Below are 231,606 nucleotides of genomic sequence, written 5' to 3' on the forward strand. Positions count from 1 at the left end.
TGTACTGTAAGGGTTAGAACACTCAAAAGCCCGCCTGAGTTCTAGGGGAGACGAAATAGACTCCACCTCTTGCTGGAAGAAGACGTGGAAGTGGAAATACTGCTGTGGCCATTTTTGGAAGACACAGTCTGCCCCCTCGTCTCTCCAGAACCCTCCATGGCTCTAAGCTTCTCCAATCGCCAGCCCTCCCTTCCATGCTCCATCTCCACTGCCTCTCTGGAACTACCCCCATCTTCAAATCTCCTTTCTGAGGTCTCCCTCCACCTCCTGGGTAAATGAAAGCTTCCTCTCCCCCAAGGACACTCCTTCCTCTGTTCCTCCTGGTGAAAGCTGTCCATTCTCCTGCAGGGGTTCCCCGCCCAGGTTCCCAATACGACCTCCTGGCTGCCCAGCCCCATACTCAGTCCCAAGAGGTGTGGGGCTGGAGAGGGAGAAAGGAGATCTGAGGGACCTCGGGATCCAGAGGATCCAGAGGGAGACTGGGGCAGATACACCTGACAAAGATATTTTTAAATTTGCAGCTTCCAACAAAACTGCCGGGGCAGCCTCAGGAGCAGAAGTCTGCGATCAGAGAGGTTATGAACTCGTGTCCTTGGACTTCAAATTGCAGGAGAGGGGAGCGCTGGGGGATGCTGACCCCTCCAAACCATTACTCCTCCACCCTCCTGGGGAAAAGCCTTCTCTGAGGGCTGGGTAGACCATCCTGAACCCTTTCTCATCACTGTCATCTCCCGAACTCCTTCCTGGCCACTCCTTCACATTCGTCAGAGACTTCACCTCTGGCTCAAAGCCCTCCTCTGTGCCCCAAGTCCTGCCACCATCAAAGTGAGCCACATCAACATCCACGGGGCCAACCACTCTGACTCCCTGGCCTCACAGTTCTCCTGCCTTCTCACCTCCCGTGGCCATCTGAACTTCTCACCTCCCCTGGCCATCTGAACTTCTCACCTCCCCTGGCCATCTGAACTTCTCACCTGCATTGACCTTCATCTCCAGCTTGGCGTTTGTCATCACCCCTGACTGTTCCCCACTGTAATCTTCAGGGCCATCTTCCTCCTCTCTGACCACAGCTTCCAATGCTCCCAATTACTTCACCCCTTTAGCATCCCTACACCTGTTCTCCAACCTCGCCATCCCTTCAGGGCCTTGGCCTCTCCATTTTCTCCCAATTGATCAACCTGCCTGGTTGCAGGGTCACCCTAACCAGCGCAGACATGGCAAGTATCACTTAACCCGTCCTGATGCCCTCAGTTCCTTGGGCCCCTTTTCCTTCTAGCTTTTCCCTCCCAGAAAAGCCCCAATCCTCCTTCAATCTCACCTTCCATCTTCCCCACCCCTGCACCTGAGCTGCAAGGTGATGCCAGAGAAAATCAAGTGAATTGTAAATCGGTTCCTGTAGTGGGCAGAATAACGGCCCCCAAAGATGTCCAAGTCCTGATCCCTGGAACCTGTGACTGTGTCACCTTACATGGCAAAAGGGACTTTGTGGATGTGATTAAATTAAGGGTCTTGAGGTGGGGAGATTTTCCTGGATCATCTGGGTGGACCCAATGTAATCTTTCACATAAAGGAAAGGGGGAGGGGGGAGAGCCAGAGAAGGAGATGTGATGACGGAAGCAGAGGTCAGAGTGACGCCATCACTGGTTTTGAAGATGGAAGAGTTCTGGGTGCCCTGGGCAGAGGCAGAGGCCCATCTTTGGCTCGCAGAATGGAATTGGGGGCAGCCAGGCTGAAGCAACAGAGGGTCCAGGTTGAATGGCAGCGCAGGGAGGGAGATGAAGTGGCGTAAAGACGTTGGGACCAATTGAGTGGCACCTTCCTTTTCATAGTATCTTTAGATCAAACACCCAGGGCCGCTTCTCAGCCTAATTAAGCCTGCGCTCAAAATTAGACCAGCACATTGCCAAAGAGGATTTATTTGGCCCCTACCCAGGTGTGCGCTGGCCCCAGCTCTGAATGAGGCCCGCCTCCAGGAGGTGTTTTCCTCTCTCTAGTTAGGTTCTGATCCTTCTTGGGAGAAGAGCAGTCATTTGGGACAAGTGAAAACTGATCCGTCTAGACGGGTAAAATACAAACAACTCTCGATTAGCTGAGTGCGGCATATCTACTTTGAAGGGTGTCCACAGAAAATGTCAGATCTCAGGAGCCTGCTTCCTTTTGAACTTGATTGCAGGGACAACAAAGGTGCCCTCCTAGGGTGTCCTCAGCACCTCCAGGCAAAGTGGCCATTGGTCCCAGCTGTCCTGATCTGCCCCAGCTGCCGTTTCTTATGTTTCTGTGGCCTTAAACCACATAGAAATGTCCTTTGGATCATCTGGCGGAGTAAGTTATTTGAGCTTCTGTCTCCTTGTTCTTTCAGTCCATCTGTCTGTCCATCCATCCATCCATCCATCCAATAGTCATTTGACAAACATTTATGAAGATCCCACGCTGGGCTCAGATACAGGGGGCTCTCTGAGGACACTCAGAAGGAGTACATAACACACTCTCACCATCCCTAGCCCCCAGAAGCTTATAGCCCATCAGAGAAGGCTGATCCATCTGTAATCATTAATAATAATAATGGTAATAATAACAAGAAATGCCATCCTGGATCAATTGCCTACTGTCTTAGTCACCTCGGGCTGCCACAGCAAAAGGCCATAGACTGGGGGGCTTAAACAACAGACGTTTATTTCTCATGGTTCTGGAGTCTGGAGGTCCAAGATCAGCGTGCCAGCATGGGCAGGTTCCGGTGAGAGCCCGCTTCCTGTCTTCCTGCCTTGTTGCTGTGTCCTCAGATGGCAGAGAAAAAGAGAGAGCAAGCTCTCTGGTGTTTCATCGTATAGGGGCACTAATCACATCCTGGAGTCCCACGCTCAAGACCTTGTCTAAACCTAATCACCTCCCAAAGGCGCCGCCTCCATATGCCATCACTCTGGGGTTTAGGCTTCAACATGTGAACTTGTGGGAGGACCCTACTGAGTCCACAGCACCTCCCACAGCCTAAGCTGGTAAAGTGTGTTATCTCGAATCCTTACACCAGCTCCCCAGCCAGGCTCCACTGCTCTCAGTTTATGGATGAGGAAAGGGCAGCCTAGAGAGGTAACGACTTGCGGGAAGCCACACAGCTGGGGACGGGCAGAGCAAGGGTCTGGTCCTGAGGCTGGCCGGATCCATCACCGCAAGCTGCTCCCCACTCTCTCACGTTGCCCTCACTCTTCCTGGTGCCCTGGAAAAGGTAGGACCTGTACAGAGCATGCTGGGGTCCCCCAGCCCCAGCTCCCAGCAAATGCCAGCGTCCACCAAGCCCTCTTCCTGGCCCAGCAAGGTCCTAGGAACCGAGCAGGCAGCCTGGAGCTGGCCTCTGTGAGCAGAAAAGATCTGGTTGAAGGAGCTTTTAGTAAACGGAGAGAGAAAGTAGACTTGCCTGCAACACCTAGAGCTGCCAGCCTCACGTAGATTTGCACAAAGACTACTTCAAAAGGAAGAGACCACCAATCTTTAATGCCTTTGCTGGCTGGGCAGGAGGACTCGGGACCCCTCATGTGGCACAAACCTGCCCCCCACTGAGGGAGGGCGCAGCCTGGCCTCTGATGGGCCTGCAGTGTTGTTCCGGCTGATGCGGAGCATGTCCCGTGTGCCAGGCCCCGCTAGGGCGCTTCCCACGACCTTCAGAGGCTCCCGGGACTGGAGAGCCTAGGACGTCCTCCCCCACCACAGCAGGAAACTCAAAATACATTTGTATTTCTTCAAATGACACCATATCTGCTTGTTGTGCTAAAATTAAAATAGCTTCTTTCTAGATATTCTGTCTTAAAAAACTTTCTTCTTGCTCTCCAACTGCTGTTCTGCTGGTGTGCCTGGCACACAGTGGGTCTGCCTCAGGCTCCCCAGTGTCCCCTGAGAAGCTCAGCTGCCTGGCTCCTGAGGATGGGCCCACAGGGCGGTGTGTGCCGTGTCTCAGCCTCCAACAGTTCTCCCTAGAGAGGGCCCACCTGCCTGGAAACAGACAGCCACTCTCTGAGCTGAAGCAGGGCAGTGACGGGCATCAATAAGTCAGTCGGTTATGATGGGTTAGCCGGCACTGGGAACACGGAGTAAGGGACAGGGACAGAAGGGGAGTGGAGATGAGGAAGGTTGAGAGAGAAGCTCTCGAGAGATTCCCACCTGCATGGGGATGCTGGTTTGTAACCTGAAGGTTCTGCTGTCACTGCCTCAGATGTAACTGCCCTCACGCCAGCCTGCGGCTGGAAACGCCAGGTCTCAGCTCAGCGCTGGTGCTTGTTCACAGGGTGGCCTGGCTTGTCAGGTCCTCTCTCTAGGCTGCGGCTTCCTTTTATCAGTCATGACGGGGTTGAGGACGTGCTACCGCCAATCATGGCACCTTGGCATATTGAATATTTTCAGCTGAAGGAATCTGAGACCTGAAGCGGGTCATAAAACCCCCATGGGCAAGGGGCTCGCTATGCACCGAGGACTGGAGCATCTGGATCCCCAGACGCTGAGGGGAGTCTGAACCAACAGACCCGCTGGCTCTCCCAGCGGGCTACACTGAGTGGATGCTTCTTCTAGTCCCATCATATTTTTCCACAACTTTCCGCTTCATCACACCTGGCATAAAAACGCTCAGATTTAACCATTTCTTTGGGTCTTCATTTCCTGTGTCAAGGCTCCCATGTCGTGTATAACTTATATGAAATAAATTTGTATGCTTTTCTCTTGTTAATCTATCTTTCGGTACAGGGGCCTGAGCTGAGAGCTTAGAAGGGTAAAAGAAAACTATATTTCCCCTCTTCTGGAGTCACAAGAGATCTTGAACTTTCCTCCCAGCTCCAACCATCGGTTAAGAGTTTGGGTTCCAGGTTCTGAAACCTGGCTTCACCATTTACCTGCTATGTGACCTTGGACAAGTTGCTTTGTGTCTCTGAGCCTCCATGTCCTCATCTGTAAAATGGGAATAATAGTCGTTCCCCCCTCATGGATTGGTGTGAAGATTGACTGTAATGACATGGAAAGGCTTGGCAGAGCGCCTGGTATATAGTAAGCACTCACTGACGATGAGCTGCCATTACAATTATCATTATTATTAACAGTCTGTGACTCCAAATCTGGACCCCTGAGTGTTACCCACACGCAGGCAGTCTTTCTGTAAATTGTGTCAACCTGAGCCAGGATTTTGAAGCTCAAAGCCCTGCCCAGCTCAGGGATCTACTCCTGGCCACACATCAGCCTCTTGGATCCACCCAAAAAGAGGCACCTGGTGAACTGCGAAGAGATGCAGAACCCAGGCTGTAGGGGCTAGAGCCTGGAGTACCGGCCCAGGGGCGTGTGGGCAGGTGACTCTCAGAGGGTGGTCCCAAACTCTCGTATTGCCTCTGCTATATCCACACACCCGTTAACCTCTTGATAGTCACCCATAAATCGACCTACTTCTGTTCTTTTTTTACTTAAACATATTTATTTCGTAAATAGAAACATAAGTGGGAAATCTTTATTACCTGCCATTAATAGAGGTCAAACTAGAACAGTAAAATGGAAACAGAACTACAGTCAGGTCCACCTGGATTCTCTGTCTTCTCCAGGCTGTTCTTTGATTTACAAGCATCAGGAAGGTGTTAAAGACTTACTCCACATGGAGCTTTTCTTCTGGACCCAGTTGGAGGGATGGGAGGAGAATTCAAAAGGAAACAACGTTCTCACACTGGACACAGCGTTAGGTAATGCCAGGCCCAGGAACCACCTGCACTCTTCCTGTGGCTTGGGGATACGGTGGGCTTGGGGCTGAAGCACGTGCCTGGGAGGGGGGCTTCAGAGGCCTTGGGCAGGGGGCGCCCAAGATGTCCTGAGGCAGGATCCTGGGTCCCCCAGACTCCCGGGACAGGGACCCACTCACCCTGCCCTAGTGACCGGCCTGCCCCGTGGGAGAACAGAAGGCTGTGCGCCTGTGTCCTCCAGGGTCCCCTTTCTCCTGCAGCCCAGAGCAAGCAGATCCCCACGCCCATAGTGTCCCTGTTGCCCATCCCTCGTCCCCTCCCTACTCAGGCATTCTGAGCTGTCGCTCCGTAGAGGTCTCAAGTCACCATCTAAAGCCTTCTCTCCTCACCCCTCCCTGGGGTATTTCTGGCTCCAAGAGGGGAAGAAAGCCCTGAAACCTGAGGAGACGCGGTCGTCGGTGACACGCCTGGAGATGTGCATTAATAGAAGCCTCCCTCAGGCCCCTGACACGTCTGGGCAGCTGCTCAGCCCCATCCAGCGTCCCTCCGCCCCAAGGCCAGCCCGCTCTGGCTCGGCCGGGCACACTAAACTTAGCTTCCACCCCAGCTCCACAACCGCCACCACCACCCCAGCCCAGCTCCACCTGCCTGGGGAGACGCTGCCACCAGGCCTGCCCAGAGCACCCACTCCTCCGCCACCACCATGTCCCAGACCAAAGCGCTGAAGGTCCGCCTGACCCTATTCTGCATCCTGGTGGGCATCGTGCTGGCCATGGTGGCCGTGGTGACCGACTACTGGGCCGTGCTGAGCCCCCACATGGAGCACCATAATGCCACCTGCGACGCGGCCCACTTCGGCCTCTGGCGGATTTGCACCAAGCGTATTGTCATGAGTGACAACAAGGACAAGAGCTGCGGACCCATCACCCTGCCTGGGGGTAATGTACCCACTCTCTGTGCCCTGTCCTTGCCTCCTGCCCTTCCCCGTCCCCCTGGAAAAGTCGCCCGTGGGAAAGAGGGCAGGTCTCCCAGCCTCGGAACAGGCCCACTGCCCAGCCCTCTGGGCCGGGGAAGAGGATCGGAATTGCATGTGGTTGCAACTGCAAAGGAGGGCATTTGTCTTTGGCTATTTCTCTCTTGCTGAGGCCTGGCGCTTTTCACTCAGAGCAGAGGGCTGGAGTGGTGGGGCAAGAGGCTCAAGAAAGAAACCATGGATCTACCATACTAGGGGCGTCTGACCCCAGCCGCAGTCACTCTTCTGGGTGTGCCCAGCTCCACTCTCTCCCTTCACACACAGGCTGGGTGGCCTTATGTGCTCAGCTGGCATGTCCATTCCCCAGTCTCAAGACTGGGGTGTAGACAGGATGGGCTAGAGAATTTACAAGGCCTGGTGCAAAAGGAAAATACAATTAAATGAAATTGTAATTATTTTTAAGAATTTCAAGATGGTGACAGCAAAGCATGAAACCACACAGGGGTCCCTTCTGGGTGCAGGGCCTTGAACGTCTGCACAGGTCACACGTTTGTGAAGCAGGACCTGGCTAGAGATGAGCCACCTGCCTTTTTGTCAGAACTGTCAGTCCTCTGTACATGCTCTCTTAGCTCAGGCGCCTGCAGAGTTGGAAAGCACTTCCTTCTGCTGTAATTTAAGTGCATTCCTCGATTTCCTGCCAGGTGACTGAATCACACACTGAAGGTGGTGAGCTCCTTGTCGAGAATATCTGATATTGGGGTGAGCAGTCTATTCTGCAGCCGTGGAGCCCCCTACATTCATAGCAAATAGCACATGTGCGAGAAAAGGGCCCTGTGTGGAGGATCGGAGGGCTGGGCGCTGGTCACGCACTGCCACAACCCCCCAGTGACTATGGGGACTGACAAAGCCCATCGCAGCCTCTGCTTCCACCTGTAAAAAACGGTGCTTGGGCTCAGCAACATAAAGTCCCTTCCAGTGTTTACAAATGTCCCTCTGAGGAGGCAGTGGACAAAGGCGAGCGCAGGATCCCACCAGTTTTCGGAATTACTCCCTCTGTTGTCAGCGTGGGTGTTCCTTGCACTCTACCCTTCAAGGAAGCCAGGGTTGAGTCCCCAGAGATCTTGCAGCCTGTGTGTGGGATAAAGGGGCCTAACCCTCATTCCTCCCACTTCTCTCCTTCCTCGTCCTCCCCCTCTTGCTGGCTCCAGGAAACCCCTGCCTTGCTCGTTCCCACTGGATACCCGGAAGACTCGTAAATACCCAGCTGTCTTGGAAACACCAAGTCCCGGGGCTGAAGGCTTTAATAGGCAAGGTCATGTGCTTGAAGAACATCACATAGCCCAGAGGCCCAGGCCCCTCAGCCGCTGCTGAGCATGCCCGTAAACACATGCCTCATCCAGCCAACTCCCCTGGGCAGGGCAGGGCAGGGCGGGCAGGGCAGACTCTCCAGGGACCACGCAGGGGAACGCACTGTTACAGGCCTGCCCACCTGTCCTTGGAGGCACCTGCCTTTTAAAGTCTGGTGAGTTTACAGAGCCCATGAGCAGGGAGGTGAGCCGAGTCTATACAAGGAAAAGACAGAGCGGTGGGAGGTGACTGGATCAGCCGCCCAGCAGGCATGGCTTGGCCTTGAGCCTGCGTGAGCCTAGACTGTGCCTTCTTGCCCTGGCCCAGAGTGAATCACACTCCCATACTTGTGAGCCCTGCCTCGCCCCCAACAAGCTTCCGAAGTGTGTTCCTGCCTTCTCCCCTCCCCTTTCTCTGAGAGTGGACATCTCTGTCCTTCCCTACCCGCTCTTCCTGTGCTCTCTGGGATCACTCTTTTCTGGAGGGAAGAATAGAGTTCAAACATGTTCTCTCATTTATTACTAACAATAACAATAATGATAATAACTGCAAACACAAATACAGCACTATCTGCCAAACACTGTTTTAAGTGCTTTACGCATATTAACTTTGGATGACACCAGAAGAAATGACAGAATAAGAACCTCCAAAAATCCTCTTCTCCATAAAAACAAGGAGAACATTGGCAAAATGGTCGGAATAACCTTTTTCGGTACTCTGGAAATTAACCAGTCCTCCGGCAATCCAGCAAGTGCTTATTTAAGAAAAAGACGGGTGAATCTCGGTAAGAACAGTGAGCTTTGTGGTGTTTTAACTTGCTCTGTTCCTGTTCCTCCCTCCCCAACTGTGCCATAGCCTTGCAGACCAACAGTCTGAATCATAGTGAAAACCAGCAGCCTGGTAGCCACCAGAGAGGACAGAACAGGCCTGGATCTCTTTCAAAGCCTCATTTCCAGAGAATTGTCATTATTTGATCTGCCTGGTGGTTCCCTCGAAGTTCTCGCTTGCAAGGCTGTCTTTATTTGACCTGACTCTGAGCTCATGCTGTGGAACAGTCTTTTTCCCAGGGGGCATTTGTCAAAAACAATTAGAAACAATTGTTTAATATCATGACTGCCTGAGGCGGTAGATAACAGTTAGGGCAAAAAATAGGCTAACTGAAAAACTAGAGCATGAGATGTCCGAGGTGGCTTGGAAAAGCTCCAACATATTCCTGAGACTTTAGAAGGCCATGTGCATGCACAGTGCTATATGCATGCACAGGAAAGACCTGAGAAGGTCCTGGGCTCTTACCTCTGACCTATCTTGAAGCTGTGTGCAAGCAGAAGTGAAGGCTGAGGCAGAAATGTAAACTGCTGAGCTGCATGCTTACCTCTCTGCTTAGCACAGAGCCCCTCAGTAAAGACTGGGAGATACATTGGTTCCAAGCACTTTAGGAAATCTCTGTGAGCTGACCACCAAACTAACTGAGGAGAGATTTCAGTGGCCACACATGACAAGGAATGCAGACTTTACAAAATTAATCCAGAAAAGTCACTAACCAAACAAGAGTAAATGGCAACAGGAAAAAACCCTGGGAAAGGGTGGGAATCTGATTTCAGAATTGATACGTTACATTGTTTAAACTGTCCAGTTTTAAACTTAAATTTTAAATTTTAAAAAATTTCAAGACAAGCAAAGAACTAAAAATGGCCCATATGTAAGGGGAAAAAAAGCAGTCAATAGAGGAAGCCCACATATTGGACTTACCAGACGGAGACTTTAAGTCAGCTATTTTGGGTATATTCAAAGAACTAAAAGAAACAATGTCTATAGAATAAAGTAAAGATGAGAATGATGTCCCATGAAATAGAGAATATCAAGGAGAGATAGACATTATTTTAAAAGGACCTAATAGAATTTCTGCAGTTGAGAATTACAATAATTGCAAGAAAAAATTCACTAGAATGGTTCAGTAGCAGATCTGAGTAAGTGGAAGAAAGAATCAATGAACTTGAAGATGGGTCAACTGAGATTAGCTAGTCTGAGGAACAGATAGAAAAAGAGAATGAAGAAAAAGGAACAGAGCCTCAGATACTGTGAGACAGTATCAAATGTACCAACATATGCATAGTAGTAGTCCCAGGAGGAGAAGAGAGAGAGGCAAAGGAACAAGAAGCATGTGTAAAAAAGGAATGACCGGGGCCAGCCTGGTGGCACAGCGATTAAGTTCACATATTCCGCTTTGGCAGCCTGGGGTTCGCCGGTTCAGATCCTGGGTGTGGACCTACACACTGCCTGTCAAGCCGTGCTGTGGTAGGCATCCCACATATAAAGTAGAGGAAGATGGGCACAGATGTTAGCTCAGGGCCAGTCTTCCTCAGCAAAAAGAGGAGAATTGGTGGCAGATGTTAGCTCAGGGCTAATCTTCCTAAAAAAAATAAAGAAATGACCAAAAATTTCCCAAATTTGATGAAAAACATTAATCTACAGATCTATGAAGATTAATTAACTCTAAGTAGGATAAATCCACACCTAGATATATCACAATCAAACTGTTGAAAGATAAAGACAGAGAATCTTGTAAGCAGTGAGAAGCGACTCATCACACACAAAGAAGTCTTAATAAGACGAACAGCTGATTTTTCCCAGAAACCGTGGAGGCCGGAAGGCAGTGGGATGACATAAATATATATATATATATATATATATATATATATATATATATATATATATATATATAAACTCATCTAATCCTCACAAAATTCTCCATGAGGTCCATACTATTATCATCATCCCATCTTGCAGATAAAGAAAATGAGGCACAGAGAAACTGAGTAATTTGACCAAGGTCACACAGTTACCAGGGCAGAGCAGCTAGGATCCACACCCCTAAAATTCACCTTCTTAGTCACTGCTTTGTACTACTTTACAAAAGTCCAGTGACGAGGCTCTCATTCTACAGGTGGTTCTCATTCTACATGCAGGAAAACTGAGGCTCAGAGTGGCCTTCGTAAGGCTAACCGTCTGACAAGCAGAAGTTCAACATCCAAGTCTCACATCCAGAGCCTCTTTGCTCTCCAGTCCCCTCCCACACCTGCCATAGTATTTACAAACACCACTCATACAAGCTGCAGACCCAAGCAAACACATCAGAGGCCAGCTTTTTTTTTTATTTTATTTTTATTTTTTATTGAGTTATTGATAGGTTACAATCTTGTGAAATTTCAATTGTACATTAATGTTTGTCAGTCATGTTGCAGGTGCACCACTTCACCCTTTGTGCCCACCCCCCACCCCACCTTTCCCCTGGTATCCACTAAACTGTTCTTGGTCCATAGTTTTAAATTCCTCATATGAGTGGAGTTATACACAGATTATCTTTCTCTTGCTGGCTTACTTCACTTAACATAATTCTCTCAAGGTCCATCCATGTTATTGCAAATGGAATGATTTTGTTCTGTTTTGCAGCTGAGTAGTATTCCATTGTATATATGTACCACATCTTCTTTATCCATTCGTCTGTTGATGGGCACTTAGGTTGCTTCCACGTCTTGGCTATTGTAAACAGTGCTGCAATAAACATTGGGGTGCACAGGACTTTTGGGATTGCTGACTTCAGGCTCTTTGGATAAATACCCAGTAGTGGGATGGCTGGATCGTATGGTAGTTCTATTTTTAGTTTTTTGAGGAATCTCCATACTGTTTTCCATAGTGGCTGCACCAGTTGGCATTCTCACCAGCAGTGTATGAGGGTTCCTTTTTCTCCGCAACCTCTCCAACATTTGTTGCTATTAGTTTTAGATATTTTTGTCATTCTAACAGGTGTAAGGTGATATCTTAGTGTAGTTTTGATTTGCATTTCCCTGATGATCAGCGATGATGAGCATCTTTTCATGTGCCTATTGGCCATCAGTATATCTTCTTTGGAGAAATGTCTGTTCATGTCTCCAGCCCATTTTTTGATTGGGTTGTTTGATGTTTTGTGGTTGAGTTGCGAGAGTTCTTTATATATTAAGGATATTAAGCCTTTGTCAGATATATGACTTGCAAATATTTTTTCCCAGTTAGTGGGTTGTTTTTTTGTTTCAATCCTGTTTTCATTTGCCTTGAAGAAGCTCTTTAATCTGATGAGGTCCCATTTGTTTATTCTTTCTATTGTTTCCCTTCTCTGAGAAGGCATGGTGTCCGAAAAGATCCTTTTAATGCTGATGTCAAAGAGTGTACTGCCTACGTTTTCTTCCAGAAGCCTTGTGGTTTCAGGTCTCACCTTTAGGTCTTTGATCCATTTTGAGTTTATTTTGGTGAATGGTGAAAAAGAATGGTCAATTTTCATTCTTTTACATGTGGCTTTCCAGTTTTCCCAGCACCATTTGTTGAAAAGATTCTTTTCTCCATTGTATGCCCTCAGCTCCTTTGTCAAAGATAAGCTGTCCATAGATGTGTGGTTTTATTTCTGGGCTTTCAATTCTGTTCCATTGATCTGTGCACCTGTTTTTGTACCAGTACCATGCTGTTTTGATTACTGTAGCTTTGTAGTATGTTTTGAAATCAGGGATTGTGATGCCTCCCGTTTTGTTCTTTTTTTCTCAGGATTGCTTTAGAAATTCGGGGTCTTTTATTGCCCCATATGAATTTTAGGATTCTTTGTTCTAATTCTGTAAAGAATGTCATTGGGATTCTGATTGGGATGGCGTTGAATCTGTAGATTGCTTTAGGTAGAATGGACATTTTAACTATGTTTATTCTTCCAATCCATGTACATGGAATGTCTTTCCATCTCCTTATGTCGTCATCCAATTCTCTCAGAAAGGCCTTGTAATTTTCATTATATAGGTCCTTCACTTCCTTAGTTAAATTTACCCCAAGGTATTTTATTCTTTTTGTTGCGATTGTGAATGGTATTGTATTCTTGAGTTCTTTTTCTGTTGGTTCATTACTGGAGTATAGAAATGCTACTGATTTATGCAAATTGATTTTATACCCTGCAACTTTGCTGTAGTTGTTGATTACTTCTAACAGTTTTCCAATGGATTCTTTGGGGTTTTCTATATATAAGATCATGTCGTCTGCAAACAGCGAGAGTTTCACTTCTTCCCTCCCTATTTGGATTCCTTTTATTCCTTTTTCTTGCCTGATTGCTCTGGCCAGGACCTCCAGTACTATGTTAAATAAGAGTGGTGATAGAGGGCATCCTTGTCTCGTTTCTGTTTTCAGAGGGATGGGGTTCAGTTTTTGCCCATTGAGTATGATGTTGGCTATGGGTTTGTCGTATATGGCCTTTATTATGTTGAGGTAGTTTCCTTCTATGCCCATTTTGTTCAGAGTTTTTATCATAAATGGCTGTTGGATCTTGTCAAATGCAGAGGCCAGCTTTTGACATGACTTGGTGTAGAGGAAGCTGGACCAGGAGCTGGTGCAATAGAGGAGACTTTTCAAGGTCCCATTCAGCCATAGAGAGTTGGAAGCTCTGAGAACACAAACTGTCTGATTTGTTTTTTCCACTGACTCTTAGAAGGACTGTCATGCACAAGGTCAACATCTGAGGCCAATTCCAATGCCTCTGGAATGAGAGTAGGGGCTTCCCCAGTTGTCAGGAGAGGCTGTCTGTCTGAAAGCCCAAGTGAATCCACAGAGGGGTCATCCCCTGCCCTTGGGCTGGGCGGGATGTTGCTTCTTTCCAGCTCTTCCTCTTCAGGGCAAGGCAGCAGCCTGCCCCAGCGCCCCATTTCCCTAGCCTCCCATCCTCTCCTCCAGTACTTGATGCAGGAACTGGGGCCGTATGAAAGAACACGATCCTACTGATCCCAAGATTTTCAGGGGCCCCCTTTCCCATCCACACGAGCCCATGCAGGAGACCTAAGCCATTACTAGACTCCTCCCCCACAGGACAGCAATGCTCTGAAGCTCTAGGGTCGGGTCCTGGGGATTTCTCCAACCCATTTTATGAAAGTCTTCAATCAGAGGGGTGGGGGAGACAGAGCACAAAGAAACCATTGTTGGAAGCATCAAGAACTTCTTCTACAAAAAGGGCAAAGGCACCCCTGGCATTGATGCAGGTAACAAGTGCCTGAAACATTTCTTCTGACCCCTAAAACACTAGTTCCCTTGGTTTTGTGCAAATCAACAAGGATTTTTTAATATATCAAAGTCTGCAGCCACCAGCACTGGGCACACTGATATATCCTCAGTGATAACCCAGGGGCAGCCCCTAATCGTGCAAGCTGTTCCAGCTGTCAGACAAAGAGCTGTATTAAATCCACCTTGGAGTTAAATTAGCCTTCTGTTCCAGTTGTTTGAAACTGGCACAGTTAGCTGTAGTCCTGCATAGATCATCACTCCTTTAACCAGAATTTTTGGTTAGCCAGAATACTTCCACCCCTCTCAAGCCTAATAGCTGAGTTCACCATATTTTTTAAGTAATAACCCACTTAAAGTTTTTAGACCACTAAGTCTTACGATTGTTCATAGTAGGCATTTCTTTTTTCTTTCTTACTTTTTTTTTTTTTGCAGAGGAAGATTTGCCCTGAGCTAACAGCTGTTAACAATCTTCCCTCTGTTTTTCCTCCCCAAAGCCCCAGTACATTGTTCTATCTTCTAGTTGTCGGTCCTTCCAGTTCTTGTATGTGAGCCACCACCACAGCAAGACTACTGACAGTTGAGTGGGGTGGTTCTGCTCCCAGGAACTGAACCTGGGCCACTGAAGCAGAGCATGCTGAACTTTAACCACTAGGCCATCAGGGCTGGCTCCATGGTAGGCGTTTCTGAAATACAAATATTAAAGTCACATGAGCCACTCACAGAGACAGAGAAGGCTGGAGGAGCCTCAGAGCTCCTGATTATGGTCACAGGTCATCACCCTGGCATTGGTTTCTCCACCAACTTGGTCCAAAGCACTTACTTCTTCTGCCCAGGAAAGGGGCTGGAGCCCATTGAGGCAAAGCTGCAAGCCCTGAGCTTCGTGCAAGTGTGATAGAGGCCAGGAGAGGGCATGGAGGGTCATCAGAGAGGCAGAGGCAAGGAGGCTGAGAATCTGCACCCAGGCTGCACAGAACTGCCACCGCCCCCTGCTCTGCCCTTAATGCTCTTACCCAGACACCGCCAGACAAAGCGGCAGGGGTGGGGTCTGCCCCTCTCAGACCCATCAGACCCGGGGCAATTCTTGAGTGATGCTGACAGATGCCTGGCCTGACTTCTCCTAAATGAGCATCTTGTTGGTCCTGGACTTGTCCAGGCTGAGGCCTGGGTGTGACATGCCCCCACCACTGCCAGGGCCATCAGGGACCACAAAGGAGCTTGTGGTCTCCAAGGGGCAGCCATGGGGCCCTGGAGTGGATGATTCTCCAGGGCTCAGGGCAGAAGACATTGGTCTTCCTCATGTGCTAGTCCAAGAGAGGCGACGGGGTTGGCCCATCCATCCTCAAGTCGTAAGTTCCACCACGTCAGAGAGAAGCTGAGACCTCCAGATGCTCTGAGTGGGAACTCTACCCACTGGGTGCCCCCATCCCCCGTGTGGGAGATCACTCTATAGGGGAGCAGAGGGAGGGGAACATTGTACCTGGGTCACTGAGGGGAAGCACCCACCCCAGAATCTTCGGGCTGGCTTCCCCAGACACGCAGGCACCCGGGAGCAGCAGCTGCTTGTCCAGAATGGAGCCTGGTGTTTACCTGGGGGAGCTGACAACCCAAACACCACCTGTGCGGGAGTAACCTCAGCAACCTGGAACCACCAGACAGCCGTGCCACCCCGAGGCTCTCCGTGGGCCTTCAGCTCGAGCCTCTGCAACAGAGGCTTTCAGCTCACAGATTGCAAGCAGTCAGGCAGGCAGCTGACCGTGAAATACACTTGATTCAGTCAACTCTTTTCAGAGGGTTTTCAATGACAACTGAAATTGGCCCTTAAAGGATGAAACAGAAATTTTCCTTCGTCCAGAAGAAAACACGTGGAGACTTATGACATAGCACAAACCACATGGAAGCAGTGATTCAAGAGAATTCATAGCTAATAATCTAACAAACGTAAGAGTGTTGCATTTTGCTTTAAAACAGCACTAGAAACTGTGAGAGACGGGAAAGAGCAGCATTAATTTTGACATCATCACTGGCAGCTAGACACCCCAGGTGACTCAGTTCAAAAGGAAAGTGATTTAAATACAGAAGCTCAAAGAGATGGCTGTTTACCTGATGGAGCATTTACTGCTGCTAAACCAGGCCCATCTCCAGGGGTCATTACCTTCCTCAACCACGGCTGTGCCAGTGATCCTGTCATTGGAGGAGGGGGAAAGAGTGGGACACCACAGGCATCAGTGGCAATAAGATGATTTAGGCCGGACAGAAGGAAGCCTACACCCCAGTGAAAGCTATGACTCTGGCAGCACCTCAGGCGCGTTTCCAAAAGAAACTAGGCATCACTTGCCTGATAATTTAAAGGTAGCCTGGAGGTGAAGAAACGAATGTACAAACTAGACACCCTCTAAGCTAGGAGCAGAGATGTCTTCTATTGAGGGTCACGGATCCACAGGAAAACGAAATCAATGAAGGGCCTCACACAAATAAAAAGCAACTTAATTTGTTCTTTTTTTTTAAAGATTTTATTTTTTTCCTTTTTCTCCCCAAAGCCCCCCAGTACATAGTTGTATATTCTTCGTTGTGGGTCCTTCTAGTTGTGGCATGTGGGATGCTGCCTCAGCGTGGTTTGATGAGCAGTGCCATGTCCGCGCCCAGGATTTGAACCAACGAAACACTGGGCCGCCTGCAGCGGAGCACGCGAACTTAACCACTCTGCCACGGGGCCAGCCCCTTAATTTGTTTTTTTAAGAAATATAAAATAACCCATTCATCTGCTTCCTAGATCAGGAGTGAAGTATATTAAACTGTATCCAATAAGCAATACGACAATCCTTTGATTTTATGGTATTGTCTAGTTATAAAAGAGATTAAAGGAGACAAATGGGAGAGCAATTATGCCTGAAATTACATTTAAAGTCACCATGGATTTCTTTGTTCTAAGCTCTTCCTCTGCACTCCCATCAAATCCAGATCTTTGATCCTTCTGTCCACAGACCTTCTTTGGCTTTTCTGACTCTTATCAAGTGGGCCAAGCAGCTCACCAGGGGAGGTCTTGTCCGGGCTGCCTCTACGGCCACAGGTGTCGAGGGTCTGATGAAATGAGGTGACGGTCACATTTGGCCCTTGATTGGACGTTCTCTACCCTTCACTGAAGTCCATCCAGTTGGCCCGCTCAGAAAAGCCCTTCGTGGCACATTTTAAGGGGCCTAGAGCAGGACTTTCCAATCTGACTGAGTATCAGAATCTCCTAGAAAGCTTTTGAAAAACACTGCTTGCTTCCCAGATCACAATCAGCGGATCCGGGTGGGCCTGGATGCTGATAAGAAACACAGCCCTAGATTTTGGTGTGATAGTGGGTTTCTGAACCTCAGCACGGCTGACATTTGGGGGCCGGATAATTCTGTTTTAGGGGGCTGTCCTGTGCATTGTAGGATGGTTAGCATCATCCTTGGCCTCTACTCACTAGATGCCAGTAGTAGCTCTGCTCAGTTGTGACACCAAAAATGTCTCCAGACATTGCCCAGTGTCCTTTGGGGGGCAGAATCAGCCCTGCCTGGGAACCACTGTTTGGCCCTTTCTTGGCCATATATCCTGCACCCCCTGACAAATGACTTGAGCCTGGGCCTCAGTCACTCCATCTGCCTAATGGGCTCAGTAAGCACAGCGCTGTCTGCCCCCTTGACTCAGGCAGCCTTAGCTCCCTGAAGAGCTCCCAGCCTCTTGTGCAGCCCCTTATCCTACTGAAATTTTGGTCTAAGGGTCAGAGAAAGATGTTTGTTTCAGCCCAGAGTCAGGGTTTGGGGAGAAGAGGGCCCCCTCACGCCCACCCCTGCAGTGGCACCTGCCCTCTCCGGGCCAAGCTGCTGTCCCGGGTGCAGGCCCGCTCTCTCCGCTCACAGGCTGTCTCCCTCCTTTGCAGAGAAAAACTGTTCCTACTTCAGACATTTTAACCCAGGTGAGAGCTCGGAGATCTTCGAAGTCACCACTCAGAAAGGTGAGCCCGTGGTGGGAAGGGGGAGGGCGAGAAGTGACTTCCGGCACACACTGCTGAGCCAGAAAATCACTTGGCACAAAAACCCCTCTGTGTTCCTGCAGCAACAGCGCTCCCTCACCAGGCGTCCTGGACTTCCACTCTGGGGCTTGGGAGAGTTTGCAAAAGAGATGGCCCCTGGTTTGCAGGCTCCCAAATTGCAGAAAGAATGCATTCTTCCCCAGAGCGCAAGGCAAACTGCTGGGGCAGGAGCCGCGAAAATGGAACAGGAGCTCGAAATCCCCATGATGGTTCCCAGGGCTGGTGGTCAGAGTCTGGGGGGAACTGTCTGATTCCCCCCCTCGCCCGCAAATCACTCCCCGAGAATCAGGAGAACAGGGACGTGGGGGTACGCGGGAGCGGCCCGGAGCACACACAAGGGCCCTGGGGCCTTTTGGGAACCAAGGAGCTCAATACATGCCCAGCGTTGTGAGTCCACGCCCGAATCTGCCTGTGCACAGACACACATACACACACACACTCTGATGGATCCTTACACGCCTGTGCACACACTAACACACACTGAGGCATCTTTACACCTATGCTGCACGTGCGGGTGCACACACACACACACACACACACAGACCCTCACACACATCTTGCTCTGTAACAAGCCACGCTCTGTCCTCCTTCCGGAGGCTGCCTGCCAGTCCCAGGACAGACCATCCCCAGGCCGAGTGCAGCCTTCCACCCTGTCACTCAAGCGAAGGTTTCTGCCCCAGAAAGGTCGCCAGCCACAGGCCTCCTGCCTCCTTCCGAGGCCCTGCCCCTGGGGGAAGAAGTTCAGTTGGTGCCCCAGAAGCCCTGCGAGTTGGAATTGGATCATGTTACCATCCTGGCCCTGCCCGGGTACCCACTGTAGGACTTTGAGTGAGAGATTCAATCTCTGGGGCCCTCTGTTTTCTCATATGTGAAGTGGGAATAATAGTATGTGGCAGTGTCACTCGCCTGGTTGGAGGCACAACCAGCGGTGACCAAAGGTCCAGGGGACGAGGCCATTCTGAGGCGCCGGGGTGCCACCTGCGCCCCTTTGCGTGTCGTAGAGTACAGCATCTCGGCGGCTGCCATCGCCATCTTCAGCCTCGGCTTCGTCATCATGGGGAGCGTCTGCGCGCTCCTGTCCTTCAGGAAGAAGCGAGATTACCTGCTGAGGCCGGCGTCCATGTTCTACGCCTTTGCAGGTAGGATGGGGGCCCCTGCCCAGGCAGCGGGGCGCGGCCGCCCCCTTCTCCGCCTTCCCGGGGTCTGGGCTACGGGGAAATTCCTGGGCTCCCCCCGGGGGGCAAACCTGGACAAGGCCGCAGCACCTCCAGGGGTGGAGGGGCGCGAGATCTTGGCAATTTGTCCATTTTTCACAAAGGCTTAATCCCCAAGCCACTAAGAGCAATACTAACTACTAACAAAAATGTAAATTAATTTAAAAAATTAATTAAATTAATTAAATTAATTTAAAAAAAAAAAGGAAAGAACCACGGGTAACCTTCTGGGGATGCGCGCATTGTGCCGTGGCAGGCAGAGGGCTCGCTTTTGCAGGTTCCCAGTTGGAACCTCAGCCTCGGGGCAGTTTGGCCAGGTCCCCCGCCCCACCCCGTCCCCCTCCCTCCGTGCAGCAGGACCCCCGGCCCTGAGAGTCCCCTCTGCCCTCAGGGCTCTGCATCTTCGTCTCGGTGGAGGTCATGCGCCAGTCGGTGAAGCGCATGATCGACAGCGAGGACACCGTCTGGATCGAGTACTATTACTCCTGGTCCTTCGCCTGCGCCTGCGCCGCCTTTGTCCTCCTCTTCCTCGGCGGCCTGGCCCTGCTGCTCTTCTCCCTGCCGCGAATGCCCCAGCACCCCTGGGAGTCCTGCATGGACGCCGAGCCGGAGCACTAGCCCTCCTGCTGCCCCAGCGACTCTGGGGGTTTTACCCTCAGGAAGCCGAGCCCAGCTCAGAACATTCTAGAAAGGAGGTGGGAGCTTTACCTCCCCCCTGTTCCCACGACCCCACGACAGCCACAGCTGCTTTCCCCTTTCTGAGCTCCTCTCTGAGCTGCGACGGGCTCCTCCAGAATCCAGCAAGTGGACAAGACCCAGACCTGCCCCCGATGGGAGGGAGGCAGGGCCAGCAGGTGCGCAGGTGTGTGCAGAGGCCTGACCTGCCACTGGAGCCCCATGTTGTCCTCACTGTGCCGGTTTTATTTGGTAAGCTGGCTCCTCTTGTCCTCTTTTAGCCTCACAGGGACTCCTTACAAGGACACCCTGTGCTCATTCACCAGTTCTGGGTGTGCCCCTCTCTCCTCCTTGGTGACACGGTACACCCTTTCTGGTGACCTGAACATCCCCTCCTTGGCTTCCAGGAGGCCAGAGAAGCATTTTTAACTGAGTAGAATCTGACTGTGGTTTGAAATAAAAGTTCTTTGAAAACTTGCTTTTTCCTTGCACTGTGCATAGAAGTTGCTTGCATTCCTGACCACAGCTCTGGGGCCCCATGACCCCAAAGGAGAAAAGAAAGCTTGTCCCCTGGGTATGTCTAGGACTTTTGTGGGGGTGATGGGGAACGGGTCCCTTTCACCAACAAGCCTTAGAGGTTCTGAATTCCAACTTGTACCTCTGGGCCTGGATTTTCTTTGGGAGAAACCAGAGACCGTCTGACTAGGCTAGGGTGTTAAAAATAAGGAGGGCTTCTCTCCAGCGCGCCAGCATGCCCGGCATCCAAGTGCTAACACAGCACTAACGTGGCACAGGCATGGTGTCCAGTTTCCGATGCCGGATTTCTGTTGCAAAGAACATTAGGAAGCAGGGCTTAGCGGTCAGACACTTGCAGCCACAGGGAGCACCGTAATTTACACTCTCCTACCTTCCAAACCCACCGCACTCAGCCCTGGGGCAGGCAGTCAGACACAGTGGGCAGAGAGGATCACGTGCCCCCTGCCTTGAGTGTGACCACAAGTCCCGTGTGGAGCTCGGTCTTCTGGAGCAGGGCTCAACAAACTATGACCCTGGAGCCAAACCTGGCTGCCACCTGTTGTGTGGCCCGCAAGCGAAGGTGGTTTTTACAGTTTTAAATGGTTAAAAAAAAAAAAAAAAAAAAGAATAATATTTCATGATGTGAAAATTTTATGAAATTCAAGTTTCAGTGTCCGTAAGTGAAGTTTTTTTGGAACTGTCAAAGATAAAGCCACTTGTTGAAGTGGTGAGGACAGAATTGAATCAGTAACATTCTATTGCAATCGGGAAGAGCCCATGATGAACTGAACTTGCCTGTGATGTGGACAGAGGTGATCAGGCATTTTAAAGGGAGACTGAGGCAGTAGGGAGGGGAGTGAGCGAGCCTCTGTGGAGTCAGAGAAGTGAAAGACAAGAAAGAGCAGAAAGGGAGGGGTTGGTCCAGGTGAAACCCATCTGGGTTTGTAACTTATCACAGTTAGGCTCCTGAACTCTCACAGAGGCTGGGGGACGGCACCCCATCTCCAGATGTTGCCTGGAACAATAGTAAATCCTTTTGGCAGCCTTGAGTTTTCCCAGGCAGGCAATTTAAAGGGAGCTGGGGTCATCCTAGGGATGAGCTCTTAGAACCTGTGTTGATTCAAATCTTTATAGGGCAAGGTCTTGTCCAGAAGAGAGCTCCAAGGAGCCTGGCTAGAGTCTGGTCAAGGAGAGAGTCCGTCAGAGCACAGCCACATCCGTGCTGGGGCTAATTTCGTGCTACAACAGCGGAGTTAAGTAAGTGCGACAGAGACCTCTGGCCTGCAAAGTCGGCAGTATTTGCTCTCCGGCCCTTCGTGGAAAGGATTTGCTGCCCCCCATTCTGGAATAACTGTAGACTCATCAGCCAGCTTGTAACCCCCCTGCTGTTCCCATCTGTGAAGGGACGGGGAAAGAGACTTCTTCATTCTGCTTAGAACAATTTAAAAGAAAGAGCATGAGTCTGGGGCATCTGGAGAGTGATCATGGGGGCTTGTAAAGATTCTTCAGTGTCTCAGGGATCCAGCCTGGGTTTGGAGGGGCAGCTGAGGAGCCTGGGGGACAGACAGACAGCACAGCACAGCCTGCCTTTGAGTCAGGGACAGAGCAAATGTCTGGCCCTTGGTTGTGATACCAAAAAGGTCACAGAGAGCAGGGTGACATAAAATGTGATGAAGTCACAGCGTGGGTGACACTGAGAAGGGCGATGGCAGGTGAGGCTCGGAGGAGGCTGCCCAGCTCAACGTGGTCCCACAGCCAACGACAGGACACTGTCCCAAAGCTCAGCACTCAGCTGGGGGGTTGGAGCCACGGTTTATGGGTAAGAAGGAAGACAAATGACCTCGCCCCCAAACTCCATTTTGAAGGTCAGCATTACTGTTTTATTGTTGGCCCTTTTAACAGAATTAGACTGGTGTGCATTTGGTATTTCTACATGGATGCCTGTGTTTTCAGTACCAGAAAAACACTTCTGAATGGAATATCCATTTTTTAATTTTATCCTGAACATCCACAAATCCATGTGGCTTCCCAGAGTTTTAGCTCTTTGGAGAGAGACGTAAGGTGGAGCAGGATCCACCATGCAGACAAAGGGTTGGAGGGTGGCTGCCGGACGGCCACGGAGCATCAAGTCTGCTCCAGCTTCTGCTGTGAAGAAAAAGGCGACGCAACAAAGCAAAATAGAGGCTGATGCTGAAAAACAAATAAATCAACCAGACTAATGAGAGAAAACGCCTTTTTCTCCCTGGTCCATGGACTGATGCTTGCCAGGAAGGATGTCCAGAGTGGGCGGTTGGTCACTCTTGCTCAGGTTGGGTCTGGCTCAGGATTCAAGGCCTCCACTGGACCACATTGCAGAGTTCAGCCAGGCCATGCTCTGCGGGCCCAACAGCAAAACAACAGCGCAATCTGCTCTAAAGCGTGTAGCTAGCATCAGAAACCCTTGGCTTCTTATTCCTTGCTTGGCCACGTGTGAATTTAACGATCGTCAAATCCCTGAGGTTCCATAAGACTTTCACCTTCTCAGCCTCTCTTTGGCTAACACATAGGGCCTGCCCAAGGGGGTTGGTTCTTACTAACCCCTCTTTGAGACTGAAAATTTCGAGGGTCTCTGTTTACCTCTGTTCCTGGCTGCCCCAAGAAAGGGGGCTTTGAATCACATCCTCTGCAGTATTTCCCCTGCCAGTGACGTGTCCCATTTTGATCAAATATTTTATTTACAAATTCATTTTGAATTTATAGCCAGTACCCTTTCAGAAAAGATCTGAGGTGGAGACAAGGTATGAATAAAGCCGTGATGTGGAACAGGTCTGTTAAAGCGATGGCTGGGGTTCAGGCTGGGATGCAGCTGCCCAGGGTTTGTCAGTCCCTCATTTCACGGTGTCACCCCGTTGCAGCCACCAAGGCCAAAAATTAATCCCCACACAGGGCATTGATCCTGCAGCGGGAAGAAAGTTCGTGAAGGTGATTACAAGGAGTGACACTCTCTTTTTTGACTTTGCTCCTGACAAGCAGTTTGGGCCTGAATGTGAAAGGCCTGACCTCCTGGAAATTGTTGTTGATTTGGGCTTGGATTTGCCTCTCTCCTCGCCCGCAAAGTGGTCCTGCTAACCCCACGGAGAAATGGAGTGTGAGGGACTTGTCTGCAACCACAACCTGCGTGTAAGGCCTGGGCTCTGAGCTCGAGAAGCACCAAAAAAAGTTCCAAGTCACTGATTTAAATCACTGACACCCTCCCCACCCCCACCAGGCTGATGGATTGGAGGCAAATTTATGCTGCGTTTAAGGAGAGTCTAGAGCAACCAAGCATGTGTTTCAAAGGCCTAATGAGGTTAATAAAAACAGGGATAGAGTTTACCTGGAAACGTCCAGGAGGCAGGGAGGTGACAGTGTATAATCTCCTCCGTCTGATGGGGAGCAAAATGAGAAAAAGGAAACATAGCAGCCCAGGCCGGCCCAGCTTCAGCGAGGGGCAACCAGCGAGCCCACGACAAATGAGAGAGCAGACAAGGTGAGAGGGCTGCCAGTAGTTATTAAGAAGACATGATGGGTGTGACTGAAGCTGAGAGGCTCACATGCCAGCTCCCAAATTCTAGGTATCGACCTTTTAGTGGAGGCATTCCGGGAATGCCAAAGAACCATGGTTGTGTAGGTTTCACAGAAGTGAAAGTTACCCCTGAAGGAAGATGTGTGAAATCTGGTGGAAAAAAGTTTCCCCTCCTCCTAGGCTTCTTCAAATAGTGAGAGGATGTCTCAGGACTGGAAATGGCAACCCAGGAAGTGTGTTAGGACCTGGCTCCGTCCCTTAGCCGGAGGGGTCCCCTCTGGCCTTGGAATAGCAAAGGCTCTGCTGACACCACTCCATCATCTCCTCCTCCATCATCTCCCTGTTCAGGGTCGGTTCCAACTCAGGCCTGCGATCCAGGAGAGCAGAGGCTGGCAGCTTATCTACTGCCGCACTGGAGGCCTGGCGCACAGTAGGCACCTTAAAGAAGGTAGAAAGGAGGGCAGATGGAAGGGAGAAAAAATTGCTTTGAGAAAGTGATGTCGGTTTGTGAGTGGGGTAAAGAATGAATGGGGTTGCCAATCAACAGGGAATTCCATTTGAATTGCTGAGGATACTGACCAAAGAATTTCTTATGCTAAGGTATACCCTTCAATTACCCTCATCTCTGAGGCCCCACTATGTGCCAGGCCTGGTGGTATAGCAGACAGAGTTCTAGACTAGGACAGCTGTGAATCTTCTCTGGGTCCCAGTGTCCTCAGCTGTGGATGTCAGACCAGCTCCTGTTAGACTAACTCGTCGTTACGGTCCCTCCAGTTCTCCTGTTCTCTGGGTCTATTAATACCAGGAGATCGCGATATGGTCCCACACCTCGGGAAACATGACTTACACATATTTAAAGTCACCATAAAATATACTGGAAATAGTAATAACAATGGCATTTAACCTGGGCTGAGCACTTGACGTATGTTAAGCCTCACAACACTCCTGCATGTTAACTATTATCATCCCATTTAACAGATGAAGAAACTGAGACTCAGCAAGGTGAGTACCTAAGCTGGGTCACCCCGCTAGTAAGTGGCAGAGCAAAGAAGCAGAATCGTGCTCTTTTCTGCTTCCCAAAGCTGAGCTGTGAGCCATCTCGCTGTGTAATGTGAGTTCAGTTTTGCTGGGTCCCAGTTTCTGGAGAGACTAGGGGTTCCCAAAGGTCCCTCGTGAGCTGTGCAGATACTGGACCCCAATTTATTCCAACTGGAACAAAAACCAACATGGACTTACGTATATTATGTGCAACATTTGGGTATATTGAAGACCACAGAAGCTTTAATTTGTGCTGTAACTTTCTTCTAAAAAGACCTTAAAACCAAGTTTCTCCAGCCACTTCTCTGCATGCATTTCACTTTCTGTCTGTGTTCCAAGGATGAGGATTTTCGTTCTGCATTGGTCTTAATAAAATTCAGGCCTGTGCCTGTCTGCTCACATAAAACAGGACAAGCAAATATACTCCTGTTTATCTTTAGGAATCACAGTGTTTGCTCATATTGTCTAGTGAAAACAAAATAAAGAAAATAAATTCCTAATGGATTTAGATATCAGACTGTATCTGTCTGTCATAAATTCCAATTTCAAATGTTGTCTTCTTCAGAATATTCTAATTGTTCTGGCAAAGTGATTTTACAAGAAGCTGTATCTACTCAATAAATTTATAAAAGTAAAATATATATTTTATATATTATATATTTAGGTCTAAATATTTAGGTTCTAACATGAGACTTTGTTAGAAAAAAGGGATTCTGTGGCTTAAAGTTTTTGGAAACCACTGGCAATTATCTGATCATTGCGGGACCTGTAAGATTCCTTCTAGTCACGTTCACTGGAGCAAATCATGCAATCAAAACTTGTAAAAGTCCAAGAAAGAGCGACCTGGTTAAAATAAATTTACATTCCTTATCTGACAGATGGCCAGGGAAGATTTTTGAGGAAGGAAGTGGATGATAAAGATAAACAAATAGAGATGCAGGTGAGAGATGTCCGGAGGGGCAGAGGTGACAGGTGGAGAGGGCAGCTAGAAGCATTAGGGCAGTAAGTGTCCCCTCTTCTAGATCCACCACCTTCCCTTTCATCTCCATCAACTGAAATAATTCTCCACACCTGGTCGCCACTGGTTTACTTCACGTTCGCTTCTCAAGCCACGCGGTCTGTCTCCCAACCCACCCGCACCCCTGAAACGTCTCTCCTGAAGGTCACCGTGACATTTCAATGGCCAGCGACACCCTACTAGACCTTTCTGTAGCATTTTGTACTTTTGACCTTTGCTTCCTTCTTAAAATTCTCCAGATTTTCCCTTTGCTCTTTTCCTTTTTCCAATGTGCATATTTCTACCACTTGCCCCTTAAACTTTGGTTTTCCAAGGTTTCTGTCTTCGGCCTTCTCATCTCAAGTCACAATTTCTAAGAAATTTCGCTCCTTTCCAATGCATCAGCTCGCTGTGACTATGATCCCGCCTCCGCCTCCAGCCCATCTCTCTTTGCAGGTGTCAGTTCTGGGGCATTGCATTGCTTTCCACAGGGACCAGCTCCCCAGATGTTCCAGATGCGTAAGTCCAAACCCAACCTCTGCCTTTTCTAACCCAAACCTACTCCTCCTTTTTTGTCCCCTCATTTTGATGGCGCCATATCTACCCATTCCCGCAAGCCACAAGTCGCCGCAGTTTCTCTGACTGACTCCCAGCTCGCTCACCGAGCCAGCTCACAGATTCTACCTCTGAGATGACCAGCAAATCCATACCCTCATCTTGTTCCCCTTGCCATCACCTGAGGCCAGGCTCTCTTACCTTCTGTTTGCCACTTGTACCCTGAGCACTGGCCACCCTAGAGAAGGCTGTTTTCCAAACATGCTAAGCCCATTCGTGTTTCTCACACTAAGGACGCCCTTCACTTAAGCAACTCAGTGCTTATTGAGTATATTTGGTTCCTCTTGATGCTGGAACAAGTCACAGAAACTTAGTGGCTAAAAATAACACAAATTTATTCTTCAACAGTTTTGGCGATCAGAAGTCTGAAATGAGTCTTATGAGGCTAAAATCAAGGTGTCAGGAGGGACGGTTCCCTCTGGAGTCTTCAAGGGAGAATCCATGTCCTTGCTTTTCCAGCTTCTCGAGACTGCCCACTTCCCTCGGTGTGTGGATGCACCACTCCCATCTCTGCTGCTATCAGCACATCTCCTACTTCTCTGACTGCGGTCCCCCTGCCTCACTCTCATAAGGACCTGTGTGATCATACTGGGCCTATCCAAATGATGCACGATGATCTCGCATCTCAGCATCCTTAACTCCACCACATCGGCAAAGCCCTTTCTACTCTATAAAAACAGGTCCCGGGGTTAGAACATGGACAAGCGTTCACAGGTTCTGAGGAGCCGGAGGTGGACGTCTTTGGGGGACTGTTACTCTATCTACCCTACTGAGTATCAACATCGTGTGCCAGGCCCTGTGCTAAACTAGGACGGAACGAGGAGTAAATTATGATGTTGGCCTTCAGGAACTTAGAGTTCAGTGGCAGATGATTTTAAAATAAAGTATAAAAGTGCTATGAGATTTGGACGAGTTCCTTGGCAGCACAGAGGGGCATGTGGCCTGCCTCTCCTACTTATTCCACAGGGCTCAGCTCAGACATCACGAAGTGACGTGTTCTCCAGCCTCTCGGTGCAAAAGTCCTGTTTCTCTCCATCTTGTCCCCTTGATGCTGTGTTCATACTCCCAGCACTTACCCCATTACGTACAGCTCCTTGCGCCTGCACACCTTGCTGGATTATAGACTCTTCAAAGGGAAGGGCTGTGTTTTCTTCAGAATTTTCCTAGCAGCTAGAACCTTGCCCACCCCAGTCATTTTTCCAGACCCTCCACACAGTGTATAGTATGCAGCGCCCTCAGGACATGCCGGTACATTGAACAAGTGCACGAACTAGAATGCTGTCCGGGAAGGAAACGGGCAGAAAGGAGTGCATGCAAAGATGCTTCAAGGAAGAATCGGGAAGCGTGGTAAGAAGGCCTCTAGGTGCCAGAGAGGAGCTCAAAAGAGCTTATTCGCGGTCTGGTTCCCTGGCCTCAGGTGTCTGCAGGCAGAATGGCTTGTCCCCATGCTTGGCCTGAGTCAGAGAAATGAGACCGAGCCAGCTGTCTTCGCTACAGCAGGGCATACGCTACTGCATCTCTCTCGGATGAGGTGATTTTCCGAACTGGAGCACATCAGCTGACAGCGTTTAAGAACAGACATTTCCAGAAGTGCTTTGCCAGAAGGCTCAAAACCACCTTTAATTACACTAGATCACAAATTGTTTTCAAAACAGTTTATCTTCCACCCTGTTAGTGGAACCAGCCCAGGAGGAATTATTTGGGCTCTAGAAGGCCTATGGGGTCACCCTGAGGAGGAGATTTGATTCCTCACATAGAGCCCATTTGCTTAATCACCTTCCAGTAATTTCCTGGTACTGTTGTCCCAGGTTATGCAACTTGCTGTGAGCCTGGTCACAAAGCTGAGAGGACCGAATCCTCAAAACCTTCCCTTAGAAGAACCTCAGCCTGGAGCGCCCACTTCTGCTTAGCTTCGTAAACACACGTACACGTCCGGATTCCCAGCCGGCAGGTGGGTTTGCAGAGCAGGCACAAAGATAAGCCGCCCGCTCTTGTAACTTCAGGCCCTTCCCTTTCAGCTCCCTCGTATCTTTTGTACCTAAAGGACACAAAACCTTAAAGACTAATTAGAACATTTCCGAGTTTCCTCTGCAAGGCTCCGACACTTCAGGCGCTACGCTCACATCAAGGGTGCCTGTCGTCAGATGCCTCAGATTACAGTTTCATTCAATTAGTGAGCAAACAGCATTAAACCACATTCTCCTCTGGTTTCCTTTGCCGGGGAGCCCAGAGCGTGAGCCAAGTGGCCAGCCAGCCATGCTCCCTTCCTGAGTCCTTTGCTGGCTCATCCGATCTTCCAACCAGTGCCACTTTCTTCTCAGGGATTAGCAGCTCAGCTTCCCAAAACAATGGTTCAAATCAATTTGCAGAACATCAGTTTTAATGAGCTAAGAGTGGGATAATACCATAGATTTTGCAAGCTGCAGCTCCTATTCAATTTAATTACCTCCCTCTGTGGATTTAAAATCAACCAGAGCTTCAGACAAAGGGGGATTTCATCACTTCCCAGAAATCTTCATGGCAGGATATGCCTACAGAGCAGGATATGCTAAAGTAGGCTGCACCCATCAAAACTGACGTAACCATGGAGAAGCTGTCAAACGAAGGGTTCTAACAATGAGACCTGGTAAGACGCAAAATACCCCTGAATGCTGATGCTTTGTCACTGCTCGGAGAGTAGGCGGGAACAGCACTGCACAGGACAGCTCGCTCCTCCGTCACCCCAGGCCATCACTCCTGCCAAGTGTCTTCTGGCCACACTGCATTGGCAAAGGACGTCAGTGGAGAGGGGAGAGTGTCTTTAAGTTCCTCTCGCAATCAAACCCCGTGAGCCAGTTCAGCAGGCGTTCGAGGGCCCGCTCTGGAGAAGGCACAGGGCTGGTGCTATACCTTTAGAGCTCTGAGGACACGGTCTCTGCCCCCGCGAAGCTCACAGACTGCTAACTCTAATACAAAAACTGTGGGAACAGGAGAAGCCTTCATTGCAGGCGCAGAGAAAAAGGGAGCGAATTCTAACTGGGGAGGATGGGAGGTGGAATTTACCTAGAGTCTGGAATATTAAGTAGACTTCCCCAAAGCACACCTGGGGGTTGGGGTATGAGTGCTGAAGGGCAAGCTCCAAATGAAGTAGAGAGGGAAGAAAGTCAAGGGCTGTCCGGGGAAAGAATGGCGAGGGCTCTGATTGTCTGCTGCGTGCAGTGCTCGGGAACAAGACTTGGAGGGTGACTCCGAAGTCCAGCCAAGAAATTTAGGATGCGATGGGAAACCACTGAGGGCTTCTCAGAGAAAGAGTGGTACGATCAGATCCGTTTCAGAAAAGTAACCGGCTGCAGTTGGTAGGATGGACTGGCACTGAGGCAGTGCAATCAAGATGGGGTTCTTCAAATCTTGAGAAAAGGATCCCCATCCATTAGGGAAGTGGTTCGTTAGGACAATACTATGTAAGTCAAGCAGCAGTATCCGTTTCAGACCAAGGGCTCTTTGGCTGCTTAAAACCAACCACCGGGGCTTTTGGATGTTCCAGTTTAACCAAGTTAGGAGCAAACAGTTCTCCATTCTAGCACTCCCTACACTAAGCCAACTTTCCATTTTCATGCTTGACCTGCACTCTGTAATGTTCCCACCTTGGAGTTTTGATGAAATTACATTTTCCCACTTTTTTTTTTTGAGGAAGATTAGCCCTGAGCTAACATCTGCTGCCAATCCTCCTCTTTTTGCTGAGAAGACTGGCCCTGAGCTAACATCCATGCCCATCTTCCTCTACTTTATAGGTGGGACGCCTGCCACAGCATGGCTTGTCAAGCAGTGCCATGTCCTTACCCGGGATCCAATCCGGCAACCCCCGGGCCGCTGAAGCGGAATGTGCAAACTTATCTGTTGTGCCACCGGGCTGGCCCCCCAACTAATTTTCACACTGGTGTCATTCTGAGGAAAATGCTTCAGAGGGCACCACTATGGCATAGGAATTAACACCTAAGAGTCTTATTCGCATTTTCCTTCTGACAGCGGGGCCTTGGGTTACTTCATCTAGAGGCAGATAACAGCTCAAGGCGTCCTCCAAATCCATATGATTTATATGTAGTGTTTTTCTTTCTAAAATCCAAAGATGATTTATGTTGTATCATATCAATTCAGTTCAAAGAAAGCAAGATACCTAGCTTAAAAATTGATTGACTGCAACAAGAATTAGAAATTGTCCTTATGAAAAGCTGCCTGTACTACTTTGTTTTTTTTTAAATATTGGCACCTGAGCTGACAACTGTTGCCAATTTTTTTTCTGCTTTTTCTCTCTAAATCCCCCCAGTACATAGTTGTATATTTTAGTTGTAGGTCCTTCCAGTTGTGGCATGTGGGACGCCGCCTCAGCATGGCCTGATGAGCAGTGCCATGTCTGCACCAAGGATCTGAACCAGTGAAGCCGTGGGCCGCCCCAGCGGAGCACGCAAACTCAACCACTTGGCCACAGGGCCGGCCCCCATATCTGCTTCTATTTACAAACCGTAAGTACAGTATATTCAATTAGATTTATGTGCTACATTAATAGGATGTTGAAAACAAAAAAGCCAGAGCACACAGGGCATCCTGTGACCTGCTAATGCTTCTCAAACTCGCACCACGGCAGCTGCACTTTCCCCATCAGACACAAGACCCTGACCAAGGGCAGTTCTGCACACAGCCAGCGTTTGCGGGGGAGGGGTGCTGAATGAATGCTTGTCCCACCTCATTGTGAAGGGGATTACTGTACCCTTATAACATATTGATATAAACTAGGTTTATGAGTTCTGAAATAAATTCTGGGTGGCACAAGTTACTTATTAAGAGCAACTGAGGATAATTTTCTTAAATCCCTAAGATCCATGTTAAATGGCAATGTGAAAAGCGCTGATTCTCTCACTGGCCATGGATGATCTTTAAACCTTTAAGTAACACTTTAAGCCTTTAGGGCTTCACTACTGCTGAAGTTCAGAAATTTAACTGAAGTTGCAAATTTCTGGAAACCAGAGTTACGATTTTACAAATTAACACCGAGTTCTGTTACTCCAGCTACTTTCACCAGTTAACATTATGAATAAGATCAAAGTGCTGTGCTTAACTTCTGTCAGACCTTTGATCTTAAAAGTAAAAGGAAGCAGAGAATTGTGGTTCACACATAATAAACAAATCTCCAAATTATTAAAAAGGCATTTTATTATAAATACATTTTAGTTGTAGCAGTAAAATACATTTTGTGTTACCATGAATCTTTTAAAACAAAAGAACTTCACTGAGACAATGATCACAATGTAGGAACTGTAGACCCCAAAATTGAAAACTTGTTCTAAAGAACCAAAGTGGCTAAAGTAATTCCAAAACTAAGTTAAAAAATAAAAGAAATTGACAAAAAAGCTAGAAAACAAAACCCTAGAGAGTGGCTTTGGGGTTATTTTATGGTAGGAAGTCATTTTTACTTTATGGATAAACTCTTCAGGTATCAGAACCTCTGAGGTGAGGTACCATTAACTGCAAAGAAAAAATAATTTTGTTATTTTTTTGCCATAAATTATGATTATGAGATGGCTGCACCACTGGTACTTTTAGGAGATGGAAAGTAGCCACCTCGGTTTGGATACAGCCTCCCTTGGGAAGGCTTGCCAAAATAAGACCCAGTAGGAATTTGCTAAGTAATTGATGATATGAAGTTAGCTGAACAAGTTTAGGTAAGTATTTTTGAAGCATTCAAAAAAACCTGTGTCACTAATAACAGGACCCTTTAATAAAATGCAAAACCCATTACCTTTATAATTTAGAGGAGAGGTATTTTAATCACAATATTTACCTAGAATACAACTACTACATATAACCAGTACCTTCGTGGGTTTCAAAGAATCAGGTCAGATGACTGGCACAGAAAGCGGATACAGTACAATGTCACATACGTGGATTCATAGGAAGCAGGCATGGTCTGGATATATGAAAATCCAAGACCCTTCCTCTGTATGGGAGGGGGGCTGAGAAACATTCTCAGGTGTAACTGACGCGTTGGGACTTCAACCTGGACAGAAGAGCCCGCTGACCGACCGAAAGATAGAACGAGGTCTTCACGTACAAGGCATCGTGCAAGGCAAAACGCACATGAAGCGAAGCCTCCTATGAGCGGGAAGTGGATACAGTAACCCGTGCTGAACAAATGGACAATCCCCACCAAGGTTATCAAGCTTTCAAGGAGGAAGTGCTGTTTGAAGAATTCCAGAGCTGTGCATTCTAGGATGCTTCTCATGTACTTCTACATCTAAGTCGTCCTATAATCTATTACCTTAAAAATATTTTTTCTCTTTCTAGTAGCTCAGTAAATTCAAAGCCAAACTAAAAACCAGAGGCAGAGCGCGGTCCCCCTCGAGCAGCAGTCCAGGGGGAATATGACGATGACGACAAGAACACACGTTTTAAAATATCCAAAGACCTGTCAGGTTTATTATATTATAGGCAGTCTCTCTCTTAAAAATAACTTGCTCATACATGTGCACCTATGGTTTATGAATAACTCATGCTGTGTAGGTGGCAGATTCCCCTAGACTGTTTTGCAAACACATATAGATTTTTTTTAAAGGTAGCAAAGTAATCAGAGACAATTATCAATTTTCTGCCATATACAACTCTTCAGGCTCCCCTAACACCTGCTGGCAAGGCAGAGAATCCAAAATAACTTGCTTAACCTGAGAAACACATAATTTGAAAACCAAATCCTTTGCCCTCACCGCCCCGCCCCCCATCACCCCCCAAAACATAAAACCTATGAACGTCATCTTTGGGGATTATCTATTGTTTTCGATGCTCCACATCACTGCCCTCTTAGGACAGGGCCTCCTGTACTAGCGCCACGATAAATGCAAGGTGCATTCTCGTGACATTCTGATGGCTTCCTTCCACAATTCTCGTCTCCGTGGGTACAGATCATCAAGATCGACTCTGAGCACACCAAACAAACACACAGCTCACAGACCACAGCCTAGGCTGCAGTGTACACAGAACCAAACTCACCCTAGAAATGAAAGAGCTCTTGCGCCCTGGTGTGGAAAAGCAGCACAAACTTAGAGGGGTGGGCAATGGGAGGGGGCGGCAGCCACCCAAAGGGCTTGTCACTCCAGAGAGATCTTTGCCCATGAATGTCCCACTCATGGCAACAGAATTGTAAGAATGTTTCAAGAGATCAGTTTTTTACACTAAGTAAATATATGCCTAGTTGAAAAGACAGTCAGACTTTCTCTTGACCAGTGGCTCTCAAGTGGTTCCCAGCATTGGCATCGCCTGGGAACTTGTTGGAAAAATGCAAATGATCAGGCTCCAGCCTGGAATCAGAACCTCTGGGGGTGGAGATAATTCTGGTGCTGACTAAAGTCTGAGAACCACTGTCCCATTCTGCTCAAAATTCAGAGATCTTAAAAGAGGACAGATTTGTAAACAGATACTATTGTGTGACTTCTACTCTGTGTTGAAACCTATGTAATTTGCCACCCTTTCCCCTTTACTGCGCAAACATCAAAAAAAGAATGAAAACTTTTATTTAAAAAAAATCAAATATTTTTTAAAAAGTACTATCAGTTTCCCCTCCTATACATAGTTCTAAGGCAGGCAGTCACATGCTAGTATGCAAAATAAAATACAGAAGAGACCTCATATATGAGGTGCAGAAATAGCTAAAAAGACTCCCCAAGAACATAATGAAAATTCCATAATATTGTTTAATGAACTCATAGAATTATATAAAACCTACTATGCTTTATGCTTAATATTTGTATCAAAATAAAATCTCTCTGTTGAACAAATTGCAAATAAAGTCTGGTCTAATACTCTGATTACTGAAACTATAGGTATATGAATGTCTCTGGGTTTTCTTAACACTCCAGTTTTAGAAGCTTAGACCACTACTGTACAACTGGGTTCAGGATTTAACCACAGTTCACGTTACAAAGTCTAGATTCTTCTATTAGGTACCTCCCTTCAAAAAAATTTAGCAACTCCTGTGACTGTTTCCTTAAAGTTTATTCCAAAGTAGATATTTTCAATCATTTCAAAAATTTTAAATGTTACATTAAAAAGTTTTAATTTTTAATCTGTTTAATCTGACATTCTAGTTTAAAGTAATAACCATGCCATTTTCTGAATGTGTTTTGTAAGAATGTTAAATGTTAGTGAGACTCACTCCTTGTAACAATGGTCTTGAAATTGCTAATTAAACAGGTGTGAGAGCACTAAGTGTGAATTCAGCAGCTTTACAGTAAAATCTCAGCAAACAAACATCCAACCCCAAGTAGATGGAAAATGCGGGAAGCCTAAGATAATGAGCACTTTGAAGACTAACGTGCCACTCACTCTTTCATGATACCTTTATAATATAATTTGATGGACATCACTAAGTGATATTTGGAACAAGAAATCATAGTTAGAACATTCTCTATTATTTCTAATTGCCAAGTAGTTTGTGGATCAGATGGCAAAGAGGGGAGAAAAATCAGATGCATCAAAACATTTACTTCAAGATTTAGGAAGACACAGGGTGGTGGTAGAAACTGAGGGTTTCCATATACCAAGGAGATGGTTAGCAAGAAACAATGTCCGGTAAGTCATAAAAGACAAATTACTACCTTTGTGGAGCCAGAAGAAAAAAATGGATGGTAGCCTAAATAACATTTTAAGGCAGCATTTTGTATCTTTCAATATATTTAAAGTTTAAATCTTGTATTTTTATAGATTGTTTTTTCTGGTATTCCCTTTTAAAAAACAACTCCAATATGAAACAAAGCTATCTAAGTTTAACAGGTGTCTCTTTTAAAACGACTATTTCAGTAAATCTAATTTTCTTAACAACAGTTGAAAAGTAAAATTTATCTTGAAATTTTTTCACACCCTGGCTCTTAGGCAAGGTGGCTCTCTCTAGCCAAGGCAGCTAGAGATACATTCTTCTATGTTTACAGCATTGCTCTTGAGATGAATCTACACGGAAAATATTAAACAGGTGAAATCAACTACACCAGAGCAAGATAATACTATATATTAATTATCTCAAAGTTAAGAGATTCAGTTAGCTTTCTCAGCAATTTCAATACCTCCATAAGCAAGGAGACTATGGGTCTTGGAGATTGCTATGTTTTATTAGGTAAAGCTTATTCAGTGGGAATTCTCCTTATTTTACTTATTCTGCGAGTCTCTGAACTGAGAAGACCAATTGGTGTTTACATCGAACTTGAACTTATTCTAGAATTTCTGATGAAAAAAACCACACAAAGCAGTTTGTTATTTCATATATACAAAATGACTTGGCTAGAAGCATACCTGTCTGAGGAAAGGAAAATTAAGGTCATGTTAGTTTAAATGGTCAATAATTAACTACTGATTAATCAAAAACAAAGCTCTGCTGTAACGATTTGGCAAAGCAGATGCCCAAATGGCAACCAAAACCTCTTTTACAAACGCACTAGAAAATATCCATGTTACACTGACTGAGGCTCTTCAAATCTTAACAAAAATTCATTTTTAGATCAGGAAAAAAAATTTAGCATGACTACAAATTCTATCACCCAAAAGAATTTCTTTAAGGTAAAAAAAGAAAATCTCAATAGCACTGAAATTAAAAAGTGAAATGAATAAAAAATAGTTCTGGCAAGAAGAAGGAAACTTCAGAGTGATATACAGAACAAAGAAGTAGAAAGACATCATGAGTACAATTAACCTCACTAAGAAGAAATCTGTTCTGGAAGAAAAGTAAGTTGGTAATACTTGGTATTATCCAAGAGCTAACATCAAGTTTTCTTAAAAAAAAAAAAAAAAAAAAGAGTTCCATCTGAATTCTAAGGTTGAACTTAGTATACAAAATAAGTTATCAGTCTGATATGTGGGTACTTACTAATACTACCCAAGTAATATCCAAACAGCATGAAAGGTACTCAGAAGCCACGCCTCATTTCAACAGAAACTTGTAATAATTCCTGCAGTAAGACTTGCTCAACACCATTACGAGACATTACGCATAAATAACAGATTTAAAGCCCGGTTGGAAAGATGGCATTAAGCAATGCTGAGAAAGAATAAGCTTGTTAGAATTTGAAATATGCATTCAAAGCAGAATCTAAGAGTATCAGACGGAAACAACATTCAAAGCCTTGTCTGGCTGTAGAAACAATGAGGAAACGAACACTCAGAAGCTTATAGCAGAGCAGTGGACTTAAGTCGCCGTTATTTTTAGTTTTTTAAAAATAACTGCTTAGAACAGGGATGCCTCATCAACTTAACAGCTTCTTTATCCAAAGCTTCCATCATCAATATTTATATAAGGTGGTGGGGGTGTGTACATGACCTCTTTAAATATAAATATAAATAATTTAAAAACTGATATATTTTAAAGGTTCAAGTATGGAAAATAGAAAACTAGGCAATTACTTCACGACAAGGGTTAACTGCAAGCCCTGGCGTGACAGCTCTGTCTTCATATTATCAGCATGCTTTTGAGCATGCACCTGGCTCGTGTTCTAGTCCTGTCTATTTTGGGGGAGGAGACTCATCAGTGATGAGAAAATTATTTTTCATAGACATCCTCACATCGGGGAGATCTAATTTTCATTTGGGCTATGTCTTGAGTTTTGTCACAGAGTTGGAAATACATAGCTATACGGCAAAAATTTTTCTTATAACTAAAGTATGTTGAGTAAAACTGGGCATAGCTAAATGCAGTGATCTGACATCACACAGAGAAAACGTGGTGCTGTAACTTGCTGGCTCCGTTTTCCAGCTGTGACTTATGCTAACCGTTAACATGTCTGCAGTCTAAGGGCGACATGTGCCACCTCACCCGGAGACCTGCAGCCTGGAACATGAAGCCACATACAAATGAACCGCCCTCTGCGCGGGGAGACAGAACTGAGCCAGAGGCACCCTTCATTCGTCCTGCGGCTTGATAACCTTTACCTAAAGGCACTCTGCTCCTACACTGTCCGAGGATGAGAGGGGGCTGCAGCTGGCCAACACCAACTAACTCCAGTCATATAAGAGATGTACGTAGTTTTTTTTACACTTGCCACTTTTCAACCCCGTTTTAAAAATGTACTGTGAATACAGGAGGGCCTCTTCAAAAGGAGGCCTCCACAAAACTATTGTTAAATGGACCATGAGGATCCACTGGTTCATCTGCAATGTTTCCCAACCTCATCTTATTAAAAGAAAAAGGTTATATTGTCGTTTCAAGAGAGCTCTGAAGTATAAAAGTAGTACTACTAGGCCAGGAAAACAGTAAGGACATGCATCGCTTCCAAAGCGTTACGAGACCACAAGTTTTAACAGGGTAAATGTTTTCCTTTGGATTGTACCAAAGTTCATTCAAAACAAGTTTTAGACCGTAGAATATAAGAGAGCTACTTAAATTTTATATTTTTGTACAAGTTCAGTGGGGTTATTTTAGAAGAATCGAAAGACATGAAAAACAAGGGTAGTTTTTTGCCCCAGATTTTGATGAATTTTGATACATCTTTGACAAACATTCGATTGCTTCTTTAATGATGTTCCTCAAACCAAACAGTTAGCAAAATATTTGAATTGTCATGTGTAATGTCACATTTTTATGGAAACATCAAATAAGGTACCAAAATCTTTACTGGAGGGAAAAAAAACCTTAAAGCGGCACAATTCTTTATACCACTGGAGAGGGAGGGAAAGCCAGATTACAAACATTTACACATGCATAGTGAGAAAAAAAGGATTTTACCAAATTCACGCATTTTTAAAATAGTTATCAAGTCTACTAAGCACCAACAATCCTAAAAATTTTTCAGCTTCATGATTTGTTTAAAAAAAAAAACACACTATCAAATTAACATTAAAAACAAGCTTGAAGTATAGCTTGTCCAAAAAATAACTAAGTATGCCAATGTTTTTTCATGTTACAAAAAACAGTGGCATACGAAATACACCTGCAAAGAATGCCTTTAACTCTATCCTACAGTGGATGGAGATTACAACAGCACATCATACATAGTCTAAAACTATAAAAGTTTTAGAATGCAGCATCTTGTCACAAAAAAAAGCTGATAAAACTTAAAGTATTTAGAAGATGCTGCCCCTTTATTTTAAAAAATTTTAAAGGAATTTAAGCAAAAATAACATACATTTGTACATCAACTGGCCATTTCTGGTACAGAAACCCAGCATATGGTAATATTATTGAATAAATGTAAATGCTACTTACAATTTTTTTTCTTTTTAAATACATTTTTAGACAAACTTTTTTTTCTCTTTTTTTATAGTTGCACAATTAACCTCTTAGCTGCTAGCTTGATGCAAACATATGTAACAATACACAAATTTAAAAATAGTTTTTATTCTACATAAAAGCTGTCAAAATTCTGACTCACATCAAAAATGCAAAATAATGGAATATACTTTTAAAAAATTAGTTGCAAGTCTAGCAGCAAAGCAATTAAGTGAGAACATATGTAATATTAAAACAAAGGGAACTGTGCATCTATAGATGAAGTCCAACTATCTTAATTCTATTGATACAAACAGAAATTAAAACATTCTCCCTTGAGGGGAAAAAAGTGATTATTTAAAATAGGAGTAAAAGCCATTGCTGCCCGATGAGCTCCCCAGGCTGAGTTCCTGGAACAGAGACAGAGGGTCGCTACTCTTCTTGGCCTGCTCAGGCGGGGGCCTGGGCTTGGGAGGGGCCCGCAGAGCGCTGGCATAGGACATGGCGGGCTTGCTGCCCCCAGAGCTCTGCTGGCTGCTGCTGTGGGCCGACTCCGCGATCTGCTTGTTGGGCATGAGGGGGGGAAACTGGCCAAGATGCTGCAGCACGCTGTAGTTGAAGGAACTGGACACCTCGAGGTTTTCGGACTTCAGCTCATCCTCAGGAGGTCTGACAGTCTTCGGCGGAGCTAAAAGCAGAGAAGAGTAACGCTGATTTAAGAGCAAGCCCGTGACACTCATGCATCTCATTAACTCAGCGTGTCACAACTGCTCTCATCTCCAGGAACTCAGTGACAGTACAGCCACGAGGACAGACAGCTTCCGCCACAGAACGCTGAAATCACAACACAACTAAGCAATCTTCTCTATCTTAGAAACACTCCAAAAAGAATTAAATATGTGAACTGGAATAGGTAACATATAAAAACTAAAGGTCAGGTCTGAAGGTTTGCTTCAAAATACTAATTTGTACAATTGTACACTTTGATATTTATTGTATTAACTGCTCATAGTTTGAAAATGGGAACAAAGAGGTTCTTTCTTAAATAAAAATGAGCTGCATATACATACTTCTGGTCAAAAAGCTTTTACTAATTGACCTAAGTAACAGTGGCATTGGATTCTATCTTAAAAATGCTACCTTTCCTTGTAATACATATTCTAAGTAAACATGGAATAATGTGGGGGCAAAACAGCTATAAAATTTACTTCACATTTCCTATAATCTGCCTGAATTTCCAGGTCCTTTAAAATTTGACTCTATTCTTCCTAATTTTATTGCCCAATAAACCAGAACTTATTTTCAAACATTGCTTTTGTTTTCAATCTTTTAAAAATTTAACTAACATTATATTAGATCATAGTCATAATACATATTCATTGAGGATAACTTGGAAATTACACAGAAGGCCAAAGAAGAAAATAACTCATTCTATTCTCAAATACCAGAGATAAGCCTTAACCTGTTGGTGTATTTCTTCCTAAGGACATCATATAATGTGATATTTCATAACTTCTGTAAGTTATTATTTCTCATTTTTAGAAATTTGGATTATAGCCAATTTTCCACTTTTATACACTATGGTGCTATTTGAGATACGTGTTTCTAAATGTTCATGACTATTGCCTCAGGATGAATGCCTAGAAGTAAAACGGCTGGGTCATATGGTACGCACACAGTGAATGCTTTTGATAACTACAGCCAAACTTCCCTGCGGGAAGATCCTGCCCATTTATACTCAACCAACAAGGTTTACCCATCTCCGTACTTGATCACAATACTGGTATTATTGCTCTTTTTAACCTCAGCCTATTTTATAAATGAACAGTTATCTTATAGTTCTGATTTGCATGTTTTTAATTGCTGTTGTTTATGGACATTTTTTCCTATGTTTATTACCTATTTGTAGATTGGGAGGTTAAGGTGAAAATATTTCACTTTTTAGACTTAGTGTTTCATTGACCCAATATACTAAATTCATAGTACTATTTTAAAACTTTAAAAATTCACAAAATTGCTCAAAATTACTTTAAAACAATATCTTTTTAGAATATTTATCACTTTTCTGTCTAAATGTCATCATTTTGTGAATGAAACAATTGCTTTTCAGAGCATTAGTTTAACAACCATTTCAATATAAAAGTGGCCTATACTGCCTGATATAATTCACAAAATAAACATTTTACTGGCTCTTTAAGAACTTACTATCTTTATTTACTTTACTAAGATTTATTATTTAATCATGTTCTCATTTTCATGGCAACATAATTAGAGTTTAAATGTTTTCAATTAAATAATACTTATAAAATAATATTTTAGAGGCAGTTTAACCTAATGTCTATACTCTTATCTAACCATGAATGTAAGATCTCTATTAATTTGATTGACCAGATACATTCCAGGTAAGACAAACTCTTCTTTAAAACTATGAATTTTACTAACCTGACAATGAATGATTTTTTCCAAAATACATATCTCTATCTAATCTTCAATTTTCATCCATGCATTGAAAGAAAATGCCTGATAAAGTCTGTCTTGTCACTAAGATAAGTGAAAAGAATCCAAACCCATCCATGTTGGAGAGGTGAGCCCACCCGCACCATGGACACCAATGCACGTAAGGCCCAGCAGTGCAGCTGGGTCGCCCCTCAGTCACGCAGGACCCATTTTCATTCTCTCCTTACTCAGCAGCATTTACCAAGAGCTGGAGTGTGATCAGTGCCCAGGGACGGGAAACCCAGAGTTCAGAAAGGTCAAACACAGGGTCTCTGCTCTCAAGCTTACAACCGTGGAAAAAACATGGCCATACCAGACACAATGACCTCCTTTAAATTCCAAACCAATGCACTATAAACAGTTTTCTTCAACTCAAAAAGTAACTCAAACTCTGGAAAGAAGTTTCCCATGTGGTGATTATGTTCCTTCTGACTCACCACTGACAACTCCTATCTTCCTCTAAAAAGAAACAAACACATAAACACTGATAGACAATAAGTTGTCCTTCAGGATATCAGTTTGAATTTACTTAACTAAGTTTTCCTTTCAACTAAAGAATACTACAATTTGTCTCCTAGCAATGAAGAAATAATTTTATATTTGTGGAAAAGATACCATAAATGATATGCACTTTGGGCATTTGTTCAGGAACTTTCTCCCTTATCAGCTCAGGTCAGATTTTTATTGATTTTGACCAAAAGCTATCCTAAAATTTAGGTGGAAAAAAGGAGAAATGATGTTGTCTTTAAAATAAATTATAATAAGCAAAACAACTAAAAAGTAACAAATTTTGGTCACTGATTTGTAATTTAGATGTTTCTCAGGAAATTCAAGTATGATAATATGTCTATTTATGTCAGCCCTTTAAAATTAAAAAGCAACCCCAGGCAGCTTATATATAATACAACAGCTTATACATAATAGGAACAAATGAATGTTTAAAGATTAAAATGGCAAAGTTTCTTGCCAGGAAACAAAACCAAAATCTTATTAATGTTTTTTTCCCTACCATGTCCATTGTTCTAAAAATATGATTTGTATGGCACATACTCAAAAATGGATCAGTTACAGAAACAATGGATTCACATTCTAAAGATGAACAAAATTAATTTCAAGTACAAAGGTTGATGCTACCAGGGCAGAAATTCACCAAACATCACAGACTTATTCACAAACATCAACATCTACAGCCTACAAAGGGAAGGCTATAGATTAGAGAACTCAAATAGCATCATTCTTTACATGTAACATTTCTTTATGTTCAACATAAAAAAGGGAAAAAGGGAAAGAGAAAAGCGCATTCCGGTTCAAGGCTAAAGAGGAAGACTCTGGACTTCACCATACAAGTTTAGAGCTCTGTCCAGTCCAATGTCTTTCTATGCCTTTTTTTTCTCTTTAGCTTAGGATTTCTCAGTTCATTAGAATACAAGGAATAAACACAGGATTTCTAAATCTCAAAATGTTAGACTTTACTGATTTCTCTCATGACCAAACTATTGTATAGCAAACTGTAAACAACTTTATTGACAATAATCCTTGACAATTGATATTGACTAACCAACACCCACCCCCAATCCTGGAAAACAAACAAACAAACAAAAAATCAGAAAACAAATATTTCCCAAGCAAAGCTGATTCTATTTAGAAATACGTTTTAAGTTCCATTACTTGTCTCACTCATTCACAGGTCAAAATGATCAAAATTATTAGTTCCTAAATATGGATAGATCTACTTACCCTCCAGACAATAAATATGGAATCAATATAGTCCTAAATTAATATGTATGCCCGAGGCACACCTGTGACCTATGAGCATTAAATATTTTTCAAAGATAATAATGCAAATGGAGGACACAGGAGAAGAAAAATTCCATAAATATCCAGGAGCTGAGTAGTTACAATTGCAGTTTTAGCAGCCCACCAACTCCGTCTTACCTATCAACTCTCTGGGCTGAGCTGTCCTGCTGGATCCATTGCACGGAATGTTCTGATAGGGGGCAGATGAGGTGGTGTTGACCCAGGACTCCGGGGATGAAAAGTTGAAAGAAGATTGGTTATTATGGTCCTGAAGCTCTTTACACTGAGCAAGACTGTCTTGAGGAGTGCTTACTTCTTCAGAACAAGGCTGGACTGAGCTAGATGAGATTCTTCTTTGGTACAAGGGCCGACCAGGTCCTCTGGGTTCATACTACACAAAGAAAAACAACAGCTCATAAATCAGTGAAACTTACACCCGCCGCCCTTACGTACACAGCAATCTCACTGTGCTAAGTAGAAATTCTCAAAATTCTCCTCCGTGACTATGAAAACCCCCCAAAAAGCAGCCTGAGCTCTGGACATGGTGTCAGGAGAACTGGGTTCAACACTCAGTTCTGGCCACTGGTAGGTAGTCCTATGACAACACACATATAATTTCTGATTCTGTTTTCTTGTCTGTAAAATACGGAGCTGAACTACCTGTCTTCTGTTCTAAAATTTTATTGACATTTTAGGTAACATGAGACTAAGGATGAAGAAGTATATCTGAGCAAAATTAAAGGGGAAAATTATAGTCATGATCAATTGAATCACAGCCATCGTGACAGAGTCATCCATTGTAGACTTATCTCTTGGGTCTGATCCTTCACAACCTCCCGATTTCTTAGACTGGATAGCAAAAAATGAATCCTCTTGCCCAACATAAGTACTCCTGATTGGACTCACTACACGTCTTTTAGACAGTCTTCAATTGACAGAACATTCACTACTTTCTTCAAAAAATCCTTTTTATGTTTGAAACCCAATTAACTTATTCCTTATATGTTCTCCTCCCTAAATGGCACACCCTGAATTCCTTTAACCCTGCCGACAAGATCTATTTGCCAGCCATTTCAAGATTTTTTCTTGTTCCCTAAGTTCTCTTCAGTTTTCCCTGCCTGACTGCTGTGACCACTATCTGGCCTCAGTTCTAGTGGCATGGCAGTATGGAGTAGTAACAGTTAGGTGTGCAGCCTCGGTCTTCAGCCAGACTGTCTGGGTTAGACTTCAGGCTGCTTTTTACCAACAGCGTCACCCTGAGCCATTGACTTAACCTCTTGGGAACTTCGTCTGTAGATGAGGCTTCATTATCCATAGTACCCACCTCTTAGGATTGCTGTGAGAATTAAAAGAGTTCAGCACATATGGCATTTAGAACTGTTCCTGGCACATAGGAAGGGTTTGTTGTTATATAATTGTTTTAATGTAACATATAAAGATTCCATGTTAGATCTTAAATGACAGAATGGGATTTCTTTTTATTGCCCTCTTCCCCTCCAATAATAGCAGGTTCGCTATTCATATTCAGTTTGCGGTTATTACGATTTTGAGGAATCTTTCTTTTACCACTGTTGCTAGCAACAGTTGAAATCAGGAACTGGAGGTTAGACTAGAAAGAGAGAAAGATGAATTGGCACAGTAACAGCAGGATTTTTTTGGAATATAAGCACAAGCAGATACTATCAGGTCAAGTAAATGGGGGAAATTGTGGGTCTAAGCACCGTGAGGGTAAAGCACTGCGAGTATCACAAATGGAACCACTGGGACATAAACCAGAGAAGGGAATGGGTCTAGACAGGCTGCCCTTGTGCAGAAAGGAAAAAAGGGTGGGAGGGGAGCAATTCTCTCACTACTAACCGATGAGTGTCCAAGTCGTTTCTGCATTTCCAAAGTTTTAGCTGCTGGATGAGGAGGGTAAGAGATCATACTTCCATCTAGTTAATTCCTTTTCTCATACTTTTATTATTCTGTCTCTTAGTATCTAAATTCATTTTTAATTTTACTCTGCTTTAAAGGCAATTTTTTCCACTGCTCAAGATCATTCTGAATTTGATTCTGGTTTTCTAGAATATTAACCTTCCTAACTAATTTAGTGTCAACTGTGAATTTAATCAGCGCATTTGAAATTTCTTTGTCTAAGGTCATCAAATTACCATATTGAGTAGAATCAACCTTTCTAAACGGCTTTATGTTCTCCATGGCTAGGCAATCCCTGAAGGATTGACCACAACAGCTGGGGCAGTGTGTCTTTTTTTTATCAAGGTTTGTTAGGAAGACGATTAGCTCTTACAAGCAAAATGAAGTGGATCTTTTTATTGCCGTCCCGAGTGTTTAGCCCAGTCACAATCTGTAGGGGATTACCTTCTAAAGTCTTTATGTATGAACACTAAAGTACAAAACTAATGTCTGCTATGGCCTCAGAAAGAACAGCTTATAATAAGCAAATCCCTTGGTGATACAGAACACTACATATACTCATGAATTTCAGGCACTAACTTTATAAGCCGTTTTTCATTAAATACTGAACATACATACACCGGCAGTATAAACAAACACCTTTTCGCAATGAACAGATACATGAACCACAAAGCTTAAGTGAGGAAAACTAAAAATCAGAAAGCAATAGAAGACTGATATAAAAGGAGACAATATTCAATTAAACTTTTTAGAAAATGTTTATCATTTGTATCTTCTAAACTGAAATTCAAAAAAAAAAAAAAAAAAACCAACCCCAGAGTTACATGCATAGCAGGACTTGTGGAAGTACTCTGTAACTTATTTCTAACAGCTGCAAGCAGCTACTGAGAAGATGCATGTGTGATAAAATATGAAATGCAATTTCAAATCACATTATGAATATGATCGATCCTTTACGTTAGAAAAAGAATCAAAACCTGAAATTGTCTTAATGTTCTTAAAATTAGATAAATATGTTGAAGATTTGAAATATGTTGAATATATATAAAAAGATTATATATATAAGTACATCTATTTCATGATGAAGGTAAATGCATGAAAATATGATTTCCCATTTTGGAATCTGTCCTCAAAGGTAATTTGAGTATAGGCAGAGAAATCTTGATGACAACTAAATAAAATGGTTTATATATCAAATAAATTACATTTTAGCAGTTCTGTGGTTTTCAGCATACAGATTCTGTACAGGTTTTGCTAGATTTACACCTAAGTATTTCATTTCTCTTTGAGCTATTCTACTGGTATTAGCTTTTACATTTTGGTTTCCAATTCTACATTGCTAATAGAAGTGAGATTGATTTGTATGTGTTGAGCTTCTATCATAAAACCTTGCTAAATTCACATTAGCCATAGGATTTTTGTTGGTTTGTTTCCTGGGTAGATTCTTGGGGTTTTTCTACATTGGCAATCATGTCATCTGTGACTAGAGACAGTTTTGTTTCTTCCTTTCCAATCTCTATGTCTTTTCTTTCTTTTTCTCCCTAATCTGCACTGGCTAAGACTTCCAGAACAATGTTGAATACGAGTGCTGAGAGTGGACATCTTACCTTGTCCCTAATCCTGGAGAGAAGGCATTCAGTCTCCACCAGTATGATGGTAGCTATAGGAATTTTATAGGTGCCCTTTAACAGGTTGAAGAATTTCCCTTCTAGTTTGCCAAGAGTTTTTATGAGTGGATATTGTGTTTTGCCAAACGTGTGTGAGTTTTTGTTATCTATTGATACAATTACGTGACTTTTCTCTTTAGACTGTCAGTATGGTGGATTACACTGATTTATTTCAAATACTGAACCAGCTTTGCATTCTGGGAACAAGCCCCAACATGGTCATAGCATATTCTTTTTTATATATTGCTGAATTCAATTTGCTAATGTTTTGTTGAGGATATTTGCATTGATGTTCACAGACACCGGTCTGTAGTTTTTTCTTTTTACACTGTCTTTGTCTCGTTTTGGTTATCAGAGTAATGCTGGCTATATACAATAAGTTGAGAAGTGTTCCCTTCTCTTCCATTCTCTGGAAGAGATTGTGTAAATTGGTGGTATTTCTTTTACATGTTTGGAGGAATTCAGTAGTGAGTCATCTGGGTCTGAAGATTTCTTCTTTGAAAGGTTTTTAACTAGAAATTCAACCTAACAGTTATTAAGACTATTCACCTGCCATCTATTTCATCTTCAGTGAGTTTTTGTAGTTTGTGGTGTTCAAAGAAGTGGTCCATTTTATCTAAGCTGCTGAATTTATGTGCACAGAGTTGTTCACAGTATTCTCTTATTACTATCCTTTTAATGTCTACTGGGTCTGTAGTGATATCTCTTCTTTTGATCCTGACGCTGGCAGTTGTGTCTTCTGTCCTTTTCTTTGTCAATCTTGCTAAAGGTTTATCAATTTTATTGATCTTTCCAAAGAATGGGCATTGGGTTTCATTTTTCTTATTTTTCTGTTTTCATTTTTATTGAATTCTGCTCTCATCTTTATTATTTCTTTCCTTCTGCTTGATTTTAATTTATTTTGTTCTTCCTTTTCTAAGTTCTTAGGATAGAAGCTTAGAAGAAAGAAGACCTTTCTTCTTTTCTAAAATAAGCATTTAATGCTATAAAATTCCCTCTGGCATTGCTTTAGCTGCATCACACAAATTTGGGCATATTATATTCTCGTTCAGTTCAAAATATTTTCTAATTTCCCTGAGACTTCCTCTTTAATCTATGAACTATTTAGATATGTGCTCTTTAATTTCCAAGTTTTGGAGATTTTCTTGTTATCCTTCAGTTATGCATTTCTTATTCCATTATGGCCAGATAACATTGTTTTGTTGGTGAATGTTACATGTGCCCTTGGAAAGACTGTGTATTCTGCTGTTATTGGATGGAGTGTTCTATAAAGGTCAACTAAATTCAGTTGGTTAATGATGTTGTTCAATTTTTTCTATATCCTGGCTGATTTTCTGTCTACCAGATCTATGAAACACTGAGGAGGAGTGTTGAAGTCTTAAACTAGAATTGTGCATTTGTCTATTACCCCTTTTAGTTTCTGCTTCATGTATTTTGAAGCTCTGTTGTTAGATGTATGCACATTTAGAATGGTTATGTCCTTATAATGAATCAACCCTTTTATCAATATCTAATGTCCCTCTTTGTCCCTGGTAATTTTCTTTGCTCTGAAGTCTACTTTGTCTGATACTAACACAGCCACTCTGGCTTTCTCTTGATTAGTCTTTGCATGGTATATCTTTCTCCATCCTTTTGCTTTTAACTACCTATATCATTATATTCAAAATGTTTCTTGTGGGTAGCACATAGTTAGGACTATTTTTAAAACCCATTATGACATTCTGACAATCTCTGACTTTTAATTGGTATGTTTAGATCAGGTATATAATGTATCCTGATACGTCTGGATTTAAGTCAACTTTCCTATGATTTGTTTTCTGTTCATTTCCTCTATTTTATGTTCTTTTGAGTTACTTGAACATGTTTTAGCATCATTTTAATAGAATTCCATTTTAATTTTTCTACTGTGATTCTGACTGTATCTTTTTGTATAATTCTTTTAGTAGTTGTTCTAGAGATAATGGAAGACATACTTAACTTCCCACAGTCTACTTAGAATCTACATTTTACCACTTCAGTTGGGATGCAGGAACCTGACCACCATCTTGGGTCCTTCACCTTTCCTGCTTTACGCTATAGCTGTTTTATATAGTACATCTATATACATTGAAAAACAATCGGACGTTATTTATGTATTTTGCTTTCACTGTCCATTTTTATGGAATCCAAGGAGATTAGTTTACTATATTTATCCAGATATTTACTGAATTTGTTGTTCAACCTTCATTGCTGACAGGTCAAGTTTCCTTCTGGTATCACTTCCCCTCTGTCTGAAGAACTGCCTTTAACAATTCTTTCAGAAGAGGTCTGCTGGCTACAAATTCTCTTAGTTTTCCTTCATCAGAGAATGTCTTTATTTTACCCTCACTCCTGAACAATGGTCTTATGGCATATATATTTCTGGGTTAACTTCTTTTCTTTCAGCACTTTAAAAATATTTTTGTCATTTCCTTCTGGTCTCCATGGTTTCTGAGGAGAAATCTTCATTTGCATCATTGTTCTCTAATGAGATGTGTTGTTTTTCTCTGGCTGCTTTCAAGATTATTTTCTTTGTTTTTAGTTTTCAGCCATTTGATTATATGTCTAGGTGTAGATTTCTCTGGGTTTATTCTGCTTGGGGATTCATTCTGCTCTTTAAATCTGTAGGCTTAATGTCTTTCACCAAATTTGGGAAGTTTTCATCTGTTAGTTTGTCAAAGTTTCTTTTCAGCATCACATCTTTTCTCTTCTTCTCCTTGAACTCTGAGGAAATGAATACTCAGTGTTTTGTTTTTGTCCCACAGGTCTCTGAGGCTCTGCTCTTTTTTTCTTTCCCCTTCAAACTTTGTTCTCATTATTGTCCATACTGGATAAGTTTTATTGATCTTCAAGTTCACTGATTCTTTCCTCTGTTATCTCCATCCTGTTATTGAGTCCACTGAGTGAGCTTTAATTTTTGGTTGTTGCATTTTTCAGTTTTAAAATGTTCACTTGGTTCTTTTTTTATACCTTTTCTTTCTTTGTTAAGACTTTTTATTTTAACGTTTGCTTCAAGAACATTTGTGATTGTTCTTTGGAGCATTTTAATAATAAGCTGCTTTGAAGTGTTTTAAATCTGTGTCGTCTCATCATTGGCATCTTTTGATTGTCTTTTCCTGCATGAGTTGAGATTTCCATAATTTCTTATATGCTGAGTAATTTTGGACTGTATCTTGGACATTTTAAATATTAAGTTATGAGACTCTGGGTTTAAATCCTACAGAGAATGTTGATATTTGTTTTAGCAGGCAACTGATCTGGTAAGGTTTAAGCCAGAAGTTCTAACCTGCCTTCTGTAGGCTATGGTTCCAAAGTCTTTTCAATTTTCAAAGCCTCTGTGGTGCTGTGTGGATCTGTATTGAGTGTGTGCCACACTGGATTCAGTTTGTGACCTGGGCAGAGGTCTACCCATTAGCTCAGTTCTCAATGACTTTGATATGCTAATTAGGATCTGATCCACACATGCATAAGTCAGAGTTGAGCCCATGAATTTATAAACAATTCTATAGGGTCACCTTCTTAAGCTCTTCCTCTCTGTGATCTTCCTGGTAATTTCTAGTTCCTTGGGACTCTCCTTTAGAGTCCTCTGACATGAAACTACCCACTCTACAAGTGTGCAGTGTGCAGGGCCAAGGGGCAGAAGGACAGAGAGAATAAAAGGCAACGAGGTTTGGCACCACCCTCCTGGCACCACAGCTCCACCAAACAGAGATGGTTCCTGTCCCTCAGGGTTTTGGCTCCTGCAGGTTTTTGTTGTGACCAACCCCACTGCAGTGGAATTTTCCATTCCATATTGCAATTAATCTTTAAGAAACTACCAATCACTGAGTTGGATGTAGTATCAGAGGAAAATATCTAAAATTATCTGAAAAAAGCTATTAAAATTCCCTTTTTCAAGTACATATCTATGTGACAGAATTTTCTTCATATACTTCAACCAAAATGACATATTGCAATAGATTTGCAACACTGTGAAAAAATGGTACTCTCTTTGCTAAATATTTTTGTTTGGGAAAATATAGTTATTTTCATAAAAAATGTTATTTATGTTAATAAGCAATGGAGTTATTACTATAATTTCTAAATGAAATAATAATTATTTTAAAATTCTCAGTTTTAAACATTGATAGCTTGTATAGAAAACTACTGATAGATTTTTGAATACTGCATACACGAAAGTTCTTTGAGAGCCTCTTGACATATGCATAAAGCTACTCACTGAATAGCCTTTTGTAATAGCAAAAGACTGGAATCAATCCATGTGTCCACGAGCTAAATAAACTATGGTACAGCTGTATAATGAAAGTCCTATGGAGCTGTAAAAGGAATGAGGAAGATTTCTACATACTGCTATGGATGAGCTCCAGTCTTTCAAGGTACACAACAATATGTGTAATAGCTACCTTTTATCTAAGAAGGGGAGGAATATGTACATATATATAAGTATTTGCTTATATTTTCAAAAAGAAATAATGGAAATACAAACTATAAATTAATAATAATGGTTATCTATAGGGGGAAGGGATAAGCTAGGGGTAGAGAACAGAAATGGAAATTTAACCTTTGTGAATATTGCTTGTTGTATAATTTGGACTTTGGGACCATGTACTAATAAATTTCTTAAAATCAAAATTAGATGTCAACAAAGCAATCCTTAAAAATTAAAAACAAATAGAAATCAACTCAAATGTTTATCAAATGGGTACTATAATCACACATATAAGAGTTATTTCAAATGCCTTTAAAATCCATTATTTTAACTAAATATATCTATGGGATATAGCCTTAGGGCTAAATGAACAACAAAGATAGTTTCAACTGCTTTTAAAGCTAACTTTAGTATTGTTATTATAAAACTATTATATATACATATATACACATATACACATATACAACTATCTATCTGTGTGTATGTATACACATATAGATAAAACAAATAATTAGTTCTGTTAGTCATTCATTAAGAACCATAATTTTTAGTGTAAAAGAAAATATGCAAATATTAAAAACCCTATAACCCTTCATTTGACTTGGAAATAACAGTATGAACTCATGATTTCTTTTTCTTTTTCAAGGAACAAAGTATTTCCCAGCTCTGCCCAGTGAAAAGGCAGAGACAACCAGAGGAAGTGAGCATCTTCAGCGCTGGCCTGTACTCTCCCAGCAGAGCTTTCTGAGAAATAACTGATTCCTGGTCAGGTGGAGAAAGTGTACAAGATGAGTCAGAGACACCTTGTCATGTCTGAAAGCAAGGAAGCTACCGAAGATTACTGTCAATACGTCAAAAGAACACAGACACCAACATGAAGGGGCTCCCACTGGCCAAAGACAGAACAATGTGTCAAAAAGTAGAATGACTACAATGAATTGGAAACTCAAATATATAATGATACCTAATTCATGATGATATTCAAAAAGAAAAAAAGGGAGAGGGAGCCTCAGTGGTCATCTTTTGGGCCCGCTAAGGCACCAATTCCTTACTTTAAAAATTGACTAATAAAGGGCAATAATTAATCATTTATCCTGCCTTTTCTATGTGGACTATATTTTAGGTAATCAAACATTCAATGAGAAAAAGTTCTCTTTTACAGAAGAAAAGTAAATAAAGAAGAAATTGAAAAAATTTTAAAATTGTCGTTTTGCCATCTCTAGCGAAACAATGGATCTAAGCTACAATCATCAATAACTGCTAAAATATGAAAAGTTGTTGGGAACTTTTAAAATTGATGAATCAGATGATATCATCTGATTACTGATATAAAGGGATCAAATTAACATCACTCGAAGTAGGAAAATCAGATATTATGTGCATCTTTCCCTATATGCATATAAACATACACATTTACTTAAAATGAGATAATATATACAGCTTGGTAATTTCTCACTAAAATACCACAGATACCTTTCTACGTCATGAAAGCTCTTATGACATCATATTTAATAGCTGCATTTTATTATTTCTTCACTTATTTAAACTTGGAGTAGCAAATTATAACACCTACAGGGCCAGGTCTATAACCTAAATGTGTAAATCAGACCAGGAGTTAGACAATGTGGAGTTATGCTGTGATAAACTAGAGAATACATGCCTGGCACTCAAACCAGTCACATTTAATTCTCTAAAAACCACTGAACAAGCAAACAAAACAAGTCTGAACCATCAGTCTGTACTTTCTTCAATTAAACCATATCTCATTTCGGGGGCATTTAGGTTTTTATAATTTTTCCCATTTATACAAGTTTAGTGGTCTAAACATCACTAAATTCCATAGCTTTACATCTTGTTCAACTATGAATTCTTATACAATATAAAAGTTAAATATAAAGGTTATTGGCTCATTAACAATATTGATTTTTTGGAGATGCTTGTCTTTCTCAATCTAAAAATATCTATTTTAGGCCTGAATTTGTTTAGGCCTGGATTTGTGTGATCCAAGGAAAGGCAATATAACCTTGACCTAAATTAAAATGTCAAGGATATGCAAAGATTCTGGAGTAGAAACTAGATCTTACTCACTTGTGTATTCCTAGCACCTAATACAATACAGTTCCTAGGACATAAAAGTCTTCAATAAATATTTGACAAAAGAATTAAAATGTTGAATGCTGAATATAAATGCCAAATTTTCTACTCAATTTTCCCAAGATTTGAAAAAGAAATTCTTAAATCGTGGGCTCTACTAACTTACTTCAATTTAGCTCCCCACATATCATGTTATGTTTAAAGCTATGTGCGATACGTAGTTTTGTAGAGAAGTACAGTTACCTAGAAAGAAAGAAATTAGAAAGGAGGGAGGCGAGAAGTATCACTGTAAGATTAAAAACAATCAGTATGAGCAAGCCAAGCAATGTGTGATGGAGAAACTAGTTTGTAACAGTAATGTCTATGGGTTCATGTGATGTAAGTTATTCAAAACTACATTATAAATTATAAAACAATATTTTTTAAAAAGGTATGATTCCCAGTTAATGGTGGAGATTGGCTCAAGACTCCTCTAAAATAACAACAAAGGAATATAAAAGATCTACAACAATCAAGACCGGATGACTGGCCATCAATAAAAGGCACATTTCTGGAATGTATGAAGACTCGATGGATGAATGGTGTCTGTGGAAGAAGGATGGAGATATAGCTCCCAACCAAGAAAGAAATCAATTTGCCCCACAGAATTCCAGAGGCTCAGGACTCAGAAACACCAGCTACAATGCAAAGTGAAAGGAAGATGAAGGGATAAAATTGGGGGGATTAACTGAAAGTCTGTACAGGGAAGAGCTGGTCGCACTCTGCACTCCTCCCCAACAACCAGAAAGATTCAAAGCAGTAAAAAGTCCCCAGGGAAGGGCCCGCCAGGCAGTAAGTCCTGAGACATACAGAAAACTCTCAAGTTGCTTTTGAATGACACAGATAATCAAGAGTTACCAGACATTTAAGGGGAGTCTCCAGCATCAAAGATGGTCACAGGTAAAGAGACAGGAAAAAAGGGAGGCCCAGGGAAAAAAAGTAACAATGATGTTTTAAAAATATTTTAAAATACTGTTTTAGTTCTTACTAAAAATCTGAAACAAAACAATAAACCCTCAACTGGTTTTGTCAGAAGAAGGAATGCATTTATAAAAACAAAAGGATGTTATGAAAAAGGAAAAAGCTGAGAATAAAGAACTCTTGGAAATTAAACAATTGAGGGCTCAAATATAAAATATAGATAAAATCAAGGAAGGCTACCAGAAAGTAGGAAAAACTACAAATATATCAAAATATGAGAGGGAGAAAGATTAGGAGAATCCAGGAAGTCTAACATCTTATTAACAGAAACTTCAGAAAGTGAGAAACAGAGGAAAGAGCTGGGAGGAGATTACCGAAGAAATCATCTAAGGCAGTTCAAAGAGCTGAAGGGCAGGAGTCTGTCTCTCGAGCAACGCTGTCCCAAAGACCTTCCTGCGATGATGGAGACGTTTGCTATCTGCCCCCAGCCACACGCGGCTGTTGAGGAATCAAAATGGGGCTAGTGGGAATAAGGACAGATTATTTTATTTTATTTCATTTACTTTCAAATCACATCTAATCCACCAGGAATACCTGTAGGTTTTGAATTTATTTACTTGTTGCCATTTCCACTGCTACATCACAGTCCAAGCCACCATCAGCTCTTGCCTGGACAATTATAACACTCTCCACTATTTGTTTTATACTATTTTAAAGTAACTATTTTAAAAATAAAGTGCATTATCTTAACAGAATTTTTTAAACAACTGTAATGTCACATTAGGTTCATAAGATTCAATCATAATAATAGAGGCAAAAATTTATCTTTATTTCCAAAACTAGAGCACATTTATTTCTGGGTTTTACTATTGCTTTTCTTTAAAGAAAGGTATACTGAAATGAATGTGATTTGTAGCAAAGTGGATTAAAATCAATTTAGGTCTAAATAAAGAAAAATACCATTTGAAGCATCTCAGAGGCAAAGGCACTTACAATTTGTAAATAATTTCCCACTAAGCAACATTAATTTCCTAGATCCAAACAAATGGTGATAGTGGAGACACTGGAAGGAATGCCATATTACATCTCAGAGAGAAATGTCCCAGAGTCACTGCTGTGACATCCTGAGCTACCTCAAATCTATCTGGCTCTTATTTAATCTTCTTGAATACGAAACAGTCAAGTTATCCGTCACAGACCACAACACCTCTTACAACGAGAAAGTCAGTTTGGGCAGGAAGTAAAATACTATACGGAACTTTACCTTCAACTCATAACTATTTGTGTTTTCTCTGAAGAATCATAATTATCATAACTAAATTTTTCAGCTTTAAAAAACAAGATAATGCTGGGGAATTTTCGTTTTATTTTTAAGGAGCATTGAGAAATGAAGTACATTCCTCCTAGTTAATTTTCTGGTATTTGAGATCTCTAATCTTTTGAGCAAACAGTTAGCAGCTAGAATCAGATGGCTTTTAAGAATCAAGAATTCTAAAATGAACCATCTGCCGCTTTGTCCACCACCATCCCTCCCCACTTCAAAAAAGGAAAACTTTATACAACTGAAGATTTAATTCTTTGGTCCCAAGAACATAATTTGGCTTTCCCCCACATCTGCTTCATGTAACTGCAATCATTTCTTGTTTTCCAGGAGTCAACTTTACTCATGGCATAAAGATCTGAAGAACAGTGTGATGCTCCAGAAATAGCAGAGGACTGCAAGTCAGGAGCCTCAGCTCCACTTTAATTAGTAACCGTTTAAGGTGCAAGTCCTTTAACATCTTGGTGCCTCAGTTTCCTTTAAAAAGGAGGAGTTAGGGGGCTGGCCCAGTGGCGCAGTGGTTAAGTTTGCATGCTCTGCTTTGGCGCCCTGGGGTTTGTGGGTTCAGATCTCAGCTTCAGACCTGCACACTGCTCATCAAGCCATGCTGTGCTGGCCACTCATATACAAAATAGAGGAGGATTGGCACAGATGTTAGCCCAGGGCTAATCATCCTACTCAAGCAAAAACAGAGAAAGATCAGCAACAGATGTTAGCTCAGGGCCAATCTTCCTCTCCAAAAAAAAAAAAAAAAGGAAGAAGTTACAATAGATGATCTTCAAGGCTCAACTAGTTGCAAAGTTCTAAGTTTTATTTTAAAGTCTCCAATAAATCAAAGTCTTTATCAATGAGAATGTATTTTAACTTTTTATTATTAAAATGTCCAAACATAATCAATCACTAACTTTGACAATCACCAACAATTTGATGTATCTGCTAAAATAATTCAACTGTTATGACACATACGAGCCTACTTAAGTTATTTAAATTCAAAGAACTATAGAGCATGCTAAGTGACTACAATAAAAAGCATTCTGGGTAATGAGTTTAAACTCTCAGATTTTTTTCCCACAGAGGGAGTACCCTGAAAGTACCCTGAAAGGTTACTATGAAAGGTTACCTATGAAGTACCCTGAAAGACAAGGGCTCCCAAATAAACATTTTAGGGAAAGATCCCTTGCCTGCAAAAGAAAAACATTTCTGACAGAGAAATGCCCTTTCTATTTCCACCTACTCTTCAGTCTTGTGGGTCCCTAGGCTGTTTAAATATATGAACTATATTTTTCTTCCCTTCTTTTCTTAGTTCTTGACCATTTTTTGTCTTCTGTTGCTTTTGCCCAGTTCCCAGTTTTTTCATGAAGAGACTATTCCTTCCACATACATCTCATGCCAATCAGAATGTTCCTCTACTTCTAGATGGCAACCCTAGCAATGACTGACACTTAGGTTTAATTTTAGAGTCCTTGGGTCTTAAGTAACTTCATTATTTATTGCTTAAAGGCCGATTCTACTCTGTCAGAGATTCTTACTTCTGGATTCAGTATCAACTCCCAATATGTTTATGTGTTTATAAATATTCATGTTAAACTGTGAAATCATTATGTTGCTAAACATATGATCATTATTTTCTAAGGCTACTGTTGATATCTCTTTCTAAATATCAAAATATAACGCTAAAATTTCAAGGAAGAAAGGAAAACTAAATGACTGAATTCATATATAAATTTCTGTTGTTAAAGATCGCTGTCAGTTTAAGTAAAAATTCATAATTTGCTTACCACTGGTTTATAAGGTGTGTCTATCTCTAATGTATGAGATTAGCAAGCTATTTCACATGTATAATGTATAAATAAATAACTGGGGGAAAGGCCAGCAACTTAATTAACTAGGGCTCTATTTATAATTGTACTATCAAAGCTAATCACTAAGGAAGAGCTAAATGCTCTAGTGGAAATTCCAAGTCTCATTAACTATGGTGCAAGAAACTTTAATTAAAATGGAACATCTCATTTAAATGATTAGCTTTGATAATTTAAACATGAATAGAGGTCTAATTTATTAATTTGTTGATCACTGTCTCTGTTATGTGCATTAGATGGTTTGATACCATCCATTAATCTCTCTGAGAAGACACTTCTGAGAAGACAGCGACATTATCACCTGGTTATATGACGTAAGTCACGAGCTTTCATCATCTAAAGTCAGAATAGGCAGAATATGTCAATCAGCTAAGAACATCACCTTCAACGACATTTGTACGATACTTTGCTCCACAGAAGGCAACTTGGCACACGAGCGGGGGTGGGGGGTAGATGATTAGATAACAGTATTGAAATCAAAACTATCAAGTAACTTCAAAACTAGAGTAGTTTGAAGGAAAAAATGAAAATGGATAGATGGGTCAACAGTGTTTTTGTTCAAAAGCCAACATATAAGAAATATTTCAAAGCAGAAACATCACAGACGCATACATGTCATCTCTAAGATGGTAAAGTAAATGTTGATTTACTGAAAGCTGATCAAAATGAGTGACTTACAAGCATTTCATTTTCATTGGAAGGCCATTACAATAATACCACCACTGCAACACAAAAACATGCAACTTCATAAACAAATTCCGAGACTTATAGTGACGTTTTAAAAAAGAATTTTCCACTTATTACTTAAGCATTTTTAATCAAACTATTTCATGGCAAGCACGTTTTAAATGGCAAAAGCTTTGCTCTGCACAGTGTCAGCATTGCTGATTCCACGTTAAATGAAAAGTTTTTGGCGTAGTAAAACTACACCCACTTAAGAAGGAGGAGGATTTGTCTCTCAAGATAAAATGCCTGCAAAGTACAATGGGAAAAAAGTTGCTTTCATAAGAAAAAACAAGGAAAAATTAACCTAAAAGCAAATTTAACCGGAAATGAAGTTGCTACAGAATTTTACAGAGGAACCTTCAGAAAACAAAGAAAGGAGGAAGAGAAGAAGGGAGAAAAGGAGGGAAGAAAAAAAAATCAAAATATTGAAGATTGTACCAGTTCCTAAATGACAGGTTTAAAATATTTGCAAAGATAAAATTCCCCCAATTTAAGCTATATATTTGATGTAATTCAAATAAAAACTCAAGAAAGGTATTTTTGGGGAGAGGGGAGGGAAAGAGTTCACAAAGGTATTCTAAACTTCTAGCAGAAAAACCAGAGAATAACCTTCATACTCTCCCCTTGCCTCCCCACACACACATACACAGAAACTGGAAGGACAAAAAAGTAATAGGGGAGACTACACTATCAAATGAGAATAATGCAAAACCTTGAAAATGAAAACAGTGTATAATTCTGGTACAGAAACATATGGATGGATGAGGAGAAAAACAAAGTCCAGAAACAGATCTCAGGATATACTGAAGTACTCTATCTTACTCAGAGGTTAGATTATAAAGTTATCACGCAAAGTGAAAAAGCTCATACAGATAAAAATTACACTTGAAAACTCCTGAATCATGCCAAAATTACTAGAAACTGAATCCTTGGAAGCTCAGAAGCCAAGAATTAACTTCCACTGTTCCTCTTTGCATTTCATCTCCCCCTACCCCCACTTCAGTTAGTTGAAATGCAAGTATGATACAGTGCTATTAGAAAGAATTTAGTATTTGATAAGAAAGCCACCATTCTATCTAGTGAGAATGCAATAACTTAATAAAGAGTATGAAGACAACTGCTAAATATCTGGAGAAAAATTAAACCATAACCCCAAGCTTAAACTGAAATTTGAAATCAAATTGGAGCAATTTATCAATCTATTTCCAATCAGGAATGGTCTGTAATGTGGCCCAGGTAAGGACGGCATCTTTGCTCTTTGTTCTCCTTATCTCATCACACCAGTAGAGAACTAGAAGTGGGACAGGGTGCCGGGACTACTGCCAGACACAGCGCCCCAGCCCCATCCAAGCAGCTGAGGGCCGGGAATTCTGCCGCATTTGAGGGAGGTAAGGAAAATCCGTAGTCAAGCCTTGAGCATCTAAATGAGATACTCTAAAAATTGTAAATGTTATAGAATCAAGGTCCCCTTGAGGGTGCCTCAACCTGGTGGAAGGAAAGGTTCAATGGGGTGATACAGCTGAGCACAACAATTAGGAAAAAATTGTTTCAAGTCTCCCCAACAAGTAATCCCCTTCCATTAATCAGTCACTCTTTCATATCTGTGAACGCTATGAAAAGCTAGATGTTACAGTAGCTATCTCTGTATAATGAAACTAGAAATAATTTCTCTAACTGCTACATTTTCCATGTACTTCATTTGTCAAAAGAAAGTCAAAAATATTATGAAAAAGAAAGAACTAAGGAAACACAATATGAAAACCATCTCTGTTCAAGTTAACTGTTAAGCTAACATCTAAACATTTTTATCCCACAAAAGATTAATCTACCAAGGTTTCTAACAATAAAATAATTCACAGTAGGGAGGGAAATAAGACATTTTTCTGTATTGTTAACGCTAAAGAAATTATTTTAAAAGGTCGGAAATAAACAGCAAGCACATAAACCATTCATTCTGAGATGATTCATGCAAAACCATTTTGTACAATATAATACACAAATGTTATCCTAATGCACTGAAAACATCAAAATGTGCAATGTGGTAAGAATAATATTTTCCTTGTCAAGGTATTTTTTCAGTTTTGCAAGTTACTCATCATTTGTGAATCTCATGCATCAAAATAAAGGTGACCAAATGTTTTTGCAAAAGTAATTTCACTCTAAGAACCCATTGACAATTGAAGGTACTTATTCACACACTCATACCTAAACAGTAATAGCAAATGTTAAGAACTCAAGGGTACAAAGAACTTAAATTTCAAAACTAAGGAACATTTAAATAGATCAATGATTAAGTACAGTATTCAGTATTATTTAGTAAAGTACAAAACTTTATAAACCCTTACAAAAATTTGGGCATGCTGTTTTCCCCCACATCTTACGAATTCATTTGGCAGATTAAATCAAAACATCACAAGTGTCATCAGTAAAAATGGTGGAATAAGGAACTCCAAAGTCCATCCCTCCATAAAAGCAATGAAAAAACTGTCACAATCAACTTTCTTGGAATTGGAGAAACTAAAGCTGGCAGCAACTAGGGGAGCACTTAATCAAGAAAAATCAGGGAATTTCAGTAAGAATAATGAGCTCTGGTATCTGAACCTACTCTAGTGCTATGCCCCTGCTCTCCAGCTCCGTTGGTAGGCTTGACAATAAGACTCTGCATTTCTGGCATCAGTACTAGAGGAAGCAGAATGGGCCTCATTCTCAAAGAATTCTGATTATTTGTTTTGACCTGTCTGATGGCAATCTGGAAGGCTGGGTCAAAAAAAAATTAAATAAAATAAAAATAAACACTTGCCTTGTCTTGTCTAATTCAGAATTCAACCAGTGCTAAAGGGGCCTTATTGAAAACATTTACGGCAAATGTTTGATACTGCTTGAGGCAATGGATATCAGCTGGACCAAACCAAAAGCTTTAGAGGAAAGGCCTAGGAGTGAGATGTTTCAGGGATGAGGGGATTTGACTAGCTCTGCCATATTCCTGGGAATCTAGAAGACCCATCCATGCTGTGCACATTCTCAGGAAAGATCTGAAAAGTTCTGAGCTCTGGCTGATATGGAGGCTCTGCAGAAGCAGAAGTTAAGGCTAAAGCAGAGATGTGAACTGTCTGGCTGAGTATGGAAGTGTGTTCAAACACAGGTGCCTCTGGAAAAACTGGATGATGTTTTTGGTTCTCAGCATTTAAGAAAATTTGTGCAATGACTAGTTGACTATTAAGCTAACGGATAAAGACTTCAGAGGCCACACATGACAAATATAGATTTAAAAATATTTGTTCAGAATTTAAAAATTAAAATTAAAAGTTTTGGAAAAAATTAGTTCAGAAAAGACACTAAACAAATAAATGACAACTAAATCAAAAGGCCAAAGGATGAGAAAAGACATTCCATGCAAACTGTAACCAAAAGAGAGCTGATGTGGCTAGACAATATCAGAGGAAACATTTGAAGACAAAAACTGTTATGAGAGAGAAAGGACATTATATAATGATAAAAAAAGCTCAATCCAGGGGCCGGCCCTATGGTGTGATCATTGACTTCAGCACGCTCCACTTTGGTGGCCCGAGTTCACAAGTTTGGATCCCAGGCACGGACCTACACCACTCATCAGCCATGCTGTGGCAGTGACCCACATATAAAGAAGAGAATGATTGGCACAGATGTTAGCTCAGGGCTAATCTTCCTCAGCAAAAAAAAAGAAAAAAAAGAAAAAAAGAGTCAATCCATCAAGAAGATATAACAATTATAAATATATGTAAACTTACTGACACAGCCCCAAAATACATGAAGCATAAACTGACAGAATTGAAAGGAGAAATAGGTAATTCAACAATAATAGCTTGAGACTTCAATATCCTACTTTCAATAAAGGATACAAAACCTAGACAAAAGCTCCAAAGGAAATCGAAAACTTGAACAACAATATAAACCAAATAGACCTAACATATCTATAGATCACTCCACCCAACAAGAGCAAAATATGCATTCTTCTCCAGTGCACCTGAAACATTCTCCAGGATAGACCGTATGTTAGGCCACAAAACAAGTCTCAATAAATTTAAAAGATTAAAATTATACAAAGTATGTTCTCCAACCACAATGGAATGAATAGGACTCAATAACAAAAGGAAATTTGGAAAACTCACCCTAGACATACTTGCTTTTCTCTAATTTTGCCAAAATGTACTCTAAACATTATAGTGGAGATTCTGGCTAGGGTGATTAGGCAAGAAAAAAAAAAATAAAAGGCATTCAGATTGGAAAGGAAGAACAAAACTGTATTTGCAGATGACATTGTCTCCTATATAAAAAATCCTAAGGTATCCACAAAAAATCTATTAGAGCTAATAAAGAGTTCAGCAAGTTTGCAGATATACAATCAATATATAATCAATTGTATCTCTAAACAATAATGAGTAATCCACAAATGAAATTAAGAAAACAATTCTCTTTACAAAACCACAAAAAAGAATAAAATACTTCAAAATAAATTTAACAAAAGAAGTCTAAGACTTACACTTAGAAAATTACAAAATATTGTTGAAAGAAATTTCAAAAGACCTAAAGAAATGGGAAGACATCCCATGTTCAGGCACCAGAAGACTTAATATTGTTAAGATGGCCATACTCCCCAAATTAAGCTGCAGATTTAAAGCAATCTCTTTTAAAATCCCAACTGGCTTTTTTTGCAGAAATTGACAAACAAATCCTAAATTTCATAGGGAAATTCAAGGGACCCAGAATAGCCAAAACAGTCTTGAAAAAGAAGAACAAAGTACAAAGACTCATACTTCCAAATACAAAACTCACTATGAAGCTAGAGTATACAAGACAGTGTGGTAGGGCATAAGGACATAGATCAATGAACAGAATTAAGAGTCCAGAAGTAAACCCATATGTATATGGTCAATTGATTTTTGACAAGGTTGCCAAGACCATTTAATGGAGAAATAATAGTCTTTTCAACAAATAGTACTGAGAAAACTGGATAACCACATGCAAAATAATGAATTTGACAACCACCTCATATAATACACAAAAATTCAAAATGGATCAAAGAACTAAAGTAAGAACTAAAACTATAAGACTAGGAAAGGTAGATATAAATCTCCGTGACCTTGGATTAGGCAACAGTTTCTTAGATATAACACCAAAAGCACAGTAACCAAAGAAAAGACAGATAAATTGGACTTTATCCAAATTAAAAACTTTTGTGCATCAAAAGATACGATCAGAAGGTAAAAAGAACCCACAGAATAGGAGAAAATACTGGAAATCATATATATGATAATAATCTAGTGTCCAGAATAAATTTTAAAACTCTTATGGCTCCACAACAAAAAGATAACCATTTTTTAAAATGGGCAAAGGATTTGAAAGCACATTTCTCCAAAGAAGATATACAAACTAGCCAATAAGCTCATGAAAAGATGCTCAACATCATTAGTCATTAGGGAAATGCAAATCAAAACCACAATGAGCTACCACTTCACACCCACTATGATGGCTATAATTTTAAAAAAAGGAGAAATTAGAACCCTCGCATACTGCTGGTGGGAATGTAAAATGGTGCAAGGCACTGTGAAAAACAGTTTGACAGCTCCTCAAAAAGTTAAACAGAGTTACCATACAATGCAGGAATTCTAAGTGCATATCCAAGAGAACAGAAAATATACTTTCACACAATAAATTGCTCATGAATGTTCACGGCAGCATTATTCCTAATAGTGAACAAATGGAAACAACCTAAATGTCCATCAATTGATTAAAAGATAAACAAATTGGGGCACGTCCATACAGTGGAATATTATTCAGCCATAAAAAGGAATGAAGTGCCAGTACTGCTACAAAGTAGGTAAGCTGAGAAAATTGCATGCTAAATGAAAGAAGCCAGGAACAAAAGGCCACATGTATGATTCCATTTACATGAAATGTCTCCACAGAGACAGAAAGTAGATTCATAGTTGCTAGAAACTGGGGGTAGGGGGAGTAACTGCTTAATGGTTACAGGGTTTCTTTTAGGGTGATGAAAATGTTCTGGAATTAGGTAGCGGTGATTGCTGCACAATATTGTGAATACACTAAAATCCACTAAATCGTACACCTTAAAATAGCTAAAATGGTACATTTTTTGTTAAATGAATTTATCACAAATAAATAGGTAGGTAGATACATAAACTGGTGCTTAACTGAAAATTACATTACTGCTAAATTGTAAAGCCATTCCATCATAATTTGAAATAATGTCAGATATGCATCTAATCTTCGTGAAGTATGGTTCCAAATTTCTAGGTCTTCACAAGACATATTTATAGATATCAATTCATCTTATGCTTACAGTTTACATTAGGAACAAGACAGCAATTAAGTTGTTTTAATGATAGTTATTATGCAGGATGAGCCAACTAGTGAATTCTGGAACAATTTGAACAAATTACCTCCAAAACCCTACAAATAAGATACAGACTTTTCCCTAGGAAACTTAACTTTTTAATCACATCTATAGCAGAAAATTTGCAAAACATGTGAATTATTTCTAAAGCCTTAGAAATCGTTCCAGAACTGCCAAAATGAAACTAATGTCAAAAAAAATATCAAAATTGGAAACGTTTATCCTGTTTCAAGATGTCTCTGACTGATAACAACCAAACCAGCTCTACACATTCTTATCTTTCATCACTGCAAGCTCAATGGGAACAGCTAGGTGACATTTTTATAGTCTGCACCAAATGACGATGTTTTACAAGGTTTATAACTTGGAACTACTAGAGTTTCATATCAATGAAGGTCCAAAAAGATGCTCTTGGGAAATAACTAAGTATTTTAAGATAAAAATTCCGTTTACCTTAAAATGCTTAGTGTAGCAGAGTCAATTCTATGTCAAACACCTGCAAATTTCTGACATCTGGGGATCAGAGTATCACTGTGTACCAACTGCTCGGTCTAAGAAAGCAGCAGGACGAGCCACAGAAGAGAGAGCACAGCACTTGGAACTGGCAACCGGCTGAGAAAGCCAGAATCTCTGGAAAGCTCTAATTAACAAATTTGTAATCAACCAATGTAACTTAAAGTAAAGAGATGAATCACTAAAAACCATGTCCCCAGACTAGACAGGACTAAGCTGCTTGAATGAACAGCTTCCTCAAGTCAGGCAGATGTTAAATGTTCCAAAACAGCAGGAAAAGACTCAACAATAATGACCATTCTGCAAAGTCTAAAATACCATAATAAGAGGGTGGAAATTAAAATAAGTTCCAAGAAAAGATTCTCTTTAAAAGACTATTAAATCAATAAGGTCTGTCCACTATTATTATCAAATCAGTAAACACTGATATTTTTCACAATCAATTAATCCCAAAAGGAAAAAAGGAAAAGAAAGATATTTACCTCTTCTAAGCTAGGGAGCGAAGAAGACGATACTGTTCGAGATGACAATGGGTGAAATGGCTCTTGACCAACAGCATGTTGATGATTCTGCATTTGTACAAAAGGGCTTTGCGGTGGCCTGTGAGGCAATGGAGGTAGGCCGTAGGGAAAACCTGGCCCCATTAGGTGATTCTGTTGTAAGTTAGCAAAAGTCCATGCTCCATCAGGTGCCAGGTATTTCAAGGGAGGAGGGGCAAGGTGTTCAGATGGCAATGAGAAAGGTGAGCTGAACATCTGGGGCGGTAGGCGCTGAGGAAATGCTGGGTTGTTGGCTACTTCAACGTCTCTGCTGTTGTCATTAAAGTTAGAAAAGTGGCTACTGTGGTCTGTACTGGATGGGGGAGATGGGACTGCTGGTGGGCTCCTAGTTTGAATTTGTCTATATTGCAAAAGTCTTGATTGAGGTGGTGGCATTTCAGCTAGTTCCCGTGTTTCACTTTGATCACGATTAGACAGTTCTCTGATTAAATCTTGAAACCTACATAAAGATGATAAAATATGAGAAGAAAATAAAAGAAAAGCTCCATTACCTTAAGGAGAGCTTAGTCAACTACATGTGTAATTTTTACAAACAAAATCATAATACTTAATTTAGAACTAACATTAATCTCAAAAGTAAGCATTAACACTCAATAGATACCGAATTGAGGGGCTGGCCCCGTGGCCGAGTGGTTGGGTTCGCGCGCTCCACTGCAGGCGGCCCAGTGTTTCGTTGGTTCGAATCCTGGGCGCGGACATGGCACTGCTCATCAGACCACGCTGAGGCAGCGTCCCACATACCACAACTAGAAGAACCCACAACGAAGAATGTACAACTATGTACCGGGGGGCTTTGGGGAGAAAAAGGAAATAATAAAAAATCTTAAAAAAAAAAAAAAAAAATAGATACCGAATTGAAAACATTAAATAGGCCCAAGTACCTGACTTCTTTTTTTTCCCTTTGTATTAAAAACAACTGTCCTTGTTTCCACATGCCTTTGATAACTGGCAGTTATAAAAGGTCACCGTGATGATGGACCTTATTCAGAAGGGATTAGGAAACACTTCACTGCATTCACATGACACTGGCCATAAAAACAAGTTTAGAGTCAGGACTAAATACTCATAAATATCTGTAACTAAAAGAAGGTAGAGGCCAGCCCTGTGGCTGAGTGGTTAAGTTTGCATGCTCCGCTGCGGTGGCCCAGGGTTTTGCTGGTTCGGATCCTGGGAGCGGAAGTGGCACCACTCATCAGGCCATGCTGAGGTGGCGTCCCACATGCCACAACTAGAAGGACCCACAACTAAAATATACTACTATGTACTGGGGAGATTTGGGAGAAAAAGCAGAAAAAAAGAGAAAAGATTGGCAACAGTTGTTAGCGCAGGTGCCAATCTTTAAAAAAAAAAAAAAAGTAGGATTCTGTGCTACCAGGAAAAAAAAATCAATGACAAATTTATAATTTTTAACTTTTAACCACTAATTTACTTCTCTCCTTATTCATTCTTTGTATCACTCCCGACTGTGAAAAAAAACCACTACTGAGTATGATGGTACATTTCCCCTTTTGAAGAGTCCACAAAGCCAGGGGCCTTAATTTACAGTCCACAGCAGATTGTCCATGCCTAGACTTGCACAAGAGTTACGTCTAAATGGATTCTCTATATTTTAGAGTCATTCAATAGAAGCGTATAGCATGTTCCCAGAAAGCCAGCATCCAATTTCTTTGGGAGACTATTCCAACTTGAGGCTAAAAGGACAACATTCAATTCAACAAAGAAAATAGTGTGTGGGGGGTCATGTTTCAGAAGCCATTTTTAGTCTGCTGAAATACCTTGAGTCTGTGGTTTCTGCTTCATCTTCAGCACTGCTGGGGAGCTTCCAGTCTGCCCTCACTGGTGGCTGATGTAATCCAATGGGCGGCTGAGGAAGATGCTGGAGGTGAGGATGAGGATGGTGATGGTGTGGGTAGGGAATAGTGCCCTGACTGAGATAGGCATGATGCTCGTTCCACTGCTGTAACCGCACTTGCTGCTGCCGTAATGTTTCCAGAGCTACACTCCCATGCAGACGATCTACAAAAACATTTGTGAAAAGTTTAAGTTCTCATGCATTTGGGGTTTCAAGTCAATTTTTCAAGAGGTTTTACAAGCAGACTTTCTCCACAAAGACCAAGACATGGCTACAATTTGGGTTTTGGAGAAAGCAAATGTTTTCTAAATTTGCCAGTAACTAAAGTTATGGTAATGATGATGATGATTTTTCCTTACCTACATAATGATGTAACCTGGCATCGACTGGATACCTAATATTACATAGCATTTGGAACTAGATTCTGATTATTACACTATGTGATTGATTTTCATTGGCATTATTTAAAGAGATGAATCAATCCTGACCCAAATTAATATTGCATAGTACATCATTTTAAGTAAATAATCTCTGAATTTGTTGCACTTAGCAGTGACAGGAGAACTTACCTAAAGCCTCCCCTATAGGCAGTCCTGGGGGATTCTCATCAGTGAAGTTATTCAGATGTGAAGGAAGAACGGGGCCGGGCTGCGCAACGGCTCGTAGAGGACTGTGGCCTTCCTGCAGCATGGGAGGGGGCTGCTGCTCAGGCATCACAGCCTCTGCATGAGGGGACTGCGGTCGATGAGAAACTGCATTACTGAAAAAAGCGCTGCTGGGGCCCGCCTGATAGGCAGGAGAAAGTTGAGGAGGTGGCTGCTGAGTCAGCTGATTCAACGGATTCTGCTGCTGGACTACCTGATTTGGTTGGGGTGGCATTTGATTTGGATGTTCAGGCAAATTATTCTGCTGCTGATTTAACAAGGCGTGTTGCTGCGGAATTGGAAACGGTGGTCTTGGTAGCTGGGGAAGGGGATGAAAATGACGACTAGGGATTGCATACTGTGCATGGGGAGCAGGAAGAGGAAGATTTATATGTCTTGGGTTGAGATTATCTTTGCGATGAAATTTGGTATTGGGATAAACAACACCAGGACGTGATTCAGGACTTCTGTTCTGTAGATTCGATTCCAAATCAATCTAGAAAAAAATAAGAAGACTTTTTAAACTGTGGATGATCTGAGTCCCATGGCTCTCCACCTTTTCCCACCCCTGGCATATCTAAGGGATATGATACATTCTTAACAGTAATAGCAAGAGTGCTGGGTGCCCGATCAATCACTTTCTGACAACCAAATAAGGGAATAACTATTTTTTTAAATTAGAAAAGATGAAACAAGAAAAAACAGCATATTAAATTTGAGTCATAAAAAGAGATACTGCCATTTTATTAGCATATCTACTTTAATTCCTTTAAAAACATTATTTTTAATTTCACACTCTCTTCCTTGGAAAGATAATCATTTATTTCCTTCTGATATAAATCATTAAAATGTGTTCTTTCCTTCTGATTTTATGGTTTTTATACATCTCTTTCCTCAAACATATCTATATTAATTTTAAAAAACCCCAAAAACCTGTCTCAATTTAAACAACTTTGAAGTGAACAAATATAATAAGTACTGTATCATCTCTGTATAACCAGTTGGTGGTCAATTTTTGCCATTAGGTATTGACATTTATTCCTTCAACAAACGTTTATTGAGAGCCTACCAAGGGCTAGAGATTAAAAAAGCAATAAGAAGACCTAGTCTGTACCCTTAAGAGCCCACAGTAGGGACTGGCAAACTGTGGGCCCCAGGCCATTTCCAGCCCACTAGATTTTTGTAGATAAAGTCTTACTGGAACACAGCCACACTTGTTGGTTTACGTTTTGTCTATTGCTGCTTTCTCACTACAGTGGCAGAGCTGAGTGGCTGCAACAGAAACCATATGGCCCACAAAGCCTGAAGATTTCCTATCTGGCCTTTTGCAGAAAAAGTTTGCTAAGCTCTAGCTTAGACTCCAGTAGAGGACACCAACGTGTAAACGCAAAATGAGAGGCGCTGTAAGAGGATGTGGTGTGAGATTCTCGTGCCTGTGAAAATTAAAGGCGGCAGAGGCTATGGCATTCACAAAAAGAGCTGGAATTTTCCAGTGAGGGAAGGACATTCTAGGTAAAGGTAAGAGCTTATACAAAGATGGAGAGAGGAGAAAAAGTATGGCAAATTTGAGGAGCATGAGAAGTTTTGTGCACATAGAGGTATAACTTCACTTGTGTATATGTTAGTTTTCCCCTTCTTGACATCAGATGAAACTGCAAGAGCCCAATTATGCAAGACTCTGAATGATTCAATACTGAGTATAAACATGTTTTTAATTCTGTAAACTGTGGCAAGCTACTCAAGGCGTGTAAACTAGGGAGTGCCGTCATCCTTCCAAATGCAAGTTTGATCATAAGTGGTGACAATATGAAAAATGAAACATAAGGTTGAAAGAGGCCACTTTTCTTTTCCATTTCTGTCAAAACATTCAATGAGCTGCTTTGGTATTTCTATCTCCTTATTAGTTTCAAAGTTGAAATGGTCACTGAGGAGTGCAGACTACTTGCCACCAAAGGCTCTCAAGTTATACATGGAACTGATCACTCCCAAGAACAAAGAACAATAGCTTGTTCCTAAACTGAAGTTGGGGTACACTCGGCAATAGAGCTATTGCAACAAATGGTTGCAATACGCCAATCATGCCCCAAATGTATTCTCAACTCTAATCACTAGCTCAAATGGACTGCCATTAAATTTAGTCAATAAGGTCCTTAAGACTACTAAGTGTAAAAAGATTGTCTAGAAAATGAAATGAGGAAGATGACAACTCTGTCCCAGTCTTGCCAAGCAGCTGCAATGCCTGCTCTTCAAATATCTCAGAACCTGATTAAAGTTCTTTATAAATAAATTATTTCCCCCATAAGTCTTCGTCTTTTGAATGACTAAAGCTACACTCAGCTAGGGTATACTTTTTTCCAGAAGACACTGTTGATATGCACACTCTGATCACATTAGGGAGACCATGATTAGATGTCAAGGTCGTTTGTGGATAAACTGCTGTTTTAATTGCCTCCTTCATTTCTGACTCTGACATGGACAGGAAACCAGGCCAGTGTCATAGAAATTTAGATCAAGACTGTGCTACTCCATGATACTACAATGGGCCAAGCAGAATAGAGGATGGTAAGGTCTGAAGGAGTTTGAGTCTACTATCATCGGAATTAGATTATCCTCTATGACTTTCCTCACAACACTGATGTAGAGTCAAGGAAAGCTAGAATTTTTTTTCGCCCAGGGCCCCAGGACAAAGCATCAGAGTGGGAAAGAAAATGAAACATGTCTATCAGGCTGCCTCGCCCCCTGACTGGGAAAGATCATAATAGAAGTTTAAAAACAAGGACCTGAGAGACACTTAGCCCTCTCAGCTTCAGTTGTTCTGATAGCACTTGAGTCTCCTGCAGCGGGTTTTGGCCTGTGCTGCCTCTACCTACAGCTGCTGCTGTTGTTGCTGCCCCATCGTGACGGGCCATTTGTTCTCCCGCTGCACCCCTTCCCAAACATACAGGACTTCTACTTTCACTGCAGCTCCCCTCTTACTCTATCAAGAAGTTCCTTGGGCTGCCTCATTTCACCGCAGCTTCTCCAGTGGGTACTCAGTCCTTCCAGCTGTAAAAAGTGTGAATCAGTGCTACTTATAGGACATAAGTAACTGAATATAGAGAACAGTTACTTAAAGCAAGGCTGAGGTTGCACATACAAATTTGGAAGTCATTATCATGGAGAGGGCATTTAAAATCACGGATTGGACTAGTTTAAAGTAAGAAACAATAGAATGCAAAGACAGCTACAGGACAATGACAGAACCCTGGGAAATCCCAACGTAGGGACTACAGACGGATAGGAAATGGGTGAACAGGAACTTATAAAAGAGACAGAAGGTCATGTTAAAGAGAGTTGTGAAAAGTAGAAATGTGTGACAGAAAAACAAGATGGCCAAGAAGAAAGAAGCAGAAGATAGTGCCAAACACCAAAGCAAAGTCAAGTGAGACTGCAACTAAAACGTGTGCATAGTATTTGGTCCCTTGGAGCTGACTAGTTTCAGTGAAATGTTGAGGTCTAATACTAGACTGTGTTGGTTAAGGGGTAAATAAGAGATGAGCTGGAAAGGAGAAATTAAGCAGTAGCTATAAAGGAGACAAAGGTCAAAGAAAGTGTCTTTTTAAAAAACAGTCAAGGGCTGGCCTGGCGGCATAGTGGTTAAGTTCACACACTCTGCTTTAGCCACCCAGGGTTCATGGGTTAAGATCCCAAGTATGGACCTACACACCACTCATCAAGCCACCCTGTGGTGGCGTCCCATATACAAAATAGAGGAAGACTGGCAAGGATGTTAGTTCAGAGACAATCTTCCTCACAAAAACAAAGACAAAAATAATACAGTCTATCAATCAATTTACTTATAGTCTGAGAAGGAAGAATTAATAGCTACAAAGAATCTAAAGATAAATGAGGAGAAGGGACAAAGTCTGTGAGGTGACCAGAAGAGGAGAGATTAATCTTAATGGGCAAAAGGAGATAGGTACATGTAAAAGACATGCAGGGGAGCCCCACAGGTTTTCCCTGAGGTTAGAAAACCTGAATTTCCCAGTGGCACTAATTCAACCAATGATTTGATTTCCCCTAACTGGTTCACAAACACAGAAGCAGAGAGAGTAGATGAATGAATAGATAAAGAGTTAAGGATTTATACAGTGCGTGTGTGATGAGAGAATAAGGTGAGGGAACTGAGGAAGTTAATTCTACCTTCTTCAATATAACAGCTCTTCCCATTCTAATTTTCAACGACACATCTACAGCTGTGTCTCATGTACTACTTTATCATGGAAAGTCTCTAAAGTCACATCTATTATTGAGGAACACAATTTGAGTATACTTTTCTAAAAAAGTCTACTGATAAGTGATATACACAAAAAGGTAAATACTTTTCTTTAAAAACATCAAGATTCCAAGATGATCAATCAGATTAACTTCATTGGAACAATGCATTCACTAAATATAAGCAGCATACCTGTTTTGATTCTGTAGGCTTTTTCTCTGGTGTTCGAATCTTACTAATTTCCGGTCCAGGATTATTTGTATCACTTTTACCTAAGAAAATATTTAAAAATTCTTATAAATTGTCTCCAGTGTATGTTACATTTCCAGTGACTAACCAATATTAGACAAAGAAGTAGAATATTTTAAACATTTTTCACCCATTACTATTGATTTATATTACTGCTGGGGTTTTGTTCCTAGAATTTTCAGAGTTGCAGTTTCTCTGTAAGAAAGAAAATTTATAAATAAAGCAAACCTCATTGACAGGGCAAAAGCTTAATAAGGGAACAATTCCAGACATCAAATAATTCCAAAGATAACTGCCCAATCTCCAGGAATTTACAGTCTCATTTTCTTTTCTTTTTTTTAAAGGTTGACACCTGAGCTCAATGCTTTGGCCATTTACAAATGCACTTAAGCATAAACCCAAATAATGTGTCAATCCAATTAAGTAAAGCAATCTAAACTAAATAAAGATATTCTGAAGGAAACATATACTGTTTATAGTAATAGATATCAAACTAAATATAAGTGGATGATATTAGAGAAATCAAAATTAAGTTAAAAAATCACAATTATAATAGACTTAAATAATGCTATTTCATGCATGCGAAAGGCTTTTAATCTATAAGAATTAATTGCTGGATATTTTAAATTCCTTGAAAGAATCCTTGATTTGGGTTCTTGTTGGAAAACAGTTTTTGTTTTTTTTTTAAAGATTGGCATCTGAGCTAACACATCTTTTGCCAATCTTCTTTTTCTTCTTCTTCTTCTTCTCCCCAAAGTCCTCCAGTACCTAGTTGTAGATTCTAGTTGCAGGTCCCTTTGGTTGTGCTATGTGGGACGCTGCCTCAGCATGACTTGATGAACGGTGCCATGTCCACGCCCAGGATCTGAACTGGTGAAACCCTGGGCCACCAAAGTGGAGCATGCGAACTTAACCACTCAGCCATGGGGCTGGCCCTGGAAAACACTTTTTTAAGAATGCCACTAGAACTTCACAAAATGAATTATCATGTAAAAATAGCCTTACTACTAAACTTCAGGAAATGAAAACCACAATGTCCGAGATGAAAAACACACTGGATGGAATTAGCAGCAGATCAGACACTGCAGAACAAAAACTTAGTGAACTTGAAAGCACAGAAATAGAAACTACACAAAACGAACACAAAAAGAAAAAGGAATTAAAAAATAAAATGAAAAGAGCATCCCTGAACTGTGGGGAAACTTTAAGCAACCTTATATATGGGTAATATGAATTCCTGAAGAAGAGAGGAGGAGGAAGACAGAAAAAATATCTGAAGAAAAGAAGGTCAAAAATTTCCAAACTTGATGAAAACTGTAAACCCACAAATCTAAGAAGCTCATCAAAACTCAAAGACAAGAAGCATGAAGAAAGCTACACCAAGAATATCATAATCAAATTACTAAAACCAGTATAAAAAGAAACTTTAAAAAGCAGTCAGAGAAAAAAAAGACGTTATATACAGGAAAACAAAGACAAGGATGACATCAGACTTCTCACTGGAAACAATACAAGCAAGAAAACAGAAGAGCAACATCACTACAGTACTAAAGGATAAAAACTATCAACTAAGAATTCTATACTCTGCAAATCTATCTTTCAAAAATGAAGATGAAATAAAGACATTTTCAGACATACAAATGCTAAAAGAATCCATCACCAGCAGACTTCTAATATTCTACAAGGAATATTAAAAGAAGTCCTTCAGACAGAAGGAAAATTATATCAGATGGAAACAAGAATACGCAAAAAGAAAGAAAGAATACCAGAAATGCTAACTACATGGACAGATACAAAAGATTATTTTTCTTATTATTTAAAACTCTTAGAAAGACATTTGGCCATTTAAACAAAAATACTAACAATATTTTGGGGATATAACATATGTAAAAGTAAAATGCATGATAACAATATCATAAGGGCCAGAAGAGGAAAAATTGAAATATCATAAAGTTCTTTTACTGTACATCAAGTGGTAAAATATAAATTGGAAAGAGACTGCGATAAATTAAAGTGTATACTATAAACCTAAAGCAAATATCAAAACAATAAAGAGTTATAGCTAATGAGTCAACAGAGGAGATAAAACAGAATCATAAAAAATACCCAATTAACCCAAAAGAAGGCCAACTAAAAGGAAAAGGGGAACAAAACACAGATTAGACAAATTAGAAACAAATAGCAAGATGATAAAACCAAATCTAACTATATCAACAATCACATTAAGTATAAATGGTCTAAACACCCCAACTAAAAGGCACAGATCGTCACATTGGATTAAAAAAAGAATCAAGAGCCAACCATTTGCTATCTAAAAGAAGTGCACTTTAAATATAAAGACACAAATAGATTAAAAGTAAAAGGTCAAAAAAGATATACCATGCTAACACTAGACAAAAGAAAGCTGAAGTGGCTACATTGATATTATGCAAAGTAGATCTCAGAGCATAGAATATTACCAGGGATAAAGAAGGTCATTTCATAATGATAAATTTGTTAATTAATCAAGAGCACATAATCCTAAATGTTTACACACCTAATCACAGAACTCTAAAATCCATCAAGCAAAACTTAAGGGAAAAATAGACGAGTACCAGTTATATTTGGAGAGTACAATATTTCTCTATCAATATGTATTTTTAAAAAGTAAATAGAAAATCAGCAAGGATATAGCAAACTTGAATAATGCTATGAACCAACTTGACCTGATTAACATTTATAGAGCACTCATTCTTCTCAAGTGTACAAGGAACGCTTACAAAGACAGACCATATCCTGAACCACAAAACAAATCTTAATAAATTCAAAAAGATTCAAGTCATACAAAATATGTTCTCTTACCACAACGGAATTAAAGTAGAAATCAGTAACAGAAACATTCTGATAAAATCTTCCATAATTGGAAACTAAAGCCCACCTTTCTAAATAATCCATGAATCTAATTTCAAGAGAAATTAGAAACTGTGCTGAACAGAATGAAATGAAAATGCAACATTAGAATTTGTGGGATGCACTTCTGAGGAGGAAAATTTTAACACTAAATACCTATATTAATGTAAGCTTTCACCTTAACAAAATATGTGCAAGAGTTGTACACTGAAAACTTAAAAAAAAAAAAAGCTATAAGAAGTTAAAGACCTTAAAAAAGAGAGAGACAGATATACCCTATTCATAAATCAGAAGACTCAGTAGATCAGTATTGTTAAGATGTCAATTCTTGCCAAATTGACCTATAGATTCAATACAATTCCAATCAAATTCCCAGCAGGTGTTTTTGCAGAAACTGATTCTAAAATGTATATGGAAATGCAAAGGATCTGAAATAGACAATTTTGAAAGAGGCTAACAAAATTGGAATTATACTACCTTATTTCAAGACTTTTATAAAGTTATAGTAATCAAGACAGCATATTTGGCATAAACATAAACATCTGCATCAGAAGAACAAAATAGAAACTTCACGTATCTGGTCAACTGATTTTCAACAAAGGCACCAAGTTAGTTTAATGGAGGAAAGACAGTGTTTTCAACAAATGGTGCTGAAAAAACTGAACATATATTTTTATATAAACATAACATATATATGCAAAACTAAAACAAAACAATAAAAAAACTCTTACCTCACAACATATACAAAAACTAACTCAAAACAGACTTAGCGTAAGAGTTAAAATTATGAAACTTCTAGAAAAAAAAGAAGATTTTTGTGACCCTGGATTAGGCAAAAATTTTTAGACATTATCAATAACACAACTCATAGAAGAAAACAAGGGACAAGCTGGACTTCATCAAAAACAGAACTTCTGGGGCCGGCCCCATGGCATAGTGGTTGGAAGTCCAGCGTACCCTGCTTCAGCAGCCTAGGTTCATGGGTTCAGATCTCGGGCGCAGACCCACACCACTAGTCAAGACAGCTTGTGGCAGCAAACCCACATACAAAGTAGAGGAAGACTGGCACAAATTTTTGCTCAGTGATCTTCCTCAGGCAAAAAAAGAGGAAGACTGCAAACAGATGTTAGCTCACAGCGAATCTTCCTCACCGAAAAAAAAAACCAAACTTCAGATCTTTGAAAGATATTATTAAGGCAATGAAAAGTCAAGCCATTATCTTGGGAGAAAATATTTTCAAAGCATATATCTAATTAAAGATTTGCATCTTGAATGTATAAAGAATCTTATAACTTAAGACAAACCAACCAATAAAAAAGTGGGCAAAAGATATGAATAGATGCTTCATCAAAGATATATAGATGGCAAATAAGCCCAATGAAAAACTACTCAATGACATTGGTAACTAGGAACATGTAAATTAATCCTACAATGAAATACTATCAGGTTCTCAATAGCAAGGGTAAAATTTAACAGACTGATAATATCAAGTGCTGATGAGAAATGTACAGCAACTGGAAATCTCATACATTACTAATAGAAATGAAAAATGGTTCAGCCACTTTGGAAAATAGTATGACAGTTTCTTAATACAGTTAAAAATGTATTTACAATATGCTCAGCAATCTCTCTCCTGGGTATTTACCCAAGAGAAATGTAACATATGTTCATATACATGTTCAAAGCATCTTTATTCCTAAGAGCCAAAGACTACAAATAACTGAGGTGTCCATCAATGGATGGATAGATAAAAACACTGCAGTGCATCCATATACTGGAATACTAATCAACAGTAAAAAGGAACAACTGACACAGACAACATGAATGAATCTCAAAAGCATTAAGCTAAGTGAACGAAGCCAGACACAAAAAACAACATACTCTATGATTCCATTTATATGACATATTAGAGTAAAGACAAAAGTACAGGGATAAAAGTCAGATGAATGGCTGTCAAGGGCTGGGGACTGGAGGAGACTGACTGCAAAGAGGTATGAGGGAACTTTTTGAGGTGATGTAAATATCCTGTATCTTGATTTTGGTGGTGATTAACAACTCCGTATATTTGTCAAAACACATCAAGCTATACATTTTAAAGGGTGAATTTTACTGTATATAAATTATACCTCAATAAATCTGACTTTAAAAAATAGAGTGGGTTGGTGCTGGCTCTGTGGCTGAGTGGTTAAGTGCGCGCATTCCGTTTTGGCAATCCAGGATTCACCAGTTTGGATCCCTGGCACGACCTACACATCACTCTTCAAGCCATGCTGCGGCAGTATCCAACACAGAACTACAATGACATACAACCAGGATATACAACTATGTGCTGGGGCTTTGGGGAGGAAAAAAAAATAGGGTGGGTCATTTTTCCTTATTTATAATTCTAATAGACAAGAGACTTGATTTGCATTAAAAAATTACTTTAAATCAACTACCATCACAGTAGCATTAATGTTTACTATACCCCTAAAATATTTTGGGTCAAGGAAAATGTTTAATGAGAGAAGGTTTTCTGTCTCAATTTTAAACAACTACCATTTAAATAAAATTTAATATTTTTCAGGAAATTTGGTAATAACAATCCTAAGTGGTAGGTTACATGCAAATTTTGTATCTGTGTACATATTGTATCATCTGGAGAGAGGATCCATAGTTTCTACACCAGATTCTTTCTCAAAGAATCTTTCTCAAAGAATCAAAGACCTCTCAAAGAGGTCTGTAATGCATGAACAAGTTAACAATCATACTGTTAAAGGAACTTTATATATTGAGATAACTTGGCATATTATCAACTTAAGAACAGGAGAACAGCAAAGTAACTCACCATTTCGACTTTGCTCATGCTGATCCTTCTCCTGATGCTGGTTTTGTGGCTGCCCTATGCTGACAGGTGGGTGATGCCCAAGGCCATAAGGTATAGGAGACCCCCGTCCATGTGTCTGTAAGAGGTTCATATTGTAGGCCATTGCTGCCTGATGCGTAATGATTCGAGGATCAACCGCAAACCTACCCTGGTATCCTGTCCATGGTACCTAGGTTATTACAAGGAATAAAATAATGCGCTAAGTACATTCTGGAAGGCAAACCGCTGTTGATTAGGAAAAAGCAAACACGCAGAGACGTTAATTTTATTAAAATGAATAACGACAAATTCGATGCTAACAGTAACAATTGGTAGAACTACTGCTATATCTTAACTGGCAAAAAAAGGAGCCCTGAATCTTTAGTGTATAAGGGAGAAGTGATCATTCTTCAGGTTGGGAAGAAACTGAGGACTTAAAATTGGTGATTATTCCTTGAGGCATTAAATCATTTTATAGTCTTGAATCATTTTCCCTCAACATGAATGTATACATGTCACAGATTACCATGAAAATTCTCTTTAAAGTCCTATCTACATAGTTACATAGTTTAATAGACTGGATAAGAGAACAGGAAAACAATTAAGAAAGAATTTAGTCTAAGGAGTCTCAACTCAAAAAATAGACATTCCAACTTTATATGATTAATCACATCTTTTAATGTTCATTTATTGTGGGCAAATGTCAAACACGCCATTAGTTTAATTAATGCTTTTGATTAATTCAACTCTTTCCCTTAAATCTCAGAAACAGAAAATTTCTTTAGGTGTGTCTAAATATATAATCTCTGTATATTAACATAAAAGGAATAAATACAATGACATCCGAGCTACTGCCCCTATTATTTTACTATAATATAACTGTCAAATGCAGACTCTCAGAAATTTTATATATTAAAAGCCTCTTTGACCTAGTAAAACAAAATATAAATCCCAAGGGACTTACTATTTAAAGCAGATGATGTATAATGTTGCCGGGCTGTCTGGGAAGAAATAACTGAGCTAAAATCAAAAGTCTGTGGGGAGTGGGCATGAATTACATATTTCTTACTGACAGTTATTCTCATTGGCTGCTGTGATTGTGAGCTATCATGTCCAACATGGCTGAAAAATGTTTGCAGCCAGGCATTTTTCCACTTTTGGGGTGTGCCCAGGAGTGCCAAAGATCCTTGGAAATGATTACCTCTACCTGAAATTACAGTACTTGCCTTAAATGAAAGAAATATTTTCTAGGCTAAAATTCCTGAATTTGGAAATATCGGTATATCGGCAAATTAACAAAATTACAGAAATATTAAAAAATCTTAAAGGAAATAAAAATGGGTTTTATACAAGATGGAAGCCCTTTAGAAATCTACATTCTTAGAAAAGATTTAATAATGTTTTTAAGTATCAGTAAGATTTCATAGGTGTGGAATTTCTCAGATAAATTTAGATACAAGGGAGCTAGACTAATCCAAGCCTCTTTGTCTTCTCCTCTAAACTGTATTTCTTAGGGAGGGTTAGTGAATTACACAAGAGTAAAAAAAGCAAAAGATAAAACAAAAACACCACTTTACAAAACAAGAAACCAATTTACTAGCTGTTAACTTTTAGCCCAATTTTCCCCAGTAAACATACGCTAAAAGAATACAAAGGCTTCTCAATCAAAACATCTAATTTACAAATCTCTCCATAGCCATTGACAATCTAGTACGAAATTGTAAGCAAGCAATTCACATTTCTTCGGTCATTTCAGAATTTGAAGGTGAAAGATAAGAGTTGCTTTAAAAGAAGCCTATAGGCATTGAAAAGTTAAAAAAAAAAGTTTGCTAGAACACTATTTGGGATAGTCACTACTTTAGCAAGGGCTGCTATTTTATCCAATAGAAAGTATCTCAGACGTCCACTTACAGGTAAAGGCACCGACATAACTACATTCCCTCCGTAGACAGCAGGTACATAAAGAATACTCGTCCCAGTGTGAGGATCTATTCTCTGAACAGGGCTTGGAGATTTCCCCAAATTAGGGTGAGGTCCAAGAGGAGGTGGAGGAGTGTATGCTCTAATAGGATTGCCAATAAGTACGGAAGGATTGGGCTGAACTGAAAAATAAACAGAAAACGGATGCACTCAATAGCTGTACATATTCACCCAGACAAAAATAATTTAAATCATCCAACAGCAAAATATATTTCCCAAGTTTGCCATGAGCTATCTTATAATTAAAAGATTATCAGTGTGGAAGAGTAAAGGATATTTAAAAAACAATTTTTATAATCTTCCCTAAAATCACCTTGAGATATACAAAGTATTCTCTTTAATAAACTAGCACAATTTTAAATGTCTTCAAAAGAGCCAGAGATGGGTCCTTCAAGAGAGAACACCATGCGCACACATATACTCTCAGTAAACATTCTTCTAAGACTGGGAAAATATATACAATTCTTCAGAAGAAAGTTCTAACTTGTAATTGTTACATAGTCCCGTACAAAACGAAGGTTAAGCAATTGTTATTTTAAAAGCATAATTCTGCAACATTTTAAATTATTTAAACAAATTTTATCTTGAAATTTGTACGACCCAACATTTGTAGGATTTAAGTATGTTCCAAAAACTCATGTTGCATAGCACGCTTAAATGTTCTTCCTCGAACTTCTAGATATGTACTTTGGTACCTACAAAATCACCCTTTTTCAGAAATGACACATCAAAGCATTCACAAGATTAGATGTGTTGACTAAAAGAGTTAAGTGAGTTCCAAAGTGGGGGGTGTGAGTGTGTGTGTGTGTGTATCCCTCTCCCCATCCTCCTCTTTCTAATGATGAAATTTTAGGGCTAATTTTTCCACTTACCAATTCCATCATTCTGGAAATGATCATTCTGGGTATGATGGAGGTTTTTCCCCTTTGGAGAAAAAAAGAAATGCATAGTAATTTAAACATTTAATATTAAAGAACAATAACCATTTTCCTAATCCAACGCAAATTACATACATACAACAATTAAAATTTAAAGACTGTGAGGCTGTAATTAATAACCATTAGACTGTTTTGAGCCAACTTTCTTTCTAAACACTAGGCCTCAAGTTGATTTCTCAGCTTCAAATTAAGGATATTTAAAATTCTTTTTTTTAACGATTTTTTTAAATAAAAAGAAATATAGAAGCAATGGGACTGAAACCCAAATTCTATTCCTTTATAGCTTTTCTATAAACTAAATGACAAAATGTAAGTTGTTTTTCAAGGGAAAAATATCAGTCTTCAATTCTTGAGGATAAGAACCCCTAAAATAATAACATGAATATAAACATGGTTTGGGATTTTTGATATTTTGAGTGTAACTCATGGGACTTTAAAGTTCATATAATGATATACTAGTCACCACTAAAAATGATGACTTTTAGGCAGAAACAATATTTGAAAAGACAATGGTTCTGAATTTCTGGTCTTTAAAAAATATTTTTCTCTTTCCATTGGCTAAATGTAACACGCAAAGCCATTATACAAGTAGCACATTATACAACTTACCCTTAGACACACACAAATTTGTTATTTGTACATTACATCTGAAAACTAAAGGAGAGATAACGTCTAGCAGGAAGAAAAATTCAATCTTGACCAAAGCAAAAGTACAGCAATGCTTCGTTTATCTATCTAACTGTCAGCAACATTAAATATTCAGATCAGCACTAAACACTGAAGACTTATGGTCATCAGTTAGTTATGGGTGGGAAAGAGCAGCTAAGCACTAATTCTTAAAAAGTAAGGGGCCAGGCCGGTGGCACAGCAGTTAAGTGAGCACGTTCTGCTTCTCGGTGGCCTGGGTTCGCTGGTTCCGATCCCAGGTGCAGACATGGCACTGCTTGGCAAGCCATGCCGTGGTGGGCATCCCACATATAAACTGGAGGAAGATGGGCATGGATATTAGCTCAGGGCCAGTCTTCCTCAGCAAGAAGAGGAGGATTGGCAGTAGTTAGCTCAGGGCTAATCTTCCTCAAAAAAAAAAAAAAGAATTGTAGTTGGTCTACTAACCCAAAGAGAATGTTCAGTGTATGGTACTAGCTATAAAAAACAAACTTCTGAGGAGTAGAGAAGTGATAAGGAAAGCAGACAGAAGAAAGCAGAAAAAGTGAAAAGGAGAAAATAGCAGACAGCAGAGATGGCAGGAGCAGGTGAGAAGATCAGAAGCATAACCAATTAGAAGTGACAACTAGAGCAGCCAGGGGCACATACACTGACAGAAGAAAGGAGAGCTAGTGACAGAGGCAGAAGATAAGATAGTTCCAAGAGGGTAACAAACCCTTTAGATTTCTGAGCCTCTAACAACCCATCAACCAGGGGCAATTGTGTAGCACACGAGAAAACAGTGATTTAGTCAGTGCAGTAGGCAGAACAGCCCCACAAAGATGTCCACGCCCTCATTCCTGAAACCCATTGATATGTCACATTATGAGACAAAAGAGACTGCAGCTATAATTAAAGTTATGAACTTAAAATAAGGAGATTATCCTAGATTATCTGGGTAGACCCAATCTAGTCATATGAGCCCTAAAAGCAGAGAAATGTCTCCAGTTGGAGTCAGAAAGATGTGGCAGAAGAGGAAGTAAGGGACGTGGCAGAAGGGGACATCATAGAGATTCCAAGGGTAAGAAGGATTAAACGCACTGTTGATGGCTTTGAGATGCAGGGGCCACATTCAAGCACTGGAGAGAAGCCTCCAGAAGCTAAGGATGGCTCCACTCCCAGCTGACAGCCAGCAAGGAAAGAGGAACTGCAGTTCCTCAAACAAGGACCTGCATTCTGCCAACAACCTGCATGACCTTAGATGGAGATTCTTTCCAGAGCCTCCAGAAAAGAGCCCAGTTGGCCAACACCCTGATCCTGGCCTTGTGAGACCTGGAGCCAAGAAACCAACCAAGACCACCTGGACATCTGACCCAAAGAAACGTGAGATAATAAATTTGTGTTGTTGTAAATCGCGAGGTTTGCGTTAATTTGTTATAGCAGCACTAGGAAACCAATACAAAGAGTAACCAGTCTAGGGCAATCCTATACTGTAAAGCTGGAAGCATGCCAGACAATATACATGAGCACTCTGGGTGCTGTGTGACAGACTAAATTAGAAAGCAACTCTGGAGGCCAGTGCCTGTGGCCTAGTGGTTAAGTTAAGTGTGCTCCACTTCGGCAGCCCGGGTTCTGTTCCTGGGCGTGGGCCTACACCACTTGTCTATCAGTGGCCATACCGTGACGGCAGCTCACACGCAAAACAGAGGAAGACTGGCAGCAGACGTTAACTCAGGGCTAATCTTTTTCAGAAAAAAAAAGGTAACTTTGGGCCGATCACATAAAAAGATAGTGGTATATCGACAAGTATAATTCAGCACTCTGTACAATTTTATATAGGAAAAACTCCTCTAGGACATTTCAACTTAGCATGCAACTGTGAAGTAGTAAGTGTACTAGGTCTATACAAAACATGCAATGTTTGGTTGCTTCTAAACAAAATAATAATGTAGCAGTAAGCTAGAGCTGACTCTGTATAAACTTCATTCCACGGTGATAATGCCAAACTTATACTAATAAATCTTCGAAAGTATGTGTACCTTTGGTAGAATGCTAGTTAATGCCAGGATTTTTATAAGCAAATGTAGCCAAATCATCTATTTTTGATGACTTTTTACTCAACCATTTATTCATTCAAATATTTACTTTTTCATTCACTCATTTTTGCATTGTTTTCCACTTACTCATTTTAAAAATGTTTATGAGGACCCACCATATGTCCACCCCTGACTGGGCACTGAGGTTACTGAGGTACACGAAACTGACACATTTTCTGATGTCTGGACAGTGAGACACAACATAAGCAGCTAGAGATAGACAGTGAAAAACAACTCACAAATGAAAATCTATAAAATAATGCAATAGTCTTTTCAGAGGATCAATTTGTCAATATTTTCTATCCACTGAATACTTCTTACAGGGTGTGCAAATGAATCTGTTTCATTTTAGCAAAGCTTCCAAATACTGCTCCCCACATGTGCCCAGGAGTTTAAGCAAAATGAAGACAAGCACATTGTTCTTCTATGTGCTAATTCTGCAGGCACCCATGGAACAGACACTTTACTGTAAATGAGGCCTAAAGAGAGTGAGGCAATGAAGTGTTAGCTAGGACTACCTGTTCCTCCATCCCCTAACATTCTGTACCCTCGTGAAACCTAATCACAAAACTGTTGTCTTCGTGAGGAGAATAAAGTTACTCGGTTGCTAAACAGCTAGGGTATGTCTTTTGCCAAACATAGCCCTGAGGAAGTAGATCCTGGATCATTTTTAACCACCATCCAGCCTTCTAATGACTTCATCTACATGAAATCCTATTGGGAGTTTAAATCTTGGTCTAACATTAACCATACTAATTTTTAATATTCCTTACCTACAGAACTGTGTTTAAAAGTGTGTTAAACATTAAACAGATCCAGGATGGCAGTGTGAGTAGTCTTCTTTGTCTCTCCCCCTTTGAATCTACAACTAATTGGACATTCATCGCTTAACAAAGGATATCCATATAGCATCTCAGACGCCTGAGAGACCCACGCTGCTATACATCAGAAGGCGGACGGACTTCCCTCCGGGAGGAGGTGGAGATAGGTGAAAACTCTCCAACCCTGACCCCCGAACAGCCTAGTACCTGCAAGCGGCTTTCTTCCAGCAGACGCCCCCAGAACATCGCCACACACCAAGAGCTGGAGGGAGCGCACACCAGAGGAGCAACAGTGGAAACAGGTGACCAGAGCCCTACCTAAGCCCCCTGCAATTACACCTAAGCCCAGAGGGAAGCTCCAGTGTTACACACCAGAGGCGGCAGGGAAAACCCCTACCCGCCATTAGCAGAGAGGCCCCGCCTAGCATCCACAATGCCAGGAGGCTCCCAGAGAGAATCCCCAACAGGGCAGCAGCCCGCCAGCTGCCGCCGCCGGTCTCACGGACTGCAGCTGTTGCCCAATCCGGGCTCGGGACTACCGGAGATCTCCTGGGAGAGGACTGGGGCTGGGTGGAGCTTCAGCGGCCGGCTCCACAGCCCGGGGGGAAACTCCAGAGTTCCATCCGGGTAGCAGGCAAAGTCTCTACCTGCCATTAGCGGAGAGGCCCCTCCCAGCATCCATAACGCCAGGAGGCTCCCGGAGAGAATCCCAAACGGGGCGGTGGCCTGCCAGCTGCCACCGCTGGCCCCACTGACTGCGGCTATCGCCCGGTCAGGGCACGGGGCTACTGAAGATCTCCTGGGAGAGGTCTGGGGCTGGGTGGAGTTCTGGCAGCCAGCGGCCGGCGGCATGGCCCAGGGGGAAACTCTGGGCTTCCGTCCTGGCAGCAGGCATAGCCTCTACCCGCAAATAGCGGAGATGCCCCGCCCAGCACCCACAGTGCCGGGAGGGTCCTGAAGAGGAGAATCCCAGGCAGGGCAGCAGCCAGCCAGCTGCCACTGAACTCAAGGTCTCCGGCTATCCCCCAGACAGGGCAAGGGGCTCCCCGAGATCCTGGGGGAGAGGACTGGGGCTGGGTAGAGTTCCAGTGACCCAGCTCCATGGCCCAGGGGGAAACTCTACAGTCTCACAGCAGCCTCAGCGAAAGCCTCTGCACAGCACTAGTAGAGAGCACCCACCCGGCAACCACAAGGCTGGAAGACCCTGGGACAAAAGTAGCATAGCTAGGTGAGCTAACCACAGACTGCAGAAGATGCCCATAGCTCTGCTGTGACCCATAGTGGACAAGTGAGATTTTGTGGGTGCCGACAGTGACAGAGCTGCAAATATAAGTGATCCTGCCCCTGGCCACTGGGAAAGCCCATAACACCGCTGCAGACCCTAAGGAGGGAGCACGTCTAGGTGGTCTGCAACAGTAGGCACCAGCAGTCTGAAGTCCCCTTGTGATGGCCCCCATAGCTGAAGAGGGAACCCACAGGACCACTGTGACTACGAGGAGGGGCCCAGGCCCAGTTAGCAACAGCTGAGAGGGTTCCTGGTTGGTGCAGTATAAACAGCTGTTCCCCTACCACACCAGTAGAAACAAGTGGAAGCAGTAACTAAACTCTATCTCTATGTGGAGGCACAAATCTACACCATCAAGCAATAGGAAAAAATATATTAAATCTCCAGAACAGAAGGAAAATGACAAATACACAGAAAACAATCCCAAAGACAATGAAATATATAACCTAAATGATGTTGACTTCAAAACAGCCATCATTAAAAAACTCAATGAGTTAAAAGAGAATTCAGATAGACAACTCAACGAGTTCAGGAGCTATGTCACAAAAGAGTTCGATACTATAAAGAAGAACCAAACAGAAATACTGGAAATGAAGAACACAATAGAGGAGATTAAGAAAAATCTAAATGCACTGAACAGTAGGGCCGATAATATGGAGGAAAGAATTAGCAATTTGGAAGATAGGAATACAGAAATGCTGCAGGCAGAGGAGGAGAGAGAACTAAGACTAAAAAGAAATGAAAAAACTCTCCAACAATTATCTGACGCAATCTACAGATTCAAGGCTATCCCAATCAGAATCCCAAGGACATTCTTTACAGAAATTGAACAAAGAATCCTAAAATTCATATTGGGCAACAAAAGACCGCAAATTGCTAAAGCAATCCTGAGTAAGAAAAACAAAGCCAGAGGCATCACAATCCCCAATTTCAAAACATACTACAAAGCTACAGGGATCAAAACAGCATGGTACTGGTACAAAAACAGGTGCACAGATCAGTGGAACAGAATTGAAAGCCCAGAGATAAAACCACACATCTATGGACAGCTAATCTTTGACAAAAGAGCTGAGGGCCTACAATGGAAAAAAGAAAGTCTCTTCAACAAATGGTGCTGGGAAAACTGAACAGCCACATGCAAAAGATTGAAAATTGACCATTCTTTTTCACCATTCACAAAAATAAACTCAAAATGGATCAAAGACCTAAAGATTAGGCCTGAAACAATAAGTCTTCTAGAAGAGAATATAGGCAGTACACTCTTTGACATCAGTTTCAAAAGAATCTTTTCGGACACTATAACGCCTCAGATGAGGGAAACAATAGAAAGAATAAACAAATGGGACTTCATCAGACTAAAGAGCTTCTTCAAGGCAAGGGAAAACAGGATTGAACAAAAAAAAGCCCACTAATTGGGAAAAAATATTTACAAGCTACTTATCCGACAAAGGGTTAACCTCCATAATACACAAAGCACTCACACAGCTTAACAACAAAAGAACAAACAACCCGATCAAAAAATGGGCAGAGGACATGAACAGACACTTCTCCAAAGAAGATATAAGTATGGCCAATAGACACATGAAAAGATGTTCATCATCACTAATCATTAGGGAAATGCAAATCAAAACTACACTGAGATATAACCTTACACCCATCAGAATGGCTATGATTAACCAGACAGGAAATAATAAGTGTTGGAGAGGATGTGGAGAGAAGGGAACTGTTACACATTGCTGGTAGGAGTGTAAACTGGTGCAGCTACTATGTAAAACAGTATGGAGATTCCTCAAAAAATTAAGAGTAGACCTACCCTTTGATCCAGCTATTCCACTGCTGGGTATTTATCCAAATAAGTTGAAGACACAAGTGCATAAAGATACCTGCATCCCTATGTTCATCACAGCATTATTCACAATAGCCAAGACTTGGAAGCTTCCTAGGTGCCCATCAAGGGATGAGCGGATAAAGAAGATGTGGTATTTATACACAATGGAATACTATTCAGCCATAAGAAAGGATGAAATCTGGCCATTTGTGACAACGTGGATAGAACTTGAGAGTATTTTGCTAAGTGAAATAAGTCAGAGGGAGAAAATCAAATACTGTATGATCTCACTTATAAGTAGAAGATAAAAATAACAAACGAACACATAAGAGACAGAGATTGGTTTGGTGGTTACCAGAGAGGAAGGGGGAGGGAGGAGGGTGAAGGGGGTGACTAAGCACACGTGTGGTTAATGGATCGTAATTAGTCTTTGGGTGGTGAACATGATGTAGTCTACACACAAATGGAAATATAATGATGTATACCTGAAATTTATATAATCCTATAAACAATGTTACCACAAAACAAACAAACAAACAAACAAAAAAGTGTGTTAAACATTAAGAAAACCTGGGGGAAAACTGTATGGCTTAGTATCACATTTTCAGAAATATCAGCTTTTCTAGCAATGAAGTAAATTCCCCTTCATCAAAATATTCCAGGACATAAAATAAAATATCTGGGATTTGTTTCAAAATCCTCCAGTGTGTATATGGGGGGTGGGGGACTGTAGATGAAAAAGAGTAAGACTAAGTTGATAATTAATGAAGCTGGATGACAGGGAATTCATTATACTATTCTCTCTGCTTATGCATATGCTTAAAGTTTTCTACAATAGAAAGTTAAGTAAAAGAGGACTCGTACAAATTCAAACCTCAAAACAATTTAAGGGAAGTAAAAGAAAATAGTGGAGAGAGGAGGGAGATAAGGTGACAAAAACAACCTTTGGCTCCCTATACATCAGTTATTTAAAATTATTGATTATTACAAACGATATAAATAATCAATAATTTTAAATAACCAGCTATATAAATAACTTGGTGAACCACTATGTTACTGACATAGAAACATAAGAGATGATATTCATTAGATTAGTAAACAAGATTTTTTTTAAAAACTAAAAAAGAAAGAAAGATGGCTGCTTCGGCCTTTAATTGCACAATCTTCTCATTGAAAAAAAAAAGCCACACTACACTCTACCGGATGCATTATAACCACTATTCACTTATTAGATACTTACTCAGCACCCACTATGTACAATGAGGGGGGCTAAGAACTAGGGGTCATCAAAAGTATATAGAATAAGATTTTTGTCTTCAGGGAGTTTATGGTTTTGGAAAAGCAAGTGGATTCAACATATAATTTCTTTACCCTTAAGCAAAAACAAAAAGCAAATTGCAGGATCTTGCTTAGGGTCAGTACATATTTGGTAGCATGGCTTGAATCTAGCTGCATGTAGAGTACATTAATTGATGCTTACATTGCTCAGTTAAGAAAGTATGAAGAGTTTACTGTATTTAAGAATGTGCAAAGGATATAATGATTTTGCAACTTTTTAAATAAAAGAATAAAATTTAAAAGCTTCTAACTGGGTTCCCTACTTTTCACATATCCTAAGCTACCTGCTGTTCCCCATAAGCTTGTTCTCTTATACCTCTCGCCTTTTGTATAAGCCCTTTTTAAGCTTCTTCACTCATTCATCTAAAAAATGCTTCTAAGCAGTTATGATGAGCCAGATGTTGTTCTCGGCACAGAACTAGAACAGGCTAGAGCAGTAAATAACAGAGGCAAAAATCTCTGTCCTACTGGAGCTTACATTCTAATTTTTGAGATGTCTCCCCAGTCTCCCACTATCTCCATCCACTCAGTGGACTTCTAGACAAGAGCTCCATAGTGGAAACTGCCTTGAATCCACCTCTTCCTCTCACCATCACCTCTCCAAGATTTGCCACAAAGTGACTTGGGGGCGAACTTGCTTATCTCTGCTTCTCTAGCACCTACCATAACAGCTGGCACATGGAAGAAACTTAACTGTTTGATAGATAAGTTCATTATTCATTTCTTAATAGTTTAAGCTTTAGAAATCTAGAAGATACATTTATGCAAAATGCTTAACCCTCTAGTAATCTCAAATCACTAAAGCATAATTGCACATTAGGTCCATTTTTATTAAACTAAGAATATACAATAGCATATTAACACAGAAAGAAGCTCTCTTTTCAGCTTATTATCTATTTAGCTAAAAGATTTTCAAGATATTAAACCATTAATTATTGCTTACACAATAGGTTTTACACTTTTAAAATGAAGCCCAAAACTGATATACTCTCTTAATTCATGTCAGTAAGTTTAATACCATGCTGATGACTATAAATACACCAACAAAACACCAGAACAAACACTAAACGTGCCATTCTCATAACTTTCTTTTCTAGATAGTTAAGCGCAAGCATTTTTTTCAGGCACTTTAGCATATAAACCAGCTGTCTCTGCCCAAAATAACGATGGTTCACAAGTAGCAATGGCCTTGACTCCCCCACCTCCACTCCCAATGACTGGACTACTACTCATACAACAAATACTGGTCAAAATCAACTAAAAGTAATCTTCAAGAAGTTCACCAAATTTCCTTACTCAGCAACAAAGGATTAGAACAATTTTCTTTATACAAATATTATTATTATAATATTACTCCTTATAAAAAATACGCTATAAGGGCATGCTTTTAATAAGTGTGATACTCTTTTAAACTGCTTTGTTTTATTCACTTCTCGCTAAAACAAGTGTATCAGTAGAGAGGACTGGGAGGTTATATTATACAAAGGACACCAGAAGTAATCAGGTACTTGAAAACTTTTTAAGGATGACTATGACATTCAGCATGGCTAGACATCACACTGTATTTTCACTTACATGTCCAGACTAGACAAGCTCCTTGCAGAAACTGCTTGCCGCCAAATGTAACCTTCAATTCCAACACTTAAAGAAACTTGCAGCCCAATAAACCTTTGACACTTCTGTGCAGTTCTCTCCCTTTAACCTCTTCAATTTCATTAACAGGCTTTACCTTGGGGGGTGATTGCTGCAGCTTGTTGGTATTTCCTGAATGCTGCAGTCTTAGAGCCCGGGGGATAAATTCAGGTGCCAGTGGATTCAATACATATGTCTTCTTTAGTTCTAAAGCCTCTAGCTGAGCTTTGATCTGTTCAAACGTGATTCCATGTAGGCTATTATTTTCATGACACAGGGCAATAAATCGCTCCCAAAATTTCCTACAAAAAAGATTTAGATCAGTTTACAATTTCAGTGGATGAGATCACAGAAATGAACATAAGCAACTAAAGATAATTTCAAATTTCCTCCCCCCAACCCAAATCCTTAGATCCAATATTCATCTGACTATGATTTGGGTACAATCTTTCCATCAGATTACAAGACTCCAGAAGTTTGATTCTGAAACTATAGTCGTGTCTAGCACTGCGGAACATACAAATTATGCTCTCAGTTAATTTTAGCTGATCAATGCAAGTAACATGGTCAATGCTCAACTATGGACACTAATTCAAAGCGATGGTTTTTGTTATCCACATAGCAAGTAAAGATTTCAAAACTGATAACTCATTTTACAGAAGATTTGTACTTCTGGGCATACTCATGTACAGTATACAATATCCACACATGCACATATATAAATTAAACTAATTTGAATTATGGGCTCAAAATAGCCTGGTGCTAGACGACTAAGAAAGCCGACTCAGGACATAAAGCTGAGCCACAAAGTAGATAATCCTTATGAGGATTCTTAAAAAATAACTAGCTACTCCTATATTTTTCTCTTACTTAACAAATGCTTGTCACAAGCACAACTTTTAACATTGACTAAGTTAAAAGAGTTAAATTAATTATGAAAAATACAGGAAGTTGGAATGTTAATTTTAACGTTGATTATTCATCTCCTAATCAAATTAATAAATACTAAAGGAGAAAACTACTTTCATAACTTGTTGCAGTGGTATACTGTTATTTCTAAAGTTCTGAAAATTGATCTCCAAATATTAAAAATATTAAATACATATTACAAAAGACAACATATAAAAAGTTTTAAATTTTTAAATGACTGTTATAAACATGCATACCTATCTTTAACAGAGGTTCAAATAATGTTTTATTATGCTATAAAAGATATGTAAAATGATTTCTTCCCAAGTTGGTATCCTTGTGTCCAGGTGGACAGCAGATAATCAAGATGGCTTTAAGAAGCATAAATGAAAAGGTTTTAATATAAAGTACATGAATGGGAAATGAGTTATTAATATATTCATAAAACTTTGCAGAGTTTAATTTCAAACTATATTTCTCTTACATAGGCCTTCTACCATCTTTCCTAATTTTTTAAAGATGAGTTTAAGAAATGGATTCAGAAAAAATTTCAGGCCTATTTGTCAACAAGAGGAAAAGTAAAAAATGATACAAAATATTAAATATGCATTTCTGACAGATGTAAAGGCTAACAGGACAGTCACTCAGTTACAGAAAGTATGTGTTGCTAAGAAATGCACACTAAAAGTTGCCCTTTATTTTTACTCTTAAGAACCCTTTTGAAGGAATTGAGTTCTTTTCTCATAGTCTGACAGGTAAAGGAGGATTATTTTTTTAAAAACTGGTTTTTAAAAAATTTATTTTATTTTTTTATTTTTTGAGGAAGATTAGCCCTGAGCTAACATTTGCCACCAATCCTCCTCTTTTTGCTGAGGAAGACTGGCCCAGAGCTAACATCCGTGCCCATCTTCCTCTACTTTATAAGTGGGACACCTGCCACAGCATGGCTTGCCAAGAAGTGCATAAGTCCGCACCCGGGATCCGAACCAGTGAACCCCACCCAGGCCGCCAAAGCGGAGCATGCCAACTTAACTGCTGCGCCATAGGGCCGGCCCCTGGATTATCTTTAATATAGCACTCAGGATCTAAAATCCACAAACTTTCCCACCCTTTTGATTAAAAAAAAAAGCTGCAATATTCAACTGTATTCTACATGCTGTATCAAAAGGAAGTTTCTTTTGGTCTAACTGATAAGGTATCAGTTTCAGAGAGTGGTATTTCATATTTGCATTGAACTTCAAGAAAGGGCAAAACAAGGAGAGAATGGATTGGCCTTTACTCTAGATTAGTTTTTAATATCAATTTCTTATAACATATTTTCATTTCCAGCTTACACAGCCAAAATGTTAGCACTTGCTCTATTTTCAATCTCTTTTTTAAACTCCACACACCTGATCCAACACTGTCCTCACTGATCTCAACAGCACTGAACAGGAGTTAAAGTAACATGGAGTTCAGCAGGACCTTCAAACAACTTCCCATTTCACAAGAAGCTAGTAGCTTAGTGACAGTCTTTGTCTGTAAGATCCCAGGGATCTCAAAGAAACAGCCTTTGAGCTAAAGGACACCATTTCAGAAGTAACACTAAAACACTTAACATAAATTAATCAAATTAAACTAGTTCCAAAAGTAACCTGAAATTTCCATTTTAAATCTCACTTGTCTCGATTGCCCCACGGATAGAGCAAAATGGTCAAGCGCATGGATTCCAGACTACACAGCCTGGTTTCAGTCGTGGCTCTGTCACTCAGCAGTGGCGTAATTTCAGGCAAATTACTTAAAGTCCCTTTGTACCTCAGTGTCCTCACATGTAAAATAGGGCAGCAACAGTCTTATTATCACACCTTATTACTGAAAAGAGTTTTATTTCTCAGTTTTAAACTTCCAGAGAAATGTACTTTTTCTTCAAAAATTCTTAGTTTTAAAGTTAAAAACTTCCCTTTTTTCTCTCTTTGTGAAGGCTTTCAAAGACCATTCAGACTGCCCTTGAACTCCCCAACACTTCAATGAAATACTATGCACGGCACTAGAAGGCATTTCTGAACACGTAACTGGAAGATCCTTGAGAACCCGAGCACACTCAGAAGGAAGACAAGAATTCACCACTGTGGTTCTGTAAAGGCTTCGCCCACTCTCAGCCCTCTCCCTAGAATGGTAACATATTATTATGTCAACAATTTGTTTAGTAATGTTGGTTAGTGAACTCAAGTGTGTCTCTACATTGTAACCTTACTTTTAATCACTGCATGAACACAAACTGTGCTTTTGTTTTTATGCTAACCTTGCTTCTAGGATCACTGATAAATCACTGAAAAATCACTTGGGGTCCTTAGGTCATAGAGAGAGAGTGTGAGTGTATACATACACATATACACACATCTATACACATATGTGAAACATGTTTCTCTCTCACTGAGTAAATGGAATTTGCTAATGAGGAAATTCACTCAAAGGAAGACCTTCTCCAAACACAATGGCTTGGAGAAATGCATCACTCCCCTCTATGCCTCTCCCCACCCAGTGCAGATTTTCATCACTTCCTGGGAAAGGTATGGGAACCAACCCAATGAGAAGAGCTCGGATCTGGAAGTCAACCTGATATCTGCTGGACTGAACCACTTAACGGCTGTGTGACCTCGGGCAGTAACTTAAACTCTCTGAGTCAGGCTGCCCATTCAAAATACAAACAAAACACCCACATTGCAGGGTTGTTGGGATGACTGAACTAGACAAAGTGTGCAAAGCCCTTGACCAAGCACCTGGCACAGAGAAAGCTGTTGATAAACAGCAGCTACTATATTAATATTTGTTGGTTTAGTAAGCGGGGGGGGGGGGGAGAAGTTCACTACATTCATTTCAAGTTAATGAAAATTTCTATTTAAAAATACTTTACAGCAAAAAACATATAACTGGTTTCCCTCTAAACAGTTACAGTATACACAGTAATTATTCCTTGAAACTTTGATCAATATTTGGAAATATCATCTTACTTTTTAGTAAATATTGAATGAGGGGGGAAGTCCTGATTAACTTAAACTACAAAGAATTCATTCTTCCATTATCATAGTACCTAAGATTCACATTGTGTCCTCCAGGTTTACTTGTATTGTGAGATTAAATTAATTTCTAATAAAACTAGAAAAATTAAAGCATAAATATCCATATGCCTCAACTACCAGCTCTTAGGTCGCAGCCATGACTAAACTAGCCCACATAACAGAGAACATTCCTGTTTAGTTACAGATCACAGGATTTTTCTCTCCCTACACAATATATTCACCTCTCTGAAAATATTTTGCTCAGCTTATAAACTAATTTGCAGTCCTTGACACATCCCAGCTGCGTAGCAAGAAATAAGCAACCAGTAGACCTGACTTCCAGTTAAAAATTAGCCCTGGATAATTCTGACAGCATGACTTTAGGAAGAATTATTCACCTATTTGCTCTGAGACAGTAATGATTTATGTCAGAGAAGGGGTGAAAAATGCTGATCTCATGCAATTCACAGTATAATATGACTCTATAGAAAGGTGTAATGGTTTAAAAAAAATAGTCATGTTGGTAAATGCTTGAAATTATTTATAAGGAGAATTCAAAATGAATGTGGCTCAAGACTATTGTATACCTATTTACTCCCCCAACAGTTTCTGGTTGTTTTTAATACATGTCCTATTTTATACATGTGTTTTAATGTATTAAATTCTAATCAAACTGTATGCATTTTCACATTTATCAAATGACAAATATAAACAAAAATGGTAAAACATCACAGCAATATTCGAACCAAATACACTTTCAATGAATAATAAAGTAACTAAAGTCAAATTCTCAGAAGAGAAGCCAAATTAATATACTTAATTTTATACATTTGTATCTTGGAATTAATATATTCACTTCCCTAATTTTTTGTCATTAGTGGCTAAAAATGAATGGAACTCTATTTTAAAAATATGAAATAAAGATATTTTACAACAGAATTGTTTAGCTAGACATGAATAAGTCACAGACCATTCAAATTCTGGGGTTTTCTTTAAATAAAAGGTTATTTTTCATAATGTAATCATAAATTAAAACTCTACTTGATTCCTTTGTTAATGGCTTTCCCCATAAAGGATATTAACTTCTTTTGAAGTCTTAAACTCTACTACATGCAGCTTATTCTTAGAGATCCCAAATCATCTTCCTTCCCATAGAATACTTTTTTTACTGCTAAAACAGGAAAATAGACAATATAATGCTGCCACATCTATATTGCAACAGAAAACCTGGTTTAAAGAAGGCCACTCCTGGGGCCAGCCCAGTGGCATAGTGGTTAATTCGTGCACTCGGCTTCAGCAGCCCAGGGTTTGCAGATTCAGATCCTGGGTGCAGACCTAGCAGCACTCATCAGGCCACGCTGTGCTGGTATCCCACATAAAACAGACGAAGATTGGCACAGATGTTAGCTCGGGGCCAATCTTCCTCACAAAAAAAACAAGGAGGAGGAGGAGGAGGAGGAAGGAGGCCACTCTTAACCGCTTTGTCTACGTTAAGTCTAACATCCAAAAGAAATTAAAACCTAAGGCATATTTGAGACTGTCTACATCTCTTTCTACTATTCTAAACTCACTTTGACAGGTACTAGAATATTCATAAAATTTTAGGTAATCCCTAGTGTATTTCTTTTTCATAAAAGGATATTATAAATTTTTGTTAATTTTTTTTGTTAATGCTAACATAGTTTTTCAATACTGCAAAGGCCAAGTCTTATATTACTGCCTTCATAGTTAAAAATACTATTAACTGGTATAAATCAGAATTATATAAAGAGAAATTTTTTATGTTGATATTTTAACATTTTAGTAGAAATAGTTCCTTATCATTACAATCTAAGGAATATTAACAATACTATCCAACGACAAGTAACAACCACATCCAATCCCCCTCATTTTAAGATCCTCTGGATTAACAAGACACAAAGAATTATTTACATTGAGAAGCCTTGAGAGAAAATGAGCAGAGAAAGAAATTCATCAAAAATGAGCTAAAACAATAGTGAAGGAAAAAAGCGAAACATCAATGTAAAATTTAGTCTCCATCAAGGATCCGTACACATGCAAAGCCCCCTCCAGGATCCCTGCACTAGCTGTTCCCTCTTCCTGGAGTACTTTTTCCCCAGGTGTCGGCCTGCCTCACTCCCTCACCTCCAAAGTCAGCTTCTCAGCGAGGCCTACTCTGACCACATTACGTCCAACCACAAACCAGCCCCCCCCATCACTCCTAATTCCCCTTAATGTTCATTTCTTTTTCATTGAACTTACCACATAACATACTACACAGTACTTTTATTTTGTTGATTCTCAGTCTTCCTCTCCTCCCCAATAAACTGTGAGCCCCACAAAGGCAGAGACTGCTGTCTATTTTGTTCACTGATGTATCCTCAGTGGCTAGAAGAGTGCTTAGAACATTGTGGGCACTCAGGAAATATCTGTTGAATGATGACTGAATGAATGAATATACAATTATGTATAGGCTGAATAGACACAAAGCAACATATTTTTACGTTTCCACTGGATATCAGGGAAGAGGACACCTGATTTTAATCAGCCAAGAGGTCATGTAAATAAACGTATACACAGGGATGCAAATTACTCTATATTTTCCCCTCAATGTCTCAATCAGTAACACATAATTACCTGCATCTTCCAATAGAGCACAGAGCAATGGGATCACCCACCACAGCAACCAGAGATTGTGCTCTTGTGATGGCAGTATTGAGAAGTTTGTAGTTAGATAAAAAACCATAATCTAAGTCCTCTGTGGAATCTTCCAGCAGTTGCTCTTTCTTTTTAATTGGTGTCTGTTTATGTTTACAAGTATGCCTTGTACGTACTGTGCTAAGAAACAAAACTCTGAATTGCTTTCCTATAAAAAATAAAAGACGATTATTATTCTGAACCACTGATATAATAAAAGCATTTCATTTTTTTAAATGTTATTGCTAAATAACAGATGTTGGTGAGGATGTGCTGAAATTGGAACTCTTGTGCACTGCAGGTGGGAATATAAAATGGTATGTAAAACACTATGGAAAATAGTATGGCTGTTCCTCAAAAAATTCAGCATAGAATTAACACATGATGCAGCAATTCCACTTTTGGGTAAGAAACTTCCCAATTTCCCCAAAGAAATGAAAGCAAGAACTCAAACAGATATTTGTACACTCAAAAGAGCATTATTCACAATGGCCAAAAGGTAGAAGCATCCCAAGGGTCCATCAACAGATGAACAGATAAACAAAACGTGGTATATACATACAATGGAGTGTTATACAGTCTTAAAAAAGGAAAGAAATTCTGACACATGCTACAACATGGACGAACCTTGAAGACATTATGCTAAGTGAAACAAGTCAGTCAAAAAAGGACAAATACTGTATGACTGAAGTTATATGAGGTCCCTAAAATAGAATGGTGGTTGCCATGGGCTGTGGGGAGAGAAGAGGTGGAATGCAAACTTAGTGTTTGATGGGTACAGAGTTTCAGTTTTATAAGATGAAAAGAGCTCTGGAGACAGACAGTGGTGATGGTTACACAACAATGTAAACGCACATAAAGACACTGAACTGTGGAATTTTATGTGTTTGTAAACTAAAACGGTAAATTTTATTAAAATTTTTAAAAAATATTACTGCTGGAACCAACCTTAGTAATTATCTATTCCAACGTCCCACTCAATACAAGGCCACTTCCTGGAAACAGGGTCATCTAGCTTCTCACCGAACAAGGCAGACACGGCTGACCTTACAGAGCCTAGTTTGCGCATTTTTTTAAATGCTCTTTCTTATAGTAACACATCTACTCCCTCATTCTATGACAAGTCTCCAAATATGTGAATACAGTTTTAATGTCAATATTTAGTCGTCTGTTCTCTAGGCCAAACAACCCCAGTTCTCTCAACCATTCCTGGCTCCCATGTGGCAGTTTCCAGACTGCCAACTATCCTAGGTCTCCTCTGGGGCTTTTTAGTTTACTAATATTCCAACATACACACCCAAATACTGCATGACCTGAACCACCCATTGGCTGGCGGAGCTATTTTTGTCCCATGATCTAGAGATTGTATTACTCTTACTGTTGTTTATGACTATGAAACCTAAGACTGTAGTGGGCGTTTTTTTAGCACTCATATCATTCTGTTGCTTCATATATTTAAAAGCACAAATTTTATAGCAACTAATTACATGAAGACAATTTAAAAGACTCGATAACTATTCACTTCAGAAAATCTATACATAAAATACAAGCTATCCCTTTAAAAATGCATTTAAACAAAATTTGCTTGACAGGTACAAGTTTTTAAAAATCCCTATGAAAAAATTAGTCCTCGGATACAGTATAACAACAGTAGGAGCTCTATCTACTGTGACTGTAACTATAGCATACAGATAGTGTGTATGGCATTTACACAATTACGGTCACTGAGAAGTCCATTTGTTCATACTTCTTTTATTTGGATATAAAAATTTAATAAACATGTAAATGAGCCTAACCTTTAATTGCCTAATTTGGCATTAAAAAATTTCATATGAAATGAATACATAATTAATTGTCCAGAAAAGAGATCTTGAGAATTAAAAATCAAATGAGCACATGCTTAAAACATCTGAACAACTTATTCATTTCAATTAATACTCACCTTGAACGTTCAGCACCCTTTCTACATTAACATCAGATAATCTCTTTTTTCGAAGTTCAGCACGTATCCTAAACACTTGATCAGCATACGGAGTCACCACACCAATACTGCCATCATCTAACTTCCCCCACGCTACTGGCCACTTCCTTCTTAACTCTTCCACACGTTCTACCACTTCAAATACCTTTAATCAAACACAGATACATATTAAAGTTATACATTGTTTGGAGAAAAGAATATGGTAACTGAAAAAGATGTATAAAGGATTCTATTTCAGCAAATGTCATTTAAAAATTACCTCTAAATAGGAATAACGCTTTGCTAATATGAACACAGTGAGAAAAAATTATTTACATTTCAAACAGTAAAATTCTACAATAACACACACAGTGAAAACTTGAAATTCAGAGACAATGTAACTGGCCATTGGCTCTGACCCTTCACCCAGCCACCATTCTTAAAGGGGACAGGTTCAGTGAAGTTCAGGTGTGGGGAGAAGGACAGGGCTGGGGCCATGAAACTGGTAGCCCCACCTAGGGAACAGAGACACAAGTCCCCACATTCCCAGCATTTCTCAGTTCACTCTCTCAGGATCAGGTCAATGAAACTAACCAATCAACTAGAAGATTCCTAGAGTCAGTGCCACCATTAAGCTTCAGCAGTACAAGGTCTAGCACTCCTCCCTGCCCCTACTCAGATAACCAAGCAGAGCAGCCAACAGCTGGTATTGAACCATAGCTGCAACTAGGACAAATGTGAATCAGAGAAACAGACTTTCAGAACTCACTGCCTTCTAGTTGTACAAGTTTGCCCAAGCCATTTCATCAACCTTGGAATAAAGTAACACCATATTTTACCCAACTGAATTTTTTGGACCACACTTACTGGATTATAGTAGGGCTTTTAGTGTAGTTCGATCTATTTTAATTCAATCAATTGATCAAATAGTTTCAACACTTGGCATAGTGGAGGATACGATGATTAATAAAACAGGTTCCTTGCCTGCTAAGAGATTACTGTATATTTAGAAAACAGATTCCTAATAAGAAATCGTTTTATATATATATATATATATATATATTATATACAAGACAAGCTCAATAGAGGGTCAGGAAAGAATCAAGGGGCATAGAAAGGAAGGAGAAATTTTTTTTAAATTCTTCAAATACATTATTTATTTATTTACCACTTATTAATAATATCTACTTAAATTTACATTAAATATACTTAATAAAATTTGCCAGTGTTTATTCCTTTAAAGCATTTGAGGATTATTGGCTAGGATGCAGTTCCCACTTACAGATACAAATTCAATAAATGATAGAGGTATAGACTACAGTCACCCTATTGTTATAATAATATAATAGGAAGTGCACCAAATATATAGACTGTTCAAGGATTCTGAAGAGCCAACTGGACTGAAAACATGGTGCTCTCACTATAAGGAACAAGCAAGGTGGGTGGGAGTCTACTGCAAGAAGGAATAAGAAAAAAGCTGTCTTTATCCATTTAGTTCGTTACGGGGTAGATGAAAGTTGGGGAGACACTTCTGCTGCCTACCCCACACACACAGACCTCCTACCACTAAGCAACACCTAACCATTTTTCCACTTCATCCCTCCGTTTACACCCTTGTATTCTAGGCAGCATAAAACTGTAGTCAAAATACACAGACTTGGAATGGTGGTATAAGGAGCTTGGGGAAACCTCTCTCCCAGACAGACATCTATTAAGCTGGTCAAAATTAGCAAACAGTCCCTCAAAGTCTCTGGAGATTGATCAATGAGCTTACAAGAAACTGAGAAGTATTTCTTCAATAAAATCTTCAGAAACTCAATAAGAAGAGTGAGAGGCTAGGGCAATTAATCTAGAGACAGCACCCATCACCCCACAGCTCTGTCTTATGGGACTATTTTAGCAACTGAGAGGCAGTTCCCATACCCCCAGCTCCAGGGGTGAAAGAGCTATTCCAGGTGGTTGTGGCAGCTGGTGAACATCAGAGATCCCATTTTCCACAGCAACATGCTGCAGAAGGCCTACACTGAGCAGTTAGCAGCAGCTGGGTGGTGCCTGTTCCCCTACGCTCATCTCCTGCTACATAGGGAGGATCTGAGTGGGTCAGTGGGTAAAGAGCATAGTCTCCTTTTCCCACACAGAAGGTATTACAGGAGAGCTGATCCAGTGGGATTGGCAGCTGACAATCGCCATGTTCCCCAGCTTCCCAGCAGAGTCAGCAGACAACGAATATCAGCAGATCCCACCCTCCCCAGCTCTGAACTGCAAAAGATCCACACTGGGTGGTGTAGCAGCTGGATGGCAGCATAGATTCTACACATATATATGACACACACAGAGCTCTTGCTCCATAGGGGTGAGGCGGGTGGGACAGCTGGTGAAGAGCCAGTTCCACATCCTCCCACAGCAACTGCTCCGTAATTTCTGTCCCAAGAGGGTCAGAGTAAGCTCTACAAACTGGCAACACCCTGCCTGTGCTAAGGGGCCCAACTTCATTTGGATCATACCATAGACCAGTTTATGCTTCAGGGAGAGGAAAAGTAAAGTAACTGAAATGAAAAATTCACTATAGGATCTCAAAAGCAGATTTGAGCTGGGGCTGGCCCCATGGCCCAGTGGTTAAGTTCAGTGCATTCCACTTCAGTGGCCCAGGTTCGGTTCCCGGGCATGGACATACAGCACTCATTGGTGGTCATGCTGCGGCAGCAACCCACATACAAAACAGAGGAAGACTGGCACAGATGTTAGCTCAAGGTGAATCCTCCTCAAGCAAAAGGGGGAAGATTGGCAACAGATGTTAGCTCAGGGCAAATCTTCCTCAGCAAAAAAAAGGAGATTTGAGCTGGCAGAAGAACAAATAAGCAAACATGAAGATAGAGATCATGCACCCTAAAGAACAGAGGAAAAAAAAAGAACAGTCTCAAAGAAATGTGAAACTTAAGCTCACCAACATACATATAATGGGAGAACCTGAAGAAGAGACAGGAGCAGAAAAAAATTCAAAGAAACAAAGGCTAAAAATTTTCCAAATTTGATCAAAAACATTAATCTACACACAGCAAGCTCAGTAAGCTCAGTGAACTTCAAGTAAAATAAATGCAAGGAGATTCACACCCAGACACATCAGAGTCAATATGCTGGAAGTCAAAGACAAAAATAAAATCTTGAAAACAGCAAGATAAAAACTCGTCACTTACAAAGGTCCTCCAGTAAGATTAGCAGATAACTTCTCGTCAGAAACAATGAAGGCAACAAAGCAGTAAGAAAGCATATTTCAACATGCTGAAAGAAGTACCTCAACCAAAAATCTAATGACCAGCAAAACTACCTTTCAAAACTGAACGCAAAATAAAGACATTCCCAGATAAATGAAAACTGAAAGAATTCCTTACTAGCAGACCTGTCCTAAAGTACCTACTAAAGGAAGCTCTTCAGGCTGAAAGCAAGTGACACCACATAGTAATTCAAATCCACACAAAGCACATTACTAAAGGTAATTATGTGATTAATTATAAAAGACAGTATAACAGCATATTTCTTCTCTTTTCCCCTCAACTGATTTAAAGAGCAATTGTATGAAACAACACGGAGTATATAACTATTGTTAGGCTACAACATACAGATGTAATATGTTTGACGATAGCAGCACAAAGGAAACTGACACCAGATGGTAACTCGAATCCACAGAAAGAAGTGAAGAGGATCAGAAATCGTAAATAAGATGGTTAATATAGCAAACTCTATAAATATGTAGTTGCCTGCCCTTTCTTCTCTCAGAATCCTTAAAGGGCATAAAATTACATATAGTAATAATTATAGCAATGTACTGTTGAGTTGTTATACATATAGGTATAACATGAGTGACAATAATAGCACACGGAGAGAGGGAACAGAGATATGCAGGAGTAAAGTTTCTATATTTCATTGGAATTAAGTCAGTATAAATCTGATGTAGATTCTCATAAGATAAGATAGATACTTCAGGGGCTGGCCCCGTGGCAGAGTGGTTAAGTTCGTGCGCTCTGCTTTGGTGGCCCAGTGTTTGGCTAGTTCGAATCCTGAGCGCGGACATGGCACCACTCATCAAGTTATGCTGAGGTGGCATCCCACAGGCCACAAGTGGAAGGACTCACAACTAAAAATACACAACTATGTACCAGGGGGTTTGGGGAGAAAAAAGAAAAATAAAATCTTAAAAAAAAAAAAAGATACATACTATAAGCCCTAGAGAAACCACTAAGAAAACAACTGAAAAATATACAGTTGATAAACAATTAAAGAAATTGAAATGTGACACTAGAAAAGACGCACTGAAGGCAAACAGAGGCAGTAAAGGAGAAACAAAGGTTCAAAAAACACCAGAGAGGAGCCAGCCCCATGGCCGACTGCTTAAAGTTCCACACACTCCACTTCGGCGGCCCAGGTTCAGATCCTGGGCGCAGACTGGTTCTACTCGTCGGCCATGCTGTGGAGGTAACCCATGTACAAAACGGATGAGGACTAGCAATGGATGCTAGCTCAGGGCAAATCTTCCTCACCAAAAAAGAAAACAAAACACACAAGAATCAAAAAGCAAAGGGCAGAGGGAAATGCAACCATATCAATAATAACATTAAATGTGAATGAATTAAACAATCCAATCAAAAGGCAGTTATTTTCAGACTAGATTTAAAATTAAAAAACATAACAAACAGGATGTAACGATCTAGTCTACTATATAACTATATAGGAGATAGTTTACATTCAAAGATACAAATAGAACGAAAGTAAAAGGACAGAAAAAGATACACCCTGCAGATAGCAACCATAAGTTAGCTGGAGTGGCTATACTAACACCAGACAAATCCACTTAAAATCAAAAAGATGTTACCAGAGATAAACAAGGACATTTTACAATGATAAAAAGGTCAATCCCCCAGGAAGACCTAACAATACAAACATACAGGAAACTAACTAGACAGTCCCATTATATATGAGACAAAAACCATGTTCTCCTCTATGCCATAGGCTCCATCGAGCCTGGCGGACTCATTTTCCATGTCCGTACAACTCTGTCTACCTCTCACTTATCTTATTTTCTTATGATCATTTGTTTCCCTAGCTCCTCCCCTCAGACTGAATTTCTTAAGGTTAAGAATCATGTCTTGGTGCTTAGTATTTAAATTCTGATTTTTTTCCCCAACTTGGCATTATATTGAGACCACTTCATTACTGTGGGATACGAATTCAGTCAGAATCAAGGAAAAAAAGGATGATCTGCGATCACTCTCTTTCATTCTACCATTTCAAGTATGTGAAAGAAGACTCAAGTCAGGTGATACACAAACACATGATATAAAATTTTTAAAATGTGAGGAAGATCCAAGATGGCGCCGTGAGTAGTCCTCTTTGTCTCTCCCCCTTCGAGTCTACAATTATTTGGACACTTATCGCTTGACAAAGGATATCCAGACAGCATCTCAGGACGTCTGAGATACCCACGCAACTATGCATCGGAAGGCGGACAGACTTTCCTCCGGGAGGATGTGGAAATAGGTGAAAACTCTCCGACCCCGACCGAGCAGCCTAGTACCCGCAAGCGGCTTTCTTCCAACGGACGCCCCCAGAGGATCTACACACATCTAGGGCAGGAGCGAGCACACAACAGAGGAGCGACGGTGGAAACAGGTGACCAGAACCCTACCTAAACCCCCCGCAATTACTCCTAAACGCAGAGGGAAACTTTGGAGTTGCACACCTGAGCCCGCGGGGAGAGTCTCCCCCCGCCATTGGTGGGGAGACCCCGCCTGGTGTTCGCGGCGCCCGGAGGGTCCCAGAGAGAGTTGCTGAGGGTACGGAGGTCTCCCAGCTGCCGTTGCCCGCCCCGTGGAAGTAGTGATTGCCGGAGATCTCGGAGAGGACCGGGGCTGGGGGAAGTTTCAAAGGCCGGCTCTGCAACCCAGAGGGGAAGCTCCGGAGTTCTGCCCGGGCAGCAGACAAAACTCTCTGTCTGCCATTAGCGAAGGGGCCACGCCTAGCACTCAACTCCGGGAAAGCCCCGGAGAGAATCCCAGAGGGCGGGGCGACCCCCAGCTGCCGTTGCCCACCCCGTGGGACTACGGATTGCCGGAGATCTCGGAGAGGACTGGGGCTGGGGGAAGTTTCAAAGGCCGGCTCTGCGACCTGGAGGGGAAGCTCCGGAGTTCCGCCCGGGCAGCAGACAAAACTCTCCATCTGCCATTAGAAGAGGGGCCACGCCCAGCATTCAGGGCTCCCGGGAGAGGCCCGGAGAGAAGCCCAGAGGGCGGGGCGACCCCCAGCTGCCGTTGCCCGCCCCGTGGGACTAGGGATTGCCGGAGATCTCGGAGAGGACTGGGGCTGGAGAGAGTTCCAGAGACCCAGCTTAGTAGCCTAGGGGGAAACCCTACAGGCTCACAGCAGCCTTAGGGAAAGCCTCTGCACAGCACCAGTAGAAGGCACCCAGCCACCAGCCACAAGGCTGGAAGACCCCAGGGCAAAAGCAGCATAGCTAGGTGAACTAACCACAGACTGTAGAAGATGCCAACAGCTCTCCTGCGACCCATAGAGGACAAGCGAGATTTGGTGGGTGCCGACAGCAACGGAGCGACAAATATAAGTGATCCCACCCCTGGCCACTGGAAAAGCCCATAACACCGTTGCAGACCCCAAGGAAGGAGGACATCTAGGTGGGCTGCAACAGTAGGCACCAGCAGCCTGAAGCCCCCCTGTGACGGCCCCCACGGCAGAGGAGGGAATCCAAAGGGCCACTGTGGCTACGAGGAGGGGCCCAGGCCCAGTTAGCAAATGCAGACAGGGTTCCTGGTTGGTGCAGTATAAACAGCTGCTCCCCCACTGCAGCAGCTGAAACAAGTGAAAGGAGCAACTAAACTCTATCTCCATGAGGAGGCACAAATCAACAACATCAAGCAATATGAAAAAATACATTAAATCTCCAGAACAGAAAGAAAGTAACAAATACACAGAAAACAATCCCAAAGAAAATGAGATATATAACCTAAATGATGATGACTTCAAAACAGCCATCATTAAAATTCTCAATGAGTTAAGAGAGAATTCTGACCGACAACTCAACGAGTTCAGGAGCTATGTCACAAAAGAGTTTGATACGATAAAGAAGAACCAAACAGAAATATTGGAAATGAAGAAAACAATAGAGGAGATTAAGAAAAATCTAGATGCTCTGAACAGTAGGGCTGACAATATGGAGGAAAGAATTAGCAATTTGGAAGATGGCAATATAGAATTGCTGCAGGCAGAGGAGGAGAGAGAAGCAAGACTAAAAAGAAATGAAGAAACTCTCCGAGAATTATCAGACACAATTAGGAGATGCAACGTAAGGATTATAGGTATACCAGAGGGAGAAGAGAAGGAGAAAGGGGCAGAAAGCCTATTCAAAGAAATAATGGCTGAGAACTTCCCAAATCTGGTGAGAGAGATGGATCTTCAGGTGACAGAAGCCAATAGATCTCCAAACTTTATCAATGCAAGAAGACCAACTCCACGGCATATAGTAGTGAAGCTAGCAAAAGTCAACGAAAAGGAGAAAATACTAAGGGCAGCCAGGCAAAAGAAACTAACCTACAAAGGAACCCCCATCAGGCTATCAGCAGATTTCTCAGCAGAAACTTTACAGGCTAGAAGAGAGTGGAATGATATATTCAAAAATCTGAAGGACAAAAATCTACAGCCGAGAATTCTCTACCCAGCGAAAATATCCTTCAAATACGATGGAGAAATAAAAACTTTCCCAGATAAACAAAAATTAAGGGAGTTCATTGCCACAAAACCTCCTCTTCAGGAAATCCTCAGGAAAACCCTCATTCCTGAAAAATCCAAAAAAGGAAAGTGGCTACAAAACCAAGAGCAGAGGAGATAAGTAGAACGACAACAACAGAGAGTAGCAGCTCTACATCAGAACAGATTAAACCACGGGACGAGAAACAAAGGAAATTGAAGAAAACCGGAAAACAAGACACAAAATGGTAGTGGTAGGCCCCCACGTCTCAATAATCACTCTAAATGTAAATGGATTGAACTCCCCAATCAAAAGACACAGAGTGGCAGGATGGATCAAAGAACAAGATCCAACAATATGCTGCCTCCAGGAAACACACCTCAGCTCCAAAGACAAACACAGACTCAGAGTGAAGGGATGGAGAACAATACTCCAAGCTAATAATGAACAAAAGAAAGCAGGTGTCACTATACTAATATCAGACAAGGTAGATTTCAAAACAAAACAGATAAAGAAAGATAAAGAGGGACAATATATAATGATAAAAGGGACTCTCCACCAAGAAGACATAACACTTATAAATATATACGCACCCAACACAGGAGCACCAAAACTTGTAAAGCAACTCCTAATAGAACTAAAAGAAGACATCAACAACAATACAATAATAGTAGGGGACCTCAACACACCATTAACACCAATGGACAGAACATCCAGACAGAAAATCAACAAGGAAATAATAGAATTAAATGAAAAATTAGACCAGATGGATTTAATAGATATATATAGAACACTTCATCCAAAAACAGCAGGTTACACATTCTTCTCAAGTGCACATGGAACATTCTCAAGGATTGACCATATTTTGGGAAACAAAGCAAGCATCAACAAATACAAGAGAGTTGAAATAATATCAAGCATCTTTTCTGATCATAATGCTATTAAACTAGAAATCAACTACAAGAAAAAAGCAGAGAAAGGTGCAAAAATGTGGAGACTAAACAACACGCTTCTCAACAAACAATGGATCATTGAAGAAATTAAAGAAGAAATCAAATTTTATCTGGAGACTAATGAAAATGAGAACACGACATACCAAATCATTTGGGATGCAGCAAAAGCAGTCCTAAGAGGGAAATTCATCGCAATACAGGCTCACCTCACTAAACAAGAAAAAGCTCACATAAGCAACCTCAAACGACACCTAACAGAACTAGAAAAAGAAGAACAAACAAAGCCCAGAGTCAGTAGAAGGAGGGAAATAATAAAAATAAGAGCAGAAATAAACGATATTGAAACAAAAAAGACAATAGAAAGGATCAATGAAACAAAGAGTTGGTTCTTCGAAAGAATTAACAAAATTGACAAATCCCTAGCCAGACTCACCAAGAAAAGAAGAGAGAAATCGCAAATTAATAAAATCAGGAATGACAGAGGAGAAATCACAACAGATACCAATGAAATACAAGAGATCATAAGAGAATACTATGAAAAACTATATGCCAACAAATTGAACAACCTGGAAGAAATGGACAAATTCCTAGACTCCTACAATCTCCCCAAACTGAATCAGGAAGAAATGGAGAATCTGAATAGGCCAATCACAAGTAAGGAAATAGAAACGGTAATCAAAAACCTCCCCAAAAATAAGAGTCCAGGACCAGACGGCTTCTCTGGAGAATTCTACCAAACATTCAAAGAAGACTTAATACCTATTCTCCTCACTAACACATTCTATGAAGCCAACATCACTCTGATCCCCAAACCTGACAAGGACAACACAAAGAAGAACTACAGGCCGATATCACTGATGAACATAGATGCAAAAATCCTCAACAAAATTTTGGCAAACCGAATACAGCAATACATCAAAAAGATTATACACCATGATCAAGTGGGATTTATACCAGGGACACAGGGATGGTTCAACATCCGCAAGTCAATCAACGTGATACACTACATCAACAAAATGAAAAACAAAAATCACATGATCATCTCAATAGATGCAGAGAAAGCATTCGACAAGATCCAACACCCCTTTATGATAAAAACCCTCAGTAAAATGGGTATAGAAGGAAAGTCCCTCAACATAATAAAGGCCATATATGATAGACCCACAGCCAACATCATACTCAATGGACAAAAACTGAAAGCCATCCCTCTGAGGACAGGAACAAGACAAGGGTGCCCACTTTCACCACTCCTATTCAACATAGTACTGGAGGTGCTGGCCAGAGCAATTCGGCAGGAAAAAGAAATAAAAGGAATCCAAATAGGTAACGAAGAAGTAAAACTCTCGCTGTTTGCAGACGACACGATCTTATATATAGAAAACCCCAAAGAATCCATAGAAAAACTATTAGAAATAATCAACAACTACAGCAAAGTAGCAGGGTATAAAATTAACGTACATAAATCAGTAGCATTTCTATACACTAACAATGAACTAACAGAAAAAGAACTCAAGAACTCAATCCCATTCACAATCGCAACGAAAAGAATAAAATACCTTGGGATAAACTTAACCAAGGAAGTGAAGGATCTATACAATGAAAACTACAAGACTTTCTTGAAAGAAATTGACGACGACATAAAGAGATGGAAAGACATTCCTTGCACATGGATTGGAAGAATAAACATAGTTAAAATGTCCATACTACCTAAAGCAATATACAGATTCAATGCTATCCCAATCAGAATCCCAAGAACATTCTTCACAGAAATTGAACAAACAATCCTAAAATTCATATGGGGCAACAAAAGACCGCGAATTGCTAAAGCAATCCTGAGCAAAAACAAAGCCGGCGGAATCACAATCCCCGATTTCAAAACATACTACAAAGCTACAGTGATCAAAACAGCATGGTACTGGTACAAAAACAGGTGCACAGATCAGTGGAACAGAATTGAAAGCCCAGAGATAAAACCACACATCTATGGACAGCTAATCTTCGACAAAGGAGCAGAAGGCCTACAATGGAGAAAAGAAAGTCTCTTCAACAAATGGTGCTGGGAAAACTGGACAGCCACATGCAAAAGATTGAAAATTGACCATTCTTTTTCACCACACACCAAAATAAACTCAAAATGGATCAAAGACCTAAAGATTAGGCCTGAGACAATAAGTCTTTTGGAAGAGAATATAGGCAGTACACTCTTTGACATCAGTTTCAAAAGAATCTTTTCGGACACTGTAACTCCTCAGTTGAGGGAAACAATAGAAAGAATAAACAAATGGGACTTCATCAGACTAAAGAGCTTCTTCAAGGCAAGGGAAAACAGGATTGAAACAAAAAAACAGCTCACTAATTGGGAAAAAATATTTACAAGCCACTTATCTGACAAAGGGTTAATCTCCATAATATACAAAGAACTCACACTGATTAGCAACAAAAAAACAAACAACCCGATCAAAAAATGGGCAGAGGACATGAACAGACATTTCTCAAAAGAAGATATGAATATGGCCAATAGACACATGAAAAAATGTTCATCATCGCTAATCACCAGGGAAATGCAAATCAAAACTACACTAAGATATCACCTTACACCCGTTAGATTGGCAAAAACATCCAAAACCAAGAGTGACAAATGTTGGAGAGGATGTGGAGAAAAAGGAACCCTCATACACTGTTGGTGGGAATGCAAACTGGTACAGCCACTATGGAAAACAGTATGGAGATTTCTCAAAAAGTTAAAAATAGAAATACCCTATGACCCAGCCATCCCATTACTGGGTATCTATCCTAAGAACCTGATATCAGAAATCTCAAGAGTCCGTTGCACCCCTATGTTCATCGCAGCATTATTTACAATAGCCAAGACGTGGAACCAGCCTACATGCCCAGAAACTGATGATTGGATAAAGAAGATGTGGTACATATACACAATGGAATACTACTCAGCCATAAAAAAAGACAAAATTGGCCCATTCACAACAACGTGGATGGACCTCGAGGGTATTATGTTAAGCAAAATAAGCCAGTCAGAGAAAGACGAACTCTATATGACTCCACTCATAGGTGGAAGTTAGTATATTGACAAGGAGATCTGATCGGTGGTTACCAGGGAAAAGGGGGGGTGGGGGGAGGGCACAGAGGGGGAGATGGTGTACCCACAACATGACTAACAAAAATGTACAACTGAAATCTCACAAGGTTGTAATCTATCATAACATTAATAAAAAAAAAAAAATTTTTTAAATGTTCCCTCAACAAAGGACAATTATACACAGCAAAAATGCTATGAGCATGCAGCTCCAGGTTCTTTAATTTAACTTTTAATTTCATCCTCTGTTTGAAGTTCCTTGTGACTGTAACTCTGTGTGAGACTATATTATTTTCATAATAATGTAATCTAAACCATTCTTAAATCTCACAATGTCCTCCCTAAATTTTAGTCAGAACCTTTATAAAAGAAGAAATCTCACTTCCCCCTTTGATGTAACTGGTGCCACTTGCTCTGCTTGCTTTAGAACACAAAACAGCTCTGTGTTTCACTTTCAAATGACATACCCTCAAGAAAATCCCAAGACTTCTAAAAACATTTTACTGTCCAAACATGCCCACACTGGTATTCAAAACTTGGAAAATCCTGCCTACAAACCCAAGAGCTCTACTCCCAGCCCAAAGGACATCCATACCCCTGGATCAGCCGCAGTGAACCATGGATCAGTGTTTGACCCTTGCAGAAAGAGCCCCTGGGGCAATGTGTCTCTCAATTTTGACCGCAGTAACTCATGGGGCTGAAAAAAGTAAATGAACAACCATGCTCTGGGGGTGAAGTTCAAAGTGGCCTGAAATTCCTCTAGAGTTACATGTTTAATATTTAAAGGTCATAAAAATTTTATCTTTGTGGGTTTCTTTAATATGAAAAATATTTTTCCCAAAAAATAATTTTGAGTAAAACTGACAATCCAGGAAGGTGCACCCTATTTATCCTATAGCTTGTAGGTTTCCTAGAACATACGTCACGTCACTACGAAGGAATTAAGTAGCCCAAGGTAAGAAGCTGAGCCTCTGGCAAACATCAACCCTGCTCAGGATCAAAGTGAGGGCTCAGCTCTGACCCCTGGTGTCACAGCAGGACCACCAAGCCTTCTGGAGTTCAGGCTCGCCCTCCCTGTCAGCACTCTAGTCTCTACCATGGCTGGTTTCCTCGTCTCCAAGCCAGATGTTTCCAATCTGAGTGCACAAGTAATAAAGGAGACCCTAGAATTATTTATCAATATTTCAACCATTTAAAGAAAAATTTACCTTTTCCTAAAATTAAATGCAGACGAACTAAAATGCCAAGTTTCTTTAGATTTTCTAGGATTTTATCAAATGGGTACTGGTGATTTTCTTGTACTGACTTCTAACTACAGCCCTCTGGTCAATTTTTAAAAGGAAAGATGAATTACTGTTACATAATAAAAGCCATTTCTTTGTAAATAAATGAGTACGGCATGGGACTGAAGGGAAGGAAGAGAGATGAAGATCACAGATCAAGAACCAGTCCCCTAATGAGCAGCCCTCTGGGTTTCCTGAGGACCAGAAAGAACTCCACTCCACTGTGATGGCCAGAACCTAAGCCCAAGATCTCTGGCCTGCTGGTCCCTAAAGACTTCATCAGGATTTTGTCTGCTGCCTGAGTTGACCCCTCATACTACCCACACTCTCTCTGAACTTAAAAAGTCAGAAACTGTACAACCACCATACAAGTTGTAGCACATAATGGCTTAGTAACATCATCATCTGGGTCTATGTGATCTCTCTGGAGCACAGGAGTCTGCAATTCAAGTCTTACTCGTTTAAAATGATATTCATTTGAGTATGCACTATAAAATGTAATCATAGTCCATTTCAGACGGCTAACAACAATAATCTATATGAAAATAATACTGAGCTATCTTTTAAATGAAATCATGTATTTTGTATTTTATCATAAGATAAAATATAAATCAGTTTTTGTTTCCCATGGGAGATTCATCTTAACAAATCAATGTTATACAAGAAAGAATAAATTCTACATACTATTTTCATGTAAACGAGGCCAACACACAATAAAATGTCAACCCAAAATTTTAAATAAATGCTCAACAAGATCAGCCTACATGACTGCAAAAATGTTAACAATTTGCAAAAGAACTAAGATACCTCTGCATTATTATAAAAAGCTGTGCTATTTTTCTCTTGTACATCTTCCCCTCGTGCTGTAAAGAAAGTTAATGGGTAGAAATCTTTGTGTGCTGGTTGCTTTCCACTGGCCATCAGTTTGCCCTCATAGAAGAGCTCAGAGGTGTAACTGCAGAAAAAGACCAAAATAAGTAATTAAAGAGTAATCTATCATCAAAAATATTTTGATCTATAAGGAAAAAAATTATCAGTCAATTCTAATAGTGTTGCTTAATGTCCATGACTAATTTTAATCCAAACATCTAATGCCTAAAGGGCCAAGATTTTCTTCAAAGGTAACCACAGCAATAAAAACAGAGTAGGCTCTTGGTATACCATTGCTAAATGGATTGATTTTGTTAAGGTATGAAGCCAGAATATACAAAGAAAAGGAAGAAACCATGATAGGTCAATATTAGATGAGAATCTTGGTCTACAAGGAAATGTGCTAGCTAGTATATTTTCTTGGTTAACACATATTTTGATCTGTGGATCACATACTTATATATGCAAATACAAAGATATATAGACATTGAAACAATACACACAATAGAAGGACATTCAAGTCTTCAACTGTAAAGTGGACATTCTTTACTGATGAAGATGCTATCTAGTACTTGATTCATCATTGACTGCAGCAAATGACTAGCAATAAGAAAACAGAAATCACATTTTGACATATTGATAAAAAGCCATAGATAAATCTAAATTTATTTTTATATCTATCCTATTGCTTTCACAGAAACCTAAAAATGGTTTTCACATGACCAACATAATCAATATTACTAAATTATACTAAACTTGAAGAAAACTTTTTGGTGGGGGCAGTGACTGGAAAGGAGCACAGGGGGCTTTCCAGAGTGCTGCTCATGCTCTGTTTCTCGGTCTGCATGCCAGTTCCATGGGTGTGTTTGCTTTGTGACTGTTCATTGAGCTGTCACTTATGATATTTTTACTTTTATAGATGCATACTATATTTAATGGAAACTTTAAAAAACTTTACTACTAAGTTTCATGTTTTTCCTTCTTTCCTCCCTCTCTTCCTTTCTTTTAAAACAGATTGCTTGCAGAACAGAGCCAGACACATATAAGCAAACCATTATGTGGTTTGTTAATATATTTGCTTATTACACCATGTAGTTTTACATATATATTATATATTTAGTCACTGGAAAATATGTCATAGCTAGTAGAACCTAAAGTTTTAGTTCCCAGAATTGCCCTATTTGTGAAAAATTACAGCTCTGACTTTTGAAGTGTTCTTTTACAGACATAAAATTAAACATGATTTACAACACTAGGGACACCATATAAGTCCGTTGGGAGCAATCTGTCCCTAGTAACAGTGCCGTGCTGAGTTCCCTCCCCCCAGACCACAGGCAGTGTGACACAGAGAGGGCAGTTCATGCCTACTTGATGATGGCTTCATGGGAGCGGTAGTTCTCACAGAGGAGGATCCTACATGGAAACTCGGCAGGGTAATGCTCATAAAGTCGATCAAGTAATGAAACGTGAAGGTTTCTCTCCCTGGCAAACTCGCTGTAAACAAAAGGACTGAGCTGTAACAGACAAACATACAGAGAAAATTTAACTAAAAATATACAAATTGTATTTTTTTAACCTACTTATAAAAAAATCCACTATGTTGAAACTTCTGATTGTACTAAACCTTGACAAGCTGAATGCTGGAACAAGCAGAATCAAAAACATTTTCTATGAACAATTCTACTACTTATAAAGATCCAGGCTAAAATTTCAAAGTTTTCATTTCAGTATACCAACACTAACCTACAGTTTCTACACAGAGGTTAGTAAAGGACTCCTCCAACATGATAGCTACTACTTCAGAAACCCATTGCACCACTGAGGAGCCAATCAGTTATTTCCAAAATTTATCAATTATTTAAAATGATGAGCCAGTAGGATATAGTCTATGACTAAAAAATTTACTTTTTTATTTTTATTTATTTTTTCTTTTTTTGGTGAGGAAGACTGGCCCTGAGCTAACATCTGTTGCCAATCCTCTCCTTTTTGCTTGAGGAAGACTGTTGCTGAGCCAATATCTCTGAAAATCTTTCTCCATCCTGTATGTGGGACGCCGCTAAAGCATGGCGTGATGAGCGGTGTGTAGGTCCACGCCTAGGATCCAAACCCACAAACCCTGGGCCACCAAAGCAAAATGTGTGAACCCAACCACCATGCCACCGGGCCAGACACAAGATTTATTTTTAATAATTAGCAAAATAATCCCTTTATTTCATAAAATATAAGGAGCCATTCTGATTATAAGTTGATTGCAAAAGAACAAAATTAAACTCTTTTTGGAAATGAAACAAAAACAGAATTTATTCTTCTACATTCAACTCTTTCCTGGATATCGTGACAACTACAGTACTACAGGTTCAATCTTAATCAACTGTGGCAGAAGAGAAAGAACCTCAAATTGCAACTTTCTAAAATAGATATTTTAATAGAAAAACTGTATTTCTCTTTCATATGTAGGTATTCAAATACATAAAATCAGACATGTTGAGATTTTTGACTGTTAGTTTTAATTAAGCACTTTATTTCCTATGACAGTGAAAAACTAACTCTCTTCAGGAAAACAAACATTGGGGACAGGAATTGGGGAACTGTAGGAAGGATAACAAATTTATTTTATAAAGAAAAGTAAGAATCAGGGCTGGCCTAATGGTTAAGTTCAGCGCACTCCACTTTGGCGGCCCGGGTTTGGTTCCCAGGTGGGGATCTACATTGCTCATCAGCAGCCATGCTGTGGTGATAACCCACATACAAAACAGAGGAAGACTGGCATAGATGTTAGCTCAGGACAAATCTTCCTCAAGCAAAAAGAGGAAGATTGGCAATGGATGTTAGTTCAGGCCAAATCTTCTTCAGTACAAAAAAAAGAAAAGTAAGAATCAAATATTCATACTATAGAGAACTGAACTTCAAAATTAACAAAACGAAAATTATAACACTGATAGACTCATTGATTCTACTCTCCATCCAAAGAAAAAAAAAGTGGCGGGATAGTAATTTTCCTTCAGAAACACCAATATTTTTCACTATTAGTACAGAAATACTTAAAGTACTTAAACTGTAATACATGGGGTTTTTTTTTTAAGATTTCATAGGATGTTTCAGAAAATAGAATATTAAACATCAAGACAGAATTAAAAGTTCCTTTCAATATGATGACTCAGAGGGCACTTACCTGCATGTGGTCACCAGCCAAGACAATCCGAGTGCTTTTAGTTGCTAATGCTAGAGGCATAATGGTTTCACACTCCATGGCCTGGGCAGCTTCATCCAATAAAATGTGTGTAAAAAACCCTGCAAAGTACAGTGGAAACACAGTCATGCATATTACAGCAGCAATAAAGCTAAGAGTAGACGTTTTCTTTTCAAAGAGTTAGTGTGCTAATTAAGAGTTGTGAATATTTGTAATGCCAATCCCCAAATGAGAAAATTGTCAATTTAAATCATTATTTAAAAAATAGAAGTTAACTTGTCAGTGGCCATGCTGCAGCAGCAAACCACATACAAAATAGAGGAAGACGGGCACAGATGTTAGCTCAGGGTGAATCTTCCTCAGCAAAAAATAAATTAAATAAATAAAAAATAGAGGTTAAAAGGAATAACTATTTTACTCAATAATCAATATATAAATGACATCTGGTACTAAGGGCCCGAAGATTAACAGTTGGATCAGCATATATAAAAAAGATTTTAAAAGTACAAGATAGTGGCTTTTCACCAAAAAAAAGGGCTGGCAACTAAACATTGGGTAGGCCAAAAGTCCTTTCATTATTTATTTGGTGAAACACCAAAAATAAAACAATGGCAGTTTATAAGTATCTTTAGCCTAAACATGCATATTAGACATTAAAATTTTTTTAAATCATACCCAACATCTGATATAAAGGAGAAAGTTATAATCCAGCTTTGACTGAAAACAAAGGTTATCTCTTAGCAAATTCACTAATTTGAATATTTACGTTTATTATGTGTGGGGGGTGTGTGTGTGTGGTGGGGTGTGTACAGACAGACAATTTTTTAATCTAAGATCCCACGCTGGCTGAAAAAAAATCACCAGTCTGCAAAAAAAGTGATAACAAATGTCAAAAATGTACATTATCAAATGTCCCCAGATGCAAACACCTACAGTAGGAGGCAGCCAACGTCTTGGTTGCTGCTGCCACTCACACTGGGGCACAGGAATTTGTGTACAGAAGGGAGGAAAAAGTTCCTCTGCCCCTAAAAGGTGGGACAGAGGCAAACCTCTTCTTGCTATCTCAATGTGGAGCAGGAGAAAGCTGCCCCCTACTGCCAGCTCACCATGGACGGAAGAAGTGGGCCCTCTTGTTACCAGCATAGCAAAGAACACAAAGTCCTTTCTCAACAGAGAGACAAGTTATAAAACTCTCTGGATTAATCAGCTTCCTGTGAGTTGGCCCAATTTCTAAATAGGACCAAACTTCTAATTCCTATGAATATCAACAAGTTCCACACAATCTGTTTTTACAGATTTTACTTTCTAATGCTACTTGTTTTTAGGTTGGGAACTTTCTAAATCTTACTGACTTGCACTAATAACCATCATCATCATCACTATCCATTCAAACAAATGGCTACGGTTGACAGTATAAGTATCAGTAACTGTTACCTGTTTACCAACAGTGGTCCAAGCATAATATAGACACATGCATTTTTCTCTCTGTTGGAGAGAATTTGTGCTTTTTGTCCTATAAGACTAATTAAGGAAGATGACTATATAAACACAGAATCAAATTGGAAAAAACTGAGACTACTGAAAAACTATTACTTTCATTAGATAACATTCTAATTAAATAGAGCTAGGCTTGAATCAGGAACTGGATAAGTTGTAAAATTGTTATAGTTATTGCTTACTAGTAAAGGGAACCTGAATTAACCGAACTGATTTAGCCTGAGCCCTGGTTTTCTTATCTGCAAACTAACCCTCCAAAGGGCTGATAGGAGAATTAAACGAAATAAAGTATAAAAAACACCCAGAACAAAATAGACAGTTGACTTCCAACAAGTATTCTTCTACACTCTTGCTCTTCAAAGCCATTCTTTACTCTTTCTCACAAAACCACACTGTTTAGAATGTTTGGGTATTTAATCTGTGTGGCACATAGGCAGAGTATAATCATAAAGTAATGAGACTGACTGTTAAATAAACATACCAAAATTTACATTTCAAATAAGTGTTGTTCCATTCAAAGAAGTCAGTTGGGAGGAAATATAACTCATTCCAATGATGCAGCCACTGTTCAAAACATTTTTGAAATTCTGCTTTTGTAACTGCCCTCACCAGCCAGCTATGAGCTGCACGCACAAGAAAATAAGTCTCATTACATGAGAGGCATATCTCTCTTTTTTTCTCCCCCTAATGGTATTGCTGAGTTTGGTCGCCTACCTTATTTACCAGACATGCCTCTGAAAGATTTTGAAGCTTTTCTAAAATTAAATCTACCCTCAAAAAAGAAAGTTTGGCCACCATTCATTCATTTTAAGACAGAGGTTTATCAAGGGCCTCCAGGTGTCTATAATCTGGGCCAGGTGCCAGAAATGCGTGGTGAAGAGAACAGTCTCTATCTTCCAGGGACTCAAAAGAATCTGTCACTGGCTCAGAAAGCAATTCCAAAAGGAGAAAGCAAAAAAGTTTTGAGCAATGTCAACAAGCATAATATGGCAGTAATAAATGAATATTCTTCCAAAGAAACTACCTTAAAGTGTTACCACTTTTTGATGGTTAAGTTCTGCCATATTTATCAGAACTTCTTGTCAACTTCTATCTGTATTTCATATAATATTGGTTTCATTTTACATAGTACCTCTACTTAAATGTAATAATCTTAATACTATGTTATTAAAAAAACCTATCATAATTGTTGTCTCTGAACTATATAACACAAAAGTATTTTAAAACAAAAACTTGAGAAAACTGTAAAAAACAAGTGTCCAAATTTGCATTTTTCATAGGCTCAACAGTAAGTAATTAGCATCTGATCAATTACAGAACAAACAGAATAGCAGTCAGTAAAATGTCTAAACTAGGCATTGACAGATTGTTTTCTATAAAGGGCCAAACAGTACATATTTTAGGATTTGTTGGCGATACAATCTCTGTTGCAGCTACTTAACTCAGCTGCTGTGGCACGGAAGCATCCACAGATAATAAACAGGTACGTAAGTGGGCATGGCTGTCTTCATTCAACAAAACTGTACTTACAAAAACAGAGACAGTAAGTCAGATTTGGCCCCCAGGCTGTGTAGCTTGTCAAGCCCTGGTCTAATTGAATGGAGAAACCCTACACATACAGAGACACCCAATCTGTGTCTTGAATCAGCATACCAGGTTCAAGGTCCAACTGACAGAGGTACTGGGAAGTATTCAATGTAACAACAACCACTCGATGTTTAAGAATATCTTCTTTCTGTGGCATCTGAAAGGTGGAATGTGCGCTTGAGATCAAACAGTACTGATGCACAACTGGGTGGACAGTCTTTACCCAGCGATTTCTGAAATATACCCTAGAAAAAGAAGACAATATTTCCTATTTATATTTATTAACATCTTACCAGTTATCTGATTATCAAAATACTGACATTATTATTTTAAGACTACAATATCTGGAAATTAACAAACAAATCTGATAACTGTTAACTCTTCTGGATTTAGAATTTAACACAAAACTGTGACTTCCCCCGACCAAAAGAAGATTCAAGCAGAAAGCACATGTTCTACCATAAAATAAATATCTAATTATTTTTAAGTATTCAGATTAATCTTACAACAGAATTACATACAAACAGTTTCATAAGCATTACAGTTTTTTAAGTTCCAAACATTCCCATTTGGGAATTTTCTTTTCTAGAATATTCTTACAAAAATATACTTAACTCATATTTAATTTTCTATGCTAATAAAAAAATAGTGAATTGTATACTTACAACATAAATTTAAAAGTTACTTGCATTTCACTTATAACTATATTTAAATAGACCTCTATCTAAAGTTCTGGAAATTTAAAAATAAATTTAAATTTTGGACAATCAGAAAATCTTAAGAAAGAGCATTCTTCCACCAGCTGCAAAAGTAAAATACTAATAGGCCTCATACAATAGATTACTAAGATGGTACAGAAACAACTCATCTATCCATCCACCCACCCACCCACCATCTCTAATGGACCCACCTAACAAAGATCTATTGGGTGTCTACTATGATCCAGCACAGAGGCAAATCACATGGCTTGCAAGCTTTCATAAAGGCTTTAGATTTACTCTGATTTTAATGGAAAGCTATTAGAGTTCTGACCGGGCAGTCACATGACTGACTTAAGTTGTTAAAGGGCCCCTCTGTTTCTCTGCACAGGATACACAGTTTAGGGGGAAGAGGGTTTGGACAGTGGTGTGCTGGTAAATGCTGAACAACTAGCTTTTGGGGGGCGGGGGTGGCTGATTTGTAGTATGTGCTGATGTCTGTGGTATAAAACCTACCACTGCCATGGCCAATTTCAAGCTACCAACATGATGTCACTGAACATGAACTTGGGAAGACATTCACATGATTGGCTCTCACAAACCAGTACAAGCCGGCTCCAACACATCACTGACTAGGACAGAGGCAGGTAACAGAAGCAGCGAGACCAGTAAGGAGGTTGTGGTAAGGGTCTGGACAAGGAAAGATGATAGCTTGGACTAGGGTGGTTAACAGCAGAGATGTGAAAATGGTCAGATTCACTATAATTTTGAGAGTAATCCTAACCGGATTTACTGATGAACTAGATAGGTGTGGAGTTTAAGAGAAAAGATGATTCCACGCCTTTCAAACGGAATGAACGGCAGTGGTTGGTGTTTACAAAGGTGGTGAAAGGAAGGAACAGATTTGGGGTAGGAACTGAGAAATTCAGTTTTGGACATATTCAGTAGGAGATGTGCAGTAAGCAGGGGGATATATAAGTTTGGAGTTCAGGAGGATGCCTGGGACAAGAAATATACAATTGGGATAACACTTAAGCTTTGAGACCACATGAGATCACCTGGAAACTAAGTGGAGATAAAAAAGAAAATGGTTGGAAGAATGATCAATGGACCACTCCGAAGTTTAAAGCCTGGGAAAAGGAGACGGATACAGTAAAGGAGACTGGGAAGCAACAGTCAACAAAATATGAACTCAGGAGAGTGTGGTGGGGGGTGCAATCAAGGGACATAAACTGCCTTGTCACTACATTGTTTGGACATTCTCCAGGCCTATCAAGTTACTTGACTCATAAGCAGCAACAATTCTATGGTGGCTCCCTCCTTGAAACACTCTCTTCCCTCAGCTTCCATGACTCAACCTTTCCCTGACTCAACCTTTCCCTGATTTCCTTTCACCTCTCAAAGTTAGGGTTCCTCAAGGCTTAATCTTCAGCTCTCTCCTCTTTTCAAGCTCTGTTCTCTCGCCTGACAATCTCATCCAGGCTCATGGCTTCAATTACCCCACTACCCTAATGACTCATATGTTTTTCTCTCCCCAGCCAAGACCTCACCTCTGAGCTCCAGGATACATAACCAACTGTTTATTTGACATCTGTCTCCTCCAGAATGTTTCAAAGGCAGCTCAAATGTAATATAGACAAAAACTAATCTCATGATCTTCTAAAATGTGTTCTAGCCCTCCAGGAAACACTTAAAATGGTTATTGTCTTTTTTTAAGCAAAGAAAAAAAACATATTTAATAAATGTCCCTAAATATAAACTATAACAGAGGAAACTAAAGAAATGCATCTTTAAAACATCACTATGATAGGAAGGACAATAAACTTGGTGAAAGTAACCAATATCACTTCTCAAAGATGTAAAAATCTTAAACAACACATTTTAATTCAGCAAAGCAGAATTTACTTTTAAATATATGGAAAATCTCATCTTACAAACTATCTGAAACAAAACATTTCCAAATTATGATTCCACTAATATTAACTAAAGTATGTGTATTTAAGCATATAAATTACTAGAAATTAAACTTTAAAATGTTAGCCATGTTTATCTCTGGCTGGTGAGATTATAGAAAATTCTTATTTTCTTCTTTGTGCTTCTCTATATTCTCCAGATTTTCTTAAATGAACATTTCACTGTAAAATTGAAAAAATGGTTTTTCAAATTACTCATCAAATCTAACTTTGAGCACTGCTTCTTCCTCAAAGAAAAAATAGAAATTGAGGTTCTAAGTCTCACTGCTGACTTTTTTGTAGTTACCTAGTTGAAGCTAGTTAAATACAGTCTGATCATTAGACCTATTTCCTTAAAAGTATAATATTCTAGTGCTGACTTCAAAAAGATTTCAATATTTTCTCCGTATTTTCATTCTGTGCAACATTTAAGGTAGACATTGTCTATAAAATTACTTAAAACACACCCAACAATATTTTTCAAAATTGGAAAATTGATACTGACAAGCGACACTTTCAAGCTCATTGTATAAACTGTATGTGACACCAACTAATTTACGCATTTCTAGAAACAAACCATTCATATATCCCACACAAATTATGATGACACTTAAAATAGGACTTTATCTGGTAGTATACCATTTTAATTCACTGAAATTTTATTCATGTATTGAATTCACATGCAATAAACACCCCCTCAAAATGTTATTACTTAAGATACTACAGAATCAGAAAGATCTGATCCCAGAAGAAAATTTGTTTCTTTAAAGGCCTATATAAAACAATAAATACCTTCTCTTTGCCCAGAAAGCAGTAAAGGCACACTTTCTCCATAGATAACCTCTATCTGCTAAGAGATAACTTTGCCAGAGGCAGAAACTGATCTTCAGAACTATACACAGAAAGAAACTATTTTCTTCCCTACTCCATTTTAAAATCTTCTGATTCTAATGGAGTAAAAGGTAAAAACTAAAACTAAATATAATCTAAAATGGTTTCTCAAACCTCCATCTCCAAATATTTTAAGATCAACTCCTGGCAACTAATTGAATTTTAAACATTTTAACCACAAGTGTGCATACTTACTGTAATAACTATTTAATGTTTAGTGACTATTTTCACACTTCATCACATTTACCAGGGCCCACTCTAAACTATACTGTGAAGAAGTAAAAGTCTTCATCACTCTTACTCCACAGAGACATCACATCTTCATGGTCATATATGGACACTTAGTGCCCTCTTGTGTTCTTTCCCCTGCATCCTGGGACAATCCAGATAAAACTGATCTCCCCAGAGTATTCAGCCATTCTAATTTGCTCTATTCTATTTCCCATACCTCTCATGTTTGTTGTCCTTTAGGAAAATTATAAATTCATCTGAGCTAATGCAATAATAAATGGTGCTAATAAATCCTGGCATATCAATGCATTAATCCTCCTAGAAAACATATTCGCAAGTTAACACTTTTCCCAAAGAGAAAAACTGTGGTGAAAATGCAGGGCCACATAAAGAAAATATTTGGGGAAGTCAAAGCTTTTCTTATTTTATTCCATTTACTAAGTGAAATAACATGAAATTTGTATTTAAACATATTTAAATATTTTTCCATCTTTGACTGAACCACTCTTGAGACTGGCAGAGAGGTGAGATTTTCTGCTAGAGGGCAAATTTTTATATCTGGGACACTACAACTACAGAGATAACTTCTTATTCCACATATTTAGATGTACTATATGTTGGGTTATAACCCCCAAAACAAAATTTTACATGGGAAAAGCTAAACATAATGCTAGCCAAATTATGGGTTTTAATGTTTATCAGCAATGGCTTTACTGCCCCAAATGTCAAATGACCTATGCTAGTCTGACCAGGATTTGAGGGGCCTTTACTCCACTGTTTCCAAGTCACGTACACCGTGAGGACTGAGACTGACACGGTTCCTACACAACACTCAGCCACATGAACACAAACACTCACACACACGCTCTACCAACAACAAAAGCAAACACAACAAACATCTCCATGAAAGTAAGAATACTCAAAAGCAAAAATGCTACTAGCCTCTCAATTTGCACTACTGAGCTAAAAAAGATTAGAATCTGAAGCAAACCAGTTATAGATGAATTTATCCATTGGTAAACACGTTTTTCATTTATAGTGATTGCATACATGTCATATTTTCTTATTAAACACAACTGGATGCTACTTAAAATAATTATTTCTGTTCTAATTTGCCTTCCAGAGTGAAAACAAAGTATGGCATAAAAACCTGTGTCAACAGGTCATGCCACTTTTTTCTCTTTTGTCCTTTTTAATGCAATTGTAAAATCACTCAAATGGCTTGGGTTATGGTTATTAAACAATTAAACAGAATAATCTCATTTTTCCATGCCTAGGCTTAACCAGAAATAAAAAGTTAGCGAACTGTGATTCAAAACTGTGGTTAGAAATTAATTTGTAAATAATAATTGTATTTGAACAACATAGGGTATGGCATATTAGTTGTAAAATGGCAAAACTAAACACTAATTCATATAACAATGAAAGCAAATGGTATAACCATTTAATGATTCTTTATTGTTTTCTGAAGAAAAGGATTTTATTCCCCCACAATCCTGTATTTAAATACATTTCATATATACTCAGAGGATCTTTCGATATCAATCTAAAATTTTCTTTAACACTGTTTCTTAAATGATAGCAAAAAGTTGTAAATACCAGTCAATTACATTTTGTTGCAGAAATCACTTGACTATTTCCTGCTTCTCTAATGTGTAACTTCTATGAAATCACCTGCATGATCACAGTCAAATTTTACTTCCATAAAGAACTATCTCTGCATGACTATTCTGCCATGCAAAATATGCTAGAATTTGAATTGTTTGATTTAACAATATTTATATTATTTCATCATAGTAGCTTTTAGGGGTACACATCAAAATCGACTCAGGTTGTAACAACATTTTTACATACAAAACTTAAAAAAGGATGTCTTTCTTTTTACTTAATGTTTAAGAAATGAATGGTCAAACATTTTAAAATTTTTCCTTAATTTAAATGGTTTCTTCAAAAGGTATAACCTCCAAAAGCCAATGCACAGTTAAAGATTTTGGTTTTCTCAAAGTTACTAAAATCTTTACAGACACCTTTTCTTAAGAATAATAAAGTATGATACAGATACATAATAAGCCTTAAAAAATACCTGAGAGGTCTTGCCTGGGGATTGCCTGCTTCTACATATGGATGTAAATAATCCTTTATGTAGAGATCAGCAGCACTATTAGAATGGGTGCAAATGAGAATCCTGCTGAAATAAATGGTGCAAATAAAAAGAATGATAAAACACAAAACTATTCAAGCAATATAATACCAAAAAAAAGCAGTGGCCATCTTAATATTACACATTTTCCTCAACCTACTCAGTAACCTCTAACATATTATTCAATGATGCTTTTAGAAAATCATATTACTATTTAAGCTGTAAAGGAAATAACTTCCCCAAAATTATTTTTAAATCTAACATAGAAAATAATTTTTAAAAACCCAACTCTTGGCTCTAACATATACCACAATTCCTTAGCTGACCTGGAGTTTTGGTGGCTAGTTAAAAGCTATCATTCTCTACATTGCCAATTTTTAAAAACACTGTTTTAACAGAATCCAAATTTCAGTGCTTTGGGGTTTGAGTGTGGGTCTTTTTCTTTCTTTTCTAATTTTGTTTTTTAATCAAATTAATTTTAATTTTCTGGACAAAAATGGTCTTGCTAGCCCTCATTTTGTATTCACAATAAGGACAGAGGTTGTGCCCTACCAATGAGATCAGAGCGCACACATCACCATCTCACCTGGTCTCCTGTTGCTGGAGTATGTGCTTGACGGCCTGAGCTAGAGTGAATGTTTTGCCCGTCCCATAGGGTCCGATGATGAGAACAGGAGGCAGCTGTATTGAAAGTGGCGTTGTAATGGCCAGAACAGCCTCTTTCTGTTTTGCATTTAGCCGAGGATCCAACTGTTCATCCCACTGTCTATAGAAAATAAAAATTTAAGTTATTTCAAACACATGCATCTTATTAATAAACAGAACATGACACAGTATCCTGAATTTCACTGAACCATTAAAACTACTGAAATAGCATAGCATCTATAAAAACAAATGCTTATTCTAAAACCACTCTTCAGAAAATTACCCAACAGAGTTGGTGTAGAGTGTTTTTCTGTTGATCTAAAGTCACTTTAGTTATCTTGTCCTATTCCAACTGCAAAAAGATTTTGATAAATAACCTAAAGACATCACACACTTCTAGTATAGTTGCTGCCAAGCCTATAAATAGTAATGGCAATGTCTCAAAAATGTAATTTCCCTCGGTTACATAAAAGCATTAGAAAAGTTTTTTCTGGTAATAATGAAGTAGCAGTTTCTTTGCATAGCAAATAAATGCAAAAGGGAAACAAACTGATTTTCAAATTCTAATCCACTGAAAGATCTCTTAGTAAAGTTTAAAACAAAGGAAAAAGAAAAAACCTGTATGTCCCTGGTTAAGAAATATCAAACTTTTACAAAGTTCTTAATTCAGAATAGCAGGTTATTTTTAAAGGCCAAACGATATGAAGCGTTTTCTGATATTTTCACATACACAAATAATATACATGTGTCCTATCTGTTAGGGTAGAGAACACCTGTCACGGCAGCACAAATGGCTGCTGTAAGGAGATCTTACTAGCCTCCCTTCTATGACTTGGCTATGTTTCCAAGATTTAAATGGATGGCAGATGCTGAAAAGGATCAAACCAAATGGAGAATCAACAGCATTCTTTCTTACAACTACAATTAAAACACTAAATATCACAACAACTATGTTAAAAATGATAGGGATGTGAACCAAAATAAGACGGGAGTGTAAAGAGACTCAGAAAATTTGCAAAGTGCCTAGAAAATAATCCTGAACTAGGACACAGTTTACACAGTAAAATCCCCACTCTGGGAGGCTACACTCGACTTAAAGCAGAAGCCAGTTATTTATGGAAACCTTCTTACTACTTTCAGTTTTAAAAAATTACAACTAATGCTATATTATGATAATTTCAAACAAACAAAATTCTCCCAAAAAATGTAAAACCTTAGAACACAAACTTTGGCCATACAAACATGCCATTACTTCTTTTCCTGAAAGCCATTCAGTAAAGCTCAAGTATTTTACTCCAAAGAGTCCCTCAGTATTAATCAGCATATTTACTCACAATTCTGCCAGCACTTCGCCAATGTTCCATCTTCTATAAATGAGGAAATTGCTTTCAGTGATGTAAGTCCAGATCTATTATATGTGGCCAACACTGTGGAATGGTTACCCCAAAAGCATCCACAGCACCCTTCTCTGCCTTCCTCTATTTTTGAGCCTAGACAGCTGTAATACTCCATTTCTCAGCCTCCTCAGCTGGAGATACAATTCTAGTCAATGAGATGCAGGAAGAAGTCCCTCAGAAGGGCTTCTATATCCAATAAAACAAAAACAAACCCTCCCTAGAAGAAAGCCCTTCTTGCTCCTTGACCTTTGTCCTTCGTCTGGCTGGAATGAGCTTGTAGTAAATAAAGCTGCAACAGCTATCTTATAATCATGAGACAACAGGCCATCAAGAAGAAAACCAATATGGGGCTGGCCCCATGGCCGACTGGTTAAGTTCACACGCTCCACTCCAGCAGCCCAGGGTTCCACCGGTTCGGATCCTGGGTACGGACCTAACACCACTCATCAAGCCATGCTGAGATGGCGTCCCACGTAGCACAGCCAGAAGGACCTACAACTAGAATATATAACTATGTACTGAGGGGCGTTAGGGAGAAGAGGGGATTAAAAAACAAAAAAAGGGGGAGGCCAGCCTGGTGGCGCAGCGGTTAAGTTCACATGTTCCACTGTGGCGCCCCAGGGTTCACCGGTTCAGATCCCGGGTGCAGACCTACACACCGCTTGTCAAGCCATGCTGTGGGAGGCGTCCCACATATGGGCACGGATGTTAGCTCAGGGCCAGTCTTCCTCCACAAAAAAGAGGAGGATTGGTGGCAGACATTAGCTCAGGGCTAACCTTCCTAAAAAAAAAAAAAGTAAAAGAAAACAGAAAACCAATATGCTCTACAAAGCAGAGAGGATAGGGAGATGTTGGTACTTGACGGCACTGCTGAGCCCCTGCACCAGCCCTGGACCACCTACTTCTGGGTTACCTCTACTTATTTAAGCCACAGCAAACTGTTATTTGCATCTATACCTGACCACTATGATTCTACGCTACCTGACCCCAACGGTTCCTTTATCTGTACATGGAGATAATGATACTTGCATTAAATGGTTATTCTAAAATCAAATGAGATAATGCATGCAAGCTGTTTACAAAAATAATTGAGCACTAAGTGCTCAATTAATGTTGGGTTCTAGACTATTTTCTGAGGGTTTCAGAAAAATGGGCTATTACTTGATCAGTACACAGTTTCAAAAAACAAAAAAAATGTTTTAAAAACACCCTCTAATCTTTCAAATTTGGAGACTTTAATGAACTTATGAATGAGACAGATATTAGATTATATATATAAGTATAAATCTAAGAGATTAATGACAGATTTACATGCATAATTCTAAAATATGTCAATATCTCTATTTTATTTACATAGCCCATTTTACTTATCATTTGTTTCAGTATAAATAAATGCTTCAGAGCAGATCAGAAACTTATCCGTCTCGGTCATCTCTACAGTTCCTGGTCACGAATAACGAACATTTATAGAAAGCCAACGAGTAAAAACGAATTGTCTTTATTTATTGTACCACCTGCTTAACAAAGGGAAGAATATTTACAATATACATGCTGATAAGACTCATCTCTGATTTTCACAATTTAAAACAATATAGGGGCCAGCCCCATAGCCGAGTGGTTAAGTTCTTGCGCTCTGCTTCGGCAGCCCAGGGTTTGGCCAGTTCGAATCCTGGGCGCAGACATGGCACGGCTCATCAAGCCATGCTGAGGCAGCATCCCACATGCCACAACTAGAAGGATCCACAACTAAAAATACACAATTATGTACCAGGGGTCTTTGGGAGAAAAAGGAAAAATTTAAAAATCATTAAAAAAATTAAAAAAAATAAAAAATAAATAAAGTCTCCTCAAGTTTACTCTGAATAAGTTATTTTATTCCCTGAACCAAATTAATTGAAAGTTCTTTTTTTCCCATGGTCTGATGCATTATTATAATTAATTTATAAGCTACATACTCAAGAATAATTTTTCAACTGCATTTATCTATCTATATTCCACCTTAGTCCAGAAAGGATTTTAAATGGCTAACAGTTTCTCACTATGTTCGTAGACCCAGGTACATTTTAATTACTGTTTAAATTATAGTGCTAAGAAATCTCCTCCTGTTTCAAAGTTTTCTGCTACTTGACATTTTCTTAGTTACTTTTGCAGTTAACACTTGCAATCAGTAGTATCTGAATATACTGTCATATATAATATAATTTTCTGAAGTGAGCATATCAAGTAAATGCCTAAAAGTTTACTGGTATGGCCTCATATTTGAAACCCTAATTTTCTTCTTTAAACTTGAAATTCTTACTAATTTAAATGTCATATATTAATAATGTGCAAGGCCCTGTTGGAGAGTCAAAGATAAACAAGACAAGGTGATTTACTTTAAAAAGCTGAGGGTCTAATGAGAATAGTAGAAATGTATAGAACTGACAAAAATTAATCTGAAAGACATTATGCTTGAAAGCACAAAACTGACAGAACCTGGCACATAGGCATCAATAAATATTTGTTGAAATAATGAAATGGAAGGGTTAGGTTCATCTGCTTGAAGCAGAGAGTACTCGAGCTAGACTAAATCTTAAAGGACAGGTAGATCTTCAATAGATCAATACTGGGCAAAGATTATCTCGGGGGAGAAAATCACAGATACGAAGACAGGGCTGAGGGAGCGGGAAATGTGGAGTTTAATGGGTATAAAGTTTCAGTTTTGCAAGATGAAAAAGTTCTGGAGATTAACTGCACAACAATGTGAACACATTTCACACTACTAAACTGTACACTTAAAAATGTTTAAGACAGTAAGTTTCACATTATGTAAATTTTACCACAATTTTAAGAATTTTTTAGAAGACAAGGAAGCAAATAAGTGTAGAGCAAATGAAGCAAACTTCAAGGTAATTCAATATGACTAGAGCATGGGGATTTAGAGAATATCAGCAGTACACTCTTTGACATCAGCTTCAAAAGAATCTTTTCAGACACCATAACCCCTCACATGAGGGAAACAACAGAAAGAATAAACAAATGGGACTTCATCAGACTAAAGAGCTTCTTCAAGGCAAGGGAAACCAGGATTGAAACAAAAAAACAACCCACTAATTGGGAAAAAATATTTACAAGCTACTTATCCGATAAAGGGTTAATCTCCATAATACACAAAGAACTCACACAGCTTAACAACAAAAAAACAAACAACCCGATCAAAAAATGGGCAGAGGACATGAACAGACACTTCTCCAAAGAAGATATAAGTATGGCCAATAGACACAGGAAAAGATGCTCATCATCACTAATCATCCGGGAAATGCAAATCAAAACTACACTAAGATATCACCTTACACCTGTTAGAATGGCAAAAATATCCAAAACCAAGAGTGACAAATGTTGGAGAGGCTGTGGAGAAAAAGGAACCCTCATACAGGGTTGGTGGGAATGCAAACTGGTGCAGCCACTATGGAAACACTATGGAGATTCCTCAAAAAGTTAAGAATAGAAATACCTTATGACCCAGCCATCCTAAGAACCTGAAATCAGCAATTCCAAAAGTCCCATGCACCCCTATGTTCATCCCAGCATTATTCACAACAGCCAAGTCATGGAACCAACCTAAGTGCCCAGCAACTGATGATTGGATAAAGAAGATATGGTATATATATACAATGGAATACTACTCAGCCATAAAAGAGGACAAAGTCGTCCCATTCACAACAACATGGATAGACCTTGAGGGTATTATGTTGAGTGAAATAAGCCAGACAGAGAAAGACGAACTCTGTATGACTCCACTCATATGTGGTAGTTAACCTATGGACAAAGAGAACTGATCGGTGGTTGCCAGGGGAAAGGGGGCTGGGGGGAGGGCACTAGGGGTGAAGTGGTGTACCTACAACATGGCTAATATTTCACAAGGTTGTTAACTATCATAACCTTAACAAAAAAAAAAAAAGACAAGGAAGCAAATAAGTGTAGAGCAAATGAAGCAAACTTCAAGGTAATTCAATATAACTAGACCATGGGGATTTAGAGGGAGAAAGGGGGTGTCGAGTTGAAAAAAGTCAAAGAAACATAAAAAGGTACTATTGGAAAGCACTGTAAATGAGACCAGGTAATAAACAGTTTTGTGTTACGCTGCTCAGACTCTATCTGCATATCAGTGAGAAGCATTCTGAGATTTGTAAGCAGTGAAGTGAAAGGATTATTTTAGCAAATTAACTCTGGAACAAATATGTGGGATGGACCACAGAACAGAGACACAGACAGCAGGATGGAAGACCAACTAGAGGGCTACTGAAATAGTCCAGCTCTAAATTAAGCATTGGCAGTAAGAATGGAAAAAAAGGGAAAGATGCAGAGAAGCTGGATCAAAAGGAACTGAGAAGATGTCACTGGATGTCTACAATTAGTAGATCACTGATTACTTTCAGGAGACCAAAGAGGAAAACAGAGATTACAGGATGAGTAAATAAGAATACTGGAAATATGCAGACTATTTCTACGCAAGAATTTTGGCAGTAAAAAGAAGAATGGGGAAAGGCTAGTAAAGGTAAGCAAGCACGCGAAAATTTATTTGGTTTTTGTGTTGTAAGGCATATTTTGCTTTGTTCCGTTTTTAGAACCAGAAGAAATGGAATTTGAGGGGAAGAGATATATGCCACTTCTAGGCCTGGCATAAAAATTTCCCACATGATCCTCTGTATTCACTCTTCCCCTGTCTGCCAGCTGGATGTCAATATCCAGGGTGACCTTGGAAACCACTTACTGAAGATACCAGAGCAGTGATGGAACAGGGCCACCCTACCATGATTGGATTGACACAAGTGATAAACAAATAAACTGTTATGTAGAGCTGTGAGATTTAAAAAAAAAAAAAAAAAAAGGTGGAGTAAGCTGAGCACCGGCAGGCACCAAGAGGATAAAACCCAGTGAAAAGGATGAAAAGAAAGACGCAGTCATAGAGCTATCACTGCTGTTAGTCTGGAAACAAAATAGAAGTATCATATTTAATTCAATGTAAAGATGCGCCAAACAGAATTTAAGTAGAAAAATATTTACACAACCATTAACTTAAAAACAGTTTCTGAAGTAGTATCTTCTATGATACTTTCTCCATTTTCCTAAATTACAAAAATGTCTTCTATATTCAAAAATTATTTTAAATTAACTATTTGAACCACTTTAGAAAGGCCCTAATTTTCCTATTCAACTTACACTCAGAAATATTTCTAAATTGCTTGGCATCCTATCAAATTAAGGCTGTTGAGAAAAGCAACTGTACTCATGTAGACTGAGGAAAAGCAAAGAAAATACATGATGAACCTCAAATGTTTCATTCAAAGGGTTCTTTTACTCTCCTTTCCCAACTAATAACATGCCTCCTCAAGAATACAGGCAAACATGCTAATAAAAGTACGCTTGAGTTATCTGATACAGATATTCAATTTAACATTAACATAACGTCCTTTAATGAGATATCTCCCTTCTTACCTATTGGGACTCCAAGGTATAGTTGGAGTCATAGTGATGTCTGGAAATAAAACCCCATTGTCCTTGATCCTGTCTAGCGCATAATGCATTTCACAGAGGGGTAATCGATTTAACTGAAACTGAAGTTCAACCTAAAACATAAAATAAAAAATTTTTTTAAAAAGCATTAAAGCAAACATCGATGCTTACAGCTCGCTAGAAAACTCGGTAGAGATAACCTTTTAAGGAGGCCACGTTTAGAGATTCTTTTAAAGTGTAATCGTATTCTAATAATAATTATTATGGCTAATATTTGCTTTGTTTATTACTATCAGGCACTGTAATATGCACTTTACATAGGTTATTTCGTTTAATAGTACCAATGTTGTATATACTATTATTAACTTTGTCTTACCTCTAAAGAAACTAAACCACTCACAAATTACTTAATCTCTAAATCAAGGTTATCTGATTCCACCATTGCTATGAAGCACAGATTTGATAAAATCAACAGAACACCTGTGAAATATCATCTCTCAAGTGCTAAAAACCAGGCCTATGACACTGTATCAATTTACTATGAATGAATAATATTCACCAAATTTTATGTTAAAAAAAAAAAAGACTAGCTTCCCAGTTAAATATGGCAGACTGAACACACAGTTCACCTAAAAATCCATAAAGATAAACAGAATAGGAGCAAACACAACTTCAGATGAGAACTGTCCCAGGATATAGCTTAGTTTCTTTTAAGCTGTTCTTCCTTTGCTTATTTATAACTCTAATCAGAAAGCTCAACCCTGTATAAAACTAGAACATTTTAGATGTTACTTAAAGAGAATCAATTTTCTCTGAGAATTACCAGAGGTCCAATTCTCCACCCAGGAGTACAACACTTCAAAGTCAGCTGCACTTCTGGTATGGCAGAAAAGGAAAACCAAACCAGAAGAAGAGTGTCGGCTGACAAGTAGACTACAGACAACCCTAGTTAAGTTGACCCACCTGTGTGTCATAATCAGGTCGAAGATTAAGTTCTTCACAGCATTCCCTGGATATCCTTAAAAATATATATTCTTTTGTTTTTTCTTCAATAGTAGCTTCATAAACCTTCTCTTTGGTTCCCTGGGTCTGTACTAACTTCTCTTTAGGGACTGGTAATAAATAAACAGCATTGACTTTGGTCATCACCAGCCGTCCAGCCAAAGTATCTTCAGAAAGTGTTTTAGTAAGCTTAAAGCGACCAAAAAGTTGTCCATTCTGAGCATACTTTGCACCTCCAGAAACTCCAGTGAGCATGAAGCTTGCTAGAATCTGCAATTGCACTTTAAGGTTGAACCTAAATCAGAAGTAGAAAACAAATTTGAATATTTTACATCAAAAACACAAAATCTAGAAGAGTAAAACAAATCAAATACAAACATACAAAAAGTTAAAATTTCACTGTCAATTTCACTCCATTGAGCTATAAAGTATATACTATCTTTCTGCCTTTAATCCAAGCTGGAAACTACAAAACTTTTTTAGGTGAATAAACTCTCATGCAAGTTACATAAAGATGCATACCTAGTTGTGTTGAAGAATGCACATATTTTTAAAAGACTGAGCACTTAAACTGAAGCGAAGTATGATGTTTTTAATAAAATGAAATATTATGTGTTAATTAATATGAAAATATGTTTGAACATATCACTGGGACAATCAAGACTTTAAAATCACTTAAAACCAGAAGGAAATGCACTGCATTTAAACTACAATAGACTTTTATTAAACTGACGCTTTCCAAGTAAGATCTTACCAAAAGATTCTAACCATAAAATATCTCTTTCAATACTGTTAATGAACAACATTCAGAACAAATTTCTTCATGGCTCCATCGACAGATCTCATGCAGGAGTTATGGAAAGAGACATCAAAGGCTATCTTACTAGACGATGGTTGGTGCAATCACTCACACTTCCATGTGTACAGTGAGCATGAGAGAGAAATGTGTGTGAAAGAAGCACAGAGAACCAAGATTAATTTATACAGTCAAGAAACATGAAGTGAAAGAAAAATTTAAACTAACTGACAGCTCTTCTCCTTTGCTATTCTGAAATGGTGCTATATGAGAGAAGACAAAAGAGTAAGAATGGGAACATTTTCTACTTTTTCTTAAAAGGTTTACAAAATTTGAATGAAAAAATTAAGTTGTTTTAAAATCTATATATCCATTTGTGGAAAAGGCTATTTTTTAATGGTACTACTGAACTGTTTTCTTTTCAGATCTTCTTTTGTATACATGATGTCAAGAATGTCTGATAAATTCTTAAGGAAAAAGAAAAAAAACTTATTTTAAAATATTATAAATTTCTTTAATGGAAACATTTGTATTGCTTACCATATTAGGAAACCAAATCTAAATAAATACTATATTAAAATTTTAAATGTCCATTTATATACTTTAAATACCGAAAATTATAAGGATAGAGGAAGATTTTTAACAGAAATAAGAAAATATTTAAGGAAAATACATCTGAATGGCTATTTATGGATGTAATGTCATAAGAGTTTACAAGCTCTATTAGTAATTCAAAAGTATATTTACAATAGATCACTTGAGGATCCAAAAAGATGTGTAAATACATACGAAAGTTAATATTTAATAATGTGACTTTATATGAGGATCAAATGAACTCTAGCAGTATTTGCCATATATGTGTGTGTATATGTATATATATGTGATACATGTGTGTATATATATATATATATACATGGAATTATTAAAAATCACATTTTATTTCTCTCATTCTCTATGCACATTTCACTAGATCCAAACTGCAAAAGTAGGATGATAATTCAAAGAAATACAGATTGTATGTCATCTAGTTATGTTTGACTCTTTAAAGACTAAAATGTGCACTATGGATTCTTAAAAGTAAGTCTTAAATGAAAATGAAACAAAAGTATACTACACTCCCCAGTTTACATATAGTCTATGTTCACCTGCTTTTTCTTTTTTAAACAAAATATGTTTTTAAAAAAGAACGGGAACCCTTAGGTTATTCATGATTTTCCAAATGAAGTTAAATTTTCACCTTCCTTTTACTATGCATATAGGTGAGATTCGGGGTCATTAAAAACTTTCTGAGAAAAGAGATTTCTAATAGTGCGCTCTTCATTCACAAATGACCTCTTTGTTAGTAAATTTGACATACAGTTTTCTGATCTTTTTTTCTTTTTTACTTTGCAACCACTTTCCACTTGCTTTAAACTCCCTCTTCCACTGACTTCTGTACAATCATACTCCTAGTTTTCTTCCTACCTTTCTAGCTGCTCCTCCATCTTCCATCTAAGCACCACCCATCTTCTAGAAGTCCACCCTGCCCTCGGCTTATTCTGTATGTTCTCCTTGGGTAAGGTCACCCTCTCCTACATCTCTCAGCTCAGGGCTGTAAACCCAACTGCCAAATAGACACCTTGGCTTATACGCTCTTCAAATTCAGTACAAGCACAACAGAATCACCATCTGAACTCCCCACACAGCACCCAAAGCAATACTCCAGTGTACTATACAACTTAGGTAATGGTACTATCATCCAGCTAGGTGTCTAAGCCAGAAATTAAATTATCCTTGATCTCGTCTCTCTCAGCAACCTTCATTGCCCCATCATACAATCACCAAACCCCATGAGCTTTTCTTCCTCCTGATTCAACTGTATCTCAACATTTTTAACTTGGATTACTATTCCAAACTCCCAACATGACTTCTGGCTTCAAATCTATTCTCCAAATCACCACCAGAGGATCTATGTAAAACGTAACTCTGATGACAAGCAGCTTCCTAAGCTCTGACAGTAAGGTTTAAATAGCTTTCTCTCTCACCATCTCACCACAACACACACGCACCCTGAATTACAACCGTGATAACCAACTTGCAGCTTCCTCCAAAACTCTATGCTCTTATTCTCATACCCTGTTTCTTCTAACTAAATACCTTTGTCCTATTTCTTCACCTGACTATTTTACCCATTTTTCTTTTTTTTTAAGATTTATTTTTTTATTTTTCCTTCTCCCCAAAGCCCCCCAGTACATAGTTGTATATTTTAATTGTGAGTCCTTCTAGTTGTGGCATGTGAGATGCCTGATGAGCAGTGCCATGTCCATGCCTAGGATCAAAACCGGCGAAACCCTGGGCCACCAAAGCAGAGTGAGTGAACTTAACCACTCAGCCATGGGGCCAGCCCCTTTTACCCATTTTTCAAAATTCAGCTTAAATACCATCTGGTCCCCAAAGCAGACTTGATTCCCTCCTTGACTTGACTATCCTCCTCCCTACTAATGTGGGGTAGGTGCCTCTCCTGTGGGGCCCTGGACATCCTAATCACACAGTCTCATAGCCCTATATTTATAGGTCTGTCTCCCCTACTGGATTACAAACTTTTGGGGAACAAGGAAACATATCTTGTTTGCCTTAGAATCAGCAGTGACTAGGCTAGAACTTAACACTGTGAATACACAAATTTTGTTCACTGAATTAAAAATTAATTTTACATTTTTGTAATAATCTGATTTTTTTCAGGTACCTTATTCCCATTTCAATATTTTATATTACTCCCTAACAAATTCTTGAAATTCTATAATATTTTCTCAATAAGTTGAGCAATATATTAAAGTTTTACTGTTATATCTATTTTAGAACCTGCCATCTGAAAACACTTGATCACAATTTAGCAGCATGAAAAATTAATCTCACAGTTTTAAAGCAATAAGAGAATCCTCTTGTGACATTTAGTTGCGCCTTGCAACAAAACTCTTGGTAAAAGCACTAGAAAATAAAAGTACTAAGAAATACAGCTTTTCCCACAGCAGATTCACCACATGTTCAAGATGCAGACATTACAGACCTTCTACAGAAGTTCCAGCTACTACTATTTAATTTTCCTAAAAGATTAACAGGCTAAAACTAAAATGACATTAGTAAGCTTTCTTAGGTATTTAAAATAATATGCATGGGCCAGCCCCGGTGGCCTGATGGTTAAGTTCAGCATGCTCTGCTTCGGCAACCTGGGTTCGGTTCCCAGGTGTGCTCTGTTAGCAGTCATGCTATGCTGGTGGCCCACATACTAAAAAGAAAATAGAGGGAAGACTGACATGGATGTTAGCTCAGGGCAAATCTCCCTCAGCAAAAAAAATAAAAATAAAATAATGCACATTTTTGAGATTTAATAACTCAAATATGTAAAATACAAAATATATACTACAACTAACAAAGATATTTCTTAATAAAAAGAAAAACCATCTTTCAATTGTTGCATGCCACATTTTGAAATCAACCTTAAAGCTTATAAAATTCCTACTCTTTTGGGAAATGGCAGAATAGTAGCCAACCAAATTTTCAACCAATTTAAAACCACACTTCTAGCTAAAAGAAATACAGCTCTATCAATCTTAGCAACAAGTTATATCTCTTGAGTGTAACTTTAAAACATTTCAAAGTTATATAGTGAATTTCACTTCATGCAATTTCTAACTAAATGAGCAACAAAAATCAACCAAGATACTAAGCCAATACCTGGACTTATTGAGCAGAGCAACAGAACCGAGGTATAACCAAGAGAGGCCTCACTCATCTTATTGATGAAGTGAGCCTCCACACACTGGGCCTGTCATGCCAGGTGTTCATGTTGAGAAGCCACCACAACCCGATTCGGCACGCCACTACACAGTTTAATGGACATAATAGCTTCAGTCAAAGTCAATTTCTTTTGAAGATGTGTATCTTAGAATCAAATAGATTTCACTTCAAGACAGAATCATTACTGAATGCATATCAACATGTAGCTGAGTACAAGAAGTTTAAAAGAAAAATCTTGAAAGAACTCAGAAGCATAGTCTAAAACTTAAATGAAATGCAATATTCTCCTTACCACCTCCACACATCTCAAACTAAAACTTAACATAAAAAGAAATCTTAATTTCTAGACTGCTTTAAAAAATCATCTCTTCATTTTAAAAAAAAGATAAACTTGATTACTAAATCCAGCCTCAAGCCAAAATATATTTTGTCTAATCCTGAAAGGCTTCATTCAACCTATTTTCAAGGAAGGAATGCTGAGGTGACCATGTAAAAATACAGCCTAATCCTTACAATTAAAACGTAAGAAACCAGTGTGGATTCCCTTGAAACTACTTTAACATTAATTAATTACTATTTGAATAGTCTGCCTAAATTGTCAATGTTCACAAATGACCAACACATTCTCTGGACCTTGGGAAATAGCCTATCAATGATGTGGTAGGTCTGACTACGATGTCTCAAAGAGGCACATTTCAGTGCATACAGAATACATTATTACTGTCAATACACATCCAAGTCATTTAGAGGGATGAGTCCATTTACCCACACCGTTGTCTTCTGGCTTTAAACGGGTCTCAAGCCACAACGAAACATTCTTCACCATTCTAATGGTAACTAGGGTTTGCTTTGATGACTGGTACTGACTGAACAGACAAACAAAATGACCCAATCAGACAAACCAGAGTACGGCCCAAGGACCAAATCCAACCTTCAGGCCTGTTTCTGTATAGCCCTTGACTAAGAGTGGTTTCTACAAAAATAAAAAAACAAAACAAAGAAAATACACAACAAAGAGCCTATGGAGTCCACAAAACCTCAAATATTTACTTGCTGGCTCTTTACAGAAGTTTGCTGATCCTTACCCTAGAGGACAGTCTAGGAGCTGCATACAAACCTCCCCCAAATCCATTTTTTAAAACATATCTGTTACGTTATTTTTGTGCTTAAGGAATTAACAATCAAATGTGAACTAAATTCAAAGCAACAATAAAATGTATTATAAATATTACGGTTAAAGAGTAAAGGAGAAAACAGAAAATAAACTGCTTTTTAAGCAATGTATGAAACTTTGTCAAAGACGTTTGAAAATCCTTACGATTTATGTCCATTATTTGTCCCTTGTCTACCCGCTTACAGATACCCTCTGAAAAAACTATCTAATAAATAATAGGATTTGCTTCTTTAAGTATGTGCACCAGTTCTATATTGTTCTTCACCAAATTTTACAAGCCTGGCAAATTCAGAAGTATAATTTACCAGCCTTCACATCCAGGGTTACCTTTGGGCGAGAGAATCACTGGAAATTTTCCAGAATACTCTGACACAGTAACTATCTGCTGTCATCTTAGACACATGGCAATAAATTCTCATTTCTATCTTTAAGATCCTTCAAAACTCTTGTGCAGTTGGCACATATAACACATCAAAAGTGATCCCACAGATTGATATTCAATTAGTAAATATACCTATTTGAGTCAATAACTATGATCTAATTTTAATTTAAAAAATAGAGAAAGCTCAGATGTTCCTATGAAAAGACTATACACTATTTTACCACTGTCTTACCATAATCTTTCTTTTCATATCTAAGGGCAATTTGATACCATGATCATCAAGTATTGCAACTGATAATGTGTTAGTTTCCTTTCTATTTCTTTGTTTGCTTTTTCTTACTATAATAGTAATAATAAGTAGTCATTGTAGGACATTTTGAAAATAGAGAAAACTATTGGAACATAAAAATCACCTGTAATTCCAATCAAAACTTTGTTTTAACTCTGATATTTTTATATACAAATACATACATCTGTGCATATATACATATACACAAAACTAGAATTGCAGTGGATAAGGTTTCATAACGAGCATATTTCCCGTTAATATTATATCATGACCATCTGCACTGTATTAAAAATTCTTGCATAGTGGTCTTTCCTAAGGGAAAGGAATCTATGATAATGTAAATAATATATATGAATACTAATAATGTGAACAACATAAATGACACAAGCCATTGTCCTAGTTATTTAATAACTGGCCATTTCATTAGAACTGTCTATAGACACACTTAAAAAGTCTTTTTAAGAAACCATCAATGGGCCAGGATTTAAAGTCTCAGAGTAATGAAAAATGAATTATACAGTGACTTTGTAAATTTTACATATATTTAATTAGAAATTAGATACTTCCCAAAAGTTAGATGATATTTAATCTATAAATAGAGTAACACAAGGTGTTTCTAAGTTTTCACTTTTTCTTTAGTAACATCCCTTAATGAGTATTCAGTGTCTACTAATAATACTGATGATATGGTACCAATAAGGCAGCCTGGAAAAGAAAAATCTGTCAGTTAGGCTGTATTTAAAGGGAAAACTGCCTATAAAAATGTTTTCATGTCTCATAACTGTGGTTCAATTTTTAAGGCTTGCTCCTATTTTATCTAAAAAGTAGAATTTTACTACCAAATACAACAACTATTTCATTAACATTTCCTTCACTCGAACTTTCATTTCTAAGATCACTTTTCCTATAACGACTCAAATAAACATTTGGTCTTAACCTATGGCACATGGAAAAAATGTAAAATATGTTAAAGCTTTTTATAAACTGCTATAAAGGTATTTTATTATTATCAAATAGTTTTCCTAAATATTTAAATAGTTTCATTCTTAAAATTACTTTTCAAAATATGTGGCCTTTTTCAGTTTTTGTACCTTTTCACAGTAAATATTCATTGAATGCTTGCTCTGACTAACATTAACAGAAACCTTCTGAAGAGCAGGAACCACATGTTACACTCCCAGCACGTGGCAGCCTCGTGGAAATGAAGTAGGTACTGAACACCAGGGTCGCCAAGATAAGTGAGACACAGTTCTTGCCTTAAGAAGCTCATATACAGCTACTGAATTTAACAGCTATTGAATAACACTCATTTTACTACCTGTCTGTATTTAGGCACACCTCCATTTTAAAAATGAAAAATACCACCCCAAGAGGAGATTAAAAAAAGAAGAAAAGTATTTCTAAAGTAACTTACTTGCTGACTTCTTTATACTGGGCTATCTCCTCAATATAAAGAAGGTCATGCAACCGCGACTGATAGTTGGTCTTGGTCAATGATTTGTCTAAAACGGACTGAGTAAACAGCTGGTCAGCAGAGAGAGGAATTTGGTATCTGATAAGAAGGCTCTTCTCCAAATCAGTAGTTTCATTAGGTTCAAAATCTATAATAGTCTTAGAAGAAGCATCCCAGCGCTTAGCTGTGGTTACTAGCTGTTGTTTTGCGTGCATCAGGTATTCAAGATCTAAATGGGAGGAAAAAACACATTTATAAAGGAACACAACATTAAAATTTTCAATAATACATTATACATTTTGGTAAGAGAATTTTACCTGCTAGAGCAAAAATTCTTAAAAACAAAACAATCCAAGAACCTATTTGACAGACTATTTTTCCCAAATCAGAAATATTTTTTAGTCTAGCTCAACAAAATAACATAAATAGGAATCCATGTAAAAAACATCTTATTTTTACATCAGCCTAGGACATAATAGCAACACTTATTAACATTTTAAAAATACAGATTAACATTTAGAACTTAACTCTTCACTCAAGAGAAATCTGATCTGCAAGGAGATGTGATAAATTCCTCATAAGACAAAATCTACCAGGTTATAATCATTTTTCTCTTCCTACTAGCAATACCCGCCCCATTACAGAAAGAGAAGATCAGAAACTGTGAAAGGTTAAATCTTTTCTTGTACAGTAAAGCACAGTGAAACCCTCTGAAAGTCAACTTAAGACAAACAAAAATTTTTTCAAAAATATTCATGTAAAACACTGCTAATTCCACATTAAAATGGAATACGATGTACCAAACGTCATTTGTACAGAAAAATTTCTATATGCCATTGTACAGAAAAATCCAGTTTAGCCTCAGTTAAATTATACTGTAAGTAGGACACAATATCAAAATGAATGACTGTTCAAGTTCTGACATCTCTGAAAAAAATGTAGTATGATGCCAGCACAGGGTGAAATACATCGAACATAATCTGAGCACTAGTAGGCTCACTCTATCTGCAGTGCATGTTACTTTTCTATTGGGTCTAAGACACATACACCTACAAATATGAAACTTAACCAAAAGGAAAAGAAGTTGTTTAACCGACTCATTAGGCCAAAGATCCAGTGTTAATACAACATAATTGGAAAGATGGTTTCACAACACAAGCTAAAATTTTAGGAAGAAATAATAAAAAATTTAAAGAAAGACCAGTTAATCTCCAAAGTACAAGACAGATGATTCTGTATTATCTTTGAAATGAGAGTCTAATGCATAATTGCCATGTCTTGCTTAGTGAGAGATTTTGCTATATTTAAATGTTACATACAAATTATAAACATATATGTATAGTTACCCACCAAGACAAACTTCTTGATAGTAGAAAATAGCTTATTCTAATATCTTAATAAAGGTTAAAACATAAAGGCCCTAATTTAAATGTAAAAACGTACAGAAATAAAGTCCCTAATTTCTAACCCTTGCTCCTTGAAAACGCATTTTTACACGCCTGTTTTATTATTTCTCAAATGGCAACACAAATGTAACTATAATCATCATGATATAAAGATGGTCTGCTTATTAAAAATTTGCATTTTTAAAATACTCTGGATAAGACAATGATGGTCTGTTTTTGCAATGGCCTCACAAGCAGAAGTTTCATAAAGTAAACTACATTTTCTTTCTAAATCACTCTAAAAATTGAGTCCTGCCTACTCATCATTAGATCATGCCTACAAAAAATATTTAAATTATACAAATTCCAACATTCCCAAAACAGACTGTACCATCCTAAAAGATCAGACACTAATTATTATCAAAACACCAAGGAGGCACATAATTATCTTCCTTAATTCAAAAGTCAAAAAGAGAAATAGCAATGGTACAGTGACAAACCAAATAACCAGCTCTTTAAAAACAATAAATAAATATATAAACTCTACATAATAATGAAGAATCTACTAATGTTATAAAATGATGTCTAACTACTCTTTGGGGATGGGAGAATTATATTTCATAATTTTATTTTAAATAAGAAATTGATTCAGACTATGCCTAGATCAATATTATGTTTACATTCTTTAAAAACTCACTAGTTGGGGACGGCCTGGTGGCATAGCAAGTTAAGTTCACACGCTCCACTTCGGTGGCCTGGGGTTCCTGGGTTTGGATCCCAGGCGTGGACCTACACACCACTCACCAAACCATGCTGAGGCAGCATGCCACACACAAAAAATAGAGGAAGATTGGCACAGGTGTTAGCTCAGGGCCAATATTCCTCTCTCACACACAAAACATCACTAGTTATTCCTAACTGATGTTTAAGTAACTGGGATAATAACAAGCCTAAAACTATAGTTTTTCCTTGAAAATGCTTTTTCTATCACCTATTTAATATGCAAAGCAAATTATACAGAAAGTCTTTCTACTCTGGGCTAGAAGTATTCAGGCTTTTTGCATGAGAAGTTGCATGAGAAATAGTATTTGTTTTTCTCATTTCATCTATGTAGTACCATGATTCCCATCCTAATTTTATTAAATTCTCAAAATTAGTGTCTTCAGCAGGTAGCACAATAATTTCAAAACAATTCCAAAACAATGTTAAATTGTACTCCATTTATTTTTGTAAATGACCATAAACACAGTACAGGGGAGGAGAGATCTAGGGGAGCAGAAAGAAGAACTTTGAAAAAACTCCGTTATGTGCCAGCATCAAAGTTTACAAACTACTGATCTCAGTCATTACATTAGATGTCAAAAATGAACTGTGGCCAGTGACAACTAAGGATATTTTTTGCAAAAACCACTTCTCTTTCTCTACTTCATCTGACTGAACTTAAGACAAACTTCTGCCTCCAATCCTCTCACTTGTGAGAAGAAGCTTATTAAACCCGTTTGATTACCCACCTAACGTACAGTGCTTAAAGGTCATCAGGTTTTGAGAGTTCCTCTTTAAATAGAGGAGGGAGACAAGGTTCCCCCACAGGGACACTGGACTTTACTACTGGGGCTCATTTCACCCCCACCTGCAGCGCATGCATACCTGCTAACATCTAAACCAGACATACGTACTACTCAGGGTAGCCTGAGCCACTTCATCCTTGGTAAGCACTTTTCTTCAACCTAGATTCGGCTAAAATGAAAAACACTATGGAAAGATGAAAAGTGAACCAGTTAGGATCAATCCTCATAAAATCATGTAGGAAGAGTTTAATACTGACTTGTTAACCAATTCTTACAATAATAAATCTCAAAGCAAACCTGACATAAATTATGAACCTATGGAATTTGTTACCCTGAGACGAGGTAGGCAGAAGCTATAAATATATTCCAGAGAAATTCATAAGAGAAATTTAAAGATAATTAGAATACATCCAATTTTTTGAAGATAACATAAAGGAAGAGCTGCTACTGCCAAAAATAGAATTCAAGGTCGGAGTAACTGCTCTGACACAAGACACCCTTCCCAACTTCCCTTGCCCTTCTGATCACTGAGAACAGCAGTGCTCTCCTTTCAGCCACATAGTTACTACTCTAATAGAGCATCCAAAGGGTTAGTTTGTTTTGTCTTGAAGTATGTAGCACAGCAGACTTGAAAATTATTCTTAACAGGACCTGAGGAGTGGGTAAGAAGAAAGTAAGGAGAAAAAAAACCCCAATGTTCTATGTACCCAGAACAAGGGCAGACACAGAAGAGGTACGCAATAAATTACATGTTAAACATGGAATTTATTAAAAACACCTATATTTAGGCCTTAAAGAGAATGAGATGAAGTGATTCCTAATTCCAAAATCAGATGCCACACTGTTCCCTAGGAAACAAATCTTGACTGCCCAAATTAATAATAAAATAAACTCCAAAAGTAATCCCAAACTACCATTTCAGCGCTCCATTTCGACATCGTTCCTGTCACCAAAACTGCTACAGAGAAGCAAGATGAACATCTCTTAGCTTATCCCTGTTGTCTGTCCCTATTCTTCATCTCTTAACAAGGCTAATAAAAAGTTAAAACAGTACAGGCATACCTCATACTTTTTATATTCTTCTCAGTTGCACTTATCTTTTATTGACAAATATACTATTTTTAAAATCTATTTTTCTATTACTTTTCTATCACATAACATAAAATGTTATATATTTAATATATAGGACATGTCCTTAATTTATCAATGAGTTTGGCAACTGGAGATCAGTTTTAAGCCATACTAAATGTTAATGTTAATGTTAACATATACTGCTAGAGTATACAAAGTAGAGAAAAGATGTTTTCAAATTTAAATATAAGAACTAATTTTCAACATGCAGCTTCCAGATACTCAAAGGAGAATTCCAAACCAACTTGGCCAAGCAAAAGTTTTCCATTACTCAAAGTTGTGGTATAAAGTATATAATGCAGTCTATTTTCTAAGCAAAGGGAAACCTCACTACCTTTCCTGAGAGGCTTATCTTCAATTAAAACAAAAAATGATTAGTACATATAGTGTCTTTCTCTGAACTTCAATCTCACCAACAAGGGAAAAACACTGAAAAAAGCAAAGTTAAAATTATACACATTTCCTAAACAGTTTGCAAGATTGCCATATAACGATTAGAGAAAAAGAAATTCATTCACAGCTCACAAATAGAAAAGGTTTGGATGCGTTAGAGATCATGACAATAAGGTCAAAAAACCCCACACGACTGAGGGGGTTTTTTTCTCAGTTCAAACTTAAATTAAAGAAAGGAGGATTTTTAGTTCAATACTGAACAATGAATTAGAAAAAGAAATGTCTACTATGTAACTTGATTTTACATTTCAAGGAGTAATGCACTAATGTAACTAAGTTCCATGATCAAATCAGTTTGACAGACACTGAGCCTTTAATTACTGAGGTGCACTGTGTGAGTTTCTAAGAGGAAAATAAAGCATTCACCATTTCCAAACGTTATTTGTACATGGAACTCTTTACCTATTATTATTATTAATAACACCTATTCATTTCAGTGGAACAGTTTTGGAAACAGCGAGCTAATAGATGGTTCAGCATGGTCCAAATTTATAACTTTACTGAAGAGAAATATGTTTCTAGCGTTAATTGAAGGACAAAAACTTGCTTGAACAATGAACAGCCAATCAAGTGGAAGAAGTGATAAATATAAAGATATTTCCTATTCAAATTCTAGTTTCACACCATCACTACATTTCTTTGTGTGCAGAAACCAAATTATATTATGATATAATTTATAATATTACCAAAACTGTATGGAAACATGATAAGCCTAGACCTAATTCAACTCCCCAATTCCCAACGGCATTTGGCCAACTTGTACTTGGAATGACACTTTTCTCCCAATTCTAGGCCACGGAAGCTCAAATAATGAATTTGCTGAGGCTGGAGGTGAAATTAGCCAATTTAACAAAGATTTTAAAAATTAAATTGTTAAAAACTTAACAATTTAGATGTTACCAATTTAACAAAGAAGTTCTCTAGCTCTCCACGTCTCTGAACGTTATCCACACAAGTATTCCAGGAAAAGATACAAATAGGAGACAGATATTTTACATTTTTATTGTTTCAGAATGTTTTACAAAATTGTGATTTCACATAAACAAATCTTTTGCCCTCAATTTTTTTGCTGACAAGCACTCTGCTGTAATAATCAAAAACTAACTAACACTAACATGGAAGCAGGAAGCAAATACTATACTGTTTATATCCTGCTTTCATTTCTCCAAAATTCTTTTGGGACTCTGTACATAGTCACACTGAAATAAATATAGTCACACAAGAAAAATCTTAAGAACTTAACAAAAACATCAAGATATTCAATGACAATGATTTTAAGAGTAGGGAAAATATCAAAGAGAGAACTAAAAATTAACAAAACAGATCAGCTAATTTACATTGCAAAAAAAAGTCAACCAAATAACATGTAGCCTGTCTAATCCTAGATTTAACTTTTCCTTTTTATGATGTTCAAAATTTCATACCAGAAAACACATTTTGTACATTTTATACTGTTCTCTTGTAATATTTATTTTTCCTCTGCCCTTGAAAAAAAAATTTCACTATGTGAAATTGTTTTAATGTTTCCACATTAGTTCAAGAAAATGCTTGTTTTCTTTCAATTATTTTCCATAACATAACTACTTAGAAGTAAAACCTGTATAAAGGAAAATAGGCAAAGATATCAAACCATAAAGAGATCACTAAAAAAAAAAGAGTATTATAAAAAAAGAGGGAAGGTATAATATTGGTTCCAAATGAGAGGAAATCCTGGTCTGTATTAATTTTCTCTATAATATCTGAATGAAATATAAAATTGATTATATTTAAAACTGATATATTAGAAACATCAGAAATGAGACTATTTATTTCCTCCAGTTACCATTCTCAAAACATCAGTTATCTTGGACAACTTCTCTTCCACCCCCTCTACTGCATTCTCTTGCCAAGATCTGTAGGTGCTGTGGCCTTAATGACTCAGTTCTTTATCTCTGCTTTTTAGTCCCTCTGTTAGGCCCCTAAGGATCTCAGTTCTCCTTTAAAAAAAACAAAAAAAGTTCTTCTCTCTTCCTACTTTCTTCATTCTGTTTGTAAGCCAGAAGTTATCCTAATCATGACTAATGATAAAAAATAGTAGCTACTATTTACCTAAATGCCTACTATGAGCCAGGTATTGTACAAGGCTTATTTCTAGTTCTCATGATAATCCTCTAAGACAGAAATTACTAGGCCCATTTTACAGATGTTTCCACACAAAGCTCAGAGATGTTAAATACTCTGCCCAGTGTCACACAGGCACATAATTAGAAAATCAGGACTCAAATCCAATCCTATTTGACTCTGAAGTCTGTCCACTGCTCTTTTTTCCAAGTAGAAAAATAGCACATATCTGAGGCGAAAGTACCCTCAATTTCTCAAGCCCATGAGGGTGCCCTGAAATCATCTTCATCAACCTTCCCTCATTATCATCTGTTTAGTAGTAGCATTTTCTCCTACTTTTTATTGCAGACATTTAATATTTTACATTATTAATTTAAAAGATTTTTATTAACCAGTATAGATTCTTGACAACACTTACAAACTATTTCTATGGGAAATGAGTCATGAGTTACACACCACCAACCTAAAAAGCAAACTTTTAAAATACAACCCACAGGTAAGCCAAGAACATCTTTTCAGACTTCTCTTTGAGAGCAGGGGAAGCATGTCGGTCTTTCTTTATGATTCAAATCTCCTTATGATTTAAAAAGAGTGCTTCCTAGTAAGTATCAAGTTCAAGCCTCTAAGAGCAACTTACTAGTAGGGTAGGCAAACCATGGCAGGCAAGACGAACACAGCCCGCTCTTGTTTTTGAAAATAAAGTTTTATTGGAACACAGTCAGGCCCATTCCTTTACAGATTATCCATGGCTGCTTTCTCACTACAATGCAGAGCTGAGTAATTGCAACAGTGACCATCTGCCCTGCACCATCTAAAATATTTACTACCTGGCTCTTTACAGAAGAAATCTGCCAACTAAGTCCTTTACTAGTAAATATAAACTAAATATTTTTATTTTGTCAACTACCATATCCATTTAGCCACAGGAATTAACATATTTTGATTCCAAAGAGTACTAAGAAGATGGCAAAAACAGAATACAACAGAATAAAAACAGGTAAAAGAGATAAAAGTGAAAAATAAGGGTAAAATGAAGTCTGAGTAATATCAGCACATATACAAGAAGGTAAAGCCTAACTGTTCAATTTAGGCACAAATGTTGCTTTAACCTTACTAGTAGCTAAAGTAAAAAAGGAGACAGAACCAGTTCCACCTGGTTCACTGCCTACAAAAAATAAAATCCTAGCATTTGTTCATGAAAAAAACAGCTTCCAGGTTCTCATAAATAGGACCCTGGTACATAGTGAAAAACATCTTCCACAAAATGGTTAGCCACAGTCAATGCAATAGCAAGTTTCATACAGCTCTGCTACATGAAGTGTGTGTTAAATAAAATAAAGCACCTATAAATCTGACCAAGAGCCAAAGAAATGTAGTCTAACGTGCCCTTTCTTTGTCCTGCTGGATCTTGGCATAAAATTTAGGTATAGGCAGTAATATGACAACATACAAAGTAATTCATCATCTTCTGTAAATGCTTACACGTTGAAACCAGGGATCTCTTCCCAAGAATACAGAACAGATCCTACTAAAGGCACCTTGGTCTCCTTCGCACTAGTGAATGTACAAAACCAACTTATGAAAGTGTGTATTTAGGACTTTCATTCAGAGACAAGGTACTAATGTCAGCAAAGTTAACTGGACAGTCAGGCAGACACAGACTGACACTGTAGGTGCATTCACAATTACCATTAAAATGATACTCTACGCAAACTGATATTGAAAGCTTTTACTGTGCTAAAATCATCTTACTTTAAAAATGAAGTTGATAGAACAAAACAGACCTGATCATCTACTCATACAACTTTGGAGAACCTCAAAGCAAGCTTTGACTGATGACTGTATAAAGACAACAGGGCATAACATGAACCGTTCTAATCCCATTACACAGTAAATGAGTCAATTAACTTGGGATTTTTTCCTTATTCTTCCCCCTCTATCCATGAAACATTTAGGGGGCCAATACATTTCTTTTAACATTGCTATTACAGTGTCTTTTAATACATTGTAGCAGGGGAAAAAAGTCTAATATTACCTTCTGTAGAAGCTGCATCAATCATTACTCTTTGCATGAGTACTGGTTCCAATCCAAAGTCGAAAACTATGGTTTGGCGAAAAGTTCCAAATATTTCTGTGTTAAATGCTATCCCGACTTTATACACGTAATGATCTAATCCATTTTGGGCCATCTTTCCTCCTATCCATTCTTGACAGTTTTCTGGGACTTCTTGTGATACCTGGGTAGTACTATCTCCGGCAGATATGGCAATGATACTAAAATGAGGACGATGAGCATCATAAAGCAATGCTACACGATACAGCATTCTTGCAGGCTACAAGGAAGTTAAAATAGTTCATTGAGTACAATGGGGTGAAAAATCCAATTGTAAGTGGGCTCTTCAATGAAAATATTTCCATAAAGGATTTTTACTTTCCCATGCTTAAGATACTATGTTAAAAACACAAATTGTGCTCATAAGCCATTTAAGAAAAAAAAAATCAGCTGTTAAAATGATATACTTATGATGCCCCAATAAAGCTGAAATTTTCAAAAATGATATCTTTATGCTACATCACTAGCTTCCCTGCTCTTTCCATGCTCATCTTTCATTGTGGCAAAAGCTATCACCCTATATCACCACCAACCTCCAACTTTCCATACCTTTGGCCTAAAAAGTTTTATCTAGCCTCAAATAGGAAGTCTTCATAGGAGGGTAGTTACCTCTGAAGGCACTGGATTGGGTTCAAGGCCAACGCTAAATGTTCCCACATTTTTCATCCCAAGATGCAGATGGTACAGTGGAAGAAACACCACCAAAAAGTACACAAAACTTGTCCAAATTTTTGACTTTGCTTCACTCTTAAACTTTGAATATGATAATTCAAGATGGGAAGCACTGCAGAAAATGTCTCATATTAAAAACCCATTATTACAGAATTTGTGATTTCATAAGATCAAACACAAAAATAAGGTGTCATAGTTTAAATATCTTAGAACCACCAAATTAAATAATTCAAGTTTTAAATGGTTAATTATAAGCCATGAACCCCATCCTGTGTTCCAAGTTTGGAGGACAATATGTTGAAGACCTCTTTACCAAATAAATAAAATAAGCAAGCATCTAAACGTCTGCAAAGACTTATCTCAAAGTCTAAAAAAAGCCGTACCTTTAGTGATCAAAATACAGAAATACTCTTTAGCACAATATAGAACATATATAAAATGTACTTAGATTAAAACATTTTCAGCGCTCTTTTAACATGAGATTTAAAGGTCTAAAAAAGCTTTAAGAAACTTTACATTCTTTAATTAGCACAAAATTCGTACCTTACACGTGAGAGCAAAAGTCCACGTCTGGTGAGATTTTTTGGTGTTGACAGTAACCGACAGATCAGGATTATGCTCTACCTTAATTCCTTCTATACATTCACTAAGCTGAAAACAGAGAGCAGTTAATGTTACATTTTTATTCCTAAAAGCACAAAAACTTTTGGCATGGCAAATAAATGTCAACAGTAAAGATGTTGATGGAACTGTTTACAAAGCAAGGTATTTCATACATTAATTTTCAGTTATTTTTATAAGAACAAAATATAATACAGCTAAAACAAGAGACAGAAGAAAATTAACAACCCAAAAAATGGCAGTAAAAACTCCCTGAATAAAGATAAATTAATGTAATACCTGCAAGTCTCCAAACAAACAGCTTAGTTCTGCTTTTATTTTAGCAAATGGGTCTACTTTTGCTACTAAAAATACTTTATCAAGAATCAAGGTTTTCATATAGAGGATAAGGAAATAAACCAAAACATAGCACAAAATAAAGTCAAGACTGAAACAAGGTCATTGTTTAAAACAAACAAACAAAAAAATGCAGTTTATTTTCCTCACCACTTTCTCAGGAGATAATGAATTCATCCACTTTTCTATCAAGGTTTCCATGTAACTGCCTGAGAGCTGTTTATTCTCATTTTGCTGTTTCAATTTTATCAACCGTGAAGCATATCTTTTCTGCCATTCTGCTAGTTCTTCCTGGGAATGTGCTGAAGTACACTGGGCACCATACCTACAGATTCCTTGCTCTAAAAATCTAAGTAGAATAGGAAAGACTGTTTTATCATATACTTTGTTGGACCACTTAAAAGATAAACTTCCAGCATTTGCCCTCCAACTCTTCAACAACAAAAACAAAACTTCATCTCCTGAAAAGCCATATTTTTCACACTGTCTTGCACAGAAGAGGAAGAAGAGGTTTAGAGAACATTTACAACAGTTAAAACAGCGCCTCCCCATATTCACTCACCTCTGTCTCTGGAATACCGGGATGCTGAAGCCGAACATCATCATAACCTGTCCCCCTCCCCCAAGCAAAAGCCAGCATTGAAAAGGTAGCTTCCTTCGTAATACAACAACTCCACTAGAAAATTCTTCTAAAGCAACACTGACATCAAGTGGATTAGTTCATCAAACACAGGTATGCCCTACTTCCCACAATGAAAGGACCTAAAGAAAATTTTCCACATACTGGGAATTTCATTCTGAAAAAATTTAACATACTATTAAATTATCATTTTAGGGCTTTTACTTTCCAACTTCAAATGTAATGCCTTTATTCTTTTCTGCCTTACTATTTCCTGTATTTCACTGAAAATATTGGACTATATTAATTTGCTTGAAGTTTTAAATAAATTAAGAATAAAAGTTTTATGTTAGAATCACAATTCAATAATTAGATTAAATTCTTCAATGGGTAAATTCATAAATGTTCATTTTAAAGGATAAAGAGTTAATGATTTCTCAATGTTTATGACTCATAAAATTCAGTTGACAATTCAGTGGTCAAAAACAGATAAAAACGCAAAACTTTGACCATTAATTTTTTTAAGTTTTAAATACCCAGCAAAATTATGGGTCCAGCTATTATTTAACAATTCAAAAATTAAAAAATTAATATAAGATCTTTTGAGAGAATAAACAAAAATTAAACCATAAGCGGCAAAACAGAGGCAAGAGAGATATTATACCATAAGTTATCTAGAAAAATATGGATAGTAAGAAATGCAAAAGGAATGACAGCACAATGTAAATTATCAAATGGTTCACCTTATTTGAAAAGATGAGAGTATTTAAAGCTTTTTTGATGATACAAAGCACCTGAACTTAAATTACACTATTTATTAAGATCTCTTATGCTTCATAAGACTCATTGAAAAACCATGCATTTGTTTCTCTTAAGTATGTCTTAATGAGTCAAATATTTGTTTTTCTATTGCTTTCAGTTATTTCCCTAAAAATGGAAGGTCTGATGTTCTCATCCGGACTATAAACTTCCTCACATTTCCTCTGCATGGGACTGTGTTCTGCCTCTCCTATAGCACAAGGCCCCCAGGATTTTCAATATTTACTAATTAGTTTCTTTATTTCTACTACAAAATCAAATCTGATGTCTTCACTATTCCAGCTTCAAAACTATGTACCAAATTTCCTTCATTATCAAAACCAATCTAGAGTAATGAGACTTTATATCTAAAATCCCACTAGTTACTAGTTCTTATAAAAAGAACTGAAGAGTTCACCTTTCTAAATGTGACTTTAGTAATTCTTTCCACTTTACTATATAATTAGTACATTTTGAAAGGTTAGCCCTTCAAATATAAATTACTCATAAATTCTATATATGGATTATATGACGATAATAGATTTTGGTTTTTACAAAAGTTATTAAAATAATTTAACACTTCTTCATCTATTTTATGCTCTATTTCAATTTATATAAAGTAATTTCAATTTCGATCACCATAGCTTAGATAAATTTCACATAAACAAGAGATCAGCAATTAAATTCAGTCATAGTAATACAGCTATTATAAAAGACTGAAACAAAGTCTTAACATCTCCATCTAGATTACTGTTGTAATTAAAAGGAAGCTCATAAATATGGTTTGACTTTTATTATTTAATGATAATGACCATTATGGCATCTGTTTCAAATGGAAAATAAACTATTTTACTCAGTCATTATACTTCTTCCTTCACATATTATCTTCTTTAAATTTGAATTACTACTTTTCCAAAAGTGAAGGAAATTATCCTTTGAATAAAGACATGTCATTGGTTTAAAAAAAAAATTCACGTTACCTTTTACACAAAGTATATTCCTCGCTGCTTGTGATTCCCCTAGGTGGTGGGCGGAAATGCCAACCATTACAAGATCCTAGAGAGTAATCAGGATATAGTCTTATCATTTGAGGCTTGCTAATAATTCTAAAATTTTAATGTGTAAAAATACTACAAACCCTCCACACACATCATCCCAGATGATGTAGAAAGGATATGACATATTTGCCTCTACCAAAAAAGTAATCTACCAATCAAATGAGTTAAATCAATTAACCACAAGAAACTTAGAAATCACTGAAGAAGCAGTTGCCCAGTAGCTAAATCAAGTCGATGACCCTGACTCTATCCTAGCAAGTGGTGGACACATTTCCAGTGCAGTCTCTTTGCTAACAACTAAAGGAGGGATGTTGGCATGCTTGCCATTTCCTAAGTATGGGATGTGTCTCTATTAGGAATTATTTCAGGAATGACAAAATTACTGTATCCTGGAAGAAAATTTTGTACAAGAAATTCCAGTACTATATCCTCAGTGAGAAGCAGCTCCACATCACCACTCACGTTCTGCACAATTTGTCTGAGACAAATCACTGTATAAAGTCATCCTTTTGTACAATTAAAATAAAGCACAAAAAGTTGAATTCTGAGGTAGGAGCTAAAAAATAACATTTGTTTACTTCTAAATACAATGATCTTTGATTCACTTAGCTAAAAGTTTCCAAATAAACCAAGGAAAATAAAGCTTAGGAGAGAAAAAGCTAGACCTATAGAGGCTGAGCAGTGACAAGTTTTCAAGGACCTTAACAGCCATTTTTCTATTTCCTCACAAGTCACTGTGCCCACCCCCCAAAATAAAGATATTCAGCCAGGTTAAGTTAAAAGCTGTGCGACTGAGAAAATTACTGAACTTTAATAAATATCAGTTTCATCACCTATGGAAAAGAGGGAGAAGGGCTCTAAGTCAGCACAGGCTTTTGTGAAAGCCACTACCCAGTACACAGCATTTAGCAAGCATTCAAAGAATGCTGTATTTCTTCCCTTTCCTCTGGCAAGAAAAAAGGAGATCATGGATTTCAACTGTGTAAGGAACAACCCAGCTTACAGATCAGAACTTCCAAAAAGCAATCATTGTACTAGCCTGCAATAGAGGGGAGAAAAGCACTCCCTCCGCAGATCACTAAGAATGAGTTTTAAATTTAGAACTGCACGGAGGCAAGAGGATGAAGTAGATGACCTCCGGAGTCACCTCCTACCTCCTTACTCCATTATTCTATGAAACGAGGCCAATGAAAAACTTGCTTTCATCCACACTTACTTCTTAACATTAAATTTTTTTTTTTTCTTAAAGACTGGCACCTGAGCTAACAACTGTTGCCAAGCTTCTTTTTTTTTTCTTCCTGCTTTTTTCTCCCCAAATCCCCCCAGTACATAGTTGTATATATTTTAGTCGTGGGTCCTTCTAGCTGTGGCATGTGGGACGCCGCCTCAACATGGCCTAATGAGCGGTGCCATGTCCGCACCCAGGATCCGAACCCTGGGCCGCCGAAGCAGAACACGCGGACTTAACCACTCGGCCACAGGGCCGGCCCCTTAACATTAAATTTTTATATTGTCTCCTACACCTCCACTTACATACACTGTAACTCAGAAAACCTCCTCCCAATAATTAACAAAAAAGCAATGCCCAGATTCACAGCTACCAAAAGTTATACAGAGTTTGGTACTTACCCCCTTCTAAGTCTTCCACATGATATCCAGAGAGGACATTACTAGTTGCTGTCTGCAATTTTTCAAATGAAAGACATTTTTGTAATAAGAAGTAACCAGTTGATGTTGAATTAAACTTGGACATTTTCAACATTTTTCTAAAACAGTGGAATTTGAATACTTAGAAATTTTTAATAAAAACTCATGTTGCAAACCATTTTTTTTTTGCTCTTTGCCCTATGTTAAACTTTACATTTAAATATGGAAAAGAAATCCTTGTGTGGCCCACATTAAGGAAACTGACAGAGATTCCCTACATAAAAATTACCTGGTAGCAAAAGAAGAGAAGTCTAAATCTTCAGTCCTGAACCCCACAGAGTATCACCTTCCATCCATTTACTCATTTCACCCTTCTCGTCCTAACACCTAGAGAATGACCAGCTAGTGAGGTGCCTTTTCTCCTGCGGCAAGTGCAGCACGACCACTTCAGGACCTGAGAGAACGTCCTGCCGAGTTCCCCTCACTCCAGCATGAGCCCTTCTCGGATAATGGAGCCCACAGCTGGGGATCCACTCACTCTGACATCCTGGTTTGCTTGACTCCCTCGGTGCAGAAGAAACCCCAATCTGCCCCTTTGGCTCTAACTTTACTCTAAGCTCCACACTCCCAATCTCAACCGAGTGTCAGCCATGGCATTTTTCTTAACTATTCTATAGCACTTTACATGCTGGATCGTCAGCTATGAACAGATCCATTATCAACAGCCTACAACTGCCCTTCTGCATTCCTGCACCTCACAGCGGATCTGGCACATAATAGGTGCTCAGTAAATGTTGGATGGCTAGGTGAACGGATGGATGATCATCCAAGCACTTCAAATACAATATGGCCAAAAGAAAATTCATCAACTTTACCGCAAATCTTATCCTCCTTCAGTGCGCCTTATCTCAAGTTCATGGATTCATCATCCCCAAGAAGCCACACTGAAATTCTGAAAACCATCTTGAATTCTCCCTTTTCTATCCTGCTCTGAGTATTCTGCAAATATTGCCCAACTAGGTCTAGAATGTCTCTCTTATCTGTCTCATACTCTCTACTCCCACTGCCACTATCCTAGGGAAGGCCCCTGAACCAAATGACTGCCAATCTTAACCTGTACCAAGTCACCTCTGGATGTTTACCTAGCTGCCCCCAACCTTTAACCTCAGTTCCCACACTCCTGCCTCCATGGCTTCCCCACAGAGTGTTAATCTCCCTTTCTGCTTGCACTTCCATTACAGCACTTACTGACCACAGGCTGCCCTGTGGGTACATTAGCTACGTGCATCTCAGACTAGCCCACCAGATTGTTTTTCATGGGTATCTCAGCTTTCCAAAACCCACAAAACTTGAACACCCCAGGTGCTCAGTAAATGCTGAAATGAATCAGAAGGAAGAAAGGTTATCCCAAGACGAAATTTGGAATGTCTTGTACCATAAAAGAATGTCATAAATGCTAACTGGGTATAACTGACACATAATATCATTGTAATTTCTATATGGTTGATTAAACTGGACTTTTTAGGTTAGGCTGGAACTAAATCACTATAACACTGTTTCTGCAGGAAAATGACTTCTGATTCTCAAACTACTTACAACTAAGTTTTTAAAGACAAACCATGTTTTTTATAAAATGAAGACTGAATATAAGAATACATAAGCTAACAAATCAAGAGTAAATGTTCACATTACAAGGATTCTATGTTCACAAAAAAGATACATTAAAAGATCTCTTTAAATTCTATAAGGCAAAGTCTAAATGCCATAGTTCCACACTAGCCCTCAAAATATGATTCCATCTACACAGAATTTATAAATATAAAAGCTAAAAATTCAGTTTAAGTATAAATGTAAAACATCTCCTCTAAAAAATTTATCAAAATAAATTTACCAAACATGCAAGAAAAAATAGGAATAAAATGTTTGGGTCATGAAATGAAGCCTAAAGCATTTATAATTGTCGGAAGACAAAAACACATGTTGTGTTTCACAAGTCAGCATCTGCTATGATCTGCAAATGGGCAGAGGATGCCTGTGCTGACACTGCCGTTCTCAGTCTAGTGGGGTCTGGCAAACAGCACATCCTCATCAGAAGAGCTGGTAAAAATGAGAAGCTCTGCCTAGGCTGAGTATTTGGCGACTGTGGCTTTTAGGTTCCAAGGCATTGTTTTTGGTTTGTTTTTTTTTTTAAAGATTTTATTTTTTCCTTTTTCTCCCCAAAGCCCCCCCGGTACATAGTTGTATATTCTTCGTTGTGCGTCCTTCTAGTTGTGGCATGTGGGACGCCACCCCAGCATGGCCTGATGAGCAGTGCCATGTGTGTGCCCAGGATTCGAACCAATGAAACACTGGGCCGCCTGCAGTGGAGCGCGCGAACTTAACCACTCGGCCACGGGGCCAGCCCCTGTTTTTGGTTTTTTTTTAAACACCCTTTTTATATGCTCAGACCCCAAAGACAGAAGGGCAATACCAATTATCTTATGATCTTCAGTCCTTACTGACACCTTCAGGGAAAGCAGCCAAATTTCATATTGCTAGAATTCCTATAAATTTACCATCAAATCTATTAATTTGATATTTTAAATTTTACTAAAGAATATGTATTGTTTTCGTTTTCACTAGTCAGGCTTTAGTTCCACATCTTTATCCTCAACTACTAGCATTTACAAGTTAAATACCAACTCAGCCTAATCTTTAAATTTGTTGTTTTTAAATACGTCATGTACAATAATAAATAAGGGTAGCATTGTTAGCTTTTTCTAGATGCATTTTTTTTAATAGTATCGGTTCACTAACCAAAAACAATAACACTTTGGTTACATAGAAATTATAAATGAGACTTAAGTCACTTCTTTCAAAAGTACAATCACAAAATAAGAGTCAAGTGATATGTGTACCCTTACATGTAACAGGATTAAAAATATTAAAAATAAAATTTTACATATATTTGTGTGATTATTCAATATATAGCTGATAATTCAATTAAGGCGATAAAACAGAATAAAGCCAAAAATCTTAATAAAATGAAAAGTCATATTACATTCTCATTTTTAAAGTCTAAAGAATTTATAATTTTCTTCTTTTACTCCTTAGAAATTAAAAAGACTACATATATACAAAAAAGGAAATGGCTTTGAGATTAGAGCTACCTGATTCTAGGTTAATTCACAAGAAGATAACATAGACATAAAACAAAGAAAATGACATTTTTTGTAAAGGCCTATATAATTGTAGCAAAACAAAAAGCATCTTTATCCAGCTTATGTAATTCATGATGACTGTTTTCTTTGCTTAATTGTTTGTTGGTATGAACTGTGATTAGATTTGGAATGGGAAAGTAATCTATAAGAGGTCAAGGTTTACACCTGGGGTCTCTGTTCACCCTCTCCACCTGTCTGGCGAGCACCCCCTCTCACTCTCCATGGGATCTATACACTCTCCATGAGGTCTTATGCTTGTAGTTGTTTAATTAATTTATGTGTTGTCTATCTCTTCCCTGAGACTTTAACCATCAAGGACCATGGGTGCCTTGGTCAGTGCTGTATCCCCAGCACCAAGCCTAGTACCTAGCACGTAGCAGGTGTCAATTCTTAAATAAACAAGCCAATCAATCAATCACTTTACATGGGCTTCCATTTACAACAAAAGCTGACAAAAATGGCTATTTTTTTTTTGATGGATTCACCCTGAGCTAACACCTGTTGCCAGTCTTCCTCTTTTTTTTCCTCCCCAAAGCCCCAGTACATGGTTGTATATCCTAGTTGTAAGTCCTTCTAGTTCTTCTATATGGGCCGCTACCACCACATGGCAACTGACAGATGGGTGGCGTGGTTCCGAGACCGGGAAGCCAACCCAGGCTGCCAAAGCAGTGAGTACCAAACTTTAAGCACTAGACCATCAGTGCTGGCCCCAAAATGACTATTTTTAAAACGAGTTATCTAAATAAAAATACTTGTATAGTATGCCTGTATGAGGAATAGAAATCTGAGACTTACAAAGCTATGGGTCTCATACATGCCATTGCTGTCCCTGGCCTTCCATGTGTCATTCACGTGCTTCACCAGAGCACATTTCTGTTCACCATTTACCCTGATACACATTATTTCCATCTCCTAAACCCACTCCCTAAAAATAGTCCTTAAATCACAGACTTTTTTTATTTGCTTAAAAAAACACAAAAGGCTTGAAAAGCATCTCATTTTTAATGACAGTATTTTCTAACAACCAGATGTAGTTAAAAACTAAAATTTCCCAACTATCTTTCCATTTGTTGGCCAGAGACAGCTAAGAAGAATTAGGGACAGAACAGAAGACATGGGATGCAGACGAGACACGAGAAGAAGCTAAGTTCCTAGGATGGGACACGCTGGGTTACAGCAGAACGTTGGAAGGTTCCACTCCCCGACCTTTACAGCCTTGCGTGGCTGGCCAATGCCCACTGATTTTCCACAGCTTAATACAGAACACTTACTAGCCAGATTGAGTTAAACTCTTTCCAAAGAGATCCACTGAAATAGTCTTACCTCTGTTTCTGTGAGAAGTGTTTTTAGTCTTGTCAAATCTTTTGTTACCATCCCATTCTGAAAGTGTGAATGAAAAAGGGAAAAATGGATTAGTATATTCGCTCTTTACTATGGGGACTTAAGTCAATTTCTCAGCTGTTTCTAAGCTTTATCTGTCAAAAAAAAAAAAAATGCTATCCTCATCTCCCATCCTCACTACCATTAATGGTGATAAAAAAGCTAACCATCCACAAGGAAAGTTAAAACAGTTAACAGAACAAAACACGCAGTGTGCCCTAAAACACTGTATTCACGTTGCATAAGAGTTTGAAATCAATTCAATAAAATATTCACAAAGGGTATCACTGAAGAGCAAGACAGGATAAGTGAAGAGAAAAATAAACTTTTTTCCCCTAAAACTAAAGGGCCTATATTTGTAAAACGGTTAACTCAATCAGTTACCCATGACTCAGATTTACATAAAATGATAATACCACCTTAAAGATGGCTCAATTAATAAAACTGTTAAAGGAAAATATGCAAACTATTCACTCTTCTGAAATTCAAATTTCACTTGAGATTTAAAAGTAAATTACTCTTGCTAGTTTAAAAACCCAACAGGTAAAATTGTGTAATATGCTTAACTTATAGAGAAAAGTTCCTTAAGGATAGAATTATCTTAATAATAAAGAAAAAATAATATTCTTTATCATCTATTTAGAACTAAACAGCTCTAGAATTTTGCTATATTAATACCCTTTAGATTTTATATTCATTGGTGAATTTGGTGAAATCAAAAAACATTGTTAAACCAATTAAACAATTCACTACACAGTAATTCCTTAGAAAAACTAAATTACCCTCTGAGATGGGTCACTACATTACACTCAGCAATATACCAAGTACTTTCCTAATTTCTTTTTTTTAACCATAAATATTTATTTGCAATGAAAACACAACTTTGCTCAGATTTTCAAAATGGCTATGAACTCAGAAGAACAAATAAGGTATAGGGAATGCATGCTGTAGAGCAAGTATACATATATTTTCTTGCTTTGACTATTTTTCATCATGATTCCTGAAAAAGGTCAGCAAATTTTGTAACAATTACCAACAGTAAAAAAACGTTATAATACCTCTTTTCTTCCAATTTGTATAGATCGCCAACTCTAAGTTCCAAAAAGTAGTCTTTTAATTATCTCAACCAAAAAGAAACACAAAAAATTCTAGAAAATTAAATGCTACATTAAAAAATTTATCCCAAAGTCTGAATAGAATTAGATAGTTCCTCCATCAGAGTGGTCATGAATATTAATTTACACACATACCATCTTCAGAAATAAAAGTAATTATTACTTAGTTTAGATAAACTTAAATATTTTATAAAATAAATGGTTGAATTTAAGAATCCTGTAAGATCATATGCCCAAAGGAGTATTTTAAAACCTGAAAATATTTCGGCTTTGTTAAATTATCTTTAAAGAAAATCATCTAATTATCCTACACTTTCAAAGCTTTAAAAAGTACCTGCAATTCTTATATCTATTATCACACTACAAGAATCCAATGACTAAACATCAGTTTGTTCAAGAGAAATGAGTATCTCAAGATACTCGTGAACTTTGAAAGGAGGAGGTCAGAGGAAAAATGCACACTAATTTTTCTTCTCACAATATGCCTAAGGAATGAATGAATGAATCTGTTTTCGGACATTCAAAATCAGAGCTAACAACGTACCAGGGACTCCCCTGTCAGTGACTTGGCAAGAATGTTGGATACGGTCTGGAGCTTTCCTTTCAGCTGCATGCAGCAAAGCACTGCCTGAAAGGCACCATCTCCCTTCGCCAGTCCTTCTCCCAGCACTGTCATGAAAGAGCAGCCATCATTAACCATGTGACATGCAACACACATTTTTCTTGATTATAATATTAGCACATATCACAAGCATGACTTCTATGCTAAAAGAATAACTTCAAATACTAGAGGAAAGCAGTGACCTTTCAGTTCTGTCTAACACACACATAAAGACAAGAAAAAACACAGGGCAATCCACACAGCTAACCCACTGCAGCCGAGAGCAGGCTGGATCACACCACAACCACAAGAAAAAGAAGTCATCTCAAAGCTCTCCAGTACAAAATACTGCTCAACCTATGATTTCGGAGTAAATGAGGGCTTTTAAACTGCAGAGATAATCGGTGAGTAAAGTTCTCACATTTTTGACAGTGACACAAGAGACCCAGTGCCATTAAAATGTATAAGAATAGAAACCGCAAATCTCAACACTTGATATTCCTAAACAATTAAGAATTAACCTTTATCAAAACCAGCAAGATTAACCAAGAACTTAACTGTCAAGTGGCCATAGAAAATGCTACTCAAATTATTTGCAAGTGTTTACAGATTTAATTTAATTCAATCACAGGGAGCACAGATTTCTAACAATACAAAATATAATCATTTTTATGCCATGTCATTTGAGATGATTTCTCACAGCAACTGCTAATGGTTCAACTAGTAAAACAAGCTGTATCCTTCTCTTTACTGTTATGTCCAAAATTCTACTTTTAGTTTATACACACTTTAGCTTCCTTTGTAAGAAAATAATTTGGTGAAAGAAAATATTTTGGAAATTGCACTTTTTTCTAATTATTCCCAAGGAAATGTTCTGCTTAACTATAACATACTACATATGTAAAGTCCATTGGATCTATTGTTCATAATTAATTAATTTTGCTTGTACTGAATATATCCTTTTGTTATAATGTTCAATTTTATTACACAAATTACACTATAAAAACTAATAAACTTCTACATGAGAGTTCACCATAAGCTCACCTCTCAAACAGTTTTCACTTATTCACATTCTCTTCCAATTTTTATGAATATTTACAAAATTGTTACATGATTGTAACTGATGTAAATATAACAGTTTGTATTCTGCTTTATTTCCCCTCAGCACATTCAATATTTTCCACGTTATTCCAGCGTTTACATTTATCATATCATTGCCTACATAATGTTCCATCAAGTAGACATATCAATTTATTTAACTATTCCCTTGCTCCAGAACAATTCCAATTTTTAACGACCAAAAGTACCACTGCAATAAACATCTTTATGTATATTCCCTTTATTGAATCAGATTACTTAACTGAAAGTTGCAATCACTCTATATTTAAAAAGGTTTTATTCAATTACTTTTAGTTCGGGCCAATCTGTTGTCTCACCCCATCCATGTTACGTATCATTCATTACTCAACTGTCACTGGATAATTCCAGTAACTAAATAACTCCAATAGAGCATTGTTAAGAATGTCTTGAGCATCTTATAAAATTCCACAGTAAGCCCACATCTCCTTTGGATCTTACTATTCCTAAAACTATTCAAATACGACCTTTGGCAAGTCACTTTATCTGTCTGGCCCTCAGTGTGATCATCTGCAAAATAGAGACGTAAAAATATGTTGTAAGGATCAAATGATATAATGCAGAGGAAAAGCTCTGAAAAAAACGACAGTCCTACTAATGTCTGGACTACTTACATTCACTAATCCTCCTGCCTCCCCTGTAAAAGGCTACCTAATGAGGTGGCAGTAAAGATTAATCATGATAATTATATAAAGTATCTAGCACACTCTCCTCATAAGAGTTCCCTAGATGTTACCTTCCCCTTATAAAAATTATAAAGCAATACTGACAACTGCAAAGGAAATATCCCAGTTCATTTTCAGTAACTGGGATATTAAGAAACTAGTTATCAGGAAATACAGAATGTTTTGGGGAAATGAAAAAAATCTAAGAATATTTCAACCTCAGGTGATTATATCATGTTTAAAGAGTATTAAACTACATCATATTTTACAAATGCTTTTCAAAGATCTTTGGTTTTATATAAGGTATCTGGTGAATTTTACTTTGTAAAAGTTCTTCCATTATATTGATGTTTGAATGTCAAACATATTTATCAAAATGTTTCCCTCTCCTCTCTCTTTTTTAGACAAAAAAGCAGTACTGATGTACTTTCTTCCAACTGTTGCCTTTAAATACAATTCAGTTTATCTCTTAGAGGATTCCTATGAAGAACTATGACAAAGAAACAGTCAACAATTAGAGATAAAAAGGTCTCACGGGGCAACCTGGTGGCATAGTGGTTAAGTTCAGGCACTCCATTTCAGTGGCCTGGGGTTCGTGAGTTCGAATCCTGGGCACAGACCTAGCACCCCTTGTCAAGCTATGCTGTGGTGGCATCCCACATAAAATAAAGGAAGACTGGCACAGATGTTAGCTCAGTGACAATCTTCCCCACATACACACACATAAAAGTCTCCTACTATTGTATCATATAACAAAATTAAACAGCAATGCTGCCAATCTGGTCCCTTATTATATTTAACATCCTGAAAAAGCTTGAAAGAAAACAAAGTATGGCCTAGTGTATTACTAAACTCACCTCAACTATAATAATTAAACTTGCCAAAAGAGATCACATTAAAAATATAATCTAATCTTGTGCATTTGTAGAAAAGTTACAATTCCTTGCAAGTAAATCTTCCCACCAACGATCTGCAAAATTATACTGTGGGCACATAACTGTTCCCAAACGGAACTGCTCCTTCCCGTCCACTGCGAGTCACAAAGGAGGAAATCTGAACACCTTAGCTTAAGTTGCTGTATTCAAGTCTCTAGCCCTTCCCATTCTTAAGTTTTTGTAATATTTTCTAATACTTGAAATACGTCTTACTTGGAATGTTTTGGACCAGAAACTGAACAATATTAAAGGAGTTTCAACCAAATAGTCAACCATTTCAACTAAACAGCCTCAGCTAGGGTTTGATAGCCTCTTGCTATCAAAAGGAGAGGATCAACAATTAAAATGTAATTCCCCTTGCTCGTAAAGAATTATCTGCAATGAGAAAGGTAATTTAAAGCAAGCTGAAAGTATAGTAAATGTTGAGTATTATTCTATATTTTTTCAGCAATATGATCATATTAGGTTATTTCTTTTATCAATTCCTTAGTTATTCCCAAAATCTTTTATTGAAGATCTTAGACTAATCAAGGTATTCTTCCAAAATTTTCAAAAGAAATCTTTTAGTGACCATAAAAACTAAATCTTTTAGTCATTAATAAAGTGAAATTATTCACTGCTTGGATATAATTATACTCGCAGAACCAATACTTCAGGAACTGAATCAAAAATAAAAATAGATTCCTTTTATAAATATATAAAATAAATTCCCTTCCTAAATAATAGCCATTTAATTCTTGGCAATAAACTTATTTGCCAAATAGTATATACTTTGGGGAGAGAGGGTCTATAAGCAGACTCTGAACAGTGGAAGGCCTAACTCAAGTTACTAATCAGAAGTTAAAATGTCCATTTGTTACCAGCAACAAAAAGTCTAACATAAACCAGAGTAAGAACACTGTGGTAAAACACTCCAGTGTCCATTTTGCTAAAGTGGAGTTTTTTCCCACCATTCTTCTCCTCTGCCTCAACCCTTTTCCTTTGCTCTCTTTCCTTCCAATCGTAATAAATGCACACTTTCGGCCATGTGGGCTGCAGCTTTTGCGACATCTTAGGCCCTTCCTACCAAAGTCTTTTGTAGATAAAATGTTTCCTTTACAAAATGCTTTTGGAAAATGAAAAGCCCTAACAGTATTCAATGTTAGGGATCACCTAGACCTCTTCTGAATATTTCATCTCCAGCTTTAAACACTGCAATATACTTTTTTTTTTTATCACTACTACCTTGCTCCTTTCAATATTTGGTCTAAATCTGGTCACAAAAGTCTTAGTGATCTCCCTTACAGCCTCCCTGGGTATGCACTGAGCTTTTAAGTTACGATCTTACTGTTTATTTCTGGAAGTGCTCTTTCCTTCAACTGAAATTCATTGTAAAGACTCTCGGACTCCTTCCTTCTGGATATTTGCACACTACAAGAACACAGGTCATTTCTCCAGATTTACTTTCAGTATTCCAGTTTAAATTTTACAGCTGACTCATTAAATGTTCCTCAACTTCCTCATTACTATAAAAATATAAAATAATTATACACAGTAAAAAGCTGACAACACAATTAAGCATAAAAACAAAACTGAAACCTGGTTCCCAGGTCATCGTAAAAGGTTTTTATTTCATCTACATGCTTGAATACTTTTTACTTAAAAAGTTAAAATATTTGCAAAAGTAGCCTGTCCTACACCGTGTATGCATTAGAGAAAGAGAGAGAGAGAAAATTTGCTGTATTAAGTGCCTTCAACTTCCTCTTTATAAAGAATCCTAATTTCCAAGAGGCATTTGCTATATAGTAGCTACAGTAAAGTTACTCTCTGTTAACTGTTCAATAACTGGATTAAGAGGCTTTTTTATAAAAGCAATCAATCTAACTGTACTTTTTAATCTTAAAAATCTTCCCCCACCACCATTTCAATTTCGAAGTCAACCTCTTGCCATGTCCGTTGTAGTCCTAATAGTGGAAAAAGCAAAATTTTTCCCAGATCCTCTAAGGCACTCCTTTACTTCATTGTTTCCATGGTTAATTTGCCTACTTTTTTTTTTTTTTTAATAATTTGCTTACTGAGAAAAACTGATATTTTGCCTCTGACTATTCTCTTTGCCCTATGGGAGAGAGTTGTATTTTTAGATGTTCACAATAATCTTAATTTTGAGTCTGCCTTTGGTACAGTATTTACTAAGATTTTGTAGAGTACCATTCATTTTAAATTCTTTTAAAATTCTCCTTTTGTGTATAATTTCAGTTAATAAAAAATTAATGCTAACAAATATTTATGCCATGAGTGAAAAAAAACATGAAATACATTTTAAGATGTCACACCTGACTACAGTTGATACCTTGCAGAAATTAGAAAATGCCTAGAACAGACAGTCACACAACTATGCTGAGGCTCTTGCACTTGACTTCACATAAGTTCAAAGACTATTGCTTACTTAAACTTCTATTCATACAAAAAAAAGAGTACGATATTTAGAGAATAACAGTCCTCAAACTTAACTCATATCTTATATTAAATATACACTCACTTCCCTGACTTTATTCTCTTCCGAAATTAGTATTCTATAATTTAACTTTTTATTCCTATCGATTTAAATGTAAGAACTTTATTTAAAACTGTTAATAGGAATTATGGGGAAAGGAATAGTGAAACTCAATACCCCATTCCATAAAGCCTCGGAGAACAAACTGTGGTACAGCCATAGCATGGAATACTACTCAACCACAAAAAGGAATGAAACATTGATACACAAAACTTGGATGGATCTCAGAGGCATGAGGGTGAGGGGAAAAAAGCCATCTTAAAAAGTCACATTGAGCATGATTCCACTATGTAGCATTTTCAAAATGAGAGAATTATGGAGAAGGAGAACAGATGAGTGGTTGTCAGGGATTAGGAATGGGGGGTGGGAGGGTGGTGAGTGTGACCATAAAGGGTTGTGTAAGTGAGGTACTCATGGTGATGGAATAATTCTGCATCAGCTATGTTGGTGGTCACACGAATCTACACATGATACAATGACACAGAATTATGCATTCCTGGTTTTTATATTGTACTATGGTTATGTAAGATGTAACCAGTGGGGTAAACATACATGGGACCTCTTAGTACTCTCTTTGTAATTTCCTGTGAATCTATAATTATTTCAAAACAAAAACGTTTTTAAAATTCCTGTTGGAAAAATAAGGCTTGTATACATGAAATTAAAAAAAAGTTACTGTAACTGGATCTAAAGAACAATGAATTCATACATATTATTGGAATGCATCCCTATTTTAAAAGTCTGGCGAATAGAAAACACTGGATGGACTAGGGGCTTGAAGACCCAAATTCTTGTCCCCATCCCACCAAGGATTAAGTGATCCTGAGCCTCAGTTTTTTCATTTCTATAATACAAAACACCCTTTGCCTTTTTGTTCCAAGTTTATTGTGCCAAAAAAGAATATCATCTGCAAAATCCTAAAGAATACACAGTCAGCGGTATAGGATAAAGAAAAGGCGTACAGCCTTCCAGATCAGAAAGACCTCACTTCAAAACCACGGTTCACTCTGGATTGGCCCTGTGCTCTTAAGCAAGTTACTTAATCTCACAAGGCCTGTTTCCTCACCTGCAAAACTAGAATGATATTACAATGTGATTAAATAAAATAACACATTTCAGCGGGTCTGACCCAGAGATAATTCTGAGCATATATATTCCTACCTGTTAACCAACTATTTTTCAAAAAAAATTTTTTAATTACTATAAAATCTACTTAACCAAAACTTTTCTGAAAAGAAGGGTGGGTAAAGATGTCACATTTTCCCCCAGGGAAAGTGTACAAGGTTCAATCAATCACATATCAATTCACCTTTTTTAATACCATCAGCCTCTATTCAACAGGGGAAGCCAGTTACTCAATCATTTACTTCACAGGGCAAGTTCTCATTACAATAAACGTCAACGGATGCCCCAAACTCCTTTGTTTGTAATGATGATTTCTTAAATTAATGACACTCTCAATAGGGTTTAAAAGTCTTGCAGCCTTATGAAAAACAGTCATTGATTTTATGCCGACTGAGTTAGACCTACACATTACATGTAATACAATACTCTTTTAGTTGATAAGATTTTCTTTTGATTTCACTTTCTCCATTTACCTCATTCCATTTTGTTACTGTAAAAAAAGTAGGTTTCCTATAGAATGAATATTTCAAAGGCAGAAAAAAAATCATTATTTAATGAAAGTTTTCCTGTTATGCCAAATACAACTTATTTCCAGATAATGAAAACAGACTTGACCCCCTCACTTATCCAGTGGTCACCAGCTTGGCAACCTTTACTATCCAAAACTCAACACTAAACTCAAAACTAAAATCCATGAACTTCAAGCCTATGAAATTTATTTTCAAGATGTCCTTGAGTCCTTACTCAGAGTCTATTTACTCTTACTGAAGTACAATTCCAACTTTAAAATTTTATGACTCTGATTAGTTCCTGCTTTGAATAAATCAGCCATAAAAAACATTTTGGAGACAACCAGGTAAATCTGATTATGGACAGAGTTTTAGATAATATTAGAGAATTACTGTCAATTTTATTAGGTTAATAATAATATTGTGGTTATGTAGTTATGGTCTATTTTTAGATGCATACTGAAGTATTTAGGGATAAATATGGTATCTGTAATTATTTTTAAATATTTCAGAAAAAATAAATGAAGTAAATATGGTAAAATGTTATAATCTAAGTTTTAAGAATATGAATGTTTATTTTACTATTTCTTCTACTTTCCTGTATGTTTTAAATATTTCACAATAAAACTTTTTAATGGTTTTTAATTCCATGACAAAGATTGCCTGATTTCCTAACCCTGCCTGAGTGAAATCAGAAAGTCAGACGCAGCAAGTGGAGAAGAGGGGTAGGGCAGTAGCAATGAGGCATGTTTAGAGCTGCAAGGAATGCAAACTGATAGTCTGACAGTGAGGGAACAGACATCAAGACAATGCTGTACATAAAATGCAAACATAAAGTCTGGGGCCATCAAGATAGGAGCTATTTCACGGCTCTCCGGCACTACAAAGCAGCATAACAATTAACAGAGATGGAGAGTCTCGTCTTGCCTTTTATTACTAATTGACTGCTTACCCATGGTATTTTATCTTACATAAAAATAATGTTACCAAAAGTTGAAAAGAAAATAAATTACACAAAACAGCACAACTCTACAACTAAGAATATATATGTATAAACATAGCCAATATTCCCAAATGTCTATTTCAAATGAACAACTTTATACACACTGATTTTGCACTTAAACAAGCATTTTTCATGTCCTTACTTATCACATGAATCGTAACAAGGAATGCACAGAATTTAATTAATGAACTCCTCCCTTACCGGAAGCTAACCAATCTTTTACTTTTACACACAGCACTGCAATGAGTACCATTTCGCAAATAATTTTTTCCTTCTTGTGGATTATTTATTTGGGATAGTATCACAGAAATGAGATTAGTGGGTCAAAGGGTATAAACATATTACCAAACTGAATTCCACTTCACACTCCACCAACACCACAAGAGTACACTCATTTCATTACAACTTTATCCCAGACATTGGTTAACCCTTTTTCCCCAACATCATAGAGGTATAAGTGGCATACAAAAAACTGCATATAATTAATGTACACAATTTAGTGAGTTTGGACATATGTATACATTCATGTTACTATCATCTCAATCCAAGTAATAAACATACCCATCACCTCCAAAAGTTTCCTGGCTAAACTTTTATTTTGGTAATTCAGTAGTTCTAAAACAGTATTTAACTTTAATATGCTAAATAAAAGAACAGAAAAATGCAACATTTTTCCATATGCTCCTTCACCAACAGCATTTACTCTTCTGTGACTTTTCACAAGTCATTTAACCCTCTGGGACTTTGCACATCTCCAAAATAAGAAGACTGTATCAACCTCACTAGTACTCAAAGAAGTAAAAATTAAAGAAAGAAGGGCCATTTCTTATACATGAGACTGGCAAATGTCAAGACTGATAGGTCCCATATAAACCAACGTGACCTCAATTAAAAAAAAAGACCAATAGGTTCCAGTGTTAATGAGATTACAGGGAACGGGCATTCTCACATGTGACTGGTGGGTGTATTTAAAACTAATCTGACTGTTCACTAAAATTATAAGTATATATTTTAACCCAGACATCCAACTTTTAAATCTATCCTTCAGAAACAAAGGCAACAGTAAGAATGAATATATGTTTATTACAGGATGGACTATAATGACAAACTAAAAAACGAGAACCACCTGAATGCCCATCAATATGGGAATGGCTGAATAAAGGCACATCTATACCATGGAACATTAAGCAGGAATTGGAGCTGGCGTGTTAACTTAGTACAGATCCATGATCTATTGGTATGTAAGAAAGAAAGCTGCTTTGTAATGATCACATAATTATTTTCTAACTTTTAAAGGAAAAACCCTATCTATGTATTATAAGCATTTGTGTTTATCACTATAGAGAAAGGTACAGAAGATACAGCAAACTAGTAACAATGATTGAGTAAAAAGGAGAAATGATTCTCTTTTATTCCTCTACATTATTTGACTTTTTATTATTTGGCTTGCTGGTAATTTTTAAATGTCCACAGATACTAAGGATTTTGTTAAAGGAAGATTGTACTAGATACATCTCAAATTCCATTAACTCCCAAAGCGTACAATTCTATGAAGCGAGGTTCACAAAGAGGTCATTGGATCCTTAATGAATGGTTAAATTATGTCCAATATGCCACAGGAGTTATGTGAGATCGTTTTGCAAGGTTTACAACAAAAATAGTTAATACTTTTAAAAGTTTTGACACAAAGGAATAAACAGAAAAAATTAACTTATGTTAAACACCTCAGCACCTCTCCCCAACTCTGGATAAATGAAACATTATATTATCCAAATCACTGAGCTGTGCAAAAAATCCCACCAAGAGTGTGTGAGAACGTACAGGGAGCCCTTCTCCCACTCACTCCTAGATTCACTCTAGTGAACTGGCAGCAATCACGAAGAAAAGGATTTCTATTCTTTGAATATCCAAAGAGCAAGAATCTTATTAACCAACTTCCGGCCCAAAAGAAAACAGGAAGAAGCACTAAAGAGCATTGTAGTCAGTATCTTCTCTCTAAGGGAAATCTTCTAATGAAGGAGAAAAAAACATTTTAGGAGGAATAGGCCCAGCCTTTCCATTTATCCAAGCTTAACGTTTTAATCAATATGTGTAACAGTTCTTAAAATTTGGCTCTTATCAACTGAAAATACTCACACAAACTATAAAAGGACACTATCAATGTTCCCAAGGGAGTGAAAGGAATGTCAACACTGGTGACTAGAAACAACATTCACATGTACACCCATCGCAGCAGAAACTCGTCATCCAAATTGGTCACTAGTCACCACAGTAAAGTGAGGGGTTTTAAGTATTATAATCACTTCTGAAATTAGCATATGAAAAAAATCAAATCTTAAACATTGCTCAATTAAATAATTCAAAAGGGAAAAGGGATATTTTTAAACATACCATGCCTACAATCTTCATCAGCTTGCCCATAGTTTTTCTGCAAAATAAAAGATACAAGATGAAATTAAGTAGTTCAAGGGCTGCTTAAAATAGAGGTTTTATCAAAAAGCAGCTCAGCTTTGTTTCAAAGTTTAATCATTTTAATATTCACAGCGCAAAGCTAACTCATGTGCTCTGAGGATTACATGGTACTCTACAAATAAACACCATAATATACTTCCCTAGTCCATTTACTCACACTCTTGCTTCTCACCGTCTCTAACCCCAAATCACCAGAACCTCCTCCCTATCCTCATTCTCAGCTAATGACCGTACTCAGAAAACTGAAGCCATGAGAAGAGAATTTCCATAGAGTGTCACCACCAGGTCCACCCACTTCCCAGCGCATTCTCTGCCTTCCACCTGTCACCAGGTGAACCATCCACACTCCTTTCTAAAGTGCATCTTACCACTTGTGCAGATCTGCTCTGTGGCCTACTCAAGAACATTACTCCAGCAAGCCTCCTCTACTGCTCCTACATCATGAAAATTTTGCTTCCTATTGGTTCAGTCCTATAAACAGACATGCTTTTATCTCTCCCATCTTAAAAAATCCCTCTCTTGACTTCACTTCTCCCACCAGCTACCATGTCCATTTTTTTGTGTCTCTTTGGGTCAGAACTCCTCAAGAATTGTGTGTATTCGTGTAATTCGATTCCTTCCAATTCTTTCTTAAACTCTCTTTAATCAGACGTTCACCCAACGCTCCATGGAAGATGTTTTCATGGAGGTCTCTCCAGTGACTCCCACTGTATCCAGTTAGACACACAGTCTATATTTACATGTACCCATTCAGATACCTTCTCACAGCTTAGTCAATCCTCACTTCTCCAGTCACAGCAGTTGACATTGCTGAACACTCCCTCATTGAGATACACCTTCTTCACCTGGCTACTAGGACACCTTGCTCTCAATTTTCCTTTACCTCACAGGTTGCTCTTCGGGTTGCTTTGCCTCTTCTCCCCAACCTCTTAATACCATAGCACCACAAGACTACTGGAGATAGAAAGCATCTATCTTCTCTTCTTCTCTATGTACACTCTTCTTCTCTATGTACACTCATTCCCTTGGTGATTTGACCCAGGCTCAAGAATTTATATATCATCTAGAGGCTACCGGTTCTTAAATTACTATCTTTAGCCCAGATCTCTCTCCCAAACTCCATTCTTGCATATCTGACTGTTTACTTAACATCTCTAGCTGGATATCTAAATGACGTGTTAAACTCAATAAGCCCAAAACTGAACTCCCATCTTCCCCAAAAAAACCTGCTCCCCACCTACAGTCTTTTCATCCCACTTGAAGGAAACTCCATTTTCCAAATGCTCAGACGAGAAAATGTCAAAATAATCTAGGACTGCTCTCTATTTCTCATTTCTTGCATTTAACACATTAGGAAAATTTACTGGTTCTGCCTTCAAATTATAACCAGAACCAAACCACTTCTCACTATCGCCACTGCTACCATTTTGTCTGATCTACTGTCATCTCTGGCCTGGATTATTCCAATAACCTCCAAACTAGTCTCCCTGCATCTCCTCTTACCCCTTCACAGTCTATTCTCAACACAAAAGCCAAGAATTCCTTTAAATCACATCACACCACTCCTCTGCTCAAAACCTCACAACAGCTCCCCAGTTCAAACAGAATAAAAACCAGTCCTTACAGCAACCTGATGGGCCCCACAGGATCTACCCCTCTTACCCTCTCCCCCTTATGCACTTTACTCCAGCACTCTGACTTCCTAACTGCTTCTGGAATGTGGCAGGCATTCTTCTGCCTGAGGGTCTTTGTTCCCTCTACCTCTAACGCTCTTCCTCCAGGTTTGACATGGCTCACTCACCTCCTTGATATCACTCTATCAATGAGACCTATCTTGAGCACCTGATTTAAAAATGCAAACTCACCCCTAACCCTAATACCCCCAATCTCCCTTGCCTTATTCTACTTCTTTCATGCATATTGCTACCTTCTAATAATCGAAAGTGTTTATTTATTTATAGTGTCTATTGTTTACTGTCTGTTCCCCTACTAGAAAAAGTACCATGAAGAAATGATCTTTGTTTCTTTTTTGCCAACGTATACCAAGTACCTACAACATAGTATACACACAGTATGCACTCAATAAATATTTGCCAAATGAGTGAAGAATCTAAAACGCTATATACAGTAGTACGATTTTTAAGGCTTAAAAACACAGTTGCTTGCCAACAAAGATGTTAGCGATGATGAGCCTCTTCACTCATCTCTTCAGGCCAGAATTAGGTGATTTGTAAAGGGAATGACCAGCAGTGGTCCCCACTCAATGGAAGAGGTCACTTTACATGGTTCAGCATTGGCTTATTGATATTGTTGACTCACCAGTTGCAAAAATGAGGCAATTCTATAAAGAAGACTCTCAATTTTGATGCTTTCTATCTCCAGTGGACATGGCCCTGTGAAGTCGGCCATGGAGTACTGGCCAAGAGAAAGGAGGGCCTCTGTGCAGTGCTTGAGGGCCATTTCATAGTCCTGCCTCTTAAGTGATTCACATGCTTGTTCACATGACTTCTCAGCTCTTCTGTCTTCCATGACTCAGGGACAAAAATCCTAAAGAGAAGGAAAAAGAACAAGTAAAACAAGGTTTCAAAACTTATTAATCATAAAGTCTAACCTCATTCCTATCTCAGCTGGCTTAATTATCTATCTGAATGGTTACTCTCAACCAGCCTTTTGATCAAGGTCGCAGCTGAGCAGCAGCTATGATGCTACCAAATCTATACTTCTCTTTTATATTTTACCAAGTCTTTACTAAGATCTAAGCAAAATGTCAACAATAAGTCAGGATTATACGAACAATACATCAAATTTATAGTTGAAACAAATTTATAAATGAAACATGACTTTGACTGCAAAGTACAACAAACCATGAAGGCTTCTTTTTTTTTTTAACGAGAAGGTGCAGAAATGATTCACATCCAAACCTCCCAATTTCAGTCAAATTCTGTGACTATGTTTGCAGAGGATCAAAACCCATACCATACCGGATTTTTGCCACCAATATAAAAAACTGACAAAAATGCAAGTTTGAACTGCCTATTAATTCAATTCAGCAAATACTTCCTGAGGCCAGGCCCTGTGCTAGCAGCACTGAATTCAAAGATGGAGCATGTCACCAGTGCTTTCAAGAAACTCAGCTTCTAGCAAGAGAGGCAAAGCACAAGTGAACAATTACAAGAAAGACTTATTCCATCTGCCGAAAGGCATGAGCTGGCCTTGAAAGGTGAACAGAAGTTCAGCACACAGAGATGACAGGGGGAGCACACGCAAGCTTTTCAGAGAGAAGAGTTCAAGAGAAATCACCAAGAGGAGACAGTATACAACTTAAACTCCAGGTGTGTCAGAGGAGGAGGAGGAGCTATGAATGACCTCAAATGCCACAAGAAGTGAGCTCTTTATTCCATAAGCAATGGAGTACAATGGAAAGTTTTTAAATAAAGAAGGAATGTATCATATGTAAGTCCTGTGAAGAACTGGTGAGAAGCAGGCGTTGCCATTAATAAGAGACCACTATAATACTCCAAGCAAGAGACATTGAGAATTTAAGAGTGGCCTCTCCCTAGTTATATCACTTCTGTAGCAGGGAACAGAAAACCTGGGCAGAGAAGACCTAAACTGCTTTGACCTGCCAATCACAATCCTGCTTCAGAGGATCAGGCTTGCTGCCCTCCAGCTCCGTCAGGCCTGGAGGTGGCTTTTCTCGCCTGCTCTCACCTTACTCACTCCTGTTCTTCCCTACCTTCCACCTCACCAATTGGCCCCAAGGTACTTATTTGTCCTTCCCGTCTCTCTCCAGCCTACACATATACTCTGTGCCTGGCCTCTCCAGCTTTGATAATGACAACCTGGCTCCACCCTCTCCTAGCTGTTCTGTAGCCATCTGCTGCCTATATACCACAGTGAAAGATAAGGGGAGAAAGTTGTTGATGGGCAGCCAAAAGACAGCAGTGAGTAAAGCACAATGATGGACATCAGAAGAAGTCCAGGTCCCTTCAACTTTTGAGATTCTTGGTCTATCCAAAAATGTACAAGTATCTAAGGAATGGGATGAGGAAGAGTTCAAAAAGGACTTCAATATTTGTTAGCATTTGTTAAATATGGGTGGTATATATATGGGGTACAGTATAATATGCTCTACTTTTCTCAGTTTGAAATTTTTAATTAAAAAATACCAAAACAGGGGGGGCTGGCCCCGTGGCCGAGTGGTTAAGTTCGCACGCTCTGCTTCAGTGGCCCAGGGTTTCGCTGGTTCGGATCCTGGGCACGGACATGGCACCGCTCATCAGGCCATGCTGAGGCAGCGTCCCACATGCCGCAACTAGAAGGACCCACAACTAAAAGTATACAACTATGTACCTGGGGGCTTCGGGGAGAAAAAGGAAAAATAAAATCTTAAAAAAAAACAATCTTTAAAAAAAAAAAAAATACCAAAACAGGGGCCAGCCCAGTGGCACAGTAGTTAAGTGCGAATGTTCTGCTTCGCCGGCCCGGGGTTCACCGGTTCAGATCCCAGGTGCGGACATGGCACCGCTTGGCAAGCCATGCTGTGGCAGGCGTCCCAGATATAAAGTAGAGGAAGATGGGCATGGATGTGAGCTCAGGGCCAGTCTTCCTCAGCAAAAAGAGGAGGATTGGCAGATGTTAGCTCAGGGCTAATCTTCCTCAGGAAAAAAAAAAAACCCAGCTTTTAAAATTACAGGATATTTTAAATGTTTACACTTAACAAATTAACGCTTTTAATACAAAAAATGAAATCTAACTGTTATTCACAAGATAATCCAACAAATATTTAAAGTACTGTATCCTCATTCTTTATGTGGCCTCCCTTTAAATTTCCTCAGCTTTCCTTCAGTGAGCTATAATTCCCAGATTGGCTTAAGGGAACTTAAATATTTAAGTTATAGTTGTTATTTATGCCCCTTATACAAACATGCATTAATCTGGGTGAAATTAATTATCAAAAAAATTCAAAAATAATGATTTCTATATTTCTACAGTGACTTTGTCCATTAGACATAAGAATGGCAATACAAGTTAACCACTAACTAATTATATAGACCAGAGTTGATGCTACTGACATTTTGGGCTGAATAACTCTTAGTTGTAGGGGGCTGTCCTGTGCATTATAAGATGTTTAGGCGCAACCCTGGCCTCTACCCACTAGAAACCAGCAGCACATCCCCTGACTTGTAACAACTAAAAATGTCTCCAGAGAGGCAGAGCAAAATGGCAGGGTGAGCTGACCTGGGACTCTCTCCCCTCCAAAGTACAACAAAGGACTGAAAAAAAAACCCTGAATTTCAGCTAATGAACCTAATGCCAGGACTCAGAGACCTACAGTATCAAAAGACAGATGACGGAGCCCCTGCTGCCCGCCTCGGAGGAGCTGGAACGGGGTAGGAGAGAACGTGGCTCCCTCCCCTAGAAACCAGGATTGCCGCGCGGGTCCGGGAAGGAGCGGGGGTGGGGCTGCGCGACCAGGGGATGTCTAGGACTCCCGCTGCTGGTACAGTGGAAACCCGCTGACGGGGAAAAGCTTCCGTGCACAGGGACCCCATAAACCCAGGGCCCCGGGAGACCAGAGAACAGAACTGATCTGAATCCAGATCAGTGCATTAGAGAAACCGCTCCCACCCCGGCAAACCGTGCTGGGCGCCGCCATCTTGCCCAAAGGTGGACAGCTCAGAACGCACGGTGCTCAACCCCCATCTAGTGGCAACAGGCTGTAACTGCAACCGAATTCTACCACCATGCAAAAAAACCGCTCCTCTACCATCCAGCAATTTATAAAAGACCCAGACCAGAAGGAAAACAATAAAAACACAGAATTAAGTCCTGAGGACTTGGAAATAGGTAAACTAACTGAAAATGAGTTCAGAGCAGCTATAATCAAAAAACTCAATGAGGTAGAGAGAAAGATAGAGAAACAAGCCGAGTTCTGGAGTTACTTCACAAAAGAGATTGAAATTATAAAGAAGAATCAAACAGAATTACTAGAGATGGAAAACACAATGGACCAGATAAAACAGAACACGGATTCCCTGAATGCCCGGGTAGACTCCACAGAAGAGCAAATTAGCATAATTGAAGATAGACAGGCTGAATGGCTCTAGACAGAGGAAGAAAGAGAACTAAAGATTAAAAGGAATGAGGAAAGTATTAGAGAGATAGCAGATTCAATGAGGAGAAAGAATTTAAGGATCACGGGAATTCCCGAGAACGTGGAAAAGGAAAATGGAGCAGAAAGTGTGCTTAGTGAAATTATAGAAGAGAACTTCCCAAATCTAGGGATTGAGGGAGAAATGTGTGTAGAGGAAGCTTTCAGACCTCCTAGATTTGTCAATGTAAAAAGACCTACTGCAAGGCATATAGTAGTACAAATGGCAAAAATGAATGACAAAGAAAGAATACTCAGGGCTGCAAGACAAAAGAGAATAACCTACAAAGGAGCTCCTATCAGACTTTCAGCAGATTTCTCTGCAGAAACCTTACAAGCTAGGAGAGAATGGAGTGACATATTCAAAAGCTTTAAAAGGTAAAAATCCTCAGCCAAGAATACTCTATCCAGCAAGAATATCCTTCAGATATGAGGGAGAAATTAAATCTTTTCCAGGCAAACAAAAGTTAAGGGAATTTGTAACCAAAAGTCCTTCACTACAAGAAATCCTCAAGAAGGCTCTCATACCTGAAAAAAGAAAAAAGGGAGAAAGGGGTCACAAACCACAGAGTAGGGAGACAGATAAATAGAACCAGAATAGGATAGCAAATATTCAACCATAGCATTAGGATAAAGGGGAGGAAACTACCAAAGCAAAGACGATTTTATCACTCTAACTACAAACTCATAACACAAGTTGGAATAAGAAATGAAAATAATAATTTAGGAGGGGAAGAGCAAAGGGACTAAATTAGTCTAGGCCAAGTACGTAAGAGACCACCAGAGAATAGACTATATTATACACGAGATTCTAAATACAAACGTCAGAGTAGTCACTAAACTAAAAAACAGAACAGAGCCACAAAACATAAATAAGGAAAAATCTAAGAAACCCAGCATATGAAATTGCAGTATCAAATGGGTAGGATAAAGCACACGGGAGGAGAAAAGCAGGAGAGCCAGATAATGAGCAACAGATTGACAGCTTTAAGTCCACATGCATCAATAATCACTCTCAATGTAAATGGACTGAACTCTCCAATAAAAAGACACAGAGTGGCAAAATGGATTAAAGAACAAGATCCAACAATTTGTTGCCTCCAGGAAACACACCTCAGCTCCAAGGACAAACACAGGCTCAGAGTGAAGGGGTGGAGGACAATACTTCAAGCTAATAGCAAGGAAAAAAAAGCAGGTGTTGCAATTCTTATATCAGACAAAGTGGATTTCAAAATAAGACAGGTGAAGAGAGACACACAGGGACAATATATAACGATCAAAGGGACACTTCATCAAGAAGAAATAACGCTTATAAATATCTATGCACCCAACACAGGAGCACCAAGGTTCATAAAGCAACTATTAACAGACCTAAAGGAAGATGTTAAAAACAACACAATAACAGTAGGGGACCTCAACACCCCACTCACATCAACGGACAGATCATCCAGACAGAAAATCAACAAAGAAATAGTGGAGCTAAACGAAAAACTAAAAGAATTGGACTTAATAGACGTATATAGATCACTTCTTCCTAAAAAGGCAGAATACACATTCTTCTCAAGTGCACATGGAACATTCTCAAGGATAGACCATATGTTGGGAAACAAGGCAAGCCTCTACAAATTTAAAAAAATTGAAATAATAACAAGCATCTTCTCTGATCATAATGCTGTAAAGCTTGAAATTAATTACAAGAAAAAAGCTGAGAAAGGCACAAAGATGTGGAGACTAAACAATACACTACTGAACAAGCAATGGATCATTGAAGAAATTAAAGAAGAAATCAAAGAATACGTGGAAACAAATGAAAATGATAACATGCCATACCAACTCATATGGGATACAGCAAAAGCTGTATTAAGAGTACAATTCATCGCAATACAGGCACATCTTAACAAACAAGAAAAATCCGAAAGAAGCAATCATAAACTACACCTAACTGAACTAGAGAAAGAAGAACAAATAAAGCCCAAAGTCAGCAGAAGGAGAGAAATAATAAAAATCAGAGCAAAAATAAACACTATTGAAACGAAAAAGGTGGTAGAAAGGATCAATGAAACAAAGAGCTGGTTCTTTGAGAAGATAAATACAATTGACAAACCCCTGGCCAGACTTACAAAGAAAAAAAGGGAGAAAGCTCAAATAAACAACATCAGAAATGAAAGAGGAGAAATAACAACAGACTCTGCAGAAATACAACAGATTATAAGAGAATACTACGAAAAACTCTATGCTAACAGAATGGATAACCTAGAGGAAATGGATAAATTCTTGGACTCCTACAATCTCCCAAAGCTCACTCAAGAAGAAGCAGACAATTTGAACAGACCAATCACAAGGAAAGAGATTGAAACAGCAATCAAAAACATCCCAAAGAATAAAACCCCAGGACCAGATGGCTTCCCTGGGGAATTCTACCAAACTTTCAGAGAGGTTTAATACCTATCCTTCTCAAGCTATTCCAAAAAATTAGGGAGGATGGAACACTTCCTAACACATTCTATGAGGCCAACATCACGCTGATACCAAAGCCTAACAAGGACACCACGAAAAAAGAGAACTACAGGCCAATATCACTGATGAACATAGATGCAAAAATTCTAAACAAAACTTTGGCCACCAGAATTCAGCAATTCATCAGAAGGATCATACATCATGATCAAGTGGGATTCATACCAGGGACACAGGGATGGTTCAACATCTGCAAATCAATCAACGTGATACACCACATCAAGAAACTGAGGAATAAAAACCACATGATCATCTCAATAGATGCAGAGAAAGCATTCGACAAGATCCAACAGCCATTTATGATAAAAACTCTGAACAAAATGGGCATAGAAGGGAACTACCTCAACATAATAAAGGTCATATATGACAAACCCATAGCCAACATCATACTCAATGGGCAAAAACTGAGCGCCATCCTCCTGAGAACAGGAACGAGACAAGGATGCCCTCTATCACCACTCTTATTTAACATAGTACTGGAGGTCCTGGCCAGAGCAATCAGGCAAGAAAAAGGAATAAAAGGAATCCAAATAGGGAGGGAAGAAGTGAAACTCTCGCTGTTTGCAGACGACATGATCTTATATATAGAAAACCCCAAAGAATCCATTGGAAAACTCTTAGAAGTAATCAACAACTACAGCAAAGTTGCAGGGTATAAAATCAATTTGCATAAATCAGTAGCATTTGTATATTCTAATAACGAACTAACAGAAAAAGAACTCAAGAACACAATACTATTCACAATCGCAACATAAAGAATAAAATACCTCGCGGTAAATTTAACCAAGGAAGTGAAGGACCTATATAATGAAAATTACAAGGCCTTTCTGAGAGAATTGGATGACGACATAAGGAGATGGAAAGACATTCCATGTACATGGATTGGAAGAATAAACATAGTTAAAATGTCTGTTCTACCTAAAGCAATCTACAGATTCAGTGCTATCCCAATCAGAATCCCAAGGACATTCTTTACAGAATTAGAACAAAGAATCCTAAAATTCATATGGGGCAACAAAAGACCCCGAATTGCTAAAGCAATCCAGAGAAAAGAACAAAGCTGGAGGCATCACAATCCCTGACTTCAAAACTTACTACAAAGCTACAGTAAGCAAAACAGCATGGTACAAAAACAGGTGCACAGATCAATGGAACAGAATTGAAAGCCCAGAAATAAAACCACACATCTATGGACAGCTTATCTTTGACAAAGGAGCTGAGGGCATACAATGCAGAAAAGAAAATCTTTTCAACAAATGGTGCTGGGAAAACTGGAAAGCCATATGTAAAAGAATGAAAATTGACCATTCTTTTTCACCATTCACCAAAATAAACTCAAAATACATCAAAGACCTAAAGGTGAGACCTGAAACCATAAGGCTTCTAGAAGAAAACGTAGGCAGTACACTCTTTGACATGAGTATTAAAAGGACCTTTTCCGACACCATGTCTTCTCAGGGAAGGGAAACAACAGAAAGAATAAACAAATGGGACTTCATCAGACTAAAGAGCTTCTTCAAGGCAAATGAAAACAGGATTGAAACAAAAAAACAACCCACTAACTGGGAAAAAATATTTGCCAGTCATATATCTGACAAAGGCTTAATATCCATAATATATAAAGAACTCTCACAACTCAACAACAAAAAATCAAACAACCCAATCAAAAAATGGGCTGGAGACATGAACACACATTTCTCCAAAGAAGATATACGGATGGCCAATAGGCACATGAAAAGATGCTCATCATCGCTGATCATCAAGGAAATGCAAATCAAAACTACACTAAGATATCACCTTACACCCATTAGAATGACAAAAATATCTAAATCTAATAGTAACAAATGTTGGAGAGGTTGTGGAGAGAATGGAACCCTCATACACTGCTGGTGGGAATGCAAACTGGTGCAGCCACTATGGAAAACAGTATGGCGATTTCTCAAAAAGTTAAAAATAGAACTACCATACGATCCAGCCATTCCACTACGGGGTATCTATCCAAAGAGCTTGAAGTCAGCAATTCCAAAAGTCCTATGCACCCCAATGTTCATTGCAGCATTATTTACAATAGCCAAGACACGGAAGCAACCTAAGTGCCCATCAACAGATGAATGGATAAAGAAGTTGTGGTATATATATACAATGGAATACTACTCAGCTGCAAAAGAGAACAAAATCATCCCATTTGCAACAACATGGATGGACCTTGAGGGAATTATGTTAAGTGAAATATGCCAGTTAGAGACGGATAATCTCTGTATGACTCCACTCATATGAGGAATTTAAAAATGTGGACAAAGAGAACAGATTACTGGCTACCAGGGGAAAGGTGGGGTGGGGGGTGGGCACAAAGGGTGAAGTGGTGCACCTACAACACGAATGACAAACATTAATGTACAACTGAAATCACACAAGATTGTAACCTATCATTAACTCAATAAAAAAATAAAAAATTAAAAATAAATTTAAAAATTAAAAAAATAAAAATGTCTCCAGACATTAGCAAATATCCCCTGTGGGGTAAGACTGCTCCTGGTTGAGAACCACTGATAGAGACAAGCATACAGTGTTTGCTTGCCAGAGCACAGCCAACAGTAGATGGATAAACTCATGGATACCAAAAGCCCTAGAATTAGCAAATTGTTCCTATAAAACTCCCAGCTCACATCTATAAAATATTACAAAAAGAAGCAAAAAGAAAAGAAAAACTCGTAACGTACAAGCTAAAATATTTCCCAGGGAGAGAATGCACCATAGTGATCCAGAGCACAGGCTCGGAGCCAGAGGACTTGCACTCAAAACTCACCAGCTCTGGCACTCACATGGCCTGGGGCAAGTGACTTAACCTGAGTATCCCAACTCGCTCACCTCTAAAAGGGCAAGAGGACAACTAATTCCTACCCCCTATGGTTACTGTAAGGATTAAGTGAAAGAGTATGCGTAAAGCACTTAAAAGAAAGCTTGGCACACGGTAAGTGTTTGAAAGTGTTAGCTATTATTATGTCCCTAAAATGTCAAATTTTCCATTTTTATAAAGTGGAAATTGCTTTACTGGTTTCAACATACAATACTGTATTTAGAGAAAATAAAATATCACTCTATGTAACTACTCTACCTGCTTGACAGAGGAATTATTTTCACCATCTCAGTAAACTGATAATGATTATGTAAGAATAGCCATTGGAGAAATAATGCATTTGTATGTCACTGATAAAGACAAGCTAACCTCTAAAACTGACTACACAGGGAGATCACAAAGACCAGTGTCAATGTCAGTCACCAAAAATGTTTGCTAGGGAGATCTCAACAACATTAATATATAAGTAAAGATTAAGGGCAGAACTATCAACTTCAGGAGCTTTGGGGGGAAATGATTGAATTTAGAGAGTTAACAGCTCTGATACATTGGGCTCAGGTGCCTACCTCAGAAGTGGATGTGAAGGTTTCTACCAAAATTACCTTTGTTAATCAGATCCTGATAATTAGTTTCTAACTAAGACCTACCTGAACCTCATTAGAGGGGTACTTTGCTGTAGTGTGGATCTCAGTACAAGGCAGGTCCCTGTTCAACTGTTTTCTTTGGGTTTTCAGAAAACAGCGTGACCTTGCTATACATATTCCTGCTGAAGATAAAGTGGTTTCTCAAACATAAAACAAAAACTGCCAAAGTCAAAGTGAGACAATGTTTCAGGCCATGCTAAAATGGACTGTAGAAAAAACAGCAAGAAATCTAAAACAACTTCTCCTCTAAGAGGCCAGTTCCCAGATACACCTCACCGGGCAGCTGCCACTATTGTCTGGATACACAGATACATCTATAGCTATGATCCTGCTGCCTGGCCAGAAGAGCCTGATCCAAGGGTAGACACTGACCAAGCTGAGTCTCTAAGAGCCTCTCCCACAGGACAGAAAGGCCCAGGGAATGGAAGTCACTGGAGCTGAGTCACATGACTAACACCAGCGTAGCAAGAAGCACCACATCTGCCCATGGTGAGGTCCACCCTTATCTGCCTTGATTCTTTCTCTTCTCGTTAAAAATTATCCAAATTTCACCAAAAGAATATAAAACACTGTAACTTTCTGCAAACTCCCACCCCTGTGGGGAACATGGACTTGGAGAATGTAATTTTATAGGCAAAAAACTTGGAATCAGAAACCAAGATTCTAATCCAAATCCATCAACTCCAGTGATCTGTTGCTGACCTATAAAAAGAAACTAATATCTCATAGGTTGTTTGGCCACTGGGTGTCTATTCCTTTTCCTGGTAATAAAGGCCCAGTTTCCTTTTGAGAATTCACCTCACCCACACCTTCAGTCCGCGTGCTTCCTGAAGAGCCGACCCCACCAGGGATCCAAAGGTGTCATGTGACCAGAACTGGCCAATCCAGTCGCAGAGCCTCAAACACACTGATTGGTTCAGGGTAAGACATGCGACCTCTTAAGAGCCAATGAGACATCACTGGACATCATGAGACTTTTGCTGAGGCTTCTGGGAAAAAGACAGGGACTCGTTCCTGCTGAATCCAAAATCTGAGGGCTATGGGGGTTGAATATGCTGCAGCCATTTTTCTAATATGTAGTGCCTACAACTGAAGTCTATACAAGAAAAGGCAGAGTTGATTCACAGGGAGAAACTGAGTCCTGATGACATCACTTGAGCCCCCGAATCCACAGCCTGCCTAGACTTTGCAGTTAGGTGAGTCAAGAATTTCTTTCTAGCTTAAGCTAGTTTAGCTATATTCAAGGCAGTTGCAGCTAATTTAGATATAGATGCAGACATATCTGATTAGTACCTCACAAGATGTGAAAAGCCAAATGAGCTGATGATTGTCTTATAAAACAGTGTATATACACATGATTATTGATAACATTGGTTGCAGTTACTGATTACTAATAACAATAAGTATAAAGAGAAATGGCATGTGAGAGAAATGGCTTAGTGTAATATTTGGTTATTATGCCTCTTGAAAATATAATTCTAAAACCATGGTTTAAACAACTTTATCATAAAGCTACTTCAGCAATAATAACAAGAACTATTTATTGAATGCTTACTGTGTGCCAGATAATGAATCCTCATAATGATCTCATAAGATGGATATTATTATTATCATTATCATTTACAGATAAGGAAATGGAAGCACAGAAGTGAAGTTACTTATGCACAGTTAGACTGTAAATAACAGAGGCAGGATTCAAATCCAGTCAGTCTGATGCAGCTCATGGTTTTAGCCATGACACTGATCCTGAACCCAGAAACAATCCCAGTTCTAATGCTGTACCAGTGGAGTAGAAACTCAAACTCAGGCACTACCAAAATCATCTAATGTGAATGTAAAATATTACCATTTTAACTCTGGAACAGTCCTTTTTTTGTTTTGGCAGGGGAAGATTGGCCCTAAGCTAACATCTGTTGCCAGTCTCCCTCCTTTTTTTCCCTTCTTTCCCAGCCCCACCTCCCCCCACCCAAAGCCCCAGTACATAGTTGTGTATAGTTGGAAGTTCTTCTGGTTCTTCTATGTGAGCCAGTGCCACAGCATGGCTACTGACAGACGAGTCATGGGGTTCCAAGCCTGGGAATCAAACCTGCACCACCAAAGCAGAGTGCATAACCACTAGGCCATCAGGGCTGGCTCTGGAACAGTCTTAAAGACTAATTTCCTACAAAGTCCTGCATTATAAAAGTATACATGTTAACCACATTAGCGATTATCATGAAACAAAAGTGTGAAAAACCTCACAAACCTAAGCCAGTCATCTCCTTTGGTTAAACAAAAGTCCAATGTCCTAAGACTAAGGAGTATATTAATTAGCACCACCTTTTTATAAAATAACATTTGTACCTTCCACAAAAGTCAACTTTATGAGAACATTCCTATCACTAAGTTACCTTTCATCACTTTTTTGAACATAACTTTTTTAAAATCTATCCATGTTAGTACAATCCAAAAACAGAAAAAAATTTGATAAATTGGACTTTATTAAAATTAAATGCTTTTGCTCTTTGAAAGATACTGTTAAAAGAATGAAAAAGCAACCTAAAGGCTGAGAGAAAACTATCTGCAAATCAAATATCTGAAAAAAAGATTTGTATCTGAATATATAAAGATATCTCAAAACTCAACAATAAGACAACAATCCAATTAAAAGCTGGGCAAAAGATTTCAATAGACACTCCACAAAGAGAACATAATGATGGTTATAAAGTAGAGGAAGATGGGCATGGATGTTAGCTCAGGGCCAGTCTTCCTCGGCAAAAAAGAGGAGGATTGGCGGCAGATGTTAGCTCAGGGCTAACCTTTCTCAAAAAAAACAAAAGAATATAATGATGGCAAATAAGCACATGAAAAGATGTTCAATGGCATTAGTCACCAGAGAAATACAAATTAAAGCCATCATTAGATACTATTACACTATCACATGGTTAAACTTAAAATATTGGTAATATCAGTGATGTGGAGTAACTGGAACTCTCATATAATACTAGTAGGAATGTAAAATGGTACAGCCACTCCGGAAAAAGGATTGACAGTTTCTCATAAAGTTAAAAATATACTCATAATATGAACCAGCAGTTCCCTCTCCCCGCAGACAGCTACCCCAGAGAAATGAAAACTTATGGTCACACAAAACTCTGTACACAAATGTTTACAGCAGCTCTATTCATAACTGCTAAAAACTGGAAATAACTGAAATGTCCTTTAACAAGTGACAATGGAAAACTACTCAGCAATAAAAATGAATAAACTTTCAATACACGCAATAACTTAGATGAATTTCAAAGACAGAGTAAAAGAAGCCAGTTTCAAAAGTTTACATACTGTAAGATTCCATTTGTGTGATATTCTCAAAAAGACAAACTATAGGGATGGAGAAAAGGTCGATGGTTGCAGGGGTTACGAAATAGGAAGGGGTACTACGAAAGGACAGCAGAAGGGCATTTTCTGGGGTGATGATACTGTTCTGTCATGATACTGTATCCTGATTGTGGTGACGGCTGCACAAACTATTCATGTGTTAAATTAATAGAACTATATACCAAAAGAAAAAAGTCAGTTTTACTATGTGATCATTTTAATAAGTTGTTTAAATTATTGTTAAAATATGAACCTCAATGTCACAATGCACATGGTTTTTAAAAACTGAAAATAGATACAGAAGGGTAAATTTGTTAATAAATGAAACACCTACACATTTCCCTTCCCCTGCACGTAGGTTTTAGAAGCAAGAATGGAGCCTCAGAAAGAATGTCTCAAATAGGACAATCACTGAGTTCACTAGGCACAAAATGTGGGATACTTCTGAAGAATTCCATAGTAGCTAAATAACTGATCCAAGACCAAAAGTAAAGATTGGAAGAAAAATGAAATCAACAGTGTACCACAGAGGTAGTAGGCACACTGGCCTGGACTAAAACACTTTCAGCAAGAAATGCTAAGAACGGAGGTGATTCATAAGCATCGTTATCTTCCCACTGTAGACTTCTTTCTGTAACAGTGTGAGAATAACCACCAGGCCACCACGAAATCGAGTCATGAAATGTATTCTCATTTTTAAAAAATCAGTTATCTTCCTTAAATTAACTTCTCTTCTTAATGTAGTCATAGTCCTCCTTTATTTCAAAAGGCCTAAATATTGATTAGAGACAGACTTCAAAGAACAAAAATAAACTGTGATCAAATAGCAGGAGCCAATAGTAGTAACTAAAATTTCTTCAAACTAAACAGAAGATGATTTCTGTACCTCTGTCTTATAAAATTTGTCTTCATTAGAAAAAAAAAATTATCTACCTCATAATTAACTTGGGTAGAATGAATCAGATTGCATTTCTAGAGGTTTCAGAAGACTGATGAGTGGAGCTAAACATTACTGCTATCTACTTTCACAGAAATTACTCACGTCCATAATCGGTTCTTGATTAGATCCAAAATTATCTCTAATTATTAAACTATATAAACCATAAAACCACATGAAAACCTTAAAGACAAATAAAATACCTAAGTTTCTTTACATAACTAACAAAAATTTAAACAGAAAAAGAACTGACAGAAAAAAATCGGAAACAATATTTTTTTTTAAGATTGGCACCTGAGCTACCATCTGTTGCCAATCTTTTTTTTTCTCCTCTTCTCCCCAAAGCCCCCCAGTACATAGTTGTATATTCCAGTTGTAGGTCCTTCCAGCTGTGCTATGTGGGATGCCACCTCAGCATGGCCTGATGAGCGGTGCCGTGTCCGCACCCAGGATCCAAACGGGTGAAACCCTGGGCCGCCAAAGCGGAGTATGCAAACGTTATTAACCACTTGGCCACGGGGCTGGCCCCAAGACTTACATTTTTTAAAAAGTCAGTAATTTACCTTTAATATGCCTCATACATGATTATTTTCCCTGTGGAAACCCAATTATTATCCTGAAAACAAGACTATACTAAAAAGTAAATGGATTGTGACAAAAGAAAGAAAAGCCAGATTGACACATTATTCAAATAACCCATATGGCCTAGCCCGGTGGAGTAAGGAAAGCCTATCAGAACACGCCCCCTTCTCCCCACTGGGCAGCACGGCTGAGGTGAGACACTGCAGCTAGTAAAAGTGTGTCATGCTTCCTCAGGGAGGAAAAAAGTTAAGAACCGTTATTCTGGAGATAGCACAGTGGTTCTGAAATGCCTGTAAAATAAGGTCCCAGCTCATTACTAGATACCCAGACCACCCACAGTCTAGCTACAACCTAACTTTCCCACCAGTCCCCATACAGGCCCCAAAGACAGTCGGCCTCTGAGTCTCTGACAATGCCCCTCTCTCAGCCTGAATGTCCTTTCCCTCCTCTCTCTGGACCTAAATCCTACCCAGCTTTGAATGAACACTTCAAGGCCTACTTCCCTATGACACTCTCCCAACCAGCATTACTTCCTGTAGGATGATTTGGCTTCTTAATCATTTATTATCTTGGATTAAATATATCATGCAAGATGCCTTATCTGCCCAACACAATTATCTTATAAATAGGAGTCATATTTTATATCATTTATATCCCCATGACAACCTTTCAATTCACTAAAACCATTCAATAAATATTTTAATTGAATTTCCCAAAGAGATGACCTAACATAACTGAAATGCCAAGCATTCCAAAAACTATCCTGTACCAAATTCAGTTCTCATTAGAATGTGAATTCATAAAGAAGAATGTCACGTTATCTTTAAATATATCTGCTTTTATCCAAAATTGGAATCTGTGATGGTTCTAGAGGAGGTACAGACAAAATATTCTACAAAGTAAAAAAGTTTTATTTATTGTACTATGCTTAATATTCAGTCCCACTTGCATTTTTCTCTAAAACGCTTATAAAATCACTAAATATGCAAGAAGCATTAGAAGAGAGAATAAGCCTACTGAGAAGAAAACTACAAACTAAGATCATCAATCATATTCTGCTTTGAATAATCTCGTTCATAAAGACGTAAATTCTCCTAAATTCCAGAATGAATGGAATTCAATAGAGCAAAGTAAGATGTTTTAAATACATTTTTAAAAAATCCTAGTGTACTTTCTACTATCTGTTTATTTACTAAAATGATAAAAACAAGAAAAATTAAATTTTAAAAAAAGTTATATCAACAGCTAAAATTGAGAATTTTTTTTTCCATCTACTACTTTGATTTTTCCTGACCCATTTTTCAGAACTGTCAGCAATTCTGGAGATAGCCTTCTTAGTTTTCAATAATGCTAAATTATTTCTTGAAGAGTTTGAGCCTACTCCCAAATCATTTAACATGCTTACTAATCAATAATGACATGAAGAAACAAAAAACCCATATTTACGAAGCAAGCAAATTATATTAAAAGACTGACATCTAGAAAAGGTTGCTGTTTGCCAAGAAAATGTTATTATAAAACATTTTCTATTCTTTGTATTTCTTCATTTTCCCTTCCAGATTATCTGTGGAGACTTGAAAACACATCATAATCCAAAACAGTTGAGCTTTTAAAATAAAACATAAATCAATCTAAAAGAGCCAACTGCATAGTTAAAACAAAAGGGTTGTACCACCACTACTACCATCATCATCCTCTTAAAGTCCGTCTTCAATTTACCAACAGTCTATGTTCTAAAACTACATTTTCAAATCAGCTGTTTAAAACTCAGAACATGGAAGAACAAAAGACCCCAAACAGCCAAAGCAATCCTGAGAAAAGTGAATCAAGCTGAAGGCATCGCAATCCCCAGCTTCAAGATATACTACAATGGTATAGTAATCAAAACAATATGGTACTGGGGGCGGCCAAGCCGCCAGGTGGTTAAATTCGCGAGCTCTGCTTTGGTGGCCCGGGGTTTCGCCAGTTCAGATCCTGGGTGTGGACCTAGCACCACTCATCAAGCCATGCTGAGGCGGCATCCCACATGCCACAACTAGAAGGACCCACAGATAAAATATACAACTATATACTGGGGGGCTTTGGGGAGGAGAAGCAAAAATAAAAAATAATAAAATAAAATCTTTAGGGGCCAGCTCTGTGGCCAAGTGGTTAAGTTCGCACGCTCCGCTTTGGCGGCCCGGGTTTTTGCTGGTTCAGATCCTGGGCGCAGACATGGTACCACTCATTAGGCCAAGCTGAGGCAGCATCCCACATGCCACAGCTAGAAGGACCCACAACTAAAACATACAACTATGTACTGGGGGGATTTGGGGAGAAAAAGCAGAAAAAATAAATAAATAAATCCTTCTTTAAAAAAAAAGATCACTGATCACAGATCACTATAACAAATATAATAATAATGAAAAAGTTTGAAATATTCTGAGAATTACCAAAATGTGACACAGAGACATGAAGTGAGCAGATCCTGTTGGAAAAATGGTGCCCAGAGACTTGCTCGATGCAGGGTTGCCACAAACCTTTAATTGGTAAAAAATGCAGTATCTGCGAAGCACAATAAAATCAGATATGCCTGTAAACATATTTATTTTAAAAAACTAGATAAATTAGAAATTAATGAGCCCAAGATCAGTATAAACTACTCAGCTGATTAAAAATACTATATTCAATATCAGTTTGAAGGAAACCTAAGTATTACTCCTGAATGTTAGCTATAATTTCTTATGTGAAATAAGTCACTCCTTTTTGATTATTTTTTTTCATTTGGAAAAGATAAGTAGTACATAAAATTAGAATATATTTTATATTTAAGAGAAAATTATAATTTCTGGATTAGTTTGGGTTTTGAATTACTTTTTTAAGTTAAATTAAACTATTAGTTTAATTTATACAGTGGTCCCCCACTCTTATCTGTGGTGGATATGTTCCAAGACCCCCAGTGGATGCCTGAAATCACAGACAGTACTGAATTCTTTATATTATTGTTTTTTCCTATACATACATACCTATGATGAAGTTTAATTTATAAATTAGGCACAGTAAGAGATTAACAATAATAACAAAAAAAGTTGGCTTTGGGACCATTATTAAGTAAAGTAAGAGTTACTTGAACACAAGCACTGTGATTCTGCGACAGTCATCTGATAACCCAGACGGGAACTAAGTGACTAATGGGCGGGTAGTGTATACAACGTGCATCCACTGGACAAAGGGATGATTCACGTCCCGGTGGGAAGGAGCGGGAAGGTTTGAGATTTCATCATCCTACTTAGAATGGTGTGCAATTTAAAACTTATGAATTGTTTATTTCTGGAATTTCCATTTAATATTGTCAAACCATGGTTGACAGTGGGTAACTGAAACCGCAGAAAGCAAAACTGCAGATAAGGGGGACTGTATTATGAAAATCTTTAGACCTGTAGCAAAGTTGAAAGAATAGTATGATCAACACCCAGTTGTTAGCATCTTGCCATAATTTGCCTTCTTTCTGTCTAAATAGATAGAGTTTTTTTTCTGAGCCAAGTGAAAGTAAGTGGTAGACATCTTGGATGGCACTTCATCCATACTTCAACATTTATCTCCTAAGAATGACAACATTTTTCTTCATGAGCATAATATCATTATCACACCTAAGAAAATAATTCAATAATACTAATGGTTATATTATCAAATATCAAGTCCATTTATAAATTTCCCCATTTGTCTGCAAAATGTGTTTTATTTCTTTATGTTATTATATTTCTTTAGTTTCTTTTAATCTAGAATAGTTACCCCCTCCACTCTTTGTTTTTCATGACAATGAAGCATATTGCTTGTTGAAAAATTAGAAAATGCAGATGAATAAAAACCACATCTGTAGTCTACCACTCAGGGATATACACTGTTAATTTTTTAATGGACTTTTAATTTTGGAATAATTTTAGGTTTAGAGAAAGTTGTAAATGTAGGTCAGAGTTCCCATATACTCGTCACCCAGTTTCCCCTGTTGTTAATATCTTACATTTCTGTGGTACATTTGTCAAATTTAAGAAACCATCATTGGAATATTAGTATTAAGTAATTTCCAGGTTTTATTTGGATTTCCCGTTTTTCCACTAAAGCCCTTTTTCTCTTCAAAGATCTGTTTACGATCCACATTGAATCTAGTTGTCATGTCCTCTGGGCTATGACAGTGTTTTAGAATTTGCTTGTTTTTATGACAATTTTGAAGAGTCCTGGTCCCTCAGTTTGAGTTTGTCTGATCTCAGTGCTTTAACACAGTAAGAGTTTATTTCTTGATTATATCACAGCTTGCTGGGGGTGGGATGGGGAGGCTCTCCTATAGGCAGAAACTCAGAGATACGAGCTCCTTCCTTTTAGTGTCTTCAGCGTTCTCTAGGGCCTCTTCAGAGCCCTTCCTTAGACCTGTGCATGCATCTACCATTGATGAGCGGAGAGCACGGAAGATGAGGGGAGGGGGAACATTTCAGGAGCCAGTTCAGAAGTTGTATGCTTCTCTTCTGCCACATTTCATTGGCCAAATTAGTCACATGCTTCCACAAGATGTGAGGGCACCTGGGAAATGTAGCAAATGCTGACACAGAAGCTGCAGCAAGTTATCCAGAAGATCAAGGTAAGGTATTTAATGAAGGTGGCCACACTAAACAAGAGATTTTCAGTGTAGATGAAACAGTCTTATATTGGAAGAAGATGCCATCTAGGACTTTCATAGCTAGAAAGGAGAAGTCAATGCCTGGCTTCCAAGCTTCAAAGGAGTGACTGACTCTTGTTTTAGGGACTAATGCAGCTGGTAACTTTAAGTTGAAGCCAATGCTCATTTACCATTCTGAAAATCCCAGGGCCCTTAAAAATTATGCTAAATCTACTCTGCCTGTGCTCTATAAATGGAACAACAAAGCCTGGATGACAGCACATCTGTTTACAACATGGTTTACTGAATATTTCAAGCCCACTGTTGAGACCTACTGCTCAGAAAAAAAGATTCCTTTCAAAATACGACTGCTCATTGACAATGCACTTGGTCACCCAAGAGCTCTGATGGAGATGCACAGCAAGATTAATGTTGTTTTCATGCCTGCTAACACGATATCCATTATGAAGCCCATGGATCAAGGAGTCATTTCAACTTTCAAGTCTTATTATTGAAGACATGCATCTTCTAAGGCTGTCGCTGCGACAGACAGCGGTTCCTCCGATGGGTCTGAGCCAAGTAAACTGAAAACCTTCTGGAAAGGATTCACCATTCCAGATGCCATTAAGAACATTCATGGGAAGAGGTCAAAAGATCAACATAAACAGGAGTCGGGAAGAAGCTGATTCCAACCCTTATGGATAACTGTGAGGGGTTCAAGACACTTCAGTGGAGGAAGTAACCACAGATGTGGTAGAAATAGCAAGAGAACCAGAATTAGAAGTGGAGTCTGAAGAGGTGACGGAACTGTCGCAATCTCATGATAAAACTTTAACAGATGCAGGGTTGCTTCTGATGGATGAGCAAAGAAAGTGGTTTCTTGAGATGGAATCTACTCCTGATGAAGATGCTGTGAAGACTGTGGAAATGCCAACAAAGGATTCAGAGTATTACATAAACTTAGCTGATAACTGATAAAGCAGCAGCAGGGTTTGAGAGGATTGACTCAGCTTTTGAAGGAAGTTCTCCCATGGGTAAAATGCCATCAAACAGCATCACGTGCTACAGAGAAATCGCTCTGGAAAGGAAGAGGTAACCAATGCAGCAAACTTCATTGTTGTCTTATTTCAAGAGACAGCCACAGCCACCCCAACCTTCAGCAACCACCACCCTCATCAAACAGCAACCATCAACACCAAGACAAGACCCTACACCAGCAAAAAGATTACCATTTGCTAAAGGCTCAGATGATGGTTAGCATTTTTTAGCAATAAAGTATTTTTTAATTAAGGTATATACATTGTTTTTTTTCAGACATAATGCTATTGCACACTTAAGAGACTACAGTATAGTGTAAACATAACTTTTATATGCACTAGGAAACAAAATAATTCGTGTGACCCGCTTTACTGCGATATTCACTTTGTTGTGGCAGTCTGGAACTGAACCTGCAATATCTCCCAGGTATGCCTGTGTTCGAATACAATTATCTTATCCCTTAAAGAAGCTGGAAAGAAGACTAAATAACCCAGAAGACACAGTTGGAGGTTGTAAAGCAGTGTGAGAAATAGGGTCACTGGCAGAATAGAAGAGCAGATCTCTCCATAAAGCTGTATTTCATGTACTTTAGCGCAGGCCTAGCTCATCCTGAGCCTAAGATCCAGCATAGATACATCTGCCCAAAATACCTTTCACCAGTTGAGAAAGAAGTCAAAATGCTAAAGCATAGGAGAACACTCTTTGCTATCTACTGCTAATTGAATTAGAAATCTTTAATATCATTTCTAGTCCTGAAATTCTATTATTCTACATAAAACGCCTTTAAAATGAGTATATGTTATTACTTCACACCCATTAGGATAGCTACTATCAAAAATCAGAAAATAAGTGTTGGCAAGGGTGTGGAGAAAATGGCTCCCTTGTGTATCGCTGGTGGGACATAAAATGGTGCTACTGCTGTAGAAAACAGTATGGTGATTCCTAAAAAAAATTAAACAGAATTACCATATGATCCAACAATTCCAATTCTGGGTATTTCCCAAAAGAACTGAATGCGGGGACTCAAACATATTTGTACACCTACATTCATAGCAACATTATTCACAATAGCCAAAAGATGGAAGCAACCCAAGTGTCTATCAACAGATGAATGGATTAAAAAGAATGTAGTATTTACATACAATGGCACATTATTTAGCCTTAAAAAGGAGGAAATTCTGACACACGTTATGACACAGATAAACCTTGAAGACATTATGTTAAATAAGCCAGACACAAAAGGACAAACACTGTGTGACTGCACTTACACGAAGGTACCTAGAGGAGTCAAATTCATGAAGACAGCAAGTCAAATGGTGACTGCCGGCGCTTGAGGGAGTGGGGAATGGAAAGTCAGTGTTCAATGGGTACAGAGTTTCAGTTTGGGAAGATGAAAACGCTCTGGAGATGGCTGGCAGTGACAGTTTCACAACATGAATGACACTGAACTGTAAATGCCAAATTTACATTTCCATAAAATGGAAATTTTTATGTTATATATGTTTCACCAAAATTTTAATAAAATAACAAGTTTACAAGCCATCATACCCTAATTATAAGCAGTAAGGCCCATGTCCTAATCCAGATGCAAACTTAAGGAATGCTCATTGCCCATTTCCCAATATGCCCTGCCATGAAGGAGGACCGAGAGCTGGCAGAGCAGAGCCAGAGCCAGAGCCAGAGGTGGGAAACTGGTCCTGAAATTAGTCCCACTAAACAAACTTAGAAAAGCCAAGGCACAGGGTAAGGTCCAAAATGGCCGGCAAAGGCAGGCTAGGGAAGAGAAAGCAAAGGCAGAAGGAAGGGAATCCTCAGGACATGGGCAGTAGATGAGACTGGAAAAGGATAGCGCAGCTGTGAGAAAAAGAAAGAACAAAGAGTAGGAGAGGTCAGAGAAGGAAATTCTCCCAAGATAAGGAAAGAGGGGAGTAGGGAAAAGGAAAAGCAGAATTATAAGCAAGAAGGAGATTCATTCAATAAGAGATCCTGCCCAAGTGCCAGCAGAAAAATAACTTCCTTCCACTGAGGAGGCCATTTGTATCTAAAGAAACCAAGAAGTTGGTGAAGCCTACAGAAAGTTAAGAGCAAAAGTAGTTTTCTGTTAAGTAATACTAATATGCCTCCATCCACAGAGAACTACTGCCATTTTTGTCATTTGTTTTTGGTGTTTTTTTTATGAGAACATTTATTTGTTTAGAAATCATTTTAACCTGGGCCTGACTTTTTTACTTGTATCAAACACTAGTATGCCAGGAACAAGTTAAAGATGTTCTATGGCACTGGGGTTAGGAGTATAGGCTTGAAGTCACATCTGCCTGAATTTGAATCCTGGTATTTCTGACCTGAGACAATCTGCATAAAAATTTGCCTTGATCTCCAAATCTGCAAAATGGAGATAACAACACTATCTACCTCACAGGACTGTTGCAAGAATGAATAGAATGAAATAGATTAAATGTGAATGCACTTAGAACGGTGCCTGGCTCACACTAATCACTATAAAAGTAGTAGCTTACTATTATCCTCCTTATCTAAAACATGAGCTCCACAGAGCTGCGATCTTGTCTGTTTTGTTCAGTATTGAAGACCCAGGTTACTGAATAATATAGACTTCATGCCAGCAACACAGAAGCCCAAAGGAACAGCACTACCTTTCTGTTATTACTGACAACTAAAATCTGCATAATACTTTAGCTGCAAAGTTTAGAGTTCATAGAAGGTTTTTACATACCTCATCTCAAGTGATTCTGTGAAGCTGATATTATCATCTCCATGTCATGGACAAACACAAACTCAGAAGACTTAAGGGATTTGCCCAAAAACACACAGTCTGAGGCAGCACAAGAATTCTGAAGTTAATCCCACTTCTGTTCACTCTAGACCCCACCCAGAAAGCACGGAACATACCCTAAACTGTTCAATTCTCCTTACCTGCAAATACACAAAGTTTAAGGCCACCAAAATACTTTATCCCATTTGTTTCAATATAATTGATGGGAAGAGAGGAAACAGATGAAACAACATTAATAGTAACTGTTGAAGTTGGACAATGGGTACAGTGGGATTGATTATACTCTCCTTTCCACTTCTGTATACCTGAAAGTTTCCATAATAAAAATTTTAATTAAAAAACAAAGTCCTCACTCCCAACATAAACTCTGCCATGGCCAACTTTCTATTGAGCACACCTGGGTATGAGGAAAACACCACAGCTGAGAACCTTCAGCACTTCTCAGTTTGAGGCAGGAAAGAGAGTGCTAGACTGGGATTCAGGAAGCTTCAGTCTTTGCTTTAACTAATTGTGAGACCTCACTGATTCTTCTAACTCCTCTGGGCGCCAAACTTCCTCATCTGTTCCTTCTAGGATTAAAATTCTGATTTCAGCTTTCTACTAGCTCCTTAAACTCAAGAGACAAAACCAAATTCCTCTTTTCTCTATTCTAAACCCCTAACACATGTTCTTCCTCCAGACTGCCCTATTCCTCATGTCCCATTCCGCCAGCCACCCAACCATAAAAACCTCAACAACATCTCTGACTTGAGACATAAAACTGACTGTTCCCTTCCCTTCCTACGTAATCAGTCACCACATCTCTCTGTTCAGCCTCCAAAATATCTCTTGAATCCATCACTTCCTTTCATTCCCAAGGCCAAGGATTCAATTCAGGCCCTCACCATCCCTCACGTGGACTATTACCAAGAATCCAACTGAAATCCCTGCCTCTAGTTTTTCGTCACTGCCAATCCCTCATACACATTCTTAGTCTACATTTAAGACCAAAAAACCCAGTCCTGACCTCCTGGCAATGGAACATAGCCTTCCACTATGTTCCTTTATGTATCCCAGGGTCCAACAATTTGGATATGCAGTTTCCTGACACCCACCTCATTTCCAACACGACCCCTTAGTCTTTGTTCAAGCTATCCTTCCCTCCAAAATGCTCTCTTCTTTCCATTGCTTCTCATCTTCACGTTGGTGCAATTTCAATGCCACCTCTTCAGTTGAAGTCTTCCTTGATATCCCCAAGGGGTCAGTTACTGCTTCCTCTACTTAACACCTAAGCACCTTGTCCAATCCCCTTTTACAGCGCCTATCAAATTCCTATCCATCCTTTTATTTTCTAGTGCCCCTATTCTACCTACTAGATGCTTCGCTCCTTGTCAGTAGGAATGATGTTTTATTTACCTTTGTACCCCTCAGAACAGAGCTTCCCAAAGAGTGTGCCACAGCACAGTGGTATGCCATGAATGAGTTAAAGATGTTCTAGACAGCGATCCCCTCCAAGCATCCACAAAGGGACTTCTGCAGCCAGAATCCCCAACTGGTCAAACCTCAAGCAGTTGCAAGCAGCCTCCTCCTTCAACCAGGTAGGCACCATCATGATAACTTAAAAAGCACTCAGACACAGCAGATGGTACACAGTGTTTGCCAATAAATATTTGCTGAATTGAGTACTGGAATAATCCACCCCTTCCCCTTCAACCTCTGTCCCCAAGATCAACTAACACCCAGATTAGACTCTCTTTGAACAGTTTTACTGAATGGATTCTAATTATCTTTTTAATAGTCACCTGTTTATTAGCCAGTTATACTTCCCTTACCTTCCAAAGCCCACATCAATAGTTTATTGCATAAAATAGTAAAGGATATGAACAAACGATTCACCATGAAGAGATTCAAAGAGTAAAATTCAACATTGTAGAAAAAGAAATCCAAGTGCCACTTGACATTATTAAATGAGCAAAAACTTTTAAGGAAAAATGTATTTCTATCCAGTTATGCTGAAACAGGTACATCCACATATCTGTTAGTAATACGAACTGGTATAACATTCTCGAAAAACAGTATGGCAATATGTATCAAAAGCCATAAAAACATTCGTACCATTTAACACTCAGAAATTTATCCTAGAGATATAATCAGAAAAAAAGTCTATAATATCTACAATAATGAAAGTTAAAGTATTAACCAAAAACCAGCCAACAACATAAACACCTAACAAAAAGATTTATGTAAACTATGGAAGTATGACTTGATGAAATATTTTCCAGCCTTTCAAAATATAATCATATAAATTAAAATTGTGACACCTATAACATGGAAATGTTTCATGATCTAATAAGCAGAAAAAAATTCAAATTATATGCATCATAATTAAAAATGAGTAAAATATATATATTTTTTGAAATGGAATGCCAAAAAGAAAATCAACTATTTTAGGGTAAAAACCCAAATATGTAACAACTTATTTAATATCAATTCTTAAATGACTTTATAATTTAAGAAAGTTCCACCACACTGAGGAAACAGAGGGGTTCCAGGATACATGTTTGATATAGTCTCAAGAAGAGGTCCACCCCTCCCTTCTACTGCTCACTTTGGCCTTAACTAAGAACTCTCATGCACTCCTTGTTACAATGACTTATGAGAACCCCGGAGCCCAGCTTTCCAAACACCAACAAACCACATCAACTGGTCTTCTGATCACCCCCATGAACCTGCAGAGGATGAATCCTGCAAAACAAGCATATGCTCAAGAAACAAAGAACCCCTTCAACCATGTACTACTTTAGCAATCAGCAAGCAGCCAAGTCCAAGTTCAATTACAAACCCTAAAGGTACATAGTCTTGTCACATTAAAGTCTCTGAGATTCTCAAGGCCAACTTACTGACTCAGTGGTGGGCTGTATCAAAGCTAAAAAGCAGCATGGACTCAGGACACATCAAAGAACTAGAGGCAGGGAGACCCGGGTACAGTCAAAAGGGATGTTTTTCAAAAAGTTACTTTAACTACAAAGAACAGAAAACTCCAGGTTAAAACAGATGGGTAAAAAGTAGGTGGCAGTGTCTTGTAAATCTTACCCAGCCAGAGTCCAAAAGGCAGGATGGCAAGTCATTTCATTAACAGCTAAAACTTTCTGGAGCTGGTGATTTCTAACAAAAGACTAGTATTGGAAATATATCAAAAAATAATTTTAGCACCAATGCCCCACAAGGACAATGTTAAAACAGTCTTCTAATTGTTTTTCTGTACTACCACCATTTTCTAAGTTTAATACTGAAAGACCAAGACATTATAATGGACCAAGAAGATTAATCACTGTGAAATGATAAATACTCAAGATTAAACTGTCTCTCTTAGCAGGGCATTTCAGCAAAAGACAAATAATTTGAAGGATTAATACAACCATTGTACTGAGGGAGTACAACCATTAGGAAAAAAGTTGAACCTTTTGTTGCTATTGATATGTTCTCAGTATCCAGAACCTCAAAGATGCAGATATACCCAGCCATTCATGACAATACAGACATAGCAGATAACAGCAAAAACAAACACTTCAATATGAAACCAAGTTCCTCAGAGCACAGGGTCAACATACTCAAGCATGTTGACACGAGAACTGAAGGACCTCTCCAGTTCCAGTCACATGCAGATGGTTGAGCCCCTGTGCAGTTACTCATTCAGAGCAGAAGTGGAAGATTAACCTACCCTCACTTCTCTTCAAACAAACTCTGACAAAGCGCAGGCAGTCTCTTCAGAGTATGTTCATCATCATAAAGTCTGTTCTGGAAGTAGCCAATTCAGTCAGCACCCGCATCTTCAAGTTACCACTGTTTCACTACTGCCCTCATCAGCCCACCTCATCCTTTCTGGCCAGAAAGACTCTCATCTAGATTAAGGCCCTCTTGTCTCCTTCTCAGGCATTACCAAGTTGTTTTCTAAATAAGGCTCTCCTACACCTTACTCACCTGCAGTTCACTGCACTGGGTATCACCCAAATAGCCCATCAGAGCTCTTTATAATTTCTGAAAGAGAGAGAAGGAAGCTTTTAAATACATAGTAGAAAATGCCATTGCTGATATATCAGTTCTGAAGCATTTGGACCCAGTATTCACAGCACATGGTCTTTTGGTCCACAGCAGTTCAACAAAATGCAGCATAACCAGCCAGGACCAAGAGTCCTGAGATAAGAGTCCAGAGATAAAAGCTTGGTTTAATGTTGCTACTACTGAGCAGTGTGACCTTGAGTAAGTCACTTGACTTCTCCACGCCTAAATTTCCTCATCTGGAAAATAAGACACTTAGACTAGACAGAAGTAGCAGAGAACCCTACAATGGAAAGAGCACAGGCTTTCCAAGACAGAATGCCAGCACCACTACTTACTAGTCTTGTGACGTTATGTTAGTCCACATTTAGCCTAAATTTCCTCCTTTGCAAAACAGAAATAACAATAACCATCTCAGAGTTGTTACGAGAAATAAAGGAGAGATAATGAGTTATAAAAAGCCTATTGTAAATATACTGTGCAGCTGATCATAAAATTCCACAGATGGTAATTATTATCATTACCCCCTGCGCTAAAGTTATATGAATTCAATTCACAAATATTTATTTCCTTAAAAGATCAACAAATCAAAACTTTACCAACCTGACAATGGAATTAACTCTTTGAGTGTTTCACTAACAGTTCAATTACAGTTATCTTAAATTGACGGTAGTTTAAGACTATCAGTATTACTGAATATCACAGTGCATAAGAACAGACTAGTCCCTGTGTAACATCTAAACTGGTTCCACGGCCATGCGTTCCCTGACCTCTCTGCTTTCACTATCGCCGCTAGATCTCAGCAAAAGAGGGCTCCCAAAAGCCAAATTACACTGTTTGCTCTGGTCAGCTCAGGGGAGCACAACTAAAGACAGAGGAAGGAGAACAGAGGCTTTTTTTCTTTTTTAATCTTTTTTACTTTATACACTTAAGTACTGCTCAAATTTGTTTACCATAGCACACATCAGTTTTGCATAAAAATAAATACTTTTTTAACTATATTAGTTACACAAATTGCCTACTGAAAGGAAGCTTGCCTTACAGGAATATTTTCACCACAAGGAGCATTTCCACAAAAAAAAGCAAAAAGGCAAATTCAGATGTGCCGAGAACACCTAAAATACAGCACAGAAATAACAAAAATCACAAGCATTCACACTTTAGAATGGTTCAGTCAAAAAATATGCCATGAGCTCTTTAAGAACCTAATTATGGAGGCCGGCCCGGTGTTTAAGTTCACATCTTCCACTTTGCCAGCCTACAGTTCACCGGTTCAGATCCCGGGTGAGGATATGGCACTGCTTGGCAAGCCATGCTGTGGTAGGCGTCCCAGATATAAAGTAGAGGAAGATGGGCATGGCTGTTAGCTCAGGGCCAGTCTTCTCAGCAAAAAGAGGAGGATTGGCAGCAGATGTTAGCTCAGGGCTAATCTTCCTCAAAAAAAAAAAAAACCTAATGATGAATCAGGGGCTTTTCGGTTCAAAAGCAAGAAGAATATACAAACTCTGGTTTTACCAACCACTTCCTGCTCTTAGAGAAACTGACCCAGTACAATTTACACGAGTAATCAAGTTGGTATGACTATTTGATAGTATGTTGAAAAACTTTCAATTTGTTTTAGACAATCAATAGCTTAAAAAAAGTATTACATATATATAAATTAAAAGTCTTCATTAAGGGGCCAGCCCCATGGCCGAGTGGTTAAGTTCGCGCACTCCACTTCAGTGGCCCACGGCTTCGCCGGTTCAGATCCTAGGTGCAGACATGGTACCGCTCATCAGGCCATGCTGAGACGGCATCCCACATGCCACAACTAGAAGGACACACAACTAAAATATACAACTATGTACTGGGGGTAGTCAAGGAGGAAAAAAGCAGGAAAAAAAAAAAGAAGATTGGCAACAGTTGTTAGCCCAGGTGCCAATCTTTAAAAAAAAAATTTTTTTAAGAAGTCTTCACATTACATCTACAATATTATTTTTAAAAGAGTAATATTAACTCTATTAAATTCAGGATTATTCAAAAGTATTATCCAGGCACCCATGAAGTGACAGACCACTACCTTTTACGCTGCTTTAGCCAATGCTACAGAAATAACCCTGACTACACCCATCAATTTAAATGAACTGTAAGCTGGTATGGCCACAGTCTCCACAGTATCACAGTTCTCTCCTAGAAAAGATTTCAAGATATTACTTAGAAATCAAATGATGTTTGCATGTGCACGTATGTAAGCTTATGAAAATAAACAACCATAATAATTTGCTTCTAATTTTTTAAGTAGCCCCTCCCCCTCTCTTGTTTATCAATAAATTGAATAAACTTGACCCAAAATCTATGCATTTGAAACAACAGGCAAAGGACCTTATTTCTTGTCCTGGGCTTGTATTTGGATCTTAAATATAGTCTGACAGACAGTTATAGACTAATTTGCATTTAATATTAATACCAAGCCTACTTCTTAAACAGAAAACAAAAATGCATATATAAGATCTGGTCTGCTTATTTGTAGGTCGCTCTGCAATATTCTTAGCCTTTCGTAAATATGCTGTATATTTTTAAACTACACAAGGCCTTTTGCAAGCAGGAATGATTTCTCCTGCTGTTTTGGCACCACTCCCCTCTCCGGTAAAACAATGGACAGTCCATAAATGTATACAGATTTTAAAACAACGTAGGTTGAATATTTATGGTATTAGAAAATGAAACTTCTTGCTAACAACTGCAAAAATCAAGTTTACCAGCTGATAGAGAGGTACTGACTCCCAAAAACTACAGCCTTACCTAAAAATAGTGTCCTAGCTTCCCAGCCAAAAGGACAGACTAAAAAAGCTACGTCTTTATTCAGCTCAAAGACATAGACTCCTACTTCACCACAACCTTCAATACTATGGTATTTCCCAATTTAGAATACTTTGTGTAACAGCTTGTTTGGTGGCCAACCACTAACTTCACTTTCAAGTGAATACTAACACTTCACATGGTCTAATGTGTGAAAATTGTGGAAAATGTCCTGACACAATTCAGGCCAAACAACACTAGCCACACAAGATTACCTATTTCTAAATATTCAATTTTAGACTACAAACAAACATCTCCACAGGCCAAAAAGCAGATCATTGCTTGCTTTCCACAGAGTAATCTGTAAATTTAAAAAACAACAACAATAACAACAAAAAACAAGATAAAAGGTTCAGATTGGGAAGTCTAAGGCATGAATATGCCTCCATCTGTAAACTGAAAACAAATAAATTTAAAAGTCCACATGTGCTCTGCCAAGAATAAAAATAAAAATCTATGTAATATATACAAGTACTGCTGAGTTTGAAACACAAGCAAATGTGGTGTGTGCACTTACAAAAGGATCTTGGTTTATGTCCACCTTCCTTTCCCAGGTTTTTTTTTAAGGGCAAAATGTCAATTTTATGCCTCAATCTGAAAAAAATAAAGCACAGCTTATTCTTCTTAAACAGATGTTGTGATAGATATGAAAAGTTTGTGGGAGGATTTCAAAATCCAAAGCCTACCCAGATGTGTTAAAGAAAAACAAAAAAACAATCCACCATAATAACTTACATTTTCTCAATAAACCGTAGTAAAATATTTTTAAAGTTGGAAAATTGCTTGTAAATAATGTAAAATTAGCAAAGTTCTCTCCTTCTCGCCAGTACAGAATATTAACTGTTCACTAACACTGTATCAATAATGTCCTTTAAATCCAAAGCATTATAAATTAGAATAGAGCGACACTTTGAACTCACACACCACGTGACCAGAGAATAAGGACAAACCAATCTTATCCCTAATAAGCTAAACAAAACTCAACACTACCATTTTTATTTCAAAATAACTATGAGAGAGAGAAACACTACTCTATTTTTCAGAAAATAAAAGCAGGAATGGCTGACTCACCTAAAACAATTATTTCCAATGGAAAGGGTGTACTTTACAAGAGTCCCACAAACTGTGGACACACAGAATCCACATACGCAATCACTAACACTCAATGTAGAGTAAGTGATGGACACGAAAACACAGATAAAGTTAAGACATCCAATTAAAGTTACACAAGGAAATTTAAATAGGCAAACTATAATTACCCCTGGTGAAGATACTGATCAAGGATAGCTGCAAATAACATTTGGCTCTGCATAAGCTCCACTACCGCTGAGTATGTTGCAGCCAATGAAAAGTTGGGTACATCTGACACATTTTTCCTTTCTAAATCTAGCCCTGCCTATACACCCATTTGACTAAGAGAGATATTTGGAAAATAAAGATGGCCCCATCAAACTACTTAGTTTCAGCCTCACCCTTATGAATTAATTAAAATAAAGAAGGAAAAAAGGTAAATCATTTTTAACTGCAGTCTCAACTTACACATCTCACCAGCACTGTAGTTCTTTAGTGATCAATTACTTCATCCAATTCCTGAGGCAAATAGAAAAGTAAAATGTGTCTACACAACCCAGTAATAGACATGATCAGCAGCAAACATTTTATCAGCCAGAAGTGTAGGGGCATCTAAATTTCAAGTGGAAAAAGTTACCAAAATGGTACAGTATGAAGCTTTGTAAATGAGTGTGTTTGTTTTACTTTAAAATAAAAACACTTCCTTTCTGTGTGACAAAAGAATAGATTGTAAAATCTTCTTAAAATACAAAATACAAAAAAGTCCTCTCTTTAGCAGTGACTGACCTTAGTTTCAAAAAAGAAAGGAAGAAATGAAGGAGAAGAAATCTCATTAATATGAGTTTAAGAGAGGGCAAAATTAAGAACTAGGCAGGACAACTTCTCCCCTCCCCCCCCGCCCAGAAATCCACTGTCTCTGGAGTTATACAAATTATATTAATGACCTGCCTGAAAAGTCTGAGTATTGAGGGAGAAGGAACAATTATTTTGAGTTTCAAACAAAACCTGAGGATCCTAAACCAAAACGAATCCCAAAACCCTGGCTTTCAGCCCTGCCTAAGGGATTCTCAGCAAAGGGGAGGGTGCAGAAGGCTCAAATAATCTGGGGGGAGAGCAATCAAAGTTCCCTAGATAAAAATACAGTCCCTTAGCCCCAGAAAAGGAGTCTTAAAGGAATCTCCAGGAAAGGAGAGTCTGTTTTTATTTTTGTTGATGTGCTTATGGGCCAATGAGCATTTCCGAGGAGGGGGCGGAGAAAGGGGGAAAGAAAGTGAAGCTGAGGCAACAGCCCCAGGCGGGGGAGGGAGGGGGCGCACCCTGACCCACTTTTCCCGACGCCCACCCTCCGGCCCCCGCCCCCCGGGTGAAGTCCGAGCGCCCAGGGGGCCATCGGGCCGGGCGTGGGAGGCCCGCCCGCTCCCCACCCCCAGCCGCGACCCGGAGGAGGGGAGCGTGCAAGGAGGCTCGTCTCCCCCGCCCGGAGCACCCGCGGCGGGAGGAACCTCCCGCAGGCTCGCGGCCCGGGTCCGCAAGGCCCCCTCCACGCCCGGGGCCGAGGGCGCCGCGGCCCCCAGCGGAGGGGAAGGGGACTGAGGAGGGGAAGAAGCTGTAAACAGCCCCAGCGTCCGGGCCTCGCCTCGAAGAGCCCCGCTTCCCGGGCCCCGCCGCGGGCCGCCCGGGCTCCTACCCCGCCCCAGGCCGCCTCTCCCGGGGCCCCGGGGACCGGAGGGGAGTCCAGTCCCCTCCCTGGAGGGCTCCGGCAGGTCGCGGAGCGGTCCCAGCAGCGGAGAAGGGGGAAGTCAGGACTTACCTGTCATTACTTTCTACGCCATCTTGGATCCACTTGTCAACGTCCCCACAAAGCATTATGGGTAAGAAAGAGCCTTTAAAGTGACTCCCCCCCTCGGCCCCCGACTCCCGCCTCCCGCCGCCGGCGCCGCCCCTCCGGCCGCACCTCCCGCCTGAAAGTTGCCCCCGGTGGCGGGCTGGCCCAGGCGCCCGCAGCCCGGCCCCCTCCCCTCCTGCGGGCTGCTGGCATTTAAAACTCACCCCCATTTTTTAAATGTGGCTTTGGGTTTTCCCCTTGCTCCTGCCCTGGCCTCCCTTCCCCCCATCTCTCGCCTCCACGCCTGTTCCCTTTGCCCCGCCGCCCTCCTGCCCTGGCAGACACCGCACGTCTGCATTTAATCAGCCCGAGGTTTGCCTGCTGCTGGCGGCAAAAAGCTGCTCATTGATTTATTTATGCGCATTTATGCGTCTGTTACTGCTCTAGATCCTCGGTGCACGGCGGCGGGCTCCTGCAGCCGGCTTCCCGCCCCCGGGCAGCCGGGGGTCGCCCTCAGGGCCCAGGAGTCCGGCGGCCCCGCAAACCAGCCGGCGCTCTGACTCCCGCATCCGCGGACCTGCTTCGGTCCTGACAAACCACTGCGGGGCCGTTGGGCTCTGGGCTCTGGGTGACACTGTGTCCCCGAACCAACCAGCGTCGAAGCGCGCTTGAGGGGGTAGAGAGGAAGTAATAAGCTAAATGCAACTTTTACCCGTGTTTACTCGCCCTCCCGTTGTCTCCTCCCTCGGCCGGTAACGTGATCTGCGACCCTCTAGGTGGGAACCCCTCCCCTAGGAATGTGGCTTTGGGCTCTGCCGAATCCTCCCCTTTCCAGTCCCGGCTGCGTGCGCACTGTGACTTCCTGAGGCAGGTAACTTGGGGGGCGCGTGCTTCGGGCTCCCGCCCGGACGTGCTTCCCGCGTCCCCACGTCAGGGCTCGGGGGAGGGTCCCCGGGAGGGTCGGGGGCTGGAAGGGGGGTGCACCCGCCCTGGTCTACCTGCCGGGTCCCAGCGGGGCGGCGAGGGGAAGACGGCGGGCGCCACTCCCGCCAGGGGTTGTGGGGGGACGTCCGGAGTCGCCCGGCTGTCACGGGGTAGTCGCCCAGCTAGAAGTAGGGGGCGCCGAGACGCCACCCGGGGACCCGAGCGAGCGACCCTGCAGCCATCGGCCGCCGCTCGGGCTGGCGGGCTCTTTGCAGGGGAGCCGAGCTCTCCCCGACTTTCGCCGCCGGCGTTCGGTGGCGCGGAGCTAGCCGAGCACTCGCCCGCGCCCTCGCGCAGTGGTCCCCTTGCCCCCAGGAGTCCCTTGGTGAGTTCCCCCGCTCTCTCACTTCCCAGTACCTCTGCTGTCTGCTTTGCAGACTTTGCAGGCCTGCTGTGGATGCTTCCGCCCCCCCCCGCCCCAGCAAGTTTTTACAAGGATGTGTCCAAGGGAAAATCCTCCAGGACATCAGTGCTTGCGAAACTGCATTCAGTACAAAATGCTGTTCAGTGGCTCTAAAATTCGAAGAATGCACGGGCATTAAACCCTCCCTTCGGTGCACGGGGAGGGCCTGGTGTCTCCCCAACGGTTTTGGGCTCCTCCAGACCCGACGTGAAGCCTCTCTCGAGGAACCTGGACGGTTGCTGACACGAGCCCTGCCCCAGGGGAGCTAAAAACTCCACCGGGCAATTGTCCCGGCCTGATGCGGAGAGTGAGGTGTAGACTCATTAAGGGATTGGCCCGGGGTCAGCCGTGAGGAGGGAGCGAGGTAATGAGTCACTCTCGGCCAGCCGAGAACGCGGTGTGCCTGGGAGGGACCTCCCCTGAGTCACTCGCATCTGAGCTCCGAAAGAGTTGGGAAATTGGAGCCTGGAGCCAGGTTCTTAGACGGTCGGCGCAGGCAGCCCCGCGGGGCCCTGGGCTAGGGGGCGGGACGCAGCACGCTCGCGGCCTTCTGCGGCTGCCCCTGGAAAATGCGTGCCTCTCCCTTCTAAAGAAGGCTCCAGAATCTCCTCTTTGCGGGGTACCCCAGTTGCTCCTCTTCCAATTCCCCTTCAGGACTTAGAGACTCCAATGCACTTATTAAGTGGATATTTATATTTACAAAGCACCTTTGGGTGTGTGGTCTGAGTTTCCTATAATTAAACACTGTTTAAACAAGCTGAGGGCAAAGACTGCCTCCCGAACGTTTCTTTAGTAGGTACCTTTCTTTGCCATTTTTAGGCCTTCACCCTGAGAAGCACTCAATTTATGTGACTATCTGACCCATTCCTCCACGCTGGGGAGCATCCTGGTCCATCCTTGCCCAAGACACCACACCACCTGTTGCCTGAACGAGATAGCCTCCTAATGCTTCTCCTTGCCTCCACTCTGCCCCCTACAGTCAGTTCTTCATCTGACCAACCCAGTGACGTTTGCAAAATGGCGTCACGTGACTCCTTTGCTTAACCCCCTCAAAGGCGCCGCCATCATTCTTGGAATAAATTCCTAACCATGGCCTACAAGATCCCGTGTGAGGTGGCTCCTGCCCCTACTCCCTCACTGTGATAAACCACAGTGAATTTTTCCTCTGTAGCACCCGAGCTTCCTTCCAGCCAGAACCTCGTTCCGCCAGATCTCATGATCCTCTTTTCAGCACTCACGTCTCAGCTCAAATGTCACCCCCTCGCACAGGACTTTTGAGATCCCCTTAACCAAAACAGGTCACTATTCTCTTACCCTGGGTTAGAAATGTTCTTGTTTGTCTATTTGTTGGGTGTTAATTATCTGCCCTAGTCCCATTGGAGCGTATGCCCCATAAGGACACAGGCCTTGTCTGGCTTGTTCACTTAGTGCCTAGATTAGGGCCTGGCACATAAAGATATGTGTGTATGTATTTGTTGAATGAATGACCAAACTTTTATTGAGAGAGGGGGTGGTGGTGAAAGAGAGTGAAGCATGGCATGAGCTGCTGAGGCGCTGCCCTTCTCTTTAGACCACTCCCACTGTGCACAGCTAGAGGTGGGCAGCTAAGAAGGGACATGGGGAAAACAGCCTCCTCCGCCAAGGTTAATGGAGGTCCATCCTGATTCTGATCTCATAAACACACAGCCCTAAATAATTCCCCATTCACTCCCACCACATCCTTCCTAGTGTTTTCCTGCTTAACCCCCACTGGCCATGCTCTCTTCTTTCCAGTCCCAAGGCTCAGTCCTTGGGTCTCTTATTCATCTACAACTCCCCCCCCCCCCCCCCCCGCCAGGTTTCTTTCAGTCTCAAGGCTTTACGTAACCATCTTACCCTGAGGAAGAACTCCAAACCTATGGCTTCAGCCCACAGCTTTCTCCTGAGCTTCAGATTCCTGGCATCTCCACTTAGATCTCTCATAGACATCTCAAACTCAGCATGTCCGGAACTGAATTCCTTTGTTTTTTTAAAGATTGGCACCTGAGCTAACATCTGTTGCCAATCTGCTTTGTTTTGTTTCTTCTCCCCAAAGCCCCCTAGTACATAGTTGTAGGTCTTTCTGGCTCTGCTGTGTGGGACGCTGCCTCAGCATGGCTTGATGAGCAGTGCTAGGTCCACACCCAGGATCCGAACTGGGGAAACCCTGGGCCACCGAAGGGGAGTCTGCGAACTTAACCACTCTGCCACAGGGTGGGCACCCAGGACTGAATTCTTGATCTCCCCCAACAAATATGCTCACCACAGTATTCCCCACCTCCATTACTGCCAGCTCAATCCTTAAAATTGTTCAGGCCACAATCCTTGCTGTCATTCTCTCGAACTCCACCTTCAGTCCATCTGCAAATCCTGTTTTGCCTTCGAAATGTATCCAGAATCTTACTGTTTCTCATCACCTCCATCATTGCCACGCTGGTCCAATCCACTGTAATCTCCTCTCCTTTGCCCCCATCCAGCCTGTTCTCAACATAGCGGCCACATTAGTCTAGATAAAATGCAAATCAAATCCTATCTCTCCTCTGCACTCAACCCTCTGATTTCTACTCATCTCCTTCAGGGGAGAAACCAAAGTTCCACCCAGTCTGCCTCCTCTCATCTCTGATCTCATCACGCACCTCTGGTGCCCTTGCTCTGCTTCAGCCATAATGGCCTCCCTTTTGAGTATTCTCTCCTGCAGTAGCATATCCACATGGCTCACTCCTTCGCATCCTTCAAGCTTTTGCTCGCCCCAGTGACTCTCTTTCTCATCATTCTACTTAAAATTTCATTATTCCTCGACACACACACGCTCTATTTCTCTCTGTTCTTTTTTCCCATAGCATTTATCACCCTCTAACATAATAAGTAATTTGTTTAGTTATTCATTCTCTTGTCTGTCTCTTTCCATGTGAAGAGTCAGCTTGCTGATGAACAAAGACTTCTAATTGTTGCTGAGAACTACATTTCCCAGCTATGCCCTTGCATCTAGCTGGGCCTATGTGACTAGTTCTTACAAATGGACTTAGAGCAAAAGTGTGACTGTGGAAATCTGCCTGACCAAAATTACATGCATTGGACTCTATGTTGAGCAGACAGTAGACCTTTGTTATGTTAATCCACTGAGAACTTGTGATCTATTTCTTGTAGCGTCTAGCACCCTTATTACTACACCCTGGTCGTTACAGCCCTCTAGAATGGAAGCTCACTGAAGACAGGGACATATGTAGGTTTTGTCCATTAATGTGTCAATCCTCAGTGCCAGAGCTTAGCACATAGTACGGACTTAATAAATATTTGTAAGTGAATGAATGAATTCCCTTTTCCATGACCAATCATGAAAATTAGTGAATAGCTGGCAAGGAGAGGACCATGTAAAACGATTTTTTTGTTTTAGTTAAAGAAGTAGAAACTCTGGATTTCTAGAGAATCGTTGGCTGGAGGCTTTGGTAAAACTAAAGGGAATTTCCTTTAATTTTGTTCTTCCCCATTTTCACCTCTTTCTTCTTCTTTTCTCCCTTCTGCTTTTCCACCTCCTCCATTTCTGTTCCACTCAAGTTTTCCTTCACTTTCCCCTCTCCTTTTTCTTTCATAGATTTTGTTCTCATTTTCTTCCCACTTAATCTAACAAGAATTCACTAACTATTAATTTGAGCCCCTGTGAGTGCTTAGCCAGGATATCTACTCTAAATCACTTAAAATGTAGTAGTGGGAGATAACATGGGTGAAAAAAATGAAGGCATATTAAATCCTGGGAATCTTACACTCCTTTTATTTTTTTAATTTTTATTTATTTATTTTTAATTTTTTTGAGGAAGATTAGCTCTGACCTAATATCTGTTGCCAATCTTGCTCTTTTTTTGCTTGAGGACGATTAGCCCTGAGCTAACATCTGTGCCAATCTTCTTCTATTTTGTATGTGGGTCTCCACCACAGCACGGCCTCACAAGTTGTGTAGGCCTGCTCCTGGGATCTGAACCCATGAGCCCAGGCTGCTGAAGCAGAACGCACAGCACTTTAACCACCCAGCCACAGGGCTGGCCCCCTTAAACTCCCCTTTTAGACCCGCTTCACTTCTCCCTGAGATATAGAAAAGAAGTGATGAGCCAGCCCTGGTGGCCTAGTGATTAAAGTTTGGCACATTCTGCTCTGGTGGCCCAGGTTCAGTTCCAAGGCACAGGACCACACCACTCATCTGTCAGTAGCCATGCTGTGGCCACAGCTCACATAGAAGAACTAGGAAGACTTACAACCAGAATATACAACTATGTACTGGGGTTTTGGGGAAGAAAAAAAAGAGAGAGAGAGAGGAAGATTGGCAACAGGTGTTAGCTCAGGGTGAATCTTTCCCAGCAAAAAAAAAAAAAGAAAAAGAAAAGAAGTGATGGTAGACAAGATAATTCAGACTAATCTCCCCACTGAGGACAACTAAAACAAAACAGACAATATATTCTTCAGAACATCTGCTTGAACACATCTGGAAGGTTAACACAAGTGGAAAACTACCAAGGATAGACAGAACAGGGAGGAGATTCTGAAATTTGGGGTACTTGTGCCCTAAGGACCTTTGCTTTTGACAGCAACTTGAGTCAAGAGTAAGTATCACCGCACACTCATTAGGGTAGCTATTATCAAAGGAGGGGGCAGGGCACCCAGCCCCAGTGGCGGAGTGGTTAAGTTCAATGTACTCTACTTCAGTGGCGTGAGTTAGGTTCTCAGGTGCAGACCTACACCACTCTGTTAGCTGCCATGCTGTGCTAGTGGCCCACATACTAAAAAATACAGGAAGGTTGGCACAGATGTTAGTTCAGGGTGAATCTTCCTCAGAAAAAAAAAGAAAGAAAGAAAACAGAAAATAGCAAGTGTTGACAAGGATGTGGAGAAATTAGAATCCTTGTGCATTGTTAGTGACAATGTAAAATGGTGCAGCCACTATGGAACACTATAGCAGTTTCTCAAAAACTTAAACAATTACCATATGACCCAACAATTCCACTTCTGGGTATATACAAAAAAAAATTGAAAGCAAGAGCTCAAATAGATATTTGTACACCCATGTTCAAAGCATCATTATTCACAATAGCAAAAAAGTGGAAGCAACCTAAGTGTACATCAACAGATGAATCAATGAAAAATGTGGTATGTACGGGGGCCAGCCCTGTGGCCTAGTGGTTAAGTTCAGCGCACTCTGCTTAGGTGTCCCAGGTTCGGTTCCGGGTGCCGACCTACACCACTTGTTGGCAGCCATGCTGTGGCCGCATCCCACATACAAAATAGAGGAAGATTGACACAGATGTTTGCTCAGGGAGAATATTCCTCAGCAAAAAAAAATAAATAAAGTGGTATATACATACAATGGAATATTATTCAGCCTTAAAAAGGAAGGAAATGCTGACACATGCTACAACATGGATGAACCTGGAGGACATTATGCTAAGTGAAATAAACAAGTCATGAAAAACAAATGACTATGATTCTATTTATGAGGTGCCTAAAGTAGTCAGATTCATAGACAGAAAGCAGAAGGATGGTTGTTGGGGCTTGGGGGAGGGGAGTCTGGGGAATTGTTAAATGAGTGTAGAGTTTTCAATTTTGCAAGACAAAAAGTTCTGGAGACCAATTGCAAAGCAATGTGAATGTACCTAACACTGCTGAACTGTACACTTAAAAATGGTTAAACTGGTAAATTTTATATTATGTGTCAAGAAGAAGAAAAAAAATTTAATGGTTAAGGTGGTAAGTTGTATGTTATGTGTATTTTACCACAATTTTTTAAATTAAAAAAGACAAACCATGCAAAAACTAACCAAAAGAAAGTAGACTTTATGGCAAAAAGCATTACCAGAACTAAAGAGGGACACTTCATAATGATAATGTGCTTAATTCACCAAGAAGATAGAGCAATTCTAAATTTGTTTGTGCCTAATACACATAGCCTCAAAAGATATAAAGCGGAAATGTGGGCAGAATTGCAAGGAGATAGAAACAAATCTACAATTATAGTGGGAGATATCTATATCAGTAACTGTTGGAACAAGCAGATGAAAAACTAGTAAGAAATGGATTTGAGCAACTGGATAAGCAAACTTTACCTAATAGAAATATATAAAGAACACTGTACCAAAATTGCAGATCACAAATTCTGTTCAAGGGTACATGGAATGTTTATGAAAACGCTAGGCAATATAGCAAGTCTCAACAAATTTCAAATGATCTAAATCATACAGAGCACATTCTCAGACAATGATGTAATTAAGCTAGAAAATAAGAAAAAAGTAAGCAGAAAATATCTACATATTTGAAAAATATATAAACTGCTAAATAACTCATGGATTGAAAAGTCACAATGGGAATTAGAAAATATTTTAAGCTGAAAGTTTTTGAAAATACTACATCCCAAATTAAGATGTAGCTAAAGCCATGCTAACATGGAAAGTTAAATTTTTAGATACATGTAATAGAAAATAAGCCTGAAATAAGAATAAACAAAGTATTCTTTTTTTTTTTTAAGATTGGCACCTGTGCTAACATCTGTCGCCTATTTTTTTTTCTTCTTCTCTCCAAGCCCTCAGGACATAGTTGTATATTCTAGTTGTGAGTGCCTCTGATTGTGCTATGCGGGACGCCACCTCAGCATGATCTGATGAGCGGTGCCATGTCCACGCCCAGGATCTGAACTGGCAAAACCCTGGGCCATAGAAGCAGAGCGCATGAACTTAACCACTCGGCCACAAGGCCGGCCCCTAAAGAAAGTATTCTTCATGGGAAATTAGAAAAAGAACAACTAATTAAGCACAAAGGAAGTGCAAATAAAAGGAAACATAGTCAAAAGTTAATTCTTTGAAATGACTAATAAAATTAATAAGCTCTTGGTGAGACTAATTTTTAAAAGCACAAATAATGCCAAAAAATGAAAAAAGGAACATTTCTACAGATTTTTCGATCATTAGAAAGATAATGAGACAATATTATGAACAGTTTAACGCCAAGAAGTCTGAAAATTTGGTTGAAATAGACAAATTCCTTGAGAATGCAATTTACCAAACTGGCACAATAGGAAACATAACGCCTGAATAGTCCTGTATCTACTTTTTAAAATTAAGCCTATAATTTAAAATCTTCCTACAAAGAAAACTCCAGGCTAGAGAGCTGCACCAATAAGTTATATTTAAGGAAGAAATAGCACAAATCTTAGACAAACTCCTACAGAAAATAGAAAAAGGAAATAACCCCTGACTCATTCTACAAGGCCAACATAACCTTGATACCAAAACCTAACAAAAGACATTACAAGAAAGGAAAATGACAGACTAATCTCACTCATAAACCTTGATATAAAGCTTATAAACAAACGACTAGCAAAGTGAATCCAGCAATACATAAAGAAGATAATATATCACGACCATGGTGGGCTTATTCTAGGAATTTTAACTTGGTTTAACATTCAAAAATCAGTCAGTGTAATTCGCCATATTAATGGAATAAAAAAGAGGAATCATGATCATTTTAATAGATACTTTAGGAAAAGCATTGAATAAAATTCAGCATCAGTTATGATTTTTAAAAAAAATATATATGTGCCAGCAAAGTAGGAATAGAAAAGGATTTTCTTAGCTTTGTAAAGGGTGTACAAAACCTTCAACAAACATGCCAAATAGTATAGATGGACAAAAACCTACAAGCATCATACCAAATAGTGAAATATTAAAAGCTCTCCCTTTGGATGTCTGCTTTGACCACTTCTATTCAACGTCATAATGGAGGACCAAGCCAGTGCAGTAAATAGTACAAGAGAAAAGTGAAAGATATAAGTTTGAAAAGGAAGAACTATCATTGTTTACAAGATGACCTGATTTTGTAGAAAAATCCACAAGTATATCGTTAGAATTAATCAGTGAGTTTCGTAAGGTTGCTAGTATTGATATTAAAATGTATTTCTACATACTAGTATAAACTATAGCCAGCCCCAGTGGTCTAGTGGTTAAAATTTGGGACTCACTGTCACAGCCTGGGTTCGTTTCCTGGTCAGAGAACCACACCACCTGTCTGTCGCTTGTCATATTGTGGCCACATTTGCTGTGATGTGGAAAGCTATGCAACCGGTATTTCAAATACCAGCAGGGTCACCCGTGGTGGACACGTTTCAACAGAGCTTCCAGACTATGACAGACTAGGAAGAAGGACCTGGCCACCCCTTCCGAAAAAACTGGCCACGAAACCCGTGTGAACAGCAGGAGGACACTGTCTGATACAGCACCAGAAGATGAGAGGATGGTGCACAAGACGGGGCTGGGTTCAGGTCTGCTGTACACACATCCCTAGGATTCGGAATTGACTTGATGACATTAACAACAAAAAAAGTATCTACTATATAAAGCAAATACTCAGGTAGAATATAAAAAGTTTAAGACGATACCTTACAACAGTGTCAAAATATTGAATACATAGGAATTAATCTAATGAAATGTGTGCCAGACCTCTATGCAAAACTAAACATTATTGAAAGAAAGAAAGGAAAATCTAAGTAAATGGGAGTACACCATGTGTGGCAGACATAGAAATGTCAGCTAGCAGCCCTTCAAGAAAGAACTTTCTGCTCAGCCATGCAGACGTGGTCTGCACACAGCCAGCTCCTTCAGGATCTGCCTTAGCCGTGATCTGCCTTGCCTGAGGCTCCCAGAACAGCATACATACAGTGACTGAGGGATACAGGGACATAAAAGCCTGGCCATTCTGACCCAATGCAGGACACTTCAAAACCCTTGAGACTGAGGGCAACTCCCTGCCACGTTGACCGAAGCTTGTAGGGCTGGTACTCCCTCTGCCCAGTCTTGCTGCCTCCCTTTCCTTCCACAAATGTGGATCCCTAATAAACATCTTGCGACTTAAACTCTGTCTCTGCCTCTGCTTCTGAAGAACCTAACCTATGAGAGCTGATACCAGGAGTGGTCTGAGAAAGCAGGTGATAAGATGGAGTTTAGAATCAGCTGGTGAGGATGTCCCATCACTGGTGGTAGGTTGGTGGGTCTCAGCCAGCCCTTGGCACAAGGTGTTGGTTCACTTGTTCACACTCATTGTTGGTACATGAGGAGGGTGTCCAGGTCAAAATAAAAGCACTAGCAGATGTAGTCTACCAGGCACTTGAGACTTTTGGGGGAAATGGTTGCTATAGTGATAATGGAATTTGATGGCCATTGATAAGCATCATTAATGCTCTACAGAAAGATGATAAACAGCTGAAGGTATTAGGCAATTGAAAGCCAGGTGTGAAAACCAGAGCCCTCCTGCACTGCATCTAATGAAGCTCTCATCTCCTCCAGTGGCAAGGCAGAGAAAACTAAGCACCAAGCTGAAGAAGATGAAACACCCAGCAAAGGCAGGTCGGTTCTGCCAAGGGCAGGGCCCTGGATGGGATAGAGACATATGGGCAATGACTGGAGATTCTGACTCCCCAGAATCCTGTGAACCTCCTGAGCTTGCAGAATCCCCATACCCCCCAGTAAGAGTTAGCACTTCCACTTGCTAGACCACCATCCAGAAGCCTCTCCCTGAGAAGAGTATAGGTTCTTCTCACAATTCCGTCTCCTCAGCCACTATGCCTATAACTGGGTTAAGTCACAGCATACACCTGCCAGGTACATGCTAAGGGACTATACCCCACAAAAGAGCTGCGAGGCCTAGCCAGGATGCACCTGCAGCAACCAGGGACTAGATTCTAATGGTGCTTGATCCAGGGAGCCAGAATATAAAATTGGGTAAGAAGAGTCTGTTGACTTGGGAGTGCTCTCCTGAGATATAGCCTGGTAAGGATCCCAGGTGCAAACTCACCAGAACTGTGGAAAATGGGATGGTCTGTGCTAAGCAAAGTTGAAATTCCAGAATTGCCGTGATAGAAGGTGGGGAAGTAAATTAACAGGCTCAGGGTATCGTGGGAACACTGAACGGCCAGAAGACCCACCAGATATTGGTTATGTTCCACAGAAAGGCCCAAAAGACACACTGTTTACCAGGCCATAAAGAATGTGCTGGTTTGAGGGGCACCAGCTCCACCAAGAAGTTCAGTGGTGACTCTGCTAGGTAGGCCAGGGCTGACAGCAGGGCAGGCTGTTACAGAACTTGGCTGGTCAATAGCAATCGGGATGATAGGATCCTGAAACAAAAGAAGCCAGGTGGTAGTGCTTAATCACCAGGAACGGGGGGGAGGGGGGTGGTCCCGAGTACCATAATTACAGTCGGGGTCAGAATGGCAGCCAAGGGAGCTTAATGCCCAAAGAATTAGGGTGATGGTTACTAGAGTCAGGCATCCCCAGGGACAAAATGGATAGGCAGCCAACAAGGGTATCACTCAGCTTATATGAGCAGAGGAAATCAAGGATGGTTGGCTGGGAGGCGGAGGATGGTCATCACAACAAAAAGTGATATTTTCTTGCTCTGTTTCTGGAGTTAAGTCACTGACTAAAGAGGTGGCCATGTCACTAGGAAGGATATTGTAACACCATGCAAGTGGACTTGGTAGTAATTCCCCCCAGCCCAGCCCTCCCCAAAGAGACCTATGGCCATCTACTTGGGTAACTGTGCACAGGGGAAAGAGAAGTACCCAGGCATTTAGAGGACTAGTGGACACAGGTCTGAGTTGACATTGATACCCAGAGATCTAAGGCATCATCATGAGCCCCCAGTTAGAGTTACAGTAAATAGGGACCAGATAATGAATGGAATCCTAGACATTGTCCAGCTTACAGGGGCCCACTGTGTCCACAAACCCCTCAGTGGTCGTTTCCCTGGGCCCTGAATGTGCAATCGAGATTGACATAGTTGATATTGGCACATTCCCCACGGTTGGGCCTTGGTCTATGGGATAAGAGCTATCATAACAGAGAATGTCAAGTGGAAGTCTCTGAACTATCTCCCTTCCCTGGCCACATTTGTAACTCAAAAGCAATATCATATCCAAAGAGGATGGGAGAAATTTGTGTGACCCATAAGGATCTAAGGAATACAAATGCGATGGTCCCCACTCTGGCCCCTGCAAAAACTGAAAAGATCCTTGAGGATAAATGTAGACTATCACAGATTCACCAGAGCCAAGTAGTAGCCCTAGCTGCAACCACCATGCCAGGTATGGTATCTTTGCTAAATCAGATGAAAATAGACTCCAGTGCATGGTATGGGGTCATTGATTTGCCAAATGTGATCTTTTCTATCCCATTCAGTAAAGATCAAAAACAGTTCACATTCATGTGAAATGGACAGAAATATACATTTATAGTTTTGCCCTGGGCTAGCTTAACATTCCCACTCTCTATCATATTATAGTCCAAAGAGATCTTGACCATCCTGACATCCAGCAAAACATCACATTGACCCATTACATTGAAAACATCGTGTTGATCAGGCTGGATGACTGAAAGGTGGCTGGAAGGTTGGTACGACACATGCACTTTAGAGGATTGGAGATAAACCTTGAGAAGATTCAGGGGCCTACCACATTCATAAAATGTTTAGGGGACAGTGGTCAGGGGCATACCAGGACATCCCTCCAGAGGAAAAGATAAAGTGTTGCATCTCGTACTTATGTTGTTGGAGGTGTTAATGGTGGGGAAAGATGCCATATGGAATTGTTAGTGGTCCTGGTCCCCAAAGAGGTTACACTTCTGCCAGAGGACACAGTAAGAGTCCCACTGAATTATAAACTATGGCTGCTACCTGTATACTTCGGGTTCCTCATGTCCAGGGCCAGGAGGAGAGAAAAGTCACCATCTCGGCAGGGTAATTGACCCTGATCATTACAAACAGGTAGGGATGATGTTACAAAATGGGAGCAAGGAGGAATATCATAGAACCCAGGTGGTCCTCGTGGGCATCTCTTGGTACTCCTTTGTCCAAATGTAACTATAAATGGACAGGAACAGCAACCCAGCTTGAGAAGGGTATGATGATGACCAGGGACTTGTGCCCCTTGGAAGAGGATCTGAGTTTTTCCACTAAGTCAGCCATGGAGGCCAGCAGACGTAAAGCTGAGGGTGGGGCAATCTAGAATTAGTAAAGGATATCGACCAAGACCATTGGCCCCAAGACCAACTGTAGTGAAGGAAGCTGTAGTCCATCCCACTAACCTCTGTCTTTTAAGTTTCCCTTCAGGAAGAGAAGCCCACTGGAATCTGGGAGCTGCTCCTGGAATGCATATAGAGAAGTGGATCCCAGTGGTGCAAGGAATGAACTGTGTAGACCTGGAAATACCAGATACACCCAGATCTTCCTTCATGAAAAGACATGCTGCCTAGCTACGAGGAGTGCACAGCCTCCAGCTGGCAGCTCTTCAGGGCCTGCCTCACTTGCTGAGAGCTTCTCTGCCTGGGGTCACCCTTCCTGCCCTTCCATGGCTCAGCGTGGACATTTCAACCCAATACAAGATGCTGCCACAGCAATAATTGCTCCAAAGCTCCCCACCAGGGGGGCCAAAGCTTTGTCAGGTCTGATTTTGATTTTTTCCATTGTCCAGTTTTGCTTCTTTCCCCTTCTTCTCATAAACACTCGTGCTCCAAATTCCATCTCAGCATCTGTTTCTGAACACCCTGACTCAAATACAATGTAGAAGGCTTTAAAGACTCAAAAGTATCAAGAAGTAGGTTCACCCCTAAATGGTCTATAGATTAAATATAACCATATCAAAATCTCTAAATATTGATTCTTATGCAACAATTGGTGATAAACCAATTCTAAAATTTATTAGGGGGGCTGGTCCAGTGGCTCAGCGGTTAAGTGCGCACGTTCCGCTTTGGTGGCCCAGGGTTCGCCAGTTCAGATCCCAGGTGTGGACATGGCACTGCTTGGCAAGCCATGCTGTGGTAGGCATCCCACATATAAATCAGAGGAATATGGGCATGGATGTGAGCTCAGGGCCAGTCTTCCTCAGCAAAAAGAGGAGGATTGGTGGCAGATGTTAGCTCAGGGCTAATCTTCCTCAAAAAAAAAAAATTTATTAGGAAATGTGGATGGCCAAGCATGATCATGACACTTTTCTTTTTTTCTTTTAAGGTATGCTTTTTGGTAAAGCAGATTGGCCCTGAGCTAACATCTGTTGCCAATCTTCCTGGGGTTTTTTTCTCCCCAAAGCCCCAGTACATAGTTGTGTATCCTAATTGTAAGTCATTCTAGTTCTTCTATGTGGGATGCCTCCACAGCATGGCTTGATGAGAGTTGCTAGGTCCGTGCCAAGGATCTGAACTGGTGAAGCCTGAGGCTGCCAAAGCAGAGCTGGTGAACTTAACCACTATGCCTTGGGCCAGCCCCTGATCATGACACTTTGAAAGAAACACTAAGTAACAGGACTTGCTCTACCAGATATCGAAACTTATTAAAAAGCTACAGAAATTAAGACAATGTGGTTTGGGTGCAAATATATAGAAAGAAGAGAGTTGAGAGCACAGAGACAAACACTTCCTGTTTGAATGCTGGATTTACATCAAAGGTGAAACTGCAGACCAGAGAAGGAAAGACAGGTTTTTCATTCCATGGTGCTACGACAGTTGGATATCCATGCAAAAGAAATGAAAGCTGACCCCCACCCCACCCCCTAAAAAAATTAACTCCAGGTGAATCGGAGATCTAACTGTGAAAGACAAAACAAGAAAGCTTCTAGAATAATATAGACCAAGATAAAATGGAAATATTCTATGATCTGTGCTGTTCAGTACAAGCAACTGAATTTTTTTTGTTTTATTCCATTTCAATTAATTTTCATTTAAATAACCATAAACGGCTACCATAATGGACAGTTCTGAACTAGAAGATAATATTGAAGACTATCTTTACAACCTGAGGATAGGAAAGACTTCTTAAACAGGACACAAAAAACACTAACCAAAAAGAAAAAAAATTAATAAATTTAATTGCATTAAGAATTTCTGTACATTTAAAGATATCATTAAAAGAGTGCAAAGACAAGTCACAAGTGGGAAGGGATATTTGCAACACGTATTACAAATGGTTCATAGCCAGAATAAATAAACAACTCCTACAGATCAATAAGAAAAAAAACAAACAGGGCTGGCCCCATGGCCGAGTGGTGAAGTTCACATGCTCTGCTTCAGCAGCCCAGGGTTTTGCCTGTTCAGATCCTGGGCATGGACCTAGCACTGCTAATCAAACCATGCTGAGGTGGCGTCCCACATGGCACAACCAGAGGCACTCGTAACTAGAATATACAACTAGGTACTGGGGGGCTTTGGGGAGAAGAAGAAGTAAAAAGAAAAGAAAAAAACAAACAACCCAAAAGAAAAGAAGGTAAAAGACTTCAACAGGCGATTCACTGGAAAGGATATCCAAAAAACCAACAAACAAGTTTTAAAGTGTTCAGCCTCACTAATAATCAGGGATATACAAATTAAAATCATAATGAGATATCACCACACACCCAGCAGAACGGCTATACTCCAAAAGATCAACAAGGCAGACTGCTGGTGAGAATGTGGAACAATGGAATCTCTCAAGTCAATTTGGGTGGGAGTTTAAACTAGTTTTGAAAAACCATTTTGAAAAACTGTTTGGTGGTATCTGCTAAAGTTGAACATACTCTATAACCCAGCAATCTCACTTTAGGAATATGTCCAACAGAAATATGTGAACTATACATCAAAAGACATGTACAAGATGTCCATAGCCGCATTATTATTTTTTTTTCCTGAGGAAGACTAGCCCTGAGCTAACATCTGCTGCCAATCTTCCTCTTTTTTTTTTGCTGAGGAAGGCTGGCCCTTAGCGAACATCCGTGTCCATCTTCCTCTCTATGTGGAGTGCCTGCCACAGCATGGCTTGACAAGCGGTGCATAGGTCCTCACCTGGGGTCCGAACCAGTAAACCCCAGGACGCTGAAGTGGAATGTGTGAACTTAACCACTGCACCACCAGGCCAGCCCCCAGCAGCATTATTTGTAATACCCAAAAGTTGGGTAAAACCTGTTAGCCATAGACCATTAGCAGTACAATATGTAGATAATCAAATCATCATGTTGGACAACTTAAATATATACGATTTTATTTGTCAGTTATACCTCAATAAAGCTAGAAAAAATAAAATATGTAAGAATGTGCCCATAAAAAAAAATAAGTAAATCAACGGCTATATTCGTACAATGGCATACTACATAACAATGAGAAAGAATGAACTACAACATGAATGAATCTCACAAACTAGGCCCAACCAAACATGCCAATTACAGGGGCCAGCCGGTGGCACCGGTTAAGTGCATACATTCCAATTTGGTGGCCCGGAGTTTGCTGGTTCAGATCCCGGGTGGGGACATGGTACGGCTTGGCACGCCATGCTGTGGTAGGCATCCCACGTATAAAGTAGAAGAAGATGGGCACCAATGTTAGCTCAGGGCCAGTCTGCCTCAGCAAAAAGAGGAGGATTGGCAGCGGATGTTAGCTCAGGGCTAATCTTTCTCAAAAAAAAAACAGGGGCCAGCCCTTGGCCGAGTAGTTAAGTTCACACTCTCCGCTTCGGCGGCCCAGGGTTTCGCCAGTTGGAATCCTGGACGCAGACATGACACAGCTCATCAGGCCATGCAGCCATGCTGAGGCGGCGTCCCACGTGCCGCAACTAGAAGGACACACAACTGAAAATACACAACTATGTACCGGGGGGCTTGGGGGAGAAAAAGGAAAACACAAATAAAACAAAAAACAAAACAAAACGGACAAACAAAAATGCCAATTACGAAAGAGTCCATACCGTGTAAGTCCATTTACACAAAGTGCAAAGTGCAAGCAAAATGAAACGATAACGTTGAAGGATACACGCTTAGGAAGAAGGTGATTGACATAAAATTCAGGATTGTGGTCACCTCCAAAGGGAGGTAGGAGGTGTGGGTGGGGGTTCTGAGTTGCTTGACCTAATGTTTTGTAACATGGCTCTTTGCTTTGTGATAAAACAGTGAGCTGTATAGCTCTGTTTCATATGCTTTTCTGTAAGTATGTTCTATTTCACAGTTAAAAAGGTTAAAAGAAAACAGAAAAGAAGGTTGTAAAATATTAGGCTGAATATTAGGCTGAATGTTTGCAAACCCTATATGTTATATGTTTGATTTTCTGGCTTTTTTTGTGTGTGTGTGTTATCTTCATTTATTTAAGCCTCAGTGATACTCTGTGGAGGGTCCTAACTCTTATTGACTGGTCCCTGGCCAGACTGTTTGGTGTTGGGGAAATAATCTGGGGACAAGAGGTGTGGATTGTGGCAAGAGACCGTGTGAGTGGGCAGAGGATTTCAGTCTGGCCTGAGGAAGCAGCATCTTTGCAACAAGGCCACCCCTGGCCGTGAGTGCTCTCCCTTCCAGCCCCAGGGAAGGCAGCAAGGGAGAAGTAGTCTTTACACTACTGTGTGATCCTGTCACCCACGCTTCCCAGTGCCTATGAGGGCTAAAGGAATGACAGGACTTTCCCCCAATTCAATCAGCAGCATTTTAAAAGTTTCTACTGTTGCCAGGGGCTGGGTGCAGGAAAGAAAGGGGACCAACTGTTTCACGGGTGTGGGGTTTTCTTTTGGAGTGATGAAAATGTTTTGGGACTAGAGGTAGTGGTTACACAACGTCTCAAATGTGTCCTAAATACCACTGAATTGTGCACTTTAAAATGATTAATTTTATGTTATGTGAATTTCATCCCGATTTAAAAATAAATAAATAAAATTTTAAAAGTCAAATGACATATTTAACAAATAAACAAAAGACTATATTTTTCTCCTTCCTAATAAAGGCTAAGACATTTCTTTCTAAAAGGCAATAAATAGACCTTTAAAGAATTTCTGGTGTCCCCAAACCTCTCTAGTTGCTGTTTCTTGCTTTTTTTTTTTCAGGTTGTACAAAGTGATTTTTTTTAAGGTGTACGATGTGGTGATTTAATATACATATACATTGTGCAATGATCACCACAATCAAGTTAATTAATACATCCATCACCTTACATAGTTACCTTTCTCGGGGGGTGAGGGCTGGTGAGAAGACTTAAGATCTGCTCTCTTAGCAAATTTCCAGTCTACAATACAGTATGGTTAACTATAGTCCCCATGCTGTACCTGAGCTCTCCAGAGCTTAGTCATCTCATAACTGACGGCTCCTACCCTTTGACCAACATCTCCCCATTTGCTCCGCCCTCCAGCCCTGGCACCCACCATTCCACTCTCTGGTTCTAGGAGTTGACTTTTTTCAGATTCTACATATAAGTGAGATCATACAGTATTTGTCTTTCTGTGTCTGGCTTATTTCACTTCGCATCACGTCCTCCGGGTTCATCCATGTTGTTTTTGCTTTTCAGTTCTTTCCCATATCCACTGCTTTTTCTTCTCTCTCCGGTCAGATTGTTCAGTGCGTGTGCGAGCTCGCAGGCACCTCCGTGGCTCCGCCTTTGCCTCTGCTTCTCTGACCTTTTGCAGGCTCTCCTGTGGTGAGCACCGCTTTGCTGAGTCTGTATTTCTGCAGGCGGTCCTCAAACTGTCTGTGACAGGAAGCTAAGCTTCCTGGGGTCCTGAATCAGCAGAGCAGGAAGGAAATAAAGGCCACAGAAGCGTCGAAGAGGAAGAAGCCAATAGGAAGGCAGAATCCATACGTCTAAGGACAGGTCTGGAGAAGAATAACATATGTTGTGCCTGGAGTCACATCATCTGAGAATAGAAGCAGAAACTCTGCAGCGAGCTATTTCCTACAACCGAATGACCCTGGGCAAGTCCTTTGCCTCTCTCTGCGGTAGTTTCCCACCTGTAAGAGGAGAATAATCAAATAGCCTCTCCACTGGTGTGAGAATTACAGGCTTCTCCAGACGTGGCTTGGATAGAGTAAGTCTAAAACAAAGTTAGCTCGTACTACTTTTAAACATTTTGGTTTTAAAGTAGCGAATTTAAAAATACCCATTTATTTCCTTCCTGCCTTTCATCTCCCGTTTTCCAGTTTGTAACTAATATCAAATGAGCAAAGAAAACAAACCAGAAGGGGCCAGCCCAGTGGCGCATGGTTGAGTTCATGCTCTCTGCTTCAGCGGCCCAGGGTTCACTGGTTCAGATCCCGGGTGTGGACATGGCACTGCTTGGCAAGCAAGCCATGCTGTGGCAGGCATCCCACATATAAAATAGAGTAAGATGGGCACGGATGTTAGCTCAGGGCCAATCTTCCTCAGCAAAAAAGAGGAGGATTGGCAGCAGATGTTAGCTCAGAGCTAATCTTCCTCAAAAAACAACAACAACAACAAAAACAAACCAGAAACTCCCTGGTAGCCTATTTTAGGCATTTGCAATAGAACCAAGATTTCTTCCACAGGGAAATGGCACTCAAAGAAGATAACGTGTCTGAGGACATTTTCATCCTAGATCCTATTGCAGCTGGAAATGGCATTTAAGGCCCAGGAGCCCAACTCCAGTATTTCTAGGTAGTTGAAGGTTCAGAGTGAGGTTTTTCATTCAGCAGAGACAGTAGGAAGTATACCGTTCAGTGATGAATCCTGGATGGTAAGGTAAGCCTGGTTCTTAGAAGCCTCAGGCTGTCCAGCGAACAGCGCGGACTTGGAGATGGGTGAGCCAGGCCTGGGTTTGCCATGAGACCTTGAGCTATTACTTCATTTCCCTGGGCCCTCCTGCCCATCAAATTGGGGTGTTGAACTACGTGGTCTTTAAAGTTCCTTCGATTCAATGATTAAGGATTCCACTCTCCTAATATCACCAAAAAAAAAAAAAAAAGTAGTTTTGAGGGGTTTTGGCTAAGAACCAGCTAGAAAAAAACAGACTCCTAAGATCCTTCTTTCAAAAAAACAAAGTGTGTTTTAATTACAAGTCAAATTTCACTTGAAGGGAAAAAAAACAACCTTTAGGCATTTTCTGTTCAGTTTAATTTTAATCCTTCTCCCCAGCAGGTAACTCTTCAGCAGAAAGGTTCCGGAAGGTTCCTCACACTTCCTACCTACAGGCCAGTCACATATAGAAGAGGACTCCCCAGATGCTGAAGAAAGAAAGCTCCCCATTCGGATGACTTGGGTAAATCTCTTGTTCCATTTCTGATGCTATAGAGTTAATCCACTGTGAAGAGAGAGACAAAGCACAGGGATTGTGTGTGTGTGTGTGTGTGTGTGTGTGTATTCCACATTCAAACCAAGCACTTGGCAACCTTCCCTCTCGTATGTTGCAAAACAAGGACATATTGCCTCCAGTGTGATTTTAATAGGCAAGCAGTTTCTTTGGTCCCAGTGCTCGGGTCTAGACTCAGAGACACCAGCACTTTCCCACTGCATTGTCCCCGCTTGGATTAGGATATTGGTTTCCCCCCGTCTTTCTAAAGAACAGTGTGGGGACTCAGGGAGCAGCTACTGGCCCTCGACCACGGCCTAAACTCTTTAAAGGGATTCACATCCAGATTTACAAACTGTTTTGCAAAACTTGCAGAAATTCACCAGATTCAGATTTTGAAATTATTGGCACGCGGAAGTGTGTACAATCGTGAAATTCTCATGAGTGGGGTGGGGCAGACTTCTATAAACAGAGTGAACTCCCGTCTCTGCAGTTTCTGTAGAAATATTTATACCCAGAGAGAAGGGTCCCTTCCAGCTCTAGGATGCTATAAAGTAAACGTTTTACTATAAATGAAGTGCTTTGTGAACAAATTTGCCCATTCCCTCAGAAACTTCAGGTGTATAATTTACCTAAACACGTCGTTTTGTCCCATTGGCTTGCCTTGGTAAATGTCCATTACGAGTCTCCTCATGAGAAAAGAGCCAAGTGTTTATTGAGTGTAAGGCAATTTTTTTTAAAGGGACTAAAAAAAATCTATTGACTCAAGTCTTATGACCAGCTTTCACAGTAGTCAGCAGCCCTCCTCAGAGCCACAACAATGAGCCCTCCAATAATAGTCTGCCGGGCTGTCCCAGAAGACGGCAGCAAAGCCCTGGGTTGATGTATCAGTAGTTTCTGAAATTCCTACTTGCACACAGTTGGGTTTCTTTTTTTTTCTTTCTTTCCTTTTTTTTTTTTTTTTTTTTGAGGAAGATTAGCCCTGAGCTAACTACTGCCAGTCCTCCTCTTTTTGCTGAGGAAGACTGGCCCTGAGCCAGCATCTGTGCCCATCTTCCTCTACTTTATATGTGGGACACCTGCCACAGCATGGCTTTTTGCCAAGTGGTGCCATGTCCACACCCAGGATGTGAACCGGCGAACCCCAGGCCGCTGAGAAGCAGAATGTGTGAACTTAACCTGTGTGCCACCAGACCGGCCCCCTGGGTTTCTTTTCAGTGTAGCCTAATTTTTTCTTCTGGCCCTTGTACCCTGTTGCTCACCTGATTTAGTTATATAAAAGCTTTATTTGAAGCCAGGAGAGTCTCTGACACTACAAATGACGACTGGAAGTGGATGATGGTTCCTTACACCAAGCAAAGCTCTCCTTCCCAGAATTCTCCTTACAGATAAGAGGCCACAGCCCCAGGGACCAAAGAGTCAGCCTCGAGCAGGCTAGAACAGCTGACCTTCACACTCCTGTGATTCCTGACCTCTGCCTTGCTTGGCCACTCCGATCCTTTCTTCCTTTTCCTGTTTTCCTTGTCTTTTCTTCCTCCCTCTGCAGCTGGAGTCTTACTCACATACACCACAGCTCTTAACCAGAGGTCTTAGCTGTATTTCATCCAGCTTTCCAGAGCATCCTTGGGGTTGTTCCCATTTTCTTCTCCTCTTTCCAAACATCTCCTGTCTCCTCGGCCACCCACCCCCAAATCTAATATCCTTTATGCCACCAGGAAGCCCCAATACTGTCACTTGCGTCATAGATGCAAGATAGTCCTTATGGATTACTTTTGTCTTGCTTTGGAATGTGGGCTTTTTACACACCCCAATATCCATTCTCTCCCTCCTTGGTTTTTGGATGGAACATGGCTGCCCAGACCACAATTCACAGCCTCTCTTGAAGCTAGGAGTTGCCCTGGAACCTAGAGATGTAACCAAAGCTGCTATGTACAAGGTCAAGAAAATGTCCTTAAAAGGGAGCATGGGGTCACCCTTCTTTGCTCCATCCTGGTTCCTACTGACTGGAAGGTGGATCTGCTCTCTGGAGCCTGAGTGGCCCTCTTAGATCGTGAGGCTACACACTATCCACCTGAGAGCAGTAGGACAGGAGACGTCTTGGGTCTCTGTCAATGAGGGCCTCCCTACCAGCTCTGGACTGGCTGCCAAGTTTTGTTACTTGAGAGAGAAACTAAACTTCCATCACCTTTAAGCCACTATTATTTTTGAAAGATATGTAGCCAAAAAGACATACTAACATTTGGAATTTATAAAGTCATATTGCAAGTAAGTCAAGATTACCTAGACCTATGCGAAAGGATGGACTTCGCAGAGAGAACAAATACAAAGGTAAGAAATTCTAATGACTCAAAGTCCTTTCCACCAGTTTTCACATGTTTACCAGACTCCCTCAGTGCCACAAATGACATCCAATAATAGCTTTAATATCCAGAGGCAGAAGATATTTTAACATTTTGTAACTTTTTTTGGGCATTATTTCAGACTTACCAACAAATTGCAAGAATAGTACAAGGAATTCCCATATAATCTTTGCCCACATTCCTCAAATGTT

The 231,606-nt window shown here is 39.5% G+C and overlaps 2 protein-coding genes and 2 long non-coding RNA genes across 38 annotated transcripts; 3 read left to right on the plus strand and 1 right to left on the minus strand.

Moving 5' to 3' along the window:
* Positions 1-6,159: 6,159 nt before the first annotated feature.
* Positions 6,160-20,504, plus strand: CACNG1 (calcium voltage-gated channel auxiliary subunit gamma 1). The gene is made up of 4 exons (XM_001499847.4): positions 6,160-6,634; positions 17,984-18,058; positions 19,138-19,275; positions 19,742-20,504. Exons 1-4 carry the CDS (start codon positions 6,400-6,402, stop codon positions 19,966-19,968), a joined length of 675 nt encoding a protein of 224 aa, XP_001499897.1. The 5' UTR covers positions 6,160-6,399; the 3' UTR covers positions 19,969-20,504.
* An 11,400-nt stretch (positions 20,505-31,904) lies between these two features.
* Positions 31,905-208,733, minus strand: HELZ (helicase with zinc finger). 35 transcript variants are annotated; one of them, XM_070225649.1, is made up of 35 exons: positions 208,592-208,648; positions 207,250-207,300; positions 206,228-206,304; positions 202,792-202,848; positions 175,647-175,874; positions 173,247-173,283; positions 162,892-163,016; positions 161,176-161,232; positions 156,635-156,686; positions 154,928-155,003; positions 152,681-152,879; positions 152,117-152,224; positions 150,824-151,121; positions 142,113-142,380; positions 134,242-134,575; positions 133,261-133,391; positions 126,327-126,506; positions 125,684-125,785; positions 119,895-120,073; positions 116,727-116,845; positions 114,923-115,068; positions 113,492-113,639; positions 99,584-99,767; positions 97,582-97,810; positions 91,095-91,299; positions 81,287-81,338; positions 80,346-80,536; positions 78,417-78,624; positions 72,644-72,723; positions 71,173-71,241; positions 68,122-68,692; positions 67,476-67,716; positions 65,623-66,139; positions 43,381-43,633; positions 31,905-39,637 (listed from the first exon to the last, which is right to left on the minus strand). In XM_070225649.1, the coding sequence occupies exons 5-35, from the start codon at positions 175,854-175,856 to the stop codon at positions 39,303-39,305; spliced, it is 5,904 nt and encodes a 1,967-aa protein (XP_070081750.1). In that variant the 5' UTR covers positions 175,857-175,874; positions 202,792-202,848; positions 206,228-206,304; positions 207,250-207,300; positions 208,592-208,648; the 3' UTR covers positions 31,905-39,302.
* On the plus strand, positions 208,184-218,898 carry LOC138916119 (uncharacterized). Its single transcript, XR_011422855.1, has 3 exons — positions 208,184-208,652; positions 209,383-209,477; positions 216,574-218,898. It is a non-coding gene; the product is annotated as an uncharacterized lncRNA (long non-coding RNA).
* A 335-nt stretch (positions 218,899-219,233) lies between these two features.
* Positions 219,234-222,554, plus strand: LOC138916120 (uncharacterized). The gene is made up of 3 exons (XR_011422856.1): positions 219,234-219,388; positions 221,325-221,430; positions 222,150-222,554. It is a non-coding gene; the product is annotated as an uncharacterized lncRNA (long non-coding RNA).
* The last annotated feature ends 9,052 nt before the right edge of the window (positions 222,555-231,606 follow it).

Source organism: Equus caballus, chromosome 11 (assembly GCF_041296265.1).
Source record: "Equus caballus isolate H_3958 breed thoroughbred chromosome 11, TB-T2T, whole genome shotgun sequence".
Lineage (NCBI taxonomy): Eukaryota > Metazoa > Chordata > Mammalia > Perissodactyla > Equidae > Equus > Equus caballus.

Bases quoted from the DNA above. Each gene is read 5' to 3' on its own strand.
- CACNG1 (XM_001499847.4), top strand. From the start codon at position 6,400: ATGTCCCAGACCAAAGCGCTGAAGGTCCGCCTGACCCTATTCTGCATC. The intron at 18,059-19,137 runs GTGAGCCCGTGG...TGCGTGTCGTAG, and splicing joins CGAAGTCACCACTCAGAAAG to AGTACAGCATCTCGGCGGCT. The intron at 19,276-19,741 runs GTAGGATGGGGG...CTCTGCCCTCAG, and splicing joins CATGTTCTACGCCTTTGCAG to GGCTCTGCATCTTCGTCTCG.
- HELZ (XM_023651607.2), bottom strand. From the start codon at position 175,856: ATGGAAGACAGAAGAGCTGAGAAGTCATGTGAACAAGCATGTGAATCA. The intron at 173,284-175,646 runs GTGAGTCAACAA...TTTATTTTGCAG, and splicing joins TTGCCTCATTTTTGCAACTG to AAAAACTATGGGCAAGCTGA. The intron at 152,225-152,680 runs GTGAGGAAAATA...CTCTGTTTTCAG, and splicing joins CATTATCTCCTGAGAAAGTG to CTTAGTGAATGTATAGAAGG.